Source organism: Galleria mellonella, unplaced genomic scaffold (genome assembly GCF_026898425.1).
Source record: "Galleria mellonella isolate WM207_F2 unplaced genomic scaffold, CSIRO_AGI_GalMel_v1 utg83, whole genome shotgun sequence".
NCBI classification, from domain to species: Eukaryota; Metazoa; Arthropoda; class Insecta; order Lepidoptera; family Pyralidae; genus Galleria; species Galleria mellonella.
The window spans coordinates 5,985,168-6,273,525 of record NW_026442162.1 but is presented as its reverse complement, the minus strand read 5'-3'; the positions used below and the strand labels follow the sequence as shown (position 1 = coordinate 6,273,525).

Here is a 288,358-nt window from a genome sequence, read left to right as displayed (position 1 = left end):
TTTATCGAAAATCTCTATACTATGAGGGGAGGTCAAAAAGTTCGCGGAATGAGGGGAAGAGGGTTGAAATTAAACATGAAACTACATTATTCGTATCTCTCAAATAATTTGTTTATACCATAAAAAAAAAAAAAAGGTTTATCTTTGCTCGCTCGTACGTCGCTGTCTTTGAACTTTCCTTATCCGTTATCCTTTGTTGATTTACTTTTATAAAATGTTAGTTTCATATAGTTTCCAGCGAGTAGATTGATCTAGTAAACAAATTAATAACGAATATAATGCGTTATAGAAAATTTTTGATTAACTATTTCACCGAGTATGTCCCTGCGTATTGACGTGAGCACAGCCTTGTTGCTTGAAAGCGCTTTGAAAATCTCCAGCAGTCCAGTCCGTGTCCGGCGTGCACTGCTACGTTGCAACCATGCCGATCAACGCAGAGACCGTCAACCTGGCGGCCACGTACATGATCCTAGTGATCCTGCTCTTCTTCCTCTGGCTTCTGTATTCCGCGGTCTTCTAATAGACTATTTGCAAGTTTGTAAGTCATTTGTAAGTTGTATGTGATCGGCAAGTTTGGTCCGTTCATCGTTCGCGGCGCGATATCTGCCATCATAATCTAATTCTGTCCATATTTATAAATATGAAAATGTTCGCGAGAGGCGTGCCGGCGCGTGGGCGGAGCTTCCTCGGCGACAGTTCCATGTAACGACGATTAGTTCCCTGGAACATCTAGTACAGTGAAGCCGGCTCAAGATGCCCAACCACGAGACCACCAACCTCATCGCCACCTACCTGATCCTGCTCCTCCTGCTGGGCAGCCTCTGGCTGCTGTATTCCGGCATGTTCTGAGGTGCACACCGTTTTCGTTTCCGCAACGTTTGTAACTCCACTTGTCCTAGTGTGTTTGTTTGTTGGTGTTTTTTGAAGAAAGTGATGTATTGTTTAGAAATGGAAAGTGAATATATTTTTTTCAGTTCCGATGCCAACTCAGTCTCGTAACGGAACTCCCACGTGCTTTGCGTTGGTACAAAACAAAATTATTGCTAATTAACTCATCCGTGTCATAAAATTGTAGGTACATTGCAATTCTCGGATAAAACTGTACATTGCGATTGTCCGATACGTTATTTATTATTAATATTACAGACTAGCAAACTTAATTTTGGTATATGTGTAATTAATTAAAATCCTAAATTATAGCCTAGAGGTTTTAAATTTAATATGGCTTTTAAAATATTTTAATTCGTTTTAAAAAGTGGCAGTTGTCTAAATATTCTCCTTCTATATTATTAATTAGTTTTTTAACTTACTATTTCTACGTGTTAGGTCCTAATCATTATATCATCCTTCACCTGTCCGCTGCTGAACATAAACCTCCCCCTTAGTGGAGTTTTGCCAGTAGTTGCCACGCTTGACAGGCGGATTGGCAAATGCAGTTAGGCTTTAGAGATGTTTTAAGAGGCACGCTGCTGCCCATCCCTCGCCCTTTCTTAGTTGCCTGTTGCAACATCTACGGGAAAGGAAAGGGCGGCCTATTCTATGCCGAGACTACACCGCAGTCCTAAGGAGTAGCAATTAAACAACTATGTTCGAATATCAAAAACGATTAACTATATTTAATAAAATAAGTACATGCCGATTGGCAAATAAATATAAATACCACCAACATAATAATACGACGAAATGTCTATTATGTCTTAGTTCTAGAAAAACCAATGAAATAGACCACTTCTAGATAAAATTATATACAATTTTTTTTTAATTAATTATGTCCATTAATTCCTCTCTTTCTGTGTGTAAAGAAAATAAAATCTAACCTAAAAAAATCAGTTCAGGGCGTGATATGGCAGATGACGAAAAAAAGTAAAAGCATTTAAGAATAAAAAAAAAAACCTTAATAGGTTTTTTTTTATGGAACTGCAAACGCATTAAAATTTTACTTTCGCGTTGTTGGCACATATTTTAAATACAGTACCGTGAGTTAAAGCGATGATAAAAATAATAAATTTAATTTTATTAATTTTATTTTATCAGTCCCAATAGCGTATTTAAAACATGCATGCGCCAATTTAGCGTAGAAGTTTTTGCGTGACACCGGAAAAAAAAACAGACAGAGAAAAAAAAAACATTACTTTGGCTTCTATTGCTCTATCTAAGCGCCATTATATTATTTTTTTTTAAATATCTCGAATGAACAGACTTTATTTAGATCATTAATTACAATTTTATTGTATTAGTAAGATAGTACACAAAATTTTAAAAGCAATCATCGTCACCATTATTTCAACCATTACCGTCCACTGCTGGGCATAGGCCTCCCTATAGACTGCCATAAGGAACGGTCCTGAGCCACATGCATCCACTGACTCCCTTAAAAGTAATAATTAAAATTAATTTAGAAAATACTTGACTTAGTATATATATTGGCGCGAAATGTATAACTGTAAAGCAGCTTCTTACTTATCTTTGGCTTTCGTCTAAAACTATTTCCGTCAATTTCCTAAATTAAATATTTTACTTTATAAACTATACACCATAGTTGAACATAGGCCTCCCCATAAATGGGGGTTTCGTCAGTAGTTGCCATATTTGGTAGACGGGTTGGCAACCGTAGTTATGCTTTGGAGATATTTTAAGAGGAACACTGCTGTCCATCACTCGACTATAAAATTCCCTTAGTCACCTTTTACGACATCCACGGGAAAGGAAGGGGTGGCCCATTCTATGCCGGGACCACACGGCATACCGCTATATATCTAAGTCTAATAAGTACCTAAGCATACAAATAATCTTCAGCATTTATAAAAAAAATCTATGCTTTTGGTATTTCACATCTGTTTACAAAATTTGAGTAAATATAAAAATCTTTAACAACTTATAAAATATAATATGTAGTTATGTTAAATATTTTGTCAATCTCTACCAGTCAACCGTTACGTTAAACAGAGAGAGAGTAAATGGCGGTGCATTGATTTAACAAACAATCGTAAATTAAATATAAATATTATATAAAATTAAAACGACACATATCCAAATTCTTTTTGCATTTATTATGCGATACTTATAAAATTTGATAAGAGCTTACAGATATAATAAGTAAATTATTATTATTATTTCAGCCGTTAACTGTCCACTGCTGGACATGAGCCTTCCCCATAAGGGGAGTTTTGCCAGTAGTTGCCACGTAAAGATTTTTTTTTTAACCCCTGTGTGGGTGTTGTCGCATATTTCTGTAAAATAAAGTTTTTTTCTTTCTAAAGTAAATAATAAATAAAAATAATTTTTATTCGTGTAAATTTAATTATAAGCATTTTTAAATAGTCATAATGAATCTAGCGCCTAGTTCAGAATGTAATTTCAGTGGGGGGGGGGGAGGGGGGGGGGAACAGGCAAGAATTCAGCTGTTATTTTTTCAAAAACAAAAAAAAATGGATACATCGAACATTACAAACTACATATGTATAAAAACTACAATTAAACGCGCTAGTCTCGACCAGTCCTTACAAGAAGCGTTCGTTCACGAGCATGACGGAGTCAGGCATAGTTTTGCTCAACCATATTATTGGGAGCCCAACGACCCGGCCCAAGTTTAATTCTAATATTAAATTAAAAAACATGGTACAACTATTAAATTTAATAAATGACGTCTGTGCTTGTAAACAAGTCTATTAAAATAAATATTGGTCTATTTCTATCTTTAACGGTTGGAATCCACCATGTTTAAATTTAAATATGTGTAAACTTGTAACATTATTTTATTGTTGCCAAAAGTAACATTTCATTCATTATAACGTGACCTAACACAACGTCTAACGACCAATTATCAGCTGCCAACTTGTCAAGTGGCAAATTAACACTAACGGAATAACTTTTAAAACAATAGCTTCATTAATCCTGGTTTATATTATAAATGTACAAGTTAGTATGGTTTTTACCTCTTAGCAGCTTAATAGCTTAATTTTTTATGCACGTATGAAACGGAGAAGGACATAGGTTACTTTTTATTCCGGTCAATAAACATACTTATTATGGTCTCGCGGACAAAGTCGTGAGTAAAATCTAGTAATGCAGAAAATAGTTTTTATTTTGAATTATATTTTAATAATTCTAATACGTTTAAATAGTAGTTAAACACTTTAGAATAACGTAGTGCGTTATACTGAGTCTATGGTGAACACGAAGACACAAATAAACGATAGATTTATTTTAATTTAAAGTAAACAGTATTTGTTTTACTAATGTGGGACTGATGATTGATGTGCGGATGTTATTTTATATTGGAATGAATTCGTGTTGATTTGAAACGTTAAAATAATAATGAGAATCGTATTATTTCAGATAAAACCCAGGTTGCGTGATATAAAGCAAATCGCAGCCATATTGTCCGTGTCTTTGCTTTCTGAGACAGTGCAAATAAATTAATTTCCGAATGTGCACCCGTATTGTCGTAATATTCTTTGTTTTAAAATTATTATTGTTTATCTTAAAATTTGTACACTTGCCAAGCGTTGAAAAAACGGATCAAAACCGGAATGCGGACTGTAAACACGTCAAATTGCGACTGTCAGTTATTTGAAGACTTGTTGATTTGAAACAAATAATCGCAATGCACGGATACGCCCAATTACTTCAGTTCTTGTTTCTTTCCAAAGAATTATTAACTAAAATTCATGTTTTATTACATTCTTTTCTCTCTAATATACACTAAGTAGAATACACTAATTTATTTATTTATTCACAATGGTCGTCAAGGCAAGAGGTAAATGTCAAAAGTTAGGTTATAAATGTCAAAATCTAGTTCATATAAATTTAAAACCGAGTAAAAATTTATAAGTAGATAACTATTCTAAATCATATATTATATGTATAATTTATAATGAAATACAAAATAAAATTGCTATAAATTTATATCAAAGTATTTTAGTTTCGTGTTTCTCCTCGGTCGCAAACACATCGATTACTGGCGCTTATTCCGGTGTCGTGAAAAATAAAATTGACGTTGTCTATGATGAGAGCATTGGCCTTAAATCATTTACTTATAACGTTGGCAACATTAATTTATTGAATTTTATAATCGAAATAGATATATAAGAACCAGAGAATAATAATAAACAAGTACATCTCCTTTTTGCTAAAATAGGAGTTTCATAACTTTGAGACATTCTATACACGACATATATATATATTGCGCCCTGGGGGTTTTATCCTAATCCTGTTCATTCAACTAGTAGGATCATTTGCTTTGTATATTGTATTGACGAATTACAAAGTCATAAATTGCTTTCAGTGACAACCTGAAGTCCTACAGGAATAAATTGCTGACACACTGTACTATAATCTAATAATAAGTAACTCGAATTATAATAACATATATCTTTAAATATTTGTAGTCCAGTATTGTTTAATTCCTTAAAATTGTTTATTTCATTTCATACTGTAAAATTATGTTAAAGCAAATGCTGTAAATACCTTTAATAGGCATGCGCATTAATATTGTATTATATTTAATATATATATATATATATATATATATATATATATATATATATATATATATATATATATATTATAATACGCTTTTGATGTTCTTATGAATATATAAATAAACTTAAATTAATTTTTATGTACTGCTATTAGCTGTATGTTTAAAATATTAATATTGAATACCAAATTTAACAAGTAATATCTGCCTCAGAGAGGGGGGGAGGGGAGATGGGAATGTTAGTAATGCGGAGATTAGTCTCTATTGCTATCAATATACCCTATCAGGTCGATCTCGACGCGGTTCCTCCTGGAAACCATTGTGACTAATTTATCGTTGAATTCCTCACGAAAGGGCTAACTGACCTGCCTTTTCATTCTCATTTATAATCCCTCACTGGTGCCCCGCCAGCGTATACCGTTAGCTCATGCGGGGCAGCCTTTCCATTATCATGCGTTAAAAAAAATCTGCCTCGATTGTTTATGCTCAAACCAGTAATGTTTATAGTTTAATAACAATTTCATCACGAAATAAAAACATCTCGGGAACATTTAGTAAACACGACCGAGCCGAGTGATGTTTGCGAGACAGAAATATGTGTGACTTTATATATATAAAAACATAAACATCAAGCAGCGACATTTAATGAGTCTGTAAAGATTTTTCTCGACTATATCTCTGAATGCGTTTACGAATAAATTGAGCTTGACCGTTGACGTCAGTCATAATATTTGCGGATTTATGTGCCTAGAAATAGGTGGTTGGACTATCCTGAACGTTATGCAATCGTCCAAATATTTTTTTATTTTTTATACCAAAACAGAGCAAAAAAGTGACAAACAAGCATACAGCCCATTGTATACGCAATACGCCCTGTCAGGTCCACCTCCTCGCGATTCCCCCTGGAAACTGTCGTGTTTTATTCCAAGTGAATTCATCACGATAGGCTAACTGATCTGCCTTTTCATTGTCACCTATCACCTCTCACTAGTACCTCGTCGGTGTATACCAATAGCGCGGGTGGGGTTACCATTCCATTATCATCCATTTTAAAAAAAAGCCCGTTTAATGGTAAACAGTCATTGTACTTACTTATAAATACTTAATATTAATAATACAAACGTAGGTATCATCGTCATCATGTCAGCCTTTAACTGTCCACTGCTGAACAGAAGCCTTCCCCAAAAGCGGAGTTTTGCCAGTAGTTGCCACGCTTAGCTAGCGGGTTGCCAACCGAATTTTGCTTTAAGTGATATTTTAAGAGGGGCACTGTTGACCATCCCTCTACCATTACGTTCCTTTGGTCGCCTCTTACGACACCCACGGGAAAGGAAGAGGTGGCCCATTCTATGCTGGGATCTACATAGCGAACATAGATGTACTAGCAATAATTTTTTTTATGCAACTTAAAATGGCAAACAAGCTGACGGCCCACCTGATGGAAAGCGGTAACCGTCGCTTATAGACATGATCAGTACCATGGACACGTGGCGTTGAATCTTAAATGTAAAATATTTAATCTTCAAATTAACTGTAAAATATAAATAATAAGAATAATTCTATTTGTTTCAGATAATGGTCACTGCGAACCATTCGAAGATATGAAACCAATGGGAGAAGGTGGTTAGCTAAAGTGCCATAAAATAATACATTTAAGGAACCGTAATTATAGTAACTAAGTTAATTATAAGTATAGCAATTTCGTTATATACCCAAGCATTTAACTAACTTAAGACCGGAAATGAAGAAATCTAGATTCGATAGTTGAACGTCTAAACATGTGAAGTCATCAAGTAAGGCAAGGTATAAAATTCAGTGCTGGGCATTCCAATTTAAACTCTAAAATGTAAGTGAAAGACAACAAAAGATCACAGTAATAAAAATGAGGGTGGGCAGTAACAAACTCTGTTGCTGATCTATGCAAGCCATCGCCAATTAGATTTTTTATCATTGTTTATAATTAAGTTTTATAATAAAGTTTTTTAAGTATCACTTCTTTCATTCAAAATTCCTTTTTAAATTCAATAAAATAAAAGTCAACAACATATTCAACGGCAAATTTATAATTATTACAAGACAAATAATAAAACATTAGATTTAAAGTAAAATATTGAAAGAAAAATAAACATAAAAATAGAATAGCAATCGGCGACAACAAAATAATACAAAGACAAAATAAAAAGTTCATAACAGCACGACTATTTCAATTTTTGGCATGCGCCCCACTGATATACTGTTTTGATAATATAATAAAACAGAAGGCAAATCTAAATATCAATATCAACAAACGGGAATAGGCCACGGTGTACAATCCTTGGCGGTGAACCGCCGTACAAACAACCAATGTTAACGATACTCCAAAATAATCGCAAATTTGGCCGCGTTCCAAATGGACGGACTTGATAAATGCATGCCTCGGTGATAACCTTACATCTGTGAATGAGTTACCTTTAGGGTGGTAAACATTCAGATAGTAATATGCAAATTTATAAATATCAACAGTCTTTACTACTATCTCTCTCTGTTTATTTATAATGAAAGTAACAAATTTAGATGTTAAAAGTCTATATATGTAAATTAAATTGAAGAACGATTGTGTTTATTTTGCTTGTCACTCTCAGAAATGTCGGTGACTGTTGAACTTGACTCGCTTTCTTTTTCTACCTTAGGTTGAACTTTTACTTCCATGTCGCTCTCTAGCGACCTAAGATTTTTATCATCGACTGGAATATTTTGAATAGATTTCGAGTCACGATGTGGTAAATTATTCTGTGCTTGAGAAGAAGAAGGTGCGTCATTTTCATATCGTACACGTATAATACGCTTATTCGAATGCGAAGCAGCTGTAGATTCGTCTTTCATAGTAAACGATGATCTTTGAATATTAACATCCTCATCGTCGTCTGTTATATCGAGACCTTCTATCTTTTTATCTGTATCAAAAATCGCACTATTAACGGTATGTTGAAATCTCTCCATAGCTGCATTTGATTTGACAATGTCCAATGTTTCTATATGCTCCTCATTTTCTTCATCAATCACTTCTTCCGAATTAGTTCTGCTTATTTTTGCAATTATTTTTTCCTTCTCAATTACATTGCTAGCTCTTTGTTTGGATGGCTCTAAAAATTTCTTTAGAAGATCAGATGTAGCAGCCTCATCTTCCTCTATCAGTAAAACATCTTCATCACTAGATTCAGAATTATCCGCTACTGATTCATTTACGTTTAGCTCTTTCTTGCGAAATAATTTCTTAGCTCTATTCATAAGTGATGATAGTTTTTTTAATGCTTCTTCTGTATCTCCCGTATTCCTATGTGTAGATTTTTTTTGTGTCGTGGTAGATTGAGTAACATAGAGAGATTCATTTGTCTGTCTTAAAGTTTCTAAATTTTTTTTGCTCTTTATTTTGTTCAGAAACTCATCTGTATCTCTGCTATCTAATGAAGCAGTACTTTGGAGAGTCGTCTTGCTTTCAGCCCCCGCTCCGGAGTCCATAGAGCCAATATTTGTACGAGACGGTTCAAGATGTAATATTTTGCTACCTTGTTTAGCTTTTATAAATCCTGTTGACTGTTTTTGTTCACTTATCTTCAGAATAGAGTCATCGGATTTCAGAGGATTTGCTTTAATCTCTTCTGTATCAGAAGATTCCTCTATTTGTCCTAAAAAGTAAGACCTCTGTCCGCTGCAGACGGTGAGGGCGATGATGGCGGAGCTGGGGGAAATGGCGGTGGGGAAGGAGGTGGTTCAGGAGGCCTAACGCGAAGTGAACTTGGTTCCTTTTTCAAATCTTCAGCTATGAATTTAGAAGGGTCTGCATTTATTACTTCTGGATCTCCTTGTTTATCCGGGTGATCATCATCAAACTGCATGTATTTAAAAATCAAGTTTTTACTTTGAGGAAAATGTTCGAGTAAATATTCCCAATCAGCCAAGTGTAGCGTGAGCACTCGAGATTTGGTGAGCGTCTGATATGTGTGTGCATAAGGTGTATTGCGGTTTAGACCTTCATACTGGAACAAACACGACGTATATCGATTATATAAAGAATATATGAACTCATATTATATATGCGTTTAAATAGCTTATGTTACAAAAAAAAAAAAAACGAAAAATGTAACAACATTTATACAGGATCAGTTCTTACTGATATTATAAATTAGCTATATCCCGCGGCTTTGCTCGCGTGCATCAATACATAAAGCATCCTATATGCTAAGTTAGGATCTAACCTATTGGTGTACCAGATTTCATTCATTTCCATTTAATAGTTTTTGAGTGAAAGAGAGAGATACGAGCAGGATATGGAAGTGAGTTTGTATGTTACCTTTTAGCGTCTAAACAGCTTAACCAATAACTATAAAACTTGATATACACGTACTAAATCCGATGGAGTAAACCATAATAATATGTACTACCACAAGAATTATATGAACCCAACCGACTAGATATTTTTATATGGAAACTTTATGGGAATAAACCCTCCTAAAGATAGTAATGGAATTAATATAGATAATAAAACCTATTCTATAGATGATAGAACCTCCTTTTTTTTAATTCGTTTAAATAAGTATACAATTTTATTACCATTCCAAAACACTCTCCGGTATTGAAGACTTTCAAAGTGTTGCGGCTCGTTCCAGTCTCCTGAACGTGACCCGAGTGTATCAGGTACATGGAGTCCGTGATCTGGCTCTCCTTCACTACATACATGCCTGGCCATACGACAATAATACATTGGGGAGGGAGACTTTGTACAATAGTAGTTTGCTTAGATACCTCTGTCCCATTCGTATTTCTACCGTGAAACAGTTGTGTTTGCATGGCTGTGTTTCGGTTTGAAGGGTGAGATATGGCGTGAATTCGCAGTGTACAGAGGAATAACATCTGAGTCCTCAGGAGTGGCAACGTATGGGGGGTATCATGGGCGAAACAGTATACTCTGCTATGTCCATGGTAATGCTCATGTCTATAGGCGACGGTTACCACTTTCCATCAGGTGGACCGTTAGTTTATTTGCCAGTCTAAGTTGTATAAAATAATTTTTTTTTTGCTACCCGACCATATCATTATTGTTTTGACCGTATCATTTTGTATTGGAAGAGATTATTAATAATGCAGACTACTGGACCTGGTGCTTGCAATATACCGCGTCAGGTTGATTGACCTCCACGTGGTCCCTTCTGGAAACCATCGTACCATTCCAGGTGTATTTTTTTAAATAGGTGATAATAGAATGGTAACCCCGCCTGCGCTATCGGGATACGCTAACGGTGCACCAGTGAGAGATGATAGGTGAGGATGAAAAGGCAGGTGAGATAGCCCATCGTGATAAATTCTACTAGAATTGTCCACGATGGTTTCCAGGGGGAACCGCGTGGAGGTCGACCTGATAGTGTGTATTGCTAGCAATGGGTCAATAAGACCCCATTACTAACAATCCCTTTCCCTCATTCCAGGTGTATTCATCACGATGAGCTAACTGAATTACCTTTTCATCCTCATCTATCATTCCTCACTGGTAAAGGACAATAGGTATGGAACGAAGTTAGGTTAGTTGCCACATAATGGCGAATGTACTAGAAACTCCGATAGCTGTCAGGGAGGCCGCTTGACAGCGTATCTATCTGTTACTAGCAACAAATATTATCATGTATTTTACCTTCATTATAAATGTATAACTGTAAATGTCCCACAAGTTGTCTCAGAAAAGCAGGTTCGCAGTTCTTGAAGACGGGATTCTGAAAAGAATGATGTTGTTATATAACTTGTCACTTTTTTTTATATGTAAAATGAAATAAAGAATGAAATAAATAAATACCGAAGCATCCAAGCAACGAAAATGCATTTTAAGATCTAATTGTATGACATATCGTCATAGTCGTGGAATACTGACGGATCTTTATATGTAATCTTTGTCAGATCCGTCGGTATTCTACGACTATGACGATTTGTAAGCACCTTGTATTTATGATAAGTACCTAAGGTTATTTGTCAGTTGTCGGTATAGTAATAACAATCAACTGGGTAGGTTTTGCTGATAGCAAATTTTTAAATACGAGAATCAGAATATATATATATATATAATATATATATATATATATATATATATATATATATATATATATATATATATATGTTGCCATTCTATTGTCATCCATTAACACATCCACTGCCTACGAAATTAATGGAAAATAATAGCTGGGAACCAATTTTTTTAAGGCGAATTTTGATTAAGTATATACGAATATTTAAAAATATGGATGAATATATATGGTTATTATTATTATTTTAATAAAAAAAACATTGTTTTGGATTTTTGGATGGAAAGCACCGCCACTATGGCCACTATGCTCACCACTCGGATCCGAGTGGGGACTCGGACTCAATGTGAATGAAAAAAACTTACACTGGTCAGATGCTCGAGGTAGGCGGCAGACATGACGGCCAGCTTGAGGCAGCGCGGCGCACTCCTCAGGAGGTCCGGCACTTGTTCGCCGCGCGACTCGCGCCATACGTGTAGGGAGTATTTGTTCACCACCGCCACCAGGTTCTTTGATACGCGATTGTTCTTTAAAAACTCCTGAATTGGCAAAAATGTTTTAACAAAAAAAAAAAACATATTGTCACATATTTTTCACCACATCTGCCCTTCATACGCTTTCTGTTTTTACCCAATGGTTAGCTGGTAGAGAATGCCATATGGCATTAAGCTCGCTATTTGTACAAAATTTTATTGTGCAATAAAGAATAAAAAAAAAAATAAATAAAAAAACCTGATGCAGTAAAATATTTATAAATGTTTTGTCTATACGTTGGAAACTGTATTCAGTGTTGCCAGATTGGGTATTTTTTTGCAATTGGGTAAAAATTATTCTGTTCGAAAAACTTTGGATAAATGAAATTGTTAAAAAAATTTTTAGAGAAAAGTAAAACGGGCTTGGTGAAATTTGAGTAAATTATTTGGCAGTTTTGGTTTTTATAAATCATATTGCTACCTTTATTCATAAGAAACATGCGAATGAAGGTAGCAAACCAGAAGATATCATATTCTTATGTAGGTAGTGCGGATCTTTCTTCTTTTTCTCGTCGTTCGCATTGTTACTCATGACAAAAGGCAGTAAAAATCAATATACGAGGTCTGTCCGGAAAGTTCGTATAAAAGTGTTCTGGAATGCGAGAAAAAGGAGTGGGGAGGCCAGGTAAGCGCAGGACCCCTTCCTTATGTCCCTAACAATGCTTCAGTTCTGGTCTGACCGCCGTGCGGTGCGAATGGCTTGTCACGCCATCTAAAACCTCTTAACGAAACCCCGTCGGCATGGAGCCATTTTGAAGAGCAGCGCGTCGTAATCAAGTTTCTCTCGAAACTCGGCAAGAATGGCCGTGAAATTTTTGCCGATCTCAGAACAGTTTATGGGGATGATGCTGTGAAGGAACCAACCGTCCACAAGTGGCTAAAAAGATTCAGAGAGGGCCGAGAAAGCGTTCAAGATGACCCACGTTCAGGACGTCCTTCCACTTCACATTCCGACGAAAACGTGGAAAGAATTCGAACTTGTGTTAATGGGGACCGTCGTTTAACGGTCAGACAGGTGGCTGAAGAGCTTAATTTGGGCAAAACCGTGGTCCACGAAATTCTAAGAAACGAACTTCAAATGAAAAAAATTTGCGCCAAGATCGTTCCGTGAGTTTTTGAGTAAAAATTCCATTACGGTGACCGAACACCCCCTATTCGCCGGATTTGGCCCCGTGTGACTTCTTCTTGTTCCCAAAAACCAAATTGGTACTTCGGGGGCGGCATTTGGGGGACATAAATGAGATAAAAAAAGCTACGACGGGGCAGCTGAGAAACCTACAACCAGAGGACTTTCAAGGAGCCTTCTCACAGTGGAAACGGCGTTGGCACAAGTGCATTATGTCACAGGGGAGTACTTTGAAGGGGATAAAATGGATTTACCTGAATAATTGTAAAATAAAATTTTTAAAAAACTTTTATACGTACTTTCCGGACAAACCTCGTATATTAAGTTTGCATGGCTGTGTTTCGGTTTGAAGAACAAACCTTCGACATTTGAGCAAAAACCAAAAACCGCATCTGGCAACACTGACTTTAGGACAGTTTTGATATTTGTAAACCGTGTAGAGGTATATAATAATATTGAAAGAAGGTAACAGAAGATGGGATAAGATACTGATACATTACATTCAGCATTACGTTACAATACAACAATCAAACGATGTAATGAGCTGTTTATAAAAACACTAATAGATATTCCCAACTCAGCGGTAGAATCATAAAAGATGACGATTTAAGATTTGAATTACGACTTTGAATTTCGAATGTTTTGAACATTTGTTTGTTGTTTTTAGAAATTTTTTTTTTTATTAAGGTCAAACGTTATTATTACAAGAATCAGTTGTCTTTGTACCTCATATTATATACATATAATAAAATCGTAACTGGTCACTGTCTGTACATGAATATATAAGAAAAACTATTATAAGGGGGTTTTATGAATGCAATAGAACTCAAAAACAATGATTTTTAGAATTTTTGTCTGTTTATCTGTACATTTGTGCACGCTAATCTAAGAAACGGATTAACAGATTTAAATGCGGTTTTCACTAATTCGTTATAGTTTGCTCCACTTAACATTTAGTGTTTATTTTATTTCAATCGGTTCATAAATAAAAAAGTTATATCAATCTAAGGAATCACATATAAAATGCTATAAAATAACCGATCAGTTGAATTGGCTGAAACATTTTTTATTGTATGTATTGTTTTTTTATATGGGTGAAAATGGTATGGTAACCTCGCCTGCGCTAACGGGATAAGCTGGCGGAGCACCAGTGAAGGGTGATAGATGAGAATGAAAACAGGCCAGTTAGCCCGTCATGATGAATTCATCAGGAATTAACTATGATAGTTTACAGGGAGAACCGCGAGGAGGTCGACCTGGCTGGGTATATTGCTAGCAATGGGATTCTCAGTCTCCATTACTAACAATCCCTTTCCCCCTATTGTATGTATCGATTTTAGAAAGTTCTGTCTACTCGTGCGAAGCCGAGCCGGATCGCCTTACATAATATCTAATTAAGTTAATTCAGCGTACCTGAAGCTCTAGGTATTTGCAGTAGAAGCCGACTGATCTAAATGACTGGTACTGGATGATGTTGGAGAATTCGCCCACATAAATCATGTACACCATGGTGGATATTATCTGTAGTATGCACACGAAAACCACCTGGTTGAAAATAACAGATTTTTTTTTATTATTATTATTTTATACAATTTAGAATGGCAAATAAGCTGACGGCCCACCTGATGGAAAGTGGTAAAATAATTTAAATAAAAAAAAAAATCTATCCATGTAAATTGTAATAATAGCAAATCCATTGAATTTAAATAATGAAAGTCACGTTCCAAAATAGCAGTGCTACGATTACGTATTGTAAATCAACAAGGTTAGAGAGCAAACATTCCCCCGAACTCGAGTGGATCGATCTATAAAAGTACTTCAAATAGTTTGCGCAACGGAAATTATGAAAATCATAAAGGCACGATACGAGCATGTGCTCCTTGGCATACGCTCAAAACGTACGCGAGATGTTTCGACACGCCCTGACGACGTCATGTACCCAGGTAACATAATATCGCCGGTGTTTACACTGCTGATTTTTTACATATTTTCTAATGTTATCCGGTTATTTTTTTTTTATTTTTGACCTAAAAACTGAAAAAGATCAGTAAATATCAACGTCACGCGTTACAGACGCTTTCAACTGTGGTATTGTTTTTAAATATATATATATTTTTTATTTTATAAACACTCCACATGTGATGGTACAACAAGTGTCTGCAGAAGCAAAATTCTATCAACATGCACAATCAATCAACGGGATCAATCCGTTTAATCCTGATTTGCGGGGGGGGGGGAGTATTGTTAGTAATGGAGACTGAGAATCCCATTGCTATATACCCAACCAGGTAGACCTCCTCGCGGTTCCCCCTGGAAACTATCATGGTTAATTCCTGATGAATTCATCATGATGGGCTAACTGGCCTGTTTTTCTCATCTATCACCCTTCACTGGTGCTCCGCCGGCAAACAAGCTGACGGCCCATCTGATGGAAAGTGGTAACCGTCGCCTATAGACATGAGCAGTACCATGGACATGACAGAGTATACTGTTTCGCCCATGATATCCCCCATACGTTGCCATTCCTAAGGACTCAGGTGTTATTCCTCTGTACCCTGTAAATTCACGCCATATCTCACCCTTCAAACCGAAACACAGCCATGCAAACACAACTGCTTCACGGTAGAAACACGAATGGGACAGAAGTACCCAAGCAATCGACTTCTGTGCTTCGAGTGGCATCAAATGGAAGGAATATAAATCATTATAAAATGTCTATATTAGCACAACTAAGTCATTCATTACCATTTACAAATCAGTGTACAAATTTAAAAAACAAACGCATGAAAACGCCCCTAAATTAATTATTAAATGAAAGAATAAGTAAAGGCGTACCTCTGATTGCTTCTTGGGCATGATGTCTCCGACTCCATTCTGCGTAAAGGTGGTCAGTATGAAGTACACCGAACAGATGTAATAGTTGTGACACCAGCTACCACCAGCGTCTGTCAATCATTGAAGAAGCGGGGGGAAAGGGATTGTTAGTAATGGAGACTGAGAATTCTATTGCTAGCAATATACCCAACCAGGTCGACCACCTCGCGGTTCTCCCTGGAAACTATCATTAATTCCTGATGAATTCATCATGATAGGCTAACTGGCCTGTTTTCATTCTCATCTATCACTCTTCACTGGTGCTCCGCCAGCGTATCCCGTTAGCGCAGGCGAGGTTACCATACCATTTTCACCCATAAAAAAAAACCATTGAAAAAGCATGTTAAATATAAACACAATATTGAAACCATAGAGAAAAGAACATTTTTCCTCTTAAATAGAAATCACGTACAAAATATATCCAGGATTGCAGCAGTTCGCAATAGTAAGTGGCGGTAATCACTTACTATCGTGAGCTGCTTGGTCATTGCTTCTTATGTTATAAAAAGAGGGAGACTGTACAAAAATCGTTTGCTTGGGTACCTCTATCCCATTCAGCTGTGTTTCGGTTTGAAGGGATATGGCGTGAATTTACAGGGTACAATCTGTCTAATTTTCTTAATATTTAATGGTATTGGGCCTTTTAAGGTAAGGCATTGCGCCTCCCCCCCTTCCCTAGCTACGGCCATGGGAGAATGGCATTAATTTCTGGTGACTTGACTTCATCCTCACCTATCATCTTGCATTTATTAAATCCAAGTTATTTCTATTTTATTTTCTACCATCGATAAACGGCCAGCTCTCAATACTCAACTGTTATGTATCCACGAGGATCGCGGTTCCGTGTGCTCCTCCATGAGGCCGACGTAGTGCCAGAGGCTGGCGGCGGTGTGCACGAACAGCGTGAACCAGACCAGCACCGCGCACGCCGTGCTCAACGGCAGGTTGATGGACAGCCGCTCGTTGTGCCGCTTCAGGGACTTGTACACCGTCACCTCCGCATATGATCAACATTTAAGAGCGTATACAACAAGTAAGCGTGTGACGCCATATTTTTTTTTATGGGTGACGTGCCCATCGTGACGAATTCAACAAGAATTGTTCACTATGGTTTCCAGGGAGAACCACGTGGAGGTCGATCTGATAGGGCATATTGCTAGCAATGGGACTGTCAAACTCCTTTGCATAATCGCTTTCTCACCTATGACGCCATATTTTTTTTTTAAATGATGATAATGGAATGGTAACCCCACCCGCGCTATCGGTATACACCGGCGGGGCACCAGTGAAGGATGACAGATGAGGATGAAGCAGGTCAGTTAGCCCATCGTGACGAATTCAACAAGAATTGTTCACGATGGTTTTCAGGGGAACCACGTGGAGGTCGACCTGCTAGCAATGGGACTGTCATACTCCTTTGCATAATCCCTTTCCCACCTGTGACGCAATATTGTCCCGGCATAGAACGGGCCACCCCTTATTTATCATGGGTATCGTAAGAGGGTCGTAAGGATTTAATAGTCGAGTGATGGGTAGCAACATCCCTCTTAAAACATCAACAAAGACGTAACTGCGGTTGCCAACCCGCCTATCTAGCATGGCAATTGCTGGCAAAACCTACCTTATGAGGAAGGCTATGTCAGCCAACTAATACATATATAATGGATGATATTATATATATATATATATATATATATATATATATATATATATATATATATATATATATATATATATATATATATATATATATATATATATATATATATATATATATATATATATATATATATATATATATATATATATACTTATTTTTTGATGGGTGAAAATGGTATGGTAACCCCGCCTGCGCTAACGGGATACGCTGGCGGAGCACCAGTGAAGGGTGATAGATAAGAATGAAAACAGGCCAGTTAACCCATCGTGATGAATTCATTAGGAATAAAGCATGACAGTTTCCAGGAAGAACAGCGAGGAGGTCGACCTGATTGGGTATATTGCTAGCAATGCGATTCTCAGTCTCCATTACTAACAATCCCTTTCCCCCGAAATCACTATATATTATCTACCCCTATTATCCAAACTTATTCTTACAATTCGAAATATCCTGTTGAACCTCAGCCAAGAGAACAGCATCCAGCGATGTTTGAATGAGAGCAAACTCAGCAATTCAATCGGAAGGCATGATAACAGGTCGTATTTGAATTCGCTGTTGAAATACCTGTAATATATGATTAATTTGTAATCTTTACTTTTTTTAGCGGATGATAATGGAATGGTAACCCCACTTGCGCGAACAATATACGCTGACGGAGCTTCTGATTTCATTTTCACCAATCATCCCTTAGTAGTAACCCGCCAGTGTATACCGATAGCACAAGCGGACAGATTGGCAACCGCAGTTAAGCTTTGGTGATGTTTTATGAGGGACGATGCTGTTCATCCTTCGACTGTCAAGTTCCCTTAGTCTTGACTAGTCACTTCTCATGACACCCAAGGGAAAAGAAGAGGTGGCCTATCTTATACCGGAACTAAATAGCAAAATTAATATATAATAGTACATTACTGCAGCAGCCAGCAACTGAGGCATAGATGGACGAACGTGAAAATGTGGGCCGAGGCGTAGCTGAGGCACATAATGAGGAAATGAGAGAGGAATGAGGAAAATAATGGTGAGGAAATTAACGGTCGAGGAATGGACATCTTAAAACATCATCAAAGTCTAACTGCGGTTGCCGACCCGCCTGCCAAGCGTGGCATCTACTAGCAATATCCCCCAAGGGGTTCTGCCTATGTTCAGCAGTGGACGGTTAACGGCGATAAGATGTATTTTATATGCATACCAAAATTCATTAAAATCCCTTCAAGTGTTTAAACGTAATTGAAAAATATTATACCTAAATTTATTAAAAAGGTAACTATTGTGTTTCTTGCAGGTTTTTCTCAGCAGATAACGTTCTAAACTAATGCTTGTTTCAACAGTATATGTACTAAACATTCCAAACCTAGTAAGAAAAACATTCAAAATAACGATTTAAAAGTCTATTGGATTAAAGACGTTTCGAATTTGAACAAACATCCAATCACATTCGAACTCTTTCACAATTTATAATACTAGTAGATGTAATAGAAATTCACAAAGTTGCTTTATACTTACGTCCTTCTTATAGGTAATAGAACCTTTTTGAAATCCAGCGAATCCACCATATAAGGGAGTGAGTAATACGCCAAGATTTTCACATAAAACCCTATGTCTAACACATACAGAATGATGATCAGAACAGTCCTGTTGTCCTGGAAGCCTGCGTTGTACACATCTAAATATATGCACAGCAACGAAACTATGATGAGGTACATTTGGATGAATTTCTCCTTTAAATGGAGGTGCTTTATTAATCCTTTGCGATTTCGCACCACGGCGGGCAAGCTTGGGCTCTGTTCCTTCCAGGTACGCAAGGATTCGCCCATGTTGCCAATAATATAGTCCTGTAAATATTTTATATCTGTATATTATTGCGAAACAGTTTTTTTTTTTTTAAACTGGATCATAACCTGTGCATGGGTCATATCTGGCATGGTCGTTACGAATTTTTGACAAGATAACTTTTATTGCTGATTGCGTTAATAAATACGTGGCCGTGAACACAACAATATTGGTAGAAAGAATTTCAATTTTCGAACCCATATAAACAAATGCACCGTAAAATGATCCCACAATTGATGGAGTGACAACCTCAGGAACTCAGTAAATGCAGAATTTTCATTGCAAGTAGTTTAAGACCTTATACGATTGTTTTTTTCCATTAAAATGCAGTGATAATCCAGGGTGCGTTATTAGTGTATGCTGGTGAGATACCAATCTGGATTGAAGGTGAAGTTTATTTAGTTGACCATCGTGATATATTCACCAGGAATTTAATGATTTCCATGGAGAATTAGATGTAAGTCGGCATAATATTACAAGACTATTACACTTCATTACAAATAATCCTCTACCCCTGACGGCTGAATTAAAGGTGATAACATAATGCCACAATGCCAAGACTGACCGCATTATTGGAGCGATACTTGTTCACGAGTGCGAGCACGGCGGGGAAGTCGCTGATGATGTGGTGGAAGGCAGTGGAGTTGATTTGCAGCAGGTGGACGCGACTGCTGGCCATAAATGTTACTGAGCTCCGCGCTGTCGCGCTCTTGTCCAGGTTACCGAACACGCTATATAGGGCAAAGCAATAAACTGAGCTGTGACCATTTTGTGCTACTATGGCACACGCATGAAGGAAGGGAAAGAAAGGAGATTGTTAGTTTATATATTTTGTTTTTTGTTTTTTTTTATTTGTGCTTTTTTATTTTCATTCTTTTATCTCTTTTACTGTGTATTATGTGTATGTTTTTTTTTATTGTAATTTGTGTGCTGTAAGTAATGTAAATAAATTATCTATCTATCTATCTGGATGTGGAAAGAATGTTTATTCAAAATATAAAGACATAAATATACTTACGAGTGTATATAATACGAAATTGGATATAGCAGTTACCAGGGAGGCCTAGACATACTTATTATGTTCAGATAGACGGCTATTTGATTTTGTGCGAAACCAGTGTGTATTATATGAGACGAATTATAAAAGAGAAGTAAGGTAAGCGTATAAGAATAGATATCTTTGACACCAGTTCTGCTTACCCCGTTGCATAATTAAAGATTAATATCTATCCATTCATCGATTAGGTCACTATTCAGGCTACTTTGAAAATGATTTTATACAGTATTTTCCAACTTTTTAACTTTTGGTTATGAAGAAAGATACTTTCCTAATAGATATCAAATAAAATCTAAGTAAAATACAAGTTTTAGTAAATACAGTAATAATTATCAGAAGTTACAAAGTCTAGACTAAATTACTAAATGATTTGTATACAAGTCGATTGCTTGGGTATTTCTTTCCCATTCGTGTTTCTACCGTGAAGCAGTTGTGTTTGCATGGCTGCGTTTCGGTTTGAAGGGTGGGATATGGCGTGAATTTACTGGGTACAGGGGAATAACACCTGATTCCTCAGGAATGGCAACGCATGGGTGGTATCATGGGCGAAACAGTATACTATGTTATGTCCATGGTACTGCTCATGTCTATAGGCGACAGTTACCACTACCCATCAGGTGGGCCGTCAGGTTGCTTGCCATTCTAAGTAGTATAAAAAAATAAAATAAAAAGAGTAAACTGTCTCCTGAGACGCAAAGTCCAGCAAAATCCGTTAACGAATATGGTGGTTAAACATCGTTTTGTAATGATTTTAAGAAGTGTACCTGCCCCTGGTGAGCTTGGAGAGCGTACTGTTGTCGTCGCTGGTGTCGAGCACGTCGACGCTGCCGTAGTCCACGAAGTACATGTCGGCGATGACGTCGTGCAGCTCAACCACGGGCATGTCGCGAAGCAAGTACACGCTGCGCACTGCGCGGCCTAGGTGACGCAGTAGAGACACGTCGCATTTCACTAGGAACGGACACTGATGACGAAGATATAATTAGATTTTTCTACTGAGTTCAAAAAGACGGAGGTCCTCAATTCGATTGTTTTTTTTTTTTATATTTATTACAACGCCAATTTTAAACCGATTTGGAAAGTTATTTTTTTAGTTTGCATGATTTTTTTTATTGGTGAAATAAATGAAGGTGATATAATTCATGTTCAAAATTGAAGGAAAAATGGTCAAAAAAATAAATTTGACAGCTTTTTTCTGCAATGGACATTAAAAAGGTATCCAGACACGATCAACTTAAAGTGAACTTGTTCTTTTATATAATTTTTAGGCATTCAATGTTATGATGGAAATTTCCACCGTTATGCAAAAAAGGGTTATTATTTATTTTATTACTTTTTATTTTATTAATGTAGACTAGTAGTTTACATTACTTTTTGCTTCGCCCCAGGCAGATTGTTAAGCCACAACAGCATTAAGTTTATCAAATCTTTCCATGAATAAAAAAAAGCTAAAAACCTTTGCAAATGTTGGCCCATAAATATGAAGGATGGTGTCGGTACGCAGCGTGATTTGATCGCACAGCTTCAGCACCTGTCTATAATTCACTCCGCCCATTTTATCCCAGTTATACTCGTAGTAATCCAGGACCACTCTACAAACGAACATATTATGATTTATAAAATGTGATCCGGCTCAGCTTCGCGCGGGTTTGTAAAAAAATAAAAATTTCATAGACTATAATAAATATTCGAAAATAATTTATTATAGTCTATGTTACTCACAGATAATGTAGTAATTCTATAGAAGTAGTAGTATTCTGACGTAGTAATAATTCTATAGATGAAATTATTAAAATAGTATGGCAACCCTGCGTATTTGACAGGAGCAATTGCCGCGAAAATTACTGTCATACGCATGGACTTGCAAACAAGGTATTATTTATTGGATTTGTGTTTTTGTGCCTCATTATAGCTAGTGTAGTCCCTGCATGTGAGTGATGTTGGATTCTGTTAATTGTACTCGGTATTTCATGGTTACACTTGTTGTAGTAATAATGTCGATAGTACAAAATACATTCGCCTCCTGATTGCTCTCCTTCCTTAATACCGGCACTGTTTAAGCTTTAACGGGTACTACTTTCCATCCGATGGATAGTTGGCTTATTGACCATTATAAGTTGCATAAAAAAGAAATACTTATAACCAAAACATCAATACGCTGATGATGATGAATCTATATTTTGAGACAGATGCCTAAATACTTATTGGAGAAACATACTTTTGCAGATCTTGATCTAAATTCTCTCTGCGCATAAACACGAGCATATCCTTCATGTGCTCCTGGAAGCTGGCCAGTGCCTTGTTTACGTTCCCGCGGATGCTGATGATGCGCACAGAGAAGTACGTTGTTATCATCGCACCTGCAACACACATATCAATGTCTACTGCCAATTATAGCTCTATTTTTTTTTATTTCTTTACTACTGGAATATTAGAACGACCGTCACTTCCGTTTCCGTCGCTTACGATTAACCTACAGACAAGAAATATAATTTTATCTATGTCTAAACTATACTGTAGAATTTCCAATTAAAAACATACAGAGATGAAAAAATTTTATTAAAAAAACATTCTGACTGTCCAAAAAAATTGTTAAAGACTATTATTATTCAGTTTTAAAAATAAAGTTCTTCTAGTTGCCTTATAAAACATACTAAGTACCTTTGTGTAACTGGTATCTTCGTAGATTAGTTTTATACATTACATATTATCATATCAGCTTTTAACTGTCCACTGCTGAACATAAGCCTCTCCCTTGGCGGGTTTTGCCAGTAGTTGCCATGTTTGGCAAGTGGATTGGCTACCGCAATTAGGCTTTAGAGATTTTTTTAAAAGGGATGCTGCTGATATGTATATATATATATATATACTAACTTCAAATGACCCTACTTTATCTTGCATTTGCAGATATATATCTTACATTTCTTGCACAATCTTTATGCTTGTAATTAATACATACCAATGACCATTCCGGCGAACAACACCCGCATGAGGTGGAAGTTGCTCGGGTTGAAGATATTGTAGCCGGTGGTGGTGGTCTCGAACACCACCCAGAAGTACGACGCCAGGTGCAGGTTCCACGGCGTCTCCGTCACGTTGAACCGAACTGAAGCAGCCATTAGCCCGATCAGTAAAGAAAACATTTGAAAAAACATCATTCGGTAATTATAAAACTGAAAACTGTAGCAACTAGGTACTACATTATCATAGGCTAAATTAATAAGAAAAGGATGAGAAATATCTTTTTTGACTAATCTCTGTAACGAGATCGAATCGAAGAGTTTACGCTTTAAAAAGTAGTATAGTTTTTAAATCGAAATAACTGGTTTTGTTACAAAAGAAAACGGTTTTTTATAGGTTATAGACTTTAATTATTAAAACACTTATTGGCATGTTTGTTGCCTCATTAATTAAAGAATCCGATTGGGAAAGTTGCCAAAATAAAGGGCAAGAAACTCCAAATGTTTTTCAATAACATAGGAATTATGAATAAGTAGAAATACGCACTTTTTTATATTAGAGATTTTAGATATGACATTTAATATAAAGAAAAACAAATAGATAAATGGAAAATACGATTTCTTTTTTTAAACACAGACAGACTATAAAACACCATTGGCTACAAAAAGATTTAAAATTAAAAATAACATTTGGTATGGTAAACTAACAGGACGAGCTAAACAGTTCAATCCAGGAGCCACCCTTGTCCTTGTGAGGTATGATCTGCCACCCGGTGTCGTCCATAGAACAGAATATCTCTACTGAGTAGTAGACGACGAAGCACGTCAGCACATTCAGCAAGGCCATAAAGAGCGGGATGGCTTTAATACTGCAAATGATCATGTTATACCCATTATTGGTAGCCATTTTTACTTTAATAAAATATGAACTCCCTGACTTCTGAGATGGGTATGAAAATTTTATATTTCAGGAGTCAGTGTCTTCTTCCATATATTGTTGTATTACATTTGTAAGTGAAAGAAATATTTTGAAACAAAAGTAGCAAAATTTAGAACCAAAAATGCAAAAGAGTCTGTTGTAGTTTTCGTGATATAAGTTATGGATTAGGTGAACGATATGTGTGTATGTGTGTATAAGAGGAGAGTGAGAAGTGAAAAGAATAATGTGGGAGAGATCTTCTCTTGCATGTGAGTGGATGCATGTAAAAGTTTTATCTCCATGGCATGTACTTTATGGGATAGGAAAGAGAAGTCGAATACTAAAGACCTGTATTGATATATATATATATATATATATATATATATATATATATATATATATATATATATATATATATATATATATATATATATATATATATATATATATATATAAACTCAAAACATAATTAGTTTGTCAAATCCTCTAACACGAGCAGTATATCCCGCCTCTCGATGTAACCGGAGAGGGTGAGCATGGCGCTGGGCAGCCGGTACAGCTGCAGGAGGCGGTTCAGCATCAGGAACTGTCGCGTTTGCGTCAGCCGGTAGTTGTCGTCTACGATGAAAGGGTTTTTTTTATACTGTTATACTGAGCTTGACTTCATGCAACGAACGTATTTGAGAACGTCATATACGAGAGAGGATCGCTCTACTGTAAGTACTAAAAATAATACTTTAACTGGAACTTTAACTAAATAAGAATTTATATTACAAAGAAACTAAACTATCTCTATGTATGTACGCAAATAGTGTCTAAACGCGGCCACACATGGATTTGATAGTTTGGTAAACGAAACTGAAAATTGCTGAATTCACTTCCTGATTTATTTATTTCTCTGACAACTACAATATCAAAGTGCATTTTATTTTTATAATTTAGTGAATTACATCGCTGAAAAACGCTTGCTTCCTCAAGAGCAAATATTTGTTAATTTAATTCACTTATAATCGTATTTACTGATATTACTCACAACTCAGCTTACATGTATATTTCTATAACTAATATAATAAAATATTTGTAGTCCAACATTATTTAATTCCTTAAAATTGTTTACTTCATTTCACACTGTATAGTTATGTTAAAGCAAATGCTGTGAATACCTTTAATAGGCACGTGCATTAATATTGTATTGTATTTAATGTTTGTTATATGTGTTATAATGCAATATGATGTTGGTGTTCCTATAATAAATAAATAAATAAGCGCGAAAGAGAGATTTAATCTTTTTTTTTTGTAAACAAATCAAACAAGCTGACGGCCCACCTGATGGAAAGTTTTTAGACTAGATGGACATAACAGGACTAATGTGAAAAAAGACTCCATTTTGTACCGTAAATTAACGCTATATCACCTCTCCATGCAAACACAACTGCTTCACGGTAGAAACACGAATGAGACAGTAGTGTACAAAGTCTCCCTCTGGTATGAAAATAATCATGGACTATTTTTAAGATTATAGACTATAAGATCCTGCCCATTAGAAACAAATTATAATTAATTGAACCGAATATTAAAAATGTCATTTAGACATGTTCAATTATATAATATTGCGTAAACACTACGCTTAATAAAATACATATAAGACTTACGGAATGATTCCCTTCCTGGCGCCTCCAAATACTCTAAAGGCAGGCAAACGATCAGATCCACGATAAATGCGCCCTTCAAGTAATGTGCTGCGGTGCTCGACGGGTGGAACACCAGGATACCGTGCTCGTTGAAGTAGCCCACCAGCATGCGCTGAAAACTGACATTTTAGAACATGTTACAGAGTTTATAAATTATGTTTACAAGCATTAATTTGCTACGTTCAATTGTCTTTCAAAATTTGTAATCCATTTTTCAAAGCACTTGTACTGGCATCAGAAAGGCAATATTGGGTAACTTCTGTAACCATGGTATGGGGCATGGAACTAGTTCGATAATAGAATTAAAGATTTTTGCAATAAAATAATGCAGGTCGAATTTCAGCTGATTAATTATTATCATTGGCCATATGGTCCAGGCATAGAATAGGCCACACCATCCTTTCCTGTGGATGACGTAAGAGGCGACTAAGAGAGGGCGAGGAATGGGCAGCAGCGTCTCTCTCAAAACATCCCTAAAGCCTAACCGCGGTTGCCAATCCGCCTGCCAAGCGTGACAACTTCTGGCAAACCCGAAGAGGGAACAGTTAAAGGCTGATTAAATGATGGATTATTGTCATGGAGCTAACAGATTTTAATTAGAGTCAGTTACAAAAACTCATCTTCAGAATGTGTCTTTAAGATAAAAAAATACGTTAAAAACGTTTTGTTCCGGAATAAGTAGAAGGTAATTTTAGATACATTTTGTTTATTTGGCTTAAGAAAAAAATATCAGGACATACATATCAAAATAAGCGGAGATATCGAGCAGCCAGGCGAGGAAGTAGAGCACGGGCCACTGCAGCACCAGGTACGAATAGCCGGGGAACAGCATCGCGGAGCCCAAGGCGCACGCCGCACGGAGGCATTCGTACCGCACCAGGTAGTCGCCATCTGGACGGATCGTGAACCGGGGGAAGATGTACCTACACATAGATCAGTAGACATTTTTAGGTTTTTTTTTTTATACAACTTAGAATGGCAAACAAGCCGACGGCCCACCTGATGGAAAGTGATAACCGTCGCCTATAGACATGAGCAGTACCATGGACATAACAGAGTATACTGTTTCGCCCATGATACCCTCCATGCGTTGCCATTCCTGAGGACTCAGGTGTTATTCCTCTGTACCCAGTAAATTCACGCCATATCCCACCCTTCAAACCGAAACACAGCCATGCAAACACAACTGCTTCACGGTTGAAACACGAATGGGACAGAGGTAGCCAAGCAATCGACTTTTGTACAAAGTCTCCTTCTGGTAAGGTTTAATGTTTTTGGACACTTTCTCTGACTCTCTTTGATTTAGAGATCCTAACGTATGCATCATGATGTTTGATGGTACACATATTATACTAACAAAGTTTATAAATATGAAACTGTGAATTTCACCATGAAGCTACTTAAAGAGTTCCGACGCACAATATCCGCAGTAGTACAATAGAACAGAAATCGATTTCATCTATTTTTCTCGTTTTGTGCTAATATTGTTAGTCTTTTTTTTATGGATGATAATGGACTGGTAACTCCGTCTGCGGTATCGGTATATACTGACGGGGTGCCAGTGAGGGGTGATAGGTAAGAATGAAAAGGTAGATCATCATGATGATATACCTGAAATTGGACACGATGGTTTCCGGGAGGGACCACGTGGAGATCAACCTAATAGGATATATTGCTAGCAATGGGACTGGTAGTCCGCATTGCTAACAACCCCCTCCCCTGTATTATTTAAAAAAAAATTATACAGAAAAATGTACCTCAATATGGATAAAAAGCCAAGTCTTCTGAAGGGATGCAGGTATTCATAGTCCATCTCGTATTTCTTGGGCAGCGGGAACTGTTCCCTGTTAGGAGTAGGCTTGGGCGGCTCGTAGCATAAGAACGAGAAGCGTCGCATCATCAGACGGGTATACTCCTTGCAATTTACAATAAGTACATGAAACTCTAAAAATCTAATTTAAAAAATAACCTGGGAATTATAGGCTCGTTTAAAAATGGATTGATGGGCCGTACCCATCCCAAAATCTGAGATATGGTGTCCACCTCAAAATATGAACGGAGCTTCCAGTTACACGCAAATACACGTCTGAGAGTACATTATGTATCTTTTTGAGGGGTCAAGGCCTTAGCAAATAATTTTAATTACACCAATGCTAAGCACAAATTTGTTTTTCGAAATTAGTCATTTAAAATTAAAAATTGTACAATTATACAATCAGTTAACTGCAACCTTTAGACTAATTAATCCATTACCATTAAAAAGATTGCTCTCAGCAATAAGACCGCCTTACTGTACATATACAACTGTATCGTTATATTTATTAATTGTCCTGCTCAGGGCCGTAGCTAAACCCAAATTGAAGGTAGGGCAAAAGAACTTTTTGGTAATGTAGAAGCCACAACTAAGTCACTTCGAAAAAGCGAATCTATCTAATTTTCTTGGGGCATATCATTTTAAGGTAGGGCACTGCCCCTCAATCCTTCCCCGCCCCCTTCCTAGCTACGGTCATTGTCCTGTTTTGTTTATTGTATATAATGTAAATAAAAAATATACTGATTCATTCATCTATCTTTTGAAATGATTTATCTTTTTATTTATTCATTAGCTTTTCCCTCTTATGCATTTGTTATTTTTATGCGTGCAAAAGTAGACGGATTCTAGAATTATCGAATATTACCGGCTGAGTCTTAGCGAACTCGATAGCATCCTTAATCTGCGGCAGGTCGGTGACATGGGAGAGCACTTTCCGCGATATAGAGAACACTTGGACATGAGTCACCGCACGGATTGTGTAGTAAGCAGGCAAACCTATGTATATTAATAATAATAAATAGCCTTAAAAAACGAGGTAAATTGTAAAAGTTACAAAATTGACATGGGTAAAAAACAATAGTCCTTGCTTTTCTTCAAAAATAATCATTAAACTCAGTTTCCAATTTGACTAAGATATCGCAAAACTATACAAAAATAAACACAATTTTCCTTCTTGTATTAAATGCATTCTTCTATTTAGACTTGTCTTTTTTTTCTATACAACTTAGAATGGCAAACAAGCTGACGGAACACCTGATGGAAAGTGGTAACCGTCGTCTATAGACATGAGCAGTACCATGGACATAACAGAGTATACTATTTCGCCCATGATACCCCCCGTGTGTTGCCATTCCTGAGGACTCAGGTGTTATTCCTCTGTACCCAGTAATTTCACGCCATATCCCACCCTTCAAACCGAAACACAGCCATGAAAACACAACTGCTTCACGGTTGAAACACGAATGGAACAGAGGTACCCAAGCAATCGACTTTTGTACAAAGTCTCCCTCTGGAAAAAATGTCTACGCTGTAAAATATTTGCAATTAGAAAGTTCCAACTAAAACTAAAAATGAACATATAAAAAAGTCCAACATTTCAATAAAAAATTAAATAACAGATAGGCATCGCTGTAGCTATGAGGAGGGGGAGGCATTGAGAGGCAATACCCTACCTTAAAATGAAAGCCCCTAGAAAATTAAACAGATTCGCTTTTACGAAGTTACTTATTTATGGCTTCTGCCCTACCTTAAACATGGGTCTAGCTACGGCCCTGCAAATAGGTATCATGAGTAATGCATGTAATTTTTTCCATCGAAGTAAAAATACTTTCCCCAAGGGGCTTATGGGCTTCCATTGAAGTAAAAATAGTTTCCCCAAGGGGCTTATGGGCTTCCATCGAAGTAAAAATAGTTTCCCCAAGGGGCTTCCATCGAAGTAAAAATAGTTTCCCCAAGGGGCTTATGGGCTTCCATCGAAGTAAAAATAGTTTCCCCAAGGGGCTTATGTTCAGCCCCAAAGGGCTTATGTTCAGCAGTGGGCATCTAAAGGCTGATATGATGAGTTCAATTAAATATACAAGTGATTGAAACGTAATGCAGATACTCTCATTATTAAAAAGTTTTTTTTTTTTAATTTACTTTACATCCGTTTATCATTAGATGAGCTGTTTGCTTGTTTGTCACCTTTGTGGTATAAAAAAAAAATATTTACTCACGTAGCAGGCATTCGAGGACACCGAAATGGGTTTTTGGACCGAGAAAACCAACTGAATTTCTTGTGTAAGGGTTGAAAATCTAGAAATTAAAACGAAACACAAAAAGTTTTTATTGTTTTAATAACATAAACATCTGTTGTTTTATAGTACTTTATTTTTATAAGTATTTAAATTTAAACATAAGCTATTTAAACTATTTATAGCAATATTATAAAGAGGAAAGATTTGATTGTTTGTTTGTTTGTTTGTAACGGATAAACTCAAGCAATTTTAAAAATTCTTTCATCTATAGAAAACTATAATATTAACGAACAACATAGGCTATATGTATATAATTTTCGAAAATAATATTCTATCTACCCGTGCGAAGTCAGGACGTGTCACTAGTCATTACTACACTTACGTCAGTTTTACTTTATTAATAATATAATACTACTAAATCTTTCCCGCGGCTTTGCTCGCATGAAAAGTATTCTGTGTTTAAAGAAAAGTTATAGTCTATCCATATACCAAGTTACATTTAAATCTTTTCTGCCGTTAAAGAATAATTAAATAACAAACAACCGAGCAGCTTTACAAACTTTCGCATTTAGCAAGATAAAAATGGAATCGCCTTCAACAGGTTATGGGCCCAGGCTCATGAAGGAAATCGGAAATTAAACAGTGCAACCGACAAGTAGTTGATTAAATTTTATGACAGAGGAAGAGACAAAACAAACACACATAACGACTATAATAATCCAAGAGACTTCATTTTTAATGGGTGACAATGGAATGGTAGTTCCTCCTGCGCTGTCGGTATATGCTGGCGATTCAAGAGACTAGTGCTGACCTCACAGATGCCCTGCTTGATGACATACATTTCGTAGCTGATGTCGCCGGTGTTGAGCAGCACCTCGTTCGGCGACGTGTAGAACAAACGCGCCGCAGACGACACATGCTTCAAATCCTCATTTCCCAGCAACTAATAAGGGATTTTTAGCGTTTAACGAAGGCGTCCTAGAAATTCTTTGACGCCAAATGTCAACACCCACGCATGAGTAGTGTTAAAGAGTAACAAACATACAAACACCTATTAGTAGCTCTCTCATCTTATTTAGTTAAGCCCACGACATCGCTAACGTGAATCAGAGGGCCTACCATGAAACATTTTTCGAAATTTCGGACACGAACGAAACAGAAATTTGATGTTAAAATTACATAGTAAATACTGTTTAAAATTATTAAATATCTTAAAATATCGTTCTTCTGAACTATTATAGTAGGATTTATTATGAACAAAATGTTAAGCACCATTTACTGAGCCGATTTCAGTACGAACGTAATAACACGAAATTGAGCTCGAAAATTCGGAATTTCATTTCATGGTAGACCCCCCGAATACGAGTGGATACGAAATATCCTATGTATGTACGATATTAAAAGTCGTAGTTCCACAGTCACGTCCTTATTGGCAAGTGAATCCACCGATAGAATCATTATCGAATGAACGATTCGAATCGTTCTTTCGATATACAAATACGAATTATTCGTATAACGAAATAATCGATCTCTTTCTTTCCTATCTTTCGATATACGAATTTGAATGAGAGATACGACATTGCTATCTCATTCTGTCTAGAGGACCTTTGCTCTTGTTCTCTTAGTCGCCTCTTGAAAAGTTCTAGAGTTAAAAAGGTGTGGTAACACGTTGTATATTTGCTCCTTCACCACTCGGAGATAAGTCCACGATGGAGATCAAGTGAAATATAAACACAGAAAATAAATCCGACAACCTTGATGAAGGGAACAGTCAGTAGGTACTTGCTGCGCTGACTGGCCACTATATCTTGATACACGTGCGGGGGCAAATCGTAGAAGATGGACGTTTTCTTATTCGACAACGAATAGGCCTGCAAGTTGCAAATATTCAAGTTATGCTCAACCGCCAATCAAGTTGTTCATCATTATGTGATTGTGGCCTTCGACTATGCGAGTCTGTTATTTCTCTTTACATACATACATACATACATATCTGTCACGCCTGTCTCCCATTAGGGTAGGCATAAACAATGGAACGCCAAATGCTTCGATTCAAAATAATTAATTAATCAATTCTTTCTCTTTCTTGTGCGAATTTCAAGACATTCGTCGTACGTCACATTATTTCAGTACATGTGATGCTTTGAAGCACCTACAAATGATTCTCAGCTAAATTATAAGGATACATTGTTCATATAATAGCAAAACCTATATTTGGAATTTTAGTGCTACTCAGAAGCAAGGATATAGCTTGAATGCTAAGCAAGCTGATAAGAACATTATAGAAAGAATATGAGTGCAATTTTTTCTACTTCTTGGCTAAAAGTTCGTGTCAGAGCTTCAATCAGATTTTCTTTACCTTATCTGTGTACCAGCATAGCTGCAGATACGTGATGAAGCGTTGCCTTATCACGGGGTCTACGTGGTTCCTTATCAGAAAGTCCTTTACCATTCCAATGCTTGAGTCGTAATCTTCTCTGAAATATGTCAATCGTATTTTTTTACCTACTACGAACATGTAACATATATGTATTGTCTGCCTCTTGGTAAGCCACCATATTGACCACACCATGAAAAATGGCAATTCTAGAGGAATCACTTGTACATTGCTGTCACATGAGACAAAAGAAAACGGCAGAAGTACATGAAATGGAGATTTCTAGAAATTTCTGTCATTATTGAAAAGGTTGCCTATCTGCATTACTGAGACTTCTAATAGCCTGCATGAGTACTTTATCATCTATTGATTGAAAATGGTATGGTAATAACCCCGCCTGCGCTAACGGGATACGCTGGCGGAGCACCAGTGAAGGGTGATAGATGAGAATGAAAACAGGTCAATTAGCCCATCATGATGAATTCATCTGGTATTAACCATGATAGTTTTCAGGGGGAACCGCGAAGAGGTCGACCTGGGTATATTGCTAGCAATGGGATTCTCAGTCTCCATTACTATCAATCCCTTTCCCCCTATATGTATATGTTACAGTTTGAAGGGTAAGAAAGTATATACAATGACTGGGAACACACACAACTTACGTGGTTTGGTATGTCCTATGCTTTGGCATTGCAGATACTCATCAACATTTGCCATCAGGTGGAATGTATGTTTGTACAAAAAAGATACCTTAACGCCGTGGTAACCACGATAGTAGCAGAGTACGCAGCTTCGATGAATATGTGCAGCACAATGCACACCTCTAGCACAAACATGGTGTATAGTACGTTATCCCACTTGGTGAGGCCCCACATTTCTAGGTGGCCTGCAGAAGAATGGAAAAGTAGCCAATTGTTGCTTGTTACCCAGCCACGTTGATGGTTTTTGGTGTAATGTGAGAGTGCAACTCTTTAACGACTTACAGCAGAACACGGATCTGTCTCCATAAGTGAGGTTATTAGCCTACAAGCTAGCATGCTGATCAAGGAGTTTGATATCAGTGTTTAATTTCAAGATTTCCGTTTTCTGTACCAGTATATTTTTGCTTTGTTCTTTAGCTTTGCCAGCTGCGATATCGTGGACTTAAAAAATAATTAATTTATTTATTTATTTTTATTTATTTGTACTTTTGCACACATTACAATATGTCTACAGGGCGGATTTAATTTCTGATGGCATTCTTCATTCATTCATATCAGTCTTTAACCGTCCACTGCTGAACAAAAGGAGACTCTGTACAAAAGTCGATTGCTTGGGTACCTCTGTCCCATTCGTATTTCAACCGTGAAGCAGTTGTGTTTGCATGGCTGTGTTTCGGTTTGAAGGGTGGGATATGGCGTGAACTTACTGGCTACAGAGGAATAACATCTGAGTCCTTAGGAATGGCAACGCATGAGGGGTATTATGGGCGAAACAATATACTTTGTTATGTCCATAACATTCACCCCCTAGCCTCCCCCTAGGCAGATTTTGCCAGTAGTCACGCTGGGCAGGCGGATTGGCAACCGCATTTAGGCTTTAAAGAGGGACGCTGCTACCCATCCCTCGCACTCCCTTAGTTGCCTCTTATGACACACATGGGAAAGGAAGGCTGACCTATTCTATGTCGGGAGCACACGGCAAAAAGAGTTGAAAAAGAGTTGTAGCATATTAATTTTTACTTCCTCGTCACTATTTAGATGCAATATTTGCATGACTACAGTTTCCCTTTCTATTCTTTTTACTAAATCGACATTTGAACGAATTATTCTGCCATTATTGTCTACAACTTACAAAATATATAAATATTATTTAATAGTAAATACAAACAAGTGAAAGTAATCATGGATATAGCCCAGTAGAGTCCGAACGTGAGCCTGTCCTCGACCGCGGCTCCGTCCAGCGGCTCGTGAGACCAATATGGGGAGTGAGTGAAGTTCGTCACAAGGCAGTAACCGAATCTGTAATTAGTATTTTTATCTTACTTACTTGTAGAATAGTAAACATGCTGACGACAAATCTGATAATGAACAGTAATACCTAACCTATAGATTTAACCAGCACCGGGAATTCCATACTAATACATACATACGAGTACATATCTGTCACGCCTGTCTCCCATTAGGGTAGGCAGAAACAATGGAACGCCAAATGCTACGCCAATTCCATACTAAATTTTATGTAATTTATATACTTACAATTTCCCAAGACACTACAGCATGGGGTTCTTCAAAAGGGGGGTAAAGAGGTTTCTTCAGGGTCGGCAACGCGCGCGTAATGCCTCTGGTATTGCAGGTGTTCATAGGCTACGGTAACCAGTTACCATCAGATGGGCCGTATGCTTGTTTGCCACCTCAGTGGTATAAAAAAAAAAGAAAACCAGAGGAGGACTTTATATAAAATTGAAGGAATATTGAAAGAGCGAGGGTTTGCTAAGCCTAAATCCACCTTATCATTTTCTCATACATGTTTCTGTCAACAACTTTTTTTGCATGGTAGTATTTTGATGTACCTACACGGCAAACGAGCATGCGGCTTACTTGATGATAAGTGGCTACCGCCGTCCATCCACAACATTAGACTGCCGGCCCTTCAAGAGCGAGAAAGAGCAATAAAATTCCAGGGTACGAAGATTTTTTTTTATACAACTTAGAATGGCAAACAAGCTAACGGCCCACCTGATGGAAAATGGTAACCGTCGCCTATAGATATGAGCAGTGCCATGGACATAACAGAGTATACTGTTTCGCCCATGATACCCCCCATGCGTTGCCATCCTTGAGGACTCAGGTGTTATTCCTCTGTACCCTGTAATTTCACGCTATATCCCACCCTTCAAACCGAAACACAGCCATGCAAACACAACTGCTTCACGGTAGAAACACGAATGGGACAGAGGTACCCAAGCAATCGACATTTGTACAAAGTCAATCTTCGTCTTCAGGAATCATTTCACATGAGCACAACAGTGTAATGACTATAATAACAGTGTTATAAATAATCTATATTCTTCGTCGCAAATAGTGTAGGCCAAAATTCATTCACGGGCTACCTGGTCCCACCGGACCACATATGTACGTCTATGCCTGTAATTTTAGTGAGCAAACTAACTGAAAGCACATGAAGGCCTGCTGCAGGGCGGCGATGAGGTAGCACGCGACGAGCAGCAGCAGCGTGTACGACAAGAACCGGATCCCGTTGCTCTGGTACACGCACAACTCCTCCATGGACTTCAGCACGCGGAACACCTGGCGCCGGCGGACAGTTATTTTTTTTTTAACTAGCTATGATCACCGTTTATTCCTCTGCACATCACCTTTAGGGTGAAATTGAACTCTATAGCGTAGAGCGTATCTACCATCAAGAATAGTAATCAATAAAAACATAAATTGAAATATGACTAAAGATTTCAAGCCACCTAATCTAACACAACGCGTCCAATTGGGGGGAAAGGGATTGTTAGCAATGGAGTTTGACAGCCCCATTGGTAGCAGTATGCCTTATTAGGTCGACCTCCACGTGGTTCCCCCTGGAAACCATCGTGAACAATTCTTGTTGGATTCGTCACGATGGGCTAACTGATCTACTTCATACTCATCTATCATCGTTCACTGGTGCCCCGCCGGTGTATACCGATAACGCGGGTAAGTTAGAGTCCATTCCTTTTTCATTCCTATACACTGACATTTCAGTTTTGGAAACATGGAAAAATTTCAGGCTATGCGAAGTAAACATTAATTAAACATTAACAAAGCAATAGACTGAGTTGTTAACCATTTTACCAGTTACTGTAGCGCACTCACGAAAAATGATTTTTTTTTATACAACTTAGAATACAAACAAGCTGACGGCGCACCTGTTGGAAAGCGGTAACCGTCGCCTATAGACATAAGCAGTACCATGGACATAACAGAGTATACTGTTTCGCCCATGATACCACCCATGCGATGCCATTCCTGAGGATTCAGGTGTTTTTTTTTATGGGTGATAATGGAATGGTAACCTCACCCGCGCTATCGATATACACCGGCGGGGCACCAGTGAAAGATGATAGGTGAGGATGAAGCAGGCCAGTTAGCCCATCGTGACGAATTCGACCTGATAGGGCATATTGCTAGCAATGGGGCTGTTAAACTCTATTGCTAACAACCCCTTTCCCCCCGGACTCAGGTGGTATTCCTCTGTACCCAGTAAATTCACGCCATATCCCACCCTTCAAACCGAAACACAGCCATGCAAACAGAACTGCTTCACGGTTGAAACACGAATGGGACAGAGGTACCCAAGCAATCGACTTTTGTATAAAGTCTCCCCCTGGTATAACCTCTTTTATGTACTTTCTTTTTGTATATGTTTTGTTTTATTTCTTTAAATATATACCAGTAGCTAATGTTATTTGTGTGCTGTAAGTGATGCAAATAAATTATATATCTATCTATCTATGTATTTAATTTACAAAATTTCTGTTCTATTCTATAGCACGAGTAGTAATATATAATAATTACAGCTAACCATTTCGACTTCACCCTGTATATTAAAAATATAGTTTTGTAAAACTATTCAGGTCAAATGTTTACAATTGTTTAAATTTATAATACAGTACAGAATTCTTTAAAAAGGTTGTATTAATATTAAATCAGGGTTGGTAACGCGCACGTGACACCCCTAGTATTGCAGGCGTCCATAGGCTACAGTTACCGTTTACCATCAGACGAACTGCATACTTGTTTGCCAATTTTGTGGTATAAGAAAAAAATATGGAGTACTTATACTACAGTTTTATATTTAAAATGCTATTCTACGGTATCAGTCATCACATGGCAAAGATGGCGGTAAAATTACCGTGTATAAAACCATAATACCATTGTCCTCGAGAATGACAGCGCATAAACCAAGGGTGATACACAGTATTTAACCGGCTAACCCCCCCCCCCCCCCCGCTGTTCCTCAACCGTCTGTTGCCAGACCCGCGGTAAACCCGCTTGAAGTCGTCCGGGAACCTCATTTGTACCTTAGGCAACCTGAGCAGTTTGTTGATGCCGGCAAAGTGCCCTTCCCCGATGAACTCGAAAATAGGCAGAGTGCTGAGCACGTCCAGCACGAACCAGTGGCTGCGCATCTGCTGTGAGGACGTCTGCGCGAACGATATCGGTACACCTGGAGAATGATTTTTTTAAATAGCTGATCAAAATAACCACACCTCATCTGTTGGTAAATGGATAGTGTGGTCTAAAAAAGAAGATTCATCCCAGAAATATACCTGTTCACGTCCCGTTGGAATACCTGGATATTGCAGGAAAGAGGGAACATGTGGGTAAGGGAGAGCGTTTTAATGATGTGGCTAATGTATGATCCAGCGGATCTTTAAATGAGCATAGCTAGTGTCTATACAGAATAAATACCAGAAGAAGACTTTTTACAAAAGTCGATTGCTTAGGTACCCCTGTCCCGTTCGTGTTTCAACCGTGAAGCAGTTGTGTTTGCATGGCTGTGTTTCGGTTTGAAGGGTGGGATATGGAATTTACTGGGTACAGAGGAATAACACCTGAGTCCTCAGGAATGGCAACGCATGGGGGGTATCATGGGCGAAACAGTATACTCTGTTATATCCATGGTACTGCTCATGTGTATAGGCAACGGTTACCATTCTCCATCAAGTGGGCCGTCAGCTTGTTTGCCATTCTAAGTAGTATAAAAAAAAAAATGAGTGGCATTTACTACTCATTTAGGTAAGCAAACTTAACAGCTGGTGTTAGAATGAGAGGCTTAAATTTTTTTGTCGTATTTCGACCCATATTTCTTTGGGAAAAAGATTCAATTTGACTTGTAGACTATTCTTTTAAGACATTAAAGTTGATGTAGCCAATCTATAGCTATCCCATTCTACTTAGAAGGAATTATGAAATATTGAGTGGAGGACGTCACGAATGACCTGACCTTCTTCGACATTGGCGCCGGTGGACAGGTACGCGATCAGGTCCAGTGCGTAAACCACTGTCACTACGTAGTCGAAGAACCTGAATTCGAGTGGCACGGTGCTCGTGTAGACCAAGTAGTACGGGTGCACCTGGGTGGTGAAGTCGTACCCGAAAGATTAGTAGGTTTTGTGATAAATAATTTTGTCATGGAGCAGCCTAAAAATGTACGCTGTGACTAACTCTAAATCCGTATCTTCAACAGAAACATTCCTGACGTATAGATAAGTATGATTATTGTAAAGCTGTTTTAATGTTTATTACGCAGTTTCACAGAAATAATTTGACGAATTTGTATATAGAGATTGACTATGGATTGACCTGGAGTAGCATATATCATCATCACCATCGAAGCAGCCGTTAACTGTCCACTGCTGGACTAGGCTTCACCCATTAGAGGATTTTGCTAGTAGTTGCCAGGTAGGCAGCTGGCAGGTAGGTTGGCAATCGCAGTTAGGCCTTGGTGATATTTTAAGAGGGACGCTGCTGCCCATTCCTGGACCATTAAGTTCTCTTAGTTGCCTCATACAACACCTACGAGATTGGAGGGAATGGATAATTCTATACCGGGACCATACGGATTAGCATATAGAATTGTTTTAATCTAATTAACAATAACAAAACCGCGGTGCCTTGCTATTATTTATAAAAAAAATTAAATTAAAAACAAGATCTTTCGATAAGTTTCAATAACACATACGTAGAATTGTGATTTCGTGTGAAGTTTAGAACAAAGACGACATCTTTTGAATTGTAAAAAAGCAATCCAAAAATATCAGCTATGTTATAAATTTCGCAAGGACAACAAATAGCGAACAAACAGTAAAAGAGCTATGCACTTACAATGCTCACAACCAGTATTATAGCCGAAACAAAGGACTGCCACGCGATCTGCAGCGAGGACTCCGGCTGCAGGATGCATGGGAACGTTGAGCGTAAGCAAATGGCATCCGTCTCCTGGTTCAAAGCCGCGTCTGGTCTCTGCACACATGTATACTCTTAATCTATAACCTTTATTAAAAAAAAGTTACAGAATTGCTTAACTATGGCCCCTATATGTGTCGAGCCTGTATCTGGGGAACCTATTAAAATATATAATATACACTTTTATTAATTTGATATTCCTGTTGCAGTGACTGGATAGTTATAATTTTAATATAGATATATATATATATATATATATATATATATAATAATTTATAACAGATTGTACGTGCGTGCGTGCGTGCGTGCATGCGTGCGTGCGTGCGTGCGTGCGTGCGTGCGTGCGTGCGTGCGTGCGTGCGTGCGTGCGTACGTACGTGTGTGTGTGTGTGTGTGTGTGTGTGGTATGAAACTACAGTATTTTTGCATTTCGATGAATATTTCAGACAATAGGTTTTATCAGATCCTCTGTATGCGTATAAGTTAGAGATTGCAGCCAATTACGTATTTTTAATTTTTTAACTTCTTATACTGAACATTGGATGATATTACATTTTTGAATATTGTATTATAAATACAAGGAAACATGAAGTGGTAAGCGAAAAACGAAGTAGGACTTCACGCAAGTTTGGTGTACAGAAGGGTTTCTTTTTTCCAGCGGTTTGGAAATTACGTATAATGCGTTCTTAAAAGACAACTAAGTATAAACTAGTCAGTATATACAAGCTCAAGAAGACGAGAAAGTGAAGTAAAACTCTATACCGGAGAGTAAATATGTTTTGTTAAATCTATTTCCTTTGACATCGACTCACAAAGAGAACCAATTTAGTCTCAATATTCATATAATTATTTATTATTTTACAATGCAGTTTTATATTTAGGTATCAGTATGCTAAAAAGCTGGCTGCTGTTTGCATACAAAAAGTAAACAAACAGCAGCTTGTTTATTCCGGAATATTAATAGAATTGTTATTTTTTCTATAGTTTTTTTTTATACAACTTAGAATGGCAAACAAGCTGACGGCCTACCTGATGGAAAGTGGTAACCGTCGCCTATAGACATGAGCAGTACCATGGACATAACAGAGTATACTGTTTCGCCCATGATACTTCCCATGTGTTGCCATTCTTGAGGACTCAGGTGTTATTCCTCTGTACCCAGTAAATTCACGCCATATCCCACCCTTCAAACCGAAACACAGCCATGCAAACGCAACTGCTTCACGGTAGAAACACGAATAGGACAAAAGTACCCAAGCAATCGACTTTTGTACAAAGTCTCCCTCTAGTTTAGCAACAAAGCCAAAAGTAAACTAACATTTCTCATGATGTAGCAACCAGCAATTTCTAAGAAAAAATCCGCTCTAGGGAGCAGCGGGTTGCCGTTGACGTCTTTGGCTTCTTTCAACGCCAGCAGGTTACGCTTGAAGTGAAGGATACTGCTCTTGTGTCTACAATGTTTAAATAAGAGGATGATTATAAAAATACAGCGTCATCAATGTGGACATAATGTACTACTATTTAAGTTGTGTACTACATTAAATCACCACACCATCATAAAAACTCTTCATTCAATAACTACATTTGTCGCGAAGCTCCCGCTCATTGAAATAAAGATATTTAATGGAAAGGATCTCGCCGATTACGTGCCATTTATTGAAATATTTACTGCTTGAGACCATAACCGAAAAAATAGTGGACTACCAGTCCCGTTAGTAACAATCCCTTCTGAATTCCAGCTGTATTCGTTACGTTGGGCTAACTGACCTTCCTGTTTCATTCTCACCTAAGACCTCTCACTGGTGTCCCGGCAGCGTATACTGTATGTAGTTATTGTATCTTTTATTCATTAAATTTAAAAAAAAATATATTGAAAACAATTAGAAACATTAAGAAATTTGGTGTTAAATTTGATGTGCGTAGCATGTTCTAATAATTTTAATAAAATATTAAATACCTTAGTTCTTTTTTTTTTTGGTTTGGCATTTAGAGTGTTGATTTTGTCAAAATCAACCTGGTGTGATCTAATACCTATTACTGGGGGAAAGGGATTGTTAGTAATGGAGTCTAATAGCCCCATTACTGGCAATATATCTTCTCAGATTGACCTCCACGCGGTTCCTCCTGGAAACCATCATGTTTAATTCTTGTCGAATTCATCATAGTGGGCCAACTAACCTGCATTCATTGTCACCTATCATCTTTCACTGGTGCCTCGTCGGTGTATACCGATAGCGCGGGCGGGGTTACCAATCCATTATCATTCATTAAAAAAAAACCATTACTGTAGTAATGATTTACATAAGTAAAATAACGGAGACTGTTTACTATCCAGAATTAGATTGATGAATAATTTATATGTATTACATACAGCACACACATAAGAACAGTCATAGATATAGGCGACAGTTACCACTTTCCATCCGGTAGGTCGTCAGCTTGTTTGCCATCTAAGTTGTATAAAAAAAGATAGATACGCAATGAGAAATAAAATAATACATATACAAAAGAAAAAAAACGAAAAAAAAAACATATAAAAGTAACAATTTTCCATTTCGTGAATGTGCCACAGTAACACAAAATGGTTTATTGTTTTACCCTTAAAAAAGCAAAACGCTGACATTCTGTTGTGGCCATTCATTGGATTAATTGTAATATTAAAATTATTTCAATATACATAATTAAAACTATATAAATATGTAAAAAATAAAAAATCTCACTTGACTTCTTCAGGAGTTTTCTGATAGTAATGTCTCTTAACTCGTTCAAAATGTTCCTGGACAAAAAAAGGGAAATTGAAATATTTTTACAGATCTCTTAAGATCAAACGGTAAAAACCTTAGATAATATAAATAGAATGTCTCCACACAAATGCTTCGAGAAAATTGGGTCTAATTTTTCATACAATTTTGCGTGATAAATAGTTATGAGTGATTCCTTTATGACTTCTATATTTATTTTGTCTCATAAATTCTGTCTTTTTAATTCCCATATTTTTTTTTTTTATACAACTTAGAATGACAAACAAGATTCCTTTCGCCCATGATACCATTTTAATCAGGTGCTATTCAAGTAAATACTCATTTTATTTTTTAAATAATTAAATATAAATACGTCAAGATACATTGTGTGTGTACCTAAGTATATAGAAAATAATAAAAAAAAAACGAGTCAGCTAAATTGACAATTAGCTGACAAAAAGTTGACCCGTTTTTGAGGCTCGATGCTCTATCTATATATGTAAGTAAAAACGTGCCCTATATAGAAGGCGGCCATCGTCTAAATTGTGTGGTCGGACACCGGTGGCGTATAAACACAGCCGCCAAAGTCGGCGGCGGCGAGCACGGATATTTGCCGCCCTGAAATGTGGTCCACAGCCCTCCACCGCACCCGCCACCGGACTCACTTCGTAAAAAATAATTATTTCCTCCGCTGTTACATCTGAATAAAAATCATTTTTATACAAAAACACAGTTACGGTGGATGAATTTGGTAACTAAGATTTATTTCAATTGATCGTCTTTTAAAAATATAAAAAAAAAATCAATTTTATCCCCTTCAAAGTGATAACAAAAGTGTCCAACTTTTCCAAAACTCCTGAAAGTCCTCTGGTTGTACGGTTTCCAGCTGCCCCGTCGTACTTTTTTTATCTCATTCAAACCGCCCCCGAGAAAATCACACGGGGCCAAATCCACACGAATGTGCAGCCTTATACCTATATAATGTAAGGTAAAAAAGCGGTGATTACTAACGTAGAAGGCGGCTAGTATGAGTCGTGTGTGGTCGGCGCCAGTGGCGTACTTGAGCGCGAGCCGCCACAGGTCGGCGGCGGCGAGCACGTGCGCCGCGCAGAATGTCGCCGCCCTGATTTCCACGTGCGCGGGCCCGCAGCCGGCCGCCACCGCACCCGCCACCGGACTCACTATCGTCCCGCGGGTCATACGCAGGATAGCCGTGCTATTGTCCTCCGCTGTTAGCATCTGACACATCATCATCATTTTTTTCATCCAGAACTGAAGCATTGTTAGGCAAACAAGGGGTCCTGACCTGGCCTCCCCACTCCTCTTTCTCGCATTCCAGAACACTTTATACGAACTTTCCGTCGCCTATAGACATGAGCAGTACCATGGACATAACAGAGTATACTGTTTCGCCCATGATACCCCCCATGCCATTCCTGAGGACTCGGGTGTTATTCCTCTGTACCCAGTAAATTCACGCCTATCCTACCCTTGAAACCGAAACACCTCTGTCGCATTCGTGTTTCTACCGTGAAGCAGTGGTGTTTGCATGGTTGTGTTTCAGTTTGAAGGGTGGGATATGGCAGTGAATTTACTGGGTACAGAGGAATAAACACCTGAGTCCTCAGGAATAGCAACGCATGGGGGGATCATGGACGAAAGGGTATACTCTGTTATGTCCATGGTACTGCTCATGTTTATAGGCGACGGTTACCACTTGCCATCAGGTGGGCCGTCAGCTTGTTTGCCATTATTATAAGTTGAATAAAAAAAAATCTAAATGTTGTTATCTGTTAAACAAAACCCGGAAGAAATTTAGCAGAATCTCCAAAAGAAAATGTATTATCCTACACACTATCTTTAATCCCAAGAAAATATAACACTAAGGAGTGCATGACGTAATATCTGTGACATCTATGTTTCAAGCCAAGATTAGTTTGCGTCGAGCTCCACGTTTGTTGTTCCGAATAAAATAATTAATTTTCGGTATCCCATAATTTGTCTTATTCCCTTTTTTCTGTAGCCAAAGAGGCAGTTTTGTGGTTGAGTCGTGCGTTGAATGATTTATTGGGCTATGATGGCAACAAGCAGACTATATGCTCGATTGCTACTATATTTAACTATATAATAAATAGAATACTTACTTCAATATCACCATAAGTAATATAGATAATGGAGGACTTTGTGGACAACCTCTTGATGATAGCATCCCCAGGAATGTAGTGTATTGTACTCATTTTCTTGGCCACCTCGGACAGGAACTCATATGAGAGGTCGCATAAAATGCGGCTCTGAAAAGATAAAATATTCTAGACCTGGTTTCATTCTCACCTATCAACTCACTCATTAGTATCTCTCCAGCGTATACCAATAGCATAGGCGGGATTGCTATTCCACTATCGTCTACTAAGAACCCTCAAGATGCGAAGTATATTGGCACATACTCAATATTTTGTTTTCAATCAAATTTAAACAGGTGATTTTTAACATATGCGTCCCCTTTCCAACTTCGATGAACATTTCAACTGTGCTTTGAAATTCGATTTCCCAAGAAACAAATGTCCACGAAATATACAAAGAAGCATTTTATAAAATGCTTTCTGGGGACATTAACGTTACTGAACTCTCGAGACCAAAAAAAATCACCGAAATTAAGCAGAAATCGCACTTGCCGAAAATCACCCAAATGTTACCTTCTGTGTGGCCTCGAAGTATATATCTGCGTATATGGTGGTGGACAGTGTGGGAGGGTAGGTCGGCAGTAGCTGCGTAGCTGACACCGCTCGCTGCTTGTGCCAGTACATTTTGTAGAAAGTTTCCACTTTCTCACGAAGACGGAGTGGAACATTTGTTGTTTTCTGAACACAAATCGTCATCTATATATGTAATCTTTGTCAGATCCGTCAGTATTCTACGACTAAGAGGAAATATTTATACTGCTTGTAACTAAAGCAGTGGTAGACACGTAATAAATTCGTGATATAGTAGCTATACAAAACGTAGGAACTATTGGCAAAACTCGCCTTATGGAGAGAAGCCTTATGTTCAACAGTGAAAAATTAATGTCTGATATAATGATGAAATTAGAGGCTATAAGTAAATGGATAAACTTTTCAAACGGATCAATCGAAGAAACAAAATTTTCTAAAAAGCCTCAGGTTTGAGTTTCACAGGTCGTATTGTAAGGTCGTATTGTAATTATCCTTTTCTGTGGCTGTCGTAAGAGGCGACTAAAGGAACTTAATGCCACCATTGAGATGGTCAGCAGCGTCCCTCTTAAAACATCTCTAAAAGCCTAAGTGCTGTTGCCAAGCGTGGCAACTACTGGCAAAACTCCCCGTATGAGCAGCAGTGAACAGTTAAAAGCTGAAATAATGTTGATTATATCTTCAAATATTCAAAGTCACGTAACAATGTAATATATTGTTACAGTAAGTATTTTAAATTACATGTATTTGATATTTTTGTGCATTATAGGTTTTCGTATTTTATGCATGAAAAATTATTAATTCACTCTTGTGCCACCTGCCCACTTCTCTCTGTTCTCCTTTAACCAAAGGTTGTCTGTAAGAGATTGCTCTAGCGATAAGACCGCCTTTTGTACCTTTATGTGTATATTTCATTACTGTATTTATATTACTGTATTTCACTTGAATTGTTCAATTGTCATTGTATATTTTTGTTTATGGTGCAATAAAGAGTTAAATAAATAAATAAATCGCAAAATTGTTATGTCTTAATTAAACTTTCATGTACATATCAAAGATACGCATGGCAGACAATACCTAAAGGCTAATTTAAATTGATTTAATTATCTAATATAGAATCGACTGGAATCGTATTTACGCATAGCAACGTTATTGTTAAAAAGAATGTTTCGTTCCTTAATTTCACGGATGACTCACCATCTCTTTCATGATCAGCCTGTATCTCGTACGGAATTCCTCCTCGGGTCTCATGTATATGCTGATGACGAGCGAGAGCGACGCCACGGCAGCTCCGGTCACCACCAGGCATCCCGATATCATTACAAACAAACAGGTTATTCGTTCTATATCGTTCGATGGTGCTACTGATGGCCTGGTAGATAATAAACCATATTAATTATTTAGAAACATAAAAATACGAATGATTGATGAGTTTTAATAAATGTTTACTCGTAATTTATAAAGATTTTTTTTAAATACAACTTAATTTAAAAAACGAACTAATTTGAGTTTCCCGCGAATTGAGAAGGCGGGAATTCGATAATACCACAGATAAAGAATAACTTTTATTACGTTTATTAAAAAAATTCAACAAAAATTAAACAAAAACTCTTTTTCTTAGTCGTTAAACTTATTTTAGGATTTAATCTATTAATATATTAAATGCGAAAGATTGTAAGAATGGAAGTTTGTTACCCTTTCACATAAAAACTACTGAACGGATTTAAATGAAATTTATTTTACGGGTAAATTATATCCTAATATAATTACCCTATAGTATACTTTGTATACTGATTCACGCGGGCAAAGCCGCAAAATACAACTAGTTGTTTCATATATATTTTATTTACATGCAAATACTCGTAAAGTAAAATTACCCAATAGGTATGAACATTTTATTGACGATATACACTGCAAAAAGGAATTGACTGGCGATATTGTCCTTGTTGCCTTGGAAGTGTCGGTTATCTTGTTGCACTTCGTACGGAGCGCGCCTCCATGCTACCTCAGTGTATTCACGCTCAAACTACCCACAAAATATTAAAAAAAAAATTAAAGTAGTTTTATATAGCTACATATATTTACTGGATTATTCTAAAATGAACGCAGTCTTTACTGTTTCTGTCATAGACAATTAAATAGCATAGCTCCGTCACTTACCATCAGGTGAGGTTTGATCAAGCTGAAATCTTGAGATAAAAAACAAAAAAAAAAAATAGTTATGTATGTACCAAGAAACAAAACCATTATGGTTGCCGTTTCTTTGTCACTACGATTGCAGCTTACAATTGGAGGGGTGAGGGTGGGGGGGGATTTTGCCAGTAGTTTCCTCGTTGGCAGGTAGTAGGTTGGCAACAACAAAGCTTTTTGTGATGTTCTAAGAAGAACGCTACTGCCCATCTTTCGACCATTAGGGTCCCTCTTATGAAATCCACAAAATCTCCACACATATGCACAAATTAATGATGTCGAAACAATTGTCGGAAACGCAAGCACAGTAAGTCTATTAAAGGGGGGAAAGGGATTGTTAGTAATGGAGACTGAGAATCCCATTGCAAGCAATATACCCAACCAGGTCGACCTTCTCGCGGTTCTCCCTGTAAACTATCATGGTTAATTCCTGATGAATTCATCATGACGGGCTAACTGGCCTGTTTTCATTCTCATCTATCACCCTTCACTGGTGCTCCGCCGGGGTGTCCCGTTAGCACAGGCGGGGTAACCATACCATTTTCACCCATAATATATATATATATATATATATATATATATATATATATATATATATATATAAAAATTTAAAGTTGTGCGTACTTTTTAAATGCTAAATCATAATAAAATAAAAATGGAAAAATTTGTCACAAAAATATAAATTTTTTTTTTGGGGAGGGTCACCCTTATCATTGAGGGGTATGAAAAATAGATGTTGGCTGATTCTCAGACAACCCGATATGCACACAAAATTTCATAAATATCGGTAAAGCCGTTTCGGAGGAGTTTGGTAACAAACACCGCGACACGAGAATTTTATATATAAGATTAACATGAAGTTTTAAAAATAATATTGTTATTTATTTATTTAGATTCTATCATATAAATTGTTATTTATACAGACAAACCTCATCAACATGAAGCCAGATGATTGCCCACGTGACTCTTAATACGAGAAATATGTAGCAGTACTTGAGGGTTGTACCAAGAATGCTACTTTTGAGGTTATAATCATTTAATTGCCCTGAAAAAAAAAAACTAAAATTCTACGTATTTGATTTTTTTCAATTATCATCACATCAGCCAGTAACTGTCCACTGGTGAACACGAGCCTCCTCTATAAAGGAGGTTATTGCCAGTAATTGCCACGGTTGGCAGACGGGTTGGCAACCGCTGTAAGGCTTTTGGTAATAAGAGAGACGTTGCTGTCCATCCCTCGTCCTCCCTTAGTCACCTCTTACGACACCCACAGGAAAGGAGGACGTGGCCTGTTCTATGGCGGGACCACATGGTAGTCTCTAATAAATAAATTAGATGTAAAAATGTAAAGACTAATTTTCTAATAGATTTCTAATATTTTTACCAGAGGGAGACTTTGTACAAAAGTCGTTTGCTTGGGTACCTCTGTCCCATTCGTGTTTCAACCGTGAAGCAGTTGTGTTTGCATGGCTGTGTTTAGGTTTGAAGGGTGGGATATGTCGTGAATTTACAGGGTACAGAGGAATAACAACCGAGTCCTCAGGAATGGCAACGCATGGGGGGTATCATGGGCGAAACAGTATACTCTGTTATGTCCATGGTACTACTCATGTCTATAGGCGACGATTACCACTTTCCATCAGGTGGGCCGTCAGCTTGTTTGCCATTCTAAGTTGTATAAAAAAAATTGTTTAAGTCTATTGTTTAATTATTTTAATTCATGATCATTTTATCAAATAAAAAGACAAGGTTAAGATTGTCTTAAATCTATCGTTTAGAGAAATGATAATTCAGAATCAGGCTTTATTACTTTTTTTAAAGCCTTCTACTATTAAACTGATTTCTTCAGCGTTGGCAAACCGTGCGTAATACCCCTGGTATTGCAGGCGTTCATAGGCTACGGTAACCGCTTACCGTCAGGTGAACCGTATGCTTGTTTGCCACTTCAGTGTTAAATAAAAAAAACGTGGTAATTAGTGGTAAATAAATATTGCACAATTAAAAATACAACAAATACAATTAATTTCAATGCTAAATGATACAAAAGACGGTATTATCGCTAAGCAATCTCTTCCAGATAACCTCTTTTAATATAAGATAAATCGCGACTTTGTCACGACGCAAATACTTACAAAGATATTTGAACGGCCTGTGAAGCCGTAGGTAGTAGCACAATAATTTGAACTCCTTGCGCCGGTCTACCACCAGCACGTAATGAAGGTACGACGCCAAGTCCACCACGAAACGAACTGCGTTACATTACAAAAAGACGCCATTTGCAATTTGACTATATTTTATACATTTTTTAATTTTATTCTCTACATTTTAATCTTCGCATTGATAGAATAACCGATATTAATATGTATTTCTTTAACATTTCATTTTTCTATACGTGAAAGAATGTTTAAAATAGGTTCACCATTTTTTGAGTTTAACCACAAATAAATATCAAATATTTCCTACTTATAATATTACTTTGAAAGTACTAACACATTGTACAGTAGCCCACTTCAACAATCTCAATTGTGATAAATGAATCATACGCTATCCCCAGCACGTGGACAGCGTATATGACATTGTACAGCGCATCCACCAAGTGTATAACGGGGTGGCTGTGTTCAACAGCTACCCATACGATCGCCACCAGCGCCACAATGCACATCAGAATATTCCAGAACGTGTCATCAGGAACGGAGTGTAGCCAGCGGGAAAAGCGGTCTCTTGTCCACCACAGAGGATACTCTAGCTAAGAGTGAGTATAAAAGATTTATTATTTGATTTATTATTATGATTTTTTTTTTTTATAATTTAAATGTATGTTTAATTCACAACCCACGACTCTGCTTACTATAAATGTTATTAATTTCAAAATTATAATGTAAATATTGACTGGCCATTGTGTGACGAAAACTGTTACATTGGTTAATAAAGAATTATGAATATGAAAGAATAAATTCCCCACTATTGTGGGGTTTTTTTTTATCAATAGATGATAATGAAGTGGTTACCTCTCCTGCGCTAACGGTATACGCTGACGGGGCACCAGTGTGGGATAATAGGTGTAAATGAAAAGGCAGGTCAATTAGTTCATCGTGATAAATACACCTAGAGGGGGGAAAGGGATTGTTAGCAATGGAGTTTGACAGCACCATTGCTAGCAATATGCGCTATTAGGTCGACCTCCACGTGGTTCCCCCTGGAAACCATCGTGAACAATTCTTGTTGAATTCGTCACGTTGGGCTAACTGACCTGCTTCATACTCACCTATCATCCTTCACTGGAGCTCCGCCGGTGAATACCGATAACGCGGGTGGGGTTACCATTCCATTATCATTAAAAAAAAAATACACCTAGAATTCAGCACACTGATTTCCGAGGGGTGGAGGGGGGCTGGACTTCTGTCCAGTGGCGGACTAAGTTCGTCAGAGACTCGGGGCGTTAAAACTGAATGAGTCCAATTTTGCAAGTGAAAATTTAATTAGACTTAATTGAACATATACAGAACAGAGATATGAATGAGGAAAATGAAAGTGTTTGGAGGCTTCCCAAGGCCAATGGCTTGGGGCGGGCCGCCCCTTGAAGAGTGGGATATGGCAGTGAATTTACAGGGTCCAGAGGAATAACATCTCTATCATGTGCGAAACAGTATACTCTGTTATGTCCATGGTACAGCTCATGTCTATAGGCGACGGTTACCACTTTCCATCAGGTGGGCCGTCAGCTTGTTTGCCATTCTACGTTGTATAAAAAAATGATGATGATGTGTCAGATGCTAACAGCGGAGGACAATAGCACGGCCATCAAAAAACTTGAAATGGTAAACAAGCTGAGAGCACGCTTGTTTAGCTTTAATTAAACTTGGTATGTTGTATAAAAAAAGCCTTTACGCAAGTGTTAGATACCCATCAAGTATTACGACACACCCTCAACGGCGATCGGATCGGACCACCTAGCATGACACAAGAAGATGCGCTACCGAGAAAGACACCCGCGTCGAGTCAGCATTTCAATTCCCGCAGCAAAAATACCCATTTCCTTTATGTTTGATTCGATATGATTTCACTTACGGATCACACATCGATCTGAAGACACTTATTATTGTAATAATTAATGTTAGAATTAAATTTAGTTATATTTATAAAATTGGTTTTTTTTTGGGTCTTCCGCCACCAACTTCAATAACTCACATAAGAATATTGATTACCTACAAGTCGTATCAACACTCACCTCATTGCGGTTTTCAAAATATTGCAACTCTATGTCTCGGGGGGAGGACGTACTTCGGCTCCGTCTGTTTGTCACAGTACTGAACTTACTAGAATCATACATTTGCGATTGTCGCATGCTTAATATTTTGTCTTTTTTATATTAAAACTCAATCACTGTAGGACTCTAGATAATTCGTAGCCTGGGCATATTTATTTACACACAACTCGAACTTTGAAAAAAACTTATTCAAACAAATTACTAGTATTATATATTTACTGGCTCAAAAATAGACTTTTGAACGTCATGTGACATTTAGTCATCAAGACAAATGCTATAAACTCAGTCACAGACTTAATAAAACCTACTTAGGGCTCTTCTGCTTTTTCCCAGTGGCAGTCTGCGCCATTTTTATTTATTTTATTTATTTATTTCTTATTGCATTCCATAATGTGTTTGGTAGATAACATTTCAACTTCAATTATGGACCCTTTTGGGCGCAGCAAGTACGAGAGAGGAGGACAACACTTTTTTTTTCACTTTAGAAATAGTCGTAAGAATCTGTTACAATATTATCCAGTCATTGAAATTGTATCACGATAGGTACGTATTTTCTGTATTATTATTACTCATTATTTAAGTATTGGTGTGTATATATTCATATTATAATTGTTATTAGTGTTATATAGTTATTTAATATATTTTACGAATCGAAGCATTATATAAGAGCGTTCCATTGTTTTTTTCTACCCTAATTTTTTTTTTATATGAATGATAATGAAATGGTAACCCCGCCTGCGCTAACGGATATGTAGGTATGGTGTGTATATATTCAGGATGAAAATTGTTATTAGTGATATATACACTTATTTAATATATTTTACGACCATTTCTGCCACCGTCATAACTATATAAGAGGGTCGTAACTCGAAAATTATTATTTTTCTACAAGTAATATTCTAAACACAATACAATCATAATAAACCATTACACAATGATACATCAAAACAGATTCTGTTGTTTCCACGTGAAATAAAAGTACCAAAAAGAAAATAATAATATTTATTTATATACAAAAATAAAACTTAATAAAACATTAACTATTGAATCCGTTTCCACAATATCTCAACTTGCATATAAAATTCATTAACAAGCATAGAGGTCGCTTTCTAATATTTGGTACGGAACTCAAAAGAAATCTCATTCGGTACCATTAATTGATCTTACAGACTTTATTATTACCTTTCAGACATTGAGCAGACTTAGGTGAGTATGGGACTTCGTTTACATTCAACTAATCAGTAGATTTATTTAAATTAATTCGCTAAATTGTCAGTCAAAATGTATCAAAAGATCGACCCATAAAAGATATGGCCATTTCTAATTTCTGAACGTACCGCACTTGGCACTTTTAAATACTGATTATAATAAAAAAAAAATGACAAATTGAGTCTACGGTCACCACATAGACAATAGTCGACTATCCAAATTTAATTAATATTAATTCAACTACTCCATTTGTTATTGTTTTTTTTTTCTACTAGAATGTATACCACCACCTTCACCGCATTCCTTCCTTCCATTTCCAATACGAGTATTATTTCCTGAAACCGCTACACTCGCTGGTAGTGTATTTATTTATTGTTATTTATTTACCTACTTTATAAGTACATAACTGCCGTGTGGTCCCGGCATAGAATAGGCCACCCTCTCCTTTCCCGCAGCGTCGTAATAGGTGACTAAGGGAGGGCGAAGATAGGCAACAGTTTTTTTTTTTCATTTAAGAGTTTCCTCTTGTCGGTGCAACTAATTCATGCATCTTCTTCCAGCCAGCTCTATCCCAGGCCATATCCTTTATCTCCCTATACGACGTGACACCTAGTGTTCCCTTTATCTGTCCCATGTAGTTATTCCTCGGTCTTCCTCTTCCTCTTTTGCCCTCTATTTTTCCTTCTACTATGCTCTTAAAAAAATCGTCATGTCGTATAAGGTGGCCCAGCATTTTGCCTCTTCTATTCTCTATTATTTTAAGTATTATTTTAAGGCAACAGTATACGTCTTAAAACATCTCCAAAGTCTAATTGAGGTTGCCAATCCGCCTGCCAAGCGTGGCAACTACTGGCAAACCCCCTCAAGGGAGAGGCTTATGTTCAGCAGTGGACAGTTAGAGGCTGATATGATGATAAGTACACAACAAAACATTTAAGGCCACTTCAACCTCATAAATTCGTGCGTAGTCCTTTACAAAAACTTTCAAGTGGGAGTAGTTTTATATGACTCGCAACTAGACATAGGTTACATTGATATTGTAACCTATGCCAATAATCAAAGGCTTTGACCGGGTCCGGCATCGGGGTCTTCTATCGAAATTGCCCTACTATGGACTTCCCGACAACTTTTGCGAATGGGTCGCCAGTTTTTTGTCCGGCAGATGCATAAAAACCGCTGTTGATGGTTGCTGATCCGAAAGCATGGACATTAACGCTGGTGTCCCGCAGGACTCTGTGCTATCCTCGAGGTTGTTCCTACTGCATATTAGTGATATGTTGTCCTGAGGTGACGTGCATTGTTATGCGGATGACAGCAGCTGAGGATGCCCATTATAAAGGTCGTACCGATGTCAGAGAGCAGGATGTTACCAATTAGAGTGTTTTTTTTTATGCTTTTGCCTCAGAACTTGGTCAATTATAAACCGATTTGGTAAATTATTTTTTCTTTGTTTGAAAGGATATACTTTTAATTTGAATTGAAAAGAGATTTCATCTAAATCGGTTTTATCACCATTGTAGTTGGTATTTAATAGGTTCCCCAGATACAGGCTCGACCCATATGGGGACCGTTGTTAATCAATTTTATAATTCACTGTTTGAAATAAAGATTTTTTTTTTGTGGAGCAAAATTTCGTTATATTTACAATCATATTCTTGTTTTGTTATATTTCGGTGCAGCGCACACGCAGACATTTCCTACTACGTTCTAACAATCTTATTCATAAAAACTAAAATATCCTACAGACATCTTTTAACTATTGCACTGTTTTGTCACTTTCTTTCAAATTGGGAAGTTAATGTAGAAGAAAGAGACAAAACAGATCAATAGCTAAAATAAGTTTATTTTATGAGAGATTTGATATTTTTACGAATAAGATAGCCAGTTTATGACTAACATTGTACCTATTAATTCGATTTAACTTGGTTCTGCCTGTACTCTCTCCAGAACCCCTTGTTCATGTGCAGACCGATCTTCGTCCTCATCCACTCCGGAGCCAGTTTTATAAAAAAATACTGGAACACATAAAATCACAGTACATTCAACTTTTCTTTAATTTTTTTTTTACATTTGACAACCCTAAAGACGCGTGTGACACCTTTAGGGTTATCGAACGTCTGAAATATGTATACATATAATAGAAAATATGGGGGTAAGGGATTGTTAGCAATGAAGTTTGACAGCCCCATTGCTAGCAATATGCCCTATCAGGTCAACCTCCACGTGGTTCCCCCTGGAAACCATCGTGAACAATTCTTGTTGAATTCGTCACGATGGGCTAACTGACCTGTTTCATCCTCACCTATCATCCTTCACTGGTGCCCCGCCGGTGTATACCGATAGCGCGGGTGGGGTTACCATTCCATTATCACTGTTATATCAATATTATATAATTACTAGCTGACCCAGCAAACGTTGTTTTGCCATATACATTATTTGGAGAATATTTTTTTTGTAGTCCATTAAAATAAAAATATTGGTTAGGGTCACCTTTATCATTGAATGGTATGAAAAATAGATGTTGGCCGATTCTCAGAGCTACCCAATATGCACACAAAATTTCATGAAAATCGGTAAAGCCGTTTCGAAGGAGTTTGGTAACAAACACCGTGACATGAGAATTTTATATATAAGATATTGAATTTGTCACAATGGACCAATTGACCTGATTTCATCCTCACCTATCATCTCTCACTAGTGCCCCACAAGCGTATACCGATAGCGGAAGCTGGATTACATTCCATTATCATCCCATAAAAAAAAAACCACCACCCACCTGTATACCATGGATCCAGAATCCCGTAGTATTGTGTACTTTGCCGAGAGTCTCGACGGCGTGTCTCGAGAACGTGGCAGCGTCAGGCACGAGTAGGTTGCCCTCCATCAGCCGCTGCGAGAACGAGTTGATCTTCGTGGAGACGAAGAGTGGCGACAGGTGCTGGATGTAGATGCCCTTGGAAGCGTACTCCTCGCGCAGCGCGAGGGTGAAGCTGCGGACGTACGCCTGCAATTATTAATATAGTTTGTTTATATTATTAATATGGCAACCTCAGTTAGGCTTTTATACATGTTTTTAGAGGAATCCTGCTGTCCATCCCTCCACCATAAGCTTCCTTAGTCGCCTCTTACGACACCCACTCGGGAAAGGAATGGGTGGCTTATTCTATGCCGGAACTGTCACGGCCAGTTAGTTTACATTTGTCCTATCGAAAGCATCTGAACTTATAGAAAACAGGGGAAAGGGATTGTTAGTAATGGAGACTGAGAATCCCATCGCTAGCAACGAGACCTAACCAGGACGACCTCCTCGCGGTTCCCCTTGGAAACTATCATGGTTAATTCCTGATGAATTCGTCATGATAGGCTAACTGGCCTGTTTTCATTCTCATCTATCACCCTTCACTGGTGCTCCGCCAGCGTATCCCGTTAGCGCAAGCGGGGTTACCATACCATTTTCACCTATAAAAAAAAAAAACTCACAGAAAACTAGAACTAACTATAAAAATAATATTGAATCAGTCAATGCATACTTTTGTGGCAGCATACACGGTCATCAGCGGTAGCGGCTGCAGCTCAGAGCCGGACGACACGTTGACGACTGCGCCGCGCCCCCTGCTGACCATCCCGGGCAACACCATCCTGGACATTGCGGTCACGGCGCCCACGTTCACATTGATCACGTCCCACATTTTAGAGGACGGCAGCTCACATAATCGCATAGGATAATCATAATTCATACCGACATTGTTCACTGTAATGAGGCAAAAAAATCGACAATTGATATTAAGCCTTCTTTGCATGATTTTTTTTTATTGGTGAAATAAATCAAGGTGATATGATTCATGTACAAAATTAAAGGAAAAATGGTTAAAAAAATAAATTTGACAGCTATTTTTTTTTATACAACTTAGAATGGCAACAAGCTGACGGTCCACCTGATGGAAAGTGGCAACCGTCGCCTATAGACATGAGCAGTACCATGGACATGACAGAGTATACTGTTTCACCCATGATACCCCCCACGCGTTGCCATTCCTGAGGACTCAGGTGTTATTCCTCTGTACCCAGTAAATTCACGCCATATGCCCACCCTGCAAAACGAAACACAGCCATGCAAACACAGCTGCTTCACGGTTGAAACACGAATGGGACAGAGGTGCCCAAGCAATCAACTTTTGTACAAATCATCCTCTGGTATGTTTTTTTTTCTGCAATGGACATTAAAAAGGTATCCAGACACGATCAACTTAAAGTGAACTTGTTCTTTTATATAATTTTTGGGCATTCAATGTTGTGATGGAAATTTCCACCAGTATGAAAAGAAGGGTTAAGAATGCTACCAGCATTAAGTCCACCTTTTGTACCATATTTTCTTTTGTCAATAAAGTTGTATAAAATAAATAAACAAGATGATAAATGCTACAAAATTACACCTATTGCCTGCTTCTCAAGCTAGGACACCGTGTTTCGAGGAACCAGGTAGCGAACATCTGATTGCATAACCCAGAACACCAATACTCAAACTAAAACAGCAAATTTCATTTTTTAATTTTGCCCAACCGGAAATTTTTATTTTTCATAATCTAAGAAAAAAAAGTTACAACACATCTTGTACTCCTTAGAATTGTCGATGCAATTCGATTTTTGAATTTTTTTTACTTTTTCTACATAATAGGTGCACACCATGCGCTGTGTAGAGTCGTTGATACAGATTGTTCGTTTTTCCGAGAATTTTAATTCGACATCATCATTTCAGCCATTATCCGTCCACTGTTGGACATAAGCCTCCCCCATGCTTCTGAGCCACCTGCATCCAGTGACTCCCTGCAATGCATTTCAGGTCGTCACTCCATCTAGTGGGGGGTCGTCCTACACTGCGTTTGCCCGTACTAGGTCGCCATTCAAGAACCTTACTTCCCCTTCGATTGTCGGTTCTTTGAACAATGTGACCAGCCCGTTGCCACTTAAGCCTGCTTATCCTTTGAGAATTTTAAATTTACTTTTTTGTAATTTTTGTTTCTAAATAAAAACAAATTTTGTGAGAGGTTGTGTTAGTCTTATTGGATGATAATTGAATGGTAATCCCACCATGGTAATGGTATCGGTATACTTCATAATAATGGTACCGGTATACACCGGAGGAACACCAGTGAAGGATAATAGGTAAGGATGAAGCAGGTCAGTAAGCCCATCTTGACGAATTCAACACGAATTGTTCACGATGGTTTCCAGGGGAACCACGTGGAGGTCGACCTGATAGGATATATTGTTAGCAATGGGCCTGTCAAACTCCATTGCTAACAATCCCTTTCCGGGGGGGAAAGGGATTATTAGTAATGGAGACTTAGAATCCCATTGCTAGCAATATACCCAACCAGGTCGACCTCCTCGCGGTTCCCCCTGGAAACTATCATGGTTAATTCCTGATGAATTCATCATGATGGGCTAACTGGCCTGTTTTCATTCTCATCTATCACCCTCCACTGGTGCTCCGCCAGCGTATCCCGTTAGCGCAGGCGGGGTTACCATACCATTTTCACCCATCAAAAAAAAAAAAAAAAAAACAATCCCTTTCCCCCCAAAGGTTGTGTTAGTTAACACATCGTATTTGGTTTTATTTCAACATATATTTCATCACAGGTCGTTGTCACAAAATTAAAATTAAAATACGATTCGGATGGAAATTGTCAGGCATTTTTAACAAGTGTCTCAATATTTGCTCAGTCCTCAAACCATCTTACAGACGACCAGTACGAAAATAAAAACAAATACTAATGTGACAGCAAACAGTGTAGTGGATCTTACAGACGCGCAAAGTAAGCAATTGCGACATATATCGTTAGCGACCGTTCGACACGATTCGTTCGAGTAAATAAACAGTCTACCAAAATTGTTAACAGTTACAATAATCACACTTCGAAGTATGTCTTGATAGGATTTCAAAGAATTTCTGCGCGACACGACTATGAACTATTCAATCCAATTTATTCACCAGAGGGAGACTTTGTACAAAAGTCGTTTGCTTGGGTACCTCTGTCCCGTTCGTGTTTCAACCGTGAAACAGTTGTGTTTGCATGGCTGCGTTTCGGTTTGAAGAGTGGCGTATGGCGTGAATTTACTGGGTACAGAGGAATAACACCTGAGTCCTCAGGAATGGCAACGCATGGGAGGTATACTCTGTTATGTCCATGGTACTGCTCTTGTCCATAGGCGACGGCTACCACTTTCCATCAGGTGGGCCGTCAGCTTGTTTGCCATTGTAAGTTGTATAAAACTAAAACTCGTAACAATATTGGCTTTTCGGTTTGAAGAATCATTAAATTATAGGGTACGGACACCATAGTCCTCATTAAAAAAAAACTATCACCCATGAGAGTTTTTTTAATGGGTGGTAATGTAACCCCGCCTACGTTAACGATATACACTGGTGAGGCACCAGTAAGGAATGATAGGTTAGAATAAATAACAGGTCCGTTAGCCCATTGTGATGAACACACCTGGAATATAGCACGATGATCACTAGAGGGGGACCACGTGGAAATCGATCTGACAAGATATATTGCTAGCAATGAGACTGGCAGTTCGCGTTACTATTGCCTTCCCCCCTACACGTGACAGTTACCATAGACATTACAAAGTATTCTGTGACATCCGCGCTACTCTGTTCATGTCTATGGGCAACAGTTAGTGTTTTTTTTATCAGATGGGCCGTCAGCTTGTATAACATTTACTGTTTTATAAAAAAAAAAGAAAAAAATTCTATAAGAAGCTTGTAGCTTCGCTTTAACTAAGCAGGCCACTTCGGTCGGAGAGGTCGATTTAGAAATGTTATGTCTCGCGGTCGATGTAAAAACTTGGATTGAATTACTCCTACATAATATTTGTATTGAGATATTTAGAAAAGTTCATGAACCTATTGACTAATCGATTAGCAAGCACATATTTATACACATCAGCTGTGCCCGTGACTTTGTTCGTGTACCTGGAATGTAATGTAGCCTGTCTTTATTTTTTTTTTATACAACTTAGAATGGCAAACAAGTTGTCGGCCCACCTGATGGAAAGTGGTAACCGTCGCCTATAGACATGAGCAGTAGCATGGACATAACAGAGTATACTGTTTCGCCTATTATACTCCCCATGCGTTGCCATTCCTGAGGACTCAGGTGTTATTCCTCTGTACCCTGTAATATTGATAAAATAATTATTCTTATACTCGTACTCTGTCTAGAACTTTGGCTATACCTCTATCAATACTTAACAAATTCTATACATAATACTAAAATCACAAAAATAAAAAGCACTAAAATGTAAACAAAAACAAATAGATTGATTATCATGTCATGTCATGATTGAGTATCATTAGTGTTGACGTTCAGTAGAGCCTGGAGGTCTGTAGTACAGGTTTCGACCTAGTTCAGACACCAGACTCTCACAAGGATAATAATTTTAAGTTAAAATACTAAATAGTCATACAATGTAAAATATTCCTTGTGAGTAGTAAATAAAGATTATTTATTATTATTATTTTTATTTATTATTTAATCATCTATAATAAAATAGAAAATACAAAAATGATATTATGGTAAGCCAACCAGTGAATAAAGAAAAGTGCCAAAGTCTCTAAGTTGACTCGGATCAGAAAATAACTATGTACACGTGGGAGATTCCTGCGTCCTCAACTGTCTGTTGGCAAGGCAGTATTTTCAACTTGAGTATTACTGATGTATGTTACAATTAGATATTGTATATACATATTAATGTGTATATATTTATGATTTGTTATTTATGTAAATATTTATTTTACTTTCCGTTTAGCACTACTACTGCTCACTCAATACTTCCTATGCCACTGTGTTATGTTGACTGGGAGAAATCTCTTTTAAAGATAAGTTCGCCTTTGCTAACTTGTGTTATTAATTTGTTGTTATTACTGTATGTTTTAATGCAATAAGGAATATCTGTATATATGTACCTTATAATGTATATATAATAACATTTATAAAGCATACACCAGGCTTACCTAATATTCCTATAGGTATATCCTTCAGCTCCTGCTCTATCTTCGGGTATACTTCAGCACCCAGGCTGAAGTCAGCGATTATTATTTTTGTCTTCACCTTGTGCTCCCTCTCTGGATATATATATATATATATATATATATATATATATATATATATATATATATATATATATATATATATATATATATATATATATATATATATATATATATATATTATATATATATATATATATATATATATATTTTTTTTTTTTTCGAAAATTCTATCTACCCGTGCGAAGCTGTTTGCCATTGCACCCAAGTTGTTTGCCAATCTAAATAAAAAAACAAAGTTCAGAAATTAACTCCGCAACTAATAAGAAATCTACGTCCAACAATGAACAATCAAAATTTGAAATTATAGAAAATAATAAGGCAGGCCCTCCCATCATAGATTCTCAATACAATAGAAAAAAAAATAGTCATAAATTAGTAAAACTCTAGTAGTTTATACCTACATAATTTTTAATCTATACATATCAAAAGTTGTTGTTGCCCCGCCAGTGTAAACCGAGAACGCGGGCGTGGTTACCATGCCATTTAGGTACACCCATCAAAAACAATATGTTATGAACATGCGTGTTTTGCTAAAACAATAGCATGCAAAATTTAGGTACAATAATTTAATATTGTGTAACATAATGGGAATTTTATGAATATGCATTCGCGGAAAAAAACGCGCGAAATTTATTCTTAGTTTCTTCACAAACTTGTAAACATTATTTTTTTTTAGTACGTTTGTTCCGTTGTGGAACAGGCTAAGGTCGGAGACCATGCTGCCTAGTCTTCAATATGATAATTTGTCTGGAATGTAAACATTATTTTTGGGTTGTCAAAAATTATTTTTCTAGGAAGTATTTTTTTTTATTAGAAATACTTTTTATTATATTACGTATTAACACTCGAACCGCGGTCCGGTATTTTAAATTCATTACTTAATATCTCCGAAATTTGTTTCCGCAGTTCTAAGTATACAAACCACGAAGTGATAATTATATTTTTTTTTTTTTATTGTAATTTTTTCGCATAACGCAGTAAAAAGTGGCAAATGAAAAGTCACAAAAATTTAGCTATAGCAATAAATTTCAGAGATATTAAATAATGAATATAAAACACCGGTCACAATGATCGGTCCACGGTTCGTGTGTTAATGTAGTAATAAAATTTTAATAATTGTACTGTTTTACATTAAAATATACGTGTGTAACCGAGCATGGAGTCCGGTTCTTTTCCCCTTTTGTATTTGCAATACTTGTTACTAAAATACTTTTTTTTATACAACTTAGAATGGCAAACAAGCTGACGGCCCACCTGATGCAAAGTGGTAACCGTCGCCTATAGACAATAACAGACAACGACATAACAGAGTATACTGTTTCGCCCATGATACCCCCCATGCGTTGCCACTTCTAAGGACTCAGGTGTTATTCCTCTGTACCCAGTAAATTCACGCCATATCCCACCCTTCAAACCTTCAGACTATTTAAATTTTGCTTCTCCTACCGACCTCTATAATCAGATACTTTTGATATCTCTAGAATCAGATATTTTTAGCTATATTAACTACAATTTTTCATCAATGAAAGTGTTTTATTATTATAGAAAGAAGGTTTTTTTTCAGGCAAAAAAGCTTGTAACACTGTGGCCTTTCCATGATATTCTGTGCTCGCAATGAAGTTAAGTGTAACTTAATGATTATAAAAAAAAATGGCTCTAAATTTGTCGCCCCCTATATTCTATCGCTTCAGGCTCCAGTCTACACAGCCTGCTGTTAAATTCGCCACTGTCCCCATACCAAAAAGTATACATTTTAAAAATAAAATATGCTCACGTCTGCAATCCCTGATAGGATAGTCAGAAGTCATTTTTGGCTGTTCCCACATTTTTATCACATATCCAAGTTGAATATATTTACCAATTTGGTCAGCGACCGCCCTCAGTTTGTCAGGGTTCCGACTGATGAGTATCACGTTGCAGCCCCGCCGCGCCAGCTCCAAAGCGTACTGTTTACCGATGCCGTCCGAACTGCCCGTTACGGCTGCAAGTAAATAATTTTGCTGATTAAATAATGCGTATGAGCCTTCTAAAAATGGCTGCGCAGGATCCAGAAGACTATGTTATGTATATCTTAAACCACGAGATATCGTAAAGTTAATACCTAGGGCCTATAAAATGATAGTATAAGGCAATGGAAGTATAAAAGATCACAATGGCAAAAATTAAAATGTACTATATATATATATATATATATATATATATATATATATATATATATATATATATATATATATATATATATATATATATATATATATATATATATATATATATATATATTATGGGTGAAAATGGTATGGTAACCCCGCCTGCGCTAACGGGATACGCTGGCGGAGCACCAGTGAAGGGTGATAGATGATGAATGAAAACAGGTCAGTTAGCCCATCATGATGAATTCATCAGGAATTAACCGTGACAATTTCCAGGGAGAACCGCGAGGAGATCGACCTGGTTGGGTATATTGCTAGCAATGGGATTCTCAGTCTCCATTACTAACCATCCCTTTCCCCCCTAGTACCTTATATTCATAAATGGAACAGCGATATAATTTTACCACCGCCGTAAATTAATTTTATTGTTATGGCAACACAAGCTGCGCAGCACCAGGCGCAGTGCAAAATGAGACAAAATTACACTGTTAACTGAGGTTAACAGTGTACAATGTCGTTGAACTAAGCACCATAACTAATGACAATAATTTAAATAGTGGTGTACCTAGTCGCGGTTTTGGCAGTTGAAAATAGGATCAAGGATGATGCTGGCTTTAAAGATAGACCCATACACCAGCACCACCCTTCACTTCGAAATGATCTCCCTAATTATACCTTCCACCACAATGCGCAATTTTACTCTCGGTACAGATAATGTTGCTACCTTGCCAAACATTGATATTTATATAAAAAAAAACAAGATTACTTTGTACTCTTATTTTTTTTTTAAGCTTATAAAATTTTTAAGGCAGCATGGTCTCCGACCTTAGCCTCTTCCACAACGGAACAAACGTACTTAAAAAAATTAAAAAAAAAATTTAAAGTATAAAAATAGAATGGAAATCTCGAATTCACTATCGATGTACACTGGAGGGCACCAGTGACGGATGATAGGCAAAGATAAAGCAGATCAGTTGGTCAGTCGTGAATTAATCAAAAATTAACCAGGATGATTTCTAGGGAAGTTTATGTGATGTTTTAAGAGGGACGCGACTGTCTACACAAGTGATTTACTCATATGTTGGTCGTTCCATAGATGCAGCACCAAAGTGCTAATCGCTTTTACGTAATACAAAACATGTTAAAAATTAAGACTGACAGCAATTATCCAGCAATGTTTATTTATTTATTTTACTTTATGGCTATCGCTAATCTTTTGCAATACATCATGGTAAAGGTAAATATGGTCTTACACATATATGTTTATTTATTTTGTACTACACAACATTATAACATTAAAGGAACCTCAAGGTCATACCTTATTGTATGTTATATGTTGGTACATTTTATTATATACATCATATCGTCACCTCTATGGCAAATTTACGAATCTAGAGTTTTTTCAAATTTGACATTTCTTTAAAAATCTACATTTTACATCATACTACTTATTGTGGCTTTTATTTTATTTTCAAATTTCTATCTCTAACGGTTCTGTACAGCCCTAAGGTTCAGCCATTGAAACGTGATTATGTAACTAATATCCAAATATTATATATATATATATTTGTTGGAAACACTAAATTTAATATTATAATATGGCAACTCTAAAATTGCCCTCACTCTCTTCCGTTACAAGTGTCCAATGTGCAAGTACGTGTATAGATATAATTAAAATAAATATATTATAAAATTAAAAGGCGATTTTATAATATAGAAATACAAATTCCAACAACATACACGCAGTCAAACTTTATGATCTTTTGCAAATCCTCAAATATCAATTTTTTTGATGTTTTCTACTAAAAATATTACCTAATGGTAATAAATATTTTTGTTTCACACATTCACATCACAGTCCTCACTTTACAGATGTGTGAAATTTCACATATACGTAATGTATGTATGTGATATACGGAGCGGATACTTTGTATCTACTCTGTTCCGTAATGTGAAATTCTATACATATATGTAAAATTACAAAAAAATATTAGTTTATCCATAGTACCCACTGGACGGACTGACCTTTTATAATTTAATTATTTATTTAAAGGAAAACCAAGGCTATGCTAGTGTAAATAGATATAGTCCAAGATTACAAACTGAGCCACTAATAGGTTTCAACAAATAGTAACAAGACAGATAGAAGCATTACATATGAAGCTACAAAAACAGGAATGAACAAAAAATAAATAAAAGAAACATAAAAAAAAATACAAAGTAAAAATTATATGTAAATACTTGACTAAAATGTGGCCTCATTAATACAATACATATTCAAACAGTCTATGAATAAAAAAAATTGCTTGCTCATTATAATTAGTTCCAGATTTAATTACCTAGACTGATCAACAATTTCTAGTGAACAGAACTAATAGTATTTTTTTTTAAAGTATAGGTACACTGAAATGTGGTGCTGGAGAAGGATGGAGAAAATTAGCTGGAGGGATCGAATTAGCAATGAGGAGGTCCTGCTTAGGGTTAAGGAAAAAAAACAATTTTTTAGAAATATTTAGGACAGAAGGGGAAAAATGTTAGAACACTTGATACGACACGACGAACTTATGAACATTATAATAGAAGGTAAGATAGAAGGAAGAGGGAGACCCAGACATAGTTGCATCAGGCAGATCAAGGAAGGAGTTGGTGTCGTGTCGTATCAAAAGGTGAAGAGACTCGCTGAAAATCGTAGTGAGTGGCAAGAGCTCCACCAACAAGAGCGCAGCTTTTAAATGGATAGATAGATAGATAGAAAGGTACTATTTGAAATAAAGAATATATATATAATGGTAGTAAGAATCAGCCAGGATAAAATCTAGCCCATAGGGCTTTTAATAACTGACTTTACAAAGAGGGTGCTTTCCAATTCGGTTATACTCTTTTATGTTTATTACCTCATTACTCTGCCAGTTCTAAAGCGATTTGGAAAATACTTTTTTATCTGAAAGGATATACTTACAGATTAGTCCCAGAGAAATTCTATCAAAATCGGTACATTAGTTTAGTTTTTAAAATAAAAATAAGTGTTTCTGTTAGAATTGAAGTCGGTTTTTTTATAGAATTTACATTTTTTTAGTCAAGTCAACTGATTCAAGAATGTGCTGGTCAACATAAACGTACCCGATCTACTGCCTCAGTTAGTCGAATGATTCGCTAGCTCATCCAATCTCTGTTGAATTTATTACAACCACAACTAGTACATCTTGGACAAATAGTACTAACAATAAATAATTCAAATCCAGTTTCTCCAAACTAAGATAATGTAACGATTTGTTTTGATCATAAATTCAAGGCCAGTCTTAGTTTGGGCACAGGTAATATAATACTACACGTCTGGGAGATGTAAAGAGCGTGTGAAATCCGGGTGATGTAAACTTTATTTCAACCTTCTGTTGTTAAAAAAAGATAAACAAATTTCTTTATGTTTTTTTTTTTATATAACTTAGAATAGCAAACAAGCTGACGGCCCACCTGATGGAAAGTGGTAACCGTAACATAGGCGAATGTATATGAGCAGTACCATGGACATAACAGAGTATACTGTTTCGCCCATGATACCCCTCATTCCTGAGGACTCAGGTGTTATTCCTTCATGTTCATAATGAAAAGCAAATTCTAGGAACACAACCTACTTCTAGAAGTTGTCAAGTTTCTTGTGAATGAATGAATGAATTTTATTGCTCAAAATGTGGTACAATAAGGTGATACGGTAATATTACAATGGTTTCACACATTTTGTCATTACTGACGTGAAACAGTCATTACAAAAGTTATGACAAAATGTGTAATAATGTAATATGGAGCGAAGTGTATGGAGAAGGATAACGCTTTTGTCTAAACCCTAATCATATCAGCAAAGATTTTCATAAATTTCTTGACACGAAGCAAATTTTATATGTTATATGCTTTTTCCCCCAAAATCGTCAAAAAAATTTTTGAGAGAGCGGTGCCATGCATTGATAATTCCTGAACCTAGAGCAGAATATGTTTAAGGCGATTAAAAATAGACTGACTTCCAACGATATCATTCTCGCTTGTGGCGTCCACTCACGAGGATGATTTTTTCGACATGATGGTACTTCTTTGTGCTGATTTCAATTATTTACTATGCTCTTACATAATACAACATTAACATGTCTGCAATAGCTTTTTTCTATGGCTTATGCAACGATGTGCCATAGAGAACGAGGCTTTTGTGTACCTAACTATCGTCTTGATTGCCGTTGTCTATGTAGGTCGAGAGACCGCGTCCTTTTGAACTTTTACCGCCGTGCATAGCTAGATTTGCATCATCATACCTATGTAGGTATAACTTCTCTGTACTATGAGAAACGAGACTTCGAAATCACTATGAATACCGTAATAAATAATAGGTCCCGCCATATGTCACCATAGGTCACCTCCTTCCAGGTCCTTTCCCGTGGATGTCCTAAGAGGCGAATGAAGGAACTTAATGATCGAAGAATGGATAGCGTCCCTTTTAAAACATCAGCAAAGCCTAACTACGGTTGCCAACTCGCCTGCCAAGCATGGCGACTATTGGCAAAACCTCCCCAATAAGGAGACGCCTATGTTCAGCAGTGGACAGTTAATAGTGGTAATGATATAGAGCCACACAGTCATCCCAATTATCTGGTCATCAAGCCACAATATCCTGTGTAATGAGAAGCCAGGCAGCGAACAGGCAATGAAAATATGTTAAATTCCATAATGAACATCGTAAACCCAAAATTGCGGGCCCTAATTAATTCAGAAAAGCTTCCTAAATCCGCCCAACTAGAAATCAACCCCAAGACTTCGTTTACATAGAGAGAAATAGAATAAACATTTCACACAAAAACTGTCTGGATCAACAAGACAATAAACAAATCTATTTAGAATTCTTCAACCATGTTTAAAAAGGACGAGCGTCGAGTGTATCCAAATAAGTACACTAGAACAGTACCTATTCATCAGACGTCAATGATTATATCTTACTATTAGCATAAATATTAATTGGATTCGATTTATTTGGACCCAGGTACAAAACAGTTTAAACATTCCCAAACATGTCTTGATATTATCGGTGTTTCTTAATGGGTGATAATGGAATGGTAACCCCACCCGCGCTGTCGGTATACACCGGCGGGACACCAGTGAAGGATGATAGGTGAAGATGAAGCAGGTCAGTTAGCCCATCGTTACGAATTCAACAAGAATTGTTCTCGATGGATTCCAGGGGAAACCACGTGGAGGTCGACCTAATAGGGCATATTGCTAACAATGAGGCTGATAAACTCCATTGCTAACAATCCCTTTCACCCCTATTATCGGTGTTTAAAACTATAAATTACATAATTAAAGATCGTGAACAAAAAAACAGAATTCAAATATGTCAGAACCAGTTATTTTGATTTAAAAACCAAACTTCTAAACCGATTTTGATAAATGTTCTATAGGAGCAAATTGTAAGTAAAATATATCCTTTCAGATAATAAAATAATTTTCCAAATCAGTTCAGAACTGACGGAGTTATGAGGTAACAAACATAAAAAAATACAACCGAAATGAGAACCTCAAAGTTGTCGAAGTCGGTTGATTTTTTTTTATACAACTTAGAATGGCAAACAAGTTGACGGCCCACCTGATGGAAAGTGGTAATCGTCGCCTATACACATGAGCAGTACCATGGACATAACAGAGTATACTATTTCACCCATGATACCCCCCATACGTTGCCATTCCTAAGGACTCAGGTGTTATTCCTCTGTACCCAGTAAATTCACGCCATATCCCACCCTTCAAACCGAAACACAGCAATGCAAACACAACTGCTTCACGGTTGAAACACGAGTGGGACAGAGGTACCCAAGCAATCGACTTTTGTACAAAGTCTCCCTCTGTATTATATCTGGCTGATTATAAATTATTGAGTTATTGTTACTTTACACGAATAAAATAATATAAAAAAAGAACAATAAAAACAAAACAAGCTCTTTAACCTTTAAGCTTCATCGTCGCACTCTAAGCACGACACAATGTCATAGTTTTTGTCAAGACAAATCAAACGAACCCAAACACAACGGACTTATTATGCGCAGTTTACAAGTTGCCTATAGCCATTTTCAGTCCTCATCATCAGATTAGCACGATGATGTCATAATATTATATTATATATAATACTAAACATACATACAAAATTTCGGCTCATTTAGACGCCTGTAAATAGTTAAAAATATAAAAGATGGCGGTTTAAAAGAGCCTGTAAACAAGTTTATTTAAATATTAATTATTTCCTTTCTATTGTAAATTTTAAACACAAAGACTTACATACTGAAGCAAATTAAATAGAATTTTGTAAAAATTAATTACGTCAAATTTATAGGAACTATATATATTTATTTTGTCATTTATTTGCATAAATGTTATAAAAATAGTACAGTTTTAAATTTATTCGTGTCCGACATGTTTCTGTTTGACATCATTATGCAAATTGTTCTTAACATTTATTGTAAACTTTTTATTCACAATAAAACAAAAAGTCAAAGTTTAATTTAAGTATAATATCTATATTAAATTTTCATATTCAAATTTGTAATTCTCTAACCGAATAATAATATATTAAAAAAATTGACATTTCAATACAGCTAATAGGAAATTTCAGACAAATTATCATATTAAAGACTAGGCAGCATGGTCTCCGACCTTAGCCTGTTCCACAACGGAACAAACGTACTAAAAAAAAACAACTAATAGGTGTATTCAAATGTCATTTTTTTTATAATATACTTACTGACGACTGGCCAATGCAAACTCTTTAGATTTTATTATATACTTTTTTATACAGATTTAATTTTAGAATGTTTTCATTTAAACAGTTTTAATTTTTTTTATTAATGTTCCAAAGTCGTAAAGTTTGCAGAGTGAAAGAGTAAGAGATAAACAAGCGAAAAAGTAAAACTGACTGACTGGTTCATATATCAATGCACATGCGGAACCGCTGAATTTAAAATCTTGTAAATTTTCATACAAGGTCTTTACAAAGTGAGTTGAAAGTTTGTGTGGAAGTTGCACACGGGAAATGTTATATAATAAAAATACGGGTAAAAACTAGTTAATTTATATTTTACAATTTGGGTGCAATGTTGATACTAAATACCGCTGCCGACCCATTACAAACCTCTAAAATTATCATTGTTTCTCTACTATATTACACATGTATTATACATATAAACCTTCCTCTTGAATCACTCTATCTATTAAAAAAAAACGCATTAAAATCCGTTGCGTAGTTTTAAAGATTTAGGAACAGACAGCGGGAAACGACTTTGTTTTATACTTAGTAGTGATTTTTATAAACACTTTATTAAAATATTCTACCAGTAAAAAGAAAATTACGTATTAGTAGTCGTTTCAGGTGTTATACGATTCAGCCATTTCTGTTTTTATTGCTAAATAAACATTTTATCTGCGCTCCAAGGTAGAAATTGTAACGTGAGAAAAAATTACCACTTAAAACTGCTTAGTCCATTTAAATAATAATACGCTACTGTCGAGGCCGGAAATATACTTAGATAGAGTAATTTATGGTCTAGTAATATTGGAAGAACGACGTGAAGAAAATCTACTTCCCAAGCACAGATATATTATAAAAAAAGTTCTAGATTCACTATGTACTATAAAGTATACACTTTTAAAATTCCAGACAATTTATCATATTGAAGACTAGGCAGCATGGTCTCCGACCTTAGCCTGTTCCACAACAGAACAAACGTACTAAAAAAAAAATAAATACACTATGACTATAAAGTTACACTCCCGAATTAAATTTCAAGAGTGTCCCGAATTCTATTTAAAATAAAACCTTAAGTAGTTATTGTAGGACAAAACTGACAAGACATCAGATGGTAGATACGTCAAATGCGATATTTTTTTCAAATGTCAAACTTTTTCTTCTTTGAAACTTTTATCCAATCACAAACTTGTATCCATTTTCACTGCGTTTTGCCATGTCTCACAAAGCGTACAAACAAAAAATACGCAAACAGAATTTTTTACAAAAACTGTTGGTAGGTATACCTATTAAAAGAACATTAAAAAGTTATTAAATAATAATTAAATAATTTTATAACGTTCTTCTTTAATACTGTAACTGTAATAAACAAGTAAATAACAAAATTGATTTTTTGTTTTTTTTAAAGCGCATCTTCCATTAAGGGTCATTTTTAAAACATTATTCCCAGATTACAGTCATAGTAAAACTATGAAAAAAATTTAATTAGATCACTAGATATATACAAGCATATACAAAATAATAGCTGATACACATAACTTTTTGTTGAGAATTTAGTTTTTTTTTTTTTTTACATTTAATCAATTTACAAGCAAATGGAAGAAGAAATAATAAATTATGGTTTGCATTAGGACCGGAAGTGGCTTACCTAGCTGACCACTTATAAGGGCGATTCGCCATAACCACAGATACCTATCTTGACAGTTGACAGCTAAGTGTAGTGCAGGGACGAATTACATCCTTCAGGGCCTCTAGTAAATTAGTAGGCTCTTATATATAATTATTGGTACATTTAATTCGTTATCATTTAATGAAATTATTATTTTTATTCCTAGTACAATATCACCTGTGACAAATCACAACAATGTGATTTTTGCTTACAATGTTTTAATATCGCAGTCGCTACCATTTGCTAATAAAAGCAAAATATGAATTGTTTTTTATATAATAAAAGCAAATGAATAGACACTTTAACGCAGTGTGGTAAATCCGAATGCAGAACGAATCCTATTATTTGTGATTTTATTTAAAGTGATATGTAGCATTCTTTGTGAAGCGACTTTAGCTAGCGTGACGTATGGTTTGGTGTAACATATGAAATTTTAACCGTGACATGTCAAACCATCCATGCCTACAAAGCAAATGAAATCGTCATAGTCGTAGAATACTGACGGATCTATATATGTAATATTTCGTCAGATCCGTCGGTATTCTACGACTATGACGAAATAATTATATTTAATCCGGACCTCGATCCCGAATCATATACAGTGGGTTTGCAGTTTGAGCTCGAAACCTTGAAAATTATAGCAATTAAATAGTTAACCAATTAAATAGTTTTGATTTAAAAATCAAACTTTTGAACCAATTTATTATATATTTTGCAGTCAAAACTCTTAACCAGTCAAAAGTTCTAACAAAATCAGTCAAAAGTACTTTTAACTGAACAGGTTTTTTTTTATGAATGATAATGAAATTTAACTCAAAATTATTGCTATCGGTATACACAAGACTGGGCACCAGTGAAGGATGATTTTTGAGGATGAAAAGGCATGGTCAATTAGTAATCGAATAACGATGACGAATTCAACGATAAATTAGTACGATGGTTTCCAAGGGGAACCGCGTAGATGGATGACCTGATAAGGTATATTAGAGTCAGGTAGCGATGGTGACGTAACTAGATTACTAACAATCCCTTCCAGGGGACTGAACAGGTTGGTCAAATAGGGTTTTAACTGAAAATTATTGGTTATTATTACTTTTGACTGCAAATTTGCGGTTAGGTTAGTTTAGATACTTTTAACTGTTATTTTCGTCAAAAGTTTTATTGAGTAAAGCATACGGTCAAAAGTACTTTTGAATGATTCTGCTAATCAGTAGTACTTTGGACTGGTTAAGAGTTTTGACTACAACATATATTTTAGAAACCATACCAGACAAATTTTTATCAAACAGTGCTGCTACGTACTATCAGCTGTGACGTGAGGCTAAACTGTGATTTTAATAATGATAAAAATTATCAATTAACGGTGAAATAATTCTTAGACAAAATATATATTATATTTAAGTATATTGAAACATAGATACCTTGTTACCTTAATATATATACGTCAATTATTTGTCAAAAAAAATTTTTCATTACTAGATATCTAAATAAATGTTTCTAATGGAATAAATTTAAATAGTTAAAGATAAAAAAATTCCTTAAGATCACTGCCAGCTGGTAGGGTGCCTAGGAGACTTCCACGCTGAATAGCAATGGAAATGCGTTGACCAAAGTATACGCCAGCCTTCTGGAATTCCTAGACACATTCGATGGGATACATTTGAATTTGGAATGCGGAATCGTATGCACTCGTACAAATATATTTTGATTCGCAACGGTTTTTGCTGTGCGAATACAACCGGCAGTTCTGATCATTGTAAAAAAGCCCCGAGGTCGAAACTCAAACACGTACATACTAAATTTCAAATTCATTTCCTTGCCTATATCTCATTGTTGGAGTCGGTATGTATAAAACGCCTCTAGTACTCAGTGATGCAACGCGAAGTGAATGTAAATGGGATTCAAATAGGTGCATATATTATTAAAAATGGCCGTATGGTCCCGGCATAGAATGGACCACCTCTTCCTTTCCCGTGGCTGTTGCTTGACTAGATATACAGCTAACAATGGGACTGATAGTCCGCTTTACTAACAATCCCATACCCCCTTACACTATAGATTACCATAAGGAACGGTCCTGAACCACCCGCATCCATTGACTCCCTGCAATGGATTTTTTTTATGGTTGAAAATGGAATGGTAACCCCGCCTGCGCTAACGGGATACGCTGGCGGAGCACCAGTGAAGGGTGATAGATGAGAATGAAAACAGGCCAGTTAGCCCATCATGATGAATTCATCAAGAATTTACAATAATAATTTCCAGGGGGACCGCGTGGAAGGCGACCTAAGAGGGTATATTGCTAGCAATGGGGCTATTAGACTCTATTACTAACATTCCCTTCCCCCCCCCCCCTGCAATGGATTTGAGATTACTCCGTCGGTCTAGGTCGGTCACTTTGGTAAGTCGGTAAATGCATCGTTTAAAGACACGATTAGTGTTATGTGTCACTCTTAGTATTGGGACAGAATTAGTGTGATGTGGGACAATGAGTGGGTAGAAAAAAAAAGTTCGACCTCGGAAGCGGAAGCTCATCAATCTACTCTTCAAATGGTAATAGAGTAATGTTGTCTATTTTTTTTTTTGATGGGTGAAAATGGTATGGTAACCCCGCCTGCGCTAACGGGATACGCTGGCGGAGCACCAGTGAAGGGTGATAGATGAGAATGAAAACAGGCCAGTTAGCCCTTCATGATGAATTCATCACGAATTAACCATGATAGTTTCTAAGGAGAACCGCGAGAAGGTCGACTTGGTTGGGTATATTGCTAGCAATGGGATTCTCAGTCTCCATTACTAACAATCCCTTTCCCCCCTACCTCTGTCCTATTCGTGTTTCAACCATGAAGCAGTTGTGTTTGCATGGCTGTGTTTCGGTTTGAAGGGTGGGATATGGCAGTGAATTTACTGGGTACAGAGGAATAACACCTGAGTCCTCAGGAATGGCAACGCATGGGAGGTGTCGTGGGCGAAACAGTATACTCTGTTATGTCCATGGTACTGCTCATGTCTATAGACGACGGTTACCACTTTCCATCAGGTGAACCGTCAGGTTGTTTGCCATTATAAGTTGTAAAAAAAAAATAACAATATTTCTCGAGATATTGGTCCTTTGTGTGCACGTGGCTTTTCTAAATGTCTTAACCTAGCTAACGCTTATGACCTTTTTTTTTTAGTAAGTTTGTTCCGTTATGGAACAGGCTAAGGTCTGAGACCATGCTGCCTAATCTGCGGTATGATAATTTGTCTGAAATTTTAACGCTTTTGACAGTTCTCCTGTCATCGCATACTTTTTTTTTAATTTATGGAATTGTCATAGATATATTCAACAGGAATTATCATAGTTTACCCAAATGATTGCGTTAATTCCCGTCCCTTATCTTTCTATACTTATAATAAATCTGTAGAGAGGTCAATTCTGTACATGAAATATATTTCCAAAATAACTATCAGGCGGTGATTAGTGATACTGATACTGATGTCAAAAATGCATCAAAATAAAATTTTTGTCTGTCCGTCTGTCTGTCTGTATGTTCGTTATAGAAACAAAAACTACTCGACGGATTTTAATGAAACTTGATACAATTATTCTTCACACTCCTGGGCAGGTTATAGTATACTTTTCATCACGCTACGATCAATAGGAGCAGAGCAGTGAAGGGAAATGTGTCTGTTACATCAAAACCACTGAACTGTGAGGAAGGACATAGGCTACTTATTTTACGAAAAACGACGGAAACGCGGACGATGTCACAGGCAACAGCTAGTAAACCATATAATCTAAACATAAAGCGCGCCATTGCTAGCAATATACCTTATCAGATCGACCTCTACGTGGTTCCCCCTGGAAACCATCGTGCTGAATTCTTAATGTATTCATCACGGTGGGCTGACTGACTTGCCTTTTCATACTCACCTATTATCCCTCACTGGTGCCCCGCCAGCGTATACCGTTAGCGCAGCCGGAGTTACCATACCATTATCATCCATTGAAAAAAAAAACATCTAAAAGATAATAATACAAAAATATCAACTGATAATCTACGTTCCACGCATATTACTATATCTTTTTTGATGTATTGGTTTTGATCAACACATAAATGTGGATAGTAGGTATAAAACTAAAGTATAACGTTTCCAACCTGTATAATTAACAAGCAAACTAACATGAAGTGACAATTTAATCTACTAATATAATATATAAAATTGCTTAGATCGATACTTCCTGTTATTTTCAAGGTTGACTTATACATGTTCTATGTATTTAGTTACTTCATAAATATTTCTAATTAAATTTTGTGTTAATAATAAATCAACATCTTCATAGTGAAAAAAAAATAAGTGATACTTATTAGTTGAAAAAAAAAACTAGGTAGTCTATATAAAAACAAAAACATTGGCACGAAAAATCAAGGCCAATTTGCCGGTCGCGGCGGCGACCGGTAGTAAAATTAATTTATGATAATGACCTAAATATATTTTGATATTTATTAGATAAAAATAAACTAGGTATCTAAGACACATAATGCTTTTGTAAATCAAAATTTTTGTGAACAAATTTTTTTTTTTTTAGATAGCAATGTAATGGTCATTTAACTATACAGCCATATGTTATTTTTTTATTGAAAATTTTAAAAACAAAAGTGTTTACATTCGTGTACTGAATTTGTAACAATACAACACTAATAATCTGATTTATTTATATTGAATTGTACGACCGTGACATCAAACATATACGGACACGTATGAAATATATTGTACTGCATACCTAACAATATTGATAACGCGACATTTTCGTTAATATAGATAAAAAAGATTGTTAATTATACCTACGAAGTAATTTATGTGATCTTAATAGCTTTGGACCTAAATTTCTATGATGTGTTATTGATAAATAAACACCCAACATTTCACCAATCGACTCACCTGCCCAAACACCAAACTTTTTTGTCAACGGCTGCACTTCCGAAGGTAAGAAGTAGGGCATTAAATAAGATGTTATCTCCTCCAATGGACTCCATAGGGAATCTATGACTATCCGGCAAAGTGCTACTGCACCAATCGATGATAAAAAAATTACCATATACATAGTTCCTTTTTCTTAATTTAAAAAGTAATTTTTACTTTTTTTTAATATGATACACAAAATGGAATTATTTGAAGTTTTGAAATTAGAACACTTTTATCTTTTATAAATGATAATAAACAGAAACGTGGTCACGGCATTACCGAGCCGCGTATACTGAGTAACTGACTATGCTTGCTTGAATGAGTGCCTGTTTCAAACAAGCCAAACACGTACTGTCCATTGACCCATAAAATATTCCTATGTCATTCAAACATTGATATCTTCATACGTTTTACAATTATGATGAAAAATAAATACTTTTACTACTAAATGTAATAAAATAATTATCTGATAATTATGGATTATTCCAAAAAAAAAACTAACTGACCTCTCCGACTTAGGTATGACTTGACATATCTGTCAAAAACGGGTACACTTTTGCATTCAGACTAAATTGTAAAATTAAAACTATACAGTAGATAAAACCTCAGATTATATAAATAAAGTGTATCCATACAAATACTCCAAAAAAAGCGGGTCAACTTTTTTATACCATACAATTTGAGAGTGATTCCTTTTTAACTTCTATATTTAGTTTGTCTTATAATTTTTTTATCTTTTTAAATAAATGCGTAGATACTTATTTTATTTATTAAATAATACGTCAAGATACTTTGTATCCGTATGTATATGGAACACTGATTAAAAAAAATGAGTGAGCTAATTTGACAATTAGTTGACAAAAAATTACCCGCTTTTGAGATACGATACTCTATCTATATAACGTAAGAGAAAAACCAATTTGTGCATCAATGTCAAATCTTTAGTATACTTAAATCTACTATAGTATTATATTAAATGTGCTTAAATATACCAGCTTATTGAGTAGTAAACCGGGACTCTTTATAAGAAGCAATTTATCTAATGTACAATTTATTGCTATTAATTTTTTTTCAGGCGTCATTCCCAGTGAAGTGAAAGTGCATCCGAAAATGTTCGTCCAACGATCTCTAACACCTACTAATACCTACTACACCACTCGAGTGTACTTGCCTGTTTAGGTACATATTTGTTACGCCATTTCGCAGTTTTCACTTGTTTGCATATACCTAATAATTTGACAGTGATTTGCTGTATATATTATGCTTATGGTGGAGGGATGGGCAGCAGCGTCCTTCCTAAAACATTTGCAAAGTTGCGGTTGCCAACCAGCCTGCTAAGCGTGGCAACTACTGGCAAAACTCCCCTTATGGGGACGTCTTATGTTCAACAGTGGATAATTAAGGGCTGAAATAATAATAAAAATGCTGTATTGAGTCTGGAATATTGGTTTTACAAATTGATTACTGATAAGTTAGCAACTATTGGATGGCCACTTCGAGATCATTTCCTAATTGTCAAAAATGATGAGTTCACCGCTGAGATCAAGTTTGCGTCGCTATTTCTCTAAAGTGATCTCTTAACTATTTTACGCACCATCATAAACTAAATTCAGCCGTTAGCTGCCCACTGCTGAATATAGACCTCCGCCTATTGGGTTGTTTTCCCACGCTTGGCAGGCGGTTTAGCAACCGCGATTACGCTTTTGATGTGATTTTAAGAAGGGCCCTACTACCCATCCCTCTATCACCAAATTTTCTTAGTCGCCTCTTACGACATCCACAGAAAAGGAAGTGACGGCCCATTCTATGCCGGGACCACACGTTAAAATTTATAATAATTTTGACTTAAGTACATATATTAGAAATTTAATTCAAATTGGTAATTATTTTTGTCTCTTCTTTTTCTTTAGTCATTAAAAATAAATTTAATTTTTAATTTTATTTATACGTTTAGAGAAATGGCGCCTCAGATACAACCCCACTGACTAATGTACTGTCTCCTAAGGATACCTATCTATGGTACTACATGGTTTGATTTCTTTTTAATAAAAAAAAGGAAAGAAAGAAATATTTTTATTTAAGTAAACATAAATTTAAGCATTTTTTATTTGTCACTTTTTGATTATAATCGCTAAATAGGCTAGACACACTTTTCTTGATAGATTAGTAACTAACTTTAATTCCAGAGAACAGAGAGAGAGACACACACAGAAAGAAACCAGGTAACGAATACCTGGGGCATGTGACGCGTGAAAGTCAACCTGACAAGGTATATTGTTAGCAATATGTCCAAAGTCCTCATTTATTTCCTCCCCAGTTATAGTGGACTATAGTCGCATTTTTAATTTGATGTAGTTCTAGTGTTGTAGATTATTGCTGTATTTTTTTTTTATTTATGGGTATTAATATAAAAATTAATCGAGGAAGGTATCTTTTTTCTTATTTTGTTTTTGTTGTAATGAAATAGTAATAATTATATATTACTTATAGAATTATAACCTAAAAAGTTTACGCTAGTAAAAATAGTTCGTTTTTAAACGAATGAGTGCATCACTACTAAGTTAAGTGTAGCAACATTATTTTTGAAAGTGACATAAGCTTATATCAGTTCACTGAATCGAATTAAAAGTCCGACAATAGTGCTGATATAGTGAAAGTAAAGACAATAAATTGTGTTGCACAAAAAAAAAACTACTTCGATTGTGTCTATGATTTAAAAACTAAACTACTGAATCTATTTTTATAAAATTGTCTATGGGACGGTAAAATTTAAAAATGTAATTGTAACTTATACCTTTCTATTAAACTTACTTTCTTAGTATATTATATATTTTTTTTATTTATAACCATTATAATTTTTGTAATTTGTCTTGTAATTTTATGTTCTGTTACCTTGTATTTGTTACTTTTTGGCTGATGGCTTTCGCCAGTCACAATAAATGAAAAAAAAAATGTCTATGGGACCAGTCTGTAATCCTTGCAATCAAAAAAGAATTTATTTAATTTATTGGAACGCCAACATACGATAGAGCCAAGCATTTCAATACATTACTAGATTAGATCTAACTGTTTTTACATTTAAAAGCAACCACAGCATGCTTTATGTTTAATAAACATTAAAATGGTATTAAATAATTTTTAATTAAAATTATAAGGATTTTACAAGTTGGTCTACAACTGACAGAGTAATGAGGTAACGAACATAAAAAAAAAATTAACCTAATTGAGAACTTCCTTTTTTTAAAGTTGGTTGAAAATTAAAAATGCATATTTACATGCAATGTGACAAGAAAAATGAGATATAGTTGCAATGACTAAGAAATACATGCGTAACATATACCAAAAGGGGGAAGGGATTTTTAGTAATGCGGAGGTTAGTCCCCATTGCTATCAATATACTCTGTCAAGTCGATATTCACGCTGTTCCTCCCTAAAAATTATCGTGTCTAATTTATTGTTAAATTCGTCACGATCAGCTAACTAACCTGTCTTTTTATCCTCACCAATCATTCCTTACTCTATGGCTGGCTAAAGATATCATCCATCCTAACATACACGAGTAGGGGGGAAAGGGGTTGTTAGCAATGGAGTTTGACAGTCCCATTGCTAGCAACAAGCTCTATCTGGTCGACCTCCACGTGGTTCCCTCTGGAAACCATCGTGAACAATTCTTGTTGAATTCGTCACGATGGGCTAACTGACCTGCTTCATTCTCACCTATCATCCTTCACTAGTACCCCACCGGTGTATACCAATAGCACGGGTGGAGTTACCATTCCATTATCACCCATTATAAAAAACATACACGAGTAGGGAGGAAGGGATTGTTACTAATGCGGACACTACTAGTCCCATTGCTAGCAAGGGTATATTAGATCGACCTCCACGTGGCCCCTCCTGGAAACCATCGTGCTGAATTCCAGATCTATACACCACGATGGGCCAACTGACCTGCCTTTTGACTTTGCCTTCCTTTTTTTACAACACAGGGGGCAAACGAGCATGCGGCTCACCTGGTGGTAAGTGACTACCGCCGCTCATGATCACCCACAACACTAACGGCTTTGCAGGTGCGCTGCCGGCCTTTTAAAAAGGAATATACTGATAGCGCAGGCGGGGTTATAATTTTATTATCATCCATTAAAAAAAATTAACAAAAAACAAAACAACTTACACTGCCCTTTTATGGCAGTTGGATACAAAGTTATTAAATTATTTTAAAACTAAGATATCAACGATCAAGCAACATCAGCGTTCTTCTTTTCCGCTATTTCAGTGGACCCCTCTTGTTCTTTCAGCGTCTTCAAACCTTTAATTTGATTCTTCACTGTCTTTAACCGATCTGAAAATAATAAATACAATCGAAATTCGGTACACTTCTTAGCAAACGAGTTTTGTAGAGTTTTTATTTGGCAGACATATAGAATTTATCTTTTATATCTCTAATATATAAAATTCTCGTGTCGCGATGTTTGTTACCAAACTCCTCCGAAACGGCTTTACTGATTTTAATGAAATTTTGTGTGCATATCGAGTAGGTCTGAGAATCGGCCAACATCTATTTTTTTTTTTTCTAGTTTTGTGGCGTTCACCCAAATATTAGGGTATTTTGCCAAGAACAAAACGGGGAAACGATAATAGTAATAAAAATACCTAACACAAACGAATTTAGAAAGGATAAGGATTAGGTCTAGGATATTTATAGGATATGAAGGATGTACTTGTACATATGAGAATATACTTATAAATATATAGGAAAAGCAATTGATGCAACTATAAATGTATTCATGTAATATAACTAAATCTTAATATTGTTATCATATATATATGAAGATAGTATTTTATAGATAATAAGATCATTGGAAGAAAGTAGAGTAAGAATAGAAGTTGGGAATGGAACACGGATGGATCGGAGATGATTAAAAAGGGAGGTGTGGTCAAATTTAGAACATGAGAAGAATATATGATTCAAGTCCGCCATTTCAGCACCGCAATTACACGACGAACTTTGTACAATACCAAGCTTGTATAAATGAGAAGGTGTGCATACGTGACCTAGACGCATACGAGTTATAATAGTTGTTGCGGTCTTTCCAAGCTTTAATTTACAAAACCATGGTTTGAAAGGAATATCGGGTTGTATAAGGCGATAAAATCTTCCTTTTATTGTACTTGTTTTTTCCCAATATTCCTTCCAGGCATACCTTAAATATATTTTTGGGAGACAAGCTAGGTCACTACAGTAATTATGATACGGATACATATCACCACAAGTTACAGCCTCTCTTGCAATAAGGTCAGCTTTGTCATTGCCGCTAATACCACTGTGTCCTGGTAACCAGGCAAAAGAAACGGAATACCCTCTCAACATGCAAAGATAAAGACTTTGTCTTATGTCACAAATAATGGGATAAACTGGTTTTGATTTAAACGGATATTTGGCTAGAGCTTGCAAAGAGCTCATAGAGTCAGTGAAAACTATTGCCTTATGTAATTTCATTAAAAGTATATATTCTACAGCTTTTAAAATACCATAGCATTCCCCGGTAAAAACTGAAGATTCCGGTGGAAGTTTAATTTTTTGAACGATATTAAATTGTGAATGAAACACACCCACACCTACACAACCGCTATTGTCTGGTTTTGATGCATCAGTAAAGATGTAGTGCCATTCATTCCATTCAATGTCAGTTATAAACATAAATTTGGCATTCAATTCTGAATCATTTTTTGATAACCCAAAATCATATTTAATATTAGGAGATAAAACTAAAGATTGATATGAGCATTTATAAATGGGAAAACAGGACGATGTAAAAGTGGGAGATTCTATGGATTTATATTTTTCATAACTTTGTATTAAACATGGAGGTTTTTTATGTTTCCAATAAGATGAAGACGAAATAAAGATATATAGTTGAGATAACTTTTGAATAAGCGGATGATCAGATAATTGTAAACAACGAAAAAAGAAGCGATCAGATAAATATTGCCTTCTTAAAACCAAAGGTGGATCACCGACTTCGAGCTGTAAAGCATTGATTGGACTTGATTTCATTGCTCCAGAGATAATCCTCAAGGCCTTTGATTGAATTAAATCCAATTTCTTAAAAGCAAATGAACTTCCTGGAGCTAACAAAAAAGTTCCATAATCAATGACACTCCTTATAAGACCATTATAAGCAAGTTTTAGTGAAACGGGATGTGCTCCCCACCAAACTCCAGCAAGGCACCTAAAAATGTTGAGGTTACGCTCACATTTCGTGGAAATATAATTACAGTGGGACAGACCTGTTAATTTATTATCTAGCACGATACCTAAAAATTTAATTTCAGTCTTTATAGGAATGTATGAGTTATCATAAAGCACCTTAATTTGTTGCGGTGATCTCATTCTTGAAAACAAAACTACACTACTCTTGGTTACAGAAAGATTAAGACCATTTGCATCTAACCACGTTTTTAACAAATCTAATGAATCAGATAATTTGGCAGAAGCAGATTCTATGGACTTCGCAATAAAATATAATAAGAGATCATCAGCATATTGTAAAATTTTGACGGATTTATCAAGGAATGATTCTAGATCGTATGTGTATATGTTGAATAAAATTGGACTGAGAACAGATCCTTGTGGAAGGCCTTTCCATACTGTTCTAGATAATTTGGTATCTTCATCTAGATCCATATGTATTGTTCTTTCTGATAAAATATTAATAATGAAATTAGAAAGCATTACCGGTACATTTAAAGCTTGTAATTTAGTTTTTAAAATAGAAATTATTACATTATCATAGGCAGAATTTATATCTAAAAAGGCTGAGAGGATTGACAAATTTTGTGAGAAAGCTATATGAATATCTGAAATAAGAATGCTCACATTATCTAAGGTGCTCTTACCTTTCCTAAAACCAAACTGGTTCGGGGATAGTAAGTTATTACTTTCTAAAAACCATTCTAGACGGTTCTTCACTAAATGTTCAGCTAGCTTTAGTAAGACAGAGGAAAGTGCAACAGGACGGTATGAAGATGGTTCAGAAGGTGGTTTATGAGGCTTTAGAAATGGTATAATAATCTGAGACTTCCATGAAGTAGGTATATTTCCCGAAATAATTATGGAATTAATTATATTTAAAAAGTAAATTAATGTCGCATCGCTAGCATTTTTAAAAAAGGAATACGGTATACCGTCTTCTCCCGGTGCAGAGTCTTTAATACAAGCTAGAACACCTTTAAGTTCTACAAGAGTAAAAGGAGACTCAAGTTCGGATAATTCGTCAGAGACGGATAGAGAAATATTGTAAAGGCATTCCGGCACATAACTAGGAGCAAGGCGATCTAAAAATTTATTCGCTAAAGTTAAATCGAGTGCAGAACGTGATGTATGATCACTAAAGGCAGATCTGAATCTTTTAATATTATTCCAAACGACTGATGAATTAACTTCTGGACAGATAGAAGAACAAAATCTTCTCCAACCTTCCAATTTCTTTTTTTTCAATAGTTTTCGAGTAGAACGTGAAACTGCGGTGTAAATTTCAAAATTTTCTGATGTCATGTAATTATTATAATTTTTTTCAGCCTCTTTACGATTTTTAATTGCTTCCGTACAATCTTTGTCCCACCAAGGTGGGGAGGGAATTTTCCCTGAAGCATTATTTTTAACAGGAAATAATAAATCAGCAACCTCCTTCATATTAATTATCAAGTCATTACAACATTGATGTTCATTTCCATGATAAACAATAGGTAACTCCGATATTTTATTATCTAAATATTGTTTGTAAATATTCCAGTCTACATTTGATAAATTATATTTAAGTCGAGGACCACTCTTTCGACTTGAGGGAATGGAAATTGGAAAAGAAAGAATGAGGGGAAAGTGATCGCTTCCGAAGGTAGAGGAATGAGGATACCACGACAGTGAAGAAGCTAAATCAGAAGAACATATTGAAATATCAGGAGCACTAAACCCTTCATTCGGTGCAGTTCTACGTGTCGGTACATCTGAGTTAATAATACATAAGTTGTAAGTGTCAATTATCGTCAGGAGTTTTCCACCATAAAAATTAGAAGTAGAACTGCCCCACGATTGGTGCTGAGCATTAAAATCGCCCATTACGAGAAAAGGTTTAGGTAAAATTGAAAATAATTGTTCTAGTTGTGAATATATTTGGCATGTAGGATCAGGAATATATAAAGTAACAAAACAGATACCATTTATAATTATAGCAGCTGCATTAATGCCGCTATATACAGGAAGCGAAAAAGAAGAAAAAAGAAGGGAGTTTTTGACCAATATGGCAACACCGCCATATCCGTCAGCTCTATCATCACGGAGACTTGTAAAGCCTGAAATCCTAAAAGGATATCCTGGCTTTAACCAAGTCTCTTGTAGAGCTATTATAAAAGGATTATATTTATTAATCAAATAAAATAAGTCTGATTTCTTATTTGTTATGCTACGACAGTTCCACTGAATTATTTGGACTTTGTAATCCATTGTGAGAAGTTAATAATTGAGAAAATACATTGTACATGGCATCGTTGGACGGTGGTAAAGTTGTTTGTATCATTTTTGATAACACTTTAATAAGCATGAGAATAATATCAATGATGGATTGATTATTGTCAATATTATTTGATGATAATGCACAACCATTAGAGGGAGCAGGAATATTATATTCCTTAACTATGGCTTCATGGGCAGAACGATCATATCCTTGTTGTATTTTTTGAGGAGAGCGTGGTTTAAGTGTAACTGTTTTTTTATATGATGATTGTATATGTGGTAATGATGATTTCTCTTTAAGGAAAGAAGATTGAAAATGAGATTTATTGGAAGGAGATGATGATGTTAATACATCTGAATATAGTTTAGAAGTTGGAGGATGAAATTTTGATGCTTCAGCATAAGAAACACAACTATGGGCCATTGTTTCTTTAATGGCTTTCTGACGTGCATATTCAGGACATTTTTTACTAATTGCTGAATGAGAACCATTACACAAGATACAAGAAACATTTTCCTCATCTACTTCACATTTATCACCTGTATGATTTTGCCTGCATTTATAACACCGAGGATTTGAACGACACTGCATCTTGACATGTCCGAACCTACAGCAGTTATAGCATTGGATAGTAGGGTAAATGTACAAATCTACAGTTAATGATGTGTAAAACATAAATACTCTTTTTGGCAATATTTGTCCATCAAAAGTAATAACAATGGTTTCAGTATTAATAAAACTTGGTTGTCCTTCATTAATTGTCTTTTTCTTTATTCTTCTGGTTTTTAGAATTTTCCCACAACCTATCGGTACTGATATATTTTGGATTACTTCCTCTTCTGTCCAATCTTTAGGAATACCCCTCACAATTCCCATACGGGTTACATGGAAAGAAGGTATAAATGCCTTAAAATTATGTGTCTCTAAGTTACTATTATTTAAAAATGCATTTGCATTTTCAAAATTTGAGAAAGAAAGCGATAAACGGTTTCTTCCTATTCTTTTGAGGCTACCATTCACTATATTATTTATCTTATTAGTGTGTAAAAAGCGACCAAATGCAATAGGATGTAATGTAGTGTTATCATTAGGATGTGTTTCATTTTTTTGTACATGAACGACATAAGGTCCTCGGCATTGTACAAAGTTCTGCTTAAAGTACTGGGTGGAGAAGCAGGTTTAACAGACTCGGTATTGTTTACAACTGGTATTGATACTTGAGTTTGATTCTCATCTTCAATACATTGACAATCACTATCTTTAATTTTAGATTCAAGACCCTTGGTGTGCCTCCTTCGTTTTTTATTGCAATGTTTGCAAATGCGACGTTCACCACGTACTCGCTTACGTTTAGAACTTGCAACGCTAGAACCATCTGTGTCCATACTAGATTCACCCAATATATCAAAACTATTATTGAATGGAATAGTTATATTTGCAGACACCTGGGGGGTTGTCCCCCCAGGGTCTATAGGTGGATCCATAATGTTAATATAGGTAATTTACTTACCAATATTTACAGCAACAAACACTATTACTACAAAATATACAATTAAATATACAATCTAATACACAATATACAAAAAAGACTAATCCTTATATAAATAAAAATAAAATTAATTTAAAGAAGATCAAAAAACACTCCCGCTTTTTTAAACGTTTCCCGCGCTTTTTTTCCAACATCTATTTTTCATACCCCTCAATGATAAAAGTGACCTACCCGTAAATTTTTTTTTTTTTGACAAAATTTTAATATTTTTATTTTATTATGATTTAGCATTGAAAAATACATACAAATTCAAATTTTCACGCTTTTACGATCAACCCCTGTTTTTTAATCGCGATTTTTATATACCGCAATAGGGTTGCAAGATGGCAATCGAATATAATAATTGTAGTATGATAAATTTTCATGTATAGTTCTCGAAATAATGTATTTGGTAAAACAACGTTTACTGAGTCGGCTAGTATTTATATAACATTTTAAGTATTTTATTTTATTTTGTGTTTGTTTTTCATGAATTACTCAAGCTGTGCACATAATGTAATTGGATTATAACCCAGCCAAATCACAAATGTAATTATTACTTAAGTTTTTTATGTTTTTTTTTTATGAGCGCCCTACGCTAACGGGATACGCTGGCGGAGCACCAGTGAAGGGTGATCGATGAGGATGAAAACAGGCCAGTTAGCCCATCATGATGAATTCATCAGGAATTAATCATGATAGTTTCCAGGGGAAACCGCGTGGAGGTCGACGTGGTTGGGCATATTGCTAGCAATGGGAGTTTTTTATGGTTGTGATCTGTTTTATGTGCCAATAAGTTAAAAAAAAAAAATAAGACATAACAGCAACCTTCGTATTAAGTAAGAAATTGACATACGGAACAAACATTGCACAAGCACGATTTGCACTTGACCGGTTAACAACGTACTTACGTAATGTACTTTTTTTATGTGTGAAAACAGAATGGTGGCTCGCCTGCACTCTCGGTATAAACTGGCGAGGCACCAGTGAAGGGTGACAGGTGAGGATGAAGGCAGGTCAGTTGGCCCATAGTGACCAATTGAACAAGGGTTAACCACTATGATTCACAGTGGTAACCGTCGCCTATAGACATGATCAGTACCATGGACATAACAGACTGCACTATTATTATATATTACTATTGTAATTTGTGTGCTGTAAGTAATGTAAATAAATTGTCTATCTATCTATCTATCTATACTGTTTCGCCCATAATACCCTCCATGCGTTGCCATTCCTGAGGACTCGAGTGTTATTCCTTGTACCCTGTAAATTCACGCTATGTATAATTAACTCAGTCATGTTTAAAAACAACTGTTTTGCTAGTTGTAATAACATGACGAGGTTAATGTATAATAAAGTTGTTTATAAACAGTAAATAAAAATTCATACCGCCAAATAACTTTGTAATCGAGAGCGTCTCGCCATCGCATGAGTTTTTACACGTTCTAAAAACTTCTAGAAGTGCAATAAATATCAGAATTATCACTAAACAAAAGATTATTATTTGCCACATTCTTATTTATAATATACTCGTAAAAGACACGAGTTAACAAAATGACACCGGTGAAGCGACTACAAATACTTATGGCGGTGATTTCAGTTACAATGTTTTTAAGATTTCATGGTCAACGACAGAAGGAAGCATTGTAGTTCCGCTATATAATCTTCTAATTGTCTGTCCGGCTGTTCGTCACAGTTATTAAGGAGAGACTTTTAAATTGGAGTTAAAATGCTATAAACATCAGTGGACAGTGTATGTACCTACTTCTTGACTTCGCATATTAAGTTTGTAACCTTGATCGTGCACAAGGCTCTTTTTAATGGATGATAATGGTATGGTAACCCCGCCTGCGCTGTCGGTATACACTGGCGGGGCACCAGTGAGAGATGATAAGTGAAAATGTAAGAGCAGGTCAGTTAGCCCATCGTAATAAATATACCTGGAATTCAGCACGATAGTTTCCAGGGGGGACAACGTGGACGGACGGAGTTGTTGCTAGCAATAGGACTGGTAGTCCGCATTACTAACACCCCCCCCCCCTCGTACACAAGGCTTGTCATTTTATATTATTTATTTATTAACCGACATAGTCCGAAGAATAAGCAAGCTAAAGTGGCAATGGGCTGGTCACGTAGCTTGAAGAACCGACAATCGATGGGGAAGAAAAGTTCTTGAGTGACAACCGCATGCGGGTAAACGCAGTGTACGACGACCCCCACTAGATGGAGTGACGACCTGAAATGCATTGCAGGGAGTCAGTGGATGCAGGTGGCTCAGGACCGTTCCTTATGGCAGTCTATGGGGGAGGCTTATATCCAGCAGTGGACGGATAATGGCTGAAATGATGATGATTTATTTATCTATTTTTTTTTTATCTAAATGAAATGCTGTTATATATATGAATAGCGACCCGCCCCGGCTTCACACGGGTGCAATGCTGCACCGCTGTATCCCTGCATTTTAAATCTGTTATATCTTCGAAAATAATTATTTAAATTACATACATGATCTAAAGGGCCATATTAATCTTATATTAAATGGACAATGTAATTAAGGTACTTAATTGGATAAGAATTAATGCTGTATTGCCTAAAATCACTTCGTAAATAAGCCATTTTATTTCCGTAAAATAATGGATAAAAAATGGTTATTGTGGGTTATCCTTAAGAGATAGACATATACCATCGCAGACTTTTTTGTTGACCTTTTTAATGTGTACAATACTGTAGTACATTATTTTTATTTATCTCGTGGGGTTCAGCCAGCGTTTGCAATGTAAGCGCAAAAAATATGTTTATTTACGACATCACATTCGAAACCTCTAAAATCAGTATTTCTCTGCAATATTGTTACGTACGCTCGGAACGCACCTCAACACATAATGTCAAAATGTTCTGTCAGATTTGCGCTGTCTGCTATCGCTTGCTTTTACAAAATTAATACGTATAATAAATCTGTTGTTTATAATAATAGCATTTAAATACTACACCCAATATAGAAACCCACAAAACACAACAGACTGGCGACGAGGATCGAAGATTAACTGGTACAGCAGCATTAATCGGTACACCTAAAGTGAAATGGCGGGACAGCCACGTGTTCAATAACCCAATTGTTCCTACATACATACCCTTCCTTCCAATCCAGGGGCTCCTTTCCCTGTGATGATAGCCCGCTTCACAAATTCCTGTATCCATTACAATGGAAGTACAATTTACGCAACTTATGTCGTCACTCGCCGAGACACTACGTACGGTGCAGAACCAACAAGCGCAGATGCAAACCATGTTTATGCAGCAACAGCAAACTACAAGTAATAACACAGTAAGTGGTATTGTTTTACAACCTTATGATGAACTCCACGAATCTTTTGGATCATACATACAAAGATTGAACAATTATATTAATCTTAAAGGGGTTACAAGCCCTGTTACAAAGTTGCAAATCTTCTTAAATTGTATTGGTGCTAAATATTACCAAGTCCTCAAAAATATTACTGCTCCAGATACACTGGAAAATAAAACATATGAACAACTTGTTGAGATATTAAAGAACCATATTGCGCCAGAACCAGGAGAAGTTGCTCAACAACACAAATTCTGTTTAAGGATTCAAAATGAAAATGAATCTATCGCTAACTACGTAGCGGGACTAAAGGAAATAGGAGGAAAATGCAATTTTATCTGCAATTCATGTAAATCTACAACATTTGATACACATTTACGTGTACAATTCATACGAGGTCTTCGCAGTTCAGAAATTAAAGAAAGGTTATTACAAGAATCATCACAAACATCATTTGATGAAATAATAAGGATTGCAATGGCAATCGAAACATCCAAAAGTGAAACCCAACAAATGGGGCCAGATGTTCATATGCCCAATATTAATAAAATTTCACAAAAACCTATACCAAAAATTTACAAAAATACAGGTAAGAAAGGCAGCTGTTATAGATGTGGAAAATCAAACCACAAGGCAAATAAATGTTATTTGAAGAATAAATTATATTGTAAAAAATGCAACCGAAAAGGACACATCCAATCAGTTTGCTTTAAGTCACAAAAACAAATTACAACAATTGAAGATGAAGAATATTCAAGTCAAGATGAAATTTATGAAATACATAAAATAGAAAACAGCGAAAAGGATGAAAAGTTTAAAATTACATTACAATTACATAGCAAAGAGAGACATACATGGGAATTGGATACAGGAGCCGCAGTCACCACCTGTTCTACAGAATATTATAATAAATATTTCAGTGATTTAAAACTAGAAAATTCAAAAATAAAATTGAGAACTTATACTGGTGAAATTATAAACCCAATAGGAATTTGTAACATAAAAATACAATACAAAAATAAGAAAATTACAGGAAGATTATTTGTTCTTAATAGGAAAGTCGACCCAGTAGTGGGAAGAGAATGGTTAAGAAAATTAGGAGTACGTTTGGAAATAAATAAAATAGAGATAGGGGAAAATGATATAACTGAAGAACAATACAAGAAAAATTTAGAAAAATTAATAGATCAATATAGAGAGATATTTTCAGAAGAAATTGGAGAAATAAGGAACTACACAGTGAAATTCAGCTTAAAAGAAAATGTTACACCAATTTTCATCAAGGCAAGACCAGTACCGTTTGCACTAAAAGAAAAAGTTGAAAACGAAATTGATCGATTAGAGAAGGCTGGGATATTAGAGAAAGTTACATATTCACAATGGGGAACGCCTGTAGTACCAGTCGTGAAGCAGAATGGCAGTGTACGGTTGTGTGCTGATTACAGAGCCACATTAAATAAAAATTTACTTGATGATAAGTACCCAATCCCAAGAGTGGAAGAAGTTTTCTCCAAACTAAGTGGTGGTAGATATTTCTGTACCTTGGATATAAATCAGGCATATTTACACATGAAAACTGACCCAGCCACAGCTGAAATGCAAGCCATCAGTACATGCAAAAGTACATTTAAAGTCAATAGACTAATGTTTGGTGTCAAAGTCGCTCCAAATCAATGGCAAAGATATATGGATCAGACCCTCCAGGGACTACCAGGTACAGCCTGTTTCTTCGATGATATAGCTATTCAAGGACAGACATACATAGAATTATTAAAAAGAATACAAACTATCTTTCAAAAGTTAAAAGAGTGTGGACTACATTTAAATAAAAATAAATGCCAATTCTTGAAGAAATCTATTACATACTTGGGACATAAAATAAATGAGAACGGCTTGCATCCTACTGAAGAAAAAGTAAATGATATTAAGAATAGTCCACGTCCCACTGATGTATCTACATTAAGAACATTTCTGGGAATGGTTAATTATTACCAACAATTCATTCCTAATCTAGCTTCAAAACTAAATCCTCTATATACACTTCTACAGAAAAATATAAAATTTATATGGTCAAAAGAATATGAAACTTCATTTCAAGAATTAAAGAAGGAAATATGTAGCGAAAAGGTACTTACACCCTTTCATACACACTTACCAATTACATTAGCTACTGATGCATCACCTGTTGGATTTGGTGCAGTGTTGTCACACATTATGCCAGATAATAAGGAGAGACCGATAGCATTTGCATCGAGATCACTTACCAGTGCAGAAAAAGGCTACAGCCAGCTGGATAAAGAGGCAGCAGCATTGATATGGGGTTTGAAAAAGTTCTTTCATTATTGCTATGGACGCAAGATTACATTAATAATTGACAATCAACCACTAGCAAGAATACTTTATCCGGAAAAGCCTATGCCTACAACTACCGCTGTAAGACTATTACACTATGCAAATTTTCTTGCTGGATTTGACTACAATATAAAAGTACGGAAGTCTACGGAACATGCAAATGCAGATTATTTCTCAAGGTTAGAACACCCTACAGTAAACTATAACCAACTAACAGATGATGATGTATTCTACTTGAATCAACTTACAGTACTACCAGTTACATTCCAGAAAATTAAAGAAGCTACAGCTAAAGATTTAGAATTACAGAAATTATATCAGGATATTCAATCAGGTACAAATTATACAAAAGGACTACATGAATTTTCTATACAAAGTAACTGCATTTTCTATGGAATAAGAATAGTCATTCCAAAACAATTACAACCTGCAATTCTACAAGAATTACATACAGCTCATACTGGTATTGTAAAAATGAAGGCACTAGCAAGAAGCTAAAGCTGTCTGGTGGAAAAATATAGATGCAGATATAGAAAGAATGGTAAATGAATGTAAACCATGTTGTTTATTACAGAAAAATCCTACAAAAATACCTATACACAGTTGGGAATACCCAAAAGAACCATGGAGTAGAATTCACATTGATTATGCAGGACCATTTTTTGATCAATATTTTCTGATTGTTGTGGATGCATACACCAAATGGCTAGAAGTAATACCTACTACATCCATAACAACTACAGCTACTATTAAAATATTAAAAAACTTATTTACTACATTTGGACTACCTATAACTATAGTATCAGATAATGGAAGACAGTTCCGTTCAGAAGAAATGATGACATTTCTGAAAGAAAATGGAATTCAGTCCAAGTTTACAGCACCGTTTCATCCATCTACAAATGGACAGGCTGAAAGATATGTACAAACTTTTAAAAATAAAATTAAAAGCATGATCCATGAGAAAGGCACATTAATGGAAAAGTTATCAAGATTTTTGATGATGTACAGAAAAACTCCTAATAATACTACAGGATTAAGTCCAGCGGAAATGATGTTTAAAAGGTTATATAGAACAAAAATAGACTTAGTAAAAAGAGATCTAACTACAGAAATGAATATGAAACAAAATACAGAAGGATTTAATAAAATATATAGAGAAGGAGACAGAGTGCAGATTAGATTCTATGACAGTAATAAATGGAAAATTGGGAAAGTAATACAAAAGAAAGGAAAACTACACTACAATGTGGAAGTGGATGGAAAAATACATACAAGGCATATAGATCAGATAAGAAGAACTATGTGTACTCAAGGAAATGATGTTACATACTTACCTTACTTACCTAAGTTGATAGCCACGCCAGCTGCGACATCTGTATCATCACCTGAAAAAGAAAGAAGATTGAATTATACACCTGATGGGAGAGAATACTTACCTGACTCACCTGTACTGGAAACTTCACCCTGCCATGAAACAGGAACGGAGAATAATAAGCCTGTTTCGAAAAGAAAATCTTTATTTGTTCCAGGTTCTATTACAGAGAATGTGACACAGCCACAGCTCGCACCAGTAGCTACGCCGGCATCTCCGAGTGGTGTCGAGCAACCAGTTGTGCTTCGCCGAAGTACGAGAATCAGAAAACCTACAAACAGATTGAACCTTTAAGTTACAACGTGGGGGAGTGTTACGTACGCTCGGAACGCACCTCAACACATAATGTCAAAATGTTCTGTCAGATTTGCGCTGTCTGCTATCGCTTGCTTTTACAAAATTAATACGTATAATAAATCTGTTGTTTATAATAATAGCATTTAAATACTACACCCAATATAGAAACCCACAAAACACAACAAATATTATGCAAGTTTTATACATATAAACCTTCCTCTTTAATCACTCTATCTATTAAAAAAACCGCTTCGAAATCCGTTGTGTACTTTTAAAGATTTAAGCTATACATAGGGACGGACAGACAGCGACAGCGACTTTGTTTTATACTATGTTGTGATGATAGGTGATAGGTAGAAAATATGATAGGTCGAAAAACGCCAACATAAAAAAAAATATTGAGTCTTCGTGACTCATCCAATCCGAGTGGTCCACATCAGTGCTGATTGTTCTTCATGTGATTCCTAACAGAAACCATCGTGATTAATTTATAGTGGATTAAAAACGATAGACTAATTAATCTGATGAACGAGGGAAAGAAAAAATTGTTAATAATGGGCAACGAGCAGTCCCACTGCTCGCAATATACTCTGCCAGTTTAACCCCCTCGCGGGTCCGTTGTAGGTACATGTTTTTTTTAAAGCCAAACAGACTAGTGATCCGCCCGCATTATGAGCTGACGGGAAATTAGTGAGTGATAGGTAAATGACCCATCGCGACGAATTCAACAAGTATTAACCACGATAGTTTCCAGAGGAACCGCGTAGAGGTCTACCTGATAGGGCATATCGTCACCTTTATTGTAAAGTTACGAAACTAAAAAAAATACATTTTGCAGGGGAACGTTTTGAAACATTAGAATGCAAACAACTTTTGATAGAAGACTACTGTAAAAGATCATGCTAACATTTTAGTTTTAAAATCCTGTTTTTTATTGAATGCGCTTAATTAGTTATTATTATATTACAAGTATCAGAAATAAATGCATATTCGTTATTTTGCACCTTCATACATGAGAGTTCCTAGGTGTTGAGTTATACAACAGCGAATCTACGAAAGTGGCAATTTCGTAAGTTGCCAAAGAAAATAATTTATTTTAATATCTGACAAACTAACGAAAGTGCCACTTTCGTAAATATACCAAGGTATAAATCATGTGTTTTGGAGAGAACTTCAGTTTAAATAACAACGTTATAGCAATCATTCATGTAAAATAACTAAATTAGGATTGAAAAATTGACAAAATAATTATTGAAATTTTCAAATTAAAGTGTTTATTATAGAAAATACTATAAAAATATGCTAAGTTTACTTTGGGTATATCACAAAAATATGGAGATTCGAGCTACTCGATTTCTTTAACCGTTAGAGATAGAAATTTTAAAATAAGCCACAATAACTAGTATGACGCAAAATGTAAATTTTTAAAGAAATCTCAAATTTAAAAAAATTGCGGATTCGTAAATTTGCCATAGAGGTGACGATATTATTAGCAACGGGTTTTTAAGCTGCACTGCACACAAAGATCTTATTTCTTCTTCTTCTTCTTTTCCTTAATGGCAATCGGTCGCTATTTTTACCACCATTTCTGCCAACGTCATGTATAAGAGGCTCGTACTGGAGATAGAAATTATAACTAAATCACTGATCTAACTTTGAACTTTTTGGTATAAAACTGAAAAAGACAACACAATATGAGTTAGTAATAAATATCAATACAAAAATCTTAAATATACGTTATTAATAGATATTATTTTTTACTTTTTTAGACAGTTGTCGTTTTGTTACTGTCACTGTCATAAAAGAGTTTGACATATAATACAGAGTACGTAAAATAATATTTAAAAGTCGACACCGCTCTTATACTAGCAATATTGGTAAATGCTTCTATGCAACCGCTTACAAATATCAACATAATAAAATAAATTAATTTTTATAGTCTTATGCAAGTGTTAACAATATACTTCTGTCTAAATTCAATTTATTGGTTGCATAGATTATATAGATACGTTATTTGTCGAAAATTATGTGTATGCTCTATACAAAATTACTCTGTGTTGTTTTCTAAAACAAAATTTCCACCCACCATTTCTAAACAACAAAGAAAACAAAACACTTATTAAATTGCCTAATTAAACATAATTACAATGGAAAAGGAACTGGACAAAGTCATAGAAGAGATAATGTTAACGCCAGACGTGAACGGCTGTCTAGTAGCTGACCACCAAGGATTATGTTTAGCCGCAAAAGGAACAGCGCACGTTGACTCCGCTGGAATCATAGTGGCCATATCAGAACAGGCGTGTAAAATACAGCCGAACCTTAAACCACCCACTGTGTGCCTGGAGACGGACAAAAAACAGTGCCTCATCCAACGACACGGTACAATTACTGGAGCGATCTTTAAACAAAAGGCTTAGTAGGTGAGTTTGTTTTGAACATTTTATATTTTACTTGTAAAGCGAATGCACAGGGAAGTTCTCTGTTGGAAGACAAAAATTAAATAAATATGATCGTTTAGCCTACATTGTCAATGCTATGATGCAATGTAATGCAATAGATAACCTCAAACTAAAATTCAAAATAAATATGCTTAAATCTAAATGGTCACGTACAATGCGGTTTCAAAGTAATTTTCTCTAGCGAACACTCAGGCTACTCAGGATGAGCTCCCTGCCGAGATTTTCCATAGATACTACAGTCTGAGGTTCTTCAAAAAAGGTATATTAAGGTTACTTCAGAGTCATCAATGTGTATGTGACATCCCTAGTGTTGTAGGCGTCCATAAGCTATAGTGACCGTTGGGCAGGAGCGTCATAGTACCAACTCTTTCCGTTAGACCGCATTCAAAGTCGGGTGGCTCGAATTATCGATAGTCAACGCCTTACTGTCCGACTTGACCCACTGAAACTGTGCAGGTATGTTGCATCTGTGTGCATCTTCTACCGAATTTATCATGGGGAGTGTTCTGAGGAATTGTTCGGATTGATACCTACTGCTGATTTTCACCACCGTGCAACCCGCCATAAACTAAAGTTTCATCCCAATCATCTGGACGAGTGGCGGTCTTCCACCGTGCGTTTTTCAAGGCACTTTCTTCCACGCACAACTATTCTTTGGAATCAACTTCCAGCAGCAGTATTTCCGAACCGATATGACAACATAACCTTCAAGAAAAGAGTATTCCTTTTTAAAAGGCCGGCAGCACAAAAAAGAAATGGGACTGTCAAACTCCATTGCTAACAATCCCTTTCCCACCCATAGATAACAGTTACCACTTTCTATCAGATCATTAGCTTATTTACCATTCTTTCTGCACAACCCTCTACCTGGATACACCTATTATTTTTGTAATTTAACTTATTTGTATTATTTTCAGATTTGATTTAATTATGTATCAAGACTGACATTAAAAAAAAAACAGAAGAATTATTGACCATTGAATCTACAATCACGATCACATGCTAGGAAAAGACACAGTTTAAGTTAAAAAGGAGTAAGCAGCATATTGGAGGCTTTGAATAACTTTGAAAAATTTTAATTGTAAGTGGCAATTACACCCATTGCCTGTTCCTTCGCTGTCCTTTATTTACACCTATTACATGTTGATTAATGGTGGAAAACATATAGTCGTAAATTTCTACTAATCTTCTGATATGAGTGTAAGAAACTACCATTGGCCTATTGAGTTATCTCTTATTTATTCCTCTAATAGCAAATAAATATATTATACTTTTTTTTTTATCAAAATAATGTTATCTTGTATGTGGTTTAGATTTGACATATTTAACCTATAAAAACATCCTTGTATTGTATTAAAAAATCTAGATTTATCCCTCACTTATTAAACTGTGCATAGATACCAAAACATATTATATAAATAAGTTAATTATATGTAAATAATTATATGAAAATTATTATAATTGTTCATTTTAAATCATCTTTTATTATTTCTGCTTAACCTTAAATTAGTGTACTCATAATTTTAAGGTCTGGTCACACTTGGGTGATCAAGTCTCGGCCCAATGTATTTGAATGTCTGTAAATAAAAATGAAGCTACAGGCACAATGATAGGAATAACTAGTGGTCTATCACGTTGGTAAATCCTGAATTAAAATAAGACAATCAGGAAGCATTTCTATCTAGAGATGTTGTGGATACATAGTAGGAAAGTTCTGTACCCTGTGCTACAGGTTAGTGGCGGATTTACCAACACGCTTAGTAGCAACAGCATACAATTTATTTTAGCTTATTTGTAGCCAAAAATTTTTATAATCAAATTTAATTGATTAAAAACTATAATTATATGATTGTTAGGATAATAGTGGTAGCAAAATTTAAATAGCATTTTTTTATGCTACTTAGAATGGCAAACAAGCAGATGGCCCACCTGATGGAAAGTGGTAACTGTCGCCTATAGACATTAGCAGCACCATGGACATAACAGAGTATACTGTTTCGTCTATAATAACCCCCATGCGTTGCCATTCTTGAGAACTCAAGTCTTATTCCTCTGTACCCTGTAAATTCACTGCCATATCCCTTCCTTCAAACCGAAACACAGCCATGCAAACACAACTGCTTCACGATAGAAACACGAATGGTACAGAGGTGCCCAAGCAAACAACTTTTGTACAGTCTCCCTCTGGTGATAAATGTGAAAATCCGACCCTTTAACAGGAACCTGTACATCGATAAATAAAACAAGTGGAGTCAATATACACACATTTATTACAGATATGCCATCCTAACAATAACGTTAACCCGACGGGAAACAACTGTCTGCTTACACTAAACAACTATAATGTATACATAATATATTATGCCTGACGTTTACGAACAATTCTAAGTTACCAGTGGCGGACTAAGCACATCAGGGACCCGGGCGGTGAAGCTGAATGAGGCCCCCAGTTTAGGAAATTGATGTAATTTTACAAGCTTTTATTCAGTTCACATTTGTATCTATAAGTCTTTATGATTATTTATTTAACCCTTCTTTGCATGTTTTTTTTTTTTTATTGGTGAACTAAATCAAGGCATATCACCAATTCATGTTCAAAATTAAAGGAAAAATGTAAACTTGACAGCTCTGTTTTTTTTTCTGCAATGGACATTAAAAAGGTATCCAGACACGATCAATTTAAAGTGAACTTGTTCTTTTATATAAGTTTTGTGCATTCAATGTTATGATGAAAATTTCCACCATTATGCAAAGAAGGGTTAAAATCTTGCAAATCACATTTAAATTAAACTTAAACAAACCTACATAAAACATAGGTATTTATGAGGAAAATCAGCCAAAACCAGGGTCCCAGCGCAGTTAGCCCGCCACTGTAAGTTACACTTTGGCTCAGTGTATTTTTCCTTATTTATGGCGATTCAACGATGACAATCGAGAAGAATATAGACATTGCATTGTAAACAGTATTTTTACACTGAAACCAATTTGTTGTTTACGATGCACTTTACTTCGCGAACAACACACAGGTTTCATATTCTTGGTGACAGTAAAAATCATACGTTCAACAGCTCTCCAATCCAATCAACCTAAAAGACTGACTCGTCAATAGGCTAAGACTAGCTCATCATGTTAATATAGTATAGCTTTGAATTATCGCTCGCTCGCTCAAAGAATTAAACATTCGATTCAAAGTTGTTTCTACACTGAACCAAAGTTAACATGTTCTAGTAACATAATTACCTAAATACTAGCAAATAAACATGTGTCATAATAATAATGGTAGACATAAATTATTTACAATTGAAAAATAAATCCTGACAATTTATAATAATAATCAAAAAAGAAAAGAAAAAAATCGACGGATGCAATAAATTAAAATTATTAGAAACTCGGTAAATATTATGACAGTGGAACGCGTGTTGCCAGCGCTTACATTAAATAGTATTTACTGCACGAGACCGTCTGTCAGCTGGCAACACTAATATCTTATTATGCATAAAAAAAAATCACAAATTATAATATTGGCTGTATGTGAGCAACATTAACCTAAAAATTTTACCTATAGACTAGTGCCTTAACCACAATAATACTCGTCGGCAGGCGTCAGAACAATCAGTTATATATTTTACAAAAATATTATGCCAGAATAACAATGGTGTTGAATTGTGTTCGGTAGTCACTATGGTTACAATCTAATACATCATAAACATATCCCATATATTTAACTTAGTGTGAGGCCCTATACTTGCACAGCATTTACACATTACACCTAGTGGAAATCTATGCAATTCCGTGTTTATGGTAAAACAATAAATTTGTATACCCTTGACATGATACTAATTCAGAGTATCTATTGTCCACTGCGGTATATATACCTCAATTTTTCTTGCCAAAAAAGAGCCCATCTCTTCATTCGTCAAACATTTTAAAATTATCGACGGGCGATGACGAGCCACGAAAAACAGGAATGGAGACCCTGAATTACCAATACAAAGTGCATGCCTACAAGATATTTCCTATAAACTAAAATTAACGCAACAAATTCGGAAACAAAGCGGTAGCTCAGTCGGTAAGGGCACTAAATTTGAAGTCACAGAACTACGGTTTCAAATCTGGCTTGCTTAATTTATCAACCACAAAAAAAAAAACATGATTTTGACATTTCAATTATTTTCAATAACAAACTGTAACTATTGCACATGTAAGGGATTGTTAGTAATGGAGACTAAAAATCCCATTGCTAGTAATATTACCTAACCAGGTCGACCTCCACGCGGTTCCCCCTGGAAACTGTCATGATTAATTCCTCATGATGAATTCATCATGATGGGCTAACTGGCCTGTTTTCATTCTCATCTATCACCCTTCACTGGTGCTCCGCCAGCGTACCCCGTTAGCGCAGGCGGGGTTACCATACCATTTTCATCCAACAAAAAAAAAATGTTTAAACTATAAATGCAATTTATCTAGTTACATTCAATAGATAGGTACAACGAACATTTACGTATCATGGTTTCACTTATATTGGATATGTGCATGACAAATCATGTACTAACAGCGACGCTTGTAAATTTAAATATACACTCAACACTAATATACAGCTGCACATATCGACTATAACGATTAATCACGTACCCTTTACTACAATTCATTGAAGGAATACTGTAAATTTTACTAGAAAAATGTATGGAAGCGAGTTGGACCATCAATTGGGTTTATTTCAAATGTTTTCCATAAGGTGTTTTATTTAGTAAACAATTTTTAGTATGTCTTTTTATAGAACTAAGTAATTTAAAAATAAAATATACAAGATATTTAGATAATAACATGCAATAATTTTTTTTTATACAACTTAGAATGGCAAACAAGCTGACGGCCCACCTGATGGAAAGTGGTAACCGTCGCCTATAGACATGAGCAGTACCATGCACATAACAGAGTATACTGTTTCGCCCATGATATCCCCCATGCGTTGCCATTCCTGAGGACTCAGGTGTTATTCCTCTGTACCCAGTAAATTCACGCCATATCCCACCATTCAAACCGAAACACAGCCATGCAAACACAACTGCTTCACGGTTGAAACACGAATGGCACAGAGGTACCCAAGCAATCGACTTTTGTACAAAGTCTCCCTCTGGTCACACACACATGAAATGAATTCAAGAACCTTTTTAATTTAGCTGCTTGTTTTACGCACTGTTATATCGATTAAAGTTAAAAAGACATATTAAAAATATTTTCTAATCATGTAAAATACAAAAATCAAGATAATTCATGTATATTTTGTATATCAATGGTAGAGACTTTGTATATCACGCGGTCATTGTTAGTTATTTTAGCCAAGTCTTATTGTGAAGAAAATAGATTTAGGAATACCTTCCCTTAATAATATTAATAAGTTGATATTAAATGAAAAATACGTTTGCAACTATTAAATCAGAGTGCCTATTGTATGTAAATTAAAAAAAACCCTCCCAGTAAGATGGTTTAGACCTGTCATCGTGATGTTTATATCGAATTTATATAACTAAGTTTCCGAAACCATCCGCTAGAGGCGCAACAAGTTATAGAATTTGTACAGTTCACACTTGGCATTCTGAGGATTATGTACCGCGTTATTGCATCTAAATACGGAGACAGTAAAATATTATTCGTAAATTATTAAACATAATAAATACTTGGGAGTTGGAAAAATCCTTTTTAGCTGCATTTTATTTGATATAGGCAATGGGCACATTATAATTTACTGTAGCACAGCCCTATAAAATAGGAGAACAAAATGTAAGAAATTTTATGAAACCTTCAAATGTATATTACAATAATAATCTAAATAAGTAATAAAGGAAATGGTCTACAATCATTATAAATGTAACGAACGCGACTGAACAGTCACTCAAGATGTTGGAGCAATATGAATCTTATTACAATTGAGAAAAGACTAAATCACATATTCAATATCTACTTAATTTTGAAATATGAACAAAACGCGTATAAGTTTAAAGAAAAATGAGACCAAACTCTCAGTACATTTTGGAATGTATACATACATTTATATATATATATACGACTAAATAATTTCATATAAACCAAGCGTATTCTGCCACTGTTTTAGTATTAATAAATTAATCAGTTAATTAAATAAGTAAAAATAATTTCAGTTACATTTTACAATCGGTGTTAACGCAGTCGGTCAACGCCTGGCTGCGGTTTGAACCTCTAAGTTGGCGAAATACACATTCGGTTCCTTTAAAAGATTGTCGCTCTCTTCAATAGACACATACTGTCTTGACTTGATTTGACACCAGAGGGCGACACTTTCACACGTGTAGCCTACTGCTACACGTGTGAAATACATAGTTCATTAGACTATAAAACATACTGTAAAATAGAGGCGAGACATATGCATCAGAACTGTCAAAAACAACAGGTTTCAAAAAATACCAATTCAACACTTGTCCGTTGAAACCGTAATACCTGTTAGAAAGAGATAGCAACTATCCCCTGCCTGTTGTGTTAAACGGAACATGCTCTTCTAGTATCTAGCATATAGAGTTAACTTATGTTAGAAAGGGATAGATAGCAGCTACTCACTGCGCTAAACAGTATGTTGAAACGGTGTTGCAATATAACATTACGTTATAACGGAATAGACTGTTATTTTGCAAAAGCCGTTATTTCAGAGCAGATTGTTATTTTCGAACATGTTCCTTATCTAAGCTCTTTCAGACCACCTCTACTGTAGAAGCAAACTTCACAGTTGTCATTCCAATTTCGTTTGCATACAACACATTGAAAATATGTTTCATTTCATTCTAATATCAATATATTTCACTATCTAATTTACACACGGTATATACGCACCACAAAAACAAATGCATTTACTTAATGTTCATATTATAGGCGCATAATTTTTACAAAAATCAAAATTGATAGACATGTTTGTGTCGACTCGATTCATACAATCAAATTTATTCGATAGCATAAGTAACAATTGGCCTAAATAATATAAACAATATATGAGACCAACATATTTAGCGTATATGAATTTATAGTTCTGTTATTATGCAAAGTTTTATCATTACTAGTTCAGTAGTCTACGCGTCCGTTCATTAATAAAAGAACATATAGATTTACATTAACTAAAATAATATCACTAATCCTATTTTATTAAAATAATCAATGATTAATGACGAAATTGATATAAAAATATTAAAACGATATGATACTCTTAGAAAGCGATTCTTTAACTTTATAATGTGCACGATAATTTTATTAAAAAAAAAAAAAAAAGTAATAAGCAGTCCGTTCTTAAATATACTCGAAACGCAATCATACTCAACTTATAAAAAAACTAACAACAGCCATTGCAATTAGAAACTTAGTAAAATATAGTTTATTAATATGTATATAATATTATGCGTGTAAAATTAATGTGTTCTTAATTATTTCGGATCGCGAACGCGTCCTATTTGACATTACGAGTAATTATGTCAGATTTCCCGCCAAATTTTATAATTTAGGTACACTTTTTTTCTTTTAATATCTACAATTAAAATAAATAATTGTACATCGCACAAACCCTTTCGAAAGTACTTTAGTGTACAAAGTTGTTTTTTTTTCTAATATATATATTTTATTGAATGTTGCCAGAGTAAATTATAAATTTATGTATAGCTTAATTTAGGGTTGAAAATTGACATGCAAAGTACACAATGATATCACAGTGTAAGGAGTTAGAGTTCTTTAGACTGTGATAATATATTTAAACCCATATCTGTGGTATGAACTAGAGTTTGACAGTAGTTTTTTTTATTATAACAATAAACAAATGCTTCAACTTCGCTTACTAACAGGAAAAATATGTTAAAATAAAATTATTATGTATTAATTATTATGCCACCTCAGAGGAATAAAAAAAAATTAAAAATTTATATAACTTGGTATCAATTGAATTGTAAACTAGGACCCAAAATATACCTGTTTATTGCATGTTCTCAGTCCATATTGTATATCTGATAATTTATTATAAAAAAAAATATAATCACTCTGCACTCGACTGTCGTACATGTAATCAAATTTCGTCTGTATAGTCATCAGCTTACAGAACACAATCATCTAGCAAACTTTAAGCCTCTGTTATGATATTATTATAAGATATGGTAACATGTATAATTTTACTATTAGCAACATGTCTACGCTATAAACACAACATTTTACTACATTGACTATCTTATGATTTTTTTCTTTTATATATAAATATAACATAGTATAACCCAATTATTATTATCTATTTGTGAAACTAAACTGTATAATTTGGCAATACTATTTCTACATATTGGAGGACATTAGTTCACGCGACGCTGGCAACACGTCACCTAAACTACAAGGAATGTTTGGAAATGTTCGCATTGAAAGAAAAAAAAAAAAACGGTCATCAAAGACATACATACATACATACATTTTCATGTGTCCAAAATGTGCATTTACATACATACAATATCAGCTCTCCAAAATACCAGATGAAAATATACAAACCACCAGAAATATTTATATAAACAATAGTCATAATTCCATGGACAGAGTAAAATCGAGATGGGACTAACAATAACGTCTGAGCGTTCATGAAATCTTTCATACAAATCTGGTACAATTAAACACTAATTTCGTTGTAAATAAAATAATGTACCCTGGAAATATTTTATCAATACGTTATTTAATAGGTTTGGAAGAGACTTCAATTGGTTTGGTCCAATTTACCTGTTCATTTTTGTAAATCAATAATGATTAATTCCACAATAAAAATATATAAATTGTATCTTAAAACTAAATCTTACTAATGTAAAATTATTATGCATTTAAATAATAACCTGTATACATATTATGAGGATTCCACACACACCTGCAACATTCACCGGTCAAACTCAACTTTTACAAATGTCTCCGAAGACATTTTACAATAAAACTATGAAATGCCAAAAATAGACACAGTGATCTGAATATTTTTACAATTATATAAAAACCATTAACCTTGTCTGAGATTGACAATTTTTTTTTTTTATACAACTTAGAATGGCAAACTAAATTATGCTTTATTTCATTATTGAACTATAGTTTAAAAATGTTAATTAAAAAGTTGCCAGGATAAAAACATATTATTTATATATCATAATTTTAGTAATTTATATAATTAATTTCATTAAAATGATCAATAATCAAGAATATTTATCAAATTGGATTATTAATGTATAATAATTCGGTTTGCCCCATAGTTGTTAGTTATTACAGTAATTAGGGGGTATAGCGACGCTCACCACAATGGCAGGTCGACCTCTGATTTTACAGTAAGGGGATTAGTTGTGAGCGTATTTTCAGGAATTTTGTAACTTTTTTTTTTATTTGCTGATTACATATCTGGTACTAGGAGAGCATAACGATTGAAGAGACTCACGGCGCGAGCAGTTGCAGCGACGGTCAGTGTTCGACACAGGCGCCGGTGAGTAAAGTTGACTACACATGAACAATCTGGTACCAGGAGAGCATAACAATTGAAGAGACTCACGGCGGCGGCGGCGGCGACGGCGGTCAGTGCGGGAGCGGCGCGCCGGTGAAGCTGACCGGCTGCTCGTTGGTGACGAGCGTGGCGCGCGGCGCCGTCGTCGGCTGACCCAGCCCCGCCTCCAGGTTCGCCGCCGACGTCCTCATGTCCTCTATTGATGCTCTGTTCACACATAACATTCGATCAATACACGAACAAACCACGATAAAAAATTTTATGCAAATTATAACATCAATCCTGATGGAAAACTGCAACCATCGTCTAAAGACATGACCACACCATGGGCATTTATAAACTTTCATTTTCACAAGTTAAGTAATACTCTGTTCCTATAGCTTAAAGTGCTGCCACAATTAAGATGCATCTAACGACATCCCATTTCGATAGGTACAGCTTTCTTAGCAGTTGGTAAATATTAGGTTTTAGCAGTAAAAAAAAACTATTTTGTTACTAACAAATCATGTACTACATTTAAAACATCTTGATACTATAGAGAGATTTTCATTAAACATACCAAAAAACTATAAAGATTAAACCAGCCTTAAAAAATAGACTGCAATCAATTCCTTTGTTTGGTTTAGGCAACATATTGTTCCATCGTGTAAAATTTATACTATAAATGATTACTTTTATTGCTGGCATTCATAGACTATAAATATTGTATCACAGTTGCAGTAAAAAAAATTTATACTTTGGTCCTTCGAACCGGATTAACACACGATTCATGCAACAGCAAGTAGCTAATAAACAAAGTGCATTACTATAATCGTTGCTTGATACCTAAACTACAGTTAGCTATAACAAACCATAACATAACTATTTACTAGAATAATGTCAGAACAAAAATAACAGGCTTTCTTCAATGTTACATGGAAGCAACTCAATAGCATAATTAAAACAATATTTCTATAAATAAAAACAAGACAATTCGACAAGCGTTTTGAGAAATTATATCACAGTTCTTCGAGCTATATACGTAAACGGTAAATGCGTAACCACCATAGACAAGGTGTATAGACTTACATTCTTATTCATAAAAATTCAAACCTCTTAGAAACCAATCTTAACCATCAGAATGTTCTGTTACTTTCATTCAATCTAGTAAATTAGCACAAAAAAAAATAACATCTCAGTAGCTAAAATAAGTTTTAGAAGTTTAACGTTTTTACGAATAAGAAGGATTAGTCTGTAGGGTGCGCACGATCCGAGCAGCGTGCTGCTATGTGAACGAAACCGCGGTATAGTACGCGAGGCATGCGAGCGAGCCAAGTGCCTGCCTTAGTTGGGGCGCCACACGTCGGGGTCCTCCATGAGGGTGACGTTGTGGTCCTGGGACGCGAGCGGAGCACCAGGCGGCGTGGCGCCGCCGGCCGCCATCGCGGCCATGTCGTCGCGCGAGCCCCTGCGCCCACGCACGTTACACACAAACCCACCACGCACACACACGCACACACACGCACACACCGCCACGCCAATACAGTTAATACAGGTAGTATTATGAAACTCCCACATGTTATATCACATTAGTTAGGTAGCGTTTACTTCTGTTTTCGTTATAAAATGTATTATCCATATTTCATCATGTAAGTTAAGACAGCTTACTAGTACTGACGTAGCTTGATTCCTAATGCATAGATGTAGAATCACATACTATTTATTTATTTATTACTTTAATACACGTTTATGAAGATAGTGTAAAATGCTTTCTGTTTTCTGAATTAATACTATCATCATTATCATTGTCAGCCTTTAACTGTCCACTACTAAACATACATGCCAATAGTTGTCATGCTTGACAGGTGAATTGACAACCGCAGTTAGGCTTTAGAGATATTTTAAGAGGGACGCTGCTGCCCATCCCTCGCTCTCCCTTAGTTGCCTCTTACGACACTCATGGGAAAGGAAGGGGGTGGCCTATTCTATGCCGGGACCACATGGCGAAATTAATATTATAATGCAATTCATTTGGTAGATTGTAAAAGCTGCCAATAGAATGAATGTAAATCGCTTCCGGACCCTAACTGTGGTGGCTGTTTTTGCATAACTAACCATAATTAGTTTTATTGCCAGAATAACAAATTTTATAACGAAAACATCTAGAATCAATAACATCTAGATAGCGTCTCTAGAAATGCTTCGACAAAACAGACATTCAAAATGGCGCACTTATAAAATTTTATTAATCTTGTAATTGGTGAATTTTATACAAATTATCATTTTATTTACATTAAATATATAAATAAATATTATACTTTTCGACTTTCATACATTCTGACAAGAGATTGAACATCCAAAATTAAAAAAAAAAACAATACATCAGCCAGCAGTGAGCTGACCAGTTTTGGGACGCTATGGCACTCAACGCTACATCTAGATGCGTATGATCTGTATTTATTATTCACTCTAAGAACATAGGCGTATGCACCCACACACACAAACACCCGTTAATAGAACACAACAATACATTGTTATTAAACCTTCAACCCGTTAATGACTTATTTAAATTAGACATAAAATTAACGCATCAGTGTACATGAACTTAGGGTTTCTTTTTGAATGGCTCCAATTAATTACAATAGATATATAACATCTAAAAATTCGTTTACAGTTATGGAATGTTTATACAGGTTGTAACATAAATCAGGAATGGCAACGCATGGGGGGTAAATAGATAATCACTTTATTTGAGCCATTTATGACATACGTAAATTAACAAATGAGTCCATACAATCAAATTAACACTTTTTTTAAACATAAAAGATAAAATACGAAAATATGTTTTGGCCATGTGTGTCGCAGTGACCCAAATAGGATACAGCTCAGTGATAGTATTGCATTTTTTTTATACCACTGAGGTGGCAAACAAGCATACGGCCCACCTGATGGTAAGTGGTTGCCGTAGCTTATGAACACCTGCAATACCAGAAGTATTACGCGTGCGTTGCCGACCGTTGAAGAAACCTCTATACCCCCCTTTTGATATAACCCCATGCTGTAGTCTCTTGAGAAAAACCTCGGCAGGGAGCTCATTCCACAACCTGAGTGTTCGTGGGAGGAAACATCTTTGAAACCGCGCAGTACACGACCATTGAGGCTTGCATAAAAGCAAAGCACTGATTTTCAGCTGCAGCCTGAAGTAAGGCTACACGGACGCGTGCAACGAACCTAAGCAATCTCTTCCAGACGATTAATTAATTATTAAAAAAAATAATTATTTTATAAATACTAACAATAAAGCAACGCTTCAAATTACATTCTTTTTTTGGTTACAACCTGTATAAATTGACTGATTAATTCTAGAATGTTCCAAAATTTATATCAACATCTAAACACGATCCATTTTACAGAATACCCCAAGTGTAAAACAAAGTTACTTCTGTTGCCAACTCTACAGAGTTCAGATTGGCGTGTACTCACTTTTTGCCCAGAGCCATCATGCCGTATATGATGCCCGTGGCGAAGATCGAACCGCTGCCGAGGAATGTGCTCACACTGAAGAAGCAGAGGAAGAACGGGGGCAGGGACAACCTGGAATCATATAAACACAATAATGTATATTTTATATTTATTCGTTTATATATGTAATTTTAGTATGTATATATATATCAATAATTACTAGTACCACATTCGAGTATTCAGACACTTCCCTATGGTTGACTGGGAGAGAACGCTTTTAGCATTAAGTTCGCCATGTACACATATATGTACTAATAAATAAATAAATAATGTATGGAAGCTACATATACCAGGCTAAAATAGATAATAATTAAAGAAAAACTACAATTCAGAATAATTTAGATTGTTTCCCAAAATGGCAACCTCATAAAAATAATAATATTATTATAATAATATACTCTGTTATTTTTTTTTTACTGCTCATTAAAAAACGGTATTTCCATCAAATAAACACTAAACTTTTTTTTCTAAATTGCATAAAAACCTTAAATTATTTGTAAAACAAAAATTTTACATAAAATACGAAAAAACTATTTTTCAGAATGTGTGTCAGATTGACCCAAATAGGCAAGCAGCTCAGTATAAATAATAATATTATTATAATAATAGGTACTTGTTTTTTTTTAATTATTCATTAAAAAAATATTTCTCAAATAAACAATTCTAAGTAATTATTTTGTTAGTTGCTAAAAGTTTTTTTAAATAATAAATGTAGTAATAATTTGATACTTAATTTATTTTACAAATGCCTTTCAAATTTTTAAGCGTGTAATCCCCTTACAGAATGAAATTCGCTTCTTTTTCTTAGCCGGGACATACATCTAATATATATCGTATATATATATATAAAAAAAATCGGATTTTTTATATTACTAGCAGAGTTCGAAAAAATTCGATTTTTATAAAAACAGGTTTTTTCTAACTATGCTAATAAACGATACGTTTTACGCTTTTAGAGCACAATTAGGATAGGTATATAAAAATGTATCGGTTGAGTCACCACAGGCAAGAGCAATGTGAACGACTACATAATCATATACCTACATTAACAACTTTATTAGTTTACATACCAATTAATGACTAGTTACAGACGCCGATTAAAATGTCAGACTAAAAAAAGATACAATGATAATTATGTTGATGCTTGTATGTTGTCGTTTATAGAATGGAGATGCAAATAAAACGCAATGTTATGTTTTAAATATAATTTAAGACTATTGTAGCAAAACCAGTTATTTTAATTTAAAAACTAAACTACTATATGGAATTCGAATTAAAATGTCTACGTAACCAAATTGTAAGTGTATCTTTTCAGATAAAAAAAAATATTTTCAAATCGGTTTACAACATAGTTATTAGGTAACAGATAATATATGTATGTATGTATATATATATATATATATATATATATATATATATATATATATATATATATATATATATATTGTACAAGAACAAATATGAACTAACTTAATTAGCCACTCACTGACTACTACGACACAGGCCTGCGAGCCTAGTGTAGTAATCACTGTATTGTATAACCGATTTTTTGCTACAATAAAGTTATTATATTATTATATATATATATATATATATATATATATATATATATATATATATATATATATATATTGATTGATTGATTTTACTATATGTATTGATTGATTAGTTTAGATAAACACTCACCCAATATACAAGGCGGCCTTATTCCAGTAAGGCCTCGACTCTATATTGTCGGAGAGCGTCTGCACGTAGTCTATAAAGAAGCAGCAGCACGGCGCCTCCGCAACGATCACCACGAAGCCGGCGAGCATCTGCCAGATGCCAGCGATCAGGCACTTCACGTCCAGCAAGATGATGCCCGCCACGTTCAGCAGCCCCAGGATTATGGCAACTGGAATGGGACACGTGCGTTAAACTAATCTTTTTTTTTTTATACAACTTAGAATGGCAAACAAGCTGACGGCTCACCTGATGGAAAGTGGTAACCGTCGCATATAGACATGAGTAGTACCATGGACATAACAGACTATACTGTTTCGCCCATGATACCCCCTATGCGTTGCCATTCTTGAGGACTCAGGTGTTATTCCTCTGTACCCAGTAAATTCACGCCATATCCCACCCTTCAAACTGAAACACAGCCATGCAAACACAACTGCTTCACGGTTGAAACACGAATGGGACAGAGGTACCCAAGCAATCGACTTTTGTACAAAGTCTCCCTCTAATCTAAATCCAAAGCAGGAAATAGAATAGAATAGAAAACATTTATTGCCAGTAAACACACAATCACAATATAAAATATAAAAAACACATATACAAAAACCAAAATTGCCTAGTATGGCAAAAGGAACCGGCTCAGCTGATGCTGTGAGTGTCCCAGCGCAATGTGAACGTCTGTAAAATGTTCGCTTTCAGCCAGTCCCACTCCTAACAAAATACAACCAAAATACACTGCATTTACACCACTGTAAATACAAAGTGCTAAGAAGTTATCTTTGCGAAGTCTGAACCGATTTTGATTATACTTTTTGTACTTAAATTATAATAATAATAAACTCTTTATTGCGCACAGTAGAGATGTATACAAGGAGTATTTATACAGAATGTGCATATACAAAAGGCGGCCTTATCGCTAAAAGCAATCTCTTACAGACAACCTGGATTATCTAAGGAATACCGGCGTATAGTTGGGTTACAGGAATTTCAGCTATTCCTTCATATGTCCATCAGACATTCATTCAGCAATAACAACTTCTAATCCTGTATTCGTTATAATCCAAAAATAAGAGGGGAAAGGGATTGTTAGCAATGAAGTTTGACAGCCTCATTGCTAGCAATATGCCCTATTAGGTCGACCTCCACGTGGTTCCCCCTGGAAACCATCGTGAACAATTCTTGTTGAATTCGTCACGATGGGCTAACTGACCTACTTCATCCTCACCTATCATCCTTCACTAGTGCCCCGCCGGTGTATACCGATAGCGCGGGTGGGGTTACCATTCCAACTTAAGTTGAAACACTTAACCGACAGCTGGATACGACGGGATTTGAAACGGCATCTCCCAGCTATACCGCCCAAACAGATTTCTAACTAAATCCGTTCTAGACTACTAGCTTTTACCCGTAACTTCGTCCGCGTGTCCGGGATAAAAATTAGCCTATATACTCTTCCATCCAATATAGTAAATATTGTTAACGTCAGACGGGTCGTATGCTTGTTTGCCATTATAATAGTATAAAAAAATATACCCTGTCAGGTCGACCTCCTCGAGGTTTCCCTTGGAAACCATCACGTTCAATTCCAAATGAATTCATCACGATAGACTAACTAACCCGCCTTTTCATTCTCACCTATCATCCCTCACTGGTGCTCCGCCAGCGTATCTCGTTAGCGCAGGCGGGGCTACCATCCCATTATCATCCATAAAAAAAACCATTGAGGCTAGGAGGGAAAAGAATTGTTAGTAATGGAGACTGAGAATCCCATTGCTAGCAATATACCCAACCAGGTGGACCTCCCCGCGGTTCCCCCTGGAAACTATCATGGTTAATTCCTGATGAATTCATCATGATGGGTTAACTGGCCTGTTTTCATTCTCATGTATCACCCTTCACTGGTGCTCCGCCAGCGTATACCATTAGCGCAGGCGGGGTCACCATACCATTTTCACCCATAAAAAAAAAAACATTCAGGCTATGCGTAGATAGATCAATCATTCGCAATTCAGGACAAATCATCCTACATGTAAATATATATTATTTAGCTAATTATTAATAAAATAAATTGTTAACACCATCAAACTCTCTACAATATTTCAATCGATGTATGCCAATATGGAAAAACATAAAATATGCTACTGACTCCAATAATTTGACTTCGGTCGAGATCTATTTTTAATTTAGAGTGGGCGTCAAATTGTCTCACAATTGCGAGGGTCCGTGGAGTGGTCAACAGAGTCGGATCCGTTGCATCGTTTGTTGCTATAATTGGCTCGAGTAAGTAACACGTATTGTTTTAAATGATAAGCGAATAAGCCGACTGATCTGTCTCAAAACGTGTGAACAAGAGCGTTAAGGGCTATAAGATCACTTGTATGTACTACAGATATGGCGTAAATTTACTGGGTACAGAGGAATAACACCTGAGTCCTCAGTAATGGCAACACATGGGGGTAACACGGGCGAAACGGTATACTCTGTTATGTCCATGGTACTGCTCATGCCTATAGGCGACGGTTACCACTTTCCATCAGGTGGGCCGTCAGCTTGTTTGCCATTCTAAGTTGTATAAAAAAAAAACTTGTATGTTAGAATTTTTTTTGTCATTGTTTTATTAATGTCAATTTTGCTAATGTGAAATTGATGTTTTTTTTTTATACCATTAAGGTGGTAAACAAGCATACTGCCCACATGATTAAGCGGTTACCGTAGCCTATGAAAGCCTGCAATACCAGTGGTATTACGCGCAAAATATTTAATTATCCTGGTCAATTAATAACAATATGTACATATAATGAAGTAAAAAATCGACAACGGGAATGAAGTCGAGTGTAAATACTAATATATATGTACAATTGTATAACATATCGTCATAATCGTAGAATACTGACGGATCTATATATGTAATATTCGTCAGATCCGTCAGTATTCTACGACTATGACGATATGTACAATTAGTTAAAGACTGACAGATGAGTTATTTACATTAATTAGACGAGAGCACGCTTCACAACAAAAGTATTTACTAGTAGAGGACATATGTATAGAGCAGTAGTTCCCAAACTTATTTTGTCTACTGCCCACTTTGAGAATAAATTATTTTTTAGCGCCCTCATTTTGTCACCTACTTAAAAACCACTATTACTTCAAGATCAACATATCACCCCCCAAGCCTCTACACAATGCCCCCATTTTTTTACTGGGTCTCTTACCGCCCCGCTTTAAGCCTGCAGCGCCCACAAGGGGGCGTTATCGTCCACAAGGGGGCGTTATCGCCCATTTTGGGAAAGGCTGGTATACAGAATATGTATGAAATGAATATTTTAACTACCAATTTTCAGTTCTGTATGCCCAAATCATTACATATAAATCTATAGATTTTTTTAATAGATGATAATCGAAGGGTAGCCCCGTCGGCGCTAACGGTATACGCTGGCGGGGCACCAGTGAGAGATGATAGATGTGAATGAAAAGGCAGGTCAAGGTTAGCCCATCGTGATGAATACATCACGAATTCGGCATTATAGTTTCCAGGTGAAGGTCGACTTGATAGGGCCTATTGTTAGCAATAGGACTAGTAGTACGAAATAATAACAATCCCTTCCCCCCCAAATATAGACATTAGTATCAATCTCTTTTCTAATTTTTAAACTATTGGTTCACACACACAGTGATGTTAGATAAAAATTATCTAATCAATATAAATAAGGAAATATTAAATAGCGTATAATGAATAATTATAACAAATATTATTTTTAGAAAGAGTTCCCGAATCCTCATTTACTTTCGTGCACACATTTCATCACCATCATCATCATATCAGCCTTCAACTGTTCACTGTTGAACATAAGCCTCCCCTAGCATAGGACGGTTATGCCAGCAGTTGCCACGCTTGGCAGGCGGATTGACAACCGTAGTTAGACATTGGAGATATTTTAAGAAGGACGCACACACACATATATCGTCATAGTCGTAGAATACTGACGGATCTATATACGTAGTATTTGTCAGATCCGTCAGTATTCTACGACTATGACGATATGTTTGGAAATTGAAGCTAGTTTAGTGACGGACTATAAGGAGGCGGTAAGGGCGGTCCACCCAGGGGCTCTGGTCTTAGGGAATCTCTAAATGCCTCCATTTTCCTCGTCCATATTCACATTCTATGTTTTTTATTTAAATCTAATTAAAATTTCATTTTTGTTCACACTGAAATCGACCCAGAAAATGGAGCTCAACATTTCGTTCGTCATTAATCCTACCATAATAGTGAAAAGGAACGATATATTAACATTTCTAATATTTTTTGACCGGTATGTTTCATCTAATTTTAGCATCAAATAAGTATTTCGTTCGACCCTGAAGTTTCTTTAATATGTTTTTTTTTTAATAAAAAAAAAATACTTGTTTAAAAGCATTTTTGAACAGTCATGTTTTTACGATTCCTATTACTATTTTATTATATGAATAAAGATCGTTGCTTGAACATTTAATTAAACATTTAAGATTTAAATAAATTATCTATGAATACTATTTACATTTTAGCTCACATTAATTTACACAAATAATTAATGTGTCATACTATCAAGATAATATTTACAAAGTAAACATGTTAACAAAAAGATACTGCATTAAAATCAACTGACAGTAATGTTTTCTTAATTGTTTTAATCTTGTCATACATAACAGATACCATCCGTGTGTTGGAATTGGGCACTAAACATAAAAAAAATGTTTACTGTCCCGCACTGGTTAATAATAATGTGCCGTATAATCACACCAATCGTTTGCCCCTCAATCTACGTTTGCCCTTCAGGCTACATTTGCCCTTTATGCTACGTTTGCCCTTCAGGCTACATTTGCCCTTCATGCTACGTTTTCACCTCAAGCTACGTTTGTTTCTCAAGCTACGTTTGCCGCTCATGGTACATTTGTCCCTCAAGCCACGTTTGTCACTCAAGCTATATTTGTTTCTCAGGCTACGTCTGCACCTCAGGCTACATTTGTTCCTAAGATTACGTTTATTCCTTAAGCTACGTTTGCCCTCTCTGGCTACCTTTGCCCCTCAAGCCACGTTCGTTCCTCAAATTAAGTTTGCCTCTCAAACTAGAATGTCCAGGCTACGAACACACACATAACACCAGACCCGAGTCAAATCAAAAAAAGTTCGTTTGCGAGATCGTCCCGTCTGGAAATCGAATCCGAGACCTCATTTACGCAAAGCGACATATCCCACCACTACGCCATTGAGGTCGTGAACGAATGTGAACACTGGGAAGAAACATCAACAGACTAAACTAATGTATCGATAGATAAGTTTTCACTACCACATGCATGAGATAGAACGAGACAGCAGTGTCTGACATCTTAATATTTCTCACATATATGCTAACCTAATCAGAAGAAATACGTCAATCGCTCATAATATGTTCTACCACCTCGTTAACTACTAGTATGAAGACGCGACTAAACGCGCGTCTAATAGATATTCCTTCAAAACAGTAGTTCTTAACCTTTTTGGCTGGCGACCCAATGTATTTTTTTATGCAACTTAAAATGGCAAACAAGCTGACGGCCCACCTGACAGAAAGTGGTAACTGTCGCCTATAGACATGAGCAGTACCATCGACATAACAGAGTATACTGTTTCGCCCATGATACCACCCATGCGTTGCCATTCCTGAAGACTCAGGTGTTATTCCTTTGTACCCTGTAAATTCACTATAAATCGTCTAGTGCAGCAGTGGACTAACGGGGGAGAGGAAGGAGCAGGTTATCCCAAGTCTTTGATCCTGGGGAGGCCTCCAAACGTTTCCATTTTTTCTTTCCCTATCCGTATTCTATGTATGTTTATTTAAGTCTAATTCAAATGTAACTTGCAAGATTTTAAATAAATAATCATAAATACTTATAGATACAAATGTGAACTGAATAAAAGCTTGTAACTTTACATCAATTTCGTAAACCGAGGGCCTAATTCGGTTTTGCCACATCGGGCCTTTGACCGGCTTAGTCCGCCACTGTTCTAGCGATAATAAAATAATACGATTAATTAAAAGCCTATGGTTTACTGAAATTAATATCATTATAAAACAAAATCATTGTTTTTTTTTTTTGTAAAAAAAATGTGAAATCAAATTTCACAATTACTTATAATGTTATTTAGAGAATTGCTGCGGCCCATCACAATACCGCCTGCGACCCGAATTAGGGTCGCGACCTGCGGTTAAGACACGCTGCTTTAGAACATTCGTTTGGAAGAGACACACTTTAAGACAACATTGACTGCTTTGGACATATTTTCACAACTGTACACATATGCTACTGTTTATTTATATTGATCTCTCTACCCTTAAGAGATATGATTGATTGTTTACAATTTTTTTTATTAAATCTAGTGTATGTAACAACAAAAATGATCCAATGTCTTTGGCATATCCTGAACAATTATGTGACAATTTGGAATGCACTGCTATATCTAGAAGTGTCTGTTGAGGAACTGGTGAGAAAGAGTGCTTTAGACTATGGTACATATATTCTATGCCAATTTAAAAATAACTTTATAAGAATACTTTATCTGTGAAAACATAACAAAGACTTCCTCATTAATATTAGTAAATGTTATATAAATACTAATAAACACATGTAATACTTAGAACTGCAAACACACACTTGACACATGATGGCTTGGGTATTAACAATGTTTATCAACTGATTAAAATTGTACTTATAAATTTATGGTGTCAGACATTAATTTTGTGACTGTTTCCCCTTGTATCACTTACAGAGTTACCATTATCACACAATTTTGCAAGAATTTCAAAATTCTCCTACTTAGTAGCCAATTCCATATAAAAGAATTCTTATACAGGGGGGAAAAGGATTGTTAGCAATGGAGTTTGACAGTCCCATTGCTAGCAATATACCTTATTAGATCAAACTCCACGTGGTTCCCCCTAGAAACCATTGTGAACAATTCTTGTTGAATTCGTCACAATGGGCTAACTGACCTACTTCATCCTCACCTATCATTCTTCACTGGTGCCTCGCCAGTGTATACTGGTAGCGCAGGTGGGGTTACCATTCCATTATCACCCATTTTTAAAAAAAAAACTTATACAAAATATCATGTATTTCAACTATTCTGAATGAACTATGTGTTCATGAATTATTTAAGCAGTGAATTAATTCATTTATAAAAAGATATAAAGGCTTATAACATCCTAAAATCAAATGATGGTTTGTAATGAAAAAATTAACATCTATTATCAGAAACAAACATTATGTGTTAGAGCACCTGCAACAGTACATTCCGTAGAATAAGTTGTCACTCCAAATAGTACATCATCCTACACTACTGTCATTCTAATTATGAAAATATTCATTAAAAATTAAAAGCAATCTCATGTATATTTTATATTATATAAATTTTCTTTCAAGTATCAAGTCTTATACTATAATATGAGGAAAGAAAGCAAAACCAGCATTAAAAAAATGTTATGACTATGAATAATTAATATATTGTGATATATAATACATTATATTAATTAATAACAACACAAAATAAAAAATGCAGACAAGAATAAACAAAATGAGTTTCATTTTTTTTTAAATCTAAATAACCACTTCATTACAAAAACTTACAATGGTGACAGATATTTAATTTTATTATAAGAATTTATAATGTAACCATTGCATTACTGTAAATGAAGGCTTTTTATTTATTTTTTATCAAATTTTTGTTGAGGCTTTAGTACACCGGAGTGACTATGCCAGCCTCATAGGGATTGTCAGAAAGTCAGTCTGTCAGTCCGTCAGGTTCCACCTGTATCACCTTTAAGGTTATTTAGGAATCAACTCTCTTCATTTTACTTACTAATATTAAAAAAAATTATAAGGCCAATTTAAGAAATAAACTTTTCTAAATTGCTACAGATCTGGATGTTCTAGGTTTTTTTATGGGTGATAATGGAATAGTAAACCTGCCTGTGCTATCTGTATACACTGGTAGAACACCAGTGATGGATGATAGGTGTAAATGAAAAGGCAGGTCATTTAGCTTATTGTGATGAATTCAATGATAAATTAATCATGATGATTTCCAGAGGGAACAATGTAGAGATGGGGGCATCATGGGCGAAACAGTATACTCTGTTATGTCCATGGTACTGCTCATGTCTATAGGCGTATACGGGTACTACTTTCAATCAGGTGGACCGTCAGCTTGTTTGTCATTCTAAGTTGAATAAAAAAAAATAGATATGTACCCAGACTTTACACAAGATCAATATAAATTATTATTAGTTTTAGAATAAAACAATTAATAAAACAAACTATTCTATAGACAAAGACATACCTAGATTAGAAGTAATTATAATAGACATTTTTGTCCCTATACTCATACCATTCCTACACAGATCTTGTATTTTACAAACAATAGTGTTATATAATTTAGATAAGTTTTTATTTTATCGGCCCATAATAATAATTACCCGCTAATTAATACTATTGTATATTCATTGAAATCACTTTTAAAGCATTACTGCTTAATGAATACCTATTAATTAGACATTCACCTTTTAGACAAAATTAGAGATATAAAATACCAGCTCATTTGTTTACAATAGTCATTTGTTACCTATAACGATGCTATTTCAAATATAAGTATTTTCAAATTGAAGATGTGTAAATTATGGCATCAATCTCAGCTGTTGACTCGTCATTCAAAGTCGGGACCAGTTAACATATGGCAAACATACATTATTTATTTCTTTATCATTATATAAAATTGTTATTTAAAGTTAATTAAAGATAGTGAAAAAACATACTGAAACTGCCAACTGTGCCCAGGGCTCGACCGCCGTAGCGCATCCACCAGGGAACGTCATCTTTCTGGACATTGTTGTCTCCCGGTCGGGATAGAAGCATAGAAATCTTGTTTGTTAAAGACTGAAAAAATATTGTACATTATAGTATTCTTATAAGAAAAGTTTTTTGGGCGGATTTAAAAATAATTTATAAATAATCTTTACCATTTTCGAAAAATCAATTCACTTCTTTTGTCAGCTGTCAAGTCAACCAATAACTGGTTTGTTTTCATTATCAAAATTATTACCACGAGCACAGTGAATAAAAACCACAGACCGCCTAAACAGAGTTAAAAGTACTGCACAAAAGTAATTTAAATATTATTTTATTTATAAAAATTTAAACTACAAATTTTAGGTTTCAATACAAGAATTTGATTATTTAGAGTGGAAATTAATTTAATTAATCCATATTTATTTTAAAGTATCAGGTTTATTATTATACATTTTGAGGTTGTACATTGAAAACATACTTTTAATAACACGTTTTGTTATTGTTAACGCCATACATTTTAATGTGTAAAAGTTTTGATATAAAGACCATTATTTTGTTTACAAAATTATTTATGTCATAATTATTAAAAGAAACATAAAATATCTTATTGTCAATCAAAAAAGTAGTTATTAATTAATTAATAACTTATCATAAGCGAAAAAAATTAGGTCATCTAAAAAAAAGTTGACAGGAACAAAACGCAGTCTTCATGTCTGTTCGTCGGCTTCAGCAGTTTGCATTTTTTCATTTAGATTTGTGAAAGTTATTAGTCCTATTTAAAATTGACTTTCTTTTTAAAATTCATGAGGCAATTAAAAGAATAAGAAAGTGATATAATTTATGACAATGCTTCCGAAGCTGTCGGATACAACTCAAACTATGTAAGTGCATGATCACAAGTTCGGTTTTCTTTCGCTGTTAAAACATGTTTTGAGATTATTTGCAGTAGTTAGTTTATTTAGAAATGTGATATATCGACATATATTCTTATTATCATAATTAGGATATCTACCTTCTTATCCAACAAAATTATAACCTATAGCGTTAATTTTTTTAAATGTTAACTTCGGCCATAAAATGCCTTTCTACTCGTTTAAATATTCTATGGAGGTCATGATATTGTATCTACATTCTTTTCATATTATGCTTCTTCATTATGTATTGTATATCTGATACTCTACCTCAAATTCCTTTTACTCTTCATCCTAAAACTTTATCTAGCTCTCTTCTCCAAGATAGGCGTATATTTTTTACATTTTTTAAATTATACAAATACCTGATATAGTTAAAAAAATTATAATCGTATACAATTACACAGTTTAATTTATATTAGGGCAAATACATTCTAATAATGAAAAAATGCTAAACTCTGTAATCATAAATTTTAATTGATTAATTGATAATTAATAAATAATATTTTAATATCCTAAATGAAAAATAAGATTAGAAGAAAACACTAAAGAATAGAACCATCTATATGCTTTATTATTTTTTTGTATCATTTTTTATACATATAATAAAATTTATATAAATAATCATTTAGTTAGTATGCTGTATGTCCCTTATAATGGTTGTACACTATATATAAATAGATAGTAATCTTAATATTAAATGGTATCAATGCAACAATATCTGGGAGATCAAATAAAGATAAAATTAAAATAAAAAAATCTTCATCCAACATTGAATGGGCCACCCCTACCTTTTCCATGGATATTATAAGAGGTGAATAAGAGAACTTAATGAATAAGAGATAGGCAATGGCATCCTTCTTAAAACATCACCAAAGCCTAACTGTGGTTGCCAACTCATCAGCCAACCGTGACAACTATTGGCAAAACCACCCTTATGGGATATGCCTATGTTTAGTAGTGGACAGTTAGTAGTAAAAACTGATATAATAATAATTATACAAATAAAAACAAAGATAATTGCAATGAGTGACTAAATATATGTAAATAGTATAAAATTAAGTCACTGTTCACATTATTTCTCCACTTTTTAGTTAAAAACCTAAATTATTTTCTTTGAAATCTTTGGTTCCCTCTGGAAACCATCGTGAACAATTCTTGTTGAATTTGTCATTATGGGCTAACTGACCTGCTTCATCCTCACCTATCATCCTTCACTGGTGCCCCACCGTTGTATACCGATAGTGCGGGTGGGGTTACCATTCCATTATCACCCATTAAAAACAGGGCACGTTATTAACAATCATAATTATCATTCTTGTCCCCTTCAAATCACTTATTTTTACCTGTAACTTTTTCTGCAAGACCAGGATGTGATGTCTCCATCCCATATGTACATATTGAATTGCATATTCACCAAGAGGTAAACAAAACACCATAGTCCTTAGGAAAGGCAATGCATGAATGGTATCATGGACAAGACAATATACTCTGTTATGCCATGTTTGCCATTCTAAGTTGTTTAAAAAAAAAAAAACAAGTTTACATTCACATTTATAATATTGGTAAAGTTGTTTAATGTTCTTTTTTTATTATAATTTCTCAACAGATCATTCTCAGAGGGTGATGGTGTGTGCAGTGCTGAAGTGTATGCCACTGATGTGGTGATCACAACTAACGCTGGCAGCCACAATCATGGCAGCTCCAAGGTCAAATTGCGCAACCTGGTTGACTATAACTGGGAACCAAAATTCTACCATGGCCAACTGTTGGCCATTCACATCAGTGGAAAATATATGGCATATTCCATTAAAGGTATGTAAAATATTTTATTTTGGATTAGTTGACTTGGGTTAAGGCCACCCCAATGAGTTGACAATCCAAAACTGACCAGTTTGGTGCATAAACATAAGGAAAATACCCAAATCAATGTTTTTTTTTTAATGGATGATAATGGAATGGTAACCCCACCTGCGTTATTGGCTATATACACCGGTGGGGCACCAGTGAAGGATGATAGGTGAGGATGATGTAGGTCAGTTAGCCCATTGTGACGAATTCAACAAGAATTGTTAACAATGGTTTCTAGGGGGAACCATGCGGAGGTCGACCTAATAGGGCATATTGCTAGCAATGGGGCTGTGAAACTCCATTACTAACAATCCCTTTCCCCCCCCCCCAAATAAATGATTACATACAAACATAGATACCATAGTGAGACTTGTTTGCTTGGGCACCTCTGTCCCATTCATCTTTCAACTGACTTATATTTTGGTTTAAAGGATGGGATATGACAGTGAATTTACAGGATACACAGGCATAACACCTTAGTCCTCAAGAATGACATTGCATGGGGGGGGGGGGGTATCATGCATTGCCATTCAAAACGGTATACTCTATTATGTCCATGGTACTGTTCATGTCTATAGGCGACTGTTACCACTTTCCATCAGGTGGACCGTCAGCTTGTTTGCCATTCTAATTTGTATAAAAAGAAAACTTGTTTTATTAAAAAAATTGTGCTTTGATCTAAACATTGATTTTATTACATTTACAGCGATAAATCCCGTGAACCCTAGCTCCTGGAGCGGCATGGTGCGCGTGGTGTACAACCCGGAGCCGGGCACGGAGCGCCGCGCTCTTATCAAGGGCATGAAGGGAGTGGTAAGTTATATAATAATCACATAATTTTTGACGTGACTGCAAACGAAATGAGCAGTTTGTTGTTCAGATACCATTTCTGGGACTAATCAAACAAATTGACCAATATCAGTGTCTGTAAAGTAAAACACTGCAGTGGAAGCGTTTTGTAAGGAAAAAATTCTGTCAGTCGGCAAACATTGTCTAACACCTCCACCTGGGGGCAAGGGATTGTTAGTAATGGAGACTGAGAATCCCATTGCTAGCAATATACCCAACCAGGTCGACCTCCTCGCGGTCCCCCCTGGAAACTATCATGGTTAATTCCTGGTGAATTCACTATGATGGGCTAATTGGCCTGTTTTTATTCTCATCTATCATCCTTCACTGGTGCTCCGCCAGCGTATCCCGTTAGCGCAGGCGGGGTTACCATACCATTTTCACCCAGCAAAAAAAAACACCTCCACCTCCTGTACATGGTATTTTACTCTATAAACCTTTTTTGTAAATGTGACGATGTTTGCTGAGTAACCCATTATTTTTTTTATCCTAATAAAAATAATGAAGCCAACAGATGGCATCCCCAACGCCATCTATCGGGTACTTTGTTGTAATATCGGTAACATTTGTTATAATTATTAATTTTAAACTTTCGCATTGTTAACACATGTTTTAAATACACTATCATAATTTAATGCGATGAAAAATTGCAGGTAAATAGTATTTACATACCTGCTTCTTTATTGCCGACGTTTCAACGTGGATTGCACCACGTCGTAGACACGACAGGACTATATCGTCTTGTAATTTTTCATGGCGTTAAGTCCCGACAGTGTATTTAAAAAGAACGTTTGCCACGTCATTTCAAAGTTTGTCGTGCGTGGCCCGACGTAAAATAGGCCGCCCCTTTCTTTCCCGTGGGTGTCATAAGAGGCGACTAAGGGATGGCTAGGAATGGGCAACAGTGTCTCTCTTATAACATCTCTAAAAGCCTAAATGCGGTTGTCAACCCGCCTGCCAAGCGTGAATGAATGAATGAATGGTTTATTTTCTCTTCACAAAAGGTAGTATAAAGTGACAACTTGAAGTACAATTTGATATTAAGACCAATTTTGTGAGAGACTGGTGCTTGCGGTAGGTTTAGAAGAACCTGTGTTACAAGTCACCAGTGCCCCATCTCCATGGACTACACAAATACAAGGCAACCAATTAGTGTTATAATACACAAGCGTGACATCTACTGGCAATTCTCACTTATGGGAAAGGCTTATGTCCATCAGTGGACAGTTAACGGTTGAAATAATTTGTCACGTCAGCTAATTGCAAATGTATAAACATGTATATTTTGATTGAAATCCCAGCCAATGAAAAATATAAATATTATTTCAGGTGCAAGATCTGGCATTTGCTCACATTCAGAGCCAAGTGGTGCTTGCGTGCATTGACGAACAGGGCAACTTCTATGTCCACGAGATTGAAGCTAACGACACTGCAATAAGGTACATAGATTAATAAAATAAATAAATAAAAATAAAAATAGCCTTTATTCCTGAATTACAGATTCTTTTTTTAAATTGTAAATATGTATAAATAATTAATGTTGACATCAGCAACATCTTATTTTTCAGGTTGTTCTAGAACATAGGCCTCCTCCATATTTCTCCATTGGTAACGATTCCTTGCAGCATGTCTCCAGCCTTTGGGCAAATCATCCTCCCATCTTATTGGCCTACCTCGGTTTCTTTTTCCATCACGCGGATACCACTCAATTAAATCTTGGTACATAGATTACTGTCTAATATATTTTGTTCTATTAATGGTGTCTCTTATCTTTATACTTAAAAATTTTGTGTTCATTTAACAATAATTGATTAAAATTAATAAACGCCGAACGGTTAACATTAGGCTCCGAGTAGCGATCTATTAATTCACCTGAAGACGCTTCGTTTAGAGTGGGAACATTTGTTGCAATACATGTGTAGACTGAATGACGGTCGGAGATTGACAACTAATATGGACGGTTGAAGAATTTCTAATAATGATTATAGTAGTTGGTTGTTAAATGTTGGTAGTCCCATGCATACTAGTGGTAGCAGAATTAAACAAAATAATTATAATTAAATCACTAATTCAGACTTCCGCAAAATAACACTTAATTCAGTAAATTATTCATTTTTACAGTCATCGAACAAACATACATATTAAAACCTGGCTATTTTGTTATAACAAAGAAAAAGGTGTAAATGAATATATACGCAACAAAATATGTTTAATTTTATAAATCTAGGCAAATTGAGTACGTACCCATACCCCCCCCCCCCACCCCTCTCTCTCCTTTCCTGTAAGTGTTATAAGAAGTAACTAAAAGAAATTAATGTTCCAGAGATGGACAGTAGCATCCCTCTTAAAACATCACCAAAACTTAACTAGTTGCCAACCCGTCTGCCAAGCGTGGCAACTACTGGCAAAATTCTCCTTATAAGGAAGGCCTATGTTCAATAGTAGACAGATAACGGCTATATGGTGATGATAGTTCAAGTTATATATAATGGTTTTTACACCAAAACATGATCCTGTTATGACGGCGCGGCAGGTGCACGCTGGTGGCGGAGATCCGCGAGGACACGGGCGTGGGCGGCGGGGCGCAGCGCGTGGTGTGGTGCCCCTACATCCCCGACGACGACGACGACGCGCCCGACGACGACGTCGCGCGCCTGCTGCTCACCACGCACCACAACATCGGTACCCCTTTCTACCCTATTTGCCGGGGGGGAAAGGGATTGTTAGTATTGGAGACTGAGAATCCTATTGCTAGCAATATACCCAACCAGGTCGACCTCCTCGCGGTTCCCCCTGGAAACTATCATGGTTAATTCCTGATGAATTCATCATGACGGGCTAACTGGCCCGTTTTCATTCTCATCTATCACCCTTCACTGGTGCTCCGCCAGCGTATCCCATTAGCGCAGGCGGGGTTACCATACCATTTTCACCCATCAAAAACCCTATTTGCCGATGCTGACAATTTCAAATTAGTGGCGAATTCCCCGGGCCTGTTTTTTGTCATAAAAAGCGGCATCGAGAATTGTCCCAGGGGTACCTCAGTAAAAGGTTCTAACATAGGTACCCTTGTTTTTTTTTTTTTGTTCTTAAAAAGCGTCATCAAAAACCTTTCCGAGTGTGCTTGGTACACTAAAGTGCGTCTAGGTTTCACCATATGTGGTCAATTAATAGCAATCAAAAATTTTGCAATACGAAAGTAGGATTAATCCGGCTCGAAGGACTTAATCTATCGATGGTTTAATATGTATTGGAACTGATAGAATGTTATGTGATCCTGGCATAGAATCGGCCACCTATTCCTTTCCCGTGAGTGTCGTAAAAAGCGACTAAGAGACAGCGGAGGATGGGCAGCAATATCCCTCTTAAAACATCTCTAAAGCCTAACTGCGGTTGCCAAGCATAACAACTACTGGCAAAACTCTCTCAGAAAGAGGTTTATGTTCAGCAGTGGACAGTTAAAAGTTGATATAATAATGATTATCTATATAAATGGACTGCAGCACGCATGTGGAACATGCGAGTGATAGCGTCGCAAGTGGCGGCGACGGAGTGCGTGGGGTCAGCGCGCGAGCTGGCGGGCGGCGGCGGCAGCAGCGGAAGCGGCGGCGGCGGCGGCGTGCTGACGGCCGCGGACCACGGGGCTGCCATCGTGGACGCGGCCTTCTCGCCAGACGGCACCGCCCTCGCCACCGCTTCCACTGACGGATACGTCATGTTCTTCCAGGTATAACCCTTTGTCTTTTGTTTATACAACTTAGAATGGCAAACAAGCTGACGGCCCACCTGATGGAAAGCGGTAACCGTCGCCTATAGACATGAGCGAACATAACAGAATATACTGTTTCGCCCATGATACCCTCCATGCGTTGCCATTCCTGAGGACTCGGGTGTTATTTCTCTGTACTCTGCAAATTCCTCTAGTAAAATGTTTTGTCCATATCTACCTTGTAACTTGGAAGGAAGAGACTGTACTCTTCCAAGTTGACCTCCACAAACGCCCTCCTGAAATTTTATGGGTAATTCATTTGGATTTCACTATGACCAACCTGTCTTCACCATTGTCAATTCATCCTTCACTGATACCCTACCATTATATGCTATTTATTTTTTTGGGATATTAATTGGAATGGAAAACCTACACTCACCGTTAGTATATGCTAGTGTGGCATCAGTGAGATATGATAATTAAGGACGAAAACAGATCACTTGGCCTTCTGGTGCTAAATTTGACAAGAATTAACCATGACTATTTCCAAGGGTGAATATGTAAAGGTCGACCCGATAAACTATATTACTTGCTATCTCTTCTTTCCCCAATTATATGCCAATAACATAGACAGGCACATCATTCCATTATTATCCATTTAAAAAACATTGTAACTTCACATTATTAACAATATGTATTTTATTATTATATTAATTAAATCAATGTCCATGTATTTCACTGCTTCATCGCTGGGATTCTGGATGATTTTGAAAGGGAACACAGGATCCCCAGCACAACGTCGCGGCGAGGAATACCGTAGTGGTTTCAGCCGGTAGGAGTCCGGCAGTACCCATACGTGGATGTATAGGTCTGCATGAAGCATTTGCCCACGTTAAAAAGAAATTATTCCACTGTATGATGTGAAAGGATCTCATTCAGTTTATCATGATATGAATTTGTGTAAAATATTCTGTTTGTGATGTCCATGCAGGTGTACATGCACAACGAGAGTAGTCCACGGTGCCTGCACAAATGGCAGCCACATGGAGGCAAGCCGCTCAGCTGCCTCTTTTTCCTCGACAACCACAAGAACTACAATGCCGAGTGAGTACCTCCTCTCCCCAAAATTATATACTTTTAATTTTTTTTTATGCAACTTAGAATGGTTAACAAGCTGACAGCACACCTAATGGATAGTGGTAACCGTCGCTTATAGACATGAACAGTGCCATGGACATAACAGAGTATACTGTTTTACTCTTAATACCTCCCATATGTTGCCATTCCTGAAGACTCAGGTGTTATTCCTCATTGATATGGCAGTGAATTTACAGGGTACACCCTATAAATTCACTGCCATATCCCACCCTTCAAACTGAAACACAGCGATGCAAACAACTGTTTCACGGTAGAAAAATGAATGGAACAGAGGTGTCCTAGCAAATGACTTTTGTACAAAGTCTCCCTCTGGTGGTAATATAAAAAATAGTAACACAGGTTGACCAAAACAAAAACAGCTGCTTCAGATAAATGGTCTGAATAAGATGGCAGGTTTTTTCTTAATGTTTGTTACCTCATAACTCCCTCAGTTTAAAACCGATTTGGATTTTTTTTTTATCTGAAAGGATGTACTTATAAATTGTTCAATAGAATTTTTATGAAAATCAGTTTACTATTGTAGTTTAATTTTTGGACCAAAGTAACCTGTTTTTGTTACAATTAGAGCCCGTTTTTTTTTGTTTTTAAGGTACACAATCTTTCTATTATTGTGTTAAATGTAAAGTAGTGGGTTCTGATATGTTATGCGCGACAAAATTTGGACATGTCGAGTGTTGGACATGTCAGCTCTGGTAATGGTAACAATCCACAAATGCCTTTGACTACCCCTTTATTAATTATAGTCATGTGTATATTTCATTTTGAAAACTTTAACTGAAATTACAGTGTCCAATTCTGGAAGTTTGCCGTAACTGGTGCAGAGAATAACTCCACAATAAAGATCTGGTCGTGCAAGTCCTGGAACTGCCTGCAGACCATCTCCTTCACACCGAGTTTGGGACCAGAGCAGCCCGTGCTGGGACTGAAGGCTATGCTGGACACCAGCGCCAGCTACCTGGTGCTGTCTGACTTCGAGACGAGGAGTCTTTATGTGTTGAACATGGCATGGGATGTGGATGATACCACTGCGTACTGTAAAAGCATATCGGAGTTCCTTCTCCCATACCCTGTTCTCAGTTTTTGTATAGCTGATGCTGGTAAGTTAATGAGCTTATCTTTTTTTTTATATAATACTAACAAAACACCGCGGCTTCACCTATATAAATCAGTATATAAAGTAAGTTATATGCTAAACTAGGATATGACCTTGACTCTTGTACCTTATTTCATCTAAATCCATTTAGTAGTTTTTGCATGAAAGAATTGCTTATTTCATTTTCATTTATTTTATTTCATGGCAATACAATAATTATTAATGTCATTTATAAATTAATATTATATCATTGGGAAAGTTGGATAAATTAATCTATACTTATAATAAATCTGTAGAGAGGTCAATTCTGTACATGAAATATATTTCCAAAATAACTATCAGGCGATGATTAGTGATCGATACTGATGCCAAATATGCAATCAGTAAAATTTCTGTCTGTCTGTCTGTATATTTGTTATAGAAACAAAAACTACTCGACGGATTTTAACGAAACTCGGTACAGTTATTCTTCATACTCCTGAGCAGGTTATAGTATACTTTTCATCATGCTACGATCAATAGGAGCAGAGCAGTGAAGGGAAATGTTGGGAAAACGGGAGAACTTACTCCATTTTTAAGCTTCCGTAGCGTGTGCAGCCTTAATGGCCACTTTTTAAAATGTAAAAATGTCCACCCGTGCGAAGCCGGGGCGGGCTGCTAGTTACTTAATAAGCATTAAGATTTATAGGTCAATTTTTAATAATGTAAAAAGATTAATAATGAATGATGATAATTAGATTATACCAGAGGGAGACTTTGTACAAAAAGTCGATTGCCTGGGTACCTCTGTCCCATTCGTATTTCAACCGTGAAGCAGCTGTGTTTGCATGGCTGTGTTTCGATTTGAAGGGTGGAATATAGCGTGAATTTACAGGGCACAAAGGAATAACACCTGAGTCCTCAGAAATGGCAACCCATGGGGGGTATCATGGGCGAAACAGTATACTCTGTTATGTCGACGGTACTGCTCATGTCTATAGGCGATGGTTACCACTTTCCATCGTTGCATAAAAACAAATGAAATATATATATTTTTTTATTGTTGTGATACAGAAGAGGAGCAAGTGAAATGCGAGTCAAGCTGCGACGACCCGTTCCACAGGAACGGTTCTGCCGGGGACCCTCGCGACTCACCCGACGAGTTTGATGTAAATCGCGATGTAAGGATTTTTTTATACCACGGAAGTTGTTAACAAGCATAAAGTCTGTCCGATGTTAAACTGTAGCCTATGGATGCCTGCAACACTAGGGGTGTCGCGCGCGTTGCCAACCCTGAAGAAGTTATAGTCCTGTTTTCTCTAGAGAAAGTGGATTGTTAGTATTGCTCTAACAGCCCCATTGCTACCAATATACTCTATTAGGTCAACCTACACGCGGTTTCCCCTGGAAACCACAGTAGTTTTTTTCACCTATCATCTCTCACAGGCGGGGCACCAGTGAAAGATGATAGGTGAGGATAAAGCAGGTCAGTTAGCCCATCGTGACGAATCCAACAAGAATTATTCACGATGGTTTCCAGGAGTACCACGTGGAGGTCGACCTAATAGGGTATATTGCTAGCAATGAAGCTATCAAACTCCAATGCTAACAATCCCTTTTCCCCAACCATAGTGTTTTTTTTTTGGTGGATGAAAATGGAATGGTAACCCCGCCTGCACTAACGGGATACGCTGGCGGAGCACCAGTGAAGGGTGATCGATGAGAATGAAAACAGGCCAGTTAGCCCATCACGATGAATTCATCAGGAATTAACCATGATAGTTTCCAGGGAGAACCGCGAGGAGATCGACCTGGTTGGGTATATTGCTAGCAATGGGATTTTTAGTCTCCATTATTAACAATCTCTTAATAAGAAATCATTTTAGCGGTTAGGTGGTGCAGTAGTCTCGTGCGTGCCGGCAAGATGGCTTGGCTCCAAAACACGAATAGTACATTACTGCAGCGGCCAGCAACTGAGGCATTGATGGACGAACGTACAAATGTGGGCCGAGGTGTAGCCGAAGCACACACATGTCAGTCCATCAATGCCTAGTTGTGGCCAAGGCTTGTATAGTACTTTTTTCAAACAATGCGCAGAAATCAAAAACACAATTTTACTTTTTAAATTCAATGACGAATATAACGAACAATAATAATTTTTCATGCGCCATAATGTTCCCTTGTTTTTTTTTTTTTTTCATTAAACAGCTTTCTATTTGCAAGCCAGTTCGAAATTTAAATAAAACCTTGTATTAGTTACCTCCTTGGTAGCCATGTTTCGAAGTAAAAGGTCATTCCATTTTTAAATTACAGGACAGATATGAGTTTACATAGTAATTTATCTAGTCGCAAAACACGACACATATGGATTTTCATACAACTTTTGCCAGCCGTTGCCCGCATGTATCTTGGCCAGTACGGCAATTCTGATTTATCTCGAAGAAGATTGTTAAAATAATGCTCACAATTTCCAAGCATATTTGAGAAAAATATATTTAATCTGAAAGAAAAAAAATCTTGGGTCTGAAAAGGTTATAAACATAAAAGACTCGACTGTTGTTGGTGGTGCGTGTAACATGTGGAGCGATGTTTGGTCAGCAGTCGGGGTCGGCGTGCGGCGCGGGCGCGGCGTGCGGCGGCGGGCGGCGCGCGCGGCTGCGGCTGCTCATCGTGCAGCCGCGCGGCCTGCAGGAGGGCGACCTGGCGTACGAGCCGCCGCCGCCGCCGCCGCCGCCGCTGCTAGCCACAGGTAACTGCACCATCTCGCCATATCACACATGTTTGACAAAAAATTATATGAGGGGGGGTAATATTATTTACAAGTTTCATCCGTCTGTCTGTATGTTTGTTCCGGTATCTGTCAAAAACTGCACTGAATTGTTATACGATTTTCACAGTAGTGATCGCAGGAGGTCTAACTTAAAAAGTGGTGTATGTTTTATCTTAATACGCCATCTAGAATTAGTATATTTCATTGATTTTTCTATTTCTAAAATCCACACGTGCAAAGTAGCGGGCAAAATGCAAATTTTTCAAAAGATCAAAATGGTTTAGTATCAGTAAATGATGCAATGTGAGCATTAAGTCAGGTCAGGTTGGTCCATCGTGCCGGATTTGCTAGGGATAGTTAGTAATGAGGAGTTTAATCCCCATTGCTATCAATATACCCTATCAGGTCGAACTCCACGCGGTTCCCCTTGGAAACTATCGTAACTAATTTATCGTTGAATTCGTCACAATGGGCTATCTGACCTGCCTTTTCATCCTCACCAATCACCGCTCACTGGTACCCCGCTAGTATATACCGATAGCGCAGGCGGGGTAACCATGCCATTATCACGCATAAAAAAAAATAACACCCCCCACCCCTCACTAGATGGAATGACGGTGGAGTGCAGGTGACTCAGGACCATTCCTTATGGCAGTTTATGGGGGAGTCCTAAACTCAGCAGTGGAAAGACAATGACTGATGTGATGTTAATGATTTTGAATGCACAGGTCTATCCGACCTGACGCTGGAGGATACGGCTCCTCCGGACACCGCGCCGACCACCATTCCGTCCAGTATCCTGCAGCAGCAGAGTCAGCAGCTTAAGAACTTGCTCATGAGATCACAGGTAAGGACTAGGGGCTTGTTTTTTGTAATGAGTGATAGCAGTTGTGTTTGCATGGCTGTGTTTCGGTTTGAAGGGTGGGATATGGCGTGAATTTACTGGGTACACAGGAATAACACCTGAGTCCTCAGGAATGGCAACGCATTGGGGGTATCATGGGCGAAACAGTATACTCTGTTATGTCCATGGTACTGCTCATGTCTATAGGCGATGGTTACCACTTTCCATCAGGTGGGCCGTCAGCTTGTTTGCCATTTTAAGTTGTATAAAAAAAAAAATAACAGAATAGTAATTCCGCCTGTGTTTTATCCTAGCGGGACAGCAGTAGGAGATGATAGGTGTAGAACAAGAACAAGCCAGTTAGCCCATCGTGACGAATTTATTTACATTTAGTCACAGTGGTTTCTAGATAGTACCGTGTATAGGTCGATCTGATATGGTGTGTTTTTTTTATGATAATGCAATGGTAATCCCGCTTACGCTAACGGTATACGCTGACGGGGCACCTCTATATATATATATATATATATATATATATATATATATATATATATATATAAAATCGTTTATGTATGTTACATTGTTTTAGACACAGCCGGGCAGTCTCATTAGTCAGCGTCCAGAGTCTCCCACCGCCCCTACACAGCTGAATCTCATGACGCCGGACGCTTTCAGGTTAGTTTATAGATAGCATAAATCCTTGTCATATATTTTTCTAGTGTCGTTGAAGTTGGTTAAAAAGGCTTCAAAAATAAGGAGGTTCTCAGTTCAGTAAAAAGAAATATTTTTTACTTCATTACTCGCATCAGTTATAAGGTAGACTTCTGCAAGATAACACCCATTTCAGTAAAACAAATTACGTTATTTTAAAACGACTGCAGCCGCAAATTGACGTATTACTATATTATATATATATTTTTTTTTTTAATTTTAATAATACAGCACTATCATAGCTACTTGTACAACAATTAGTCCATTACCTTAAGGTTGTCTTGAAAAGATTATATATATATATATATATATATATATATATATATATATAATTATATATTGTGTTTGTATAATATATATATATATATATATATATATATATATATATATATATATATATATATATATATATATATATTTTTTTTTATTTATTTTATATGTTCCCGCACCAGTTCGCCGGGTAAACGCGAGGAGGACGACCCGCCGCTGTCCGCCACGCCCGACGTCGGTGGCAAGTCGCGCTCGTCTCTCGGAGGTACTGTCTTTTAAATTATTAATTAGTAGCTGTAATACCAAATTTGATTTAACCCTTCTTTGCATGATTTTTTTTTTTATTGGTGAAATAAATCAAGGTGATATAATTCATGTTTAAAATTAAAGGAAAAATGGTTAAAAAAATAAATTTGACAGCTATGTATTTTTTTTTCTGCATTGCACATTAAAAAGGTATCTAGACACGATCAACTTAAGTGAACTTGTTTTTTCAAATAATTTTTGGGCATTCAATGTTATGATGGAAATTTCCACCGTTATGCAAAGAAGAGTTAAATCCGTTCATTAACTATTACGTCAAACATCCATCTATCCATCCATTTCTCATCCATCGCATTTATTATTATACATATTTGTTCACTTATCGACATAAAAAGTCACCTATATCCTTAACAAATAATAACTGGCTCTTGTTGCCAGGATTTAATCATTCGAAAGCCCTGATTAAAGCCCTCCCTCACCAGAGGGAGACTTAGAATGGCGAACAAGCTGATACCCCACCTGAATAGAAAGTGGTAACCGTCGCCTATAGACATGAGCAGTACCATGGACATAACAGAGTGTACTGTTCCACCCATGATACCCCCCATGCGTCGCCATTCCTGAGGACTCAGGTGTTATTCCTCTGTACCCTGTAAATTCACGCCATATCCCACCCTTCAAACCGAAACAGCCATGCAAACACAACTGCTTCACGTTTGAAATATGAATGGAACAGAGGTACCCAAGCAATCGACTTTTGTACAGTCTCCCTCTGGTGAAAAGGTTCGCGTAAGTCGAGGTATTCCTGTATTATTCATTTGTTATTATTCAAATAGAATACTAGTCAGTTTGGTCATTTGGAGAGAATGGATGCAAGAAGAATTACGAGAATTATTAAGAAGAAGAATTATTAAGAGATTTCTCGAGGAACAATGAACGGGGATGTCGGTAGGGACCGCCCTAGACTAGACTAGTATGTCGACCAAATAGGCGACGTGCTGAAGAAGGGCCAAATTAAAGTACCCGTAACCGGCGAGCGTGTATGAAAAGATTGATGAATGTGGAAGAAGCGAAAGAGGTTTGTTTGAATCGAAGCATTTGGCGTTCCATTGTTTCTGCCTACCCTAATGGGAGACAGGCGTGACAGATATGTATGTATGTATATAATACTAGTCAGTGTGTTTACAAGAAATGTAAAGAAAAAATGTAAATACAAAGAAATCAGAAGGTGTATTCAGTAATTTTTAGTTTCATTTAATAAGCCACCAAAACACTTCAACATTATTTTAGTGGACTTTATTCTTCTAAATTAAATAAATAATAAAAGAAAAAAATCTTGATGTATTATATTGTATGGGATGTGTCAGCAGGCGTGTGTAGTGAGCCAGCAGTGAGCAACGCGAGCTTGCTGGTGGGGACGGTGGTGCCCGCGGCGGGCGCGGTGGCGGCGCCGGCGGCGGCGGCGGCGGCGGCGGGCGGCGCGGCGGCCACCGACAAGCCCGCGTCCGGGGGCTCCAGCCCCAGCCGCGAGGTGCAGCAGATCATGGAGCACAACGACCACTACTACAAGGATATCGTACGTCACCTGCACTGTTTATTCTTACAACATTATCTTACATCTTAATGTCATTCTTAACATTTCTTCAACGTTAATTTGTAAATTTTTATTTCTTTTTTTTTATGCAATTTAGACAACTCAGGTTGTCTGTAAAAGATTGCTTTTAGCGATAAGGCCGCCTTTTGTATATGTACATTATGTATATATATATATATATAGTTTAAAATTCTCGAGTCGCGGTGTTTGTTACCAAACTCTTCCGAAACGGCTATACATTTGGTGGGCTTTCAGTTTGTTTGCTATTTTAAATTGCATAAAAAAGAAAAAAAATTCGAAATCGGTTTGCAACTGACGAAACTATGAGGTAATATAAAAAATACGATTGAATTTAGAATCTACTTCTTGAAATTGATTGAAATATAACGGGCTGTGTCTGTGTGGAGGAGGGGGAGGAGTCGAGCCAGTCGCCGGCGGCGGAGGAGGCGGAGGAGGCGGAGGAGGCAGACGAGCCGGGGGAGGCGGCCGGCGCGGCACCCGCACCTGCAGCCGTGCCCGCACACACACCCTCGGCGCTCACGCATACTAGTAATTACATTTTTTTTTTATTAAAAATCAAGGCTTGTTTAATCTATACTTATAATATATGTATATATATAAAAAGGTAAAATTGTGTTTCGTGTGATGTTCTGAGTGATCTGAGTTCTCGGGTACTACCTAAGAACAAGGAATTACATAGAAGGAATGATAAAATAAAAACTTCACAGCAGGAGGCTAGTTATACGTTATATAAAAAATGTTATCGAGAGGTATGTGTATTTTTTATATAAACACGTGTAAATTATTGTACGCAGACAGCGACACGTCGTGGCCGCAGATCTCGCTGGCGCAGATCACGGAGGCGAACCAGAGGAAGGCGTCGAGCGAGAAGTCGAGCAACCAGTCGCTCAACAACTCGCTCGGGCCCGCCGCCGCGCCCTCGCCCGCCGACCGCGCCCGCCTCGACCGCCTCGAGCGGCTCGACCGGCTCGACCGGCTCGACCGGCTCGACCGGCTCGAGCAGATCGAGCACAAGATCGACAAGCTCACCGGTAACCATATTCACTTTACAACACACTTAAAAAAAAAAGGTGGTTTTCAGTTGGTTTTATTGCTTTTTCTTCTGCAAGAATATCCTTACAAATGGCTCCTATAGGAGTTAAAATTAGTTCAATAGTTCTTAAATCAAAGTTAGTGAGTAATACCATAAATTGGACTCTATATTCCGCGCTTAGTCTCTCATTTGGGCCATTGTGCCTATGAAAGTTTTGCCATAATTAAAGTCGGTTTTTTTTTATTATTAATAAATATATTAATTGAAGTCTTTTGTTGTATGATTTTGTAAGAGACGGGATTTTTTTGATTGGGTTACACCGGGTGTGGTAATGAGTAGGTGTGATGTGGTGTCATGTATCCGCTTCCACCGCAGAGCTGGTGGCATCGCAGTCCCGGGAGGTACGTGCACTGCGGAGCGCCGCCGGCAGCCCGCGCGCCATGCTGGACGCCGCGCTGCACGAGCACGCGCAGCGCACCGCCGCCGCCGTGCACGCCGCGCTCGCCGACGGGTCAGTAGCACGCCGCCACGCACAGCCATACAGCCATACAGCCATACAGCCATACAGCAGGGGCCGGCAGCCCGCGCGCCATGCTGGACGCCGCGCTGCACGAGCACGCGCAGCGCACCGCCGCCGCCGTGCACGCCGCGCTCGCCGACGGGTCAGTAGCACGCCGCCACGCACAGCCATACAGCCATACAGCCATACAGCCATACAGCAGGGGCCGGCAGCCCGCGCGCCATGCTGGACGCCGCGCTGCACGAGCACGCGCAGCGCACCGCCGCCGCCGTGCACGCCGCGCTCGCCGACGGGTCAGTAGCACGCCGCCACGCACAGCCATACAGCCATACAGCCATACAGCCATACAGCAGGGGCCGGCAGCCCGCGCGCCATGCTGGACGCCGCGCTGCACGAGCACGCGCAGCGCACCGCCGCCGCCGTGCACGCCGCGCTCGCCGACGGGTCAGTAGCACGCCGCCACGCACAGCCATACAGCCATACAGCCATACAGCCATACAGCCATACAGCAGGGGCCGGCAGCCCGCGCGCCATGCTGGACGCCGCGCTGCACGAGCACGCGCAGCGCACCGCCGCCGCCGTGCACGCTAGGGCTACAGTATAATAATTTTATTTTATTATTCAGATTTTTGTAGACATAATATAATGAAATATATATACGTATATGGGTATAGTATTGTAGGGTACTGTACCAAAAAATTGTATGGTTTACATATCATCATAGTCATATTACCCGTTAACTGTCCCGTGCTGAACGTAGGTCTTTCAAACGTCACAAAAGTTTAGTTGCGTTCGCCAATTGGTGTGTGAAGCGTGGCAGTTGTTGTGGTACGGTCAGCAGTGTACATGGAGCCGTGTGTGGGCAGGTGGGAGCGCATCGCGCGTGCAGGCGAGGCGGCGGGCGGGCGCGCGGCGGCGGCGGCGGGCGCGGGCGCGGCGCGCGCGCTCGAGCCGCTGGCCGCCGCGCTGCAGCACGAGCTGGCCGCCAAGCTGGCCGCCACCGACCGCCTGCTGCGCGACAACATCGACAAGCTCGCCACCAGCAAGGTACGTCCTCGCGCCCACCGCGCACCACCGCGCCCCACCGCCCCCGACCGCACTCGACCGCTCCCGACTACTCCCGACCGCACTCGACCGCTCCCGACCGCACTCGACCGCTCCCGACACTCCCGACCGCACTCTACCCCACCCGACTGTGCCCGACCGCACTCGACCGCTCCCGACTACTCCCGACCGCACTCGACCGCTCCCGACTACTCCCGACCGCACTCGACCGCTCCCGACTACTCCCGACCGCACTCGACCGCTCCCGACTACTCCCGACCGCACTCTACCCCACCCGACTGTGCCCGACCGCACTCGACCGCTCCCGACTACTCCCGACCGCACTCGACCGCTCCCGACTACTCCCGACCGCACTCGACCGCTCCCGACTACTCCCGACCGCACTCGACCGCTCCCGACTACTCCCGACCGCACTCGACCGCTCCCGACTACTCCCGACCGCACTCGACCGCTCCCGACTACTCCCGACCGCACTCGACCGCTCCCGACTACTCCCGACCGCACTCGACCGCTCCCGACTACTCCCGACCGCACTCGACCGCTCCCGACTACTCCCGACCGCACTCGACCGCTCCCGACTACTCCCGACCGCACTCGACCGCTCCCGACTACTCCCGACCGCACTCGACCGCTCCCGACTACTCCCGACCGCACTCGACCGCTCCCGACTACTCCCGACCGCACTCGACCGCTCCCGACTGTGCCCGACCGCACTCGACCGCTCCCGACTACTCCCGACCGCACTCGACCGCTCCCGACTACTCCCGACCGCACTCGACCGCTCCCGACTACTCCCGACCGCACTCGACCGCTCCCGACTACTCCCGACCGCACTCGACCGCTCCCGACTACTCCCGACCGCGCTCTACCCCACCCGACTGTGCCCGACCGCTCCTAACCACACCCGACAGCACCCGATTGCGCTCGATCATAACCTGACTCTAACCAACCTCATCTGACCGCACCCGACCGCGCTGGATCGCATCCGACCCTAACCGACCGATTAGGAGGGAAAGGATTGTCAATAATGCAGACTACCAGTTCTATTGCTAGCAATATACTCTATCAAGTCGATCTCCACGTGGCCCCGCCTGGAAACCATCACGCTGAATTCCAAATGTATTTGTCACGATGGGCTAACTGACCTGCCTTTTCATTCTCACCTTTCATTTTTCAGTATTGCCTTGCCAGCCTATACACAGCGTATACTCAAATAAATGCATCGCAGAGAGCCAGTGAATGCAGGTAGTTTAAAATTGTTTCTTATGGCGGTCTATGGGGGAAATCTATGGCCAACAGTGCACGAATAATGGTTAAAATGATGATAATGAGTAAATGAGATGATTTTCTATACCATACCTATTTAATAAACACAATCGGCAATATTTAAAATTGTATTCCATCGATTATTTGATTGTATGTCCGCAGACTGTCATGGACCGGCTGAGCACAGCAGTGGCGACGTCACTAGCGGACATGGTTCGCGAGTCGTTCCGCACCGCTCTCTTCGACAGCGTCGTACCCGTCATGGAGAAGGCGCACGCGCAGATCTTCCGCCAGATCAACCAGGCCTTCCAGAACGGCACCAAAGAGTGTAAGCTCTTCATGTATCCACTGATATTGTTATACTGCTTCTTAGGCAGGCTTGGAGCTGGATTTATCCCCATTTTTAAGGATTTCTTACCTCCAAAGGAGAAAATGGAACCCTTATAGGATCAATTCGTTGCCCGTACCTCTGTCTGTCAAAACCCTTTTTTGTAGAAACGCGTGATGGTATCGAGTTGAAATTAATGTCATATACTCAGGTCTGCAATTTTTTAAGACAGTAAAAAAATTAAGCTTTTTAATTGTCGCAATCAAAAGATACGGCCGTTTATTATATCGCATTTATATCGCATATTTGGACATTCGCAAAGGGAATCAAAGCCTATAGGGTACTTCTCGTTGACCTAGAATCATGAAATTTGGCAAGAAACAATGTCATGTAGCATGAGTAAAGGTAAAAATTAAAAACTGTAAATTTGTAGTTTTTTCACATAACAAAATTTTACTTGATGATTTTGTACGGTGCCCTCGTTGTGTGAGCCCAATTTGAACTTGACCGCCTTTTTTTTTGTAATTGTAAACTTGTTACCGTGTAGTCGCAGCGAACACTGAGGCGGCAGCGCGTGCAGCCGCGGAGCGCGGCGGCGCTGCAGCGACAGCGTCGCTGCGCGCGGCGCTGGAGCGGCACGCCAGCGCGCTGGCGGCTGCGTCCGCGCAGCCTCCCATGCAGCAGCTGACCGCCGCGCTGCAGGAAACCGCGCACAGGTACGCACCGCCGCGGCCGCGGGCATCACCTCGGTCCAATACGGCTTTAGGTGCATTTGTTACACAGCTGAAGCGAATTTAACTGTAATGTTTAGCTTATAGAAGGATCATAATGAGCCGACAATGCATTTTTATTGCTGCAAATATTTTTTGTGATTTATATAAGCCCTGTATACGTCAGTAAAAATTCATGCATTGAAACGTTCGTGTAACCATTTGTCGTCTGATTATGTCGTGACGTCGAGTTGCCACTAAACCTATATCAAAGAAAATACCTGTATAATACTTGTTTAAGTGTTATGTACTAATTTTTATATATCGCAAAACAAGGGCACAACTGTACTTCGCGGTTTTACAGGACAGCCATGTAAAGTTTTTTTTTTTTTTTTTTACATTATATGTCGTGTTGTCGCCATATTCATCCAAAATGACAAAAACACTAATGCTGTTCGACTCTTTGTTTGACTAGAAAAAGGAATGTTTTTATAGTTCTTTTACATATTTAACTCATTTTGCGATTTCTAGTATGCTGTGCCCTTGTCTTACCAAAGGTGCGATATGTTGTGCTGTGATACACGTTTAATAATATACATTTTCTCAAACATGCTTGGAAATTTTTGCACGTTCGTCCATGAATGCCTCAGTTGCTGGTCGCTGCAGTAATGTACTATTTTTGTTGTGCATATTTAACAAGATGTGTGTCTGTTTACGTGTGATGCGGCGGCAGCGTGCTGGAGAAGGAGCTGTCGTGGTGGCGAGAACAGGCGCGCGGCGTGGCGCTGCACATGTCCCGCGCGCACACGCCCGCCGCGCCGCCCACGCCCTCTGCCGCCGCCGCCTCCGCCGCCGACAGGCAGGTCAGCGCACACGCACGCACGCACACGCATGCACACGCACGCACGCACACGCACGCACACCACATCTCTGACGCTGATACGCAGATAGTCACCCCCCACACTCACAAATATTACACCTCCAACAACGTGTTAATATCTACATACTCACGAACGCATACGTACTTAACACCTCTATAACCGATAAACAGTTTAAGTCAGTGTTTCCCAATCATTTTTATGTCATGCCCCACTTGAACATATCTAAAATTTTTATGCCCCCATACATATTTTTTCCCGACAAAGTTTACTTGACTACTCTAATCGCCCAATTGATATATTGGTAACGTCAAACGAAATTTTACCTAACAAATATTTTTTTTTACAAAATTTTTAATTTTTGTTACTTTTGGCACCGATATCTACTCGTAGCATTGCATTTAAGTGGTCCGGAGCAAGAGGATTAAAATCGCTTCGACTCCATTTTTTAATTGCCCCCTTAACTATCAAATTGCTCCCTTTTGGGGCGTGGGCCCCGCGTTTTAAAACACCGGTTTAGGCACTCCATACACATATACATCACATACATTATGCATTTCACCCCCACCACTCACATGCAGATACATTATACCACCGCAGGCAAGTCAGTTACCATGCACATATCCGAACACATAACATCAACAATACCACCGACAAGCAAATCCTGTACATACACGCTTTGCTAACTCTTCCTAAAATTGTTCAAAAATTAATATAGGTCACAAGCATAATAATATTATTAACTCGTGAAGGCCATTGTATCCACAACTTCTCATAGGCCACGGTTACTTCTTCCATCAACAGCACTGCCAATTGTCAGCTTTTGTCATTTTATTAATAAAAAACAATAATTACGTATTGATACATAGTTTTCTTCCAGAAACCATATCGTAATATAACGAGATTGTGTTCAAGAATCAATTCCTTTTCTCGTACAAGTACAATCATTTCCTTTTTGTTATATGAAGTAGTTGGTATAGTTTGAAGTAGTTGGTATTTTATCTGTTTATTTCCACATTAAATATGTTTGTAATATTATTATCGAAAATCATGTGACAATCAAATCAATTTATGTATCAATTTATAATATTAATTCCAGATGATTTTGGTCCTTCGATCCGGATCATTGATTAAATAATTCAATCGTTCCGAAGATTGTTTATTCCTCCTTCAGAGCGGCTAGACCTAACCATGATTTTCCGTTTTGTATATGCTTCGTGGCCATTGTACCGTATGTGTATGTGTGCTGTGTACAGATGCAAGTGGCGCAGATCCAGTCGCTGATGAGCGGCGGCGACGCGAACGGCGCGTTCCAGCTGGCGCTGTCGGCGTCGGACCTGACGCTGGTGGTGGCGGCGTGCCGCGCCGCCGACCCGGCCGCCGTGTTCGCGCCGCCGTGCCGCCTGCGCCAGCACGTGCTGCTGTCGCTCGTGCAGCAGCTGGCCGCCGACATGACGCGCGACACGCACCTCAAGCACAGGTACACCACCCACTTGTAATAACAAATATACCATGAGTACAGAGGGGAAAGCGAACAATGGAGTTTGACAGCCCCATTGCTAGTAATATTAGGTCGCATACGTCGTTCCACGTGGTTCCCCCTAAAAACCATTGTGAACAATTCTAGTTGAATTAGTCACGATGGGCTAACTGACCTGCTTCATCCTCACCTATCATCCTTCACTGGTGTCCCGCTGGTGTATTCGGTGCGAGTGCGGTTACTATTCCATTATTACCCATTAAAAAATATTAAAATAAAGCATGTGAAAAATCAGCGCTGCAGCGTACGTAGTCACGTTGCGGTGTAAAGCTAAGCGGGCGCCATTTTCACCGCCATGGCCACTGCGGCGTACATTAAATACTCCCTATTTATCTACTTACATTTAATAATATCGTGTACATATGTCGTACTCTCGATAAATGTCATTCAATATATAATACAATTTCTATTTCATAATGTTCAAACAGTTACTGTTTCTCAGTTGTTTTAGTAATCATAAATAAAATAATTTGAAACTCTTTTTTTTTTTTGTATACAACTTAGAATGGCAAACAAGCTGATGGAAAGTGGTAATCGTCGCCTATAAACATGACATGGGCATAACAGAGTATACTGTTTCGCCCATGATACGCCCCCATGCGTTGCTATTCCTAAGGATTCAGGTGTTATTCGTCTGTACTCTGTAAATTCACGCCATATCCCACCCTTCAAACCGAAACACAGTCATGCAAACACAACCGCTTCACGGTTGAAACACGAATGGGACAGAGGTACCCAAGAAAACGACTTTTGTACAAAATCTCCCTCTGGTCATAAATATTTGTTATTTGTATTTACTCAAAATTTTAAATGTTCCTGTCGAATCCAATTTGTAAGTCAGTCTTTTCAGCTATAACCATTTTTCAAACTAAGTGGTAAAACACAATTTATATTGTTAAAGACTCTGGATAAGTACATTATTTTTTTTTTTTTTTGCAAAATAATCAAACTTTTCAACCAATAAATATAATATGATCTGATAAAATTGACGTCTGATTAGTCTGAAAAGTTCCTTACAAATAAAATATTTACTCCCACAGGTACCTAGAAGAAGCGGTGATGAACCTCGACACGAACAACCCAGTGACCCGTGAGCACCTGCCCGCGGTAATACGCGAGCTGCAGAAGCAAATAATGGCATTCCTGAACGCAAACCCAGGGCACGCGCTCACGCGGCAGTTCAAAATGCTGCTGATGGCCACCGAGTCGCTGGTGAAGAGCGCGGTCTGACCGCGGTCGTGCTGCCACTGCGCCTGCGACCTATACAGGACCATGCACCGGCTGCACTGACCGCCCGCTCGCCGACGCAGCGGTGTCGTTGTGCTTGTGAATGCAAGTTGATACTCAGATATGTTTAAAGTGCCACGGAATGTGTTTAACAGTCGATTCTGAAAGCTTTGAGCTTTGTGACGGGAAAAGTAAAGGTAATATTTTATTATAGAGAGACTTATACAGTGAACGACAGATATCCTGAACTAAACTGTAGATAATGAAACCCTTATTTTTTAACCTAAACTTTGACTGTACAAGTCACGGGGTATTAAAAAGTTCTTGATACTTTATTCCCCTATCAATACCCCCCATACATGAAACGTCACTACTCAATAATCAATGACTTATTTGTCATTTAAAGTCAATATCCTATAAAAATATTATTATACATAATAATGTATCATTGAATAAATTTATTTAGTGTTAATAAGTGCGAGGTAAAGTGAGTTCAAATGTACAATTTACATAATTGTATATGTAACGAATTATACAAATTGAAACCGTCATAGGGACGATCAATCTGTCTGTTTTTTTTTTTCTAATTATGTATTTTATACTGCATATCCTATGATCAACAAAGCTTGTCAAATATATTGTAACATCACATCACATCACATTTTATTTTATAATATCACACAAGGTGTTACAAGAAGTGCTATTCATGAGGTAACAGAAACTGATTGTACTCTGTACCTGACCTTAGGGAGATATTTATGCTTTATTCTAGAAGAGGAGATTGTTTAATGCAGCAAACGACTTGGTGTAAATTTTGTTAGTAATATTGCATCAAAATATATATGTATATATGTTTTGTTTTGCAATATCACCCGCGTACATTACGTAAGAATTTATAAAAGTCAGTAGTTATAGTTTAAATTTCTTTGTTTATGATAATTTCCGTTTTACACTGACAACAATATTATGGTTAACTTATTCTCTGACATTTATAAAATAGTCGTAGAAACGTTTTTTATCTCCTTTTCTGTGTTCTATAGAGAAATAACTGTGACATCACATTGAGAATTGACATTAAACCAACCAATTTTTGGTTTAATTGTATTTTGTAATAATTTCAGAAACAATTTTTTCTGTCTCTTGCAAAACTTAAGCAGAAAACAGAATACATTATTTGATATTGTTAGGAGATATTCGCGGTTGACTGTCGAATGAGTGTTTTGTAATTTATCGTATCACGGTATGATATCGTATGATTTTATCGTCACGATATAATTGTGGAATCAAAATGCATGCTCACGTAGTCACTAATTTCCGCGCACTGTATCGTCGAGGAGAATTAATTAAAAACGAGTCTCAATACAATTGTACACTTTTTATGTTTTCTGTTTAGTGTTAATTTACACCATCATTTAGGTAACGCATGATAATTTACCCGGGTTATCTGGACATTACGATCAGGATACACATTGCTGTGGTCACGAGACTGATGTTACGTAAATGATCGTGTCAATTCTCGTGTTTTATAAACCATAAACTATGCAACGCGAAGGTAAAAGTCTATGCTCGTTTTGCTCTTCTATTATATCGTGACGATAAAATCGTACGATATCATACCGTCCCACGATAGACTACAAAAGCGCCCAATCAACCTTATGATTAACATGTAATGTGATATAATTGTATTAAAATGACATTATTAATAATATGTGTGACTCGGAAGTGATTACTGATTAGTGCTATGGTTTTTAAAAGACCACATTTTTATAGTCGTCTCTTTCGTGAGTAAGCGCTAGATACTCTATCTCGCTCTAAGTTAAGAATCTACAAGATTTCGCCAAGCATGTATATTTTATTGATAAGCTTACTGTTGCGGTATCAGACTGTTTAAAGTTTTTTGAAATGTATAAAGTTTCTAACTTTATGAATACATTACCTTATGCTTTAAAGTTTTCGTGAATTGCTTTAAACTTTTTTTGATTTCATAAATACGTATAAAGTTTATGATAATGATTATAAAAATCTTTTTTTTTTTAATATAATATACAAAAACAAACGAGTCTCATAAATGATTTAAAAAAAAAGTCGATTGCTACATAAATATAGTATGTTTTGTAAATTATTAATGTTAAATATAAGATTAAGAAGTTGCAAAGCAGTTATTTAACCGCGCCCGTCGCCATTGCGAGCTTGCATCGCAGAATAAAGACTGTAGGAAAATTTGACGGTGCTACTTTCGGCGCACAAGACACGATGTTTGGCAATAAATCGAGGCGAGCGGTTTGACTTGCTAATTGGCGATTGTGCATCGCCAATTTAAAAGTTGCCGCAACCTCGGCAGTTTAGTAGCCGAACAAAACTGTAGTTCGATGAGTTTTGAATTAAACTAAATTTCTGAACATAGGTCGGAATGCTTAAAAATTGCACCCTGTGAAATCTTGGTTCGATGAGGTAAATAAATAAACAATTAGTCAATTTTAACACGTTGACTGCCATGGCAATTTTAAAAAATCTGGCCTAACAAAATGACAATTCGATTTAATCACATTCAATCGACTCACTGAAACTGCGCATGTATGTTGCATCTCTGTGCATCTTCTACCGAATTTATCACCTGATTTTCACCACCGTACAACCCGCCACAAACTAAAATTTCATCCCAACCATCTGGACGAGCGGCGGTCCTCCACCGTGCGTTTTTCAAGGCACTTTCTCCCACGCACAACCATTCTTTGGAATCAACTTCCAGCAGCAGTATTTCCGAATCGATACGACATCATAACCTTTAAGAAGGGAGCATATTTCTTTTTAAAAGGCCGGCAGCACACCTGCAATGCCGTTGGTGTTGCGGATGACCATGGGCGGCTGTAGTCACTTACCATCAGGTGAGCCGCATGCTAGTTTGCCTCTGTGTTGTAAAAAAAATATCATTAAGAACTATAATTCTATTTATTTATTTAATACTTTATTGTACACACTAATTATACATAAAAATTATGACAGAGGTAAATCAAATGTACAAAGGCGAGCTTAACTCTAAAAGAGTTCTGTTCCAGCAAACACAAAGTGGAAAGGAGCATCAATGTCAACGGGTAGAGCGGTTTACAGTATTGTGAAAATTTTCAAACAAAAGATTAGAATTCTAATGCATAATTATCATCAAGAAGCATAAAAATACAACCAAACCCTAAAATATTTTTTAATTTCAATTAATTTTATATTTATATTTTTGGTTCGTTTTTTAATACATTTTCTTTTAATGCAAGCCAGTGTCAATTTTTTGTTCTTTCCCCAGAAGCCATCTATCGATATAAGCACTGATATCGTCATAGTCGTAGAATACTGACAGATCTATATATGTAATATTCGTCAGATCCGTCAGTATTCTACGACTATGACGATGTATTCCCAATTTAATCGTAGCTGCACAAACATGGCAAGTAAACATAGGACGAGATAACTCGTAGCTGGCGCTCTAGAAAAGAACCTACCTACACCTACTCGCAACCTACGAGTTATTTCTTAGTTGGCAGTCAACGTGTTATCGTAGTTGGCAGTCAACGTGTTATCTCGTAGTTGGCAGTCAACGTGTTATCTCGTAGTTGGCAGTCAACGTGTTATCTCGTAGTTGGCAATCAACGTGTTATCTCGTAGTTGGCAGTCAACGTGTTATCTCGTAGTTGGCAGTCAACATGTTATCTCGTAGTTGGCAATCAACATGTTATCTCGTAGTTGGCAGTCAACGCGTTAATTGTACCAAACGATGGCCGAAGCCGTACTACAGAATACACTGTAAGACTCTCTGTACAATGTTAAATCTTAGATAATTAGCAAATTGAGACTGCTACACTAATTGATATTATTTTCGCTTTTCTATGTGATTTTCGATGATTAACAAAATAATTATACGAACATATGATGCGTAGTTTTATCCGCTTTGTTTATATAACAAGTTAGATTGTTCTCTCAATGAGGAAACACCTACACGTATATAATTGAAGCGTTTTATATGTGTGTGTGTGTACAGTCGGCATCAGTTAAATATGAACGTGCAAGTTCTCGAACAATTTACATCGAGTTCAAGAAAGATGTTACTTAACTCTTAAGTTCTTGATATTTAAACAAGAAATTGGAAATAATATTAAATTCTCTCTGTAGTGTTGACTATTTCGTGTTATAATTAAGATTCCTGTATCCAAGCATGTTTTCATTAAAAAAAAAATATTTATTTTTGATGTTTAGTTAAATATGGCTCTTGAAATATATATTTGTATATTTATTTTTGCATATCCTTTATTATTCACGTCCACCATGGATGTCTATTGTCAGTATGTGCGTGTAATATGTACTCAAATTTATGAAATTTCTTCAATGTTAGGATTGTTTCTGATATTAATATACCATAAGCATTTCCAATGTATAAGTTAATACTAATACAACTTAAATAGTGTTACAATACAAATTCCTATAATAATAAATCCTTTCTTTCAATCAATAATGACTAAAAATGAATGGAGATATCGGTAGAGGTCGCCCTAGACGCACGTATGTCGACCAAATAGGCGACGTGCTGAAGAAGAGCCAAATTAAAAGTGCCCGTAACCGGCGAGTGTGTATGAAAAGATTGATGAATGTGGAGGAAGCGAAAGAGGTTTGTTTGAATCGAAGCATTTGGCGTTCTATTGTTTCTGCCTACCCTAATAGGAGACAGGCGTGACAGGCCTTCCTTTCACTTCGTTGTATTGACGTGTGATTAGAATCGACTTTTGCTTGTTTTTTTTTTTTTCTTTAAAAATACATATAGTGTTTTTTTTTTAAAAATACATAACTTACCCTGTTTATCCGATTATAGGACTTATTAAAACATTGATTCGTTTTGATTATTTATTATTTAATATTGAGGATTTTCTCAGAGATTTACAGCATTTGCTATTCTGATGGTGACTGTACAAGACGAGATATTTTATTTCTGCTAAAGTGAAATGTTGTGTTTATTTTGTAACGTATTTTCTAAACTTCAAATTAATGTAAGAAATGTATAAATAAAAACATTCATTTGTATTGCCTATTTATTTTATTTCTTGTAATTTATACTCAGTCTAGTGATTAATAATTGACAGCTAATATGACTGTCATCATCTTTTTTTTTTATACAACTTAGAATGGCAAACAAGCTGACGGCCCACCTGATGGAAAGTGGTAACCGTCGCCTATAGACATGAGCAGTACCATGGATATAACAGAGTACACTATTTCTCCCCTGATAGTTCAGTAAAACGTTAAAATTCTTATTTAGTGAACACCAAATTAAACGTAATTTATCTCAAATTCAAATTGATTTTGAATGGCTGGTGGTATCCATTAACTAAATCTTAGAGAGTTATCGAACTAAAGTAACATATAGTTGTGCAGATTTTCTTACTGGTGAAGTTAAAAACGCGGTAACAATTTTAACTGTGAAATGACTATCCAATTGTTACGTTTGATATTGCGGTCTTGGGGACATTTTATCTTTCAATCCTATAAGAAATACACTAGTGGAAAAAATTAAGGGAACAAAAGAATCAAAATTTTACGCGATTTTTCAAATGGCTGTATTTTTGACAAAAATGGCCATACTGGAGTAAAAAAAAAGCAATTTGAAGCTTGAAGACTAAAATTTTGGAACTTGTATTATTATTTATATTAGTCGTGCCACTCATGAATACAAAAAAAAAATTGTATGGATTCAGTAATACAAACATACCTACATTCGAAATATTAAAAAGTAAATATATGCATAACGCCAATTAATGACTAGGAAGTCCAGAAAAAGAAGTAACGTCTTTTGAAACTACAGAGAAAAAAAAATAACAATTTCAGTGCAAGCGAAATAACAAAAAATGTCTTCTAGTTGCGACATTCCTTTATTATAAGAACATGTTTTTAACCGACTTCAAAAAATGATGACACTTAATTCGGTGCTATTGTTTTTTTATATTTGTAACCTCATAACATCATCAGTTAAAAACCTATTTAAAAACTTCTTTTTTTATCTCTCAGAAAGTTATTTCAGTGTTTTAGTTTTTAAATCAATTGATTGTTTAAATCAATATAATCGATTATACCATGTTTGAAGTCAACTTTTTGTAGTACACAATCTTAAATAATTATTTTTGGGGGAAGGGGATTGTTAGTTGTGGGTTCTAATTGACCCATTGCTTGCAATACATCCTATCAGGTCGACCTCCACGCGGTTCCCCCTGGAAACCATCGTGGTTAATTCTAGTGTAATTTGTCACAATGGGCTAACTGACCTACCTTTTCATCCTCACTTATCATCCCTTACTGGTGCCCCGCCAGCGTATCCCGATAGCGCAGGGAGGGTAACCATTCCATCATCAACCATAAAAAAAAAAATTTTAGACATCCACCCTACATATCATTTGTGTTGAATAAAAATGTTAATACTAAATAAATGTGGGTAGATTAAAAATAACTTTCATTATTAACTCACTTGCCGCGGTGTTTCGCCAGTTACTTTAATCACAACCCAAAAGAATGGACAACAGATCGGTACAGAATGACGAACATTTTCTAGAAAGATCTAAATCGTTGAGTTCCTTGGACGAGACGAAGGAGAACACTTCTCCGAGCTGTAAAAATTATGGACGCCGAATAAGTGATTCTTCCGTGGAGATATATATCATAAATGACTACGAGTCGGATAGCTCATTGGGAGATCGGTGTAAACATATGCAGGACAGCGGTATCGGGGAGAAATTGGCGTTCCACAATGACAGGTATACAATTCTGGAGAAGAAACTTGAGCGCTTGAATGGTAAGCATAATATTTACTAGTTACTTTATGTACTTTGCTCGAAGTTTTTTTACGTAATAGAATCTGAAATGAGGATATCCGCAAAAGAACAAAAGTGACCGACATAGCCCGACGAATAAGCGAGCTGACGTGACAATGGACTTTTTTTAATGGGTGATAATGGTATGGTAACCCCATCTGCGCTATCGGTATACGCTGGCGGGGCACCAGTGATAGATGACTAATAAGGATGAAAGCAACTGACGAATTCAACTAGAATTAGCCACGATGGTTTCCAGGGGGAATCCCGTGTAGGTCGACCTGATAGGGTATATTGCTAGAAATTGGGGTTATTTAACCCCATTATTAACAATCCCTTTCCCCCCCCCCCCCCCGTGGCAATGGACTGGTTACATATTATAGCTCAAAGAACCGACAGCCGATGGAGAAGAAAGGTTCTTGAGTGGCGACACCGTACAGGCGAACCCAGTATAGGATATACACCTAATAGTGACAGGGAGTGAATGAAGGTGGCTTGGAGCCGTTCCTCATGGCAGTCTATGGGGAGGCCTATGTTCAATAGTGGACAGTTAAAGGCTGATTTAATGATACTCTACAGTTCCGTATTCCTACGATTTAGAATACGATGCGTCACAGCTCCTATTTATCTTTAAGACATCGTAAAGATTTTGTTTGGTGGATGAAAAAGGAATAATGTGTCACAGGCTCATGGGCTGCGGTGGCTGCTTACCATCAGCCTTATGCTTACCATATGCTTGATTATCATGCTCGTTGCATACATATATACTATTTTATTTATATATTGTCTTATGTTTTTGCTTCCTCAGATTTGTTTCAGAAACAATGCAGCTTACTGAACGCTATACAGGAGGGCATTCGGGACTTGATGTCCGCTATTGAAAAGTCTGGACAATTGAACAACCAGTTTGCAATAGATATAACAAATAAATTTTTTAATCAAAGGTATTTTAAGGAAATATCAATGTTTCAATTGTTTATAATTACTCCTCTCCATCCAAAGGTTGCCTGGAAGAGATCGCTCTTAGCGATAAGGTCGCCCATTGTTTTCTCATTGTGATTATTTCTTGTTAATTACAAGAAATAATCACAGCTTAGTGTACAGCTTAGTATACAGAATATATTAAGATCTTATTATGCAAGGGCATGGCAATATAGATTCAAGACCTGGCCACATGATTTAAAATATTTTAATTAATTATTATACTATAATTATATTTTAATTTATATAATAAGAGTAGTCGAGAAATGTATAGTATTTTCAACCAACTTCAAAAATAAGAAGATTCTTATTTCGGTTGTAATTTTTTTTTTTTCATATATTTGTTACCTATTAACTTTGTCAATTGTAAAACGATTTGGAAAAATTGTTTTTATCTGAAATATTATACTTACAGATTGGTTCCAAAAGATATTTAATGAATGAATGAATGAATGAATGAATGAGTATACTTTATTTGCATTATACAATATAGGAAATAAGCAAGGCAATTTACAAACATAACGGTACAATTGTATAAGTACAGTGAGGCGGTCTTATTGCTGAGAGCAATCTTTATCAAAATTGGTTCAGTAATTGAAGTCGATTTTTTTTAGAATACAATATTATTTTAATGTCTTCTACATGTCATGTTGTTTTTGATATTTTTTTTTTTATTCTTTAAAGAAATATAATTTCTATGTAAGCTTTTTATATTTTTGTTCTTATCAACAATTTACTTTCTAGCAAGCTAATAGAACAAGCAAATATCCAGAGATCGGACGGCATTGAAGAGAACACAAATATTCGGGCAAAGAGTCTCCTCGACGCTATAGAGTTCAAGCAAGGGCATTCCCTGGACCGCGAGATAAGGGACGCCATGACCCGATTCCTTCAGAGTGATGTGAGTTGCATTTGATGATATTTTATCGGCCATGTCCGGACAGACCAGAGGAAGACTTTGTACAAAAGTCGACTGCTTGGGTACCTCTGTCCCATTCGTGTTTCAACCGTGAAGCAGCTGTGTTTGCATGGCTTTGTTTCGGTTTGAAAGGTGGGATATGGCGTGAATTTACTGGGTACAGAGGAATAACATCCGAGTCCTCAGGAATGGCAACGCATGGGGGGTATCATGGACGAAACAGTATACTCTGTTATATTCACAGTACTGCTCATGTCTATAGGCGACGGTTACTACTTTCCATCAGGTGAGCCGTCAGCTTGTTTGCCATTCTAAGTTGTATAAAAAAAAAACATACTTGATTAGCCTTTACGACACAACTGCTTCACGGTTGAAACACAAATGGGACAGCGGTACCCATGCAATCGACTTTTGTACAAAGTCTCCCTCTGGTAAAGTGTCTAATAGCGAATACCGGTCGCTCTGCCATTAACGCAATCCACTATTTTAGTATTGTAGTTATCTGTGCTAAAACTAAGATTCTATTTATTTCACTAAGGATTTAAAGGAGAGGATATTGGCGGCGACTGCAAACTCCGTAAAAGCGGTCATAGAGAGTTGCATCACGAACGACATGTCGACACTGTACCTGCCGGTGCTGGAGAGGTCGCATCGGCGGCTCGTCGCGCACGTCACCAATCTTGTTGAGGGGGCCTTCGCTGAGAGTGAGTACACGATGAATTTAGCGGCGTAGGTGTGAGCTAGATGGAGACCTACCATAAAAATGTTAATAGCGCTACAACACTACTGGGGATCCAGAAACACCCAGAGGGAGACTTTTTACAAAAGTCGATTGCTTGAGTACCTCTGTCTCATTTGTGTTTCAACCGTGAAGCAGTTGTGTTTGCATGGTGGGCTTCGGTTTGAAGGGCGGGACATGGCGTGAATTTACTGGGTACAGAGGAATAACATCCGAGTCCTCAGGAATGGCAACGCATGGGGGTATCATGGGCGAAACAGTATACTCTGTTATGTCTATGATACTACTCATGTGTATAGGCGACGGTTACCACTTTCTATCAGGTGGGCCGTCAGCTTGTTTGCCATTGTTAGTTGTATAAAAAAAAAAACTATTAATCAACCAATCCGTGTCCACTTCTAGTGATGTCCCATATACTCTAGTGATGGATCTTACAACATTAACTTAACAGATATAATATGGGTTTATAGAACATGGGTGAAAAAAACATAAACCACTAGGCAACCACTCTCATATTGAATAATTGAGTATGTATTATGTTACAGTAGAAGAAAATACGGGCTCGTTGACGAAACACGCGCATAAGACATGGCGGGCGCTGCGCCGCGCACTTGATCAGCACCAACATCTGCTGAGGCATCATACGAACCGAGAAAACCTTCTTGACACTCTACAGCACACTGTCGAAGAGTATGAAATTTTTATATTCGTAGAAGGGGTAGGAACTTTTAATTCGTAAGGTGGTTAAGTCGGGGTCATTAACATACAACTTATTTTTGTAACACACGCTCTAAGTATAAGGCTTTTGCCTTGTCGTACCCTGAACTGTTTTTTTTTATACGACTTAGAATGGCAAATAAGCTGACGGCCCACCTGATGGAAAGTGGTAACCGTCGCCTATAGACATGAGCAGTACCATGGACATAACAGTACACACACATACTGATTCGCCCATGATACCCTCCATGCGTTGCCATTCCTGAGGACTCAGGTGTTATTCCTCTATACCCTGTAAATTTACGCCATATCCCACCCTTCAAACCGAAACACAGCCATGCAAACAAAACTACTTTTCGGTAGAAACACGAATGGGACAGAGGTAAACAAGCAATCGACTTTTGTACAAAGTCTCCCTCAGATTTCTCACATCATCTGCCTACTTATAGAAATAGAGATGTTATGTTCAAATATTTTTGATTTGGGTTCATCCATTCAGTCGTGTACAGAATTCGCTATCTATCCAGTGGGAACATGAAACTACTTTCAGATATTGATAATATTTTCACAGATTATTCAAAAACGAATTAAAGGAATGGCGCCAAAAAGTTCTGGATGTAATATCGACAAATGCATCTGATTGCGTCTTGAACGAAGAGAAGCCGCCCACCCCGCCCCTGGAGTGTGCACTCACAAGCCTGCCGCAGCCAGCTGACCCTGAGCTGTCTATTATTGACCAACTGGTAATTTTTTTTGTTTTTTTTAATGGGTGATAATGGAATGGTAACCCCACCCGCGCTATCGGAATACACCGGCGGGGTACCAGTGAAGGATGATAGATGAGGATGAAGCAGGTCAGTTAGCCCATCGTGACGAATTCAACAAGAATTGTTCACGATGGTTTCCAGGGGAGGTCGACCTATTAGGGCATATTGCTGGCAATGGGGCTGTCAAACTCCATTGACAACAATCCCTTTCCCCCCCTACCAACTGGTAATTGTAAACATTTTTGCCATTTAATGCAAAAACTCTGTAAACCGAAGGACTTTATAGTGTAGTCAAGTTTATAGTGTAATCTTGCTTCAGCGCTTATCAACCAGCACTATTACATGTTATAATGAGATTTTTTATGCAACTTAGAATGGCAAACAAATTGGAAACCCACCTGATCGAAAGTGGTAACCGTCGCCTATAGACATGAGCAGTGCCATGGATATAACAGAGTATACTGTTTCGCCCATGATACCCCCCATGCGTTGCTTTTCCTGAGGACTCAGGTGTTATTCCTCTGTACTCTGTAAATTTATTGCTATATCCCATCCTTTAAACCGAAACATAGACATAAGGCTAAAGATAGACATAAGATAAAGATAGAGATAAGACCTTAAAGCCACTTTTTCATTTCTATTTTTAACTATATTCTTTTATACTTACTTCCATCTTTAACCGACTTCGAAAAGAAGGAGATATTTTATTCGGGTGTATTTTTTATGTTTATTACGTCATAACTCTATCGATCGTAAACCGATTTGGAAAATACTTTTTTTATCTGAAAGAGTATACTTACAGATTGGGTCCATAGAAATTTTATTAAAATCGGTCCAGTAGTTTAGTTTTTAAATCAAATAAACTGGTTTTATTACAAATGAAGTCGACTTTTTTTGTGGAACACAAACTTAATTTTTATTTGTATCCTAAAATAGCTTGTATTTATTTATAACTAAATTGAATGACTTTCTCCAAACGCCTAAACCATTACTTATACCTTAACAATTTTTTTTATTTTTTATGATACTTAGAATAGCAAACAAATTAACGACCTGATAGAAAATGATCATAAATGCATAGTCTACTATAAATACTTTTTCTTTTTTTTTCCTCCTTCTTTGGCTTCGGCTTAAGTATTTAAAGTTCACAAAAATTATGTAAATTATGCCTTTTACATTTTTTTGTACGTTCATGTATAGATGCAGTCAGCAGAAATTACAAAACTAATAGAAGATGGAGACGTCAACGGCTCATTTGAGAAGGCGCTGTCTGCGTCGGACTTGTCGTTAGTGATGGTCGCGTGCCGCGCAGCTGACCCGGTGAAAGTGTTCGCAACACCCTGCAAACTCAAACAGTCGGTGCTGCTGTCGTTGATGCAGCAGCTAGCTACCGACATGGTACACGATACACAGTTGAAGTGCAGGTATCTGTCGTGAATTGTGATTAATTTTAAAAATGATCATGTACGAACGTTCACAAGCTTCGTAAACGATCTCGACTTTTGACATTTTTGACGCCTTTGTTTGTGACAGCTCTTGTTTTTACTTATAATATGCATCGGGGACCAAACAACTATCAGTATGGATACTGTTGCATAGTTGCAGGATTTCAAATCCTGTTAATATCATTCACTGTTAAGAAATACTTTAATCTCCAGCTCTCTCTATAACCGACTTAAAAAAAAGAAGTTAATAATTCGGTTATATTTCTTTTATGTTTATTATCTCATAAGTCCGTCAATTATAAACTGATTTGGAAAATTATTTATTTACCTAAAAAAATATACTTACATATTGAGCCCATAAAAAAATTAACAAAATTGATAAAGACTTTTTAAAAAAACTTATCAAAGTTGATGAAGAGTTTTTAATTGAAAATTACTGGTTTTGCTACTTTTAAAATCGACTTTTTTTTAGAACTCAATTTAAAATTATTGAATGTCGTTTAGTTTCTTTTTTTTTTTTTTTTTTAACGGAAGAAAATGGAATAAGAACGCAGTTACGAACGAAAAATATTAATTTTACGCGACCATGATGTAAGTGAAGGATGTATAATAAAAGTTAAGAGAAGATAGGTGACGAAGATCAAATGTCCTATCGTGATGATTTTTAGCGGGGTGCATTTATAGGTTTTTTTTTTTTACTATTTTGAATTGTGTCGCGATTGATTTCCATCTCACCTGATGGAAAGCGATGATGTGGTCTAAGATGGGGCTCGCAGGTCCACAAATAGACTATTTACATTTGCCTTAACTTGGTGAATATCATATTTGCATATAAAAACATAAGCAGGGAAAGAGTTCCACTCCTTAGTCGTACGCATAATAAAGGAAAACGCTAAGCGTCTCGTACATATAAATGATATGTCTACGACGTAAGAGTGGAAGCTCTTTCCCTATCTGGTCGTTCCGATGTCGAAAGTGTGAAGGACGAATTAGGTCATGCAATTCTTGAGCACACTTGAGTATATGTTTGGTATTTGATCTACCTATTTTTATTGTCTACAGATATCTGGAAGACGCAATTATTCATTTGAATACTGCAGACCCAGCTACCAGAGCTTATTTGCCGCTAGTCGTGGGTGAAGTGCGCAGGCATCTTAAGAAGTTCCTTAAATCCTATCCGAGTCATCTAGCTAGCCGAAGAGTAACATTAATTATAATGGCTTCAGACAATTTATTGCAATGATTTAAAAAAAAAAACTTGTTTGGTGGTGTTGATTTTTTAAATAAAACAGATATATTCATAGGTCTTTTATTTTTGCTTTGCACCTAATAAATATAAATATGTAAATTTATAATAAAAAATAATATCTTCTCTGTAAGTGCGGGTAATTCCGAGAAAAAAAAAACTAAATGTTATAGCGATCATTGATTTAAATTAAATTTTAAATCGCTTAGCCAAAAAACCCGAAATCAAGTTGGCAACATTACACTTAGCTGTCATTTGACATTTCATTCATCGCTATTGATGTCATTCTTTTAAATTTATTCTTATGATCCTATTTTTGAATAAAAACTATTTATAAAGGAATTAGCATAACAAAACTACGATCGTAGAATATTTTGAACTACCACAGCGGAGGAAGTGGCTTAAAATGTCTTTGCAATACTTATTATCCTTTATTCTTTTGTTGACACACAACATGGTATTGCATTGTGCATCAGCTGCAGTTCACAGCCACAGTGTTGATAATCTAGAGCGCGAATCTGATGGCAGCTTCCGTGCTAGGGACTTCGATCACTACAGCGACTCTGGACACAACTCGGAGTTCGACCACGAAGCCATATTAGGTGTTGTTTTGTTAGCAACCTTTTTGCTTTTATGACGTCGCGCGGCGCCGGTAGTTCTAGTTTCCCAAGCGTTAGTCGTTGATAAGAAATACAGCAGGTACGGCGCGCGATGTCAATAAAACACGCTTTAGTATTTCTAGTGCCGATCATGTTGTTTGTAACGTACTATTTTACAATAGGCAGTGTCAAAGAAGCTGAGGAGTTTGATAAACTAAAGCCCGAGGAGTCGAGGCGCCGGCTGGGCCTGCTGCTGACCAAGATGGACCTCAACGGGGACCAGTATATTGATAGGAAGGAACTTAAAAGTTGGATATTAAAGTCCTTTATGTGAGTATTTACAAAAATTTATACTGATTACTTTTGAAATGTTCTTATCACCAGCAGATTACTGATAACAGTATTGGTTTATTTGATTTTATGTATTTTCATATAAATGTGGGTGCATTAAATTAAATACTACTTGTGCAGTAGAAGAAAATAATAAGCTAACTTTGTGGATATTTAATTATTTATCAATTGATATATATAATAAGCTATATATATATATATATATATATATATATATATATATATATATATATATATATATATATATATATATATATATATATATATATATATATATATATATATATATATATATATATATATATATATACATACATATATTTGTATTTTAAAATGTATGAATATAAGGGGAAGGGAATATAAAAAAAATTAACTGTAAAAAAATATGGATGTCTATGATATGACAAGTGAGATGACAGATACCAACCTTAATAGAGACTAAACATAAAATATAAATAAACATTTATATTTCAAGGAGTGTGTCCATAAACAATAATACATAGTAACAACCTCTTAAGTAGTATTATATTTTGACGCAGTATTCCAACACATTGCAATCTGTGGAGATTACAACATTATTTAGGAATAATTTATTACATCACTAATAAAAATAATAAATACAGTAAATTTTAATGAGAAGTGATACAAAAGGTGGCCTTATTGTTAAGTAGTCTCTTCTAGACAACCTTTGAGTAGAGGACATTGTGAAAAAAGACAAAGGGTAGGTAGTACACTATTATATAATATAATGTATAGACATTGACTATACATATGTGTATATATAAATAAATATATACACACATATTTAATAGCACATATACAACAGGAGAGAATAAAGGGAAAGAACATTCTTAATATGCTGTATGTATGTATTATATGTATTATACTTTTAATTCTTCTATAAAGTAACTGGTGTGAATATATAAATAGACCAATATAAGTATATAATATGTAGTCTCTTCATTAATACTGGTTTATCTTGAGTAATAAGCAAGACAGTAATAAACTGTAAAAGTTTGTTAACAAATTATCTGCCTTATCTTTCCGTTATCATAATTTATGTAAACCAGTCCCTTTGTTCATGGTGACTGCTACTATGAAAATGCATTATGTCAACAATATGTAATATTTATTTTTTTTTATTAGAATTTAAATGGTAAATTATTAACAGTTTAATTATATTTAATTTTTTTAATAACAGTATTTATATTAATTTTTTAATTACAAAAATACTCAGTTATTTTTTAATTAAAAAGTCAATTTCATGGTCACTACTTACTAATTTTGTTAAAATTTTTGGTGTTTTTTTATATTAGTTTTTTTTATTATTATATACCTATTAGTTTTTATTAGTTAATTGCAATATTATAGTTAGTTGCAGTTTATAAGCAAAATATTTCAAATATATATATATATATATATATATATATACTATGAAACACTTGTATACAATTTAATTGTGGTATGCACATTATAAATGTGTACTTAAAGTCTTTATATATTTTTTTTTTTATTCTATTATTACCATTATCAAGTAAACAATATTGATTACTTACAGAAAGAATCTGTACTGGTAATAAAACATCACTTTGTTTCTTGATATAAAAAATTTCTGATCATTATTCAACATCGCACAATTGTATATCTTTTACTGACATTTTAATACATTACATATGTATATAAAAATAACTAAAAACACCCATATCACCTGACATGTGGGTCAACGACAGCTATTTCACGGTGATAAAATTTATTGACACTGCAGATAATACTATGCCCTCTCTCAAGCTATAAACTTTCGATAATATTGATAAGTATTTATGTTTGTTGGAAATATATTTGAGAATGGTGAATAAAATTATAAATGATAAAAACAAAAAAAAATGTATTTATTGGAACCATAAAAAATTACAAAAGTAGGGTAGTATATGATAACAGCCACAAGATTGAATTGTTCATTTGTGGCGTCTGTAAATTAATATTGTAAATATTCATCTCATAGCCATTTGTCAACATCATTACTTTCTTCTCCATCAAGTAGGTTAATTTAATTGTTCTTTTCTTTTTTTACATAGATGTTTCGACCTCTTTCTATCTTTCGCACTGGACATACAGACATGACAGGACATAACATTCATTTCTGCTGTCATTCTCTCATTATATGAAAATCAATAATATAATCAAGTTGGTTGTTACTTATTTCGTCCAAACAACTACACATTCAAAAATTCAAAATCATGAGCTTAAAATAGGCGAGAGAAGTGGAACAAAATGTAAATATATCTATAGATAGGTGGGGGAGAATTGTTTTCTTTTTGTATACTGTAATTTATTATTTCTTCTTCCATTTGCTCGTAAATTGATTTAATATAAAAAAAACTAAATTCTCAACAAAAAGTTGTGTGTATCAGCTATTATTTTGTATATGATTTTTTTTTATGCAACTTAGAAAAACAAGCTGACGGCCCACCTGATGGAAAGTGGTAACCGTCGCCTATAGATTCTATTCAGTACCATGGACATAACAGAGTATACTGTTTCGTCCATGATACCCCCATGTGTTGCCATACCTGAGGACTCGGGTGTTATTCCTCTGTACCCTGTAAATTCACGCCATATCCCACCTTTCAAACCGAAACACAGCAATGCAAACACAACGCCATATTCCACCTTTCAAACCAAAACACAGCAATGCAAGCACGGTTGAAACACGAATGGGACAGAGGTACCCATGCAGTCGATTTATTATAGATTCGATATATTATATTATATCACTTAAGTGATAAGGTGATAATTTAATTGTTACAGAAACTTGTCTAAAGAAGAAGCTGAGGAGCGCATGTCCGAGGTGGACAACAACCGTGACGGGCTGGTGACGTGGCCCGAGTACCTGCAGGACGCGTTCGGAGTGGACGCCGAGGAAGAGATCAGCCCCGAAGACACCGGGGACACTGGCATGGTAGGGGTGCGGCGGTCGTGATTTTTATTACTTTTTATGCAAATTAGAATGCCAAATAAAAACACTATATGTAATAATGTAATATATATACATGAGAAATATGTTTATAATACATAAACACTATAATATATATATATAAATTCCTCCGTACCCAGTTTCCTCCGGAATGGCAACGCATGGGGGGTATCATAGGCGAAACAGTACAGTCTGTTATGTCCACGGTACTGCTCATGTCTATAGGCGACGGTTACCACTTTCCATCAGGTGCGCCGTCAGCTTGTTTGCCATTCTAAGTTGTATAAAAAAAAAATATTTGCAGTTGCTGCGTGAGGAGAAGGCCATGTGGTCAGTGGCGGATGGCAATGGCGATGGCGCTTTGGAGTTTAACGAATTCAAAGTAAGTACGTAATAATGGATTGAGGTAATTAACATTTATTCTCACTGCCTGTACATACTCTTGAGACTGTGGTGTTTCTACAAAGAAAATTATCTTATGTTGGACGAGGTTGGTGGTGACATATATTTCCAGTGATTTGTGACTGACTCTCAAATGAGATATAACTGACAATATTAACAAGTAAAAATGATCCTTTAAGATAAATCTTATTTAAATATAGGGAATTGTGATAAAATGGTGGGCCGACCCATCAACCTAGTATGTACAGTGCTAAATTAACAATTATTAAACTTCTTAAACAATTTCTTTACCAATTCTGTAACTGTCATAAGAGGCAACTAAGAGAGGGCGAGGGATGAGCAGCTGTATCCCTCTTGAAACATCTTTAAAGTCTGACTGCGGTTGCCAATCATACCAACGCTTATATTTAGCAATGGACAGTTAAAGCCTGATATGACTGCATACGTGTGTGATGTGTGAGAAAGACTCTGCTTTCCGCGCTTAGCCTCTCATTTGGGCCGTTGTGCGTATGAGTCGTGGCTAGTACAGCCAACCTAGCTCCGCCCAGAAGCGCAGAAGCTTCCTGGGTTCTTCACAGGCCTCACGGAGCGACCTCACCATTTCGAGGATTTCTAAACGTTGATGGGCCACAGCCTCACATTCCAGGATTACGTGAGCAGCCGTTTCTTCGGCGTCGAAACAGCCTCGACATAGAAGGCTGTCTGTGGCTCCTATTGTGTATAAATGTTTGTTTAATGGACAATGGCCCGTTATTGTCCCTATCATTATTTTGAGGTTTTTTCTATCTAGATGTAATAAACGTTTTGATAGTCGTTGATTCAACATAGGTACGGCCAATTTTGATTGTCTGCAATCAGTAGACTGTATCCATCTTTGGTTTTGTATGTCAGCGGATCTTTGACGAATCCATATTCGAAATTGCGAGAACGGAAGAGGAAGAAGAGGATAGGGGCCTTCCACCCTCGTTCTTGAGCCTCTTCTAGCTAGTTCGTCTGCGGCATCGTTACCATAAGATCCACTGTGCCCTCTTATCCATTAGAGGATAACTCGGACTGCATACATAAACATAGATCTGACTCCATATCTTACATTACTGAATGCAGGTGTTCACCAACCCCGAGGAGCACGAAGTGATGTTCCCGTTCCTGGTGAACCAGACGCTCCGTGAGAAGGACACCAACAAGGATGGACGCATCGACTTCAACGAGTACATCGGTGAAAGGGGTGAGTGGATGTGTGAAAAAGAGGGCAGAAACTAATAACAAATACAATAGTATTTAGTAGTTTCTGTCCTATATTTCGTTCTTATTATATTATTGAAAAAGTATCCTATATTTCTACATTAATACTGTATGTAAGTATATAAATATTTATAAGGATTTGTTAAGGTATTAAAGCACTAAGGATCATAAAATAAACAAATTCACTTTTACATTTCTGATACTAAGATGATACTCAATAATTTATGAATTAGCCCCCTGTCAAGGTTTTTCCAAGAAACTACAGTATGGAGTTCTTCAAAAAAGGGGTCAAAAAGTATCTTCAGGCGTTCATTGCCTAGAGTAAGTGCTTACCATCAGATGGGTCGTATTGTTTGCCACTTCAGTGGTATAAAAAAAAACCTAAAATAGGCGAGCGGAATGATTTAACTACCTTTACTTTGCTCTCATCGACAGGGTCCAACGAAGACAAGGCGTGGATTATATCAGAGAAGGACAAGTTCGAACACGACCTGGACGTGAACGGCGACGGCGTGCTAGACCTCACCGAGATACGGCAGTGGGTCGTGCCCGACAACGAGTTAGTATTCATTGCTGTTAATACTAGTGCGAGAGTGGCGCCCTCTGCTGACAAGTCTCTAGGCCACTTTCATTATACACGAAGACCTCTGACAGCGTACTGGACAACTTTCGCTTGGTCTACACATATTTAAATACACGATCATGTGATAATATCGCATTCCTGTCCTGATCGTACATTTAAATAAGTGACGAACATTTTTGAGTGATTCAAATTTACGAATTCAGAGGTTTACACTGGAATTCCCTAGTATGTATGCAGTTGTTAGTTGAGGAAGGTGCAATCACACGTTCCCCCTTAGAATTTTAATATCTTCATCTCTAAAACTGTGTGTGTCCCGGCATAGAATAGGCCAGCCCTTCGTTTCGTCCTGGGTTAACAGTCGAGGGATAGGCAGCAGCGTTCCTTTTAAAACACTTTCTGAATAACCTCGAAATTACGTATTTAGGGACCTTTGTGAGCAGGCTCGTCAATATTACCATCCTAACTACAATTAACGGGGGGAAAGGGATTGTTAGTAATGGAGGCTGAGAATCCCATTGTTAGCAATATATTCAACCAGGCCGACCTCCTCGCGTTTCCCCCTGGAAACTGTCATGGTTAATTCCTGATGAATTCACCATGATGGGCTAACTGGCCTATTTTCATCCTCATCTATCACCCTGCACTGGTGCTCCGCCTGTGTATCCCGTTAGCGCAGACGGGGATACCATACCATTTTCACCCACCAAAAAAAAAAAACTACAATTCACGTCCGATACCGGCCTCAGGGCAGCGCTCGAGGACGCAGAGGACCAAAAGGGTCAAATTCAACTTTGGACTAAACAGCGCTGGTTTCTGATGACCTTATTTTTGTTTTTTCTCATCATCGAGAACATTTTACTCAGGGATACCTCGATATTTTGCATTTTGTTTCATTTCTTTTATGTATTTACTGTGTCTGACTTGCGCCATCTACCTTTCTCTTTGTACTTATCCATTCTTTATGCCTGGTTGTCTGTAAGAGATTGCTTTTAGCGGTAAGGCCGCCTTTTGTATATGCACATTCTGTATAAATACTCCTTGTATACATCTCTACTCTACTCTCATTTCTTCTTGGAGAGAAGAACTTGCACAAGGACTCGGGTAGGTTAAACTCATCCTTGTTAACGTCCCAAATATTGTTCTTACAGCGAGATAGCTGAAGAGGAGGTGGACCACCTGTTCGCGACCGCGGACGACGACCACGACGACCTGTTGTCCTTCGACGAGGTCCTCCGCCACCACGACGTGTTCGTAGGCAGCGAGGCGACCGACTACGGCGGCGACCTCTACGGGGAACATTTTGGCGACGAGCTGTGAACGTCGCTCACCTCACCAGGTTTTACTAGTGCTGAGGCATCAATCCTGTTGGCACAACTTATTTTATATGGCAAGTTTACATTAAGTTAGTTGTGGACTTCAAACTTGAAACAAATCAGTGCTTACCCAATGCTGTCTAACTCACAAATTTTAATAATATGATTGGCACATACATAAAAACACAATGACAACATACTGTCTTTCTGGCCATGTATGTGTCGGCTTGTCCTTGCAGAATGGGTAATTCCAAGTTTAATGAATACTTTTTTATACAACAATGGCAAACAAGCTGATGATCCATCTGATGGAAAGTGGTAACCGTCGCCTATAGACATGAACAGTACCGTGGACATAACAGAGTATACTGTTTCGCCCATGATACCCCCCATGCGTTGCCATTCCTGAGGAAACTGGATACGGAGGAATTTATATATATATATATATATATATATATATATATATATTTAATTTTTCAAATCTTACATTACATGTTGCTTACTTAAATATTAAAATATAGGTAGACAAGGACCTTGATTATTATTATTAACTTAGTCATTCGGCAGGTTCCTTTTCTTGACATTTTTTTGTATTCTATAAAGAGTAAATTATGTATGCACAATATTCATAATTTGTTCTTTTTTTTTTATTTGATGCACAAATTGTGTTATAAAATGCATACAAACAATATACCATACGTATTTAGAAATGCAGCTAACATATCTATTTAATATTTTATTACCTAAAAAATAAAAGCCACTCGAATATTAGGTGCTCATATTTTTTATATATTTATTTTAGTAATCTTTACTAAAATAAATATAATAAACACTGTGAACTAATTTAACTACAAGTATTGTTTTTTTTAAATACACAATCGGGATTTAAAGCAATGAAAAAGTAAGAAAGAAATGGCAATAAAGAAGCAGGTATGTAAATGGAGACATATTGCGAGGACCTCAATCGCGAAGGAGAGCCTCACCGACGATCCACCGTCATTGTGAAATCATGATGAATTCTCAGGAATTAACCATGATAGTTTCAGGAACCGCGAGGAGTCAACCTGGTTGGGTATATTGATAGCAATGGGATTCTGAAAAATACCACGACCACTCTGCCAAGAGTGTACGACTGAAGAGAGAGATGTAAATACTATTTACCTGTAAAAGCTTTTACATCGCGTTAAGTCCTGATTGTGTATTTAAAAAATATGTGTAAACAATGCGAAAGTTTAAAATTAATTGTTGTATTGTTAAAAAGAAACTTTACTAGTACTCTAATTACATAGTGCTTCTTAGCTCTCGAAAAAAAATAATTAGTGTCAGAACACTTCTCTATGGTTGACTGGGAGAGAATGCTTTTAGCATTAAGTTTGCCTTGTACACATATCGTCACAGTCGTAGAATACTGACGGATCTGACAAATATTACATATATAGATCCGTCAGTATTCTACGACTATGACGATATATGTACTGATGAATAAATAATTAAATAAATAATTCAAAGAACCGCTTTTCCAACAGACTTCAAAAAGAAAAAAGTTCTGAATTCGAATGTACTTTGTTTTGTTTTTTTTTTCTGACAGTTTGAGGTTTTATTTTATGACAGTTGAAGTTTTTTTTTTTTTTTAGAATTAAATAAATATATTTTGTGGCGAGTCACAAGTCAAACTGTTGATAATTTTTTTTTTTTTTATATTAAACAATGTAGTATATAATTTGTCATGCGAATTCAGAAATAATTAGTAATAATATAAATGATTATTAGAAAATATAAAATTATATTTGATTTAAAATGTGCATTGTATTAAATTGTATTTATATATATATATATTATTATAGTATTAAATTATTAATTAATACATAAATTTGATTAGCATGTGGCCTATTTTGATTGTAACAGTAATTTAATATTAAAACTACTAATTTTTGTACTTAGATATCATAGAATGTACTTAGATATATTACTATATTGTATGTTATCTAGCATATCTTTAGTTTTATTACTGCAAATAGTATATTTAAATAAGGCTATATACCTAAGAATTCGTCGCCCAGTTAAGGTTTTACCAGCCATCTATAAGCAATAACTAATTACCAACCAAACGATGTCTATATACATATATAACGGAAAATTAATGAATTTGCTGTGTTTTGCTGTTTCCAACAATTGTTTCAACTTTATCCTAGTCTTCAGAGGGTGTATGGCGCTTTGGATCACAGCGTCTTGTTACTCTGTCTCGTTATTTACGTATATAGTGTAAAAATGAACATGTTTTACAAATAACTTTGCTATTTTATTGTTCATAAATGTATTAGTATTCAAACACATACATAGATAGCGATTTGAGACGTGATCCCATAAGTGATACAGTACTTCGTGTTATCCACGTTTTTAGGCGGCGTTACATTTTTCTATTTTTTTTTTATATATAGGAGGGTCGATTCTGAGACGCCATTTCTCTCAACCTTCGACTAAAATTAAAATTTCAATTTGATATCACTGTAAAATTTATGTTTATTTATTTAACTTTATTAGGGAAATACATAAATAATAAATACAGCAATTATATATATATATATATATAATTAATTAAATTTATATATATAATGTAATATTTTGACTTTAATCCATTACAAATTTAAATTTCTCCTTACAATAAACTCTGCTCTCGTTCTCTATATATATATATATATATATGAAGTTTCCATAATAAACTTACACATTCAACGAACGAGAGCAGAGTTTATTGTAACGAGAAATGTGAATTAAATTTGTAATAAAGTCAATTTTATTATAAATGTAGTTTATAATAGCTCGTAAAACAGTAATTTTGCAAAATTATCAAATTGAAATTAAATTTACAGAAAGTTTAGAGAAATAGCTCCTCAGAATCGACCCCAATCTCTCTAACTACTAGGTTGGTTATTTACTTACTTTACTACTTTGACATCCACACCTCGTATTGTTAAAATCTTCCTGTATATATGCATATACTTGTTAAGTGCCATACCTATTATATATATTTAAATATATTGTATATGTCGCAGTCAAATCTTACAGATCGAAAGTACTCTTGACTGAAAAAACAGGTGTTTTTTGTCAGTAAAAAAAAAACTAGTCGCGAGATTTGACTGTGGAATAAATACAGTGACCAATATGTGAATTTGTCAATGTGTGTTGTTCGTAACTAATGAAATAAACTATTTATTGTAATATCTATGTTTATTTTTTAACATAAACTGCTCTTGTTCAATTATTTCGTCCCTTGTGTTCCGATTCTATAAAGGTTTTTTTTGATGGGTGAAAAGTGGTATGGTAACCCCGCCTGCGCTAACGGGATACGCTGGCGGGGCACCAGTGAAGGGTGATAGATGAGAATGAAAACAGGCCAGTTAGCCATCATGATGAATTCATCAGGAATTAACTATGATATTTTCCAGGAAAAAACCGCGAGGAGGTCGACCTGGTTGGATATATTGCTAGCAATGGGATTGTCTCCATTACTAACAATCCCTTTCCCCCTCTATAAAGGTATTTGCATGTTTAAGCTCACTAATTTACTGAACCGATTCTGAAAGTTTCTTTACTAATTGAAAGCATTATCCTCAAGTTACATTGAGCCAAGTTTTCCATGAGAACAGTAAATACCTATTGCATTCTCGCGGTCAGTCTCATTTCATTATTTCCTATACAGATATCAGAAGTACAAAAATAAAATGGTCAGAATTTGTTTTTCTAGATTTTTTTATTGAAATATTGCACAAAATAAATTTCCAAGTTGAAGACATTTTTTTTATTCATAAAGGTGCCGAACAAGTATGCAGTTCGTCTGATGGTAAACGGTTACTGTAGCCTATGGACGCGTGCAACACTAGGGCTGTCACGTGCGCGTTGCCAACCTTAAAGAATCTTAATATATCCTTTTTAAAAAACTCTAGGGAAAACCTCCGTAGAGAGATCATTTAGCTGGGGAGATGTTTTGTTTTAGATGAATTATGTATTATTTTCGTCTTAGTTGCCTTAAATACACATAAGGTGCTATGAATAATTTATTTTTTCCTCTTTATAAATATGCACAGAGCGTGATTTTTCCTAAGAATAAAACTAGAGACGGCTCTAAAATTGTCACAAGTAGGTACTAAGAAAACAACCGTGTTGGAGAGTTAACATTGTATAATTTTTTTTCTGCAGATTTTTTTTATAACAGGCAGCAAACGAGCATGCGGCTCACCTGATGGTAAGTGACTACCGCCGTCCATGATCACCCAAAACACCAGCGGCATTGCATACATATATCTGATACTTTCTCTATAATGTACTTTGAGAAGGCAAGCAAGAATTTCAAACAAATCAAAAAAATATTTCCTAGTTACCTTACTATAATCATGCGTACATCGAGTAGAAGGGTGTTAGGGTAAGGGAAATAAAAAAAAAACTAAACATCCATTTACAATATTTTTTTATTCAATATAATAATCTTAATAAATCCAAAATATTTACACAATACAAAAACATACAATGTTACCTTCACAGCGTCCCTTCGCTTGTCTGCTGTTGTGTTTGTATTTTTAAATAATAAACTGATTTAGTTCAAAAAAATCCCCGCTTCAGCGGCGCTGACTGCGACGCAACGCCACGGAAATATTCTAAGCATTACTGAAGCTGACATTATACATACCAACCACCTAGTCCATTTTATCTATACATATAAAAAGATTTGCTCTGACCGTCTGTATATATTATCAGAATCACCTCTACGTAATCACTTCCCGAATGGGAACAAGTTTTTTGGGTTCATGTCTGCCAAAATCATGGCAACAAAAGAGCTAAATGTGAAACTATATTTGATGTCTGAGGGCCTACCATGAAATGTTTTCCGAAATTTCGGAGCCAAACGAAACAGAAATTTGATGTTAAAATTACATAATACATGCCGTTTGGAAATATTAAAAATGTTAAAATATTGTTCCTTTGGACTTGTACGATAGGATGTATGACGAACGAAATGTTAAACTCCATTTATTGGTCCGATTTTGGTATAAACAAAAACACGAAATTGAGTCCGAAAGTTCGGCATTTCATTTCATGGTAGACCCGCTGATCTTGTTCAATTAGGTCACTGTTTACTTATAAAAGTTATTGCAAGACCTTAATATTGTTACAAGACTTAAAACGTGAAAATAATAAAACGGACGAGGCATAGATGCCGATGTTGGATTAGTTAATAACTAACAAACAGTTTGATATATAATTAAAAATATATTTTTCCAAAAACTGTATACATATTATGTATGTAAAATAAAACTTACGAGTCGCACGCCAGCAACAGTCGTAACAGTCTCAAACGAGCGTTCTGTACACTTGTCGGCAGCTCGAATGGTGAATAAAATCTCACTACATTATGAATGGGACATCTGTATACCAAATGCAATAACAATATTGCTCGTTTCAAAGCACAGGCATCGATTGACATAATATCACAAAACATTATTACGCAGTTTGTAGCGATTGCAAATAGTGAGGGCTCGTTTGCACTCATAGATGTCGCGTTCCACCTTAGTTCGGTTAAAAAAATCATTCCCCTAGTAGATATAATGCTACCAAATTATATTACGATGCAAGCCATTAAAAAAATATTATCTTTTAAGATGTTTATACTGGCGCCTCGCACACTACGCCGTTGTAACCGACCCGGGTAGGGTTGCCACTAATATATAAATTACAATTTATTTTTTTAACAAAACCTAACCACCAATAATACTTTATTTCGTTGGCTGAATGGATATTATCCAAAGCCGGTAGAATTATTAAATTAAAATTAAATTTTATTTCGACACATGTATCAAACATCAATATATTTGCACAATTAAGAACTGGCAACCCTCAGTTACGGGAAAAGAGTTACACGAACGCTTGCAGCGGAGTGTGCGAGTGAATATTTAATATAGATACCGAAACAGTGTGTTCCGGCGATTAGAATCAAACTGTAGGTCAAACCACGGTCTACTGAGCTGATTGTCTACATGTCATACGAGCTATTTCCCATCTGGAATGCGATTTTACAAACATGGAAAAGATAGAGCTACTATCAAAGCAAGACTCACTGAAATACACTTAATATATATATTTATATATAAAATTATACTTTTTTTTTTTGTAACATAATTGAAACAGTTTGTCCATCGAATAATTAGTGTTTAAAGTAACTATAACGACCTAAACTGAGACACGTAAATCTAATTTTAAATAACTATGCATTATTTATATGAACTAAATAAGAAATTGTTCAACCCTACACATTTCAATACAATAATGTATGTCGGATAATTGTCTATTACTTTAGTACATGTAGATATTATGTTTCTAAATTGAATATTGTATTTTATATGATTAAAAATGTTACAAGAGTTAAAAATATATATATATAAAAAAATTATATATTACAATATAGATAGAAACTAAAAATTTAAGGTACATATTAATTAAAATACTGAAATGTGTACACACAGGCCAAACAATGTGAAGGAGGGTGAAATACAAATTATACTAGGAGCTTGTGAATAAATGACGATTAAGGAAGCGATGAAACCCCGTCAGTGTTCGCGAAATATACCACTCGTTATTTCGATGTGTAAATTGAACCTTGCGCACAATGTAATACAGTTTATTGTTACTAACGGCAATTTGAATGAGTCCAGCTCCAATACAACGACCGGCTATTAAGGAAATGGGCAGCAGCGATACATAAAAAGATTTCATTCCGCGAGCGATTGTCGTGGACTAAAAATAAAATTATTTAGACCTAATGGCGTCGACATTAGGGTTCTATTTTTAAATATTAGTTTTTTTTTCTCTAATAAAATTTGAACTAGGCTGCATATGGTGGTTTCTTAGGCCAATTTTATGTTTCAGTCCACGGGAATCACGTTTGGGAACGCATTCACAACTTCATTCTAGATACAATTTACAACGATCGACACGTTTGTTACTTTAGTACTCGCAACCTGCACTAAATGTGTTATAAAAATTAAAAAAAAAAATAAAGTGATTATGAACGCGAATGTAAATGCACCTTCACCATAATTTTGATAGTAATGAAGCTTAGGCTTCTATGTGAAATACAAAACATACTTTAGTTGGACAAATTGAGTTTTTTTTTTTTTAAACTACCTTTTTTATATAAATTTACTTATTTTACTTCCCGCGTACGTAAGAAGAAATATAAACGAACATAAATTCGATTATATCGTATGGTGTAATTCATATTTAATAATTTCCAAGGTCCGCGAGCGACGCTACCAGCTCATCCAACTATAGCATCCACGGTATAACATATATATCAATATTGTAACGACACAATACGGCTAGGACCGATTCTGGTTAAGTAACCCTTAAACTACGCGGGAACAGTGCAACCGACTGCCTATAACATGATACAAACGAAATTAAATATATCTTTATTACATCTCATTAGAATTACAAATAGGTTAAATCTATGTATCATTTTATATTTAGCTTTTGTATAATATAATAACGCGGCCGCCGCCGCCGCACTGCCGCCCGGCACGACCCCCGCCAGGCGCACGGCACGCGGCCACCGACTAGAACACGACCTCGCACGTCCGCAATTGCTCTACGGACGCTTTTATAAGTAAACCTTAACGGGCACGCGACGTGGCGTTTACACAAATTATCTGTGAATTTCTAAGAACAAATGACAATCTTTCAATATTTACGAATGATTACTTGATGTGTTCTGATAGCGAACTAATACATTAATTATAGAATGAATTAAATATTTTGCACCTACTTCATAATTTACTTCGGAATTATTCAAATACCAAAATCATTTTTTTTTTTTAGCTTTTAAACATCTCATTGCACGTTTAACATTTTAGTTCGCCATGAGAGCAATTCCTAAGTAATTAATCAGAAATAACAATATTAATTCAATCGTTTATAAAATTCGACAGATAATTAAAACATCGGTGTACTTCGGTACAGGTCCCGTTGAAAGTCGTGCTCGAGTCACGGGCCGGTGTCTACGTTCGAGAATGTAATATTACAGTTCACGCGTGACAAAAACATAGGTGTGTGTGTGTGTTCAGCTAGAAGGTGTGAGTGTTACGTGCACGTTAGGCCTCCTAGCTGTCTCGGCGTGTGCGTGGGCCGGGGGGAGGGGAAGGGGCGGCGGCGGCGGCAGCGCTGCGTGTTTCAACCCCCGCTTGCGCCCTCACCTGCTAGCGAACTTATCTGGAACAAATAAGTATAATTTTTTACATAAAAGAAAAGAGAGACGCACTGATTTTTTTTAAAAAGGTTTAAAGGTTTTTAAAAACCAGAGGGAGACTTTTTACAAAAGTCGATTGCTTGGGTACCTCTGTCTCATTTGTGTTTCAACCGTGAAGCAGTTGTGTTTGCATGGCTGTGTTTCGGTTTGAAGGGTGGTATATGGCGTGAATTTACAGGGTACAGAGGAATAACACCTGAGTCCTCAGGAATGGCAACGCATGGGGGTATCATGGGCGAAACAGTATACTCTGTTATGTCCACGGTACTGCTCATGTGTATAAGCGACGGTTACCACTTTCCATCAGGTGGACCGTCAGCTTGTTTGCCATTCTAAGTTGTATAAAAAAAAATAGATTTATTAGTGGCGGTGTAGGGTACCTACGTGGGGGGGAGGAAAGGCATTGTTAGTAATGGAGACTGAGAATCCCATTGCTAGCAATATACCCAACCAGGTCGACCTCCCCGCGGTTCCCCCTGGAAACTATCATGGCTAATTCCTGATGAATTCATCATGATGGGCTAACTGGCCTGTTTTCATTCTCATCGATCACCCACCACTGGTGAGCGCAGGCGGGGTGAGCATACACTTCCGGCCACGACGACGTGCGTGGTTACCTGCGCGCGGCCGTATCACTTGCAGCAGGAGGAGGCGCGCGGCGCGTCGCCGTCGTTGAGCCGCCGCGCGCCCGCGCCCGCGCCGCCGCCGCCGCCGCCGCCGCCGCTCTCGCTCTTTGGTAACTTGTTCGCTGCGCACCGACACCGCAATCATTTTCATTACAACATTCCAAATTCACAAAAAAAAAATCAATCACATTTCTTTCCATCGGTCTCAGCTCAAATGGCTTCCCATTCATCGACGCAGAAACGGTAGAACTCTTTGTACCCTCTACACTCTTCTTCGAAACCCCCAGTCTCCCTTACTACTTAAGCAGCAAATTCCAGTACCGTTTTGAAACTCACGAACATAACCTTCGTTCCAGTAGTACACTCCAACTATCTATCCCCTCTCACCGTACTGGTTTCGCTTCAAATTCTTTTCTCCTACATTCTTCACGACTCTGGAACGCGCTTCCTGATACCATTACAAGACTACCGACTAAACCGTCTTTCAACCGATATATCTACCCGTGTACCAAATTTCATTCAAATCCGTTTAGTAGTATTTACGTGAAATAATAACAAACGTCTATTTGTTTATTACATATGTATACATCTCGCATTAATTATATTAATACACCGCAGTGATACCTTGTTATATTTCATTACAGAGGATGTTTGGCCTTTAAAAAAGGAGCGATCCTCTTAGACATGTCATTCAGTCTCACACGCACTCGGGTGGGCATTGGACAATTCTAGAGTGGGCATCCCCCCCCCCCCCCCAAGACAAATATGCCTATGTGTAACAGCACCATAGACAATACGAATACTCTGCGACGCTACTGGCACCAATCATGGGAACTTTTAAATTGTCCAAAAAAAAGAAGGAAGACCAGGTGTGGTGCAATGCGTGCCGACTCACCGATAGCTAAGAATATATCGTTGACGTTCATGGCGGTCTTGGCGCTGGTCTCCATGAAGAGCAGCCCGTTCTCGTCCGCGTACGCCTGCGCCTCCTCGAACTCGACCATGCGCTTGGCGGCCAGGTCGCTCTTGTTGCCCGCCAGCGCGATCACGATCGACGGCGACGCCTGCCGCTGCAGCTCCTTCACCCAGTTCTTGGCGCGTCCGAATGTGTCCTGCAATAAATGCATGGGTCGCATATTAATATTGAATGCCACATTGAGAAATATATAAAAAAAACTGTTTTGGATAACATATTACAGATATATATATAATGGAATGATAACACCGCCTATGCTATCGGTATACACTGGCGGGGCACCAGTGAGGGATGACTGGTGAAGATGAAAAGGCAGGTCAGTTAGCCCATTGTGACGAATTCAACGATAAATTAGACACGATGGTTTCCAGGGAGAATTAAAACAGGGCAGTTAGCCCATCATGATGAATTCATCAGGAATTAACCATGATAGTTTCCAGGGAGAACCGCGAGGTGGTACACCTGGATATATTGCTAGCAATGGGAACTAACCTCCTCATTACTAACAATCCCTTCCCCCCACGCTAGTAGGGTAGGTTACGTCTTTTTATTATTACTTCAGTCCACTGCTGGACATAAGCCTCCCCATGGGAAGTGTTGTCAGTAGTCACGCTTGGCAGGCGGATTGGCTACCGCGGTTAAGTTTTTAGAGATGTTTTAAGAGGGACGCTGCTGCCCATCCCTCGCCCTCTCTTAGTCGATTAGTTCATTAATATAATTTCATTTAATTATACATGTGTTACTATACCGATGCTTTTCTGGGTGAATGTAAAGCTCTGTAAAGCTCACTCAGTTGATAAAATAAATAAATAAATAGTAAGCAGAATGCGGCTCCCCCAGCCACATAGCTAGCTCTATTACGTTACATACGCATTGATAATGAGTTATCAATGTCGGTCTGTCTGCGTGTCGACGAACTGTGCCCTTGAACTCCAAGTCCTGCTAGTTAATACCGTGGGCTGTTTGCGAAACTAGCTAGGGTAGAAACGTATCGATTTTATTTTTTGTATAGCAAATTGTGTGGTGTGTATGTGAATGCTGGGTGGTCCCGGTATAGAATGGGCCACAACTTTGCCTTTTAAAAAGCCTGTGTGTATTATTTATATGTAATTATTTATTCAGTATGTTTGCGTAGATATTGTATACATTTGTATTATACAATATCTACGCAAACACAGCTGCTTCACGGTGGAAACGCGAATGGAACAGAGGTGCCTAAGCAAATCACTTTTGTACAGTCTCCCTCTGATAGTATGTACAGAGCGTACACCAAATGCTTGGGAACTCAAATCCAAAACATAGCACAAAAAAAAAAAAATAATAATAAAATAAAAAAAAAGTATGTACAGATAAATAGAGAATAATCCTTTTTGTCGCTCAACACATATTGTCGCGATAAATCTACTATAAACATAATTCATACAAAGAGTTCAATAAGATAAGTATGATAACGAGGCGTTGTTAATTTAAATATCGCACTGCGGCTTTAAACTATCGTGAAAACATTACTCAGCATTCCGAGCTTGTTTTTGTTTTTTTTTTTCTACAATGTTTTTTTTTCTTTACCAAGAGACTACAGCATACTTCAAAAAATAGGATAGAGATTTCTTCAGGGTCGACAACGCTCGCGTAATACCCCTGGTATTGTAGGCGTTCATAACTACGGTAATAGCTTACCATCAGACAAGCCTTATGCTTGTTTGCCACCTCAGTGGTATAAAAAAAATATTAAATGGCAATAATAATGGTATTCCCAATTTGAAAGAAAGTGACAAAACAATATAATAGTTAAAGTAGATTTGTAATGACTCGACCGATTTTTATGAATTTTTATATATATTTGATAGGTATTCGTAAGTATATTTCGCACTGCTACGTGATTAGGGTGTCGCTACCCACATTTATGTGGCACAACAACGTCTGACGGCTTACAGTTTAATTATATTAATAAGATTGGATACTACTGTAGTACTGAAGATTTTTAAAAACATTGTTAACATGTATCACATGTCCATATTTAGAACTAGCAGAATTTTTCATCGTGCCTCCAACCAAATTGTTTATAATTACTCCTCTCCATCCAAAGGTTGCCTGGAAGAGATCGCTCTTAGCGATAAGGTCGCCCATTGTTTTCTCATTGTGATTATTTCTTGTAATTGTTTATTTCTAACTAGCAGCCCATCCCGACTTCGCATGAGTGGACATTTTTACATATCAAAAATCATGGCCATCAAGGCTGCACACGCAGCGGAAGTTTAAAAATGGAGTAACTTCTCCCGTTTTCCCAACATTTCCCTTCACTGCTCTGCTCCTATTGATCGTAACGTGATGAAAAGTATACTATAACCTGCCCAGGAGTATGAAGAATAATTGTACCAAGACACAAAACATATAGACAGACAAAAATTTTACTGATTGCAATTTTGGCATCAGTATCGATCACTAATCACCGCCTGATAGTTATTTTGGAAATATATTTCATGTACAGAATTTACCTCTCTACAGATTTATTATAAGTATAAATAGATAAATTTAATACTGTAATCTTTTGGAGGAAACAATAAAGAGTATCTAGCTATCTATTTTTCTAATCGGATTCTAGTGGTGTAATGACCGCGAAGCAGTACTAAACGGGCAAACAAATACGACCTCTGCAGCGCTGGCCACGCGACCCTGCCGCCTGGAGCCTTGGGTCGCTTTCCGTGACCGTAAGTCGTGTAAATTGTGCCTGTTAGCCAGTGGGCTGTGACGTCACATCGTGAATATTGCACGACGGAATTATTTTCATAACATATTATAAATATACCTAGTAAAACAATGTGGAAGTTTATAATAATGTAAACGTTTGTGTACACCAAAAAGTTGAGCTAATTTTAAATCTAGACCGATTCCAACCGAATTGAAAGGTAGTTGAAACCGCGAGATACAGCTAGTAATATTTTATAATCAAGTAGATATTGTGATTTTGTTTCTAATGTGAAACTATTTCTACCGTGAAGCAGTTGTGTTTGCATGGCTGTGTTTCGGTTTGAAGGGTGGGATATGGCGTGAATTTACTGGGTACGGAGGAATAACACCTGAGTCCTCAGGAATGGCAACGCATGGGGGGTATCATGGGCGAAACAGTATACTTTGTTATGTCCATGGTACTGCTCATGTCTATAGTCATATGTTTAATGACCCCTCCATTATAGAAACCGCTTTAAAACAGAAGCCTCGAATAATAAATCGAAATTTCGACCGGGATGAAAGTAGACTATGTCCTTATCTATGCTATTTCATACGTGTATACCTAAATTCCTATTAGATCCTGGCATAGAATAGGCCCTTCCGTTCCCGTGGGTGTTGTTATAGGCGACTAAGGGAGGGCGAGGGATGGATGGCAACGTCTCTCTAACACAAACTGCTGTTGCCAATCCGCCTGCCAAGCGTGACAGCTACTGGCAAAACCCCCCAAGGCCTCCCCCTTATCGGTATCCTCTCCCCCTATCCTCATATTTAGTAGATTTCATATTTCATAGTAATTAATTAAGCCATTAACATAGCCCTATAACATAATAAAAAAGACTCACTTTCACATTTATAACACGAGTATTAGTAAGGATTATCTTATTCATAAAAATTTAAATCCTCTTTTAACTGGAAACCATCATAGTTCGTCACGATGGGCTAACTGGCCTGCTTCATCCTCACCTATTATCCCTCACTGGTGCCCCGCCAGTGTATACCGATAGCGCAGGCAAGGCAGAGAGACTATTTCATTGTCCCATAAACCCATTAAAAAAAAACACTGTGTGAATGAAACAAAACAGTACGTACTCGATTTTTTTTTTATTGAATGATAATGGAATGGCAACCCCGCCCGCGCTAACAGTATACCCTGGCGGGGCACCAGCGAGGGATGATAGGTGAGAATGAAAAGACAGGTCAGTTAGCCCATCCTGACGAATATATCTGAGATTCAGCACGATGGTTTCCAGGGGGGACCACGTGGAGGTCTGACAGGGTATATTGTTAGCGTACGTACCTGATTAGTGATGTCGTAGACGACGATGGCGGCCTGAGCGCCCCTATAGTACATCGGCGCTAAGCTGTGATACCTGGAACAACATGAGTGTATTAATTAACCAATTTTTTTTTTATAGCACTGAGGTGGCATACAAAAATATGGCCCACCTAATGGTAAGCGGTTACTGTAACCTATGAACGCTTGCAATAGCAAGAGAATTACGCGCACGTTACCGACCCTGAGAAGACCACTTTACCTCTTGAAGAACCCCATGGTGTAGTGTCTTGGAAAAACTTCGACAGAAAGCTCATTCCATAACCTGAGCGTTCGTGGGAGTAAACATCTTTCAAACCGCGCTGTACGCGACTATCCAGGCTCTAAGGTATGGGGATGAACTCCTTGTCGATGGTAGGCTGTACGATGGTAGAAAGTGACCGTGGGCATCATGTAAAACAATTCCTCTAGGCACAATCCATTGTAAGTATAAAAATTAAAAAAGTGAAGGTACATTTAACGTATTAAGGAAGGAAAGAAAGAAAGAATTTATTAAAAGAATCATGCGACTTGTGAGTCACATAATTCTGTGTGCAGTAGAGCATTGAAAAACAAGAACAAAACAAACAAACAAAAAAAAAAATTATACAAATAAAAAGCGTCTATCGTTTTCTGCTCAATTGAAGTCTAAATTAAAAAATAAATATGGGTCGGTAAGTCTTGTCTCTAGACAAGTGGCAAGCGAAATTGTTGATGGAATCGACATCGCTAGCGAGCCCGTGAGTTGGAATGAGTCATCCGGTGTTGCTATCTCTTATCTATTATGTTACTTGCTGATAACGTAGCTTTTTACAGGTGAAAGTTTTTTTTTTAAATCTGTTGATTAATTTTTAAACTTACCCATTACATATAAACAATCAAATTTTCCCTTTTTATAATATTAGTATATACCAGAGGGAGACTTTGTACAAAAATCGTTTGCTTGGGTACCTCTGTCCCATTCGTGTTTCAACCGTAAAGTAGTTGTGTTTGCATGGCTGTGTTTCGGTTTGTAGGATGGGATATGGCGTGAATTTACAGGGTACAGAGGAATAACATCTGAGTCCTCAGGAATGGCAACGCACGGGGGGTATCATGGGTGGAACAGTACACTCTGTTATGTCTATGGTACTGCTCATGTCAAAAGGTGACGGTTACCACTTTACATCAGGTGGGCTGTCAGCTTGTTTGCCATTCTAATTTGTATATAAAAAAAAAGATAAAGTATGTCAACAAGAACCAAAAAGAAAAATATGACATTTCAAGAAGACTCATATAAAATTAAAAATAAAGATTGTACAATTAAACGAAATACACTTTCCGTTTTAAATCAAACAAATAACACACAGTTCTGCCATTTCCCATAAACGACAAAGTTTTCATGGAATTCATATGGAGCGCCATACATGAGTCATGTGCATTACTTGGGAGTGACGTCACGCGCACGTCACGAGTTCATTCAGTAGCGAGGTGAAGCCCGCACAGTGCAAAAATCATTGCGACTCAGTCATGTGTAAACAACTTCTAACTAATATACTGTAATAATATATAGGTATATCTCTAAATTGTATAGAACAAAGTCGCTGTCGGTATCTGTTTCTTTTACTTTTACTACGACATTTAAAGGATTTCGATATGGGTATTTGCTAGCAAAATGGCAAGCCAGCCTTTTTTATATATATATTCTTTTTATACAACTTAGAATGGCAAACAAGCTGACGGTCCACCTGATGAAAAGTGGTAACCGTCGCCTATAGACATGAGCAGTACCATGGACATAACAGAGTATACTGATTCGCCCATGATACCCTCCATGCTTTGCCATTCCTGAGGACTCAGGTGTTATTCCTCCGTACCCAGTAAATTCACGCCATATACCACCCTTCAAACCGAAACACAGCCATGCAAACACAACTGTTTCACGGTTGAAACACGAATGGGCCAGAGGTACCCAAGCAATCGACTTTTGTACAAAGTCTCCCTCTGGTAAATGGTTTTATATTCTATTCAACCATAGATTAAGAATAGTACTGCGAATGTTCTGACATTATGACATATGTTTTTCTGCACAATTTAATATATTATTCTTAATCTATAGTTGCCAAGACTTGCACAGGCTTAAACTTTTAAATAGATAAGTGCATCCGTGCGAAACCGGGATAGATTGCTAGTTCACGTACAAATATAACCATGAGCATTGCTACAGGAGAAGGGATGGGGGAAAATTTCCATGTTTATAGGATTACCAGGCCACCATTTCCCTTCACATGATGAAATGTTTAAATAATTATTTACTACTAACTGAAAGAATTGTGGTCTCGCAAAATAGGTATCTATATTTAAAGATAAAAAAAAAAGCATAATAATGTTTGGATCACTGACCTCTCCTGTCCCGCTGTATCCCAAATCTCGAATTTAACAGTGATGTCGTCGAGGCACACCGTCTGCGTGAGGAAGGCAGCACCAATCGTACTCTCCTGGTACTCGTGGAACTGGCCTTTGACGAATCGCAGTACGAGCGACGATTTCCCCACCGCTGACTCCCCTAGTAACACCAGTTTGAATTGGCACACCTTCGTCTGCGGAGCGCCGTTCGGCCGCTGTGCCGCCCCGCTCCTGTTTGTAGCCATGTCCTGGGGACAAGAGCGTACTATTACTTACTATTAATTAGGAATATTCTAGATAATTTTATTTTTATTAAGGTTTCATTTCATCTGAAGGCTAGCATAGTCATATATTTCAAAGACTTCAAAGGCGATGGTATGTAAGGTTGGTCAAGTCAGTTAATGAGGGACAATTTTATCCGCAAATATAAATATTTACTAATGGAACTACTTTTTTTTTATAAAACTTAGCAAACAAGCTGACGGCCCACCTGATGGAAAGTGGTAACCATCGGCTATAAACATGATCAGTACTATGGACATAACAGAGTATACTGTTCCGCCCATGATACCCCCCATGCGTTGCCATTCCTGAGGACTCAGGTGTTATTCCTCTGTACCCTGTAAATTCACGCCATATTCCACCCTTCAAACCGAAACAGTCATGCAAACACAATTGCTTCACGGTAGAAACACGAATGGGACAGAGGTATCCGAGCAATTGGCTGTTTCAAGATTGCATTCATAGTCAAAGACATATCAACCAGAATTCTAAGGTTGTAATTCATTCGTATTTCTGTTTAGAAGCAGGTGTGCTCATGTCTATGTTTCAATTTGAATTGTAGTGAAATTACAAAATATGGAGGCATTACACCATAGTCCCAGTGTGCTTTATGATGTGCACGGTGCTGTTCATGTCTACAGGAGGCGATTGAAGTAGGCCCTTAGCTTGTTCAGCCATTCTATTTTAAAGAACAATCCTGCTTGCAACATACTAGAAAATGTAAAGTATCCTCTATTTTAAATATTTAATTTACTTAAGTTGAATTCAAAGTTTTGAGACTGAATCACATTTTCTATCTTGGATGGTGTAATAATTTAAAACACCATGAGGTAATGTATTACTTAAATTTTACCTACCTGATTATTCTAGGTTTAAGTCCCATACAATACAAAGACTTGTATTAGTGAGTATGTTTGTTTGTATTAATCTAGACGTTTTACATATATACATATCTGTCACACTTATCTCCCATTAGAGTAAGAAACAATGGAACACCAAATGCTTCTATTCAAACAAAGCACTTTTGCTTCCTGTTCTCTATCTATGATATGTATGTAATTAAAAAAAAAAACTAAGTAAGTCTCAATATCAAGCTCCACTAAATTAGATACCTTTATATAAATGTGTAGATAAGATATTAAACCTTATCTTCGTCTATTATTCGTATTTTAAAAAGTCCTAACAATAAAGGCATTACTTTCTTTTCATGATAAACTTTACATACACTCATATACTTTTATCTTTTGTTTGTGAAAGAAATATAAACTAACTATCTATGTTACATTATGCCTTTTAATTTACATCTTAATTTATAGTCTTATCAATGACAAATAACAAATGTTTGCACCATTTCCATTATCATAAATGTATTGTAAAAGGTGACTAAAGGAACTTAATGTTCAAGGGGAGGAAGCACCAGCCCTATTAAAACATCACCAAAACATGTGGTTGCCAGCCGCATACCAAGTGTGGCTGGAAACCATTTACATCACCATGTGCTAACTGACCTACTCCATCATCACATATCAGCACTCACTGGTGCTCCGCCAGTGAGATATGGGGATGATGCCTATTTAATTTGAAATATATTTTTACTTTAATCAACTTTCACATGGCTTTTCTATTAAAGATAAAGATAATGGAATGGCAACCTCATCTATGCTGCTGGTATACACTGGTAGAGCACTAGTGAATGATGATAGGTGAAGATATCAAGTCAGATGGCCAATGGTGACAAATTTCATAAGAATTAACATTTATGGCTTCCAAAAGGAATTCCCCCTCCCCCCTTTCACATGGTATGAAGTTGTAATGCCACATTCTTCAGGAAACACAATACATGAGGGATACCATGAGCATTACTAGTTATCATTATTTAGTTTTTTTTATGACATTGTTTATAAATCTATAAATAGGAATAATCTTTTCCCACAAGTTGGTTATAATATAGCAAACATGACAAACATTTAGTACCTATAATTGAAGTACAATAATGCTCACTTGAAGCTTAATAATGGAGTGGCAAATAAGTTGAATATCCTGATAGAAAATAGTAAGTAGTACAGGAAACTCTATGTATTACCATATCTAAGATGTAGATGTTACTTCTGAATACCCAATAATTTTGCTGCCATAAAATTTTAATAAAAAGTAAAATTAAATGGGTCTAATACTTAGAATTTAGAAATTACGCACATGACATGACTAATAATACTTTATATTTACCAAAATCAACTTAGTTTACAGTAAGGGTAAGATTTATATATCAAATATATATATATAAATATATCAAATAGGTAGGTAGGCAGATATTTTGCTATTTTTTTTTTTATATTGTAGTGTGAAATAAAGCATTTTATTTTATTTTGGTTTTGCCTTAAGTGTGGCTTAAACCATTACATATTTCGGAAGATAATCACTTATTGGACACAATGAGGTTACTACATTCAATTAGGATGTAACCCCTTTAAAAAAATTATGATTAATAACAAGTTTAATTGTCAATATATCTTTATTTACATATAGATATTGATTTTTGTATTTTAATTAATATTTCAAGACAAGTTCCTAGTTCCTCTTTTAAATTAAACACATTTCACATTTAATTTATGCAATTGGAAGTATCTCATTATAAATATTTATCAATTTCCTGCACATTGAATGAAGTAATGGACTATCACTTTGTTTCATTACACTATCACATATTCAAACATGGACTATTTAATAATAATTTAAGCTGCACAAAACTCAACCAAATTAACTTAGAATGCTTTCTGATAGATTAAACAATACAAAAGAATAAGACATTCTATTTTACTTCCTACTATGTTCATGAACTAGTTGAGTATCACTGCCTTTTAGTGTCAATATCTAATCAGGAAATAGGCTATTTATTTGAGATGACATTGCACCCTGTAACTAGGAACTAACCTGTCAGTCGACCAACAAAACACAGCCCAACACCATTTATTTCCATAGGATGATGAACAAAGAATTTCACAAATTTCATACATAGCAATAAACTCAATTAACTATATACAAATTGAAGTAAGTTTTTTTTAATGCCACTAAAATCCAAACCAGTGAGGCCTAAGAACAATGGGTTTGATAGAGGACTCGATATAAACGGTAAACAAGACCATGTTATCTTAACTTGCGTACCGTCGCAAAATCACAAAGAAACAAAAGGCATTATGATGACACTAATTCAGTATTCGGCGGACAACTCGCCTGACCTACAATCACAGATTTTGATTTATCAGTTTCGTAGACGCGTAACGTATCTGTTATGATGACTAACTGCGTCTGTACCTATCACATAGTTTCCTTGCAGTATGACCACTCAAAATCACTCATAAAACGCCCTCCTCCGAATCAGCTGGAGGTCATAAAAACCGTGCAGAAAGAACATTTATATGAACGGATACTTCGTTCTATTAGTTTAGAATTTAACATCAAGATTGACATTACCGTTTTTACTTCAAGTACAACAATAATAATTAAAATGACGCATTTACTAGATTAAATTGGATATGAAAGACGTACCCTCCCTGTTATTATATCGCCGATGTGCACCTTTCCTCGGGCGAGAAATCCTCACGAGGTCGCCGTGATGCCGACAATATCATTAATTACACACTTAAAATGTTATTAACACAAATTTTTACACGACAAACTAGAAAATCTAACACAGAAATGCGAAATTACCCCGAACAAACATGGAAGCAAGAGAGCGAGCGAGCGAGACGTTTCACAAAAAAAAAATTGGCTATGGTAAAGAGTATACGTCATTGAGAAAATCTTACACTATGGTTGAATATGCTCCGTCAGCAACTCGAGCTAGAACTAAAAAAGACAATCATCAACGGTTCAATATTTGATTTGCTAAGATGTGTTGTACTTGAAAGATACGAGACACTATTATGTCTGTGTAAAAAGATCACCATCTTCTAAGCAATATTGAATTAAAAATGAATTAATACAAGATCGTAGAGTACCTTACGTACTAATTGCTTGCTCTGTGGTTTCTACTTTTAAAATATTTTTCTTTAACAAAGATTTCCGAATATGTTCTTAAACCTTCATAGATTAAAAATAGTAGTATTCACAACTTCATTATATAGATCTATATAGCTTTCTAATCTCTGCTTCAGACATTGTCTAATCTGTGGATTTAATTTTCATTCAAAATATCAGATTGGAAAAAAGGCGGGAAACTCGAATAAGAACAAGCGGGTTTTTTAAATTTTTTTTATTAATTTATTAAAACTATCTCTATCAATTCTTATTATTGAATAAAATATTATATTTTCACTAAATTCAGCGACAGTAATATAATTAGCATTCATGGGGAAGCGCAGTTGTAGAAAAAGGAAAAAAAAAGATGACGATTCAGGTGATGTAGACCATGAACCTTGTAATGACAAGGATATATATTCGGAAGATACTTCTACTGACTCAGAATCTGAAATTGATAAGGCCGATAAGTATAAACCTTACTACGTCACAGATTATATTAGAAGATATCCCGAGGAATCCCCTGGGACAGAATTTGTTGTCTTTGTAGAATCCTCAGATAGTCAGAAAACCATTGGATCCAGAGACTTGCTCTCACTCTCCTCCTGTTTAAAACGATTTAATAAAGGGGTAACTTATCTTAGATCTATAAATAAATTCAAAATCGGAGTATACTTTCAAAAGCCAGACTTAGCCAATGCTTTTTTAAATAATAAAACTTTTATAAATGACTACCATTTTAAGGCCAGTATTCCTGCTTCTTCAACAGAAGTTACAGGCGTTATTAGAAATGTACCTACAAATATATCTAATAAAAAAATATATACTATGATATCGAGTTCTAAGAAAATTATTGCTATTAAAAGAATTTTAAGAAAAAATACCTTGACTCATGGATATGTGTTACAGCCAACTCTAACCGTGACAATTACTTTTGCTGCATCTGTATTACCTGAATATCTGGATATTGGAGGTTGGCGCCACAATGTCACTCCATATATACCACCAGTTAAACAATGCTACCGGTGCTTGAGGTATGGACATTTAGCTAAATTCTGTAAGAATTCTGAGCGTTGCAGCATCTGCAAAGGTGAGCATAATTATAAAACTTGTACAACTGGAATGGAAAACGCTATTTGTGTACACTGCAATGGAAATCACACAAGTGTATCACCGCAATGCCCTGTTAAACAAAAGAAAATTGCTGAAAATAGATCTAAATTCAGACCTGCTTCTTTTGGAGATATACTTAGCACTGAAATATTTCCTAAACTGGGTAACAAACCTAAAAAAAATGTAGACCTAATTTCAATTCTAAATTCTGATAACAAGAGTTTATCACTTTTAATAGAAAGCATAATCAAACTTATTTCACTACATAACACAAAGAACACATCTATTAACACTAAAAGTGTTTTGAATGTGTTATATGATACTTTTGGTAATAGACCTATTTCACAAAATTCAATCGAGACCAATTAACTATCATACAGTGGAACGCTCAGAGCCTACTGAGCAATCGACATATTTTTACACAATTTTTAAATGAACATCATATTCACATTGCTCTCATCTCAGAAACTTGGCTAAAACCACATTACAAATTAAAAATTAAAGATTATTGTATAGAACGAAATGATTGTGGTAATAACCACAATGGAGTAGCGATTATTATACATAATAGTATTAGATATAAAAAACTTCACTCTTTTTTCGACAATTCTTTGCAAACTATAGCTATTAGTATTGAAGTTAATAATTCTTGGTATTCAGTTGCCAGTATTTACTGTCCTACCAATAGTACACCTAGTTTTACTAAAGCCAAATTTAAGTTCTTTTTGGAGTCTCTTCCTAAACCCACTATCATATCTGGAGATTTAAATGCACATCATACTATGTGGGGTTGTACCTCCACTAATACAAGAGGTAAAGACATTCTTGATTGTTTAGATGAATGTAATTTGGTACTATTAAATGATAAGCAAGTTACTACTGTTGGCTCTCATATTTGGAGACCCAATGGCCTTGATTTAACTATGGTATCCCCATCCATATCATTAAAATGCGAGTGGTCGGTTCATGATGATCCGTTAGGAAGTTATCACCTGCCGACTTTTACTAAAATAAACACAAAGAACTCTTCATCAACTCCGTCAGGTGAACAACATGCTCCTATAGATGAAGTTAATAAACTTTTGTTAAATCGTATAAACCTACGTCTCGTTAATTGGGATCTTTATTCTGAAACTGTTAATCAATTACTTTTGGATTTCGAGTATGATGTCAATGAACCCTTAAACAATTACAATAGGTTCTGTAAAATTATTTTGACAGCTGTGGAACGTTCCGTTCCACGTAGGAACTTATCAAATAGCGGTGCAAATACTTCAAAGAGGCACAAACATATTGCAGTACCTTGGTGGAATAACAGGTGTGCGACAGCTGTCAATGATAGTAAAGCGGCTTACCTTAGGTTTAAACAAAATCCAACTCTCGATAATTACATAAATTTTAAAAGAGTTCAAGCTGTTAAAAAGTTAGTAATTAAGCAAGTAAGACAACAGGGGTGGCAGGAATTTTGTTCCAAATTTAATAGATTAACACCAATTTCCACTGTTTGGCAAAATATGAGAAAACTAAATTCAAAACATCGTCAAAATCATTTTAAAGATATATCATGGGTCAATGATTTTTTACGCAAATATACTCCTGATTTTGTACACTCACCTTTTGATGACAAACAGTTTAATTCTGTTAATTCATGCCCAAAATTTCTCACTGACCCATTCTCAATTGATGAAATATCCAGTGCAGTAAAATCTAGAAAAGATACAGCTAGTGGCCTTGATCGCTTAACATACAATATGTTTCGATTGCTGAATAAAATAAACCTTACTAAACTCTTACAAATTTTTAACGATTTATGGAAGGACTGTATTATCCCACCAGAATGGAAAATGGATTGTTTGATTCCAGTAATTAAACCCGGTAAAGATCCTACAAATTTCGACTCCTATAGACCTATAACATTGACGTCCTGTGCAGGCAAATTATTCGAACAATTAATTAAACAGCGTTTAGAGTTCTTTATTGAAAGTAATAGTATATTACCATCGAATCAATTTGGTTTTCGCCGTGGATATTCAGCGCGCGAAAGTTTAGCGAACTTCTATGTCGACCTTAGTACTGCTTTGAATAACGATGAATATGTTCTATCTGTTTTTTTAGATGTCGTAGGAGCTTTTAACAATGTAAATTTAACAGTTCTATCTTCGATTTTATCCTCATTTCTTCCAATGAAACTTATCGAATGGATTTATAATTTTCTTAGTAATAGAGAAGTGTATGTTAAAGTAAATAGTAAATTAATAGGACCTAGGTTAAGCTCTAAAGGAGTATGTCAAGGTGGTATTCTAAGCCCGCTACTATATATTTTATATATCTATAAACTTAATTCAATTTTAGGAAACAGTGTGAACAACTTGCAATTTGCCGATGATTTATTAATTTATATAAAAGGAAAGAATATTATTGATATGCAATTAGTGTTAAATGAGTCATTAAAAAGACTTGAGAAATATTTTTCTCTTCTTTCCCTCGATATTAGTTTAACCAAAAGTAAAGTAGTTGTTTTTCATCAAGTTCATAAATATGTTCCATTAATGAATATTATATATAATAATCAAACTCTTCCAACAGACTGTAGCGTTAAATAATAATGGGGGTAATTTTTCATCAAAATTTAAAATGGGATCTATACGTTGATTGCTTAGTAGATCGTGCTTTAAGAGCCACTAATATAATAAGATCTGTAATTGGTCGTAACTGGGGAGCTGATCCTAAAATTATCCTTTTACTTTACAAATCTCTTGTTAGAAGTAATTTTGATTACGCTTTCTTTTGTTATGCCTCAGAACATAAATTAGTAGAAAAACTCGAAAAAATTCAAAATATGAATTTAAGACTTATTTTAGGTGCTATGTATACTTCTCCAATTATTTCAATGCAAGTAGAATGTAATTTGCCTCCTATCCTTCTTCGTTTCGAATACCTAAAACTCAAATTTCTCTTCAAAGTTTTTTCAGTTTCCAATAACCCACTCATACTCAAATTATTAAATTGCCCCATTTCTATGTTTTTGAATAAAACTATTGTCAATGATTTGAATTTACGAGATGAATATAACATCTATAGTAGTAAGATACTTCCTTGTTATAATGGCCTTTATGAGAGTAAGTTCTGTAAGATCAAAATTGTTATACGTAAAGACATAAAAGAAAAGCACGATATGTATGAGACTTTATCAGAATTTATTGACTACAGGCAGATATATACAGATGGTTCCAAAAATGCACTTAGCACTTCAGTGGCTTTTTACGATTTGTCAAATAGATTTGGTCACGGTTATAAAATTTCAACTTTGGCTAGTATTTACACAGCAGAAGCAAAAGCTATATTTTTAGCATTAGAATACATAGAAAAACAGGTACTATATTCGAAATGGATTATAATTACAGATAGTATGAGTGTTCTTATGGCATTAAAAAATAACACATTCATTTCATCATCAAACTACTTAATTCAAGAAATTCGTAATAAATATTATCATCTCTGTACTATATATGGAAAAGATATTATCTTCATCTGGACCCCTTCACATATTGGAGTGTTTGGGAATGAACAAGTAGACACTTTGGCTAAAATTATTAATTCAAGTGCTGCTCGTGTTCAAGATTTACCCCTTTGTTATTCAGATTGTAGTATTGGAATACATAAAATCGTTACAACTAAATGGGAGGAGCATTGGACTCAAATATTACAGACTAAAGGCAAATGGTACCGCAAAATTAATTGGCGTATTGGAAAACCGTGGTTCTGCAAAGGAAAGGACACAAACAGAAAATTTTACACCAATATTTGTAGATTACGAATCGGCCACGGACATTTCAACGAACACCTGCACCGAATGGGCATGATCGCTTCCCCATCATGCACATGGTGTAACTCAAATACAGCCCAATCTCTACATCACCTTTTTTTGATTGCTCTGAATTTGTCATTCAAAGACACATTATGTTTGACGAACTTAGGATTATCTTCAAAAAACCCGAAAATATCCCGCACTCAATCCCGCTTCTCTTAAGATTTCCTTCTTGTTTCAAAGCTATTTTCACTTATATTACTACAACATTCAAGGAGCTATAAGAATACTTTTATTGAATTGCAAGACAATGATTTTTTATAATTATTTATTTTTAATTTGATAAATCCACTGGTTTAAGAAAACTCAAGAAAAGATATTTATGAAAATGTACTTACCGGATTTGACAAATGAAATATTGAAGATTATGACAATAATTGAAGCGACATTAGAAAAATAAAATTCCAGACAATTTATCTTTTTGAAGACTAGGCAGCATGGTCTCCGACCTTAGCCTGTTCCAAACGGAACAAACGTACTAAAAAAAAAAAAAAATCAAAATATCAATTCTTCATTTATATTTTAACATTTCAATTTGATATTATAAAATCTTAATTATTATCACAGTTATTACAGGTTTGTACAAATTTAATTATAATCCAGAATGAAGATAACAAGGTACAAAAAAGTTCAAAGATACATGAAATTCTATTACAACAATTTTGGTTTCCACCAGCCTTACCAGATTTTGGTGGACGGCACATTTTGTTTTACTGCTTTCAAAGTGAGTCTGAGTTGTAATGTAGAGAATACATAGTTTTGATTACTGCTCCTAAATATTCATATAGTCACTAGAAATATTTCTAGGTTAAAAATAATAATTCGTGGTCTTATTGACATTCGCATACAGAATGGACAGCAAATTCTGTCGCATTGGTCGGCTAATCGATATAGTTGACGAGGAGTGGCGCGCGGAGCAGTTACCTTACGAGGATATCCAGGTGCCTCTGGAGGAGCTGCCCGACCCTGAAGCGGACAGCGTCGACTCGCACCTCACCCTCAAAGAGCAAAGCATGCGCTGGCAGGAGAACTTCCCTGAGCCAGCAAGCAGTAATCAGAACTAGGTATTCTTAACTGTTTATTCAATTTCTTTTTTAGCAATTAGAAAAAAATTATTGAATTTTTTCCATATAATTTAACATTTTGTACAACATTTTGCAAAACTTTGATTAAAAACTAAACCACTGAACACCTATTATTTTCATAAAATTTCTATGACACCAATCTAAAAGTATATTCTTTTAGATAAAGAATATTTAAATAAAAAAAAAAATTGATAAATCTGAAAAAATTACAGCTGAACTAAGAGCCTTTTTCTTTTTTTTATGTTAATTGAAAATATTCCATTATTATATACTGCATGACTTGATAGCATATTAGCAAAAATGAGAGGTGAAAAATTTTGCTGGGCTGCTGATTGATCCCATATGTATATTTGTAATACATATATTGTTGTAAAAGGGTTTTTTATTTATTAAGTATAACAAATAAATCACTGTTTGTTCAGAATGTTGAAATAGTTAGCTCTACCCATATATTATTATAACTAACATTATTTGCAGCACTAAGTCATTTTAAATGTTCTTTATATAAACCAGTTTTGTATACAAAATACAAAAATCTGTTAATGGTATCTATATTTTAACAACTTACAATTCTTAATCATTTCAGGAACAAATCAATATTAGAGAACAAATACCAAAATATCTCAATAGTCAAGTAAAGTTACTTACGACTAGATGTATTATTATTGAAACTGAAAAAATTGCCAAGAAAACACATGGAGCTCTAACAATATTAAAGCAGTATGGTATTCATGAATGTGGCCATACAGAGCCTGTCAGTGGTGCAAAATGCATTTTGTCTATGATCGGTAAGACCAATGAGAGACACTACATATTAGCATCTCAGGACAGAGATTTACAAGAAAAACTTCGAGCACGAGCTGGTGTTCCACTCCTTTATTTCCACAACAAGTCACCAACACTTGATAAACCCTCGCGAGCAAGCTACGACAATGCTGGCCAATCATTAGAGACGCAAAACATATTTATCAGTGAAACACAAAATGAGACATTGAAATGTATGAAAAAAGCACTAGGGGTTGAAGAAAAAGTGGAAGAAACTAAAATTCCAGTGAAAAAGAGAAAAGCTCATAACCCCAATCCCTTATCCTGTAAAAAGAAGAAGAAAAAGCCAGGGCAACATGTAGGTGTCAAGAAAGACAGCGACACTGGTAGTGGTAAAGTTAGAAAAAGAAACAAGAAGAAGTTACCTAAGCATATAAAGGAGCATTTAAAAATGTCAGCTTCATGTTAAGGATTTCTTGCAAATAAATTTTTTATTAAATACTATTAAAAGGTCTTTGATTCATAGAGAGTATCCGTGGAGTAAGCTGAAATCAGTACATATAAAGAAGACTTATAGACTTAACATTAACCTGAAATAGGAAATATTACTAAAAAACATGAGTTTGAAAGTGGATGGAGGGATACAGTTGAAGAGGACCTAAGATGAGATGGATGGACTGTGTGAAAGAAAATATGAATTATTATGAGCACAATTAAAATTAAACCTTAGGTAAATAACAGGACATATTTATCTTTTATTAGTTTCTACCTGCGATTTTGTCTGCTTAACTATATCTTTCTCCATCACATAGAGAATGTGTTTGCCAACTTTCATAATGATTAGTTAAGCTGTTAAAACAATATAAGGTAACAAATAATTACATTTATAATATTAATAAGTATTAACCTTGTAAAGTCTTCCGAAATACTTGTATGCTGTTTTCCTGACTGAAAAGTGAGATATGACAATAAAAGAATTGCAATGTATAAAAGATATCATGGAAGTGACTATATTATTTGACAACCATGGTGTTATGGTATGCCATCAGCTTGTTTGCCATTCCAAGTTGCATGAATTTATTAATTAATACATGTTGTTAAAGTATTTAAAGTATATTGTACATTGTTGTATTCAGCAAGTCTATGGTTCTACCTATGAGGCCTACAATACCTTGTGTATCCAATTTAATAATAATGTTAGGGTGCTGTTGTGGCTTTTTTTTTATGGGTGAAATTGCAATGGCAATCCTGCCTGCGCTAACGGTGTACGCTAGCAGGGCACCAGTGATTCTTAGTCTCCATTACTAACAATCCCTTTCTCCCCACTGTTGCGGCTTCCCAACTTCTGTTGCGCCTCAGCGATGTTTGTCGAAGCTCGTACTGATGGTTTTGACGCGGTCTGGCGTAAAAAGACAGCTTCGTTCTTATACAGAATACGCAGGAGTGGCAACAGTATCCTGAACATGTTTGTAAACAAGTAGTTGTGAGAATGCTCGCCGAGAGGACTAGTAGAGCATTATTAATAATTTAAGATACTTTTTAAGTACACTTACTAACAAAATAGACCCAAGTTGTCTAAAATAAATGAATAAAAATAAAATTATGAATTGAGGGTTACGTTGCTTAGAACAGGTAATATGTTGGAAATATCTGGCATTACAAGTATTTTTTTTTTTTTTTTTTTTTATTTATTTATTTATTTTCTCCACAAATCTTACAGAATGTTACATAAAAAAAAATACAACTATATATGTATGTATAATTAAAGTGGTCTGTAAAACTTGTGGGAGACTGGACCCTAAACTAGATCAGAGATCTGTATCTCAGGAATCCAGGCCCCCAACTCGGACACCATGTACAGCTTGCATTAAGCTAAAATTAAAATTTGTGAAAACGACTAGTAGACTAGTAGAGCATTATTAATAATTTAAGATACTTTTTAAGTACACTTACTAACAAAATAGACCCAAGTTGTCTAAAATAAATGAATAAAAATAAAATTATGAATTGAGGGTTACGTTGCTTAGAACAGGTAATATGTTGGAAATATCTGGCATTACAAGTATTAATTAGGTAATGGCCGCATACAATCGGGCGGGCCTTATAATTAAAAACACACTAACATAATAATAATTAATATTTAATTTTATTTTACGTAAAGTAATTCAGTTTATTTTCGGTTTATAAGGCCAAGTTATCTTCAGTCTGTATGCACCAAATGTCAGTATATGTATCAGCGGCAAATTGGACAGATATATTGTGTGGAAATGTGTTAAAATATCGTAGCATTCATCTGGCTCAAATACTTCTTGTCCATCAGGAGGGTCCTGAATAGAATAAGTGTTAATTCAACCTATTTATCTCTACCTTATATATGAATAAGAGAAACTTAAACTATTTGAATTTATATTTAGAAATTCGAATAGCAAATCAGTCAACCAAATCATAATTACTAAGTAGTTAGACTACTCACTACTTATAGTAGAAGATTTATGTATTTATGTACACTTTATTGCACCATTTATAAAATAGTAAACACATTTAACTGTAATAAGAAATGATACAAAAGGCCGGCCTTATCGCTAAGCAATCTCTTCCAGACAACCTTTGCGTAGAGAACATTGAGAAAAGAAAGAAAAACAAAGGGTAGGTGGCGCACTATTATATATAAACAAAGATATATACATATATATGTATATACATAAACAAATACATAAACATACACAAACTTTAAAGTACACATACAACAGGAGAGAGTGACACTGGAAGATGAAGATAGAACATGGGAAAAAATAGTTACTTAAAGGGAGAGATAATGGGCTTTAACAGGAGGTTTTTAAGATTGTAACTGTATAGACCGGTGTTTCCCAACATGGGGCCTTCGTCCCACAGGTGGGCAATTTAATAGTTAGGGGGGTCTCTCTCTTGCTCCGAGCCATTTAAATGCAATGCTACGAGTAGATATCGGTGCCAAATTTAACAAAAAAGTCAATAAAAAGAAATACTGTACATATTTATTAGGTATAATTTCGTTTGACGTTACCAAAATATCAACTGAACGATTGGAGTCGTCAAGTAAAACTTGTCGGTAAAAATTATGTATCAAGTGCATGGCACAAAAAAAATTGGAAATCACTGGCATAGAGAAGTGTGGGATACTATTTAGGACCTAACATAATATATGAGATTTACAAACAAGCAAATCTACATGCTTTGCAGGTTGACAATTGTTTATTTAATAGACATGTATAAAAGCTTGATATTTTATCCGGACGCGAAGTACCATTTATCGTAACGGTTCAATGTGACCAAGCACAAATAGTAACTGATTATTTAATTAGATCGACACCTAAATGTGTTGCAGAACGTGCGTGGTCGAAATGACAGTCGGAGGTTGATGGCTAATATGGAAGGTTGTAGAACTACTAATAATAATAGTAGTCAATCTTCAAGTGTAGTTGCACCCATACAAATGGTAGCCGAATTCAAATTAATCATATAACTAGTGATTTGGACTTCCGCAAAATGAAACCTAGTCGAGTAAAATATTTGCAAATAGTGATTGCCGATAGACTTGCTTTCCTCACCTCAACAGTATGTCGTATCATGGTTTCTTTGAAGTAGTCCCACAGAGCTATCGGCGGTAGCCAGTAATAGCTTTTGAAGTACAAATGTGTCTTGATGTAAATAGAAATTAGACATGCAAGTTTGGATACGTTGAAGTCATGCTGCGCGGCGTAGTCTATTGTCTCCATTAGAAAGCTTATCAGAAAGTTGGTTTCAGATATATTATAATTGGGTACTATGTTCTTTTTAACTAAAAAAGTACCTAAAATATAAATTCCCTTTTATAGATTGGCTCAATACTTAAAAGTAAAGTCTATCTACCTAACTTTTTTTTAGTTGGGGGAGGGGGGAGTATTGTTAGTAATGCGGACTACAAGTCGCATTTGCTAGCAACGTACCCTGTCAGTTCGACCTCCACGTGGTCTTTCCGGGAAACCATCGTGCTGAATTCCAAGTGTTTTCATCACGATGGGCTAACTGGCCTGTCTTTTAGGGGGAAAAGGATTGTTAGTAATGGGGTCTAATAACCCCATTATTAGCAATATACCCTCTCAGGTCGTCCTCCATGTGGTTCCCCCTGGAGACCATCATGATTCATTCTTGTCAAATTCATCATGGTGGGCCAACTGACTTGCATTCATTCTTACCTATCATCTTCCACTGGTGCCTCGTCGGTGTATACCGATAGCGCGGGCGGGGTTGCCATTCCATTTTCACCCATTAAAAAAAAGACCTGTCTTTTAATCCTCAGTGCCCCACCAGCGAATTCCGTTAACGCAGGCGGGGCCATTTCATTATCATCCATAAAAAAAAACAGTATTTTTGTAGGCATATAAATATTAAATAAAATATTCTTACGACTGTATTATTAAATGGAGTAATCGGAGGCATTTGTAAACTGCTGCCGTTGTGGTGGAAGTACCTAACACTCAAACTCGGGGGGAAAGGGATTGTTAATAATGAAGACTGAGAATCCCATTGCTAGCAATATACCCAACCAGGTCGTCCTCCTCGCGGTTCTCCCTGGAAACTATCATGGTCAATTCCTGATGAATTCATCATGATGAGCTAACTGGCCTGTTGTCATTCTCACCTATCAACCTTCACTGGTGCTCCGCCAGCGTATCCCGTTAGCGCAGGCGGGGTTACCATACCATTTTCACCCATTAAAAAAAAAACACTCAGACTTGACATACCACGTTACAAGTAAGTAGGTATATTAAAATTTTACGTGGCAAAGATAAAATCTACTGTTTTTATTCAGATTAATTTGTTTTATTATAAGTATCATTGTTTATAATCATCAGAACATTTAAAACACATAAATTTTTAATGTCGAACGTGTATACTAACGAAAAGTAACCTAAAATAATGAAAAACTAGTACAACCTAGATATTTCTGCAGTCCTTTATATCTGTCCGCGTCGGCGGCGCTAATCATCTCGACAGCTTCGACCTCGCTCATCACGGTACCTATTAACAACTTGGGTCTAAGTTCCTGTTCTGGTTTCACAAATGGTGGTGCATCATTCTCCTTCAAAGAATGGAAATACGAAGGTGCCGATATTTGGGGCTTTACCGGTACCTCTTCATGTTTCAAATGAACTATCGGTGCTGATGCAGCTTTTATTGCTGTATTCGAACCTTTACTACCTTTTGTATTTGTTTTGGAGTCTAATATTGTTTGCATGTTTAGTTTTAATAACCTACTGCTCAAGGTAGATACTTATTAATAGTAGATTTGACATTAGTAGGTACTTATGACAATTTATCTAAGCCAGAGAGTCTAAACATGTCATTATATTGAGTAGGTACCTACAAAGGATTGTAAAGCACAAGCAGTTTTTGAAATATGTACCTATTTTTTTTAATGGGTGATAATGGAATGGTAACCCCATCTGCGCTATCGGTATACGCTGGTGGGGCACCAGTGAGTGATGATAGATGAGGATGAAAGCAACTCAGTTAGCCCATCGTGACGAATTCCACTAGAATTAACCACGATGGTTTCCAGGGGGAACCGCGTGGAGGTCGACCTGATAGGTGTATATTACTAGCAATGGGTTTATTAGACCCCATTATTAACAATCCCTTCCCCCCTGAAATATGTATTATCGGGCTATAGATATAGGACAAAAAGCAGCTTGAAAGATTAAGTTAGTATATTTCACAAAGTACAATGTATGTATGAAGTTTTATTGATTGGAACACATAGTATTATATTATCTATGACAATACCTACAGTAAATATTCGGGTTGGTCTATAAAGATTAATACCTACAACTCCGTCTATTGCCCGATCATTTTTCCACCTTAAAGAATAAAGCATGTACTTTTAAGTCTTGCAATATAATGAGAGAACTATATTACTTGATTCGCTTAACATCAGTACATCGTAATCGTTGCATTATGACACAATAAAGCTGTATTCGTACATACGAGTATATCCTCGCTTGTAAAGCTGCTTATTTACAAAGATATGAAAGTTCTATAAATAAAAACTCTATAATATTTTTTTTAAGTATACTTTAATTCTTGCAGTCATCAGATATATGTAAAGTATACAAGATTATGAACTATTTACAGTGGTAGGTAAAGTTCTTTCTGGTAGGATACTACGCTTTCATTTCTGTTCCTGATTCCCAATAACGTTGACTAACATCTCTTGGTTTGTCTTTTCTTGATCTCCATGAATCATCATTGTCCCAGTATCTCCTTCTCTGGTCTCGATCCTCTTCTTTATTTATTCGTTTATCTTTATTACGCTTTCTTCTATCTCCATATGATTCAGTATCTGAATCACTTCTGTCTACTTCTTTGTTTGCTGAAAGGTCAGTAACATCTTTACTCTTTTCTTTACTTGAATATACACTCTCTTCTGTTTCACTACTATCTCTATTCCGTCTTCTGTCTTCCCTTTTATCTTTTTTGCTCTCCTTTTCTAATTTCCTATAAGCATCCTCTTTATCTGACTGATATCTATTTCTTTCCTTGTCTGTATGATCTTTATTTTTATCATCTTGTCTTCTGCTTCCTTTTTCTCGTTTCCTATCATCATTCTCATCATTTTCTTTTCTTTTTGAATGACTTTTTGATCTTGACTCTTCATCACTGTTTCTTCTATCTCTGTCATTATAGTCATGTGTACTTCTATGTTTATTATCCTCCTTCTCACGACGCCTGTCATCTTGCTGTTCACGAGTTTTCTCTTTGGCTCTTCTTCAGTCTGTCGCTTATCACTCCTTTCCCTTTCTGAATATCTTCGTGAATTGGAGTCGTCAATGTGTTCCCGACTGCGATCTCTGTATCGCTCATCATCTCTGCTTCTAGATCCATCTTGTCTACTACTATCTTTGTCTTTCCATCTATCATCTCTTTCATCACGATTCCTCCTTGAATCTTCTCTGTTATTTCTTTCATCTCTCTTTTTATATTTGTCTACATTTCTGTGTTCATAACTTCTTTCTCTATATCTTTCTTCATTTCGTCGAGCCACATCCCGAGGTCTTATAAAATTAGCATCATCTTTATCAGTAACTTCTGGCCTGTTCTCTTTTCTACGCGCATCTTTTCCATAGGTATCATAGAACCCATCGTGTCCCCATCTATCATTGTTTCTATTTTTATCAGATTCGTCATCATCAGGGGTTTTCGGCGATTTGCTTTTTTTCTTGTTTTTGCTTTTTTTCTTTTCTACGACCTCTTCTTCTGAATCTGAAAATTAACAGTTATCATTAAAAATTTTAGAAATTAAAACCATAAACTAGCGCCAACCGCAACTTAATTAGCCATATCCTATATTGAAATATAAAAAGATCATCAAACCCTTGTAAATTTTATATTTTTATAGATTAATGAAATTAAATTTGGTGCACTATGGATTTTATCCTATACTAACACCAGATATTTTAAAGTGTAAGTTATAAAACTCACCACTATCACTTGATGATGAATCTGAACTACTGCTGCTAGAACTTGAACTGGAATCTGAACTGGAATCCTCACTACCCAGGTTGATTTCTGTTATTGGAGCAGGCACGTTCTGCAATAAATGGTAAAGGATTTTATTAGTATGGTACAGCATAATCTTGAAATGTCACAAGATTTCAAACCTCTTATCAGGCAGGCTGTACACTGATAAAATAGTATAAAAGTTAATCTACAGATTGTCCCTTAAGTTTGTTAATATTTTTATTTATTATATAAAAAAAATATTTCTCAACAAAACTACAATCACTAATTTCCTTTGCTTAATACTTAAAAAAAGCTTAAAAATTCGGAATGTAACTATTTACCTTTGGCATTTGCTTCAAGTGTTCTCTCAACTCATCAGTTAAACCTCCCAAACCAATGGATGTGAAGAAATTAATAGAAAACCTTGTGTTCTTTGGATTGTCCCTCGGAAATATGCTTGAAAATGCGGTCTGCAAAGTCCTGAAAACAAAAAACAACAACATTAATTTCAAGATTTATAACAAAGTAATGAATGAAACAAAAAACAGAACTCACGGATCTTTGAGACGGTCATTTAACTTCTTCAATCCCATGTACTCGGCTAATTCTTGGAATAAAATCTTGATATAGATACGACTAGAGCTGGTTGTGTCCTCCTCATTAAGTTTTACACATTCTAAAACCTCCCAACTGATTGAATCCGTGAAAAGAAGGTGAGCAAAGAATTTGCTCACATTTCTCAATCTATTTGTGTCCAATCTGTGTGCAGTTGCATAGGAATCCTTGAATATCTCTTCAAATGGACCAATGTACATCCTGTTGATATTGCAGAACCTCTGTGCCAGCAGTCCATAGAATTTCTCATAGGTCCTCTGTTCAGCACAACAGTCCAGGAACATGTGACACAGCTCCACTTCTTGACCTGGCTTCAGCTCCATTTTAAGAAGTTTGTGGGCACATTCCTCAAAGTCTAAACTAGAATTTATGGTCAAATAAATTGTTCGTCTCAATGCCACAAGGTTGGTTTCCGTATTGTCTATAATGGTGACTCCTTTCTGTTCGCCTTCTGGCTGCTCCTCTTCCTCTGATTCTTCGCTGCCACTCTCCTCAGAGCCATCTTCTTCGCCGGATTCAGCATCAGAGCCCAAAATTTCCTTGCTCAATGTTTTGTACTTCTGTTCATTTTCTTCATATTTATCATCAAATTTGAATACATCTGTAATTTTAACATAATAATTGTACATACTGACAAAGATATATAGATAGATACTCTTTATTGTTTCTTCGTTGTGAATTAGTAAGTAGTATTGTTTAGTTATAATTATAATAGTAGATAACTTGTTTAGATTTTATGGGATTGACATGTTAAAAAACAAGAACCCAAATTAAACATAGATTAAAAAAAAAAGATTGCAATAGGAAACTTATTCAAAATGAAATACAAACAATTACAAGTAAAGATTACACTGAGAAAACAATGAGTAACCTTATTGCTAAGAGTGATCTTTATCAGGCAACCTTTTCATGGAGAAGAGTTAAATATAAATAATTTGACCAGCTAGATAGAGACAAATAGATTATTTTCATGATTTCAGCAGTTATCTGTCCACTACTGAACATAGGCCTCCTTCACAGACTGCCACCATCATAACTCACCAGGACCATAGAACATGTCATTTCATTAAAGCAGTTTACTATTGGGAAATTTTGCCAGTAGTTACCAGGCTTGGCAGGCAAATTAACATCACAATTTGGTTTTAGGTGATATTTTAAATTTGCTGCTGGTTTTTGCTCAACCATTAAGTTCCCTTAGTTGCTAACATGCAACACCCATGAGAAAGAAAGAGGTGGCACATTCTATACCGACACCACACAGCAATTTTTGTTTTTACTGTTATTTTATATAATGAAATCTTTTTATATGCTGCTTGTTATTTGTTAATAAAAAATAAAATGAAAAAGGTTTGTACATAAATTGTAACAAATATATTAGCCATTTTTTTAATTAATATCTGATGATGATTAATAACAGATAATAATTATCTGAAAATAAATAAGCAAGTTCATCCAAAAACTGGTGTATGATATATCTAGTTTGTTTAAACATGAGTTAATTATGAGAAATATAAATTTAAACACATATATTAGGATACCATATCTACTAATCCAGGACATGATGTATCTATGTACAAAATTTCATTTAAATCTCTGTAATATTTTCTGCATGATTGGATAACAAAGAACTAAATATCATTATAAAAACACATTCATAAACACATTTATAATATTAGTAGTGAGTACAATAATTCATGTAAATAGTTTATAACTTACTCAAAATATCCTGCGAGTCTGTAGCCTCGTCTAACATCAAGAGATGTGTGAACTGCTCTTCTTCTGGCACCAATTCCAGCTCCTCAATTAGAGCTGGATGATCTTTGAACCCATCTTTCCACACTTGAAACATCACTTCTATCATGTACTGAACCCTCTTATCCAACTGACCCTCATGTAAAATGTTTCTCAACATCTCAAATATAGCGCTGACACCTTTTGATGACACTTCAGTGAGTTTCTGACCACACTCCTTCAAAAATGCTATAGCAACCTCTACAGAGTCATCAGTGGGTGTCTCCACCAGCAAAGTCAGCAGTTCCAATGCAAGAATCTCATGTGCCACTCTCTGATTCACAAGGTGAGCTATAAATGAGGCAGATGATATACATGTAGGTTTGTCATTTCTCTTAAAACCTCTTTTGAATTGTATAACTAACCGTTTGAGCAAAAGTTCCCCAATATTGGGAAAGCGAGAGTTGACAGCCGCAACTAAAGCAGCATACACATTAGTGAAAGTCGGTGAAGCAGCTTGTGCCTGTATAACCGACCGACACAGCAGACCTCGACCACGCACAATATTCTCTTTCAGTAACTCTTTTATAATTATACCAATGTTTCCTACGTTGATTTTGTTAATGTGACCGTGTATGGACTTTTTGAGTGCCTCCCAAGCAAGTCTCTGGTACGCTACCGACGATTTATCAGTGATTTGAGCTTGCATCATGCGTAGCCGGGCTGGTGGTATGTAGGCGCCTCCAGTACGGGTGTTAAGCATGTCCGTCTCCTTCGCTTTTCTGGCAGGTGGCTCTTTTTGAGGTTCGTTTGGCACGTCATTTCCCTGCTTCTCCTGTTTGACTGGTCGCTCTTGTGATCTTGATTTAGATCTTCTGCGTTTCCGATTATCTTTCTCACGCTTTTCAGGTGGCGACCGCGATCTAGTGCGTGTTCTTTTTGATTTGCGTTCCCTCCGATATTCGTCATCGTATCTTCCATCTGGTTTTTTGTGTTTTTTACGATCCATATCTTTTTCATTCTCCATTTTAACAATTAAATAGTAAAGTTATAATTCACAAGATTATTACTTAAGACAGTTATCAGTTTCTTTAATAAAAATAAGAAGGAAATAAAAACTATATCGTTAAAAACAGATATTGTGACCATTAGCGGCCATTTTAGTATTGTAGTTTGGAATTTTGACGTTGACAACACAATGACAGTTGACAATTTTTTCTTTTTTATAGAAGTAACATAGTGGTGTACCAATTATCTGTAGTATTACAGTGAATTCGTAGATGGTCAAGAGTATTTTTAAATCAATATTTTTTTTAAACGCGTACTATATTTGCCGTGATCATTACATAATTAAATAGAACTACAATGTCAGTATAAATGTATTTTAGAAGATAAAGCGGTTGGGCCGTGGCCACCACCAGAACTATCTCGTGCCCATCACAAGGATGTGAACGGATCTTTCATGTCTATGAGTACATAATGTGTCTTTTAAGGAGCCAGGTCTCCCTAGAAAATATGTAGGATATGAGGATAAACTCCTTATCGATAGCGAGCCGTACGATAGTAGAAAGTAACCATGGGCATCATCTTGAACAATTCCTTTGAGCACAATCTTTTTTACAAGCGGTAGAAAGCGCAGATTGAGGCAAAATATCTCCTATGACTCAATACTGCTTGTAAGTTGTAATATTCCATGTTGGGAAGGGGGAAGGGATTGTTATGGGAACTACCAGTCTCATTGCTAGCAATATACTTTAAGAAGTCGACCTCCACGTGGTCACCCCTGGAAACCATCATGCTGAATTCGAGGTGTATTTATCACGATGGGCTAACTGACCTGCTCTTTCATTTTTATTTATCATCCCTCACTGGTGTATACCGATAGCGCGGGCAGGGTCAGGCCATTCCATTATCATCTATTAAAAAAAAATACTTCATGTGGGGCCGGATTTGCGATTTATAGAGCATTAATCGCTGATACGGCGCGTAGTAATGCTTTGCTCTATTCAGCACACCGAGTTTTTTCGATGCCAGCTTCACCTTATCTTCGAGGTGGCCACGGAACTGTACGTCACTAGAGATAACGGCACCAAGGATCCTAATAGTTTTAGAGATGTTAAGAGACGTGCCCTGGAACTGTGGAGCCATAGCAAATGGGGTTTTTTCGCGATGAATGAGCAAGTTTGTGTCTTAGCGGTTGTCTTAATATGTATTCAAAAATATCTTTCATGGTGTGTCCTTAAATATACGCGATATTTACTGTTACCTAATAAAATATTAATTTTGATATGATTAATATTAGTTTCATTGGTTAATAAATGACCGATGGTGCTGCCTTTCCTGAGCGATTTAAGAACTAAAATATAGTTATGAATTATGTTATTATTATCAAACATTTTAGAGAATTTTTACAACTTACCACTCACAAATGTTACTGTTTATTACGATTATATATACGATTTTCAACAATTAGCAATCGTTCGCGCGAAGTTAGTTGTTGTAGTGATTAAAGCGGCCGTCTATATATTTCAATAATTGAGGTCTATAAAATCAAAAACAGCTAAATCCAAGTCTGTCAAATGTTCAGGAAATTACAAAAACACAAAAACTAATATTTGTCATGGATATGGAACGAAATTCTATATTTTTAACCAAATTGAATTTTGATTATGTGCATTTTGTGTTTATTTTATGATTATAATTAATAAGTTACATCATGTAATGTAAGTTTTTTATGTTGTGTAGAATTATAGATACTTGTATCTCTATTTTAAATGTTTGAAGGAGTGTATATTACTCGCCAAACGATTTATGGCTGAGTGTAAATTCTAGGCTTACGTACACTGGAATTTATTATATTTGTAATCACTTATGATAAATAAAGAACTTTTGAAAACAAAAAACTACCAGATTGAAAAAAATTAGAATATTAGTAATAATTTGAATTTTAATTAATAGAACTGCCTCTATATTAGAATACAGAGTGAAAACGAAATCGATTTTATGGTGTTTAGCTACCTTTGATTTTATTAATGTAACTTTTTTTATAAAACCAGAATGGTAAACTGTAACTGGTAACTGGTAAGTGAAAACTGTAATGTTCATGTGTTGCTATTTCTAAGGATTATGGTATTATGCTTCCTGTAATTTCATAGCCACCCTTCAAAGACGGCTACCATGCATGCACAGCTGTTTAACGGTAAAAACACTGGTGAGACAGAGTTACCTACGAAGAGAATTTCTGTAGTCTTCTTGTAGTATGAATGAAAATTAAAAGGTAATCTGGCCTGTGCTAATTGTTTCCACTGGGGAGAAAGGGATTGTTAGTAATGGAGACTAAGAATCCCATTGCTAGCAATATACCCAACCAGGTCGACCTCCTCGCGGTTCTCCCAGTAAACTATCATGGTTAATTCCTGATAAATTTATCATGATGGACTAACTGGCCTGTTTTCATTCTCATCTATCACCCTTCACTGGTGCTCCGCCAGTGTATCCCGTTAGCGCAGGCGGGGTTACCATACCATTATCACCCATAAAAAAAAAAATGTTTCCACTGACAGGGTTTCAATGACGATGAATTTTGGTTAATTTTTTTACAATGGTATCAAATTCACTAGGAATTAACTAGATCAGTGTTTTTCAACGTGTGGGTTGCAATCCTCTGGGATCGCGAAAACTACCTTAGTAAAAAAAATTAAAGATAGATTTATTAAGAATAATGATAATTAAAACATTTGTATGTTTTAATTATCATTATTACCAAACAAACAAAACAAATTACCAAAAAAAAAAAAAAAAAAAAACTAACTCTTCCATGAACAGAAAAAAAAAAATAATTTAACCCAAGAAAGTTGTAAGGATTGAAGTGTTCAGTCTCAGTGCTGTTTCTACATCTTTACATTATAAAATACATGAAAAAAAAAGCCAAGAGTAGTGGTTCACGAAATATTTTTTCATACTGAGGGGTTCATGTCATGAAAAAGGTTAAAAAATCTTGAACTAGATGGTTTCCAAAGTGGACCGTAATGGAGTCTATATAACGTTGATTCACACGTGGTTTCCCCTGCAAAGCATTGTTGTTAATCCTTGTGGAATTTATCACGACGGGCCAACTGGATATGCTTCCATTCTCAGGTGCCAGGGTATACCGTTAGAGCAGGAAGGACATTTTTTTTTGACGGGTGAAAATGGTATGGTAACCCCGTCTGCGCTAACGGGATACGCTGGCGGAGCACCAGTGAAGGGTGATAGATGAGAATGAAAACAGGTCAGTTAGCCCATCATGATGAATTCATCAGGAATTAACCATGATAGTTTCCAGGGGGAACTGCGAGGAGGTCGGCCTGGTTGGGTATATTGCTAGCAATAGGATTCTCAGTCTCCATTACTAACAATCCCTTTCCCCCCGGAAGGACATATTCCATTTTCAGCCATAAAATATCCTTTTTACCACTAGTATACTATATTAACTGTGTGTACATTAATATAGTCGATTTTGGACTTAGTTTAAATACTTTCCAACTACTAGGAGTTACTGGGTACAATAAAAATACACAATTTAGTATTTATGACTTTATTCGTTACGACAATGAAACTACAAAAGTTGCCTGCACTTCAAACAGCAATTTTCATATACCTCACAAACTAAAGCACATTAATAATAATCATATAAAATATAAAATAAACGGTAATAACACTATAAGAGACAAGGAGAGTGACTAACGTTAGGTACGCACAACTTATATGTAAAACGAGGACAGTCAATAATCATAAAATATAATTACAATATGTAAGCTAAAACTTGCACCGCCATACATGATTTGTCTCGATTGTGAGATTCTATAAGGCTACACAATACCCAAGGCAAATTGGTCAGAGGTTTTCACGTCTTCACCGAGAAACAAGCTAGTAACTTACACCTAGTTCCCTTAGTCATATTATATAGCGTTAGTTAGAGAAGCAGGCAAGCAGCTCGCCCCGCCGCGCTCCGTCGCCCGCTACCTACTGCTCCACGCGCCAAGCGTCTCTTAATATTATATACAATTATTATCTTTGACGTTAAAACAGTTCGCTAAATGAATGGCAAAAATATACTATTAAATACATACAGGAATACTCTCACTTAACGCACGCGACTCGCGTGTCCACGCCCTTTGTGCCGGATGTATATCAGAAGAAATAACCCAACCTAACATAACAACAATACTCTTAAGGTTGAAATATGCAATTGTAAACCATTTAACCGGTGAATTCTGTTTAGTTTATAATACCTAATGAATCAAATGTGTAATGCACGATTATACTTAATATGGCGGCATTGTCATATTTAGTATAATACACACACAGTCACAGAGTTTGATCGACCTGAAGTTGTTTAAATTAGGTTCGACTGCGACTGGAGTGACTCTTGCGCCGTACAAAAGCTGACAACTTCAAGTGAATCATATATTTGATAATACATTCATTGTATGTTATAAACTTAACAACGAAATCAACAATTGGATGTAATGAAATTATTTCGACTTAAAGTGATTTGTAATTAGGTGAATTAAATTTGTCTTCTGAGACGCAACATTTGTGCATTGGCGGACGTGACGCGTCGCGTTACATATACATATCACTAGAGCAAAAACATCACAGAAGCGGTTTGTGTCCAACACACCATACCAGCGGCCCGGCGCCCGCCCACTACGTTTAAAAAAATATAAAACCCTATGAAAGGCAGTTTTATATGTTACTTATTTATTGATATTATTCAAGATCCGATATACGAATTATACTGAGGCACTTCCGATGTTGACTATCCTCCGACTATACTGTACCATTTGAGATCATTACGGGAAGATTACTACTAATACGGACGCCTTTAGTTTAAACGTGTAGACTAGACGATGCGGCGTGTGGCGTGACGCGTGACGCGTGACGCGTGTCGCAACACGCGACGCAACACGCCGTCGCCGAGCGCAACCACTTCACGATCCAGCGAACCCGCGACACGGCATCCCTCCTAAATAATCGACGACGTAACTCATAAAACATTATATTACAATGGACAGTCATAGCGAACGGCGATTTAATGAGACAAACTTAAATTTAGATTATACTTCCCTAAAATACTGTTACAGTTGCGTATGATAAACATTAAAAATAATGATATAAGTCTATAAACTAGCGACGGGGTCTGGTGCCTGGTCCCCGTCGGGCCTCCCCCCTCCCCCTCCCCCTCCCCTCCACACCCACCCGCTCGCGACCCGCCCGGCGCCCGTTCGTGCGTCACTACATTCATTTGCCGAGGGTTCCGTACCACATTTTTACTTAGCCTCCGCGACAACAACACTCGATTTACTGTAAACATTTAATATCCAGGCGAATGATTAGTCGTCTAACAGGTACCGAACCCTAAACTGGCCAACTTTTAGTAAACCAACCGTGACGCGATATATCTAAGGAACAAAATGTGGCCGGAATACTAAAAGTCGGTTCTCGTTGAGATCATCCCAAAAACATATACTTACATCAATAATATAGGCCTTTCATTTTAAAACGGCGACAATGTACCGGTGAAAATAAAGGTTGATAGTCGTAAGCATGATCACGTGGGGAATATTTGGTGGCGTGGTGTAAGCGCGTCCGGGTGTAACACAAGTATTGCGAGAATGCTGTCGTGCACAGAGGGTATGTATATCACAATAACCAACGTTACAACACCGACGCATCGGGTGGTAATAGTGCCTCCGCGCCTCGCGCACACAACAACGAAATGGACCGGCCAAGCTCAATACTGCGCTTAGATATGATACAATAAAGACAGATAACTTGTAAACAAGACATAACAGATCAGATAGTGGGGCCGATTATGAGGAGTCATTTCTCTAAACCTATGTTTGAAATTAGAATATGATATAGCAACAAAATCTTTATTCTAAGAATCTAGATTTGAACTAATTTTCAAAATTATTATAATTTTAGTTATTAATGGTATATAAAACAGGATTTTTGCGAAATAATCAAATTAAAATATTAGGTTTAGATAAATTGCGTTTCAGAATCGGTCCCAGTATATAACAATCTTAAAAGTGTTTCATGAAGCCAAACATCCAAGTAACATGGATAGAAATAGGACATTTTTTTCTCTTTTCCTTAGCCTGATTTAGTAAAATAACCTTCAAAATATAATCCTATATTGACCCATATTGCTGGATAAAAGATCAGATCCACGGAAATGTTTAAAATGTTTACAGGATGTTGGACATTACTATTTTATTTTCTGTTACACCTGTGTATATATCCACTGTGTAATACTATTAATACGTAATTTTATTCCATTAACAAATCACACAGGTCAATTTATTTGTCTTTTATGTATCATAGTGTAAATTAATTTAGAATAATTTATGACCCCAAATATAAGCATGCCAGTAATTTTTATATTATCCACTTATAGACTGTGAAGTGTATCATGTTGCAAATGTAAATGAGCCCGCTCTGAATATTTTTAAGTCTGTTATTGGCCATTTTTCCTCTTAATTTAGCCATAACTAGGGTTACCATTTGTTTGGAATATGTTTTATATTAGACTTAAATTACTCGCTCGTTTTCATTGTAAAAGATACGCTGCGTGTGGGACGTATTATTTTAGCACTATTGTCAGTTTGTTTTACTGTTTTTTTTTTTAAATTCGACATGTTGGCTGGAATTTTTTAGTTCCATAATGGTAACCCTAGCCGTAGTGCACAACGATAATTGTTATTCGAAGCCGCCATACGCAGCGTGCAATATATTTATTAGTACTGGAAAGGTCCGCACTTCACGTGTCACAGTAACTCTGTAATAACAAGTTTATAATGATTCGTGTAATTTCATAATTGATACAATCATGCCAACATCGTGCTTATGAACACGAAAAATGACGTTGCATTTATTATAAAGCATACTATAGTTTGAACGGCTATATTATACCGTTACGATAGCATTTTTTTAAGGATTTCTAACATCATTTTTTTTTTCGAAATTATTGACAGTTTATGGTGTGATTAAAAAAAAGTTAGTGTGGCACGTGTGGAGGGACTAGTCCAGCGTTACAATATTAAGTTTGGTTGAGTACGGAGTGTGAGTGTGTGTATGAGCGTGCAGAGTGCACCGGGCAGGCGGCGCGGCTGCGAGTGCGCGGAGGCGCGGCGTGCGCGGCCGCCTAGCCGGAGGACGCGGCGGCGGCGGCAGCAGCGCCGGGGACGGCGGTCCCCACGGTCTCGCTCTCGGCGCGCGCGCTCTTGTTCTGCCGCACCAGCTCCGCGCGTCGCTCCTGTCGATAGAAAATCAATTTATTACATCACATCCACGAACAAGAATAACATCTCTGTGGCTGTCTTTTTAAACTGTCATAGTACAGCATCGGCGATGTTCGCAACTAATTATTGTTGATACCTCCTTATTTTTTTTTTGTACAAGTGTAAAGTTATCGTTTAAATCTCACAAGAAAAATAAACTTCAATTGTGACAAAACCAATTATTTCGATCTAACACTAAAGTTCTAAATCGATTTTGATAAAATTTCTTCAGCACCAATCTGTAAGTATGTCTTTTCAAATAAAGAGTTTTCCAAATCGGTTAACAACTGACGGAGTTATGAAGTTACAAATATAAATCACCTTATTTTGGAAGTCGATTACTTATTATGTTTACAGATTAATTTCATTTAAAAAATATATACATATATATATATATATATATATATATATATATATATATATATATATATATATATATATATATATAAAACATGCAAAAGGTGATAAAATATTATTGCTATTATGTATGTATTATTATGATGAGATTATTTTTATATTTTTTTTATAATAAAATTTAATAAAACGCCTACAGTGTAACAAAATAAGATTGAACTAATTTCCTTCTTATGTTACACCTACTCTTATAAAAATATACCTTATTTGAGCAAATAAATAAATTCTAATGCATGTATATGCGACACAGACATCGCAGACTGAACACTGACCCCCTTACAAAAAAAAACCTATAAACCTATTAACTAATTAATTGTCTTATCCTTTTTCTTGCACTAATTTCTCAATTTGAATGACAGGGACAAAGCACTCTATTAATTTATTTATATTTCTACCACTTTCTACCATCGTACGGCTCGCCATCGACAGGGAGTTTATCCTCATGTCCTACAGCCTCAATGGTCGCGTACTGCGCGGTTTCAGAACCCACGAACACTCAGGTTGTGGAATGAGCTCCCTGCCGAGGTTTTCCCAAGAGACTACAGCATAGTGGGCCGTATGCTTGTTTGCCACCTTAGTGATATTATATATATATATATATATATATATATATATATATATATATATATATATATATATATATATATATATATATATATATATATATATATATATATATCTATAGTATATCAACAGATGACAAACGAAACTTTTACCAATAGTATAAATTATAGTTGTACTCAACATTCACAGAGGTGAAACAGAATAGGTTGATTTTTAATACAAAATTGAATGAATGATAAAATTTACATACAAAATAAGGATCAAAAACAAAACTACCAAATCATGCTTATAAACTATTAAGGGTTGAATAATGAAGTAGGTTCGTAGATCATTTTAGTTCTTATGAACGCTGCGTAACACTACCAACCTCCTTCTTAACAAAATCAAGTTTCTTCTGCATCTCTTTCTCCCTATTCTGTTCGGCGGCCGTCAGTTTGGTCTCGATGTCCTTCGTGATCTCCTCCATTTTGGCGGTGATTACCGAGCGCACTTCGGCGAGCTTATTGTTCTGTGTGTCGTGGATCGAACAAACAAAAAAAAAGGTGATAAAAACAAAAATATGATGCATGAGTTACAAATAAACCAACGTACAGAGAGCGATATTAAGAAGCACTTCGCTGGTGAACATAATTTCATTATTGATAATTGTATTTTTTTTTTATACAACTTAGAATGGCAAACAAGCTGACGGTCCACCTGATGGAAAGTGGTAACCGTCGCGTATAGACACGAGCAGTACCATGGACATAACAGAGTATACTGTTTCGCCCATGATACCCCCCCATGCGTTGCCATTCCTGAGGACTCAGGTGTTATTCCTCTGTACCCAGTAAATTCACACCATATCCCACCCTTCAAATCGAAACACAGCCATGCAAACACAACTGCTTCACGGTTGAAACACGAATGGGACAGAGGTACCCAAGCAATCGACTTTAAAAGTAAATTGGAAGAAAGACTATTTGCTTGTTATCTATACTTATAATAAATCTGTAGGGAGGTCAATTTTGTACATGAAATATATTTCCAAAATAACTATCAGGCGGTGATTAGTGATCGATACTGATGCCATAAATGCAATCAGTACAATTTTTGTCTGTCTGTGTGTATGTTCGTTATAGAAACAAAAACTACTCGACGTATTTTAACGAAACTTGGTACAATTATTCTTCATACTCTTGGGCTGGTTATAGTATACTTTTCATCACGCTACGATCAATAGGAGCAGAGCAGTGAAGGGAAATGTGTCTGTTACATCAAAACCACTGAACTGTGAGGAAGGACATAGGCTACTTATTTTACGAAAAACGACGAAAACGCGGACGAAGTCACGGGCAACAGCTAGTTTTTTAATATAAATTTATATACCATTCATGCGTTATGTTTCAAACACAAATGTTTTTTCTTATACCACGAAGGTGGCAAATAAAAATAGGTTCGTCTGATGGTAAATGGTATTTCTATAATATAAACTAATCAGGAGGGAAGGGATTGTTAGTAATGGGGAGATTAGTCCCCATTGCTATCAATATACCCTATCAGGTCGACCTCCACGCGGTTCACCTGGAAACTATCGTGACTAATTCAGAAAAAATATACTAATTATGAATATATAATAATTTATATAAATTTCAATATAAAAACGATTCTGACGTATTTTTTATTATATTAAATTTTATATCTTAATATTTTTACATATTTTATTATTTAATTTAAAACCAGCGAAGCGTTTTGTATTCACGTTTATTTATTTATATATTAAAAAAAAAAATAAGATGACCATGCGATGAGACATTATGAATGTTTTATATAATTGTAGCCATGACATTGTCGTTACGTATTACTATGACAAATGATTATGGAATATTTGGATGTAATATGTAAATGAAACGACAACGATGTGGGATGGGATGATTTACACACACACATAAGCACACTAACCTAGCGGATAGAGAGAGTGAACCCAACTAACAACAATGAATTACATAGAAGGAATGATAAAATAAAACTTGTCAATCAATTGTCAATAACAAATTTTACATTACTACATTATATACTCGACACGGTTTATACAGAAAGTATGCAAGCAGGTTGTATCTGAATTCGGTAGGGTTATACGGCCGTATAACATTTTCTATACACTAGCCTGCTATGAATTGACAAAAGTAGCAACTGATAATGTATCTTTTGTCCTCTTTTTACTAATCATATTTGCATAAGAAGAAAAGAAGGAACCATACGATTTACAGTTTTTATTATATCATTCCTTCTACGTAATTCCTTGTTCTTAGGAGCCCAACTACCGTGTACAATATCCAGTCGTGAATGACGGCTGGACGCGTTCTATAGTATGTTCCAGCTTCGTGTGACGCCAGCGTTATCTGTCCTGTGTGTATGGTGGTGGATACTCACGTGGTTGCGTAGTTTCTCCTTCTGCTCGGCCTCCAGCATGAGGCGGCGGTCGGCGGCCTGCTGCAGCTTGTCCTGGATAGCGCTCTCCAGCTGCTGGAACCGCTCCTGGTTGCCGGCGCGTACCTTGCGCACTTGCTCCTCCTATTCACAGTTTATATGGTTAACTAGGTTTTACCCGTTACTTCGTTCGCGTGGCTGCGATATGTTTACTAATAGGTATAAATGTAGTCTATATACTTTCTCCATTCCATATGGTATGTGTATACCAAATTTCTTATCGATTTGTTTAACCGTTAAAACGCTATAAGCTAACAAACAAGCTGCCTTGCCAGCGTATACCGTTAACGCAGGCAGGGTTACCATTCCATTATCATCCATTAAACAAAAAAATGTACTAACATGTTCGCGGAGGCGTTCCAGCATCTTCTTAATGTTCTCGTCGCGCTTGTCCGCGGCCGTTGCCATCTTGTCCTCGATCGCCTTGTACACCTCGGCCGTCTGCTGCTCCAGGGTCAGTCTGATGGCAGGCGATGCACAAAGTTACAAGAAAGAAAGAAGAAGGAAATATTAATTATTATTTGATATTATTTACATATATTTTAGCCAAAAGGTGCAAATTGCCAGTAGGCGCATTAACAGAATATCAAATTAACTGACGGATTACATGAAAACTGCAAGCGATAACCGTCGCGTATAAATATTTAAAAGTATTTCTCGTTTGTCACTATTCCTGAAGACTATGGTGTTATTTTCTTGAGTGGAGAAGAACGATGCACAAATCCGAACTAGTGTTTCTTCGTCTATCACCGATAGCTTATTTTGGATGTAAGACAACATCTCGTCGATCACATGTTACATTTCACAACCTCCATCATTGTTTTAGCGACACGAATTTAGCGCCTCGTTACTTTACAAACAACACACCCGCACGGAGGGATGCGCACGCGCGGCTGTTACGTCTTAGTACTCCAGTAATTTCACTGTAATCTTCTATGCCTCTCTTTAAACGTCACCAAAGCCTAACTGCGATCGCCAAGCGTGGCAACTACTGGTAAAAGGGGAGTTAACGGCTGATATGGTAGATTAAGAAACGCTCGAGGTAAGGCGCAAATGCAATTTAATTATGCACTATTATTGGTTGTTCAACGGCGGAATAGACAATCCTGCAACTCTCAGCCGTTGTTCTCTGTACGCGCCCCAACGCTGCATGCGATTGCGCGCGTGTCGACTACTATCGGCACCGCCGGTTCGCACCTGTACTGCTCAGTTCGCTCCCGCTTATCAGGCTATTTCTCTGCTCAATTCTCTGATTGCTCAGCAGCCAGATATTGACATATTTAATGATAAAATAGATATATTTTTAAAATGTTATTTAAAATATTTAAGTTTGTAAAATAAACCTATGGCTCACTACACGTTTTGGGATACTGTAAGTGTGGTGAGTAATTTATAAATAAATATTTATTTATTTATTAGAAACCAACGGCGTTACAGTTAATATTTACAGACTAGTATTTAAAATATTAAGGCTAATAACAGGTTTCTTATTTTTATAAAAGTACAAAATTGGTTTGCGCAAAAAAAGAAAAGTACAATACAGACATTCAATCACAATACACACAAATACAAATATTAAATACATGCATGTTACAGTGTATTCAGTACTACTATATTTATATTATACATAAATACAACAGATTTTGCATGAATACACTACCTTCTGTTACCATTATGACACATTAAAGCACACACACACTCACACCATGCAAATATGAGTCTACTCTTTAAATCCAAACGTAATATGTCTAGTATCTCTCCAGTCAAATGTTTTTTTTACAACTGTCGCCTATAGACATGAGCAGTACCATGGACATAACAGAGTATACTGTTTCGCCCATGACACCCCCCATGCGTTGCCATTCCTGAGGACTCAGGTGTTATTCCTCTGCACCCAGTAAATTCACGCCATATCCCACCCTTCAAACCGAAACACAGCCATGCAAACACAACTGCTTCACGGTTGAAACACGAATGGGACAGAGGTACCCAAGCAATTGACTTTTGTACAAAGTCTCCCTCTGGTAAATTTTGTTATGAAAATGTTATTTTCGGCGCTATTCTAAAAATATACGAAACTATTATGCATACGGTGATTGTTTGAATAATGTATATTTGTTATGACATGCTCTCATGTATATATGCAGGCAAATTATCTGTTGCGAACCAAAACTGTGAATTGTAGAATTTCCCATTAGGTGGGCCGTCAGATAGTTTGCCAATCTAAATTGCATAAAAAAAAAAAAACATTTTTGTTGATATATAATAATTCTATCAATATTTTTTACAGATTCAGTTATAGTTATTAGGTTATAACAAAAATGTACACAGGCGAACTTATCCCTTAAAGGGATTTATATCTTAACTTTATTGAGTATATCAATTAAATTGTAAAACTTGTATGCTTGTATATGGGCTGTATACATTGAACGCTTGCAATATTATGTGATACTGTATTTAGCAAATAAATGATTAGATATGATTTACACATTTACACACACACACACGCACGCTCGCATGCACGCACACACGCAAACATACACAAACAACATCGATGATTTTATTCTTGTTAATTTTCTTTTATGTTATTGTCATTAACATTTTGTATCCCATGTTATAGAGCGGGCGTTAATAGCTGCAACACAGGGGGGGAAAGGAATTGTTAGCAATGGAGTTTGACAGCCCCATTGCTAGTAATGTGCGTTATTAGGTCGACCTCCATGTGGTCCCCCCTGGAAACCATCGTGAACAATTCTTGTTGAATTCGTCACGATGTAGCCCATCTGACCTACCTATTGACCTATATACTGACCTACTTCATCCTCAGCTATCATCCTTTACTGGTGCCCCGCCGGTGTATACCGATAGCGCGGGTGGGGTTACCATTTCATTATCATCCATAAAAAAAAATAACTGCAACACAGTCTCTTTGTCATTAATGTAGTTATTCTCAATCCTAAAAAGAAAACTGTAAATTAAGCTAAGGTTCGCTAATAAACATTGTTTCATTTTATTTGCCCACCTGGTCTTCTCGACGCCCTCAAGGTGGTCCTTGAGCCGGGCGCGCAGCTCGTTGATGTACGCCTCGCGTTTCTCCTCGTGGTTCTCCATCTTGGCGTCGAGCGCCTCCTTCGTGGTCGAGATGAAGTTGTTGGTCTGCTCGCTGCGGATGCGCGACGCCTCCTCGATCTTGGCCATCTTTGACGCGATCGCCGCCATCTTGCTCGCCTCCAGGCTCTGTAAAGTTCCAGCATATGAAATGCTTTCAGTTACCTATTCCAATATTTTTATTGTAATAGATATTGCCGTGTTATTCTGGCATAGAATTGGCCACCCCTTCCTTTCCCGTGGCGGTTGTATGAGGCGGCTATATATTGCTAGCAATATACCCTGTCAGGGAGGAAAGAGATTGTTAGTAATGGGGTCCAACTGATCCATTGCCAGCAATACACCCTATCAGGTCGACCTCCACGTGGTCCCGCCTGGAACCATCATGTTGAATTCCAGGTGTATTCATAACGACGGGTTAACTGACCTGCCTTTTCATTCTCACCTATAATCCCTCACTGGTGCCCCGATTGCGTATGCCGTTAGTGCAGGCGGGGTTACCGTTCCATTATCATCCTTGAAAAAGACATGGTACATTAATATTGTTAATAATGGTGTCGCCAGATTCCGTTACTATCGATCCTCTTCCCCACACTATAATACTTCAACTATAAACAACTTACACGTCTCCTTTCCTCAGCCGCCTTCAGTTTCTCTTGAATCTCCTCGACAGAGGGCGTCTTCTCTGTTGGCGAGTCGGCGCGGCGCGGCACCGGCACGCCGATTGGCTCCGCGAGGATCACCTCGTACGCCAGCCCGCCCTTGGACATCTCTTGGCAACGGATTTCGGTAGCTGTGAACAAATATCAGCAATGATTTATTTGCGTATACATTATAGCAAAAACAGAGAGTAGGAGAGAGAAAGTAGAGAATGGGAGAGAGAAAGTGGAAAGTAGGAGAAAGACACTACTATAGCTGGAAAGAGTAAGACAGTACTCATAAATACAATCCTATTTAAAGAAAATTATATATATAATAATGAGTAGGCATAATATTTATATTATTATATGTATCACATCTCCCGTATTTAGAACTAACAGAATTTTTCATCGTGCCTCTCACCAAATTGTTTATAACTACTCCTCTCCACTCAAAGGTTGGCTGGAAGAGATCGCTCTTAGCAATAAGGTCGCCAAATATTTTCTCATTGTGATTATTTCTTGTAATTGTTTATATTTATAATAAGTTTACTATTGTAATCTTCTGGAGGAAACAATAAAGAGTATCTATCTATCTATTTAATTACACACGATATCAGAAAATTGTGTGGATTTTCACATTGAGACAAGTACATCCTAGATATACAATCAGAGATGGAGAAACAGCACTGAAAATAGAGCGTATTTAACCAAATTGTTCCTTTTACTTCTTTTAACCCTAAAACATTTATAGTCAAACGTGCAGCAATATTCTTAAAAAAAATTTTAATTAGCATTTAAGTACTTAGAGTGTTAAAACAAGAAGTTTCTAATTTATCATTAAGTAATTATTTCCACTCATGTTTTGTACTATGATAGGTATTTAGAATAAAATGTATTGAAGTGAAATTAAATTTTTAATGTAACATTATATGAGACTGTGAATCTTGAGGTCTTTTTTATATCAATGATGTTTTCGTTAACATTTTGCATTTTGCCATCAAGCATACGACCCGTTTGATAGTAAGCAGACATAGCCATGTAGGCCGGTGGTGCCTGCTTACCTGTGCCTCTGTGACTAACATTCACTATTATCTCCCCTAGAAACCATGGTGCTAAATCCCAAGTGTATTCATCACGATGGGCTAACTGACCTGCCTTTTCATTCTCACCTGTCACCCCTCCCTCAGCCCGCCAGTGTATACCGTTAGCGCAAGCGGGGTTACCATTCCATTATCATCCATTGAATATTCACCATTAGCGGTAACTAATCAAACGTAGACTTCTTTATACCCCCCGCATTCCCTACGGCGCTATCGTAATTACGCGTAAAGTCGTAAATTTGGCTACCTAATTATAATTCCTGGCGTATAATCAACTGCTTACAGCCGCTCAGACTACGTGTCGCAAACAATAATTAACACCCCGGTTATGGGTTCAGTTAAACGCTGTTTAATTAACCCCCAGTCATCGGCGTCGGAATTTTAAAAATGCAACGGGGCCCATTTTTCGCTCAAGGTCGGGGGCGTTAAACTCGCGGAAAGACGGGAGGAATTCACCATTGTTTATTAGGGAGTCGGGAGGGGGAGGCAACCCTCCCGGTGGATGAGTCACAAGGAAATCGTACAGTTACTGCGCATCAGGTTGTGATCGTCTCTGACTCGTCGTGACTAAGCCTGTATAGATAGATAGATAGATACTCTTTAGATTATAATAGTAAACTTATTATAAATACAAACAATTACAAGAAAATATTACATTGAGAAAACAGCGGACGACCTTATCGCTAAGAGCGATCTCTTCCAAGCCACCTTTGGATGGAAAAGAGTAATTATAAACAGTTCGACTGGAGGCACGAAACTCTGTTCATTTTTTAAATACAATACATATAGAGATATATATGTGATAAACAAACTATCGTTTCGCTCCGACTTAGCACGAGTAAATAGATTAAAAATTAAATTAGTATTTTACAATGGCTGTAGGCAAGTTTTTTTTTTTAATACATTATGGGTTATATTATTGTAATTTTCGTAGAAATGTCTTAAAGTTTTTGAAAATAATATATAACATATATTGCTCGCTGATAATTTAGCTTTCTATAGGTGGCAAATTTTTTAAAATCGAATAAGTACTTTTTTAAGTTTATCCATTACAAACACACGAAAAAATCAAAGTTTTCTTTTATATAATAGTATACATAGATGTGAAAGGAATTCGTTTATTAATTTGTCACTTCTTGACGCTTGAAGTTTCGCAGTCAAGCGGACGATAGCGCAGAAACTGCTAGCAATACAAAAGGACTGTAATAAAATAAACCAACAAGTGTTGGTTGAGAATAAAATAAGCCTGAAAGAGTACTGTAACGCGGAGACGTCTGTGAGTTACGACGCTCTTAATTAATAAATTTTTATTTTAATAAGCGAGAACATTTATCAGAGCAATTTTTATTTTTCTTTCACGTTTCTGTTGTTCGTATTCATGAACAATAAAATAAACCATACTGCGCATCTGTGTGTATATTTTTAAACCGATATTGCTGTATTCAATTGGACAATAAAAATTGTTATTGGATACTAGAAAAGTTTAAAATCATTAGCGTACTTTAAAGTATATTGTAGGAATGTGCACGCATTCCTACAATATACTTTAAAGTACGCTAATAAAAGTTTCCTTCAAAGATTGTTGTTATTTCTTTGAAGAAATTCTAAATCCGAATTGAAAAACGACAAATACTGATTCTCCCATACTAACCACTACGCGATCAGTTGTCGAGTAATTTAAATTCACCTTTGCTTATATTATTACTTATTGTTATTAATACTGTATGTTTTAGTGCAATAAAAATATAAAAAGGTGATTCTAAATTTGTTAGTCGTTTTTCAATCAAGTTTAATTTTTTTCTGGGAAAAAAATTCACTTGCATTTACTATTACACCCTGTAAATATAACATCAGCTAACATTGTATATATAAAAATGAATTCACGAGAAATGTATAAAGAAATAGCATCATTATATCGGTGCAGTGGGAAGCAGAAAACTTGAGTTTTTATGAAGACAGCTATTTCCTCACCATTCCTAACCTAGCGTCGAGGCCTCTTAACCTGTTTTTCGACACAATACCTAGAGGCTACAAAACATAAACCAGATGAGATTAAGAGCCGCAAATGCTGCAATGTATCTTTAGAAAATGGGTTAACAGGGACAAAACATTCACAGAACAATAAAGATAACATAAGTAGATATTTGCAGTATTTAGAATTTGAATGAAGGATGCAGTAAAAATGGACTTGAGATACTGTCTTCTTGGCATTACATACTTGCAGCTCAGGTAACACTAATACCGTCATCTTATGTGCTTTGCTGAGCAACATTATTTTTTGAGCATCTCGTAGATATGAACGAAAATGCGTTAGATCTTGAATTATTCCACCTTGGATGTATATTAGCTGTCATGGGCGACCTTCGAAAAGTGTCTTAATTAAGGCATTTAGTTCGTTGCTGGCGTTGGGTGGTTGGGAATTTGTTGTATCAAGTACTAGGCGACCCACTACGGCTTCGCACGGTTTTTTTTTTTTAACGAAATATAGTTCATGTTATTTGCAGATAATGTAGTTTTTCTATAGATAATGTAATTTGTTAATTATTTTTTAGTTTATCCATTACAAATGAAAAATTTAAATCTTTCCTCTTTATATCAGTTTAGATTAATTTAGAAAGCTATGTATTATGTTTATAAATTTTATATGAATGACCATTTTCTCATTTGTCTAGTGTTATTTAATCGACTTTTTACCAGCCTTATAGCTTTAAGAGGAAAAGTGGACCCTGGCAAACATTGCTTTCAGGATTTCTTTTAAATAAATTAAAAAGAAATAATCTATAAATACATGTACATACAATAATGCAAGTGCACGATTACAAAGATTGTTTAAATACAATTCAGTTGTTGCTATCGCATTTCTCTATTGTAAAACCTCTACAAGAAACAAATGGCTACGTTGACAATTCATAACGTACTTAACTATAAATTAACACTACTGTTTAGAGCCCAACTTACTTATGAATTTGACTTTCTTGGGTTGCTTAGTCCTAGGTTTGCCGACTGGTTTCTTGACTGGCGCCGACCGCCGGTGAGCTAAACAGAAACGGGACGTCAGCGGAGTCCGAAGTGACGGATGCCACCGCTGCCCGTTCGGAAGTATAACCTTTATTCCATCGTGTTGCCTTGATAAGGTATTTAAAAAGTAAATATGATATTTTAATTTACCACATACTACCAGGTACTAATACGTTTTTCTCCACAAAACAACGATTTCAAACGTGTATACAAAAACAGTGATGATCGACGAGAAGTTTGTTAGACGTTTCACTTCAGATTGTAAATAAGTCGATTTGGCTCAGAAACAAGCAGTGTTTTGCTCAAAAAAAAAAAAGGGAAATTATCAAAAAAAAAAAATAAACACGGGAAGCTACAACAATAGAAAGAACCCCCCATTAATTGAAAAAAAGAATTGAGAAAATTAAATCAGAATTAACGACAATATCGAATAACATTTTTAGTTATATAGACAAAAAAATATATGCAAGTTCAGAACGTGCTACCATTTGAATCCGTTTAAAAAAAGAACTAAATAGTAAACAAATGTACCCGTATTTTTTTTTTTGTAAAACGAAAACTTAAATGGTTATAACCAATACTAACGAAAGTAGTCAATATCAGAAATCGAAAAACGATTACGGGGGGTCACTTCGACCGGGCCCCACTAATGTTTATTTGAAGAGCGCGCCGAGTTACCTAATGAATCAACAGCAATCGATGACCGATGCTCGCGTGACCACCTGAATCGTTTGGAATCGATTTCGAATGATACTTTTGTTACCATGTTACTGGTACATATATATACGCCTGGCAATTGACGACAGAACTAACTGCTATAGAAAGTTGTTAATTACTTCTACATAAATTGTGTGGGGCGAAAAGTTAGTAAGTCGATAAAAGTTTTTTCGAGAAAATTAGCCAGACTGGATAGAAATAACCTACAGAATACAAATCAGTCATTTTTAGAATTCACATCTGTAGTCGGACTATAACGTTATAATGAGAAAAAAGCTGAAAAGGTCATGGAATGATAAAGAGATTGCTATTAGTTAGTTCAATTTTAACACTGGTTTAGGTTTTCAAATCCAAATCATCTTTATTTTTTTTTTTATTTAATACAAATATGTGTACATGGCGGACTTAATGCTAAAAGCATTCTCTCCCAGTCAAGCATAGGGAAGTGTCAGAATACTCGAATGTGGTACTAGTAATTATTGATATACATACATACTAAAATTACATATATAAACGAATAAATATATATGAATAACAAATATACTTACACATATATGATACATACTATATTATACACGAAATTGAGAATAATATAAAGCACTTACTGCTCGGATAAAGATAAATTCAAATACACATGTTTACAAGCATTTTTCGAAATCTACAACAGGGTTTGGAAAATTATCATCTGTCGAGAAGAGCCCGCAAAAAACTCATCTAATTTTATCTAATTAGAATCATCCGAGTAGAGCTTGAAATTTCAGCAATGAATGAATGAGTATACTTTATTTGCATTATACAATATAGGAAATAAACAAGACAATTTACAAACATAACGATACGATTGTATAAGTACAGTAAGGCGGTCTTATTGCTGAGAGCAGTCTTTTCAAGACAACCTTAAGGTAATGGACTAATTGTTGTACAAGTAGGTATAATAGTGCTTTATAATTAAAAAAAGCATCTTTTGCAAATTAAAAATATATAAAAATTATATACATATATACATACATATACACATACAAATATATACATACACATACACACGCATACATATACATACACATATATATATACATACACACATACATATACCTATCCCATGCATATATGTCAAATATGTACCCAATGCTAAGATACATATTAATAATTATAGGCACAAGGAAAACAAACTATCATAAAATAAATAATTATATAAATACATAAATAAAGAATGCCAATTTTTTAAATGAAGAAAAATCAGATAGAGAAAAGATAATCTTTCACTTGTCGTTTGAAAGAATCAATGGATTTTGTACTTCTAATAACAACAGGCAATGAATTCCATAACCTAATGCTAGAAACAGTGAAGGAATTGTGATAAAATTTAGTGGAATGAGCAGGTGTCATAAGGGAAAGGTTTTCGGAAGAACGTAATGTTAAAGTATGGGTAGAGGAGATGAATTTAAAACGTTCTTTAAGATAGGCAGGTGCACCAGGGTTAAAAAGAATATTATGTAACAAAGAGAGGGTATGTAAATCTCTTCGCCGGCGTATGGGAAGCCACTTAAGCTGAGAGCGATAGTGCGATACATGATCAAATTTGCGCAGACCAAAAACAAATCGTATGCAGAGGTTTTGAAATCGTTCTAATTTATTTAGCATATCAATATTTAGATCTGGATAAGCGACATCTGCATAGTCAAGGATAGGGAGTAGGAGGGATTGAGCTAGGGAAATTTTAGTGGCTGTAGGTAGAAAGTTTCTAAGTCTTCGAAGCGACGCAGAAGCAGCGAACATCTTCCTGCTAACCTCGGTCACTTGGTACCTCCAAGATAGAGTGGAATCAAAGTAAATACCAAGATTCTTGACAGATTCACTAAAAGGGACACAAACACCATTACACTCCACTGAAGGTAATTTAGATATATCTAACTTGGATATGTAAGCGGGGCTACCAATAATAATCGTTTGCGTTTTATCTGGATTAATCCGAATGCCAAAGCACCTACTCCATTCCAGAATCCGCCTCAAGTCATGGTTAGTTTGGTTTATAGCTTGAGCAAGGTTATCAAAAGCAGTCTGTGAATATATTTGCAAATCATCTGCATACATGTGGTAGAAAGAAGATATTTCTAGAGTTATCGAGCTGATGAAGATGGCAAATAAAAGAGGTGACAGCACACCACCCTGCGGTACGCCGGCCATAGTGTCACACCACGATGAAGTGTTTTGTTCAATCTTAATACGTTGCCGACGTCCATACAGGTAATTGTGAAACCAATCAATTACCGCTGGAGATATGTTAAGAGAGCTGAGGACTCCAAGCAGGACATCAAAATCGACAGTATTAAAAGCATTACTGAAGTCCAATAATGTTAGCACAGTAAGTTGCCGATTTTCCATACCAAATCTGATGTCATCAGAAATCTTGACTAGAGCTGTAGCCGTGCTATGACCAGGACGAAAACCAGATTGAAGGATGTTATGAAGGCTGTTTACTGAAATAAAAGAACTCAATTGCCAATGAATTAATCGTTCAAGTACTTTAGATAGGAAAGGGAGTAATGAAATAGGTCGATAATCACTAAAGGAAGATGGGTTAGCTTTTTTTGGTATGGGGACGATGTGGGCATCTTTCCAACATTGAGGGAAAGAACCAGAAGAAATGGAAAAATTAAGGATACTGGATATAATGGGAATAAGGAGATCTAACAAAGGAATGATCATTTTACGGCTAATACCGTCAGCTCCGATAGCATTAGAGGTAATGGATAATGTAGCTCTCTTAACATCACAGTCGGTAAATCGATTAAAGACAAAAGGAGTGTGACTGGGAGTGGATAAAGAAGAAAGATAATTTATAGTATTAGTTTTGACTTCATTGTCAAGACAGGAGGAAGAAGAAAAATGACTGTTGATCATGTCAAGATCAAGATCATTAGAAATGTTTGTATTTCGAGATTTGCCAACTCCCATTGAATTAAGAAATTTCCAAACTTTAGCTTGGTCTTCATTTTCAACGGACTGATGAATATGGTGCCGCCGTGCATCTCTACACATCATGTTGCAATGATTCCTCACACGATGATATCTATCCCGTTTTCTTGAATTGGCAGGGTCATTTTTATAACATGCCTTGGCTCGGTTCTTTTTTTCTCGAAGCTGGCGAATATCATCAGTGAGCCAAGGAGCAGGAAGATGCTTGAGTCTGACTCGACGAACTGGTGCATGAACATCATAAAGTTGTATGAGAAGAGATATAAAGACGCAATATAATATAAAGACGCGTAGAACGTAGAGGTCTTTGTTAATTCGATATCTAGAAACAGTAAAATTATTGCCATTGTTTACCATTATGATAATTATGTCTTACAAATTTAGTCTCGATTACCACGTAGATACCCGTAAAGTTACGCACACAGCTATCATAAATCTTAATACAAATGAAAAAAGAATTTATGATACCCTCTCCTTTCCTAAATATATCATTATTGCGGATCGAGTGTACGGGGTAACTGTCGGCGGGGCAATAGTTGCGAGGTAATAACGTGACGGCACGACAGTGCGAGATGAGAGGCCGCTACGTGAGCGGAATGCCGGCGCGCCGAGGATATTTCCCGCAAATACGGATAATCTCTCACGGCGAGCCTAAGCCCCAGTTTACACGGCAGACGATGCGGAGACGCAATTGACATTGCGCTAGCCCATATTAAAGGAATTACAAGTAGATTTTTACGAGCGCTGTGACACAGCGGTAGGCATATTGCTTTGCGTGATGAGGTTCCGGGTTCGTATCTTGGTCGGGCTAATTTAGGTGACGAATTTTTCTAAATTAGCTCTGGGTTGTGCCCGATGTGTATGTTAGCTCAAGAACCAGGCAAATAGTGTGATTGTGTGATACTGTATTAGTTTGCTTCGCAAAATACAGCGACTGCGACGAACGATAAGATGTTTGGTAGACATATTCGTCGTTTGAAAATATTTGAAATTGGAACACAGAATCGTGTAATGTTGACTCGCAATAAGCAGTTAAATTACAAAAAAAAAAAAAAAAACTAGCCTTCATCGTCACACAAATAATATGAGATGAACACAAGAGATATAAATAGATAAGAAAAGAAAAATAAAAATAAAAAATTAATATAAAAAAATTAATATATATATTATATTTATATATTATTTTCTATTAATTGTAAAAGATTTATGAAAACTGATTCAGAATAGGTAAAATAGTTGCGTAACAAAGAAGAAACAGTAATAATACATACAAATTAAAATTGAGAAGCTTTAAATTCCCATCGGTAGTAAAATTCTAGAAGATTAGTACTGCTCTTGACCTAAGGTTAAGACCTTGAACATATATTATGGGATTACGAAAAAGCTATACGGCTATAATATCGATTTCGTATTAGCGTCCGGTCAGTCATAATAGTAGATAATCGTTTTCAAATCCAATAATTTCATTACTATACAAAGTCTTTCAATGTCGTGTAATCACCTTTATTCAAGACCCAGCCGTTTACATAACCGCAGACGTCAACCGCAAACGACGTTATTTTAACTTAATGAGAGAAATTTCTAACTTAGAATTGAATAGATAAGAATTTATGTTTTAAATATCTATTTCAAAGACAACTTTAAAAAATGATTGTTTTTTATTAACTAAATCTAAACAAAATGATATAATTTCGGAAGAAATTGTAGAAGGGAACTGGACAATAGTTGCAGTTTAGATTTTACTGGAAAATACAACTTTAAACAGATTAAAGCATATAACAGCTCGAAGAGGTGCAATGGTTAGCCATGTAGCTTCACACATACTTATGATTCCAACTTCTATTCTCAGAGAAATCAGTAAAAAAATCAAATTCTCTAATTTAGATTGGGCCTGAACTGATATACTGTCTCCACAGTCGTCGCTTCTCCCATATCAGTAACCCGGTGTATTAAACTGACGTAAAGCTAAATGAAATTAATGTTTGGGAAAACAATGAAGTTAAACATAAAATATTCAAGTGAAAAAGCTTTTCACGGAAAATCGAATATAAACATATCAACGACGCAATTACAACTGTAGGGCGGGCGACAGTCCCTACGGCGCCACACGATACGACAGGAAAACTGATAAAATATTTAAAGTCTGGCTTTAAAACCGCGAGGGGAGAGCAGAAAGCAAATTTACTACCGTTGGGAGTACTGCACGTAACGTAACGAGGTAAGAGTTTTTTAAAAGTAAATACGGTGGTGTGCTGATGCAGAAATACGGGGCCATTCAACACGGCATCTAGATATACCTATCTATCTATCTAGATATATAGTAGCTTTGACGTCCTCTTTACGAGCTGCACTCATTAGTGAGATAGCTGTGTGCCGTATCTTATTTATGATATCTTTCCAGAGAATATATTTGAGCTCAGTTTATTTAGGTACCGTTTATTAAGTCCGCTTCTACAAAACATTCTGAACATGATTAATCTTTGTACAATTTGCGTTCCGCCATAATCCTCGTGAATTCCTAAGCTCTCATCAACGTTCGTGAAACAACACAACAGGCGAAGTTTGTTCGTGTTTGCAATGCATCACCGTCATATTTTTGCTACTAAGCTTGTTTAGCATATATTTTATAGCTCTGTATAATACAGTACTTGAATGTAGATAAATTACAAAATCATATTATATAGTTATAACAATGTCTATTATAAAGTGATGATAATCCCAAAACGTGAATAAACATAGCCTATTGGCGAGCGATGAAAAGGGGAATGGAGGATATGTTAACTGAAAATGTAACCGGATACGTCCTCATTCCGACCCGTGCGGTTCTGTTGCTCTCGCAGAAGCGAAGGGCTTCTAACTTGTTGAGCCTAATTTAATTCGAGTGTTATAATCACTCCCCTTACAATTATGTAATCTGTAACCCCTCGATGTCACCCAAATGGCGTACTGGCTTGACCCGAATACACTTGATTTATGAAGCGTTTGCGTCATTTAGTCACATTATTAAGGGAAAAGCGAGGGTTATCAATGGACCACGAGAGTGAAGAACCAATAGTGTTTTAGAGGGATAATTGCTTCATTTGGTAGGGTGTTAACCTGTATTATTATTGTTTAATTTGTTCTACAGTATACTCAAATATTACGATATTGGATATTGTGAATTTAACGGGCGTATTATGTATTTGGGTTTCGACAATTACAGTATCATATATTTAAAATGAACATACATTTTAAAAATAATAGTTAAATATTAAGTACAAATACAAGACAACAATGTTATACTAAAAGCATATTTTGTAAATTAATTAAATTAAAAATGACTAATGTGTAAAAGTAGTTTTCATTAAAATATTTTGTTATCAAATTAAGCAAAGATGTTTTGCAGAATAAGAAAATATACGTTTAGATACAACGCCAACCCAGAATAATAAGACGAATTCAAAGCAATGATGATGTAAAAGGAACATTTATAAAAATTATCACAAAACGTTTACATTGTAAAAAAAAAACAACACGAATAGATAGGTATCACATAAAATACAGAAATACTTTATGTTAAATAACTACTTGCAGATAGTGGTTAAGTCGCTTTTGCGTGTTTCAACCCAATCAGACTTATGTAAAACAGTTTTTAAAAGGATCCTTTATATGACAAACGTCTCTTCGTTCAAAACTAGCATGGCAAAGAAGAACGAGAATATTTCGTAATATTCCGTTGCACAATAGTTTAGTTAAGATTATTTAGGATCCGGTACATAGCACTACGCCCTTCAAAGACCAGACAGGCAGTCAAAACATGACTGCGCAAAATGGTGGACGCATGTAGTGGTATCGCGACAAACAAAATGGTCGACATAATGCAGTATAATGTTTAATCAATAGCCAGCCAGGTAAGATGGACACCAGAGCATACATGGTAAATTGGATAAATCCTGCGGCCAACGAAGAGCGAGATTTCTGAAAGGCCAAAGCAACGTACAATCAATTTTCGATACTATTTTGCTGGAAAATTAAGACAAGTTATTATATAAACTAATTTTTTTCTTTTTTAGAATAGATAAGAAATAGAAGAATGCCAATTAGTCCTAATATAGCATACGTTATTGCTTTCTTTGCAACTTATTGGCTTAGCCTTTTCAGGTAATCTCTAATTTCATTCATGTATATTATATTAGGATGAGTAACTCACTCAGCTTCTATACAGATTTGCTCATACAGTTAAGAAATAGAGAAGATTAATAAATGCATGAACATAAAATGTAAAAACAATCTCAATAAAATTGTAAAAAGTGACCTTTAATAAGGTGGATTCAATAGTTACAAAGCGCAGTTCAATTAAGGAATTATTATATTTTACAGAAAATAAACTTTACTAACCAGATCAACATTAATATTATTAAATCTAGTGATTTAAGACGTAGTTAATAATGATAAAATAGAAGAACTAGAAGCAGTTAATTAAACAGATAATCAAAATGATCCACTTGAAAGATCTGATATTATCTATAAATCTTAGTATAGATAAATAGAAAATGTATTTTTTTTTATAGAACTCAGCATCTCTGGACTTCAAACTTGAGTAAAGTTAGTAGACCACGTGGTAAATCAATCATATTTTAAAACAGTTACACCGGCCGGCCGGCCGGCTTTCTGCATCTACTTGGTTGATTAGTGTACGATAATTTTATTCTATTCGTATGTACCTGGAAATCTCACTGTGGATGAAACAATGAACTGTATTATATAAAAATATAAATTTGCTTTCACATAGCAGAAACAGTACCAGGATATCTATTTTTTTACAGATTTCAAGATTACCCTTAGACAAAAAATGTGAAATAATAAGCATAAAGATTATTTGATTAGAAACCAATACAATAACAGTTTACAAAGATCCTGATCAGGCAACACGTCTGTGAAAGATTATCTCCGCAACGAGTGGCAGCGGCGTCACCGGTCAGATTTTATGGTTTTGCGTGTAGAATTCAGGGTCCACTGGTGCAGCTGTCCCAACCTGCTGGTAGTACGGGCGCGCGGCATGAGTGGCAGAAGCACTGCATCACCGAGTCCCGAACGAGCCCTATCAGCATGATGACAGATTCAAATTGACTATCTAACGGTGTGACGGAGTCGCGTCGCGGCGCCGGCGGACTGCGCGACTCTCGCCCGGAAACTGAGCCACGCCGGGGGGAGGGTACCGGTCGATAGCCGCACCCCGCACCCCCCGCCCTGCGGACCCACCCCCGCTTCCACCCCTTGCGCGCTACCGTCCCTAACTTGATAACCCGCACAAGAAAATAAGCCTACCAAATGGAAAAATAATGTCATCCACGACATCTATTACTTTACGTCGAGTCCCCCCTATGACGATGCAGTGTTATCATAAAACCCAAATAGTCCCTTATTATCTTACAAAAGGAACAAGTATGTTCAGGGATATGTAATGTCATTGAGACGTGCTGAAGTGGAATATTAAGCATATTCCACTGAAGTAAGAGAAAAATCACTTCTCAGGTGTAAAAGACGAAGAAGGTTAAATCGCACATAGCAACTACGAGGGTTCTAGGTCTGGCAAGAAAAAGTAATTTAAGAGCCGTCCAGACTCGTTCGGGTCTCGACGGGCTTCTCGCTCATAAAAACGTCGAGCAGTGGAGGGGTGTACGGGAGGCTACATGGAGGGGGCGCAGTGGGGGGTACCATGCGGCGGTTCCGCCGCCGTCTAGGCGCCGCCACCCGCAGCCAATTAACAGTCGGCAACGCCACGTTGAATTTGTTTCGCCACTCGAATTGCTTCCGATTGATTTCCTATTTTGAAAAACTATGCAAGATAAAGTCGATGAGATCATTAATACTTTCAATACTCAAGTGAAAACAACTGGCAGAAATATATTCGAAAAAGCAACTGCAGATAACACCACTATTGCAGGGTAATCCTCTGAAGTTAGGAAAAAATTGATGTCTTATAAATTAATGTGGATCTATTTTGAAATAGGTAACATTGAGAGAGAATAATAGGTTTGTCGACTGCAGTGATCATGGTGTCCTAACCCCGTGCACCGGTAACACCGGCGTCCGTGGTGCGCCGGTGGATCGATTCCGGCCAACAACCTCGAGAACACGTCGCCCTGCGGTAATAACTGGGAATTCCAGCACTAAGCCTCAACTGATGCATACAAACTGAAATTGACGTGGAAATACCAAGACATGGCGTCAGTCTGCCTCTCAATAATATACATAATAGATATAGTTTCGATAAAACTTACATTAACTAACTAATAGGACTAATATAATTCTAGGATATCAATGATTGCCTATAATATGTCTATAAAAAGTACAAGAGAATTTTATGTATGTTTATGTGAAACCCTCAAAGCTGCCAAACACAAGAGTTGCCAAAACACCGGGTGTTTCCCTCAGATGTTTACGCTATAGATCATACCGCCACTGTGATAAATCAGTTTCCTCAATAAAAGTTTGTTAGCGAATTGACTCACCAATAAAACTTTGTCAAAAGTTGTCATTTGTCTTAGAAGCAAGACTTTTAATGAACTTAAAAACAATATTTATGTTAAGTATATGGCGTTTTGCCAAAATATAAGGTGAACGCATACAATTTAATTTCACGTAGTTCTGTGAAATAATAAAAATCTCTATATTACATTACAATTTATTTATTTCTTATATATAGTCTTATAATGTAAACCTATACCTGTAGTTCAATTAAATTACTTTGAACTGTAATAATACATTTCAAGAAATATAGTTTATTTCAATAAATAGCATATTATATTATCATTTTATTATATTAATGAAATGGCGATACGCCGCCAACAGTTGCATTCTCGTCGGACTGGCGCCCAACGTGGGGCATATAATTTAATAACTTGTTCGACGTGTTTGTTATACTTGTTAATTTTATTACTCGAATTCGTGTTATACCTTTAGAGAGTGATTTTAGATCAATTATGTTTTGAAAGAAATAACAGAATAATAGACGATTTATGTGTGCTCACTTGAAAACATTCAAATAAAAGAAGTTAACGTAATAACATCAATTAATTATTTATTAAAATTAAAATAAAATAATTAAAATTAATTAATAATAGGATTTTAATTAGTTGAAAAAGTAAATGCTAAGCTAGTAACTAACTTGCAATCTTCTATATTATTAAAATACCTACTAATATTGTGTGAAAGAGTAAAAAAACAGCTCAGTTGAAAAATGAGTTAGAAACTCATATATTCAATTATTTAACTGTATTTCATCACAAACAAAACTGCGCTTTATTTTTTACAAATTAAGATTAAAGTCACATCGAATATAGTATAGTTTTAGATCACTTTGTAGTCAGAGGGTGAGCATATTAGAGTTGTTTTAGGTCGTAAAATGGTAAATAAAAACGATCAATGTAAGCAATAATGCAGTAAATTAAAATTCTAATGATACAAAACAAACTCCAGTTTTACGGTAGATTAGCTAGCATTTGTAATATGTACTGTTAGCCCTAAACAAGTCTTCCCGAGAATTGTTGACATCACTCACAGCAGCTTAGTATTAACGTTATTTGACTCTGATTTTCTGAAAAAAATTCATTCCTGGTGCAGAAGTGCCTACACTGTGAATAAAGCAGGCCCTGATTACAATCAAGTTAGTCCGCTAAAAGTTAATATTTAAGGCTTTAGGGATATAAAAGTGGACATTTCAGCTTGCAACCTTAGCTGTTTTCTCAAGTGTCTTGACGGACCCACCCTAGGATGTACACGAAGCTTTTAACTACCCGCAAAAACATATCTGAGAATAAAAATGTGCCTTTTTTAAGGAGATAGGAAGATAATCTTAGTAGGCCAATGCGGATAGACTTTATATTAAAAGTTACGGAACCTTAAAAACCTGTGCCAATTACAGCAACAAAATAGTATAGCTTTGTCTTTCACAGTGGCAACAAGTTGAGTCACGTGCCGGTCGGATTTAGCTGAGAATATAATTTGGTGGTAGCGGCGGCGCGCGTCCGCCTGCTACGGCAGCCATATCGATTTTGCGTTGTTTCTGGCTTAGTTTAAACATTGCCAAGCGGTGTTCTGACGAGGACATTGCCTGATCCTCGCACAAACGCGATATAGATATACATATCTGCACTGTAATACGTATACAACAGTGGAAGATATGTACTTTTACGATAATGTCTTAGTTTGTTATATATATATTACATTGTATTAAAATACAATGTAATATTTGTTTTAATAAAAGGACGTCGAATAACAGATGAAAGTGGTAGTGAGTGATAACACTATCGAACCATGGCGTTGGTAGGGTTGCGTAGGCGACAAGTACCTTACAATCCCTTCGTTCACGTTACAACTAGTCGGCTATATTATAACCGAATTAGAGTTACCCGAGGTAAAATATCACTTGTTTTCCGTTTTAGTTTTCTCTTATTTGTGAACTTATTTAAAGAGTGGGATTTAGCAGTCATATTACAGAGTACAGATAACATCTTAGGCTTCTAGCGTATACTGTTAGCGCAAATAGGGATATCTTTCTATATTTATCCCATTAAAAAATAGGTTTTTTTTTATACAACTTAGAATGGCAAACAAGCTGACGGCCCACCTAATGGAAAGTGGTAACCGTCGCCTATAAACATGAGCAGTACCATGGACATAACAGAGTATACTGTTTCGCCCATGATACCCCCATGCGTTGCCATTCCTCAGGACTCAGATGTTATTCCTCTGTACCCAGTAAATTCACGCCATATCCCACCCTTCAAACTGAAACACAGCCATGCAAACACAACTGCTTTACGGTTGAAACACGAATGGGACAGAGGTAGCCAAGCAATCGACTTTTGTACAACAAAAGATTCTATGGGCATCAGACGTCACCATATTTGTAAGTATAAGTACGATTACGATGGTACTGTTCGTGTTTATAGGCAACGACATCAACTGCTTTTTTTTAAGTTGAAAAGAAAAATAATTATAGAAAATATTTCGATCTGATCTGAGTGTTCTGGGATGTGTAAGGTGTCTTAGTATAAGGACAAAGTGATTAATGTGACTGTATGGTTTTATTATTATATATTTAAATGGTGAATTGAACACTTTGCTATTAGTATTCTACGTGTTCCTGAGAAGCAACATGATATCCGCAGTCTTCAATCTCATCAAAACGCCGGCGGTGGAAAAATAAATTTATAATACAAGAAACAAAATTATTCTGGATTACTTTATCACAACTTACGGCATAAGATACAGATGAATGGGGTCGGGTAGAAACACACTTAAAACGTTTATTACAAATTATTTCATTTCTTGAGTTTGCCATTTTTATAAAAAATAAAAAAGTTGTATGATTACTCATTGGATACATTATTTTAAACGTCACTTATACAGCAATATACGTAGGTAATTAACTTTATATTTAGTAACATAATGCGAATAAATCATGAAGTAAAACGTCACGTTTGTATTCAAGTATCTTATGAGTATCGTGATGTACGAAGGGCTTGGTTAGTTGTAGGTAGAAATAAATAACTGTTCTATCTCCAAAGTAAGTGTAAGCAAAAATAATAGAATGTCAAATGCTTCGATTCAAACAGACGTCTTACGTTGTCTTCACATTCATCAATCTACTCACACACACTGGGTTAGGATACTTTTTATTTTATTTTATAATTTAACCCTTTTTCAGCACGTCGCCTATTTGGTCGACATACATCCATCTAGGCTGGCCCCTACCAACATCTCCATTCATTCGTGCTTGATAAATCTTTTCTGTATTTTTTCTTTCATCCATCCAATCGAAATGGCCAAATCAACGTAACATTCCCTTTTCGATCTTTGTCACTACATCGTCTTTCTGTCCATATTTTTCTCTAATGACACCATTTGTCTTTTAATGTAAATAATCATCATCCTCTTCATTACAACCGTTAACTGTCCACTGCTGGAGATAAGTCTTCCCCAGAAGAGTTTTGCCAGCAGTTGCCACGTTTGGCAGGAAAGTTGGCAATCGCAGATAGGTTTTTAGTGATGTTTTAAGAGGGACGCTGCTGCTCATCCCTCGACCTTTAAGTTCCCTTAGTCGCCTCTTACGACACCCACGGGAAAGGAAGGGTAGCCTATTCTATGTCAGGACCAGACGGCGGAATATAAATATTATTTCTGAAAAAGTATCTGCCGAAAATTGTTAATTATGAAAAACACGTTCACAGACAAGTAATCAGGGTTCAAAAGTTGTGTCATTAATATTGACTAGGGAGATAAATTATTCATGAAATACGCGTAATATTCGTTCCTGGTAGACGTATTGACGCGTATCTCTATATTTTTTGTGTTAATCTGTATTATTTTCATTAATAGGACTTCTTAAAGAAGCAACTTCTCAATTCGTCCTTTTAGTTAGTTACGCGATTACGTCACCAGTTCTGAATCAAATTTGATAAATATTTTATGTAAACAGTAAATATGTACCTTAAAATACGTATATAGGAAGTTCTGAAAAGAATGAACGAGAAAAGAACTTTAATTCAAACAATAGAGAATAGAAGAGGCAAAATGTTCGGCCACCTTATACGACCTGACGATGTTTTAAGAGCATAGTAGAAGGAAAAATAGAGGCCAAAAGAGGAAGAGGAAGACCGAGGAATAACTACATGGGACAGATAAAGGAAACACTAGGCGTCATGTCGTATAGGGAGGTCAAGGATATGGCCTGGGATAAGACTGGATGGAAGAAGATGCATGAATTAGTTGCACCGACAAGACGAAACTCTTAATTGAAAAGCTTGAGTACCTCTGTCCCATTCGTGTTTCAACCGTGAAGCAGTTGTGTTTGCATGGCTGTGTTTCGGTTTGAAGGGTGGGGATATGGCGTGAATTTACTGGGTACAGAGGAATAACACATGAGTCCTCAGGAATGGCAACGCATGGGGGGTATCATGGGCGAAACAGTATACTCTGTTATGTTCATGGTACTGCTCATGTCTATAGGCGACGGTTACCACTTTCCATCAGGTGGGCCGTCAGCTTGTATGCCATTTAAAGTTGTATAAAAAAAAAAACATAACTACCAATAAATCTTTTCATGTGTATATAATACCAATTTATGGCCGCATCTATACACAATACATATGTACGACCTAATACCAAATGAATATTAAAATCTAATCCATATATTCATGTATCGATACTGTAAAGGGCCCGAACATCAAATGGTGGACGCATTCCAGATCGCAAGGGAGAAAGGGAATATTCTAATTAGTTTCGAGGTAACATCTTTACGACTCTGAACCCTCGGTGCAATGTAATTAAGAATGCAATAATATATTAAATATGTGTAACAATGTAATATTTCTTTTTTTATTATATTAATGTAAATTATGTTTTTTTTTAATACAACTTAGAATGGCAAATAAGCAGACGGCCCGCCTGATGGAAAGTGGTAACCATTCCAGATCGCAAGGGAGAAAGGGAATATTCTAATTAGTTTCGAGGTAACATCTTTACGACTCTGAACCCTCGGTGCAATGTAATTAAGAATGCAATAATATATTAAATATGTGTAACAATGCAATATTTCTTTTTTTATTATATTAATGTAAATTATGTTTTTTTTTTTTTAATACAACTTAGAATGGCAAACAAGCAGACGGCCCGCCTGATGGAAAGTGGTAACCGTCGCCTATAGACACTAGCAGTACCATTAACATAACAGAGTATACTGTTTCGCCCATGATACCCCCCGTGCGTTGCCATTCCTGAGGACTCAGATGTTATTCCTCTGTACCCAGTAAATTCACGGCATATCCCACCCTTCAAACCGAAACACAGCCATGGAAACACAACTACTTCACGGTTGAAACACGAATGGGACAGAAGTACCCAAGCAATCGACTTTAATACAAAGTCTCCCTCTGGTGATTTATCTTAATTACTTAAATAATAATATTAATAATGGACTATTAAAATTTTAAATAGCTACTGATGCTAATTATTTATTTATGACATACCTATATTATGTACTAAATGACTAAGCTAGGATATATTATTATACAGTTATTAAATACCAGAGGGAGACTTTGTACAAAAGTCGATTGCTTGGGTACTTCTGTCCCTATCGTGTTTCTACCGTGAAGTAGTTGTGTTTGCATGGCTGTGTTTCGGTTTGAAGGGTGGAATATGGCGTGAATTTACTGGGTACAGAGGAATAACATCTGAGTCCTCAGTAATGGCAACGCATGGGGGGTATCATGGGCGAAACGGTATACTTTGTTATGTCCATGGTACTGCTCATGTCTGTAGGCGACGGTTACCACTTTCCATCAGGTGGGCCGTCAGCTTGTTTGCCATTCTAAGTAGTATAAAAAAAAATATTATAAACATCATTGATGTTTTTAGTAGAAACCTGTCAAAGATATTATATTAGAAGCGGCTCAGAAATATCTGGAGTCGGTTTAAATACGTTTATTATAATTCTGTATGTAAGCACAGTAGGTTTATACCAGAGGGAGACTTTGTACAAAAGTCGATTGCTTGGGTACCTCTGTCCCATTTGTGTTTCAACCGTGAAGCAGTTGTACAAAGTCTCCCTCTGGTATTTTTATAAGGATTACAAGAAGAATTCACGAAATAAAACATAACACAGCCATTTGTGTACGATCCGATTCACCCCGAAAACTGGGGCGATTCGGATATTTTTCTTTTTATAGTTTTTAATAGCTAATTAAGAGAATATAAGTATGATTTATGTTTTCAAATGTTTATTTAATAGCTGATTGTTACTTCTTATGTTTTTATTAATAAAGTAACATTATATAACACTTTAGTATGATTTGCTCAACCTCAAAGAAAAAGTGATCCGATTCGCCTCCATCTACCCTATGTACACAATACACACAGTGGTATCTGAAATACGAAAATTGAAAAGTATTGTTGAGTTTCTTACGGGTTCTTCTCAGCAGATAACATCTCGAATCCAGCAGTAGAATCATGAAAAATTGACAGCTTGTAAAGACTTACTTGACAGCAAGTCTAACTGAATAAAAATTACCTCTTTTCTATTCTAAAATAAAATGTAATTTACTTCTATATAATATAACATTACGGTAATAGAGCGTATGATAAAGGTCACAGTATTAGTGATTACAAAGATCCGAGATCATATTTGCTGATCCCAATTCTAGCACGGCTAATTTAGCAATTTTTGCGAGGATAAGATAGGGCCTACGCAGGACCGCCGCCGCCGTCTGTACAGGGATCGATCAAGGCCAGACGCCTACGTTGGCACCATTGTCTGGCTCGCACATGTGTTGTACATAGGCTGTAACGGAATAAGTATAATAATAGAAAACGCAACGATTTATTCATGAAACTAAGCTTATTTTTGAGCAAGTTCCAATCGATGGGGGTTCTCGATTCGTCTGAATCTTTTTGTGACTACGTCACGTGGTTTTTTTTTTTGATGGGTGAAAATGGTATGCTAGCCCCGTCTGCACTAAAGGGACACGCTGGCGGAGCACCAGTGAAGGGTGACAGATGAGAATGAAAACAGGCCAGTTAGCCCATCATGATGAATTCATCAGGAATTAACCATGATAATATTCAGGGAGAACCGCGAGGAGGTCGACCTGGTTGGGTACATTGCTAGCAATGGGATTCTCAGTCTCCATTACTAACAACCCCTTTCCCCCTCCCCCTACGTCACGTGGTTAGGATACCAATTCTAAACATATTTCTAAAATCATTTAATATGGAAGTAAACTCTATCGATTGTAAAAAAAAAATTGAAAATCGAATCCGAGTTGACGATAGATAATTCTGCAATGTGTAATACACAAATAAATAAGATTGTGTTCAACAAAAAAAAACAACGATTTCAATTGTACTAAACAAGTGAAACAATTTAGATAATATTTCTATGCGTCCAATCTTACAGATACAGCATATCTTTTCAACAAAAAAAAAGACTTCCAAATCGATTTACAATTTAAAAAAAATCAAACTGAGACCCTGTTCCTTATTGAAGTCGGTTGAATAAGGATAGACAACTTATACGTACAAAAAAACTTCAAAAACAGAATACCTATACAATTTACTGGGTACAGAGGAATAACACCTGAGTCCTCAGGAATGGCAACGCATGGGGCGTATAATGGGTGAAACGGTATACTCTGTTATGTCCATGGTACTGCTCATGTCTATAGGCGACGGTTACCACTTTCCATCAGGTGGCCCGTCAGCTTGTTTGCCATTCTAAGTTGCATAAAAAAAAATTTAAAAAAAAATATCAGTTTTCTTTGCCACTATATTGTAGTAGTTTTAAGTTTCATTTTTCATTTTATACTATTACCGGCAGTTTTAAATATTCAAGGCTCAAGCCATAAGGAGCCCTGGTAAAACTTGTTTCAACTTCCGGCTCTGATATCCTCAAGGTGAGCATGAAAGATGGGACCGTAAAAGTTTATTAAATATTAACTTTCAGACTTTAGCGTTGCATGGTCTATGGTTTATAAGAAATGGGAATTAACACGATCATTTTTTTTTAATGGATGATAATGGAATGGTTACCTCGCCTGTACTAACGTATATATATACGTATAACGTGGCGGGACGCCAGTGAGGGATGTCAGGTGAGAATGAAGCAGATCAGTTGGCCTATCGTGACTAACAATAAATCAACCACAATAGTTTCCAGGGGGAACCGCGTGGAGGTCGACCTAATAGGGTATATTGCTAGCAATGAGATTGTTAATTCCCATTACTATCAATCCCCTCTTTTCCTAACGCTTACCATTAGGTGGGCCGTATACTTCTTTGACACCTAAATGGTATAAAACAAAACATGTATTAAACATTCACCTTCTTAATGTTAGTAGGATTACCACATATTAGAACTTACAAACAGTATGGCTTCATTCAAGTGTCATCTTACATCAATAGATAGGTGGACAAGATACAAGGTGACTGCGGTTTTCGACTCCTAATCGAACGCCTGCGGTGATATTAATAAATAATATAGTCTAATAAATAATATATAATTGATTTTATACCCTGTCAGGTCAAATTCCACGTGGTTCGCCTAAATTCCTGGTGTATTCATCACGATGGGCTAAAACTGGTGCCCCGCCAGCATATACCGATAGTGCAGGCGAGGTTACTATTCCATTATCATCCGTAAAAAAATAAAATAGTAAGCGGTTATATATATATATACTTGTACAACAATTAGTCCACTACCCTAAGGTTGTCTTGAAAAGATTGCTCTCAGCAATAAGACTGCCTTACTGTACTTATACAACTGTATCGTTGTGTTTGTAAATTGTCTTGTTTATTTCCTATATTGTATATAATATTTAGATATTAGTTACAAAATCAACACGTTTCAACAGTATTATATATTCAAAGGTTCACCTTAGGGCTGTACAGATTAAAATATATTTTGTACACAAAGGGATTATAGTTCATTTAGTTATAGTTCGTTTACGGAAAAATCTTAATATAAAGATATCGTTTTGGATCCCTACGATTTTATTATGTAGTGTAAAGTATGTCGAGTTAATTAAACACGAGAAGTGTGTATTTTGTCTATAGGTTCAATATAGTAATTGGTTGTTTTTGATACAATCTACGCGATTGCTTAATACTTTTTCTATTGAAGTTGTTACATAAGGTTGCCTATAAAAAAAATTACCGTAAGCAAGGCTCGTCATTTGACCACCTTAAGTAGCAACTGAGTGCTGGCAACCCTAATATATTCTACTCGTGTTACATTTTTATTTAAAATAATTTTTTTTTTCATTACTAAGTTTGAAACTTGAATACACACAGAAATTAGCAACTAGTTCTTAGACTATTATACCCAGAGCGATTTTAGAATTACATTCCTTAGATAAATATATATTATATATATATATATATATATATATATATATATATATATATATATATATATATATATATATATATATATATATATATATATATATATATATATATATATATTTAAAATATATATATATAAAAAATTTAAAAAAGTCTCGACACAAACAAACCTCGATCACGTCAGCTATCAAACGAAAATAAAAACGCATCATAATCGGTCAATTCGTGTGAGAGCTACGATGCCACAGACAGACACATAGACACATTTTTTTTGGAGTCAGGGTTTTTAAACACGGTAAATAAGTTTTTATCTATTCTTAAATGCTTCTTTAAAATCTACATAGATATCATTTAAAACAGTACCTAGCCTACTAACCTAAACAGTTAACCGGTGGCTTGTCCCAGGAGATAGGAAGTTTAAACCGTGTTTTACTTTGTAATTGTAAACAGTCCTTATCGGTCAATGTATCCTTTATTATTTTCCTCTTTATTGTACAATAAACTCTCACGATATAATTGTTAATAGCTATATATCCATATTTATTTGCAAGAAACTGCAGGTATGTAAATGTTATTAACAGGTATAAATGCATATATATATATATATATATATATATATATATATATATATATATATATATATATATATATATATATATATATATATATAGGTAAAATTTATATAATATAATAGGTATAAATGTCGATTGAATTAATTATTTTAATAAATAATTTTATCTTGTATTTTATATAATTTTAATAAAAAAATATATAAAATAAAAGATAAACGTCAATTACGATTCTTTCATTGGAAAATTTAGCTTAAAAACATTTTTATGATAGTTTGATAGGTATGGATTTTTTTTACTTTTTTAATGGGTGATAATGGAATTATAACCCCCCCTGCGTTATCGGTATACACTGGAGGGGCACCAGTGAGGGACGACAGGTGAGAATGAACAGACAGCTCAGTTAGTCCATCGTGATAAACACACTTGGAATTCAACACGATGGTTTCCAGGGGGGACCACGTGGAGATCGACCTGATAGGGTATATTGCTAGCAATGGGTCTGGTAGTTGGCATTACTAACAATCCTTTCCTCCCGACTCTTAATGGTTAGGAATAAACTTGTCTATGTTGCAGTCAAAACTCTTAACCAGTCAAAAGCACTATTGACTAGCAAAATCAGTGAAAAGTACTTTTGACTGAACAGGTTGGTCAAAAGTGGTTTTCACTGATTTTATTGGTTTTTAGTACTTTTGACTGCAAATTTGCGGTTAGGTTAGGTACTTTTAACTGTTATTTTAGTCTAAACTATTATTGACTAAAGCATACGGTCTTTTTTACATAAAGTACTTTTGACTGATTTTGCTAGACAATACTACTTTTGGCTGGTTAAGAGTTTTGACTGCGACATCTATACTTTAAAATGAAAGCAATAAGAACAAGTGTGCACAGGGCGCGGACACGGCGCGGCGGGCGAGCGGAATGAAACAAAGCAGATGTTCACAATATCTGCAAATGGCAACGGATGTGCAAATGCGTTAGTTACGACGGCTGAGGAACAGAGATTACATTTTGAAATTATTTCAGTATAAGGCTATAAGGTTACTGACATTAGACAGGACTCGGTGCGGTTTCAGAGATGTTTGAATGATGAATGAGCTCCCTGTCGAGGTTTTTCCAGGAGACTACAGCATTGGGTTCTTAAAATAAGGGACAAAGATGTTTCTTCAGAGTCTTCCCTTCAGGGCAAAGCGCGCGTAATTCCCCTGCTATTGCAAGCGTTCCGTTTACAATCAGGTGGGCCGTATGCTTTTTTGCCACCTCAGTGTTATAAAAAAAAAAATTAAATCGAAGTCTTAAGTAGTACGTAAAACTATAAAAACTAAACCCCTAATTTATAAAAATTAAAAATACATTTATACTTATTTTTAAACGACTTCAAAAAGCAGGTTTTTAATTCGCTTGTATTATTTTAACGTTTGTTACCTCATAACTCCGTCAGTTCTAAATCGATTTAGAAAATTCTTTATTTGAAAGGATATATTTACATATAGGCCCAATACTGTACTGTACTGTATACTATGCCTTACTAATGGCATTTGTAAATTAATTGTGATGTAATGTAATTTTTGACAATTATTATTGGTTTTTTTTTAATACAACTTAGAATGGTAAACAAGCTGACGGCCCGTCTGATGGAAAGTGGTAACCGTCGCTTATAGACATGAGCAGTACCATGGACATAACAAAGTATACTGATTCGCCCATGATACCCCCCATGCGTTGCCATTCCTGGGGACTCAGGTGTTATTCCTCTGTACCCTGAAAATTCACGGCATATCACACCCTTCAAACCGAAACACAGCCATACAAACACAACTGCTTCACGGTTGGAACACCAATGAGACAGAGGTACCCAAGCAATCGACTTTTGTACAAAGTCTCCCTCTGGTAAACTTAGTTATGAGGTTAAAAACGTAAAAAAAAAAACAAACTGAGGCCCTACTTCAAGGAGAAATAGGTTGAAAATAGATTAGTCATTTCAACAAGTAATTAATCAAATAGACGATTCGCTCTAGATATAATACGTATGCTATAGTTGTTGGCAGACAATATTTGCAAATTTAACTCCAAAACGGGTACATGACTAATCATGTCAATTTGTACCGCACTGTTCTCGTCGCATACGAAGGCGTTTGTCTTGTTTATTTTTAGTATTTCTTTTCTTTTCTACAATTGAACTGCAATAATACAGGCTAAAGATATTTATTTCAATATGTACACATTACTGTTAATTAGCAATATTATTTTAAACAGTGCCCTCTACCCAAACCCTTGTCTGGAAGAGATTGCTTAGCGATAAGGTCGCCTTTTGTATCATTTCTTGTTACAGTTAAATGTATTTACTATTTTATAAATGGTGCAATAAAGTGTAAATAAATAAATAAATCTATACTGTAGGTAATATCGACTACGGGGGGAAAAGAGTAAGGTTAGTAATGCCGACTACCAGTCCCATTGCTAGCAATATACTTCATCAGGTCGACCTCCACGCGGTCCCCCTTGGAAACCATTCTGCTGAATGCTAGGTGTATTCGTCATGATAGACTAATTGTCCTGTCTTTTCCGTCTCACTTATCATCCCTCATTGGTGCCCCGCTAGCGTATCCCGTTAGCGCAGGGTCACATTTCATTATCATTCATTAAAATAAATATTGGCGTTTTAGATCATATAAATAGCGTCTTCATATGTTTCGAGAAAAACGGGTCAAATTTTTCATACAATTTTGCGTGATAAATAGTTATGAGTGATTCCTTTATAACTTCTATATTTATTTTATTTTATAATTTCTGCATCTTTTTAATGAGTAAACACTCATTTTATTTATTACAAAATACGTCAAAATATGGTACATTTTATGCGTAAGTCTATACAATACTGATAAAAAAAAAACGAGTTAGCTAAATAGGATATTAGCTGACAAAAAGTTGACGCGTTTTTGAGGCTCGGTGTGCTCTATTTATATAATTTAGAATTGGCGTATTTAAAAAAGGAACATTATTTATTCATAGACATTCCTAGCGCATAGTTAACAGTTCCGCTTACATCCTGGGGTGGGCAACAGAGATATAGGGGTGGGCAAAAAGATAATGTACAACCATCAGAAACTTCTCTACTTCAGGTCGGATGTTCACACGATGATTTCTTTGTCATGGTTGTAATGTAACATATTGTTCGACTCGGTACCGTTGTGTATACGAGCATCCGTGCGCCGGCAATCGTGCACGCTGTAGGGATGTCAACATTCATCTATGTTTTAATTTGATTCGATTATTAATAGTGTATATTCTGTTATGTCCATGGTACTGCTCATGTCTAGGTGACGGTTACCACTTTCCATTGGGTGGGCCGTCAGTTTGTTTGCCATTCTAAGTTGTTTAAAAAAAAAAGTGTAGATGACTTGAACTAATTAGAAACCTAAATTTTCAGCCGACTTCAAATAATTTATAATTGTGTTGCATAAAATAAAAATAGACTTAAATTAAGACAAAACCGATTTTGATAAAATTTCAATGGGATCAATTCGCAAGTGTAGTATTCCTTTAGGATAAAAAAGAAATATCGAAATTTGTTTTGATGGATATATCAGTGAGCCTACCATGAAATGTTTTCCGATATTTCGGGGTCGAACGAAACTCAAACTTCATGTTGAAATTACATAATACATACCGCTTAAAATTATTTAGAATGTTAAAATATCGTTCTTTTAAACTTTTATGATGAGATTTAAGCCGAATGGAATGTTAATCTTCATTAACTGGATCGATTTCGGTATAAACAAAAATAAGAAATTGAGTCCGAGAATTCGGAATTTTATTTCCAGGTGGCCTTGGCTTGATTATATATTTAGAGTTACAGTCGATTATTTATCAAATGAAGCCAAGTTTACAATAAATAATTATATTCCAACAAAATAAATAAAAAATTAAAATTAAGATAGAATTCACAACAGCAAACAATTCAAAATTAGTCGTGTGGTCCCGGCACAAAATTGGCTACCCCCGGGGGAAAGGGATTGTTAGTAATGGAGACTGAGAATCCTATTGCTAGCAATATACTCAACCAGGTCGACCTCCTCGCGGTTCTCCCTGGAAACTATCATGGGTAATTCTAGAAAAATTCATCATGATGGGCTAACTGGCCTGTTTTCATCCTCATCTATCACCCTTCACTGGTGCTCCGCCAGCGTATTCCGTTAGCGCACGCGAGGTTACCATATCATTTTCACCCATCAAAAAAAAAAATTGGCCACCCCCTTCCTTTCCTGTGAATGTCAAGGGACTTACTCGTAATGATAGAGGGATGGACAGCAGCGTCCCTCTTAAAACATCACAAAAGCCTAACTGCGGTTCCAAACCGCCTGCCAAACGTAGCATATACTGGCAAAACCCCCCTTATGGAGGGACAATAATGGCGACATTAACTTTCAAGAAATGGTCCAACATTACGAAGTCCTTGAAATTATATAAATGATATAGCTAATATTATCGATGGTTGAGGCGATTTCATCTTCTATAAGTAGGAACAATGAGTTTGAAAGTTTCTAGGGCTACCACGAATGTAATATATTATTTTTTGAATACTTATTTGTTTGTTCAATGTTTTAAATCAGGAATGGATAACAAAAAAAAAAAAAAAACTGGAAGGTAATAAATGTTAATAATTGCAAGTTTACATCAGGGTTATCAGGCTTCATTTTAGTTAATATTAATATGTAAGCCGTGTGGTCCCGGCATAGGCCACTAGTTTCTTTCTCGTGGGTATAGGAAAAATAGGCAAGGGTAGACATTTTTACAACATTTTAAGTATTTATTGTGACATAACGGTAATAGTTGGACATATAGTATCGCAAAGTTTTTTATAGTTATTGTTATTTCCTTCAATATTGTAGAACATACTTTTGTTCTATCACCAATAGTTTCCGCAGCGCACGCGACGAAAGATATTTTATAGCATTTTTTTAGACCTTAAGTTACGTTACTAAAGTTTTAAAGTTTTAGTAAGATCCCTAATCTTTTCTAGCAATAAATATAGCCTATGTTACTCAGGGTGAATGTAGCTTTCTAATGGTAAAAGAATTTTTGCAATCAGCAAAGTAGTTTTTGATATTATTCATTACAAACATATACACAAAAATACAAATCTTTCCTCTTTATAATATTAGTGTAGATACACCATAAAAGTTATTCAGGGAATCCATATGGCGATCTATGGGGGAGATCTATGTTCAGCAGTGGACAGATAATGGCTGAGATGATGATAATTATATACGTATAAGCACAGAACAGAAAATTTGTTTTTTTTTTTCTTTTCTATGTTCCAGTCAATTCAATGTTGCAGTTATTAAATCGCGAACGCTCAAAGAGTAAGCCTAAAAAAATTAGGTATTAATTTAAGTAAATACATTGTAATATTACAAAGCATATGCATTGAAACTGGCAATAATCTTTCTTTTAAATTATTATACATATTATTATATGTTTGATGTGTGTGTGTGTGTGTGTGTTTGTGCGCGTGCGTGTGTGTGTATTTAAATAAAATTTTACGTTCAAACGTTTTAATTGTTGACTTTAATTAAACTGCATATCATTCATGTGTTAACATGTTTTAGGGTATCGGTCTTGTCTGGTGTCATCTGTAATTGGCTACGTACATTTTTTATTGTTACCTGTTGTGTTTTCCAAATAAAATAAAAATAAAACAGTGGCAACCCTACGTGTGTAGGCTTCGTGCAAACTATAGATTATTCACCCCGGCACAACTGGCGTTCAGGTCATGCGCGATGAACCAAAGATTTTTGGGCTCTATCCAAAAACAGAATACCATGTCGATCGATGTAATAACTGAAATGCGCATTATCTTAATACTAGCTTTTACCTATGACTTCGTCCTTACATGCCCTACTATTATATCATATATACCATCCCATACTGAACTTGTATTTAAAATTTCATTGCGATTGGTTAAGCCTTTAAGGCGTTGAGAGGTAACAAACACACTTTTCATTTATGAAATTAGTAAGAAAGTAAGGATTTATCATATAACCGTATCTCTCCCCCCCCCTCCTAAGGGGGAGACTTATGTTCAGCGGCGGACAGTTAATTGCTGATAGAATATGAAAGGATTTGTGATTTCGAGCATAGTGTCAAGCTATTTTCGTTGTGGCTGTATCAGGACTAGTGTATTTTATTAGAAATATTTTAAATCCAGTTCTTTAGTCTATGGCACATGACGTTTACAGTTGTTTTTTATATAGTTTGAAATAATAATAATGCAATTATAAGCCAATGTTGTTAATAAATATAAGTTAATAATAATACTAGCAAATCCCCCCCCCCCCCCCCCCCCAATAAAGATAGGCCTATGTTTAGCAATAGATAATTAACAGCTGAAATGACGATGATGATTGTTAATTAAATTTTATATATATTTTTATAGCATTTGTAAATTACATAAATAAAACATTTATAAATATTGTTAGCAAGGGTGGACTTATCTCTGAAAGGGATTCCTTCTAGCCAACCCAATACAGTGGAAAAGAATGTATTTAGCGAACAGCTAACTGTTGACTGGTAGAGAATGCATTAAGTCCGCCCTGTAGACATTTTCCAATGTGTGCAAAAGTATATAAATTGCACAAGTGTAAATAAAGTGCACAAGTGCTGCAAGAATGACATCGATACTAATTAATAAAGTATACAAATAAATAGCAAAATCAAATATTAATATATATTAGAATATTACATAGATATATAAATATAATATCTATGTACTTATACAATTAAATCTAAAGATATAAATATTTTACCTACATAATAAATTTAGTTTGATGATTGAAACTGGTATTTCATTTTCAATACAAATAAGTCTCAATGTAAGAGAAATATTAGGTTCAAGATTAAAACAATCCTGAAGTTGTAATTCAATGATCTTGCTGGAGGTAAGGTCAGACTGCGAGACAGCGAATCCCCTTATGTAGATAATAAAACCTACTAAAAGCTACCATGGCGGATTTATGGCGGTAATAAAGTACAAATTAATGACTCCAAGCTATACGAAATACGTATTTCAACTTTGAAAATAGTAGATTTGAGCTCTTTCTAAACTTTTCAGTTTTAAGACAAGTATGAAATATTTACGGCTTCTTCTTATAGGAGTGTAAAGGTTCACCATTTATTTATTAAAGGTTTTTCTTGTTAGATTGTAAAAACGAAAGAGAACTCTTTGTTGTTCTCATTAAAAAACAACATATATACTTAATAATTAAAGTAGTAACCGTCGCTTATAGAGAATATAGTCTGACGGCCATGGTATAACACATGCGTTGGCAATCCTGAGAACTGCATGATGACGGAGCAGAGAGACAAGACAGAGATATCAATGCTATCACAGAACATACTCTGACGTCAATAGTATATGCGTTGGCATACCTGGCCATCGAGACATGCGGCAAGCGAATCTTCGATGCAATCTTTGCTAGCGAGTCAAGACAAAAAGAGACAGGAATGTCCAATGTTTCAACTCATAGACATACTAGAGATAACGATCCCATCAATGGATCAGTTTGCCATTCGTCTAAGAGGGCTGAGAACTGAATGACGGAGCAGAGATACGAGGAGATTTCAACGGAAACGACTTCGTCTTTATCTTAATTATCGAATGACGTTCAAAAGATTCTCCATCGGCTTGAAATTTTTCAACGGATTTCAAAAAGAACGAAGAAGTTAACTAGTTAACCAAAATCGGTTAACTAGTTTAATTTTTAGACCAAAATAACTGGGTTTGTTACAATTGAAGATGTTTTTTTTTTTTTGTGGGACACAATCTTACTTATACTTTGCACACTGTTCTCTATCCTCAATGATCCTTCCTCTCCTACTTATTTGAAAGATAGATTTCAGTATCTCAAAGACTCCCATACCCTTAATCTTCGGTCATCTCATAATCTACTCCTCATCACCCCGTCACATCATTCCGGATTTATGTCCAATTCTTTTACTGTCACCGCTATCAGCCTTTGGAATAAAATCCCTGTAGATCTACGCAGAGCATCAAGTAAAGATATTTTTAAAAGAAGACTTTAATTATTTGTTGAGTCAACAAAACCAGCTCTAGTTACAGGTTACTCAATAGTTATTATATCTCATAATGCTTATCGTTGTTTTAATTTATGTATATGTATGTATATATATATATATGTATATATTTCATATGTATTAGTGTATCCATATATATATTAAAAGTAATGTTTATGTATTATATGTGCATTTCTTATGTGTATATTATATTTATATTGTGTATTACCTTAATGTGTTACTATAATTGTCACATATTTTTCACCACATCTGCCCTTCATACGCTTTCTGTTTTTACCCAATGGTTAGCTGGTAGAGAATGCCATATGGCATTAAGCTCGCCATTTGTACAAAATTTTATTGTGCAATAAAGAATAAATAAATAAATAAATAAATCTTTGATTGTATGTATGTTATAAGATATTTTTTCCAATTCTGAACAATAGGGTACTCCTCTGTTTACTATAAATTTTGCAAAAATTGAAGGCGCTATTTCTATGTGGAGCGAAATCTACGTGTAAATATGTTTCAGTAGACACGACACGATTCAGCAATATAAATCCATATATTTTAAAATCTGCTCATAACTAAATATACATTACACACCCATGTATGACAACTATACGAGTAAGGCAAGGCCAACGCTCGTTCGCCTGTAATTATAGCATACACATAGGTATTCCCCCCATTTCTTCAAATTGTTGTTGCGTCGGCGTCAGCGTTGGGTGTATCGCGGAGTATGATGACCCGCGAGTGCATTGTCTGTACAATGGCTTGATACAACAAATAGTCCATGAAAGTGAAGCTTACATGATGCTTGGGTCATCACACCGTACCGTAAATCACAGATATTTTCATAGCTAAAAGAGAGATATAACAATTTTTTTTTTAAATACATCGGAAGTTTTCAATAAAATTAAGTCTGACTCAATAATATGTACACAGATAGAAATTTGTTTAGTTATTTCCATATTTTGTGTGAGAATTGTTTATAAACAATTAGATACCTCTTTCATATTGTATGGTTGCTTTATGAAGTGATTTTGACAAGACAAAGAATTAATTAACTGAAAAATTTTAACAAATCTTACAGTATTATAAATCCAGCGATATAACTATAGTTCAAACTACTCCTTCAGCGTTAGACGAACTATTAACCTCGAGTGGTTACAAAAGGAGAATCGCTCGTATTACGAATCTAATGTAGTATCTATTTTAATCCTACAAATGCATAGTTATGTTGCTTTTAAGTTTAGAACACGTCACCAGAGTGCCTGAATTCCAAGTTGCTCGTAATTGCAAAGCGAAAAAGACATGCGCCGTGTGGGCGCGCAACCAACCCGCCCACGGCCCATTGCCTTTTCTGGACGCAGTCGAACAAGCTTTCATTGCAGCCACGAGCCGGTAGTGAATCGCGAAATGGGAACCCATAGAAAGCCGTGTAGGAGGACAGGTTCAGTTATTTTGATTGCACGCGACTTCGCATGAATAGCCGTTTCAATGCGTAATTAGAATGATCGATTGGCATAGACGAAAGTTTTGTGTCGGCTGTTAGTCATCTGCACTGTAACGGTAAACACGTCGATAAACAAGTTTTGTGTTTTGAATTGACAGAGAAATCGTTAAATGCGGTCCAATTATCCAATTTGTCCGATTATTTTGCCGTTCTCATAGTAAAAGTTAAAATGCAAACGAAAAACATAGACACAGTCGCGCCAAACATTCTGAGAGATGCGGCAAACTGAGCAATCGAGTTTGATTAAACCTCGTGACCTGATGACCCGGCTCCCTCTTTTAATCAAGCAAAAAGTATTGCAACGAACTTCGTCAATTCGTGTGATTGTGCGCGTACAATATTTCGTCGTTTTAATCAAGGCAAATTGTATATGTTACTCGAATAGATGCCTATCAAGCGTATAGATAGATGTCTTAATTTCCGTTCATTTGTGGAATAAATGCTTTTGTTTACGGCCGTAAAAGGACAATGGTCAAATATTTACATTGCCACGCCGCACAGACCTATATTGTGGGCTGGTTTTCTTTTGTGATATAATCGCCGAATGCCTTCCCGGTGAGAGAGAATAGATCGCGATATGTATTCTGGTTCTTTTACAAATAAATGAGAGTTATTAACGTTAAGAGAAAGAAAGGAGCCAAGCTGCTCGAGGTAACGGCCCATTAGGATGCGCAGTACGAGATTCCATTACCCTGTTTGATTATACTATATTTACGGGAAGCACTTAAGGCGATCGCCGTTACCGCCTCTTGTACTTTTAATCAAGGTATCCCTTTGTGGATTGGGAGCTATTAGAGGCAATTTAATATTCCTAACACTTAATTGGGTATTAAACTTGAACAGATTGGAGACGGTGTCTTGCATAATTTAATATTATTTTCGGATGTCGCGAGTAAATTGAGAATATGTCGCCGTGTAGTCCCGGTATAGGATAAGCTACCCATTCCTTTTCGGTGGGGGTCGTAGGAAAAGACCAAGGGGATTTAAAGGTCGAGGGATGGGCAGCAGGATCTCTCTCAAAACATCGCCAAAGTCTAACTGCGGTTGCCAACCCGCCTGCCAAGCGTGACAACTATTAGCAAAACCCCCCAATTTATGGGGTAAGCCTATCAGATATGATCAGTAGTGGATAAATAATTGTTGCTATTGTGAGTTCATTGTCATACCCTGGATAGTAAATAATCGCACATAGTGAGAATCAGCGAAATCTGTCGTTCGGTCTGCAGTATGGGGTTCTTTATAAAAGTTATGAAAAGGTTTTTCAAAGTGGCCAATAAAAGAGTTATTTAGCGTTCCAAGGGTCCAAACATTTTATAGTTCATATCCTTTTTTTTTATTATCATATTGTAAACATTATAAATATATAAAATATAATACACATACTGTATATACATAATACACACTTATAAATACATAATACATAAGTAAGGATACGTTAGCAAAACAACTGGAAACAGATGTATTGATCATCCAACGAAAGGTCATGGTCATAAAAAAGTGATCGATCTCTTAGCAATACGTACCTACTTAGCTAGGTATAAAGGTATCAGGGAGCACGGCAGTGCCCCGCCGACTCGAGCATAACCGTACCATCATTTTCGCACCACAATTATACAATAATCAGATACAAAATCTACTATTTCTATTACTATGTAAATGAAAGAAAGAAAGAAAGAAAACATTTATTGCCAACAGCAAAAAATTTAGATAAACTTATCAAATAAAATAAAAAACTTTACATTTGTTATTGCCAACGTGGCCACCACTCAGCATGTGCTGCAGCAATTTAATTGCTACAGCGCTGATATTCTGTGGTGCCCATACGTGACATCACGAACGATGACAGCAAATATGCACTGAAGAATAAAGTATTTTATTTATTTTTTATGTTGTCGTGCAATTTTCATGTCATTATTTATTTATTTATTTAATACTTTATTGTACGCACTAATAATACATAAAAATATGACAGAGGCAAATCAAATGTACAAAGGCGAGCTTAACTCTAAAAGAGTTCTGTTCCAGCAAACACAAAGTGGAAAGGAGCATCAATATCAGCGAGTAGAGCGGTGTACAGTATTGTGAAAATTTTTCATTATAATTATTATAGAAATAAAGTGTGTCGCACCAACAAAGTGTGCTCCAGGACAGAATAAGCCACCCCTTCCTCTCCCATGGCTGTCGTAAGAGGCAATTAAGGGAGCTTGATAATCGAGTGATAGGCAGCAACGTCTCTATTAAAACAACACCAAAAGACTAACTGTAATTGTCAATCTACCTGCCAAGCGTGGCAACAACTGGCAAAATCCCCCTTACGGGGGAGCCTATATTCAGCAGTGGACAGTTAACGGCTGATATTATGATGACGTTGTTTTTGATGGGATTAGAATATATAACTTCAGGGGGGAAAGGGATTGTCAGTAATGAGGTCTAATAGCCCCGTTGCTAGCAATTGACCCTATCAGGTCGACCTCCACGCGGTTCCCCTTGTAAACCATCATGGTTAATTCTTGTCGAATTCATCATGGCCAACTGACATGCATTCATTCTCACCTATCATCCTTCACTGGTGCCCCGCCGGTGTATACCGATAGCGTGGGTGGGGATACCATTCCATTTACATCTATTAAAAAAAAATAACTTCATATATATACGATATGTTATTGTGAACATTATCTCAAGACAATAAATAAACATGTACAGTGATAACTTGATAATAAAATGCTCTATTAAGCACAAACAAAGGATAGATGGATTGGTAATATTATTGCTGTTATCATCCAAGTGTGACGTATCTAGGCATTATGTTACCGCTTATAAAATGTATACAATGTTTTTTTTTTTTTTGATAGGTGAAAATGGTATGGTAACCCCGCCTGCGCTAACGGGATACGCTGGCGGAGCACCAGTGAAGGGTGATAGATGAGAATGAAAACAGGCCAGTTGAATGATGATGAATTCATTAGGAATTAACCATGATAGTTTCCAGGGAGAACCGCGAGGAGGTCGACCTGGTTGGGTATTTGAAAAATTATTTTTGCGTTTGAACTCATCTTCTTGAGGAAGATGATAGTCTATATTCTACATTATAATACGACCGCGGGCGAAGACGTGGGATACAGTTAGTAAATGATAATAAAAGGTAAACAAATCAGATTAATATTAGCGCTGTATACGATTTTCAGATTCGTACCAAATAAATGATGAAATTAATAAAAGAAGCATTACATTAGATCCAATATCACTGAGACCAAGTAAAACTCTTACTAAGAGAAATCTTAATATTTTCATAATGTTACTGCACTGGTATGCTTTTTTCCCGTAGCCTAGTCACCTCTCGCGACATTGTAGTGATAAAAAAAATTATAACAAACTCTTAGTCTATTATCACACGGAAATAACATTACCTACACATATTCGTGTATACAACGTTACGTATTTTAAAATATATACAGGTATATAGATATTGCATGACTCAAAATGAGTATTAAATACACAATAGACTTAATAACACGTCATAATTTACCCGCCAAAACCTTGTTAATACTTTTCGCGGCCGTTGAAAACAAAGAGTAAACAATAGCCACAGATAATCCATAAATGGCGCATTATTTTTTAAAAGTTCAAATATAGAACAGTAGCGCGGAAGGAGTGAGTCACCGTGCCGCCGCTAGCATCGTCTTCGTGAGTTCCAACCGTCGTTTAAGATGACACAAGCCTCCACAAAAAAATAAGTACTTTCTCATGGCAATGGCGGTTAAAAATTGGAACTCGTTTAACGGTCATTTTGATGATACATAAATAAATATCGTGCCTATAAGTAGGTAGTCACTTCAGTGACCTTTTCTTATTTTGTTTTACAAGTCTTCCCCCCCCCCCCCCCCCCCCTTTTGTTTCTATTTTTGAATTGACTTGCCATTATGAAGTTATGTGCAAAATTAATGATGTGGCAGATCTTAAAGGAAATCTGTAATATATTTATTTAGTAATTACATCATGCATATTTATAATGTGTGTAACTGTGTAAACACTAGATCAGACTTTGATAACAATTAGATATTATTTCGAAACAATCAAAAGAATTACTTTAAAATAATGTTAAAATATCTCTCTAACTAAAGGACTCAGTATAAAAATAGCATACAGTATTACTGCATTTTGGTACAATAGTTTAAAACTAATTAAATTCACACAATTTTTACATTATATTTTTTTTAAAAGCTTTTTTAGCAAGGAGACATAATTTCCCTTGACTGCCTACTCTTGAATAAAATCTAGTTTATGGTTATGAGACTCAGATGGCCCTGCCATTGTAGATACTCTATAAAAGAGGTTTATGTTCATCACTGAACAGTGAATGAATGAAACAATGAAGATAGCATTGAATAAGTTTTATAAAGGTAACTTCCATGGTGCTGAAGTAGCTATACTACTTTGTGTAAATGAGGTTCCAGATTCGATTCTCAATTGTGCCAATTTAAGACTTGAACTTTTTTAAATTTGCTGTGCTGGGTTGTAATTGTAACCCTCTAATGTTTATAGGTTTCTCATAACATTATTCTAGCTTATCTTAGATTGAGGACCTGTTAATTATTGTTGTTATTTAGTTTCTTTTTAATATATTTTTTTTTAATATTTTTTTATTTGTTTTAATAAATTTCAACTTAATTAAGCACTCATCTATATCCACAGATGTATTTTTGCAATCATTGGCTGAGTGGTTAAATTGTGGCTTGAGAATGAGTGTAAAAATATAAATACTTTTTTAATTTTTTTTTTTGTATAATATCATAACCCGAATATGCCAATAGACCAAGAACACAAAGAATATCTAAATGTTGAAGGGAAAACAAGGAGGTTCTTTGTAACAGTTTATGAGGGAATCCTGTCCAGAGGTGAACAAAGACCAAGGCACTTTAGACAGATTATTTTTCAATTACATTTAAAAAAAAAAAAGAAATTTTTACATATATGTATCATATTATATTGTACATTAAAATAAATGATGGGGTTTAAAAATTTTAAATAGCTTTGTTAAAATCTACATTTGTAAGTTTTTTTTTTTATTTATTCACAGAATAAAAATAAAAACAAAATTAGAACACATTTGTTAAGTTTAAACCAATTTAATAGTTTTAATACAGTACACATAACAATGTATACTGAACATTACACTGTTATATTAATAAATTAATATTGTATAAAAATATTGGTAAAATGCTATCAATGTATTGCACTACAACTGAAATATAAATAAAAAAGGTAAGTAGTTATATTAATATGTAAAAAAATTATATTAATTTCCATAAAATTTAGATAGATAAATATTATTTGTAGAAAATACAAATAAATTTAGTAAATATTAATTTTTTGGCATCCTATTTGACTAGCAATTTACGTAAATAATAATAACAAAATGTTTTATAATAAAAAAAATATATAAACATATAATAAATACCTAACAAATGTTGTTTTTAAAATTAAAATAAGAAATCACGTTTATTTTATGATAATTAATGTACTTATTGTACGTAACAAATAGGCACAAAGTTTTCTTATTTGAACATTTTGAACGAAGTTTGTTGATTTGGATATTTGTGTTAAACAAACGGAAAACTGCGGTTTTGAATTTAAAATAAAAACAAATATCTACTGAGATTACAGGATTTAACGAAGTTGCACAATTTGGTATCTTATTAATTATGGAAAATATACTTACATTTGTTTGCGACTTCCATGGCTTCGTAACGGAATGCACCGATGCACCACACAAAGAACTTTGAACAAAAGTTTTATTTCGGTCGCTTTGGACGTCTGTTGCACACAGTTGACTGATGAATTTTAAATATATTTCAGCAGACGCAATCACTTTTTAAGTTTTCTCAACGAGTTTCACCGTTGAAACTGTTATTTCAAATAGTTTTAAAACGAAGGAGGACAGGATATGAAGTAAATGATATTTATTTTGACAGAAGTTCATAGTAAATATTTTGACAATGAATTGAATGCCGGTACGCGATTGGTGGCATTCATAATTGCCGCTCTTTTGTTTGATTACAATCGATCCATGATCTAGGGAGTTGTTGTCGTTCGTTCCGAAATAAAAATATAGGTAAATAAATACTTTCACTTGTTCTTTATTTTCATTATTATACTATCAAAATTTATTTTATTTATTAATAAAAGAATCAAATATTACAATATAAAATTAATTATATTTTATAGAGTCTTGTCATCTTAGAATTGTTAGTAGATGAAATACTTTTGTACACGCAATGCCATCTAGCGGCGCGAAGGCAAAATAATTTGAGACCGGGAATTTTAAAAAAATTGGTGTAACTACGATATCTTGAACATATATACATAAATTATATACATATATAGAGACACTACCGCATCTAATATAAAATGTATTCTTTAATAAGTAGTAGAGTGGCAGGTATTTAAGGTAATGACACAAAATATGGCCAATAAATATAGAAGATGGACAAAAGAAATGAGAAATCATTTATGTTATGACTTTTATTTTATAATAACTAGAGGATACATAATATTGACTTAAGAGATTACTATAATAGACTATAAAATTAAGTAGGTGATTAAAGCCACGGTCACAATGTAATGTATACATTTTCTGTTAAAAAAAATGTAGAAGTGACACGTAATATTAAGTGCAAGTAGTTTGCGAGAGAGTGGCTTAGGTAATCTTATATTTGATATCTGTGTTACCAAGCAAGCCGTATGGTACCTTTGTAAATATATATATATATTACTAGTAATAAAGCAGTGGCAATTATATTTGTCCTTACCGATATTTTTGCACTGGTGGACTCTATGGAGAACTGGTCAGGCAAATGTATAGAGCGCCAAAATGGTTTCACCACGAGTTGACATGATCATTCATAAATGATCGTAAAGGGTAGCAAATCTTTTTGCATTTCGTTTAAAAACTACAAGTAATATTGATATAGTAACATTGACGTATTTAAGGCTAGTGATTCAACCCGGCTTCACACGGGTAGATAAAATTTTCGTAAATAATCTATAGCCTATGTTACTTAGGGAAATGTAGCATTCTAATAGTGAAAGAATTTTATAAGTCGGTCCAGTAGTTTTGAGTTATTTCATATACAAATCTTCCCTCTTTATTATATTAGTATAGATTATTTTATAGGGGAGGCTTGGTCTTTTAAAAAAGATATATAATGTACTGTAAGATATATCTTTGCTCATAGTTAAAAACTTTGTTCGCATCTGTGGTGGGCACCTAATAATTAAAGGTAGTCAAGGAGTGGACAAGGCGTACTCAGTCCATTCTTAAAAATACATACGAGTAGCTAGCACTATGTTATTGTACAATTCAGGATGGCAAACAAGCCACCATCTGATGTAAAGTAGTAACAGACTTCTCTAGACATCAACAGCACCATGGGTATCACAGAATATACTGTGATGTTTTCACGAGAGTAATGTAACAAAATTTACAATACTACCACAATTAAGAAATGAGGGGTATTGCAAAGTATGAGGGAGTGAGGGAGTTCATTAAACACAGGCATTGGTTTTTGTTGGATCTCGAAAAAGGGCGGGAAACGTAAAATTTGGCTGTCGAGTTTTTCTGAATTATTTATTTATTTATATTATAATATCGATCAGATAAGTTACAAATAGCATTTATATTAGTTTAAATTTGTATATATTAGTTTTGTGTAATAGTAGCTGTAAACTAGGTAAGTTTCTGTATATATTTCTTTTTAATATATGGACCCCTCGGATGATCCCGGGGGTACGGTTACTTCATGTAATTATTAGTAATAATGAGGATTCTATGGACACAGATTGCTCTGTTAATATTTCTGATAATTCTGGAACAAAACGAAAACGTAAATCAATAGCCGGCAATGTTTGTAGGCATTGCAATAAAAAACGTAGGAGGAATCGAGGAGGTGAAAACAATAAGAATAAATTTTCATGTGAATGTACTCAATTCAACGAGGAAAAGCAGCAACAATCTTCTAACAATAATTTAATAAATAAACAGGAGAATGACTCATCTCGTCCACATAACTTTATTAGTAGAGTTTATTATGAACCTCATAATTCTGCTCCATTCACCGTTCACATACAAAAAGTTTTATCATCCCCGGATGATAATTCTACACTTCACCCAATAGCCTTTGGACGTTTCCTTCAGAAAAATCCTTTTAAAAATGTAATTGATGGTAGTCTGAAAAAGATAGGGCGAAATAGATTATCATTAGCTTTCTCTAATTATACAGATGCTAATTCTTTTATAAATAGTATGGATTTAAAATCTCATAATTATAAAGCCTTTATACCAACATTCAATTTAACAAGGATGGGAATAATAAGGGGCATCCCAACTGCCTGGTCTGATGAGGAAATTATAGAAAATGTTTCAGTTCCATTAGGTTGTGGCAAAATTTTGAAAGTTAGGCGTTTAAAGAGAAAATCTCTTGTTAACGGTAAATCTGAATTTGTAATGACTGAATCCGTTGTTATAACTTTTGATGGTCAAGTGTTACCTAAGCGAGTTTTCATATGTTATAATTCATTGCCTGTTGATTTGTACATATACCCTACCATTCAGTGTTATAATTGCTGTAGGTATGGCCATATTAAAAATCAATGTAGATCTGTTCCACGTTGTTATAAGTGTGGTCAGGGCCACTCTAGAGAATCTTGTTCTGTTCATGAAGAAGATTTTTACTGCTGTTTATGCCAAGGTGCTCACCAGGCAAACAGTAAAAAATGTCCAGAATTTTCAAGGCAAAAGGCAATTAAAGAAACAATGGCTAAAAGTTGTATCTCTTATGCTGAAGCAAGCAAATTGCATGCTCCTTCTATTAAATCATATGCTGACACTCTAAGATCTAATCCAGTTATTGTAAATAGTACAGTAAACTCAAACCAGAATGGGATTCATAATGTAATTTCTCCTCATTCTAATAAATCTTATAAAAAAACTGTCATAGAAAAAATTCGTCGTCCTCCAAAACCTTCCTATGGGTTTGATCGTAATGAATATATCACTTTAACAAAAGACTACAATCCTCCTGCTCCTGCAGATGGATGTGGTTATAAACAGCAAGATGAATCTAAACAATCTATTTCTGAAATAGTAATAGCTCTTTTAAATTTATTAACACAATTTAATATCATTCCACCGTCCAACGTTGCTTCTCTTTCAAATGCATTCATTAATATTTTAAATAATAAAAAGAACGGACAACCAAGCCAAAGTTCTGCAGTGGAACTGCCGTAGTGCAGTTAGTAAAAAAACAGATTTAATCTATTTAATAAACATGTACAAACCTTTGTTTGACATGTTTATTAAATAGATATAATAGATAATAGAATGAGTCCTCAGATATGGGTGATTTGAATATCCTAAATTGTCTTCTCTATGACCATTCTGTTCTTTTCAATTCCCTCCTTTCCCTCCGTATTCCCTTTCCTACATCAGTTCCAGTATTATTGTTTCTTGATAATTTAGAAGTATATTATTTGGTTTCCTCTTTTATTCTTATCAATAATAGTAAGTTGCAAATTTTCTTATTTTATGTACTTTACATATATATGTATATTTTTAATGTTAAATATATTGTAATATCTATTTAGGTATCTGTCCTTTTCCTTGTATTATTCACTATTCAACTTTTCTGATCCTTATCCTAATCTCCGTCGTCCAAAACTCTTTTACTAAAATGCTGTTTCCCAAACTTTGTTTTTGGCGGATGCACTTTGTGCCGTGCCATAAGAAAGAAAAAAAAAAAAAAAAAACACAGGCATTGTACATTACATTTATTGCTATTGTTTTATGGTGAGGGTGATAGTTGTCATGGTGATTATTACAAGTCACATCTATAGATATATTTAATAATTTAATAAATTAATAACAAATTGTCTATAAGACAACATCACATATTATTATTATTAGTCACATAAAAAATAAATACATATTTCGTATAGAACTTTTCCTTTTTCCTTAGGTATCATCACTGTAATATAGAAAAAGTATAATTTTATCTATGGTATCTACTGGCAGGAAAAAACTATTATATCAGATCAATTCGGTCAAGGGGGAAAGCAATAATAATCGTAAATACATATAAATCGGACGGCCTTAATAGGCTTTATTACTTTCCTAAAAGTTATGACTACCATAGATAGATATATATACCATTATGAATTTAGCTTCCGACTTGCTAATAATACAAACATTAAATAAAAAAGGAAAGAACATTTTTTATTTTTAAATAAGTTATTTTAAAACGGTGGCAGAGTACTGGCACATCGCGTAACTGAGGTCTCGGATTTGATTTTGATTTGGCCAAATTAAGAATAAAACGGGCACAGGTCTTGGCGTTTCGGGTTGAACACGCCAATGTTTTATGTTCAATTTTTAAAATTAGTACTAATTCATAGTTATACTACTTTAAGTAGTATACCTACAATTAAATATACGAGAACATCGAGGCTATAGAATTTATCTTCGGAATTTACTATCCCGCATCGATCAGTTCTGACAACAGTTCGAATATGGAAATTAGAATACGTGCCATTAAAAAAAACTTTTTTTTTTACATTTTTATACGTTACAATAAAGTCGCAAATACTTCTTCATGGCCTGTAACAAGTTTCGGTTAAATATCAAATTAAAATATTAATTTTACGGAATGGTACCTTAAAACCGGCTCCAATTAAATTGTGTGTATACATATAATTATTTATTACATTAATTGTGATGACATAATATAATCAATGAATAATAATGCTAGAGTATATAAATAATTCTGCTAAAATTAATTAATTTAATGTATCGGTTTAGATACCTATCTACTAATATAAATAATGGTATATACATATAAATAAAAGAGGAAAATTTATTCAGATTTACACAGAATAATAATTCATTTAAGTGTCTAATGAAATAATTGAATAGCGAGATATTTTTTTCAGCAGCTTTTAAATTGTTTATATATTAAGCAATGATAAACAAAATCTTGTTTTAGTTACGGTTAAATCAGGAAAGTCCAATCCAATTATTAATATATTTATTATGCAGTTGTATTGACATATTTAAGATTATTTTCCAGGGCGGCTTGTCCCTTTAAAAATAGGCATATGCACTCTCGAGTTATCTTTTCTAATAGCTAAATGCTTAATTCCTCATTCTGGCTGGTCTCCTCTCAAATATGCTTATATACATATGTATTGCCAATTTTTTTAAACATGTTATGCTCGTCTTAAGAATAGTAAATAGGTACCTAACTTACACAAATCATATTATATTATACTACACAAATATATTATAACGTAAGTCACAAAATATTTACTGACGTAGATAGGTACATGTGTTGAAGATTAATATGAAATTAAGATGAGATTAATTATATTATCATTGTAAAGTCCTTCAAGTGTGTTTGCCTATATGCAGGTATAAATAACTGGCACGCCGGGCCAAGGGCACATACACACGCACAATGTTATATTTTAACTCCGTTTTAAATTATTATATATTCACCACTAACCATTTTTTTTTTATTTTAATACCATTTTCGTTACGATCACGATTATTTTAGTTATGAGTACATTAGTGAATACGTACAATGTAACATGCCACAGATAGGTACTCCTTCGTACGTCGTATCAACGACAAGAAAGTATGTACTGAGATTTAAGTACAATATAGTGCGTTTCAATAGAAGTTAATACAAGATGTACACAAACGAATAATCCATCCGACTAGAAGACTGCTATTGTTCAATGGTAGTACAAATCAATAATTGTTTAATAGTTTATTTAAAAAATATTTACATGGCGGTAAGTAATATTAATTTTACACGATGAACATTCAATATAATTATCCAGAAATACCCTCAATTGGGGGGAAAGGGATTGTTAGTAATGGAGACTGAGAATTCCATTGCTAACAATATACCTAACCAGGTCGACCTCCACGCGGTTCCCCCTGGAAACTATCATGGTTAATTCCTGATGAATTCATCATGATGGGCTAACTGGCCTGTTTTCATTCTCATCTATCACCCTTCACTGGTGCTCCGCCAGCTTATCCCGTTCGCGCAGGCGGGGTTACCATACCATTTTCACTCATCAAAAAAAAAAACCCTCAATTGATATTATTGTATAAGGTATTAGTACCTATCGGCGAATACGCAATGTACAGAAGTTGTAGATTTAGTTTATGTTATATTCCAAGAACATTGTTTTATAAGATTCTATTTGTAAATGAATGAATGGTTTATTTTCTCTTCACAAAAGGTAGTATAAAGTGACAACTTGAGGTACAATTTAATATGAAGACCAATTTTGTGAGAGACTGGTGCTTGCGGTAGGTTTTGAAGAACCTGTGTTACAAGTCACCTGTGCCCCATCTCCATGGACTACACAAACACAAGGCAACTAATTAGTGTTATAATACACAGATAATAATAATGAGATATAATGTGCAAGAATATGTATAATAAATAAACAAAACTAATTTTATGTTTTGATTTGTTATTTATTTAATTTAGTGTTTTTGTGATAATTGCAATCAAACTTGTATATAAAAATTTCATAAAATTTTACTGAATCAGACTATGGAATACGGAAACCCCCACTACACCATGGATGGGACCCTGATCGTTTTTCTATACTTAACATAGGAATCAATCTTAGTATGTCTTTTTATCGAATTTTGTCATATAAAAATAAATTAGAAAAGTACTAATTAATATAAGAACTTTTTTAACCAACTAATTATTTTATATACTGTTATTTCAATAAAAATATATTCAATTGTCTATAATTTATGCCAAGTATAGAAAACTAATATAATTAGAAGACAAAGTCATGGCAGTACAATTAGAAATTCCAATTTCAATAAAAAAATTACAAAGTCTATGATTTTATTACCTTAGACATATGTAGACAATTATCTATGGACAATTTCAATAGAACTTAATAAAAAATTAAAAAATCAAATTTTTGATTCTACCATAAGTGGCCATTAATAATATAAAAAAAATATTACTTTTTTTTTTTAATAATACAGGGGGTAAACGACTAAGTAGCTCTCCTGATGTTACGTGACTACTACCGCCCATGATGTCCCACAACATTGATTGATTGAATGTATAGATTTGTTACCGATTTCACTTTGAGAGTGTATCTGTGACATTTAAAATTGTCTGTGGTTATAAAAAATGGGAATTAATACGATCATTTAGGTAAACTATGAGAATTTATTTTTAAATTCTCATAGTTTGCCTATTTTTTTTAATATCTCGACATTTCGACCAGGTTACACCAGCCATGGTCACGTGTAGACTAATTTACTTCATGATAATTCCTATTTCTTATAAATTGCAAAATATACAAAGAGAATGACTAAAAATTAACTGAAATCAGTTAGACAATATTAATAACTGTGAAAATTCACTGTTTATTACATTCTATTGAATTAGACTATACATATGAATATTATAAATGTATGTTCTATTATTGTAATAGTGTGATTGTTTTATGGCAAACCAGATTTGGCATGCTTTAGCAAAAACATTGGTTTCCGCACGCAATATATAATACAAAACATCATAAAATTTCTATATGATTATTAAATCACATCTAAAATTTACATACACAGACAGGTAGGGGCTAAAAATATTTATATTATTAAAGCTACAGTTAATATAAAAAAAATATATATATTTTATATTAGGTACTAAAACCCCCAATTATCTATTCAACTAGGTTTTATATTGGGGTTATATTCATTAGAATTATGTTTTTTTATGTTGTTACTAATGGAGAAATAACCTTAGGAAATAACATTAACTAAAAAATCATACAATATTTAATATAGTATGTACAAATTAGACAATTAAGGATCAGTCAAGTTTTATTTTGTGTTCACACTAGAAGTGTGGCGATGTCAGAATTATAATGGTCCATTTTCAGAAAATAATTAGGTATTTATCAATATTTCCAGATTGATTACACTTAATTGAGTTAACGACGACCTTGGAAATGGGTAAATGAGAACACACAAGTCCTATCTCTAACGTCAATATAGAGAATTAAGTGTGAACACGCATTTAGAAGTAGCCATTAAAAATTTAATATTAAACTTTAATAAGTTTGACATGTCTTGATGGATTTCAATATAACAAAACAGATAGATATACCCAGATATTCTTTAACATTCCCTCCAAAAGATTTACAGTAGTACTCAGTAATTTATAGTACATGCACTGTGTCACTATAAAAAACAAAGATTATATCAAGATATGAATTGAAATATATAAAATTGTCGAGAAAAATATTCATCAATGTAAAAGTAATTTAAATATGAGCTAAAAGGAAACATACAAAACTGTAAATCTATCTTAAAAAAAAATCTTATGTGACTGATCCTCATTGTTATAACACTCTTGTGATCATGGCATTAAAAATAAATAAAACATAATTTTAATACTAATGGAAAAGTATTGAGTATTTGGATTAATAAATTAAAATATTAGCTTAGCTATTAAATTAGCTAATTAATTAGAAGAAATAGATTATCTAGTAAAAATTAAGTCACTGTGATCATTAACTAAAAAGTGATGTACAAACTGGGCTTTTTTCTTGTCTATCACCTGCTTGTTGATTCGAGATTGGGGCTCTTGGATTTGATTTGGATTATCTCTAAGGAAAATTTCACCGAAAAGTGTGGACAACGTCTTGGCATCCAATCCATTTTCAGCGCTATGTTGCAACGCTTCTTGCAAAAATTCACACAAGTATAAAAATACATTTTTCCTAAATTCCGGTAATTCCATCACAATTTGTTTGCATTGTAAATAATTTGCAGATGCTTTTAAACATATGGACTGAAGATTGTATGGTATAATTGGGTCTGCGGTGCTTTCTAATAACAGTAAGAGAGCTTCAGCGACTGAATGAATACTGCCTGGGATTGGATCCACAGAGCCAGAGTCTAGCCAGTCCCTAATCTGTAAAACTTCAGAATGCAGTCCAGGTTGTTCAAATAAGTTTGGCTCCTTGAGCCCATGTAAATATATATGGTCAACCAGGAACCAAATCTCCTTGGGTATAGAGTATGTGGACTGATTTGACACACACTGGTCCCTCTTATTTTCTAATTCGATTAGTTTTCCAACAGGTACATCTTTTATAGGCTTGTTGAGGTTCACTAGAACCTCTATTGAACATCCAAAACAACTCCTTTGGTATGTCCCAGTTACAGTTATGAAGATATCCTTTCCTCCATATAAATGCAATACTAATATGTCATACAATTTATCTGTTCCTGCATTGATTTTGCAAGCAGAAGTCTTATTAATAAGTACTTTAAGTTGGATTTCACATGATTCATCAGCACAAATACATTTTTTGTAAGGCTCCACAATAAGCCATTCCTTACAAAAACTTGTTTCATCTAATTTCTTAATGAATTCAAACTCTACGGGCAACTTCCCAATATTCTTTATTGTGATCGTCCGCACTTGCAGTTCAAGGTACTTCACTGTACCAAAATCAATTTCGGTCAAATCAACTTTGACTTGTGGTATTAGTTCATTCTCAAGTTTATCAAGTTGTTTTATAACATCTTCATAAACCTTTCTATATTTTTCCTCATCTATTACTTTGATTGATGAGCTAAATGTAGCAGACACTGGCTTGTGATCACTAATGTTCAAAGCAGGGTGGCTTCTATATGCTAACTGAGAAATAGCCTCCCCTTTCCAAAATATTCTATCACACCAAGCTGGGGCACGATTTTTCTCACTTGAATCCCAATTGTCAGTGCCTGGGTCATATTTATAAGTTGGTTTAAATGTAATGGGACCTTCTGTGTAGCCAGCAAACACGTTGTTATTTTTATGCTGTTGTTTAAGTTGGTCCCATTCTAAAATTTTCTCAAAATTGTTGTCTTTGATGAGTTGCTTTACAGTGTTTGGATCCAAGTCTGTAATACGGTAGTTCAGATCCCCTATCCAATATATTTGGTCATGGTCTTTTATTGCTTTGGCTTGCTGATTTGGTTGTAAGAACCTTGTCCTATTGCAAATGTCTCTGAAGTCCTGATTTCTTCTCTCATACTCTTCTACATGGGCAGCCAGGTGTGAATTTACAAAACACATAGATGTATTGTGAAGGTCAAATCTTATGGACACCCCTCCTTTGTTTCCCATTTTCCCCATAATTCCTGTACCCACTGTGTCACAAACTACGTTACGGACATGAGATATATATTTCTGCTTGATAAGTACTATCAGTAGCATACCAACTAGTCTTACTTTCTCCAACTTCACATATTTTGCCCGTCTATCCACATAATTTATAACAGCATTGTACCATTCATCTTCTCTGAATGTTTGATCAAAGAGAAATGTCTCCTTGGACAAGTCAAGTTCCTGAAAACCAACTGCATATATATCAGGTGGTTCTCTATCTACACTGAGCCAGCCTTCGAGTGGTATAACTGGTGATTTATCATTGACATTCCATGTACCACAGAAAACAGTGAATTTCTTAGTAAAAGTGTATTCAAGTTCCTTGTCATACATTTTTCGTTTAATAAGACTCTCTCTAATGGCCACAGGTGCAGAGTTCTGTGCGTGAGCGACGCCACTTCTAGGTATAACTGAGAACTGAGTAATAATATCATCTTCATCTTTACCATGATACTTTTTTAGCCAGACAAATTCAGGCTGTGTTGGCACTTTACTTACAGCTTCAATACCTCTGAAAAGATCATCCACGAAGTTGTCCACACGCGGTGTCATTTGAATTTCGAATTTAAACTTATTATTACGTGACTGCAAATTCAGGTATAACACCGCTTCAGGATCTGATGGTTTGTTATCAATTTCACATTTGAAGGTGTTGTCGATGGGAAGCACTATTTCGATAGACAAATCCGTGAAGGATTTAGGTGGGTAACTAGATGTGAATAAACAAAACACGGCCTTCTCGTCTCCATATTCTACAATGCACAGCAATCTATCCTTCTTTACCCATTCGGGATGGAGTACTTTCGCATCACAAAGAAACGCTGTTACTCTTTCACTTGAAAGAAATTTCTCTTGTACCACTGATTTCGTTTCCTCGTAATTCATTTTGTTTGGAAAGCCTTTTAATTAATGATACAATTAGTTTTAACATAATTTCAACATTGTTCACATAAAAATACGTCAATTTAATTTGACAGTTTGCTTGACATTAAAAAAATAGACTACTATCAGATGGTGTTTTTGTATAGTAGTTAAATAATCAAATAATAACAAAATATTACTAGTTTTCAATGATAATAAAAAACCGTTAACTAGATAGATATCAATACATTTCGTTCGATCATTGTTAATTGAATAATCTAAACATAATAAATATACGAATTTAGTTTTAAATTTTTTAACTTCAAACACATTTAGTAACTTTATAAATTTACAAAGACAGTTTGCCTACTTTTCTAATTCATTAAATCATTAAAAATGTAGGTAGCGTTAATTAAAATTAATGTTTTATCCTACTATAAATAATCTATTTTATATTTTTACTGTATTTTGTTTTAACTTTACTGCATTTATATTTTAAATTTATAATTTTTTTATGTATATCAATCTCGATAAACTGTTCAAGGTCAAAGTTATGTCATTTGTCACAGTCAGTCAGTACGTCAATCAATTTTATTTTTGTCAAGGAACGTTTGTAGTAGGACTGTTATTGTTATTGTTTATTTTTATCTTTTGTCGGGGATCAGTATAGGTACCTTAAAATTAGTACCTGCTTAAATAGGTTTTATATTAAATTCTTTAGTGAAAATGGCAGGAGTGCCTAACGATTGGCAGTTAGGATGCGTGGAGATGAAACAGCGAGGTGCTAATCTTCTCCAGACAGGTCAATGGTCTGATTGCACGTTCCTAGTGGGCACGGAGCCCAACCAAGTAACCATTGCAGGCCATAAGCTTATCCTAGCGATGGCATCGCCTGTATTCGAAGCAATGTTCTACGGTGGCATGGCAGAAAGGAATGATCCCATACCTATTTTGGATGTGCAGCCAGACGCTTTTAAAGCTCTTCTAGAGTAAGTTGAATAATAAATCTTATCCTACCCTACTAATGTTATAATATACAATTAAGCCATGTACTAACGTCTGTAGGCATTAGTTACTACTTTCCATCAGGTGGACTTTTAGCTTGTTTGCTATTCTAAATTGCATAAAAAAAAGATAGATTGGGTTAATGCATAGGATATTATTAATCAAAATGTAGGATATACAGGCCTCAGGATATAGATAGCTGGTTATTTATATAATATAAAATAACTTCAGTCTATTGTATACATTGTTCTCTTTCAGATACATATATACAGAAAATATAAATATAAGCTCATTTGACAAGGCATGTGAGCTTTGTTATGGGGCAAAAAAATATATGTTGCCCCATCTAGTCAAGGAATGTACAACATATCTGTGGTCTGACCTGTACCCAAAGAATGCCTGCCGTGCTTATGAGTTTGCTCGTCTCTTTGAGGAGAATGTTCTAATGGAAAAGTGTATACAGGTTTGTGCAAATTTATTATATTAAATATTCTTTATTGCTAATTATTTATTACATTTTTTCCCTTCTGTCCTCAATAGTTCTTATAATTTGTCTCTTTTCCTTAACCCTAAGCAGGACCTCCTCATTACTAATTCGATTTATTATCTATTTATATTAATAAAATTGTAATTAAAGTAAGGCTGTGTAGGCATCATATACAAAATGCTAGATGAAATTTTAGATATAGCAATAACTTATGCTGAGTCTGCAGACCCAAAATATTGTAAACTTTTTATTGCAGTAAAATAACTCATTCTATTGAGATATAGTAATTTGTTATGTGAACATACATTAGTATAGGCTAGTATAGTTAGTTATTATTATTTTATACCATTACAATTCTATATTTTCCTCTGCTACATTTTAGCTTCATTTCATTTGTTTATTTGTATTCCATAATGTTACAATAGATGTCTGCTATATATACATAATATTATTACAGTGAGCCTGAGTGAGTTAAGTTACATAACTTATGTCAGAGACATCAAAAAAACATATATTAAACATAGATTTGTCAAATGTCAAGGTACTAGTGATAATTGGGACTAATTATGCGGAAAAAAGCTATCTCTTGTATATGTCCCAAATAATGTTACTATTTCCTGCATAACTAGCTCCAATTATAACATAGAAGAAGGAAAATAATTCAGAAATAAAGACTTTATATTTATAAATGCATTCCAAATTTCAGATAATCAGCACCAACACTAAAGAGGTACTTAAAGATAGTAGTTTCGAGGAGGTGGACCTGAGCACAGTGGTTACACTGTTTTCACTTGACCACCTCAATGTGGATAGTGAGTTAGACTTGTTTGAGGCAGCAGTACGCTATGCTAAGGCACAGAAACGGAACATGGAAAGAAATACAGCCTCTCCTGACTATGGTCCACCATCAGAGAAGAGGTCAAAGAGTCCTGTCCCCTCAACTTCTGCTGAGAAAGTATCAGATGTTGACAAGGTACAGACTGCCATTTTAGGCTCATGAAGCGAAATTAGCCAATTTAAAAATAATAAAAGAAAATCCTTTATATTGTATTTTTTTAATACAATTTAGAATGGCAAACAAGCTGACGGCCCACCTGATGGAAAGTGGTAACCGTCGCCTATAGACATGAGCAGTACCATGGACATAACAGAGTATACTGTTTTGCCCATGATACTCCCCATGCTTTGCCATTTCTGAGGACTCAGGTTTTATTCCTCTGTACCCTGTAAATTCACACCATATCCCACCCTTCAAACCAAAACACAACTATGCAAACACAACTGTTTTACAGTTGAAACACGAATGGGACAGAGATACCCAAGCAAACAACTTTTGTACAAAGTCTCCCTCTGGTAAACTTACTAACTACTTACTGTATACTAAAAAAATTTTTTTTTTTTATGCAACTTAGGTTGGCATTCAAGTTGAGGGCACATCTGATGTAAATTTCTCACTTTAGTACACAACACTTCAGAATATAAACATATTTGATTGCATAAAAAAAAAAAAAAAAAATTTGTTCACTCTTAATTAAAAAAAAATTTATGTAGTAATAATTATTACATTTGATTATCTTTGAAATTAATTAATTTCACTAAGAATGTAGTTCTAATATCAGCAATAATGAATTTATTTAGTCACGATTTTTAGGTGGTAAATGTTGAGAGCAGTGCAGAAAATAGCCCGGAGGCAGTTACAGAATCATGCAAGTCCAGTGATACACCTGTGTCCAGTGTATCATCGGATATTCCTGATGATAATAAGAAGAATAGAGAAGGTATGCTTTTTAAACTTATCTCTACTCAGAACCTAGTGCTAGTACTGTTCAGTGCTCAAATTGCAAATGATGCATTGTCGAATACAACAATGCAGCAGACATATGAATTAGATCTAAAAGTGTTAGTGGTTAATATTGGAAGTAGACTTTTTTTTTTATACAACTTAGAATGACAAACAAGCTGACGGCCCACCTGATGAAAAGTGGTAACCGTCGCCTATAGACATGAGCAGCACCATAGACATAACAGAGTATACTGTTTCACCCATGATATCCCCCATGCGTTGCCATTCCTGAGGACTCAGGTGTTATTCCTCTGTACCCAGTAAATTCACGCCATATCCCACTCTTCAAACCGAAACACAGCCATGCAAACACAACTGCTTCACAGTTGAAACACGAATGGGACAGAGGTACCCAAGCAATCGACTTTTGTACAAAGTCTCCCTCTGGTAGACATTCCTTTATGAAGACATATTTATTTATTGTAATTTATAATTTTTGTAATTTCAGTGAATAAAGACAAGCTAACAATACGCAACGCAGTGGAGAAGATTCGTTTCTTGACGCTGACTCCGCAGCAGTTCGCCGAGGGCCCTGCGCGGTCTTCGCTCCTCACTGACTCCGAGTCCTTCGCCGTCCTAATGAACATTCTCTCTAGCAACTGCGACATCCCTATGCCACAGGGCTTCTCCACCTGCAGAGTTCCAAGGAAACAGCTGATCGGCGGAGGATCTACTACTAGCGTGAGTCAATTCATCATCATCATCATCATATCAGCCGTTAACTGTCCAATGCTGAACATAGGCTTACCCCATAAAGGTGGAGTTTGTTAGTTGATGCCACACTTGGCAACCGCAGTAAGGCTTTGGTGATGTTTTAAGAGATGCTGCTGCCCATCCATCGACCGTCAAGTTCTCTTAGACGCCTCTTACGATACTCACGGGAAAGGAAGGGATGGCCCATTCTATGTCGGTACCACTTAGTCATGCCGAAATCCTAACAAACATTTGAGAAAATTTCAATTGTTTTATGTCAAAAACAAAAATAACTGATGTTGCCATAGTTAACGTCTATCGTAGCAATGGCCACGACAGATTATTAGTGTTTTGCTCTTTCTAGGGCTAAGTAATAAATTGAGTTGTGACCATTTTGTGTTACTGTGGCACACGCGTGAAGGGGGAAAATTGTTACTTATTTTATGCATTATGTTTTTATTTTTTGTATATGTATTTTTTTTAACTTTTTTCACTGTGCATTTATGTCTATTGCTGTTAGTGTGCTGTAAGTAATCTATTTATCTATCAATGGGCTGAATCTCTTCTTTCCTATATAATAAATATTGCTATATTTACAACAAGACTATGAAATATTTGTTAATATATTTACGTACGGGCAGCGCGAGGAGTCGCTGGCGGCAGGGTGTCGCATGCAACCGTTCAGCGTGGACACGCCGAGCCCTGTGCCGCTCGACCTGGTGTTCGACGTATCGCGGCCCGTGCTGCCCTTCGGCGGCCCGGCCGCCCCCGCCGTCCTCTCCGGGCCCGGCCTGCAGCACTACCCTAGACCTACGCGCCACGAAGGTCAGCTCTTTACACTGTATATAATGGCGGGGGGAAAGGGATTGTTAGCAATGGAGTTTGACAGCCCCATTGCTAGCAATATGCCCTATTAGGTTGACCACTCTATGTGGTTCCCCCTGGAAACCATCGTGAACAATTCTTGTTGAATTCGTCACGATAGGCTAACTGACCTGCTTCATCCTCACCTATCATCCTTTATTGGTGCCCCGCTGGTGTGTACCATTAGCGCTGGTGGAGTTATCATTTTATTATCACCCATTAAAGAAATTATATATGATGGCAGTCGCATACTAAAAAACGAGATAAAAAAAACTTAAACACGACAGTTTAATATTTAACAAGATACTTTTTTCTAAAAAAAAAACTTAATTATATACCCTTTGACAGAATGACATCTATCAGTTTTTTTTAATGGGTGATAATGGAATAATGATTTCGTCCGTCTTAACGTCTATACGCTGGGGCGAAAGGGATTGTTAGTAATGGAGACTGAGAATCCCATTGCTAGCAATATACCCAACCAGGTCGACCTCCTCGCGGTTCCCCCTGGAAACTATCATGGTTAATTATTAATATATAATAATTGCTACTAATTCCCCCAATCAATAACATTATAAATATTTATATAAAGATAACAAGTTGAACTAGATTGAGACCCAGACACGTGTACACACAGCATGGTTAAAGCAGTCGGCAAACAATGTTAAATTATATAGAGAAAGCATATGAATGTGGTAAATGACAATGAAGTACATGCAAATAATAAAAATTCGAGGGAGTTTGTTGGTATATGAATGACAGAGGTTTGAACGCATGGCAGGACCTCGTGCAGGCGCAGCGGGCGCGGCGGAGGCGGCGCGGCTGGAGATCAGCAAGCTGTACTGCACGCGCGCCATCATCCAGCATACCGACTGCTACAACACCAGCGTGCTCGACTGCTGCGTCACCTTCATGGTCGACCGCAACATCTGCCTGCTCGGCGTCCAGGTACCGCTGCGGCCCGCATACATATGTACAGCTTAATATATATATACTATATTGCCATTGTGTAAAATAATGTACATAATTTAGTTTCTGTTTATATTTTTTTTTAATGTAAAATTATGTATACTGCCTTTTTTTTTATACAACTTAGAATGGCAAATAAGCTGACGGCCCACCTGATGGAAAGTGGTAGCCGTCACCTATAGACATGAGCAGTACTATGAACATAACAGAATATACTGTTTCGCCCATGATACCCGCCCATGCGTTATATATATATATATATATATATATATATATATATATATATATATATATCTATCTTCAGTATGAACGCTGTGTTTTTTTTAATGGGTGAAAATGGAATGGTAACCCCGCCCGCGCTATATGATAGGTGAGAATGAATGCAGGTCAGTTGGCCCACCATGATGAATTCGACAAGAATTAATCATGATGGTTTCCAGAGGAAACCGCGTGGAGGTCGACCTGAGAGGGTATATTGCTAGCAATGGGGCTATCTGACCTCATTACTAACGATCTCTTTCCCCCTTAAACGGCATGATGGCATTGTATTTATAATGGACAGGTTCCAACGCAAGCGCCAAGCATGGAAAGCGCGCTGCCGCTGGGCCCGTCGGGCGGGGCGAGTGGTCCGGGCGGGGTGGGCGGGGCGGGGCCGGTGGGCGCGGGGGCGAGCGCGGACGGCTACAGCGAGCTGCTGTACGCGCACCTGCTGGACGCGGACGGGGCGCGGCTCACCTACACCCACTATACCAGCCGCGTACCCTACCGCCACCTGCTCGACATCATGTTCAACAGGCCCGTCTACATACAGAGGAACAAGGTATGCGCCGCGCCGCCGCACCTCACACCGCGCCCTGCAGTCTAGGTGGAGAGAATGACTAAAAAAGATAATGTGATCTTATTATAATAATTAAATATATATATATATATATATATATATATATATATATACCTAGTACAGGCACCAGCTCCTACAAATAATATTGTTAAAATGTTCTGCAGGTTGCATATTAAGTTGCATATTATTAATATTAATCCTTAATTGTTTGTGATGAGAAATAATAAATAAATAAAGGATCGTATCCCACAAACAAAAACAGTTTTCAATTGTGAAAAAAAAAACAGTTATTTTTTATTTAAAAACTGAACTATTAATTTTGATAAAATTTCTATGGGACCAATCTTATATTTTTTTCAGATAAAAACAAAAACGTTTTCCAAATCGGTTTAGAGATGATGGAGTTATGAGGTAATATAGGTATGAGGTAAACATAAAAAAAAAATATAACCAAGTTGGGAACTACCATTTTGAAGTCGATTAAATACCAACTAAACAATGCTTAATGATAGAGAGGGATGATAGATAGATGAGGATAATACCAAGTCAGTTAACCCATCGTGGAATGAAGGTAGACCTAATAGGGTATCTTGTCAGCAATGTGTAGTTATATAGTAAAAACTCAATTTATATGTATGTTATATGTGACAGGTATACAAAGTGGGCATAGTATTCAACAAAGCAGGGTGGTACCCGACCGGCATATGCGCGCTGCAGGTAGAGACCGACGGCGTGTACTTCAACTTCGGCATCGGACAGAGCAGCGACTCCGTACGCGACGCGCTCATACGGTCCATCATATTCACATACTAGTGCCAGTGATACGGCTATTACAGGGAACAGGTGCGTAACTATGAACAAGGAATTACATAGAAGGAATGATAAAATAAAAACTTCACAGCAAGCTAGTGTATAGAAAATGTTACACGGCCGTATAACCCTACCAAATTCAGATACAACCTGCTTACATACGTTCTACATAAACTGTATCTAATATATAATCTAGTAATATAAAATTTGTCATTGACAAATAATTGACATATCAAACATTTTTTGTATACACTAGTCCGCTATGAATTGAGAAAAATAGCAATTGATGGTGTATCTTTCGTCCTCTTTTTTCTAATTATATTTGCATAAGAAGAAAGGAGGGAACCATATGATTTACAGTTTTATTATTCCTTCTATGTAATGCCTTGTTCTTAGGGTACGTAATACCATAGTGTTGAATGACAATACATGAGATGTGTTTTGGTTATCACAGTGCATTCTGTGATGACTCCACAGTGCTGTTTATGTCTATAGATGACAGTTACCACTTTCCATGAGGTGGGCTGTCATTTTATTTACTATTCTATCATAAAAAATGTCACAGTATAAGGAGCAACAGTTGTCCAATGACTATAATATCTTGCTGCGTTCATTGCAGGGTTGCCATATTTATTTTCAGTAGACTTGAAAAAGTTCCTGTTTTTGATTAATTTGTATGAATTTCAAATGTTAAAACGATGTATAATTTCAAAAGACTAGTATTTAATTTTTATAAAAAAGTTTTGGATGTAATTTTTGTTTTTGTTTTTAAAGATATCGTTTTGGCTAATTTGTAATTACTGATTTTAAAATTTATATTAAATATTTAGGGGTATTTATACCAAATATTGTCATTTGGCAATGTCCAGATTAGGTTTTATGTGATTCTTGTTTTAGATACTTTGTTTCCTAATATTTTGGATTTTTAAATAAATGACAGTTTGATTGACTGATTGATATAATATAACCCAAAATAAAAAAATAAAAAGCATTGTATTTATTAATTTGGTTTGTGAGTGTTCTTATTAGTATACATTTTGTTACAATGTTTTACATAAAATTATACATTAAAAAGCAATTGATATCCCATAAACTGATTGTATTAAGTATTATGTAAATATTTATGTATTTTGTACACGGTGGATAAAATACCTCACTTCACAATGGACTTAGCGGAAAGATAGACATGTAAATAATTATTTTAATATATGTAAAATCGTTAATTCTGTTTGAAAAGTGGCAGAAAATGCAGACGTTGGTATTTTTACTAAAAATATGTATAATTTTTTAATATGATAATATAATTTTTAATACGACATTACATGTATGATACGTGTGTATGTGTTTCGAGAGTTTTTCCAAAGCGACCAATTTTGTTGTTTCAAGTAATGGACAAAATGTATTTAATTAAACACACGCTGTTTAAAATAACTTGTGGTTTTACTGATACCTAACATTTATTGTGGAGTGTATACCTATAATAATATTCAAGAAGCAAAGGTAGGTAATAATTGAGTTATGGAATCGTGTCGAAAACAAGAGTAATTTAAAAAAAATACCGAAGTATAGGATTTAATAAAGAAAATACAACTTTTTAAATACACAATCCAGAGAGAGACTGTACAAAAGTCGATTGCTTGGGTACCTCCGTCCCATTCGGGTTTCAACTGTGAAGCAGTTGTGTTTGCATGCTGTGTTTCGGTTTGAAGGGTGGGATATGGCGTGAATTTACTGGGTACAGAGTAATAACACCTGAGTCCTCAGGAATGGAAACCCATGGGGGTATCATGGGCGAAACAGTATACTCTGTTATGTCCATGCTACTGCGCATGTCTATAGGCGACGGTCACCACGTTTTGAGCTGACAGCTTATTTGCCATTCTAAGTTGTATAAAAAAAAAAAACTAAACGCGATGAAAAAGCTTTTACAGGTAAATAGTACCTACTTCAGTCCTGTCGTGTCTACGACGTGGTGCAATCCATGTCGAAACGTCGGCAATAAAGAAGCAGGTATGTAAATATTATTTACCTGTAAAAGCTTTTACATCGTGTTAAGTCCTGATTGTGTATTTAAAAATATGTGTAAATAACACGAAAGTTTAAAATTAACTAAAATACAAGTTGTTAGACCTAACATTATAAAGTATATAGTATGTTATACTATGTTTTAGTCAAATTTCTAATCTGTGAATACGGTGAGGGGGGGGGGGGGGAGGGATTGTTAGTAATGCGAACTATTAGTCCCATTGCTAGCAATATACCCTATCAGGTCGACCTTCACGTAATCCCCCCATGGAAACTATCGTACTGAATTTCAAGTGTATTCATGATGATGGGCTAACTAACTTGCTTCATCCTCACCTATCATCCTTCACTGGTGCCCCGCCAGTGTATACCGATAGCGCAGACGGGGTTACCATTCCATTATCACCCATTAAAAAAACCTCTCACTGGTGCCCCGCCAGCGTATACCGTTAGCGTAGGCGAGGTTGCCATTCCATTGTCATCCATTGAAATTCCCCCCTTCATCCCTTACTGATGCCTCGTTAGCGTATACCGTTGGCACAGACGGGGTTATCGTTCCATTATCATCCATTAAAAAATCTATGAATATAGTCTGGAGTCTATTAGATTATTTAAATTATTTTCTATATATATTAACCAAACAAGGACAAGTACCTATATAGGTAATGGGGTCGGTTCTGTAGTGACAATTTGTAGTAAGTTCTAATACACTTGTATGGCGTGGTCGAAGGTGACCTTTGTCGCCTTTTGTATAAAAGAACTAGATTAAATATTACGTGTTAACTAGTATTAGTCGGATTTTAATATTTTATTAATATCTATTAGCATAATCGAGGGTTGTTGACGCATCCTTGATTAACAATTCGCAGTTGGCACGTCACTATGCACTTGACAACAGCTGTCAAGTTGACTTTTGTCATGTTGGAACTAGGAGAATTCCTTCAAATTCATACAAAGTTTAATGTGTGAAATTGTTATAATTATTCAATAATAAAACATATTTTTGTTACCTAGTATATTAAGATGAACTCATGTGGTCTAATGAAGTAGCTAGTTAGTGTTTCAAGTGTGCTGGCTAGGGAAATTAAATGTTATAGGCCAAAATGTCCCGCAACAGATGCGACGGGCTTTTAGCTCGAGTGGATTTCCCTTTGTACACACTACAAACTCTCACGAATCGTCATGTGCTCGTGGCCGGAGGCGGTGGAGCTTCTAATACGGGAGTCGCGAATGGTTTTGTGAGTGTTAAACCAAGTAACTGTTTGTTTACAATTCTTAAATTCAAGTTATACCGTATACGTGTCATTCGAATTACACTGAAAGTAGAGCTGAATAAATTAAGTTTTCACGGTCGGCGTACAACAAAGGCTTTACTTATTTATTTAGTTGTTTGTTTTTAGGAGATATTTGAGATTTCGCACAATGGAAGCAGGTTTGTTGCGGAAGAGGTGATGCGGCATGAGACTGGCCCGAACGTAGTGATGACTTGCTCTGTGAATAGCGCCCAGAACCGGACGTACCTGGCCGCTGGACAGGAGAGTCATTGTCAGCTTTACAAAGTGAATATCCGGATGGTGGACGCGGCGGAAATGCGACGAGGCAGTTTCCGTGCCGAAAACGGCCTCGTGCGCCGTCGGCGACGCACTGTCTCCGAGAATGACAACATATCAAAGAAAGACAGCAACAGTAACACTACAGAGAAACGAATATCCTTTGAAATACGGCCTATAGACAGTGTGCAGACTGATTTTGGGTAAGCGCATGCAATTAATATAAGCTAGTAGGTATATTCAGAGAGCTTGTATTGGGTCAATTCCGAGTAACAATTTCCATAAATTGATCTTTAAAATTTTAATTTTAATTTGATGTTACAGTGAAATCCTTATTGTAATATGAATAATTATCTAATATGTTTATGTCAAAATTATTATATTTTTAATTTATGTTTCATGAAACAGTAATTTTGTGAAATTATCAAAATATTAGGTAAAGAGATCAATTTTGAGAAATGGCTTCTCAGAATGTGACCTGATGGCTGTTTTCTAACTTCAGTCACAATTTAATCTAGAATTTATGTTAGTTTTGTATAGTGAGAGAATTACAGTATCTTTTGGATTATTTTATTGCACAGATATGAATTATTTCTGTCTTACATTCTTTCTCATAAAATGGTTAAGTGAGTCTATTTTATCTGTTAAGGAAAGAAAGAAATATTTTTACTCAAGTAAACTTAAGCATTTTTTATAGTAATTTTTTTTTCATTACCACCCATATGGAACACAATTTCAGAAAGAAACTCAGCTGTTGCTTTTTTCAAAACATAAATTATATAAATAATGAATTTGTGTAACTACAAAAAATTACAGTTGTTCTATCATTCTTTGAATTTGAATATCATAAAAGTATTAGTTTGCCTTTTAAAGTTTATTGTAAAAATAGAAACACATTATTTATTACCTATTAAACATAATATTAAACGATAATTTTGACAGTGCATGTTTGTTTGAAATGAATGTAAGTGTAGATCAAGTGAGAGATGTGTGTTTAACAGACAAATATCACTTGATTCTCTCTGGCTATCCTTTGGTGGTGTTGATTGGCAGATATTTATTCATGTAATTTAGAAATTTTACTAAATCATAGAATATTTATGTTTCTTTAGGGTTTTATTTTGAAATCTTCTAAATTTCCACATTGGATTTAAGTACTAAGTACTTTTTTCTGCATTTTTAACTTTTTTTTTTTTATTGTTATATATATTGTCTTGTTATATTTATTGCCTTGTGTAGTTTTTTTTTTAAATATTTATAAAGGCTATGTGATTTTTGATCTCTTACACTCTTGTACACAAGTTCTTTGGTAAATGAAAAATAATATTTGAAACTATAAAAATTTGTTGACAGTGATGATCCCCTCCAGCGAGTAGTGAGGGTCAGTCACAATGGCAAATTAATGGCCACGGGTGGCATGGATGGGAGGGTGAGGGTCTGGAGCTTTCCCAAGATGCAGCTGTTGTTTATATTGGATGCACACACTAAAGAGGTATTTATTAGCTGTTTTATTAAAAAAAATATGAAAAATGATTATTCACTGTGCCATTTATAAAGTAAAAGAATGATGTAGAATTAATAGTATCTATTAGTAGAGTTAAATATATGTAATCATACAAGTTGAAATTATTTAATAGAATGTTCTAACGGTAAAATAAACATTTTCAAGCAACTTAAAAAAAAAAAGGGGCTGTGGTTCTCAATTAATTGTATTTATTTGTACTTACTTATCTCAAAACATGATTTTTTCTGTAGAAATGTGTTGAGAAATTATTGTTATTTTTTTAGGACTAATGTTTAGTTTCGCTAGAAAAGGACTGACTCTTAAGAATATGCCAATTATTTGGATTTCATATTGTTCTATTTAAAATTTGTAAAGGAAAATGGAAGTCTTTTAATGCACAATAATTTCTCTTTGGTACGCATGTATGACTGTAACTACTAATGAACTGTCAGTTTTCTCATATTGGGTTTGTTGGAAGAAATCTCTATTAGAGATAAGCTCGCCTTTGTGCACTACTATGTTTGTTTTTACATTTTAATAACCTTTTGTGTATAATAAAGAATGTATGGTCTTATAATACCTATATGATTAATTAACTTATGATGAACAGTTTACAACTAAAATAACATGTTATTGTTTTATTAAAGAATCCTAAGTCATTGAAATCCACATGGTTTTTACAAACAAACATTTTTAATATTTGTGATGGTTAAAACAAATTTTATTATAATAAAAAAAAAGTGTATTTTTTGTGTGTATGTACACAATATTTATAAAACATTTGGATAGTTATATATATGTGTGTTTAGTCAGATTTAGATTCTTTATTTGCATTAAACATGGTTATATTAGATGTTCAGTTGTGTACACTACGAGGTACATGTTTCACCAAAATACTGGTGTGCAAAATTTATTAAAATACTATAACCAAGTCATTTTATACATAATATAGGTTTGTTAATATTGAATAATTATTATCTGATTGAATTAAATGATCATTATTAATATTTTATATATTAATAGTTCATTATTATTTAGGTCGACATAATTTAATAAACTAAATATTTACAGAATATTGAGTGTTACATTTGATCAATTCATCTGATTGTTCTATTACTAATTATATTTGTGAGCACATACATTATTTTCTTGAAAGAAAAAATTCGTTCACTATATTCAACAATATTTTTTGTCATATATTTAAGCAGAATAAATTCTGAACTTGTAAAAAAATGTAAAAGAAAAGTAAAATGATATCAAAAGTAGAATATTGTCAACAATTACGATTTATAATTGATGGCAAACTAATTTTATATCAAAAATATTTCATTTTTTAATGTGCTAATGTGAATCTTTTATTCTATTTTTATTTATTTCTTATATATTAGACTAGACTAAATTAGTATGTGACAATATTTTTGTTTTTATTATTACAAATTATTATAACAATTTAATATTAATTTTATATTGTTACATACATTTATATGTTGCATGCCATTTTGGTAGAATGCGGAATAATCGTCATGTAAAAAATATTTCCGTTTTTTAAATGATTTGAATATTTTTTTCTCAAATATATTCTTGCCTATTTATATCTTCAAAATGTTTGTTTAAATTTCAGTTAGACGACTTGGACTTCAGTCCGTGCGACACACAGCTAGTGAGTATAGCGAAGGACGGCTTCGCGTATGTGTGGTCCACGGCCAGTAAGAAGGCGCCCCTACTGAAACTCACGTGTCAACCCCCCAACGGCAACAAATATTTATTTAGGAGGTGCAGGTTTGTAATACCTATTGTATTTTTTTCTTATACCACTCGGATGGTAAACAAGTTTCCACTTGAGGGTAACTGATGATAATTGAGACATTGTGAATATGCTGTAACTTCACTGCTATATTTAATCTTATATAATCCAGTATATAACATACCATGCATATGAGTTTTCGGATGCAAAGGATTTTTTTTATACCACTGAGGTGGCAAACAAGCATACGGTCCACCTGATGGTAAGCGGTTACAGCCTATGAACGCCTGCAATATATTTTTAAAGAACCCCATGCTTATATAGTTCCACAACCTGAGTGTTCTTGGGATTGGTATATAGCCACTCAGGTTGACCTCCTCACCTCCAATTAACCATTATGGTTTCCTACTGTCAAATTCATCATTGTGAGCCAACTGACATGCATTCATTCTCACCTATCATCTTCCACTGGTGCATCGTCGGTGTATACCGATAGCGCGGGTGGGGTTACCAATCTATTTTCACCCATGAAAAAACCCCTTCTTTATCGGCTTCCGTTATAGGTATACGCTGGCGGGGCAGCAGTTAAAGATGATAAATGAAGATGAAATAAAAGGTAACCATATTGGTTTCCAGAGGAAATCATATGGAGGTCGACCTGATAGGGTATACTGCGAGCAACGGGGCTGTTAGACACCATTACTGACGAACCCTTTCCCCTATGTATATTTTTCCTTTAATAAAGCCTCATATACTCTCAGATATGTCTGTGTGAAGCTTCTATTACATCTTATATTCCATTCCATTCTGCAGTGGAAATGGTGTGTTCATAAGTGTATTCCAGGAGAAGTGGGGGGGACTCACTTACTCTAGATTACACTTATAAATTTACCATTGTAAATGTTCAATTCCAGATTCGGCTTAATAGAAGATGAAAAGGACGCCTATAGAATGTTCACGATCGCCAACCCGCTGGCGCGGTCGGGCGCGGCGCGTGGGCTGCTGCAGCTGTGGCGCGACGGCTCGCTGCAGCGCAGCGTGCTGCTGCCCGAGTCGCTGGCCTCGCTGGCCGTGCGCGACGATGGCCGCTTTGTCGGCGTCGGCACCATGTTTAGCGGCTCCGTCGACATATATGTCGCGTTCAGTCTGCAGGTCGGTCATGCTGGTAGCTCACACAGTCTCCATGGTACATTGCTTTACTTAAATATGTTCCTGGGTTTGTTCTAAATTGGCTGAGATCTAGGTGTCCTAAATTGTGCTCTCAGATGTTCACTGCTAGCTTTATTCAAGGCTCACCCAGTGGATGTAATAAATAAATAAATATCAGTGTAGCGTGAAGACTAGGCGATTAGTGTGATTGTATGACACTTTTTATTTTATTGTGTTTTCCTGTGTATGTCTAGATTTTTAAAACTGACGAACATAATTTCTAATTTTCACTTTAGTTATAATAAAACACACACATATAACTTTGGGAAATTTGACTGTAGAAAGCGGGTTTGTAATAATTGGTCCTTCGAGTCGGATTTGTACATATGAATTTACAGTTTATTAACAAAAACCTAGTTTTTCGTATATATATATATATATATATATATATATATATATATATATATATATATATTAGGAAATAAACTTAAAAGAGGTAGAAGGAAAAATAGAGGACAAAAGAGCAAGAAATATTATATATATAGCACTTTGGCAAGAAAATAATTCTTGCCAAAGTGATAGAAAGGACTTATTATTATCTAGTATCCATAAAGCTCTGCTTAGTTTGTTTATAAGATGACGCTGTGTATTAATCAATGGTGTTTATTCATCTTTCACATTGCGTACAGCGGGTGCTGCACGTGCAGAACGCGCACATGATGTTCGTGACGGGGCTGGAGTTCCTGCCGGTGCGCGGCTACGGGCCGCCCATCGCCAGCCGCAGCGAGGCCGCCCTGCTCTCCATTTCCGTCGACAACTGCCTCTGCGTGCACAGCTTGCCTTGCAGGAGTCAGTATTTACCGCCTTATAGTTTTTTTTAATGGATGATATTTTTTTTAATGGGTGATAATGGAATGGTAACCCCCACCCGCGCTATCGGTATACACCGGAGGGACACCAGTGAAGGATGATAGGTGAGGATGAAGCAGGTCAGTTGGCCCAATGGACAAATTCAACAAGAATTGTTCACGATGGTTTTCAGGGGGAACCACGTGTAGGTCGACTTAATAGGGCATATTGCTAGCAATGTGGTTGTCAAACTCCATTGCTAACAATCCCTTTTCCCTCAATGGATGATATTGGAATGATGACCCTGTCTGCGTTGTCGGTATATACTGGTGGAGCATAAATGAGGGATGATTGGTGAAGATGAAAAGGCAGGTTAGTTAGCCAATGATAAATTAGTCACAATGGTCTCCAGGGGGAACCGCGAGGAGGTCGTGATATATATTGATAACAAAGGGGACTAACTTCCCCATTACTAACAATCCCTTCCCCTCTACCTCCTTATAGTGTAAATTTTTGACCTTCATTGATTATGGTACACTTCCACAAGAATATGTTGAGAATTTGGGTTTCATATCAAGAACCAGAGGGCGATTTTGTACGAAAGTCATCACCTGACATGGGTACCACTGTTCCACCTGTGTATCTTTTTTTTCAATCGATGATAATGGAATGGTAACCCTGCCAGTGCTATTGAAATACGAATGCAACAAGTTCTGATACCTGATACCTGATAAGGCTTGCTAACAATGGTGTTATGATTTGAAGTTGTTGTGGCAGAGAAATTACGGGGTATAGAGAGGTAACGTCATTGCTCCTAGGAATGGAAATGTATGTGTAGGAAGGGGAGGAGATTGGCTTTTTAAAAGCAGTCCATCGGTAAAAGACGATACTTCGTCGCTCCCCTCTTGCGGGCTTGGAGTGCCATCTGCACACGTATCCTGTGAAGCTGTAAAGGCCATCTTTGACCAACAGCAAGTACAGATCGAAAATAAGGCGTATATGTACTTTTAGACATGTCTTTGGCTGGCAGTCCCTCTCCTGATCTTGAGATGGGCACTAGATAATTTTGGGGAGGGTACGACGATAAAATAATATACGGCCATATAACTCTACCAAATTCAGATACAACCTGCTTGCATACTTTCTACATAAACTGTGTCTAATATATAATCTAGTAATGTAAAATTTGTCATCGACAAATAATTGACATATCAAACATTTTTTATACACTAGCCTACTATGAATTGAGAAAAAAAGCAATTGATGGTGTATTTTTCGTCCTCTTTTTACTATATATATTTGCATAAGAAGAAAGGAGGCAACTGTATGATTTTTTTTACAGTTTTTATTTTATCTTTCCTTCTATGTAATTCCTTGTTCTTAGGTTATGAGCGCTATTAAACGATTATTTTTTATTTTAACAGTGATATATTTTGTCCACAGGTACAGTACCTGCCTGGGTTGCCATTCTACTTATCGTATTTGTACTGTTTTGTACATTCACCCTGTGTTCGTACCTGGGCATTTAACGACGTATATCGAATTAAAAATAAATTGGCATAGACAAGCGCGCGGTGAGAATAGGTACCTATCAAACTGGACTATTTTAGTTGGACTATTGGTCCGTTAAAATGGCGCGCTTTATGTATAAATTAATATATTTGTCAATAAGTGGTGTTTAATGAAAAGTACCTTGGGATTACTTTAGGATAAATTATGTTAATAGTTAATTATGCTCACTGTATGTATAAATAGAATCAATTGATTAAAATAATGTGCAATGTTGTTATTGTTTTTCTCAATAACCTTTCATAATTTTATTAAAATTTATTATTATTTATATAATATGTAATTTTTTTTCGGGTATGTATACAGGTTGGATAGTATATATATTTTCTATTATATATTAATTATATATAAAGTAATTACACTAGTAGGGAATTAAAATAACTACAAAAATTCTTTTAACTTTATTATGGTAATTGAGAGGTCTTCTAAAATAAATATGGCAGTATCTCTAATTTGTGTATTAAACTGCGATAATTTGGGAATTTAAACAATCAGGTTTTTAATAACTTACTCTCACTTGTATTAAAACTATGGCTTTTAACAACAACAAAAAAAAAAACTACTTTTTTTTTCATAACATTTAATCAATTACATTAAAACAAATAACATACACATGCTCTTCGTAACCTCGGCAAGTTGCATTGGATGTAGACCGACTAGAGATCTATACTATATAATAGTACGTATAATATAAAATATTACAATGTAAGGCCTGCGTACACTGGGGCCGATTCCGAGGTGTCATTTCTCTATACATATCTTTTAATCTAATATTTTATGATGATAATTTCACGAAATTACTATTTTATGGACCATCGTAAACAAAAATTTTAATAATTTAAACTTAAATTTATAAGAAAATTAGTTGATACTGGTCCTTACAATAAAGATTTCGTTATGATATTAAATTCAAATTTTGAAGATAAATTTAGAGAGCTGACACCTCTGAATCGACCCCACTGTCACTTGTAGCGATATAGTGCGTCTTTGTACCACCCATAAAACAAAGTCCCCGGATAACAATGACTCGTACACAGACACAAAACAAATAACAATAATCATAATTTATAAAAATATATGTACAATTTAGATTACATTTATTTTAAAATTTTCATTAATG

The 288,358-nt window shown here is 36.0% G+C and overlaps 14 protein-coding genes and 1 long non-coding RNA gene across 22 annotated transcripts; 7 read left to right on the top strand and 8 right to left on the bottom strand.

Moving 5' to 3' along the window:
* Positions 1-7,527: 7,527 nt before the first annotated feature.
* LOC113513870 (uncharacterized) lies at positions 7,528-51,914 on the bottom strand. Its single transcript, XM_052901931.1, has 41 exons — positions 51,409-51,914; positions 49,671-49,926; positions 49,313-49,429; positions 48,110-48,225; positions 46,868-47,016; positions 46,188-46,362; positions 44,976-45,140; positions 44,427-44,573; positions 43,294-43,521; positions 42,262-42,317; positions 40,860-40,992; positions 39,461-39,598; positions 38,580-38,709; positions 37,654-37,799; positions 35,754-35,890; positions 34,473-34,603; positions 33,354-33,489; positions 32,586-32,703; positions 31,981-32,097; positions 31,038-31,169; positions 30,206-30,284; positions 28,855-28,985; positions 27,934-28,091; positions 26,917-27,099; positions 26,138-26,295; positions 24,977-25,103; positions 24,275-24,435; positions 23,566-23,712; positions 22,825-22,966; positions 22,063-22,198; positions 21,371-21,570; positions 20,115-20,280; positions 19,223-19,551; positions 18,160-18,286; positions 16,877-17,057; positions 16,024-16,133; positions 14,602-14,733; positions 11,895-12,068; positions 11,148-11,226; positions 10,073-10,200; positions 7,528-9,498 (listed from the first exon to the last, which is right to left on the bottom strand). Exons 1-41 carry the CDS (start codon positions 51,523-51,525, stop codon positions 9,148-9,150), a joined length of 6,243 nt encoding a protein of 2,080 aa, XP_052757891.1. The 5' UTR covers positions 51,526-51,914; the 3' UTR covers positions 7,528-9,147.
* A 519-nt stretch (positions 51,915-52,433) lies between these two features.
* LOC113510435 (inactive hydroxysteroid dehydrogenase-like protein 1) lies at positions 52,434-76,628 on the bottom strand. The gene is made up of 6 exons (XM_052901932.1): positions 76,296-76,628; positions 62,637-62,759; positions 60,680-60,790; positions 56,187-56,407; positions 55,433-55,660; positions 52,434-54,671 (listed from the first exon to the last, which is right to left on the bottom strand). The coding sequence occupies exons 1-6, from the start codon at positions 76,456-76,458 to the stop codon at positions 54,564-54,566; spliced, it is 954 nt and encodes a 317-aa protein (XP_052757892.1). The 5' UTR covers positions 76,459-76,628; the 3' UTR covers positions 52,434-54,563.
* Positions 76,629-95,775: 19,147 nt separating this feature from the next.
* LOC113509979 (ragulator complex protein LAMTOR5) lies at positions 95,776-97,670 on the top strand. The gene is made up of 2 exons (XM_026893400.3): positions 95,776-96,156; positions 97,113-97,670. The coding sequence occupies exon 1, from the start codon at positions 95,881-95,883 to the stop codon at positions 96,151-96,153; it is 273 nt and encodes a 90-aa protein (XP_026749201.1). The 5' UTR covers positions 95,776-95,880; the 3' UTR covers positions 96,154-96,156; positions 97,113-97,670.
* Positions 97,671-98,447: 777 nt separating this feature from the next.
* On the bottom strand, positions 98,448-120,063 carry LOC128202255 (calcium channel flower). 2 transcript variants are annotated; one of them, XM_052901880.1, is made up of 6 exons: positions 119,968-120,063; positions 119,764-119,884; positions 110,897-111,104; positions 109,172-109,282; positions 107,032-107,156; positions 105,777-105,916 (listed from the first exon to the last, which is right to left on the bottom strand). In XM_052901880.1, exons 1-5 carry the CDS (start codon positions 119,968-119,970, stop codon positions 107,033-107,035), a joined length of 567 nt encoding a protein of 188 aa, XP_052757840.1. In that variant the 5' UTR covers positions 119,971-120,063; the 3' UTR covers positions 105,777-105,916; position 107,032. The 2 variants fall into 2 exon arrangements, with proteins under 2 accessions (XP_052757839.1, XP_052757840.1); XM_052901879.1 differs by lacking the exon at positions 107,032-107,156 and having other exon boundaries at positions 98,448-105,916; positions 119,968-120,062.
* A 571-nt stretch (positions 120,064-120,634) lies between these two features.
* On the top strand, positions 120,635-149,460 carry LOC113516362 (enhancer of mRNA-decapping protein 4). Its single transcript, XM_052901907.1, has 23 exons — positions 120,635-120,678; positions 122,318-122,523; positions 123,266-123,372; positions 124,738-124,847; positions 125,942-126,090; positions 126,912-127,135; positions 128,109-128,221; positions 129,062-129,372; positions 130,422-130,528; positions 131,946-132,096; positions 132,846-132,964; positions 133,551-133,636; positions 134,125-134,207; positions 135,574-135,782; positions 136,208-136,349; positions 136,616-136,852; positions 137,230-137,365; positions 138,241-138,421; positions 139,868-140,033; positions 140,581-140,749; positions 141,477-141,606; positions 142,878-143,101; positions 144,202-149,460. The coding sequence occupies exons 1-23, from the start codon at positions 120,638-120,640 to the stop codon at positions 144,389-144,391; spliced, it is 3,591 nt and encodes a 1,196-aa protein (XP_052757867.1). The 5' UTR covers positions 120,635-120,637; the 3' UTR covers positions 144,392-149,460.
* Positions 149,461-150,765: 1,305 nt separating this feature from the next.
* Positions 150,766-158,044, top strand: LOC113516698 (enhancer of mRNA-decapping protein 4-like). 2 transcript variants are annotated; one of them, XM_052901936.1, is made up of 8 exons: positions 150,766-151,208; positions 152,036-152,171; positions 152,953-153,109; positions 153,666-153,831; positions 154,415-154,556; positions 155,155-155,326; positions 156,551-156,774; positions 157,858-158,044. In XM_052901936.1, exons 1-8 carry the CDS (start codon positions 150,929-150,931, stop codon positions 158,036-158,038), a joined length of 1,458 nt encoding a protein of 485 aa, XP_052757896.1. In that variant the 5' UTR covers positions 150,766-150,928; the 3' UTR covers positions 158,039-158,044. The 2 variants fall into 2 exon arrangements, with proteins under 2 accessions (XP_052757896.1, XP_026756962.2); XM_026901161.3 differs by having other exon boundaries at positions 150,768-151,208; positions 154,412-154,556.
* Positions 158,045-158,297: 253 nt separating this feature from the next.
* Positions 158,298-165,950, top strand: LOC113516891 (reticulocalbin-2). Its single transcript, XM_026901381.3, has 7 exons — positions 158,298-158,643; positions 158,823-158,970; positions 161,800-161,950; positions 162,270-162,347; positions 163,472-163,592; positions 164,045-164,168; positions 165,341-165,950. Exons 1-7 carry the CDS (start codon positions 158,448-158,450, stop codon positions 165,507-165,509), a joined length of 987 nt encoding a protein of 328 aa, XP_026757182.1. The 5' UTR covers positions 158,298-158,447; the 3' UTR covers positions 165,510-165,950.
* Positions 165,951-169,953: 4,003 nt separating this feature from the next.
* Positions 169,954-185,880, bottom strand: LOC113518641 (ras-related protein Rab-5B). Of its 3 annotated transcripts, none has more exons than XM_052901856.1 (6): positions 185,659-185,880; positions 181,828-182,078; positions 179,431-179,503; positions 175,323-175,539; positions 174,419-174,549; positions 169,954-173,764 (listed from the first exon to the last, which is right to left on the bottom strand). In XM_052901856.1, the coding sequence occupies exons 2-5, from the start codon at positions 182,073-182,075 to the stop codon at positions 174,434-174,436; spliced, it is 654 nt and encodes a 217-aa protein (XP_052757816.1). In that variant the 5' UTR covers positions 182,076-182,078; positions 185,659-185,880; the 3' UTR covers positions 169,954-173,764; positions 174,419-174,433. The 3 variants fall into 3 exon arrangements, with proteins under 3 accessions (XP_052757816.1, XP_052757817.1, XP_052757818.1); XM_052901857.1 differs by lacking the exon at positions 185,659-185,880 and adding an exon at positions 182,970-183,136; XM_052901858.1 differs by lacking the exon at positions 174,419-174,549.
* Positions 185,881-186,335: 455 nt separating this feature from the next.
* LOC128202250 (uncharacterized) lies at positions 186,336-188,506 on the bottom strand. The gene is made up of 3 exons (XR_008253672.1): positions 188,347-188,506; positions 187,014-187,211; positions 186,336-186,577 (listed from the first exon to the last, which is right to left on the bottom strand). It is a non-coding gene; the product is annotated as an uncharacterized LOC128202250 (long non-coding RNA).
* Positions 188,507-191,692: 3,186 nt separating this feature from the next.
* Positions 191,693-193,964, top strand: LOC113516913 (rRNA-processing protein UTP23 homolog). Its single transcript, XM_026901411.3, has 2 exons — positions 191,693-191,834; positions 192,782-193,964. Exons 1-2 carry the CDS (start codon positions 191,715-191,717, stop codon positions 193,427-193,429), a joined length of 768 nt encoding a protein of 255 aa, XP_026757212.2. The 5' UTR covers positions 191,693-191,714; the 3' UTR covers positions 193,430-193,964.
* Positions 193,965-195,120: 1,156 nt separating this feature from the next.
* On the bottom strand, positions 195,121-204,012 carry LOC113516905 (pre-mRNA-splicing factor CWC22 homolog). The gene is made up of 9 exons (XM_052901855.1): positions 202,813-204,012; positions 201,037-201,697; positions 200,823-200,961; positions 200,461-200,569; positions 199,471-200,241; positions 199,178-199,351; positions 197,917-198,252; positions 196,548-196,789; positions 195,121-195,287 (listed from the first exon to the last, which is right to left on the bottom strand). The coding sequence occupies exons 1-9, from the start codon at positions 203,852-203,854 to the stop codon at positions 195,126-195,128; spliced, it is 3,636 nt and encodes a 1,211-aa protein (XP_052757815.1). The 5' UTR covers positions 203,855-204,012; the 3' UTR covers positions 195,121-195,125.
* Positions 204,013-207,387: 3,375 nt separating this feature from the next.
* LOC113516663 (inner centromere protein B) lies at positions 207,388-258,181 on the bottom strand. 3 transcript variants are annotated; one of them, XM_026901119.3, is made up of 8 exons: positions 231,179-231,343; positions 222,412-222,489; positions 218,336-218,505; positions 217,627-217,841; positions 214,947-215,064; positions 214,548-214,688; positions 212,503-212,643; positions 207,388-211,132 (listed from the first exon to the last, which is right to left on the bottom strand). In XM_026901119.3, the coding sequence occupies exons 1-8, from the start codon at positions 231,252-231,254 to the stop codon at positions 211,022-211,024; spliced, it is 1,050 nt and encodes a 349-aa protein (XP_026756920.3). In that variant the 5' UTR covers positions 231,255-231,343; the 3' UTR covers positions 207,388-211,021. The 3 variants fall into 3 exon arrangements, with proteins under 3 accessions (XP_026756920.3, XP_052757820.1, XP_031763606.2); XM_052901860.1 differs by lacking the exons at positions 222,412-222,489; positions 231,179-231,343 and adding an exon at positions 257,930-258,181; XM_031907746.2 differs by lacking the exon at positions 212,503-212,643 and having other exon boundaries at positions 231,179-231,342.
* Positions 258,182-262,022: 3,841 nt separating this feature from the next.
* On the bottom strand, positions 262,023-269,674 carry LOC113516823 (type II inositol 1,4,5-trisphosphate 5-phosphatase). The gene has a single exon (XM_026901299.3). The coding sequence runs from the start codon at positions 269,361-269,363 to the stop codon at positions 266,799-266,801; it is 2,565 nt and encodes an 854-aa protein (XP_026757100.2). The 5' UTR covers positions 269,364-269,674; the 3' UTR covers positions 262,023-266,798.
* Positions 269,675-269,919: 245 nt separating this feature from the next.
* Positions 269,920-277,815, top strand: LOC113516720 (uncharacterized). Of its 2 annotated transcripts, none has more exons than XM_026901182.3 (9): positions 269,920-270,328; positions 270,603-270,807; positions 271,538-271,804; positions 272,483-272,609; positions 273,123-273,355; positions 274,009-274,192; positions 275,010-275,179; positions 275,763-276,020; positions 276,690-277,815. In XM_026901182.3, the coding sequence occupies exons 1-9, from the start codon at positions 270,066-270,068 to the stop codon at positions 276,849-276,851; spliced, it is 1,869 nt and encodes a 622-aa protein (XP_026756983.2). In that variant the 5' UTR covers positions 269,920-270,065; the 3' UTR covers positions 276,852-277,815. The 2 variants fall into 2 exon arrangements, with proteins under 2 accessions (XP_026756983.2, XP_026756984.2); XM_026901183.3 differs by having other exon boundaries at positions 269,922-270,328; positions 275,013-275,179.
* Positions 277,816-279,783: 1,968 nt separating this feature from the next.
* Positions 279,784-287,454, top strand: LOC113516750 (prolactin regulatory element-binding protein). Its single transcript, XM_026901219.3, has 7 exons — positions 279,784-280,111; positions 280,274-280,626; positions 281,777-281,915; positions 283,549-283,706; positions 284,586-284,823; positions 285,510-285,669; positions 287,113-287,454. The coding sequence occupies exons 1-7, from the start codon at positions 279,977-279,979 to the stop codon at positions 287,196-287,198; spliced, it is 1,269 nt and encodes a 422-aa protein (XP_026757020.1). The 5' UTR covers positions 279,784-279,976; the 3' UTR covers positions 287,199-287,454.
* The last annotated feature ends 904 nt before the right edge of the window (positions 287,455-288,358 follow it).

Bases quoted from the DNA above. Each gene is read 5' to 3' on its own strand.
- LOC128202255 (XM_052901879.1), bottom strand. The intron at 111,105-119,763 runs GTATGTTTTTTC...GTCCCATTCCAG, and splicing joins GGGCACAGTTGGCAGTTTCA to TTGCCATAATCCTGGGGCTG. The intron at 109,283-110,896 runs GTGAGTGTTTAT...ATATGATTCCAG, and splicing joins AAGGCCGCCTTGTATATTGG to GTTGTCCCTGCCCCCGTTCT.
- LOC113516663 (XM_026901119.3), bottom strand. From the start codon at position 231,254: ATGCTGATAGGGCTCGTTCGGGACTCGGTGATGCAGTGCTTCTGCCAC. The intron at 217,842-218,335 runs GTAAGTTGTTTA...GGAACTTTACAG, and splicing joins CGGCTGAGGAAAGGAGACGT to AGCCTGGAGGCGAGCAAGAT. The intron at 212,644-214,547 runs GTGAGTATCCAC...CACGACACACAG, and splicing joins AGGAGAAACTACGCAACCAC to AACAATAAGCTCGCCGAAGT.
- LOC113510435 (XM_052901932.1), bottom strand. From the start codon at position 76,458: ATGTATATGGTAATTTTTTTATCATCGATTGGTGCAGTAGCACTTTGC. The intron at 60,791-62,636 runs GTAAATATATTC...ATATATATCCAG, and splicing joins GGCGGTCGCTGACCAAATTG to AGAGGGAGCACAAGGTGAAG. The intron at 56,408-60,679 runs GTAAGCCTGGTG...GCCTCATTACAG, and splicing joins TATACCTATAGGAATATTAG to TGAACAATGTCGGTATGAAT.
- LOC113516891 (XM_026901381.3), top strand. From the start codon at position 158,448: ATGTCTTTGCAATACTTATTATCCTTTATTCTTTTGTTGACACACAAC. The intron at 161,951-162,269 runs GTAGGGGTGCGG...AAATATTTGCAG, and splicing joins ACACCGGGGACACTGGCATG to TTGCTGCGTGAGGAGAAGGC. The intron at 164,169-165,340 runs GTTAGTATTCAT...TTGTTCTTACAG, and splicing joins TGGGTCGTGCCCGACAACGA to CGAGATAGCTGAAGAGGAGG.
- LOC113516750 (XM_026901219.3), top strand. From the start codon at position 279,977: ATGTCCCGCAACAGATGCGACGGGCTTTTAGCTCGAGTGGATTTCCCT. The intron at 280,112-280,273 runs GTGAGTGTTAAA...GTTTGTTTTTAG, and splicing joins CGGGAGTCGCGAATGGTTTT to GAGATATTTGAGATTTCGCA. The intron at 283,707-284,585 runs GTTTGTAATACC...GTTCAATTCCAG, and splicing joins TATTTATTTAGGAGGTGCAG to ATTCGGCTTAATAGAAGATG.
- LOC113516905 (XM_052901855.1), bottom strand. From the start codon at position 203,854: ATGGAGAATGAAAAAGATATGGATCGTAAAAAACACAAAAAACCAGAT. The intron at 200,962-201,036 runs GTGAGTTCTGTT...TTTTGTTTTCAG, and splicing joins AATGACCGTCTCAAAGATCC to GACTTTGCAGACCGCATTTT. The intron at 195,288-196,547 runs GTGAGGAAAGCA...TATTCTATTCAG, and splicing joins TGATACGACATACTGTTGAG to GACCCTCCTGATGGACAAGA.
- LOC113516698 (XM_026901161.3), top strand. From the start codon at position 150,929: ATGGACAACAGATCGGTACAGAATGACGAACATTTTCTAGAAAGATCT. The intron at 153,832-154,411 runs GTGAGTACACGA...ATTATGTTACAG, and splicing joins TGAGGGGGCCTTCGCTGAGA to TAGAAGAAAATACGGGCTCG. The intron at 156,775-157,857 runs GTATCTGTCGTG...TATTGTCTACAG, and splicing joins GATACACAGTTGAAGTGCAG to ATATCTGGAAGACGCAATTA.
- LOC113516913 (XM_026901411.3), top strand. From the start codon at position 191,715: ATGAAGATAACAAGGTACAAAAAAGTTCAAAGATACATGAAATTCTAT. The intron at 191,835-192,781 runs GTGAGTCTGAGT...TAATCATTTCAG, and splicing joins TTTGTTTTACTGCTTTCAAA to GAACAAATCAATATTAGAGA.
- LOC113516823 (XM_026901299.3), bottom strand. From the start codon at position 269,363: ATGAATTACGAGGAAACGAAATCAGTGGTACAAGAGAAATTTCTTTCA.
- LOC113518641 (XM_052901856.1), bottom strand. From the start codon at position 182,075: ATGGCTACAAACAGGAGCGGGGCGGCACAGCGGCCGAACGGCGCTCCG. The intron at 175,540-179,430 runs GTACGTACGCTA...CATTTATTGCAG, and splicing joins TCTACGACATCACTAATCAG to GACACATTCGGACGCGCCAA. The intron at 174,550-175,322 runs GTGAGTCGGCAC...GTCGGTGCGCAG, and splicing joins CGATATATTCTTAGCTATCG to CGAACAAGTTACCAAAGAGC.
- LOC113516362 (XM_052901907.1), top strand. From the start codon at position 120,638: ATGACAATGCTTCCGAAGCTGTCGGATACAACTCAAACTAT. The intron at 128,222-129,061 runs GTGAGTACCTCC...CTGAAATTACAG, and splicing joins CACAAGAACTACAATGCCGA to TGTCCAATTCTGGAAGTTTG. The intron at 129,373-130,421 runs GTAAGTTAATGA...GTTGTGATACAG, and splicing joins TTTTTGTATAGCTGATGCTG to AAGAGGAGCAAGTGAAATGC.
- LOC113516720 (XM_026901182.3), top strand. From the start codon at position 270,066: ATGGCAGGAGTGCCTAACGATTGGCAGTTAGGATGCGTGGAGATGAAA. The intron at 270,808-271,537 runs GTTTGTGCAAAT...TCCAAATTTCAG, and splicing joins TAATGGAAAAGTGTATACAG to ATAATCAGCACCAACACTAA. The intron at 274,193-275,009 runs GTCAGCTCTTTA...TTGAACGCATGG, and splicing joins TAGACCTACGCGCCACGAAG to CAGGACCTCGTGCAGGCGCA.
- LOC113513870 (XM_052901931.1), bottom strand. From the start codon at position 51,525: ATGCGACAATCGCAAATGTATGATTCTAGTAAGTTCAGTACTGTGACA. The intron at 32,098-32,585 runs GTAAAGAAAATC...TGCAACTTGCAG, and splicing joins TATGCTGGTACACAGATAAG to GCCTATTCGTTGTCGAATAA. The intron at 12,069-14,601 runs GTACGCTGAATT...TTGCCAATTCAG, and splicing joins GCAAATACCTAGAGCTTCAG to GAGTTTTTAAAGAACAATCG.
- LOC113509979 (XM_026893400.3), top strand. From the start codon at position 95,881: ATGGAAAAGGAACTGGACAAAGTCATAGAAGAGATAATGTTAACGCCA.